General features: G+C 35.9%; 2 protein-coding genes across 3 annotated transcripts; one reads left to right on the top strand and one right to left on the bottom strand.

Annotated features, from left to right (window-relative positions):
* The first annotated feature begins 86,099 nt into the window (after positions 1 to 86,099).
* Positions 86,100 to 253,438, top strand: CNKSR2 (connector enhancer of kinase suppressor of Ras 2). 2 transcript variants are annotated; one of them, XM_088144838.1, is made up of 22 exons: positions 86,100 to 86,686; positions 121,744 to 121,907; positions 123,285 to 123,487; positions 127,885 to 127,972; positions 142,755 to 142,796; positions 147,751 to 147,870; positions 156,403 to 156,462; positions 165,079 to 165,147; positions 179,654 to 179,800; positions 191,255 to 191,388; positions 193,413 to 193,624; positions 198,022 to 198,111; positions 204,447 to 204,661; positions 208,858 to 208,906; positions 209,665 to 209,837; positions 211,659 to 211,732; positions 213,717 to 213,788; positions 217,062 to 217,129; positions 220,536 to 220,636; positions 224,860 to 225,391; positions 249,043 to 249,239; positions 249,905 to 253,438. In XM_088144838.1, exons 1-22 carry the CDS (start codon positions 86,623 to 86,625, stop codon positions 250,118 to 250,120), a joined length of 3,090 nt encoding a protein of 1,029 aa, XP_088000964.1. In that variant the 5' UTR covers positions 86,100 to 86,622; the 3' UTR covers positions 250,121 to 253,438. The 2 variants fall into 2 exon arrangements, with proteins under 2 accessions (XP_088000964.1, XP_088000965.1); XM_088144839.1 differs by lacking the exon at positions 179,654 to 179,800 and having other exon boundaries at positions 249,905 to 253,437.
* A 516-nt stretch (positions 253,439 to 253,954) lies between these two features.
* On the bottom strand, positions 253,955 to 257,799 carry KLHL34 (kelch like family member 34). The gene has a single exon (XM_007439887.3). It carries the CDS (start codon positions 257,303 to 257,305, stop codon positions 255,386 to 255,388), a length of 1,920 nt encoding a protein of 639 aa, XP_007439949.2. The 5' UTR covers positions 257,306 to 257,799; the 3' UTR covers positions 253,955 to 255,385.
* Between the last annotated feature and the right edge of the window lie 30,559 nt (positions 257,800 to 288,358).

Here is a 288,358-nt window from a genome sequence, read left to right as displayed (position 1 = left end):
ATTTCAGTACTGTCAATGTGTTCATATCTTTTCTTATTAGGAATGGAACTATACCTCTACAGCAGAGTTCCCCAAAGTAGTCAATATTGACCCCCAAGGGTTGTTGGGACTATCCAGGGGGTCAATAAATGTCTGGGGGTCAAAAGGGGATCAGTAAATGTTTGGGGGTCAGCAGGTGGTTGATAAATGGTGTAAGATCGATTGGGGTCGTAGATAATGGCAGTTACGTTGCAGGAAAGGATGATTACACCACTCCAGCTCAATAATCTGCAATTCAGGTAACATTTAGATTGCAACTGCTATTAGCATCTTATAAATGGGTGTTTTCTGTCTAGTTTGGGTAGGCTTCTGAGAAATGATTGTTCATCTTTTGAGAGGAGGGGGGATCTTCCTGCACTTCTTTCTGAGGGCAGCAACCTGGTTCCTGATATTTAATCTATTTGGCTATTCTTGTTTTGTGCTCTGTTACTCCAGACAGCAATATTAGTAGCAAAAGATGGAAATTGTAGGCAAGAGCATTTTAGCTGCACATTACTGTATGGTAAATATCTTAAGAGCTGTCTTTCTGGGAGAGGACCTTAGATTGAGGCATCAAGATGCATTCACAGGTGGTGGATAGAGGAATGTCTTGCAGATATGTATGTTAGCTGCAATGTAAGCAGGATATATTCCCATGAATAATCAGCCATAGACCATGAGGACAGAGCCAGTAGGATGTGGTGAACTATGGGAAGAACACCATTCTACAAAATGTCACAGAAATCCAAATATGGCACTAATACTGCAGTCAGATGCAGTATTAGATGCAACACATTGGCTCAGCTTATGACCAGGCACTCATAGATGAAGTTGTAGCAACTCTATTGACTATGGAACTGTGGGGAAGGAAGCAATGGTAAGCTTCTCCTCCAGATATGCCAATAATATTTATGGAGAGAAGCTCAATAAAAAAGAATGTTAAATTTCTGACAGATGCAGCGAGAGACAGGACAGCTTGGAGACCTTTTATTCATAGAGTCACCAGGAGCTGGCTATGATTAGATAGAACATAACAATAACAAAAGCTGCCTGACAATGAAAGATGACAGTTTCCTACAGATTATGAACAAAAATAATATTAGGTTTATATTTTCTCCACTATCCCTTTATCTTCTGTTTTATAAATCTAACTACTTAAAAATCATTCTACATATGAAACCATCTTATGTAGGTTTCCCTGTATTGATTAATCTGTTTTGTTGGTCAGTTGTTAAACTGTTTCCAACCCTTCATGACCCAATGAGCATCAGTTTACCAGTATTGTCTGACAGTAACCGCTTCTTGGTGTCATTACAGTTTTGTGTTTGTGATATCAGTGGTAGCATCTAGTCACCCTGTCTTTTGATACTCTTTGTTTCTATTACTTTAGACTTTTCCAAGCATTAGGGTCCTCTTCAGTTGCTTCCATATCAGTGTTCCAGTAAACCTGCTGGTTTTATCTCTTAAAAGGGTCATCATTTTCCAAGATGATACTCTCTATGTGTCAGATTTTAACTTCCATAATCTACAGCCATCAAGGATTAGACCTAATTAACAAACATCTGAAGGTTGCTACATTGAGCCATTTTCCTCATTCTAGGGTCAAAGGCTATGCTGACTGAACAGTTCTAGAAGTCATAGTCCCAATATATTTGTTTTTATTTAGAGAACTTTTTTACTTAGAAAGTATATTTGCCACCTACTCCTTTAACAACTTTGATCTGTTAAAGGACATCTAGTTGGGATATCAGGATAAAAAAGGTTGATGTGGGTGAAAGATTAACAAGAAGGGAAGCTCTATTGAATACAATGCAATTAACTTCTGAGTTGTGTATAAAATGCTGGCTATTTGTGTCCAAACACAGCATATATTGATTTGTTATGCATTGTCCATTAAATATTTGCTTTTGTTGAAGACAGTACCAAATTCAATTGAATTAATCAACTATACACTGAATGTTACAAAAAATGACCATTTTAAATCTGTTTCATCTGTTTGCATAGTTCTAATTTCTATTTTTCAAAGACTATGACAACTCTCCTATAATTCTTGTCACATATACACATTTTCTCCTTTCCCTCACCACAGAACACATAATCTGCATTTAATAAAGGCTTTGCTAATGCTGACCAGATAGCTCACAAAAACTCTCATTTAATTTGTAGATAGCCTTTAACACCTCTTCAAGAAAAAAAGGATTATTGGGTTATTGGTATGCAGTTCTAATTTTGAAGCATATTAGTTACTACATGACATAACAAATAATGCATAATAAGGTATTATAGATATGAAGTTAACATCAATAAGACTTTGAACAGAGCACTGCTGGCAATTGAATTTTATATTATTTTATTTTTTTTCTGCATTGTTATGGTATTAAGAATAAGTTTACTGTAAGTTTACACAATGCAGGCATGTGGAGAACATTATGAAGAATCATCTTCCAGCCTTCCTTAGAACACAGGATGGAAGAGATTTTAGTTTTTGATACAACAACATTCAGAAGTCAAAGCTTAATGTAACTCTAGAAACTTCTGAAATCTATTTGGAAAGCCCCTGTTTTTGAGGTTCCTGGGGAAAACAGCAAACAAAAGACCTTTCAAAATCAAATGGAGCAATTTTGATTTAAATGTTAGACACCTGTATCATTTTCTGCTAATAGTATAGTTTCTTCAACAAATTTCCAGTATCAACATGGTAACATGGCCCTGTATGATGTTTTAACAACACAGGTAATATGCAATCTGTTAGGTAAGTTGCAGTGTTATGTGACAAGACTTTGGCTCTTCATAATAGATCTTCCCACCTTCCCACTATAGTATCCCATCTCTCTCTCTCTCTCTCTCTCTGTCTGCACCCCCCACCCTCTGGCCCTAATCTGCTCCATAGAGAGCCAGCATGGTGTGTGGCTAAGGGTAAAGTGATCCAGGAAGACTTCGGTTCAAGTCCACTCTCAGCCATGTTAAACTCATTGTGTGACATTGCACCATTCATTCCCACCTCCAAGTAAGCAATACTGGGCTGCTGGAGAAGGCCATATGTCAATCTAACAAATGAACAGAGATTCTCAATCTTCTGGAACAATTGTTTGGATATGGTGGGCTGCTGAATATTGAAGACTGTTTTACCTTGTTCTGTTGGGGGAAAAGATTTCTTAGTAGGGGAGCTAATTCTATACACTTGATTTATGGCTTTTATTTTAATTTACGAATCATTCCCTCTTGACTGCTAATTTCTATCAGCTTATGGTCAAACGCTAATGGAAGTAGCTCTCTGAGGAGGACCTGAACAATATTGTGTGTGTGGTGTGTGTGTCTGTGTGTGAGCACTTGGGGGTGATACAGCATTAGCTATAAAACATTTTTTAAATAATTCCTACACTTTAAAACTTTTAATTTTGTTTAGTAATTTCTGTGGTCTTTTAAATTGGTATAGTCATATTTCCATTATTTTTTCCTAGAGATTTCCCTGATAATATGACTGCAGTTCACAACAGTTATTAATAATAGTTATCTTAAGAAAATGTTGGGACCAAGGTTTCAGCCATACGAATATTTGAAACTAAGACCTATTGATTCCCATGGGAACAATGTGATATATAGTACTTTGGAATTTCTGCAAATAAACATTAGAAAAATAAAACATCCAAAAAATAATATACTGGGCTTTTGAAAGTTTGACAATATATGCTGACAAAGCATATATCAGGGTTTAACATGCCTGGCCTGGCCTGGCCTGGCCTGGCTAGCTGGGCTGAAATCAAACTGGAGAATAGGCAAGGACTCCCTGCCCCTGACATCACCACCAGTTTCTGGAAAAACTCGGGCATTGGATTGTTCCCTCTTTCCTGGGTTTAAAAAATATAAAGTTACCTCTGCCAAGACAAAAGCAATCACAGGCTCTTAGTTGGCCGAAGGGCAGTGTTTTCAGTGATATTTCTCAACGTCACGTTGCAAAACAAGCTTGTGAGGTCTCGGAGGTACACACTCATTCCTCAGCCCTTCCGCTATTGCTCTGAAAATCTTTCCCAGAAGTTGTCCATTGTGTCCTGCTCCCTGGGCTTTGTTTCTACTCTGACAAGAATGATGCTGTGTTGGAATGACATAATTGCTCCACAAGCGTGCAGCACCTCACTTTGTAAGCACTTCCTGGCAATCTAATTGGGGTCCCAACTAAAGGCTGGACACGTATGAGAACTGAATACCATAGCAAGGTTGACCAAAAGCATATTGTTCTTCCAGTTTAGAAAGATGCTTCTACACTCCTTTTGGCATCACTCCAAAGACAACTGGCAGAAATGAAGCGAGCCCAGTCATTTCAAAAGAAGAACTGCATGTGCGGTTGGCTGCCCTGAGGGAGTCCAAACAGCAATGGTGCTGAGCCAGGCAGAACAGTAGGTGGAGGGCATTTCTGAGTGGAGATCTGTTGGAAGCTAGAAAACAGCAGTATGTGGACCAGATGTGCCCAGCTAACTCTTCCTGTCCTTGGGCATGAAATATGATTTATCTTTAGACAATCCTAGAATACATTTGGACTTTACAAACGTTCTGCCAATTCAGTTGCCAGAAGTGGAGTTGTCTCTGACAATCCCTCCTGGTAAGGAGAGTTAAAAAAATGCCTAAGCCAGGCAATTTGGGGGAAAAAAACCATAGACACTGATATTTTAAATATTTTTACTGACAAGAGGGCTATCATTTTTAAATTATTATTATTAATAATAATAATAGTTCGTTTGGTCAATGACCAGCAAAATTTTTTTTAAAAATACAACACTAAAGTAAAATCAAATAAATGAGATAAAATATTAGCATAACAAAGATAAAATAACACATAAAAATGTGACATAACACATACACATATGATGATGATGATGATGATGATGATGATGGATGGTCGCACAGTCAGCCAGATGTTTAGACTGGATTTGGCATTTTTATCCACCTATCGAGTCCTTCCCAAGGACCTGGGATAGGCAGATGTTGTTGTTTTATGGTTTGATGGTGTTAGAGGTATCGTTGCAGGATATAAGCTATTCCTTTTGCTATTAACTGATGGTGATTTTGTCAATGCCGATGGTGTTCAAGTAGTGCTCCAGATGTTTTGGGATTGCACCTAAGCTGCCTATAACTATTGGTACTATCTTTGCTTTCTTTTTCCATAGTCGTTCTACTTCTATTTGCAGTTCTTTATATTTTGTGATTTTTTCCAGCTCTTTCTCTTCTATTCTGCTGTCTCCAGGTATTGCAATGTCCAGATTTTTTGTCTTATCAACAATTGTTAACTATGGGGTGTTGTGTGGCAGGTGCTTGTCTGTTTGAATTCTAAAGTCCCAGAGCACTTTAACTTCTTCATTTTCTATTACTTTGTCTGTTTTGTGGTCCCACCATTTCTTGCTTGCAGGCAAATGGTATTTCTTGCAGATATGTCAATGCACCATTCTTGCTACTTTGTCATGCCATTGTTTGTAGTCAGTCTGTGCGATCTTCTTGCAGCAGCTAACTAGGTGGTCCACTGTTTCTTCAGCTTCTTTGCAGAGGTGGCATTTGCTGTCTGTTGCTGTCTTCTCAATTCTGGCTTTGTATGCATTTGTTCATAAGCCTTGGTCTTGTGCAGCCAGAATTAGCCCCTCCGACTCTTTCTTCACCTTTCCTGCCCTTAGCCATTGCCAGGTCTTGTTGCTGTTGTTGTTGTTACTATAGGGCTATAATTTGAATTACCTACTATAAATATTGACATATCTTGGGAAAATAAAAACATGTACATCTACAGTCTTTTATTTGTTTGCCTGTTTGTTTATTTCATTATTTAGAGCCTGCCTCCCAAAGTAGCTTACAATCAATAATTAATTATCTTGATCACTTTTTTGGGTTCATTTATTATAGCAACATGGTCATTTGTGTAGAAAAGAAACAACTTAGAATTAAGTATTAGCATTGTTATCCAGAATGCCTCTCTACTATGACAGGATGATACTGTCCTCAGGAAACTGAGGAATGATTACTATTATTATTGTTATTTCAAGACTCAGACAGAAACAATAAGCAGAGACTATAGAAAAATATGTTACAAAGCTGGAAAAATGTTCAATAAAACTGCTTGCATTTGTCAGCGAACACACAATAAAATAAAATAAAGAACTTGACATCTTATGCGACAGAACCTGAGTAGGCAGCACAGCATTTATCACCTCCTGTTCGCTGGATTTTTCTTTTTTAAAATTAGTGAGATTTATCTTATAACGCCTACTCATGGGCTCTGGCATAAAGTAAAAGCAAAATTGAGGGCTGTGGAATAATCCATGGCTCCTGCATTACCCATGTATCATGTGGGAGGTTGTTTGTGAGAGTTTGAAGCCTGATGATTCTGACTTTCCCAAAGGTAAATCTGGAAGCATAGGAGTCTGGATGAAAAAGTAGAAAACCTTGATGTATTTCATCATGGTGATCTCCTATTTAGCTAGAACATGACAACGAAACCTGACAAGTCAACTCCTTGTGTATTGGTTTATTTGTTTACTGAGCACAGCCCTTTCCCATCTTTCATGGGTTTGAGTTGCTTGGCCCTGAAGCTATGGTAGGACTTTCTGCAGGCAAAGCTAGTGCTGTGTCACAGCCCGAATGCTTTTCTACACCTGTATACGGATAGTGGGCTTCCTGCAGGAAAGAAGGCATCCCTGTGATCTGGTGAACTATGAGACAAACTGAAGTATAATGGTAGAGCTTCTCCTCTTTACCTGCAGAGTGCCTCTGGTTCAGTCTAGGAAATGCTGAGAAAGGCTCTGCTCTGGATTCAATGTAAGCAATACTGAAAGAAATAGGGGGCAGCTTCCAACATTCCTCTGTTTAGGAATTACAAAGTGTGCCCTGCCTTTAGATGCTTCCCCCCACCCCCTTGTTTATCCAATTATGTTATCTTTGTTTATTGTTGCATTGTTATCCTCTGGAAGCTCAAGTCATTGTATACATGATAAGGCAGCTCCCCTCATTTACATCTACAGCAACAGCCATGAGGAGTTAGGAGAACCAAGACAGAATGACTGACCCAAGTCCCCAGTGAGTTCCAAAATTAAATAGAAGCTGGTCCCTGGATCTAAGCAACAACTTAACCACTACCCTCAACTCAGAAACAATCCCATTCTCTCTAGTTGACCCTCAGTTTATACACAGGATTAGTTTTGTAGTCCAAGAGATATCAGCAGTATCATTCACTTAGCTTCCGCTATTACACTTCAAGCTCAGAATCTTTCCCATTTACTATAGTACAGACATGGACAGTATTAAATATAGAGGCCAATTAACTGTTGCAATCTTGACTTCAAATAATTACCTTAATTTAAAATGTCCTTCTGATTAGTGTGGAGTAGTCATAACCATGTAAATAACTGGGCTGTCCAGTGCTTTGCCTTATAGGCTCTGCTTCTTGGCAAGCGGATTGTCTGACTCTTCCTACATTGTATTTCCTTATGGAGCATCTGAATAAAGCACACATTATTTCATGATGAAATAACGTTATTGATTCCTGCAGTGCTCCTGCTTTGGCTTGTTTTGAAACAATCCATTTAAAGTCATTATAAACAAGGAGATGGAACTTCTAATTGTAGGTGGGTGGAAGGTTGGATATGAAATATAAAGTGAGATGCAGCATTAGACAAGAATATAAACCTGGTTGTTAGGAGCCCAAGAAATGTTGAGTTCTTTCTGCCTAAGATAGCATGCAATGGATTTAAAAATAACTACTATAGTAAAACGTACGTTTTTGGACTAAACTGTTGACATAGAAAAATGATGTATACTAGACAACACCTCTCTCATGGGACATACATTCATATAGTTAAAGTACCTCCTTTAGGAACTAAAACTTTGATAAATACTAGCCATGAAATCTAATATTAGTATGAAATGTGTTTATTGTATCTTTAAGGTCCATTTATAATTAAGGAGTTAATGAAACTTCTGAGCCAACATTGTTCAGATTACTTTGCTTAAAATCTGAAGTGCATCTGCTAACTTCCGTGTCTGCACCTAATTTGCTGTCTCTAGAGAAGGGTCTAATGCTGGGAAAGGTGCAAGGAAAGAGAAAAAGAGAATGATCAGCAACAAGGAGAATGGACTCAATTACAGCCACAACGGGGGCACTGTTGAAAGTTCTGAAGGACCAGGTTGAGGACAGATCGTCATGGAGAAAATCTATTGCTGTGGTCACTAAGAGTTGACAATGACTTGATGGCAACACAGTCAATCAATCAATCAATCAATCAATCAGTTTGCTGACTTGTTCCAAATTATTCCTATGTATATTTAAAGGTATCCTTTCCAAACTATATCTTTTATTTCCTCTGCATATGATGTTCATATGCAAGACTGAAGTTTGAAACTCATTTAGATTAGTCAATATTTTACTACTTTGCAAAAATAATTGCTTCAATTAATGGGAAATACTTTCTTCCACATGTATCTTCATAAAATGACAGAAAAAATAATTAAAAACAAAACTTAGAAAGGGAAGAAAACTCCAACAGAATTATTTACATACATATAGGCTGAGGCACATGTATATTTGTAAATTATTCCTTTTGGATTTTCTTTGACTAATTCACTTGTTAAATAGACTATCGCATGGGATTACCACATGAGACAGATGATGGAATATTTGGATTATATGTAGACCAGTCACTGTGAGTCTTGAGAAGGTCTGACAACAAAGCCTAACAGTTAAAGCAAACTATATTCTTTCTCATCACAACTGAGAGCATAAATCAATCAATCAATTAAGCACACACTCTTGCAAATACCAAGTCAAGCTCTCCAAACTGCTAAAACTGAGGAATATCAGGGCATATTGAATCAAAGTTAAGATGGGAATTGGAAAAAGGAAAAATGCCTAATGTCAACCAGAAAGATACCTCTCAAATAAGTCAAGGCACATCAAAATCAAAACTACAGGGTAGTGAAGAGTTTTCTTTCAGGTATACCACTTTTCAAATGGAAGAAGAAAGAACTGCCACAGTATCTTAAATAACTAATAGTGATATCAGGAGATGGAACCTGCCATCTGAATAGCACTAGAAATGAATGAATGGGAAAGAAAGGAATATGACAATTGGTACTATGATGAGCATATCCACGTTAGTTTTGTTTTCATACAAAAACAAGACCAGTAGCAATTCCAAATATTTAAATAGAACTTACAGAATCATATATAAAAATGCAGTGTGAAGTGTTCAGTATATACGTGTTGACAGTACAGATGTTGAACTTTCCTCATGACTGTTCCTACAAAAATTGTCTCAGTTTCTGCCATCCAAGATAAATTCTGACACAATAATTAGCCTGAAGAGAAAAGTCTGCAGAAAAAGATATTGCCCATAAGTCTGAGCAACTGGGTGAGGTGGCCACATCTCATCAAACTGACTCAGGCTTCCTACTCAACTCATTTTTCTAAGTTCCTGAGAATATACAGCAGCTTCCCCAACCTGATGCCAATCTGTCCAAGAATTCTAGGAGCTGCAGTCCTAAAGCACCAGGAGATACTATGTTGATTGACGGTGCTGAACTCAGGTCCCAGTTATGGACCCCTCTCCTGAGCATACACAACTCACCTTTACAATGTCAGAAAACAATTGAAGGTTCATCATCATTATCATCTTCAAAAATAAAAATGGATATTCAAAATGTTTTTCAACAATTTTGCATTTATCATTTTATAGTGTTATGGGTTTTACTGTGATGGTTTTATTTATGACAATTTTTACTGTTTCCCTGTATATTACTCTGGGTGGCACTGCGAGTAACAGCAGTATAGAAATTAATAAATAATCCCCATTAATAAATAATATCCAAAATTAATATCCATCCTAATCTCACATCAGGATATAGATATGCATATGATTGGAGAATGTGAGTAAGTAAATATACAGGAGGATTAGACAATTTAAGTATACAGGACAGTTATATTTGTGTAGCTCCTATTTTAACAGGAAATGGCTCTGAGTTTGAGGAACTGGCTGTTCCAGACACCTCCCCAAAAGGATCCCTCCAGCTCCTATACAAATCACTTTAAAGAAACTTGTTGCCTAGTCTCCAAACACCGAGGGGGGGGGGATTCTAAGGAGTGATTTGTGCCCCTGGGACATCTAATAAGAAAAAGATTTCACCTTTAGTTATGAACAGGCAATAACAATTTTACTACTTTCATTAGAAAAACAACAATAGAGATCAACAGGCACTATCACACAGGTGCAAGAATAACCATAACTCAGGGGGTGCATCTCTTTGCATCTTGCAGACAGGCTTGCACAGATCTAGGAGTTTGTATGCAACAGATTAAGAAGTCTCCTCCAAGATGTAGCACTCTTCTCCTTTGCAAAATGCTCACTACAGCAGCTGTCTCTTGCAAAAGACTCAGCAGTCTTTCACTGTCTTCTTCCTGGATGTTTAATCCCTCCCTTGTTTGGCCCATCTGAATCCAGTCTTCTGCTTCTCCTCTCAGACCTTCATGCCTTGCTCCTCCCTGGCTGATCTAGTGGGTGATTTCCTCACTAATTGCCAGCCTCTCTCTCCATGCTGGCTGAGCTGCCAAAGGATAACTCTAAATCCTTTGCAACAAGTTTCTCCTCTCTCCTTTTTAGCCACTGGAGTACAATTCACCTGGCCAAGAGCTGCAAGAAGAAAAGCGTTTTGCTTTCTCTTTTTTACTTCTTACTTATTCACAAATAGTTTTTTGCTTAATTTAAAGCTTTGTCTCTTATTTACTTTATCTCCTTAGACTGCCTCTTTCTGGCCTCTCCTCTTTCTCTTATTCCTAGTCATGTCTCCAAGCTAAACTTCTGTTTCTTTCCTATCTCCCCTATGTGTATTTGCATCGAGTTTATCTGTACACCCACAGATCCACAGCTTTCTCACCTTTCCCTAACTTTCTGAATTTCATTTTTTGCCTCTCTATTATTTGGAACAAACACCGTCCTTTCTAGAGGTTTCTAATTCTAACTTTTTACTGATGCTAAGCCATCTACCAGTAGCCACTTTATGACTTCCCTTAATCCTTCCTCTGTTGACATTAGCAGCCCCCCAAATCCTACTGCCTCTGTTTCTGACTTCTAGTCACAGACCAGTGCGTCCTGAACCTTAGCACCCAAAATAAGTTCCTACTTTTCCTAGTAAATGATTACCAGTTCATATCAGATTTACCTTTTTCTCAACTCTACTGAGATTAACTGGGTTATACGTGTGATTATTAGGTGATGGAACTGCCAAACAAAGTATGGCCATGCAGGGCAACTCCTCCCAATTTTTATATTTCACAAGAAGGGGAGAAGTGGAGGAAAAGGATTTGAAAGATGTAGGTATAAGGACAGGTCTTAAGGAAACTCAGAGTCCTGTCTTAGGAGAACCATCTTCAAGGGAAACAGGAATATAATTAGTGCCTGGGTAGGTGAGTATTGACTGACTATAGATACATTGTAAAATCAACTGAACATTTTTTTCTAAATTAATAAATGTTAATTTGTTTCTTTGTTTAAAAGTTAGCCAAGTGACTGTGCTGTCCTTTATCTAACCCATGGTCCACCTTGTCTCATCATCAGCAGCATAGTATCCAAGATAAAGAAATAAAGAAGAAAAAGAAGAGAACATCTAAATGAGAAGAGAGTATGCAATCCCTTACTTTTTAGATGTCTGATAATTTTTTCTTATCAATTTAAGGATTATGGAAGAATATTTTATCTTTAGGGAAAATAAATCATACATTCCTAAAATGCAGTGAATTCAACAGACTCACTTCCAAGGAAGTATGCAGCATGTTACAACTTCAACTTATATCTAATGCATTACTTAGAAAAATAAGCCCTTTGATTAGTCAGTTAGTTATAATACATATATTCAAACATACCCATCACACTATTGCCTTTTGGAGTAAGCAATGATAAATAGTCACGAAAAAGAGTTAGAAATGGTAAGTCAAAGAAATTAAAAACATGAGACAAGAAAAATAAAACAGCTAAAACTGCTTTATGCTAACACTATTCAAAATACCTTCATATTCTTGCACATCATTCTTGGTTCCACAAATGTTTGACAAACAAGCTAGATTCAGCTCAGCCTCATTTATTTAAAAGTAAGTCCCATTGATCATAATTGTAAATTTTAATTATGTAATTTATCTGCTAAAAAAAGAAACCTATATCCATTTCATCCAGCTATGGAACAGGCATAGCCACATCTGCTGTGGAGGTTGGTAGATTCTAAGCGGATGAATATGGGTGCTAGGAAAGGGAAAATAAGGAAGTCCCAACAAATATTAAAGTCTGACATTTGATACTGTCTTCTAGAACAGGGTTCCTCAACCTCAGCAACTTTAAGATGGATGGACTTCAAGCTGGCTGGGGAATTCTGGGAGTTGAAGTCCACCCATCTTAAAGTTGCTGAGGGTGCGGAACCCTGTTCTAGAAGACAGATGATGTTGAAAAGATCCTAATCAAGCTTTGCTTTTGATTGCATTAATGTCCATTTCAATATAGACAAGCCATATTCAATCAGCTTTATCACAGAAGACTATAGTAGCACAACACCACAACATTAATTTTGATAACAGACCAGGTTTGATTCTTAATTACAAGGAAATATTGAAAACTATATCTGCTAGTGTATTCAATTTCATGAAAGAATTCCTTCAGTTTCCTATCCAAAGCATTTTACCTTGCTGAGCTTTCTTCAAGGATTTTGATCAGTGGATTACCTACATCATAAGAACTTCAATCTTTCCCTTCTTCTTGAGATTCCAGAATCCCCTGTATATTCCCTCTGAAAAAGGGGTGCACGCTTTAACCATCTATTTTATTATCCTCCCTTTTATTACCCCTTGCTTTTTTTGCAGGATATTTGCTGCTTCTCCACCCCAACAGAGCAGCATTTGTCTCATCCTTTGCCAGTGCCTGATTATAATTTATCTCCTGAATCATCTTATTGTCTCTTACAGAATCCTGTAATCTTGCCTGAGACGTTAACATGTCTCACTAACATCTCTTTTGCTTTTATCCTATGCAAATCAATGAGACCTGTACATGTTTGCCATTAGATATATCAACCACTTTGTCAGTAAATTCCCAGTGCAGTATAGGAAAGATACCTTATATAGAAAACATACGTCATGTAGAAATAAGGGCTTCTCTTCTCATGCTGAAATCAGGAGAGAGGAAAGATACTGGAATCCAACCTTGATACCCAGTTATTTTGTTGCAGCATATCTAATGCAGTGCCAAACATATAGAACCATTAGAAAAAGCGTCTCAGAATTTACTGGAATCCTATTTTCAAATTACGGGGTCTGACAACTTTAAACCTCAACAATTTGCTGCCCTTCTTAGTATGAACATCTTCATCCATATTAAAAAGTGCCTATTGAAATTATATTCACATGTAGGCTGCTCCTTTGAATGTGAACAGTGAATTACTTCTTCAAAACAAAACAAAACAAATTCAGTGTAATTTAGAGACTCTATTTCTATAGTGCTTCAAGGGAATAATCTATAATGTTTGAAGAAAAGTTGAATTCAATAATTGCCATGTCTAACACTAGCATGATCATTAGTATAGCTGTGTACATTTTCAACCCCTTTTAGTACAACATGTACTTCTTATTCAAATGCATTTAGCACATTCTAGTTCTTTGGGAAATATCCAAGATAGTTTTCACTAGATCTGATATAAAAAGCTTCTAGTTTGTAGCTATAAAGCAACTTTAATATTTTGCTTCAACAGAAAACTTTTCTGGAGTTTTAAAATAATGACAGATCTCGAAAAGGCCCATAGGAATTAGGCAGCATGACAGCTTTTAAATGTTGTTGAAATAGGTATTTGTATTTTGACAGTGGTTACTATAGCTTTACACACAGATATTGAAGATATTAAAAGGTATGTAATGTAAAGGGAAAAAAAATGGTTCCTTCCCAATGTCTTGGTTCTGAAACTCATCTGGGCTTTGTGCTGGAAATGAGTGGTAACGTTTAGCCAGCTAACAAGTTTAAGGTGTGACAACTGATTGATGGTCTTCCCACTGCCACCTGTTTCATGGCACATCTGGGGATGTTGCAGGTGCTCAGGGTGATACTACTGCCCTTGCAGTGGTCTCCATATGTATCATGACATGCAGCAGAATGTAATATTTAACAGCTTCAACCAAACCTAATTTCTTATTTACCAAGTGAATCATAGAACTGTGATGCTTCTCTTTTCACTTTGAATTTCCAAAATACATTGATTGAGAATAATCCAAGAATCATTTCTGCACTTTCTAATTCTGGCCATTGCAGAAGCTGATGGATTTCTCAAGAAGCTGGTTTAAAGTACAAGCCGCATGTAAAATATACACTCAGTTGTGGGGGGAGGGGCAAGGTCTGGTGAAGCAGCAACAACAAACACTTCCTGACATTTTCAGTCGTGCCATTAAACTACCTTTTCCTCCACTCCTCCAGGAATTTTTGTGACAAGGCCAAACCCCTACAGAGGCAGTTGCCTGCTATGAAGAAACACTGGCATAAAAGAACCTTTTAAGGATGACAGAAATGTGTGGGGTGTTTTAAAAAGACTCTGTGGGAGGGAAACACGATTTTGAACATATAAAGTACCTTGCAGGATGGTGTTAAAGGAAGATTCAGTTGCCATAGAAGGCCACAGCAGGTATTTTGGGTTCTCAGTTGTTCAAATGTTTGTCAAGAGGTTGAATACGCTTACAGGCTTCCTGCAGATCTTAATATTTAATGCATACTTATCTATTGTGAATGTGTGGGAGTGCTAGGGAGGCACTTTCATGTGTAACATTGACCCATACCGTACTTTTAACCCTTGTGTATGCAGGTTGAACACTGGAGAAGACTAAAGTCTTGATATAAGTATAGTCTTTGGGACTGGGAATGAACCAAGAATATCTGAAAACTTTATTAATGATGAGCAGATGGATATTCCAAGATCAATCTTATTTGGAAAAAGGAGAGACAGCTCTTCTAACAGATCTGAAAGACCCTGCCCTAATGAATTCATATATACAGTAAATGAGTGCTAGAGTTTTAGCTTATTCAGTTTCCAAGATTCTCTATCTTATCTTCCTGAGAATAAACCTAACTGATGTTGTTCATTGTGAATCTTTCTTGGAGAGTTGTACTCTGCTGTTATGGTATCTTCCCACATGCCAATTCTGGCAACTAAATCTGGCAGATGAAATGAGGTTGGACTTGGATAAGTGGATGTGGGCTATTTGCTGCTATTGTAAGACTGTTCAACAGTAGCTATATAAAGTCAGTATAACAGTAGAGATATTGAGTCTAGAACTAATCTCAGTAAACTTGAATTTACATCTAAGAATCTTCTGAACCCACTAATTTTATCTCACAAGCTATTGGAGGGTGGGGACTTGTGTGAGAGCAAATTGGGAATGGTCTGGCTTCAGGACAGGAGGACCTTTTTAAGGAACCTTATTCTCCATCAAGGGTGTAGAATCTGAATGGCTTATCAATCTGAGGGCCTAGAAAAGAACTTTCATGAAGCAAGTCTTCTGCATGGGATCTTTTTAACATCGTTAAATATCTGTTTCTAATCTTGTTTTGTGATTCATGGAATGCTTTCTATTTCTTGCTATTTTAGACACAACTTGCTTCCTCCATGTTCCTTGTTAGAATAACTCCTCCATGAAAAATAAATGAGAGTGAAAATTAAAAATCTGCTAAAAACCAAGCACGCTACATTTCAGATGCTGAAAGTGTTAAGAGGCATGCAAAATAGGAATAAATAGCACAATATTTTGTCTCCTTCTGTATTGTTGTGGGTTTGAAATGTCTGTATTTAAGCCCATTATGGATTTCAGTATTGCTTTCCAGAATTTATGAAAGGGAGGAATAAACTGCTTATCACCAAACAATTATAGAATATTAGTAAGCAGTCATTTCTCACCACCCAGAGGATGTGGGAGATTGAGAAAGTTGGCTAACACTAAGATAGCTATTCAAAATGTATCATTTCTTGGAGATTGCATATGTTCCTTTCGGGAGCAACCTGTTTGCTTAAAACAATGGCAAAAGGACTATCTCTTAAGAAGTCTGTAGGCTTCCCTTATTAAACTGAAATATTTACACAAGAACAACTTTAAGCATGAAAATATAATGACAAAGATGCCAGTGTCAATATACTATCTCTTTTTTTTCATGAAGAAATGCAGCATGAATACATCTTCAAATGTTCAAGACAATGGAAATATAAGTTTGCATATGCTATAGACTTAATTACTCTTCACAGTAAAGACCAAATGTGTATATAGTGGCAGACTGTAAAGAGCAACACTCTTTACGTATATATCTTTTGTATCTGAGAAAGAAAAAAGAATGTAGCTATATAAAATTGTTGAGATTTTATAGTATAATTTTAATTTGTTTTGTTGCTCCTATTCATAAAAATAGGGTCTTCCTTGTGGTAGCCCCACAGTTACAGGGTACTATTTAATATATACTCTTTTTAATGGCTGCATTTACTTAAGAAAATTGATAGCTGTATGATCTACAATAGCGTTTTCATTCCTTTATTTGCTGTGCATCCTCTGGTACACAGGACATTAGCTACATGAGTCCATCCAGATATAGTATTCTGCACCTCCCATTGGCCTTTAGCATCAACTAGAGCTGTTGGGAAAGCAGGCTTTCTATTAACAAGAAAAGCAAATAATTATTTCCAATTTGTTGTAATTTGTTGTAATTACATAAAATGTAAATCTCAATAACAGTAATGGATAATGAGAGTGATAATGTGAAGGAAAAAAGAAAAAGAAAAGAAAAAAAAGAAAAGAAAAAAAGAAAAAAAAAGAAAAGACAGATATCAGAATGAGGTTTGGTGAACACTGATGAAAGATCTGTTAATCCCTGTATACCTGGAGTGGCATTCATCCTGAGTGACTAGTAAGTCTGGAATGCAGGTTAATTTTTTAAAAAGCACACACAGTCTTTCAGGTCTGTCAATGAATGAAATGTTCTTCTCCTGGTAACCAGCTTGGTAACCAGAAAGAAAGATAAACAGAGTAATAGATAGCAAGGTGGCAAAATGAAGTGGCAGAAAGAGAAAGAGTGGCAGTGGTCATGCTTTGGCCCTTTCAGCATCAATGGATGGTTCCTGACAGATTGGAACAGAAAACAGTCTTCCTGAACCGGGCATGAAAAGAATGGAGGCTTCATCAAGCAATAGCTCCTTATAGACTAGAAGCTGACCTTCTCCAGAAAAGAAAGATTTCTGCCACTTCTGCTTAGGAAAGGCAACTGGAATGAATATCAACTGTCTCTGATTAAAGTGCACTCCTGATTGATGACCTAGCAGATGGTAAATTGCAAAACTCAGAGAACAGAATATCACTGGTAAAGTATTTCTCCTTGAGGTTTCACTCTGAGGACAATAAATTAATAAATAAAGTGATTCATTTGGAGAAGCTGTTAATGAGTTCTTGCTACTTATGAGGTAGGTTTCACAGTTTTCTTGGAAGAAAAGGAAGTCCTTGAGTCCAAGAGATGATTTAATAAAGACATTCATTAACAACAACAACAAAAATCCAGTTGTACTGTCTACCTTTTCCTCATTTCCTCAGAAATGAGTTTCTCAAATTCCTGCAAATATTGTGATTAAACAGATGTCTTCTTCTGCCAATTCCAACATTGTCCCTGATGCTGCTGCCTGAATTTCACATGATAAACTGGCTCAGTTGATCCTGAAGTATTCCTGAGAGAATAATTGATTTCTTATTTATTCTTTTCCTCATTGCTTGCCTGCAGGAGCTTTTTAATAGGGATGGTACTCTCACAGTTTTAGGTCACACCACAATTGCTCTGCTGAGAACTTTTTTAAAGAGCCAAAGTTTTCACTTCCTCACTTTTCTGAAATTGCCTCTCTCTTGTGTTTAATTGCTTCTGAATTTCCGTTCAAGAATATCAATGTGTTTCTTCAGTAAAGCAATAGAGAAGACAAGCATGCAAATATGATTTTTTTAAAAAACAGTACAAGCTTATAAAAGACACATGCAGAGAGAGAGAGAGAGAGACATATATGATTTCACCTTATATATTTAGCATTTTAATGGCAAATCTATAAGAGAAAACAAGAAATGGAAAATCATCTCATCAGCTGATTTACATCAGAATGACTGATTAATGTCATATCAGATCAAGTATAAAAAGTCAAAACTTACATATTTTCATTTTTATCTGTTTTATTTGTATTTGACTAATGGTCTTATGGCTGTAAAAAGGATACAAAAAATCTTTTGGGGAAAGAATCCTAAAGGGGACTTCCTTCCCAATAAAATGGCACTGAGGACTGAGAAGTTGTCACAGAAAGTTGAGTATCATTCCCTTCCATCCAAAACCACTGATGTGATTGGAAGAATGCAATGGAGTATTCTGGAAAAGAGCATGGTTGCTTTTCTGAAGTTCAATATTTTCTTGCAAACAGAAATGTTTTCTCTTTTGCTGATTAGTGGAATTAATGCTGATTTGTCAATATTGATTGGTCAGATGCTATAGGTGTGCTGATTAGCAGTATACTAATTAACAGAAGGAGCAATGTCTTGTTCCAGCTGGTGAATTCACATAGTACACATATTCCTTGACTTTGAAGCCATGTTACCTGGAAGAACAAATTTCAGGTCATTTGATATTGAGTATAGTACCTGCTTTTCATTCTGTCCAGGCGTTTGGTTGACAGTTTGCTTACTGTCCATTGATCTTATTTGTGCTTAGGCTTAACACCATCCCATAAAAACTGGATAAGAAAGTCTTCCACAAACAGGAGAGATTTGAGTGATTTGGTTATCCAGATATCCCAAAGTACTGAATTCAGTATAAGGAAATGCAATATATACTGGTGTTATTTGAATTGTTGTGGGTTCATATGAAAGAAGAGTGAGTAGATTGGTGTGTTTGCCTAGATTGGTGTGTGAACCCTGGTAGCTAGTTATGAAAGATGGGAGAATGGAAGGGAAAATTTTAAGATATGCAAATGCTGGTCAAAAGGTAAGTGCTATTATGTGGTCTATTGTAAGGAATAAATGCTTGTTAAATGTAATGAAAATGGCTATGCACAAGAACATGCCTCTGCCCACTTTAGTACATTGAAATGAGAGTTTGATATATCAGAAGAACTATAAAACATAAAAAGTGTGGGTGGTCAAACAAGAAGAGATGGTAAGTATCTTAATATTTCTTTCTTCTTTTTTGTGATTTGAATTCCAGAAGGGAATCACACAATGGGTATACATCTGTATAGGTATGTACAGTCCTGGTCTGTTGATTTAAAATTTTCAAAAGGAATTCACTAACCACCCTGCTAAAGGTCTCCTGGAGATTCGTATTGTATCTGTTTCTCTTTTACATTCCTAGTTTTCATCTGCATAATGTCAAATGGAAAAATGCACAATTTCTTCCTGTTTCTTAATTCTGATTCAACTGGGACCTAATATTGCATTAGGTCCAATGGCTTTTTGCATGATTATCGAAATGTTGGACCAGTTGTGGTGAGAGAATCCATTTTTTTTAGATTGATGAATTATTTCTTTAGATACATGAAATGCAAAGATCTACTAGTTTATACAGGAATATTAGTAAATCTATTGGCTTTAAAAATATCTCTCAGTAGAATGTGTTCTGTGCTATTTAACAGCTAAGTGAGAACAGTGTACTAAGTAGACTTATTTCATTAATATTTTGTCATATACATAAGTGTATACCTGGTTCATTTCAAGTAGTCCTTCTCAACTCTGAAATACTCAAATACTGACACCTGTAACAGAGTATTTCCAATTTCTTAAAACTCGTTACTTTTGACATATTGAAGTAATAGTAACAAGTAGATAAGAATAGTGCATGTTCTGTGCACAGAACAACCAGTTGCCTTCTAAGCACTTTTCATCTGTAAGTGAGGTTAGATAGTCTTGATTGTACCCAGAATCTTTTACAGCTTGGGTGTAGAGCAAGGAGGAGAAACCTGTGGTGGAAATATAACTCCCAGCCTAGCTCCCAGTATGGGCAATGGTGAGGCTATTGGAAAGCACACAGATTTCTTGTCCCGCTATGTAGATTAGGGTTGAGTGATTCAGGCTACAATGAGCCTGCATATTATACTTTATGAAACGTATTCAACCCTCCAGTGATTTAAATTGTAAATCACTATAGAACAATTGTGAGTGTGAGAGGTCTGTGGCTTATGCAGAGTGATCTCATCTTCTATGCCATGCACCCTTTAGAAATTGCTTAAGAAATAATACACTGCACATGAACAGAAGCCTTTGTTGACTAATAAACTGTTGATGAGACCTTGACCTGGCACGTTGTCAAGGGGAATGTTACCTCTCCATATTGATGAGGAGAATCATGTTGCCTCCATGACAGGAACTACCTTGCTGAGGTGAAGTAAAGTCACCTTGCAAATAAAAATCAAAGTAACGGATACTTTTAATTTTTTTTTCATGAATAGGTAACAAGATTTTTTTCATGAATGGGCAACAAACCTATAAACTACTATTATGTACGTAGGTTTAATATGCCAAAAATTGTAACATAGATATAGTGATGTATCTTTCAAGAAAACGTTAGGATTGGATGGATTCTCTACTTACCATTTCCTTAAGGGGAAGACAGCTTCTTGGGAAACCCTATAACCATAAGATTAACAGAAAAATACTGACTAGCATTGTCACATTCTGTATTTTGGCACTCAAGTTACCAGATATGCAACAACTAGGAGAAAAAATGGGACAAGTGAATGAGTTAGAAAATAGCATCCTAATTCCTCAAATGTATCATAAGCAATACCAGAAGCATACAGGTATTTGGATTTGTTTTCTTGTGACATCACCTGCTGCAAGAAAGCCCATCTAAAGTCTAGCATTTTGAACTGGTTGCTTAGATAAGTTCATATTTTGATATTTAATTATCTCCCAATAGATGGATTGGGATAGGCAGAAGATAAATTTTTGGCTGACTGGAAGACCTCTGGTTTCGAACTGTTTAAGAATAGGAAACAGTGATCCTGCCTTAAATTATATTGCTGGAACAACGAAAGGCCAGGATAACACAGAACAGTTTTGTTTTTTTGTTTTAACTGGAAGAATTATGAATTGTATTCACTTCTAGTAACCAGACCTCCAAGCTTAAAAATTGTAGCTTTTAAACATAGCCTTTTCTACCATACTTCGGTTAATAAAACTTGCAGTTATACTTGTGTCATAATGTCTGAGATGAGTGTTTAAGTCATGTCTTTTGTGTGATGACATCACGCTGCACATGTCATCATTTCCTCCTTTCTCCCTAGGTACCTACTCTGGATACCCACTCTTAAAGTTTACTAAAAAACAAAGTTGATAATGGAAGCTTGAATTCTTCCTTTCTAAAAAGTCCTGAGGACACTTCTAGGTAACTCTGAAGGCAGTTCCGTGAAGCTCAGTATTGAAATGCAAAAAGTGGATGATAGACCTCTTGAAAGAAGAAAATTAAGTAATTAGCATGTTATTATTTATTATTATTTATTAAATTTATGTGCTGCCTGACTCCCAGCAACACTTCTCAATGTAGGAAGCTGGGGAGGGGGTGTTAGGGAAAGACGAAATCACTGGCAAGAGAAGGGCAAGAATAAGAAGGGCTATACTCCTTCTTCTGCTTTTTCTACAGAGAATCTTTAAAAACAACTTGTCCTACTTTAGACACATTATGTGAAGACCCAGCTCTCTGGAGAAGGCTCTAATGCTGGGAAAGGTGGAATGAAAGAGAAGAAGAGGACAACCAGCCACAAGGTGGGTGGACTCAGTTACAGTGGCGATGGGTAAACTGTTGGAAGACCTGAAAGACCAGTTAGGGATAGATCGTCTTGGAGAAAATCTATGTGGTTGACAGTGACTTGATGGCACATAATCAACCTTCAAAACCAGTGGATTCCAGATTTATTACAATGCTGGTGCATTTGTTAATAGTTGACAGTAATGGTGATTGATGATTAAAATAAACTGTTTAGTGCCTTTTATAGAAACGGGTACTATCCAAACCTTGGCCTAATTTCTCATCTGTTAAGTCCCAGTTCTCTTCAAAAACTGTTATGTTCTAGTAAGTGTGGCTGGAGCCTCAACCTTAATCTTTTCCAGTTAAAGAACTGTTGTTTAAGGAAGGATGATTTAATAATTTAAAAAAACCATAATGGATATCAAGAACCAAAATATAATTTAGTACTATAATAGAAAATGATAGCTAAGAAATGTAATTTTATCTAGCATAATGGATGAAAATTGTATTAAATGGGATGATAAAAAGGGAAAATCAACTATATAAAGGCATTCTAATTTTAAAATGAAAACTGTTTAATATTTTAGCCATTTGTGGTATTGTAGAATTGCATCAGAAACCTGCATCCTTTTCTGGCTGAAAATTACAGTTGAGCTGAAATTTCTCAGAATCCTTCTTTTTTTTCCTTGAGAAAATCCTTCTCACTCTTTTATTTTCAATGCCAGAAACAAATGCCACTGAGCAAAATACTGTCTGAAATATTTTTGTCAGTCATCATTCTTATAGTGGCCGGTACATACTCCTAAATGTAGCTTGACACTCTCTAGAACGGTGGTGCAAAACTTTTTCTTGACTAAGGACTGCCCTTGGGCTCCGAGTGGCATACAAATGATGTAAAAGAGATGCAAAGCAATAGCCAGGCCTTGACACAATTGTTGCTATTGTTATTTGCAATTGAGGGGCAGAAAGAGGTCTATAGGAAGGAAGAAACTAGGGGTTCTACTGCTCAAGTACAGCCCCTTAAAATTTCTCCTTCCCCTAGAAAAAGGCAGCTCTAGAATGAATGCTTTATTTAGCAAAATATATTTTGCTTTTTTTTTTTTTTGCAGCTGCTTCACACTGTTTGGTTATGTTTATTTTGTGATACAACAAGATATTCAGATCCTTTTCTCATGTACTGCTGCCTAGTTTGCTCTCCCCTATCCTATATTGATGATTTGGAGTTTTAGTAACCAAGTGTAGGACTTTGCATTTTTGCCTGTTGAAATTCATTTTCCGGGTTTTTGCTTGTAATTCCAGCTTACCAAGATCCTTCTGGATCTTGATACTGTCCTCTAAAGTGTTTCTGTTTTCTACTATCTTTGTGTCATCTGCAACTCTGATAATCATACTTTGCAAGTCATTTATAAATACACTGAACAGCACAGGGTCTAAAATGGAGCCCTGTGGTATACATTTCACTTCCCTCCAACTTGGCCTAGAGCCATTCTCGCTGGGTACAATTGTTCAATTGCTCTGTGTTGGTCTAAAGGTAGCATAGCCCAGCCCACATTTTGCCATCTACTCTACTAGAATCTCAGGAGAAACTTTGTTGAATGTTTTCTGAAGTCATAGGTAGACTATGTCCACTGTATTCCTGTGTCTGCTAAATTAGCAATATCATTAAAAAGGGAGATCTGTTTGGTATTCGTGATAAATACTGCTGGTTCCTTGCCAGTTGTTCACACAGTCTTCCATTTGAAAATACAGTACATGTAACGGTACAAGGCAACAGCACAGCCGCCACACATTTCATATTACATAAGCGATGGCATCTCTGTAATATATTATATTACACTATAAAGGCATGCCAGAGCCAGTGATAGTTTTGTCTAAAAATGAAATGGCGTTCTCTAGGGCTATGCACTTAAAGCTAAATAGCATGGGTAGGCAACCTACAGTTTAGGCACTTTTGGACTAATATGCACACAGTGTCTTGTCCTTGGTCATGCCCATGCTTCTTAGAGATGAAATCTAAACTTAAGTAAGATATTAGGTATGTGGCTATAGACCCATATGTCTACAAAGGACTTTTGGGAAAAGAACACATTTTAATGCCTGTGGGTTTTTTAAAAAATAAAACAGGTTCTATATCATTTTCAGTATACTATAAACTAAAATAAATTCTACTGTGGAAATGATGTGGTGTTGTGGCTAAAAGGCCAAGTTATGAACCAGTAACAAATAAAGTTCCACATTTTTTCACTGTGTCCTTGACTTTTATTGCTAGAGTTTACAAATCCTTTGCATTTTCAGCTATCAGCATAGTGTCATCAGCATAGCACAGGTTATTGATGTTTCCTTCTCCAATTGTAAAGCCACGTTCATCTTCTTCCATCTTCCCTTAATATATATTTAGCATACTGTATAAGTCGAATAAATAAGGGGAGACTATACAGCCTTGTCACACTCCTTTGTCAACCTGGAGCCAGTTTTTTTCACCATGTTTTGGCCATACCATGGCTTCCTGACTTGTGACAATGAAATATTTTGGGATTCCCATTTTCTGAGCACATTCCACAGATTGACATGATTGACTCCTTTCTATAATCAATGAAGCACATAGTGATTTCTTTTTGTATTCTTTGGCTTTCTAGATTATCCAGCATGCATCAGCAATTGTGTCTCATGTTTCTTGGCCTTTTCTAAAGCCAGCTTGAACATCTGGCATCTCTTTTTTCATATAGGGCTCTATTCTGCCTTGGATGATCCTAAGCATTATTTTGCTAACAAGTGAAATTAAGGATATTGCATGATAATTTTCATACTCTGTTAAGTCTCCTTTTTTTGGTACTGGAATGTAGATTGACCTCTTCCAATTTATTGGTCATTCTCCAGGTATGCTGGCATAGCTTGGTTAGAACCTTTACTGATTCTTCTTCTGTTGCTTGCCATATTCTAGTGGGTATACCATCAGTTCCTGTAGCCTTCCAACTTGGTAATGGCTGGAGTGCTGATCTAACTTTATCTTCTAGTATTAGAGGTTATTGTAAATAAGGAATATCTTCTAAGGTATCTTGGATATTGACATCTCTATTGTAGTGTTTCAGCATACTCCTTCCATCTTTTCTACTATCTGTCCATTGGCATCCTTTAGCTTAGTAATATGAGATTGGAACTTCCTTCTGAGTTCAGAGATCTTTTGAAAGACTTTCCTTGTTTTTCCATGTCCGTATCCATCTTCAAAGTCTTTACAGATGTTATTGAAATACTGCTTCTTGTCTCTTCTAACAGAGAAAACTAAAAGAGTGTATCTGAAACTCTTTGTTAAATTCCTTCTGAAATGTTTGTCTTTCTTGGCTTTGGCTTCTCTTCCCTTCCTGGCAATTACCACGGTTTGTTCTGACATTCAGTTTGCTTTCTTCTCTTTCTTCATTTTTGGCAATCTCTTTTCACAGTCATCCATAATGACTTCTTTAAGTTCATTCTATAGTTCTTCTGCTTCTCTATTATTGAGATTCAGGATTTCAAAGCAATTCCTGATGTTCTTCTTGAAAATAGCAGCTACATGTTCAAGAACGTATTGTGGGAACTGACTGGCTTTATTCTTCTTTAGCTTAACCTGAAACTTGCACATGAGCAGTTTGTGACCTGTACCACAGTCAGCACCTGACCATGTTGGATGTATAAGTGAGTTCTCTACCTCCTTTTAGCAATAATATAGTCAACTTGATTTCTATGTACTCCATCTGGTGATGCCCACGTACAGAGGCATTGTTTTTGCTGTTTGAAGAATGAGTTAGCTATAAAGAAATTATTGCAGTGGCAGAAATTCATAAGTCAGTTTCCTGCTTCATTTCAATTTCCCAAGCCATACAATGCAACTACATTTTGCTCTTTATTGTTTCCAGCTGTGGCATTTCAGTCTCCAGTCACAAGCAGCACATCTTGCTTGCATGTTCTGTCAATTCAAATTGAACTTGATCATAAAACTCATCAGCCTCCTTTTGTATTGGTGGCTGGAGCATAAACTTGAATGATGATCATATTAAAAAGATGTTGATGAAGTCTAATCAATATTATTTGGACATTGATTGCATTGTAGCCAAGTACTCTTCTTGCTATAACCTTCCTAACTATAAAAGCAGTGCCATTCCTTCTTTGTTTTTCATGTCCTGAGTAATAAACAATGGGATCTTCCGACTGAACGTGTCTAATCCCAGCCTGTCTCAATTTACTGATTCCTAAGATGTCAATTTGTAGTCATTTCATTTAATCTTTCATTGTGTTGAGCTTTCCTGTGTTCATGCTTCTTAGGTTCCATGTTCCTACTGTAATTCTGTCTTTGCAGCTTTAAATTTTCTTTTCCTGTATGGCAACATATGTACATAAAGTCCTGAAGGCTTTAATCTACCCATGTCATAAACACGATTAGCACTCTGAAAGCTCCTCAGCATTTCCTCAGTAGCATATTCAGTGCCATCCGATCTGAGGGATCCATCATCCAGCACTATATCGTCAATCATTTATATTTTCTATCCATGTGGTTTTCTTGGTAAAAATACAGGAGTGTTTTACCACTGCCTTCTCCCACATAGTGTGATTTGATGCCTTTGCCATTGTCACTAAAGTGATCATCTACCTCCAGCATCTTCCTATATTGCTGTTACCCAAATAAAGTATCTGCTTGCTTAGCTGGGCAGCTGGGATGACCCTGCTGGGAGTATACTCTTGGTATACACTCCCAACATTCTTCATTCATCTCTCCCAAGAATACACTCCCCCCACAATGAGGCAGCACAGCAAGACTTAGTTGGGGGAGGGAAAGTGGGGTTTAAATAAACGAACAAATGTGAATATAGTTTCATGCTTTTTAAAAAGAAAAATAATTTTTAAAAAGTTAAAAAGCAAGGGTCCTTTTAAACTTCTACTTATGTCTGTAACTCATTTTTGCATTTCTAAATGTGGATGTGTGCCACAATGTTCTGGAGATCTTAAAAATGGTGACCAATGTAAAGTTAACATCACTCTGAATATTCTCTTCAAGATTAGCTGATATAAATTTAAGCCTGCCAATTTCTATTTTGTACTTGCTTGTTTTAAATTAGCTCTAAAAACTGTCACATAGTTTAATAGCCAAACGATTAGCATGCAAAAGCCATCTGGATCTCTTTTAAATGTTCTATGTTTTATTTGAAGTGTGGCTAAAAGAACTTGTATGATCAAATGTAGAGTTTTAATCATATCAGAATAACTTGCCTCTTGCTTTAAAAAAAAATCCAAGTATGAACGCAATGCACTTATACAACCAAAGGATGCTCCTTTTGTCTAGTAAGGCAGTTTCCCCCACCCCCCCGAGATACAATTTAATATATAGCACTGACATATTCAAAGATGATGGCAGCTGATAACAAAATTACAGATATCAGCACATTGGCAAAGACATCCTGGTGCACAGACAGTTTTGACAGAGGTCCTGGCACTTAAATGTATATAGTATATAGTCTACTTATTTAACTTGGTTAGATTCTGTTAGTATTCTGGCAAGGATTACTATCACATTCCAAAAGAGGATAACAATTTGGTATTTGGCTTAACTACTATGCCATCACTTTGTGAGGTTTCAAAAGTGATGGCTCTTTCTTACTCTAAAACAGAAATTGTGGCTACATGTTCTTGGTAACAGTTCAGAATTGCACTGCTATTTATTCCAGGATAGCAGATTTTCATTCTGCATTTTACCACCTCTTGAGAAGCAAAATCTTCTATAGATAGCTTCTGAGTTAGAGATACAATGACTGAATGCCTCTCAAATAGCAACTTAGACAATGTCCTCTATGTTCTATATGACTTTCCTCTCCACTTTTTTAATCCCTTTGTTATTATATTTTGATACTCCTCTGCTGAAGATCTTGGCTCCTCCAGCTTGATCACTCTCATTATCCAAGGTTCTCCTATTCCTTTGAAAGACAACATCCATACTTTCCCAATTCAGCCCTTGAACTCCCTCCTGGAACAATAACATTAAAAAAAAAATAGATTACATTCTTCCACAAAAAACTATTTTTCCCCAAAGCTTTCAGCGCAACCTCTTAATTTCTATGCCTACACAGTGGGATACTCAACAAGATAATTTGGTTGCCTGCCAAACTCATTTCCCCTAAAGTTTAAAATTTAATAACACGTGCACATGTGTGTGCGCACGCGTGCGTGTGTGAATGTGTTGGGTGGTTGCTGGGCTGACTTCATTTGAATTCAGCATATTATAATTTTGAGCAGTTTTTCCTCTCTGGCAAGAGAATAAATGTAGCACCAGCTGCTGCTGCTGCATGTGATCAACATATACTTGTTGCCAATTCTTCTAAAAAATGTACTTCATCATTTCCTAATGGGGAAACAGTTGCTTCAAAATTTCAGCAAAATCTTAGTGGTAGCCAAAGTGGAGTTCTAAAATCTATTGCAGGTACCATTCAGGCCAATACAGGTGTAACTGTCACCTGATCATAGAGTGTGGCTACCGGGGCAGCAACTATTTCTGAAATTTAAATTCATTTAATCATAACTTAAGATGGGGTACACACCTTAGTATCTATATCATGGACCTAAAGATTAAAATGGTAGGCCTTACCATTCCATAGTACATCATTTTTGTGGGATGGCATGCTACCATAATATGGTCACGATGAGCCAGTTTGGTCTAGTGGTTAAGACACCAGGCTAGAAAGCAGGAGACTGTAAGTTCTAATCCTGGCTTGAGCATGAAAGCCGGCTGGGTGACTTTGAGCCAGTCATTCTCTCTCAGCCCAGCTCACCTCACAGGGTTGTTGTTGTGGGGAAAATAGGAGGAGGAAGGAGTATTAGGTATGTTTGCCACTTTATTTATAAAAATAATAAAGGTGGGATAAAAAAAATCTAAAAAAAACAACACCACACACAGCAAAATTGAATATTGGTGAATATCAGTGATACCAGTGCCAGCCCAGAATATTTCAATGCCTGATAGATTTGCTTCTGTGAGGGCTAACCTTTTACACTGTTTGGCTGCAGACCAGTTTGTGTTTCACATTGTATCAATGTGTGCAGTTAGTGCAATGCTGCCTGATACATTAATGAACTAGGATGAGATGAATCTTGGATGAAACCAACCAGGAAAACTAAAAGGTCACAAAAGAAGTGAAATACACAGGAAAACCAGTAAAGAACAGGATTTGGATTAATGCAATAAGCCTTACTATGTAACTGAGTTAAAGCTTGATGCTAAATGTGACAGACCATGTGGTTGAACATTGGAATCCAACACATCAGCAAGGTATCAGATTGGGAAAGCAGCATTATCACTGATGACAATACAGTTGGACATAGTGGTTATATAGAAACAAGGGTGGGCTTTCCTGGAAGATTGGTATTCCATATAGGACACCTTCTTTCAGGTCTAGTGATGGTCTGGATGGTTGCCAGCACAGTATCATCAGTTTGTATTGTTGACACAGTACAAGTCACAGCATAAGTCACAGCCAGTAGTAGCACCTACAAGGACTGATCTAAAAAAATAATGAGATTGAACTTTGTAAATATAGAACAAAAACCACCAAGAAATCTCAGATCTATAGACTGGACTAGAGTGAGAATTTAAAAAGTCCCCAGAAGAGTCAGTGGCAAACCACTTCTGTACTATTGCCAAGAAGACTGTATGGATGCATCCCTGTAATCAGTAGCTGAATTGACTGAAGGAGAGTTTTCTTTACTCACTGTTTCACCACCGTGCCACTTCTGCACTGTGTAAAGATAATGGCAGAAATGAGAATATTCTGCTTCATCCTGATTGCTGTGCAGTGACTCACTGCATTAAGTTGTTAATTTATTTTTCCCAGCTATGAAGTTTTAATCTCTTCGATGGCTATATTGCAGTTCTACACACCTGCTTCATCTCAACAAGCTGCAGCACAATAAAAGTAAATTCATGCAGGACTGTAGTTAAACACAGCCAGAAGAAAAGTTCATTTGTTTTGTTGATTTTACACAAGTCTGTGCTTGGTTTTCATTAATACTGGGAATTTATCAATTGACCATAGACACTTTATACATATAAACAGAAGAAGGTTAATGGAAGTTGTATTGGGAATCCCCAAGAGTCAATGGTAAGAGATATCCATTCGTAGGCTTAAATAAACAGCTTATGGAGAAATGGATAATAGAATGCCCCTGAGTATAGAATAGATGCTAAATAGCCCATCTTTCTCAAGTTCAGTTCACTTTAATTTGTTTTAACCCATAGCCTGTTCCAAAACTCCTGATGCAGTGCAGTCTGCTGCAGATCATGAAAAGTTGCTAAACATACATGAACTTCAATGGAAGAAAGCAATACTGAAGTTCCATTTCAATACTAAAATCACACTCAGATATAATTGATTATTAAGTACCATTCAATAAATTGGTTATATCATGCAATATCTTGAAGAAGCCCAAATCTGGGCTCCCCTGGAATATGCTGATACCAAAAGTGATTTTTTTTCATGATCCAACAGCATCATTTTAAAAATTAGCAAATAATTAGAAAACCAGTCTACTGTATACTGAAATCTTCTTTATTCATTTTTACCATTTTCTTTTGGTGTGGTAAGCAGCTAACTGTTTCAACCATATTTATTGAAGAACATGTCAGTTATATTCTCATCGGTGACATGCAGAGATTTTGCAGTTACTTTAATTTCAGTGCAATTAGGGATGTGAGGGTATTTTACTTTTCACTGTATAATAATTTCTCCAGAAATCTGCAGCTTTCCTGCTTCCCCCCAGTTCAGTTTTATCACACAAGAAACATCATGAAGGAAATTCTTGCATGGGATTTCTTCACAGTGGGAAAGCCATGGGGTTGTAGAGTTGTGGGGAGATGTGCAATAATCTTCCAGAAGTCCCATTTGCAACCTTGCCAAAACCAAACCAAACCAAAAACTCTAAAAATATACTCAAAATAAATTTTAAAGCACCCTGAGCTCCCTTTCACACAGCCTCTGTTTTCATACCTCAGATGTTACAGGTCCTGTCTACCAAGGAATGTCATCTGACAGGATCCAGGAGGAGAGCTTTTTTTGCTGCAGAATCCACCCTTTGAAACATCATTCCTCTCCCTCCCAAGGTTAGGCTGGCCCCGACCCTGCTTTCAGAAGGCTCTTAAGACATGGTTTTGTAATTGGGCCTGGGGATCCACTTGTGGAATGAAGCCTGTCAATTGGTTATATAGTTAGCTATTGTATGGATTGTACTCTCCCGCAAAAGTTCTAAGCTGTTTTAATTGTTTTTTCTAATAGTTTTCATTTTAGTTCTTCATTTTTACTGTTTATTGCTTTTTTGTTTTTAATTGTGTGGGCTGCCTTGAGTCACTTATGTGAAATGGACTGCTATATAAATTGAATAAATCAATAAACTAACAAATAATCAAGAACACTTTCAAGTTGGCTCTGATTGTCTTCACGACCAACAAGCTTGAAAGCCTGAGAACTCCATTTGAGCCAATCAACCAGTGCCTCCAAAGTTCTCTTATTTAATGGTTTGTAAAATGCTGTAAGGCTACCCTGAAAGGCAGAAAAGAACTCAGCTGAATCTTCCCAGAAATGTGACACAACATATCTAGAACTCTATTGTAACTCAGGACAACAATCATTACAAACAACTGGCAGTCTCTCTTAAAGCTGATTCCTGAAACATTTATCTTCCCTACATTCAAAACTTGTGTCCTCTTTTCCTGTGTTTCCCTATGTATGATTATAAACTGACCTTTCATTTTCCACATAGCTTGTAAGTGGCTGTTGCCTGTTTGCATTCTCTACATTCCCATTCTCTTGGGAATTCTTGCTACTAATGAAGCCCTGACAAACTGGTTGCTATGAAGGGAAAAAGCTGTCACAGCATTATGATTCTGCTCACAGTGTAAAAAAATAACAGTGAAATAGTAATCTCCAAGCATCATGCAGTTGTGGTTGACCCTCCATGGGAAAGGAGGAAAATCCAAGGCCAGAAGGTAGGAGATTCTGCAAATGGGAAACTGATTCCCAAACTTAGCAAAGCTCTAGCATTTCCAGCAAAAGAAAAAGCTGTCAGAGATTTGGGGTGTATTGTGGTTCAACTGGTAAATAAATTGGCTCAGTTGCTAAATAGAGACAACATCCAACGTTATATGAGTTTTCTTTCACAGAGGAATGAAACTTTCAGGAAGTTCAAGGGCAAATTTTGACATAATCTTAGTTGTGAACAGTATATTTAATCATATGCAAACTACCTAAACAAAGTCATTGATCCAACAGTACTCTGTTAGCCCTCTGTATGGACACATAAAATGAAAAAGGTACAGGATCTCGTCTCCTGGTCATACCCATCCAGTCTTCAATGACTATATAACACTCATTTCCACTCCATCTGACCTCGTTGTACTTAGTGAAGGTCTGAAGCAAGGACCAACTCTATTCATTGGCTTGTTGCTATTAAGAAGTTATTATTCTACAGCAAACAATCCAAATACCAATTTAGAAATGATTGCAAAACATATTCCTCAGGTATGTGTGACTATGATTCTTCATACAGAAATAAACAATTTCCTGATTTGTTTAATTATGCCCCTGTGCAATTATACAAAAAAAATATTTGATGTTGTAATAGAAACAAATAATGCATCCCCTTTCACCTATGCCCAGTGAATATACCTGGATGAAAAATAAAGATTTTATCTTAATTAGGAATTTGATAATTCCATTGCTAATGCTAGAGACTATGTTTATTCATATTTTGTTATCCTGAATTTTGTAAGAATATAGAATGAGGATATTCAATCTTTTTGAAAACATTTTGTGGGCATTTTCCCAACATGGCTGTTGGGAGCTTGCCTCTTCTCAAAATCAGTTACAAAACACCAATTTACCAAAATGTTATATGCCACAATCTCTAGCCCACCCTCCTGCAGAATGATTGCTATTATTGCTATTATCTCTGCTTATTTGTCATTTTTCTGGGTTGACTGGCACACGTCTAGAGGAATTAGGCTATAGGAGCTTTGGGACTCATTTCTGTTCAAAGTTATTCCTGTAAATAAAGATGATGCTGGAGACTGGAATTTGGGTTTGCAGCTTCCCAGTTAACAATACTGTTCCTTATGGTAAGCTAGAGCAGAGCATAGATAATTATGGATATGTTATCCTCATCAGCTACAGTTGATTAATAAGCACTACTAGTTATCACTTGACCTTCTAATGACAATGGTGAATCAAACAGTATCCAGAACTTGAGAATCTAATCCAGTAGGGAAGTGCCACACCTTCCAGAATAAATCAGTGCCATTCTCCACTATGGATGGACTCACCTGCCAGCTTTGTTAATCTTGTCTTGACTGAATCTTATTGATTTCAATAGTTCTACTTTAAATATTGCTGAGTGTGGATCCCATTGTGAATCTCAATTTGTTCATCTCATCCAGCCCATTAATACAACCAAGCTGCTTTTTAAGCTATTATTTACCCTCATTTCTTAGAAAAGAAACTTCTGGATGTTGTCTGCATACCACATGCTTGTGATATCACAGCCCAAATGCCTGATTAATCTCTCCCAACACACAAACAAGAAGACTCACATGATTAAAAGTTCCCAGTGTGGTACCACTGTGTAGCATCCCACCTATTTTAAAGCTGTATAAATAGGGGTAGAATGAAGGAACCTAATCACCTTCATTAAATGTCAGGCTAGGAATCCAATGACTGTATATTATTTATATTATGTTTAATTCCTGACAGGTATATTTCTGTTCAAATTAATTTGCCTGTCATCTTCATTTTGGTACGAATGACATAGCTACAAGACTTCCAACCTATTATGGCTAAAAAAGCGTAAGCTTTTATTTGCTTTTATTAAACTCTTGGTTGTCCTGTTCACAAGAATATTAAACATTTTTTAAACATTCTTTTGAATGAATGCATATTTTGAAAGAACATTTAGTAAAACAACCAGGGTCCAGAACAAAATCTTGCATGGAGTGCTTCTGTTCAGAATTGTAGTTCTACAGTCTAGTTCTCCTCCCTTCCCGCTCCTGCTGCTGCTGCTGCTGCTGCTCCTCCTCCTCCTCCGTTTTTGATTTTTCACAATAGTCAAGGCCTATTCAGAAACTCTCCTGAATGTGTGAGGTTTGATTGGGCTGTACTGCTGGCTGAAACTCCAACATGCCTAACCTTGCTGGGTTAAATGGCAAACTCTAATTGAGAGTCTGGATTGCACTCACTTGAGAAAAGAATTCCAATTCAGAGTTTGCTATTCAGGGCACAAAGACGAGGGATTTAAGCAGCAAGAGGTGCATCAAAATATATGAGCCAGGGCCAGCATGTTAGTTATCATACCACTATACAATTTGAGCCCCTCGAATATATAAATAAATCTTTAGCCAGCATTTTGTGCCCAATGAATATTCAGTTCTCCTTGGCTGGCTGATTTGGCTATTTTTATTTTTCTATGCTGAATTATTTTCTCAACATTGGAGCATGTGGGGAAAGGAGTTTGTATGCACATCTCTAATCCTAGCTAGAGTCAAGTTTTTGATTGTGCTCTAGAGATATATGTGGAGCTAAAATAGCATCTTAGTATGAAAGATGAAGTATTAGGTGTCCGTTCTACTGTATTCATGCAATCTTATTTCTTCCTTTCTTTTCAGAAGTTTTCTTTCAATTTCCATCCTACCTCGTTGTCAAGTTCTTCCTTATTGTATGTGTACTATAGGTTTGGCTACTTCTTGAAGCAAAGGGAATGATCTAGACTTTCCCTTAAGCTAAAAACATGCTGATTGTGAAGCTGGAAGCTGTACTCCCAATGTTTTTAGATAATAAAAAGTTGCAGAAGGCTAGTATACACCAAAACATTGAGGCGTTTTCAGAAGATTAACTCATTGTATTTGAAAGTTCAAAATAAGTATTGACAACTTATCATCATCGAAATATGTAGTGAGTATTAATCCCATATTCAACAGTTTATACACTTCAAACTAAATGTTTTAATTAAGCCAATAAGCTATGCTCACTGCTTTCCATTTTTTATTGTTTCTTTCACATTGGACATTTTTCATTTTACACTTATTTGCCTTTGTTGCCTAAGATTTGTACTTTACTTTTCTTCAGAGTGCTCATTAGAATATATATTGATTAAACAAATTAAAATCAATAATCTAATTTTACTAATTAACTACTAAAGTCTATGTTACTAATTAACAACTCTTTCCATTTTTACGTTATCCACAAATGTCATGCTACTTGAAAGTTTATTTAAATGATAGGGCCATCAATTTTAGAGTCAGAAAAGATCATAAAAATCATCTAATCCAATCTCCAGTTCAATGCATTGTGTACCTTAAAATCCCTGAAAGATAGTCTTCCTAACCCTGCTTAAATATTGATTAAAATGGCTAATTAATGTGTGCTTACTTTGTATTTACTACCTGGTAAACCAATTAAGGAAAAATTTCATAAGTGTTAGGAAATAATTTGAGGACAATTTTTTAATTGTCTGAAAATTATGTTTGAAAAGAGGTACAGCAAACTATGGGGAAAGTATTTTTGAAACAAAAAATCCTGAAAAGTGATAGAAGGAACAGATTACCCATTTTATGAATCTTATTTTAGAATAACTCCTCAGCATATAATAAATGAGTTTAGTTATAAAATGTCTTTTTAGGTATTTTAAGTAAGTCTTTAGAAATTTCATTGTTCAGATATGTATCACAGCATAGTAATAAAGCTGTGCATTCATTCAAGAAATGTAATAACTATAGTTGCTATTATGGTCTACGGTTAAACCACATACAGTTTATATGTGTAGAATAAATATAGCTTAGCAATGAAAAAGAACAAACCCCTCTGTGTGATAAGCCATAGTTCAATGGAATGTTAGTGGAAGTATAGAGACAGATTAAAAACAGATTTTCAATGTCAGAAATTAGGAAGAAGAATTGATGTGACACATTTAACTTCTCTAAAAAAGATTCATCACTTTATCTTGACATGGTGTGTCTCTGCTATATGCCTTGGAAAACCCAGGTCCTCCTCAGTGGTTTCAAAACCATGTAAGCAAGGAAAGGAAAAGAAAGCCATCTTGGGCATGATGACCATGTGAATTACTCTTTTCTATACAACTGAGAACTTGACAAATATGTGACCTGCAGCTCCAGAGCTGCATAGGGTTCCCTAAAAACCTTGCAGTCTTTTGCATAATGACATAATTTGCATCACTTGCACAATCACACTGGGATGCTCGTGATGTTATCATGGCTTCTGCTGGATGTCTGAGCATAATTTATATCTATATTTGATTTGTATTTCCCTTCAGAAGCAAATACGGAGAAATAATCATATGTAAACAGAAATCTATCAGTTCAAAATAAGTCATCATTTGTCATAACTCATTCATTTCTGTGCATATTTTCTGGTTTATAAAAGCAAGGTACCCAGCAACTAAATCCTTTAAAACTAACATGACTGTATTTCCAGTTAATCAACTCATCTGTTTTGAATATACTTGTTGTTAGAAAGTATAATTTTATTATTTAACTTCAAGATGTCTTTTGATCTGTACATGTAGCATTTCAAAGTCATCGTTAGCACAGTCACTACATTTACTGTAGATGCACATCTGCTTTTCCTAAAGCTATATTTTACAAATGTTGTCCAACTACATGCCAATTAGTACAAGCTTAAAGAACTGAATCTTCAGTGAAAAAGATTAAGATGTGTCTAAATCCAGAATTATTTATTAGAATATGGTTCAAATAGAATCAGTCCACTGCAAGATGAAGGCCTGTTCATTGATGATTATGGATTGTAATCGACTGTGCTGGTCCAATGTGGGTTGGTAAATGGATGTTTTTCAACTTCTCATCTAGGGCTGAGAGAGAGAGTGAATGGCCCCCAATCACCCAGCTAGCTTCTGTGCCTAAGAAAGAACTAGAACTTGGGTTTACCCACTTCTAGTCCAGCACTTCAACTATTATGGCATCACACTGGTGTATATATGTGTGCGATAGATAGATAGATAGATAGATAGATAGATAGATAGATAGATAGATAGATATAGATTAAAGAGCTTATACTTTTTTACTGAATACACAAATAAGGAAAAAGAAAATGTAGCTTTCAAAACACTTGACATCTGCAAAGCTCATTATAATAATGAGACCCTGATATTTCATAGGTTTTATGATGTTTTTCATTTCTCCTCCTTCCTTCCTTCCTTCCTTCCTTCCTTCCTTCCTTCCTTCCTTCCTTCCTTCCTTCCTTCCTTCCTTCCTTCCTTCCTTCCTTCCTTCCTATACAGTTTTGCTTTCTGGCACTGTTATGCACACAGAGAATTATGGTTTTTAGAAGCCATGTCAGTATTGTCCTCTGCTTTCTATAATTATCCACGTTCTATAACAAGGCATGATCTACTTTAAGATACACTTTGTTGCATCTCTACTTCACATGTATAGAGTAAGTTGCAACCTATGATCTAGTGGGAACAGATAGAGATTGCTGTATATTTTGAAGCCCAAAAGGATGAGTTGCAGTACATCTATTCCGAATCACACATTTCTGGGATGGTTCTTCTGAATGCAAGCCACAAACATGGGGACTGAAAGACTTTTAGAAAATCCAGACTTGCATATAAAAAAGATAAAGTTCCTGACAGATTCTGTACATAGTCCCCCTTCATAAATGTGATAAAAAATGCTCTATATTACAAGTAACCTCAAAGTTACCAAAATGACAAGTTAGTACATATATTGAGAAAGGAAAGAATGAATTTTCTTTAGGATCAACTTCAATTTTAAGGGGGGGAAAAAAAAAGGATCAGTCCAAAGATTCTCAGCAATCTATAATAGATGACACAAAATTGGTCTGAATAGCTAATACCCAATAATTCAAAACAGTCTCAATAGATTAGTGAACTGGGCTGATACAAATGTAATGAAATTTAACAAATCAATACAAACGTATGTAATTAGTAGGTGATTTGGAGAAACATGTCATGTGTCTGCTAATGATACCTCACTCTATATTTCAATATCATTTGAGTCACAAGATGCTCAGTAGGCTCTGCACTGATATTTAGATGCTAGGCAATGCTTGTTAAGAATAAGCTGAGATAAAATCCTGAAACAATAGAAAAATTGTGGATAAAGTGGTTCTCTGGCCTGGGATTCAAAGGATTTTCAGCTTTGAGTGAGGTAGGTGGTTCACTATAGGCAGAATAACCTCCCTGGCAAAGCATAGTGCCCTTTTCAGCTTTTGAAATATCAGAAACATTTTCCTTTGCAATAATACTCATGAATTACATTTTATCAAGTCCTCACGCAGCAGGCTACCCATGGAGAATATCTATAGAATATAGCAAGAAACTCAAATACAGTATGATACTGCTGTGTGTGGAATGCACAAAATGAGGCTATTTTCACAGTAAGATTTTACTCTGCGCAGTCCATATTCTCTACTCAAAAACATGCTAACCATAAAAGTGCCTTATAGCACAACGTTAATTGTGTGGCTGAGATGCACATAAATATGCACTGATGTACAGATCAGTATAGATCTGCTACACCATAAAGTCATGGATTTCTAGTAGAGATGAAGTTTGTGTGTGTGTGTGTGTGTGTGTGTGTGTGTGCATGCATTCATCTGGAAGGGTCATGTATGCCTTATCATTTCTACTGATAGCAGCATCATATGCTAAGCCACAAGTATAGCACTTCAGTTAAATCAGTACTGCTTAGAAACAGTGATCCTTTCAAAAGCCATAAGATTGGCCTGGAAAATTCCAGGATGTTGAGACCGAGGTAGTATGTGGCAGCAAATGACAAATGGATCATGTGCTGCTTGAGTGACCCAGATATGCAGCAATGAGGAAAATGGAATGCTCAATCTCTTCTTCTGCTGGTCCTCTCATTTCTGAAAATATAAAATCAGGCTTTCCCCCAGGGATTTGTTTCCAACCACAGTTGAAACGCAGGGAAACTTTCTTCATAGACAGAAAAAGTAGAAAGAAAACGCAAAGCTGAAATGCTCTCTTGACAGCATTATATCATTCACTCTTAACAAATGAAAACAGTATTCACAACTAGCTGGTTATCCCGTGAATATACAATTAAAATACATTGAAGCTAAACGTGTGATTTTGGTGCTTATCCACACAGTCCAAAGTCTACAGCCTGAGAAACATGTTTTTGTTGTTGTTGATGACAGGAAGAATTCTTTCTTTCAAATGCTGTTACCGTTGAATTATGTTTGTTCAACAATCATTTGTAATCTTTGGCATTTTGTTTGGTATATTAAAACTCATCCATTTGGCCGGTGTCAATATTGAATAGATGGCTTGTATAATGGTTGAAAGGAGTTGTGCTTGTGAAAAGAGTGGACCAACTTTAAGTCTACAAAGGCCATTAGGGGGAAAAAAACAGCTGCATTGTTAGATGTATTTTCTGTTTATCACCAAGGGGAACTTTGCAGAGCTTGGACTGTAATTGCTAATTGTAAATAAGTCCAAATAACAGCTAAGAGAGATAAATACTGTTTGGATCATGATAAGTAGCACCTTTATTTCAGGGGACTCCAACTTCTATTAGTTGTCTGAGCTTATTAGTGGAGATTCAGTGATAGAATTGTACGCTTGGTAATGTCCAATGTTTTTCCTTCCCCAACTATGGATTGCTGTTCCCTTTGGAATGACTTCTGTTTCTAATCTTTTCAGCTTGATAATGCACTGATCAAGATCTATGGGCAGGGGTTATATTTACTTGCTTATTTTAAGATACAATTTTTAGGCAAAACAGTAATAATTTAAAAGAATAGGCAAAGCAAAACAACAACAACCATAATAACATCATCATCATCATCATGCTATATATATTTAAACAATATAAATTTACAAAATAAAAACGTGTGGAGTTAACTTTTGTATTTTCTTTCCCCAAACATATCTCAGGCATAAACTTTTTTCATGTAATCTTTTAACTCAGAGTTTCTCAACCTTGGCAACTTTAAGTTCTGTGAACTCCAACTCCCAGAATTCCCCAGCCAGCATACTGGCTGGGGAATTCTGGGAGTTGAAATCCACACATCTTAAAGTTGCCAAGGTTGAGAAATACTGTTTAAACTAATGACAATTGATCAGTCACTTTGTCATTCAACAATATGATTGTTCAGAAAATAGATTTAGCCACAAAGTAACTTTATGATTAGACTGACATCAGAGATGCAATAAAATATATGATTATTTAGATTTATAGGCCATTAAATCAAGAGACCCAGGGTAGCTACAAAATTAAAGCAGCATAAGAAATGCAATATAAAACTGCATTTGACGGGGGAAAATAGCAGTCAGTATTCTTACCCAGCTAGCTGTCGTTTATTTATTATATAAAATGGTAAAACTATAGTTAAAAAGAAACAAAAATAAAAGAAGCAGGAGAAGGGCATCTAAACAGAAACTTCTTTCATTTTTCCCCTCTCTTTCGCCACGACCACTGCAATGAACTCTAGAATTCAGATCCTACTAAAGAAGATATTAGATAAACAACTTAGTTTGACTATTTGGAATCCCTTACAGGTGATTGTTGCCTTCTCTTGTTTTTCCTACTTTTCCTTTTTCTAAATTTCTACCTGTATGTAGAAATTTGGCAGTAGATTGTTTTGAAGGGAATCTCTTTCTTGTGTTTTCAGGGTTTTCAGAAAGTTTGTATTTCTGAGCATTTGGAATACAAATCCAAAGTATCTTCCTTTTCATCTTTTTCTAGATTTCAGTTAAAAAGAGAGGTTCTGAGGATGCCAGTAGATTAACCCTGACTGGTACAGTAGCAGCCTACTATAATTATTTTTTACTGGAGAACTCTTCAGAAAAGGAATTCAATCATCTGTCCCCTCAGAACTGTAATAACAGAGAAAATAATTAAGTGGTATGTTCTGTCTTTTTCAGAAATTCAATATGGATCCTAACCTCTGTACTTTTATTAAAAGTAAAAGTATTGGTACACTAAGGAAGGGTCTTGAATATAGGATCTACAGCGTAAAAAAATCTATATAGATTTTTTAAAGAGTGATAATTTGCGTTCAGTTGATTATTAAGTATAGCAGGCATAATTTTGATTTGGCTAACATCTTTTCAAAAAAAGAGGCTTGGGACCTCATAGAAACCCCCTGCACTAAAAGAAGGCCTGGAGGAAGCCTGGAGTAATCTAGAAGCAGCCTGAATATTATTATCAGAGGATATGTCTCATCTGGTTCTTATGATAATCCCTCTAATCCTAACCTTAAATCTTTTTGTGATTTCCAAATGTCTCTTCTTATATATCAGCTCTCGAGAACAACTACGAGAGCAGACTCATCAGCTCTTCAGAGTTGCCATAAGAATAGCCATTTGATTTCCAGAAGCCTCTGTTATCAATCTGATGTTGCTTGAAAGGAAAAGCCTACTTAAAAGGAAAAAAAATCAACTTTACAGGGAGAAAAAAGATCTAGCTGTAAGCAATAATCTAGCAGAGGGTATTAGCTGCCAGCTTCTACACTAGGTGGGTACCGTAAGCAGTAATTCATGAAGGTCTGTTGATCTAGTTTATGTATTAAAGTAAAGTATAATCTGATCATATTCCTTGATTCTACTTTATCAGTGAAGGCCATAGAGAATTGTTCTGGGACAGATGTACTCTGTCCACAGTCATCGTATTCTAATAATCTCCCAGTTCAACTGCTGTAAAATACTCTAGGTGAACAACCCTTGACAACTGTTTGTTGATTACAGCCTGAACAAAATGCAGCTGTAAGGATCTTGGCTTGTTTGGTGTTATGAGATCCTATTGCATAGGTCGTTAATTATCTTCACTGGCTACCTATGTGTCATTATCCACAATACATGAGAACATGTGTTGGTTTGGTGACCATCTATGGTTGTAGAGGAATGCATAGGTAAGCTTGAAGAAGGTATGTAGGATCAGTTAAGGCAAAAAGAAAAAGAAAAAGAAAAAAGGAGACAACTGTGTCCTGGGAAATGAGGAGGCATGAGAAAGACAGAATAGCACACCTTGAGTCTAAGTAGAGGGAAAGTCTGGCAGGCTTTCACAAATCTGTTATTATACCCTAAAACAATAAAGTAGCATTCCTGTACAACATTTCTTGTCTGTTTCCTGACTGGGTCCACCTCAAATGGCTGACAATGATATAGGAAGGGCTCACTTTTAATCCGTCATAGTCAAAACATAATATTGTAACACCTTCATGACATATACATTTTTGCTGGTATTTGTTAGGGATTAAGTTACCACAAGCCTGCTGTTTTCAAACTTTTTCAATAGGCTTTCTAACTGAAAACAGGAAAAATTAAGCTTATTCACAGGAAATTTAGAAGGCACACTAAAAGACTGGAAAGACATTTTTTTAAGAGTTACTGGTTCTATTTCCATTTGTATTTACAGTGTCATTTTATACAAGATTTATGAGATGTAAACAATTCTGCATGGAGAAGTGCACAACTGAAGTTCTTAAGATCCCATGTACCTATCTGAATAACATAAAATAAAGCATAAAGTCAAATCTAATGCAAACTTCAACTATTAAACTTAAAGACAATTCAATTCATTAAAAACATAAGATTGGATTCCAACCAAGATTGCATTTAAACTCAGATTTATTTTAATTTTTCAGTAATCTAGATAGCGGCGGTTAAAGTAGAAAGAGAATATAACTGTGCCATACTAACACATGCATACTTTAATTTTGCACAGCAAGTCCTATTTGAATCTTTATTTTGTCACTACAGCAGTATCTTAAAGGTTATACATGTCATTCTGGTATTAATATTCCTTGATAACTTTGAAATTGGCATATTCAGCTTGTGGGGAAAAAATCAGACCAGCTTCCATTATGCAAAAATTCCAGTCTACTTTATTTTCATGATATTACTGTAATAACAACTTTTAACCTTTCAAACAGCAACATCATAGAATGGTAATAGAAAAGGCATTTTATGTCTTCAAATTATGAAGAAGAATATTATAGCTGGAAAAAAGATTATGAAGCTTCAGTATGCAGCTTTAGGTTCTTATGCAATTATCATCAGTCTGAACATGGTCAGGTTGGTTTACAAAATAATGTTTCAGCCAAAGCAATCTTGAAATTAATACACCCTATAGTGGCTTGATTAGATTGCAAAATTTAAATTCCATTGATGTACAGTTATGGTATTCAAAACAGCATTTGAACGCAAATGCTAATCTTATTCTCTTCCCTTTGAATTAAAACATTTTAGATTCTACACATTAAGACTAAAAAGGATTTACAAAAGGAACATAGTCTTGCACTCTTACGGATGTTTGTCTTTGTAGAGACCCTTGTAAAGCTGGACTGTCCTTCTCTAAAGAACAGAGTGGATTCTTGAAGAGCATTGTTAAAAATGTGACAAACAGTTATACAGTCAGAGTGACTCAGCTCTTCTGTCTGTTCTGCATGTCCCTGCTTCACCCACAAGCTGTTTAGCTTTGAATTATATAAGAACTTTAAGTGATTGTGCTAGAAAGTTAAAGGAGAATAACCAGATAGTTTCTACAGACTTTGCTTTATTAATTCCTGACAGAATGAACCTATATTTTCATAAAATAATTATTCCCTATTGAACAAGTAAGGAATTAAGTGCCTAATCACAGATGATTCTAGGCACAGAGAGAGTTGGATGGACAGTTTCCATTGGTACCGCAGCATATGAAGAGAAATATTATTCTTTCTCTGCTGTGAACTTGGTGAAAATTCTCCTTACCTCTGAAGTTAAAAATAAGGAAAATATAACTCCTGCTGGCACCAACCAAAACTTTTTGTTGTGATGGCTGAGAGGAGAAAGGTTAAAGCTTCTTGAAGGGAGCGCAGGCATATTTTTAATATGGTTATTGATAAAACCAGAATATCATATATCTGTCCACTTGGGGTTAATAAAAGCTTTGCATGCCTGGCTATATGACTGTAGATTAGTTGCATATGCAAAAGATACTGTCTGGCAGTAGTCAAGATTAAGGGCATCCAAATCAATTCAGAGATTCTACAACAGTAGATATAATGAGGTCTTGGGTAGTTAGCTTTCTGATCATCTTTCTCTCTCTCCATCCATCCATCCATCCATCCATTCATCCATCCATATAGAACAAATCTGGCAGCCACTTCTACATACATGAAAGAAAATATAGAATTAAATATCACTTGAAAATTAAGCTGTCCTAATATAGATCAGTACCATTCATGGAGGGTAATGTAGGAGAAAATAGAACATATAAGCCCAACTTTCCCCCCTACCTGTCGAAATGGCTTGGCTACACTATTTCACAACTGCTTACTCCACAGAGAACACATGAAGTCATTGTTATGTCTCTCAAAAAAGATTGGAACATTCTAGCAGTTCTTTACTATTCACCACTTTGATTCTAAGAAAGAGTCAACTTGGTAGATCACAAACAATACCCACTGTACATATTTTTAAAAATTAAAATTGCTCAGACAGCTGAATGCCAATCTCATATGGATGTGGAAAGATGCCCCTACAATGGATGGGTCTAGAGCCCCTTCCTAGGAAGGGATAGAAAAAATTAACTCCCTCCTCACACATTCCAGTCATGATCCACAGAATCTTAAGTCCGATATTGTGCAATACAAAATAATCTTTCTTTGTACATTCAATAACAACTATTTCCATATACCATTTCAAATATTGCCTCTGTGTTTAAATTGCTCCATTTCATTTTATTTCTGCTTTTTAAATTTTTTTTTATTTTGATGCATTTTATTTTGATGCAGTACTGGAATGAGTTTTGCTTTAAAGCTCTGCTATTCTATATTAGTAGGACTAGAGTACTGCATGTGAATTTGAACCTCACAATCATGTAATTTGATTTAAAGCATAACATTTGTTTGGCTACATTCTGCAAAAACAGACATAAACTTAATGTTCCTAAAACAATATTAGATATAAGATTTAGATGTTTAGATATAAAATTTAGATATAAGATTTAAATATTGGATGTAAGATTTGGATCAATAGTCCATCCAATCCAATAATGATTTTTGTCATGGCTAGATTTGTCTTTTCTGTCTTTTATAACACCACTGGTCATCACAATTTCTAAATCTAATCTTTCTAAATTCTTCTAAGGTCAATGGTTATTCCAGTTTGATAGAAATAGAGAAATGTTTGTGAGTTTTTATCTACTTACGCTGGCATTAATACCTACTCAGAAGTGATAGTTTGGCATCACAAATCAAAATAAAAAGGAAGAGATTTCCAGCTGCCTGTATTCTAAAAATTGATTCTTCTACAGAAGTATTTTTTTTATAAGTTGTCTTCCAATATTTTGTAACCATCTACTTTGAATAGACACAGACACCACAAAGCCACTTTCAAAATTCTCCAAATAACTCCCAGGAGACGATTATTTATAATGTTAAGAAACGTGCACATAAAACTTGGTTACCCATTCATTTAAGAAATATCAATTCCATATTTGTATAGAATCTATTAAATATTTATGTATGTGTACACCAAAGGCTATAACTCAGTTAGTAACATGTACAGTAATATAAATAAAATATAGAGAGAGGTTTCTTCAGATATCAATAGATGGGAGTCATTAAACCTCACCCCTTGGGGAAAAGTGAATGCTCTCAAAATGAGTATTATTCCCAGATTCATTTACCTTCTGAGAGGAATTCCAGTTTTTATATCTGGATTGAAGACCTGATTGCACTTGCCACCTATAAGCAGATTGCCTGTAGTCGTAGACATTGTATGGACAGGTATAATATTTCATTTATACAAAATACATTGGGTTAACCAAAAAAAAAAAACGATAGTCATAAATTCTATTAGAAATATATATGTACTTGAATAATATTTGTATTAGATAAGCATATATAGATTGTAACTTTATTATGGAAATTATGCTATTATGGAAATAGCAGAAATATTCAGGGAAAGTGATCATGTAAGGGTAGAGATCTTGATTTTAATGGAAACTAAACCTGAAATGCAAATAATTTCAAAGAGGGGGAGAAAAAACAAAACAAAATAAAACAATGTGGCTGCACAGAAAGCTTAGTAGTAATCTGAAAATAGCAGTAACAGCAAATGATGCATATAGGAGGTGGAAAAGAGACCTGTCATCAAGAAAGAATTCAAATAAGTAGCCCAGAATCGTAGAGTTGGTGTCAAGAAAAGCCCAAAGCCCAAAATGTGCTGAAGTTGGTGAAAGTTTCTAACTAAAAGACTTCTTTAGTTATGTTCAAAATAAAAATAAATCAGTTTACTAGATGCTCAGTGAAGACACCAGAATCAGTAACAAAGGCAGAACGATTCAATTTTTATTTTGTTTCTGTCTTCTCCAAAAAAGCTGTATGTGTTCCACCAGGGCAGTTGTAAAGAGAAGGATGAAAGGCAGGACTGAGTAGGAATTGGACTGCCAGTTTCCTTCCTCCATATAAAACTCTGAAACAAAACTTCTCACATATTCCAGACTTAAGAAGTTGACAGCTGTCTGCTTTCATAAAACTAAGCTTCACGCCATGGCCGACTATCCTGATTCAGAATATTTCGGCCCATGTTATAAACATCGGTCTGTTCTAAGAATGTTTGACTTTTAGCAATTAAAAAAAAAAAAAAGCTTGTTCCAAGTTTGATATACAGAAACAGATCACAAAAACATGAAGTTACTTAACTACAGCGCAGTACCATAACAATGCAGATTTAGCAGATGGAAAAATGGAAGGGGCTTCTACCATGCTAGAACCAGTACATAAGAACAGACTATCTGCATCTACAGAACCTCCTGATACAAAACGTTTTAAAAAAAGAGATTGATCTCTGACATTATCTTTACATGCAAGAGAATAATTTTTTTCAAAACAGTGTATTCCTTCACTCATTTTCATGAATTAGCCAGTAATGGTTGTGCTGAGATGTCATGGAGACGGATATAACCATGACCTAATTTTTCAGTGTTTGGCCTTTGCATCAGTGGTGGGGTATGTTATAGAGAGTAATGAGATATGAGAAATTTTTAATTGTTTTGTTTATTGAATCCACACAGGAAAGGATATTAAAAGCCTCCCCAAATGCTACTCAGCAATATTGTTTTAAAAAGTACAGATACTATCCAAGCTGCTATTGGTACCTATCAAATTCGTTCTCTCTGTAAAGGGCTGACATTAGTTTTCATAAACAACAAAATTGGGGTGTTATGGGTAAGTTGACTAAAACCTAAAAAAGAGTTAGAAACATGGGCATCTGGTATAGGTCATGTGAACATTTTGTGTCATGACATCATCATGCAAGACACAAATAATGTAATTTGCATCAATCAAGGCTGACATAAATTACATAATTTGTGTCATTTGTGTGATAATGTCAGGATTCACTTGAAGTCACTTGTACCTACAGCCATCCATGGTTAATAAGCAACGTGAATATTCCAATTCTCAGGTAACAGTAAACTGGTGTCCTCCATAATGGGAGCAGTCCAAACATATGGCTTGCTAAGCTACAGTCAGGAATAGAGGCGGCACTGATAGGGGAGAGAAAGTAGCAAGCGTAGTCATAAATCCAGTCCAACAGTCAAAACAGTGGACACAAAACCACAGACATAGTTCAAGGCACAAAAGAATAAACACAGAAATTAATGGACAGGTAGAGTGAAGTTTGGCAATCCAGCAAAATAAACTGAATCCAGACACTGAAGACAGACATTGTTCCCACAACTGTCTACCCATTCAAGGCTTATGTGTTGGAACAGCAGTCTATACAAATACATAGAAAATGACATCCCATGGAACTCCTAAGTAAATCTTTACTCCCAGAAACCTGGCCTTGAAGTTCTGTGCTTTGTCATTCTGTATATCATTCCACTATCCATCAGCTGTGCTGCAAACTTGGCAGGGTGGGGTGGGGTCGGTGGGAAGCAAGGATCTTTAGTATTAGGTGTCTAAGTTGCAGGCTTAGAAGGAGAGAGAACCAGTTCTCTCGCTAAATTCCCAACCAAGTCTGAGACTTCAGGCAAATAGAACTGAGTCCAGGGCTCCTTGTCTCCTTTCCTCCTATGATGATTTATTAATGGGAGTTATGACAACTGGATGGAGCTGCAGAAAGCAGAAAAAGTGGGAAAGAGATTGAATGCAAACATATTTTGGTTATTAAGCCTATCCAGAAGTTACAACACTGGGAACGCTTGTCATGTGTTTCTCCTGGTAAGAACAGCTTCCTGTAGATATTCACATATTTGGCACAAATGTTTTCTGGGTAGGAAGAAAAGGTAAGCAAGATTCTCCTTCTCAGGATCATTGCTTATATAGAAGCCAGTACATGTACCTTTCTATACATGAAGGCTTTCCTCTTTCAGATATCTGTGCTGAGTGCACTGATGTCTATAGGAAGCAGGTGTCATTTGGCTGCAAAGATGATCAGGAATATTCTCATGGTGAATAAACTCAGTTTTTAACATCTGAACAGGGATACAGTGGAGAAATTGTAATAAAGCATGTTTAGCTTTGAAAAATTCAAGGCAATGGATCAAAAGAAAAATAATACAAAACACAGGCATTCAATATAGAAGACAAAGCAGTTTATACACAGCAGAGATACTAAATTATTGTTTAATCATTTTAATCAATTTATTACCCATGTAATAAACTCTAATTAAGAGGAACTGTAGCTAAACAAGCAAATGTGAATGAATAATGGGTAATTTTAATATCTCTTGGAGTATCATTTATGAGGTCTTCAAAGTAGCAAATCTCCACTGCATTAATTCAGATAAATGCGCTACTTGTCTTCACTCAGAGATTTATACTTGTAGAATTCAGCCAAGTGGCCTACAGTAGTTGTCTCACATTTTTATTTGTTGTTGTTAGTTGTTGGACGTCAGTTTTAGCAAAACTGCATATGTGCCATTTGCCTCATTTGCATCTAAATCACTCCATACTTTACATTTGTTCCTAGGCTTGATTGCTTTTTTCTGCTAATGTGAGGAAAACAGAATGCAACAAGTGAAACAAAGGGGTTGTCAATGCTGCAAAACATTAGCGATGTAGTAAATCTGTTGACATCTAACCACTATTGCATTATTCTCTCAATCCCATGAAGCTACTGCGGGCTGAAGTTGTTGCTTTTATGGTTCTGTTAGAAGTAATATTTTATCGTTGATTTTTACTTGATAAAATATGGTGCCATGGGATCAAAATGTGATGCTCCAACCTCATTATTTATAACAATTTGCTCTGACAGAACAAGCAACTAAATCATTTGCTATCAATTTATATCCATCTGAAATTAAGGTAGTTATTCAGGAGGGCTGTGCACACTTCAGAAACTATTTGGAAGAAGTGCTTCAGACTTTGCATGGGCACAGCATCTCCATTCATTAAAGCACCCCTTTTTTTCAGGCTTCCATAAGAGCCTAAAAAAAGGTACATCTGCTTCAAGGAGCTGATCCATTATAGTCAATACAACTCTTAGAGCAGACCCATCATTTTTCAGGTTGTGAGGAAGCCTGGAAAAAGGGAAGCCTGCTTTAATGAAGAATGGAGAGATACTGTGCTCACATTCATATACTGCTCAAAACACTTCTTTCAAATCAGTTTGAAGCATACACAGCCCTAATAAATACTCAGTCCAGTCATCCAACGTTGCTATTAAATAGGACAACATACATTAAAGCTTCATGGCTCTGAAACAATCTCGTTAGTCATATAAAATCTTCTAGTCCACCCCCTGCCCATAGCAGGAATCCTCAGACCATGTCAGACAAATGGCTGCCAACCTTTGTTTGAATATCTCCACTGATGGAGCAGCCATGACTCCATGTGGCAGGCTGTTCTATCACTTAATAGCTCTCACAGTCAGGAAATTCCTTCTTATTTGAATTTTCCTGTATAAAGCTTCCTCCCCTTGGTTCTTGTTCTACCATCTTGCCCTACTCTCTTCCCTGTGACAGCCCCTTAATTATTGGAAGACTGCTATCATGTCTCCCCTTAGCCTTCTTTTCTTTAGACTAAACATATCTGGTTCTTTTAACTGTTCTTCATAGGATTTAGCCTTCTAGTTCTCACCATTTTTTTGCTGCTCTGCAGTCTTTCCAGTTTGTCAACATCCTTTTTATGGTGTGGCAACCAAAACTAGTCACAGTATTCCAGGTTGGTATAGAGTGGAATTATCTCTTCCTGTAATCTTGACAGTATACCTTTGTTAATGCAGCCCAAGATTATATAGGCTTTGGGGCAATTTCAGCAGACTGCTGGCTCATGCTTAATCTGTGGTTTACCGGGATACCCATATCTTTCTCACAAGGACTACTGCTGAGTCAGGTACCACTTGTTGTATTTGAACATCTGATTTTTCTTACCTAAGTGCAGAATCCTACATTTCTCACTGCTGAACTGCATTTTGTTGGAAAACGCCCATATTCATGTCAAATTTGCTGAACGTCTCTTCTATCCTTCTATATTTTTATAAGTCATTTATAAAAATGTTGAAGAGCACTGGCCCAGGACAGCATCTGAGGTACCCTATGGCACACTTCTCTTCATGTAGACATAGATCCATTAACCATCCACACATTAGGTATGATTGTTCAATAATCTATGGATTCATCTGGTAGTGGGACCATCCATCCCACATTGTTCCATTTTATCAAGAAGAAGATTCTGATTAACTTTATCAAATTTCTTACTGAAGTCTAGGTATGCTACAGCATTCCCTCAGTCTACTAATCTAGTCACTTTGTCAAAGGAAGTAACAAGATTTTTATGGCATGACCTATTTTTAACAAACCCATGGTGGCTTCTAGTAATCACCTAGTTCCTTTCTAAGGGCTTGCAAATCCACTGCTTGATTATCTTTTCTAGGATTTTCCCAGTTATTGATGTCAAACTGATTAGTCTATAGTTTCCTAGGTCCATTTTCCCTTTTTTTAAAAGATTGGAACATTAGCTCCTCTCTAAATCTTTTTGTACTTCCCCTGTACTTCAAGAAAAGATTATAGTCACTCGTTCTGAAATCACATCCCCAGTTCCTTCAGTACCCTGGAATGTAATCCATCCAGCTTTGGTGACTTGAATTCATTCAAAGCAGCTCAGTGTTCTGCTACCACTTCCTTGCTTATTTTCATCTGCATTTTTCTACTTCCCCCCATAGTGCACCTTCTGATAGGTTGGGCCACTTTTTCCTTTTGCAAAAAGACAGATGCAAAATTGGGATTAAACAGTTGAACCTTCTTCCTGTTGTCCATCACCATCTTGCTGTCTTCTCTAACTAGTGACCAACTTTAAGGAAAGTTTCCTTAACTTTCCTCTTGTTCTGCACATACTTCAAGAAGCCTCCTTTGTGTACATGTGTGCTCATTGGAAGCCTCAGTTCATTCAGAGCCTTAACCTTCCCGAACCCATCCTTACAGATTCATATTATATCCTGATATTCTGCATTTGGTATGGGACCTTTCCCCATGTTTTAAACTTGTCCTTTTTGTTTCTCAATTTATTAGAGAACTCTGTGCAACCAGACCAATCTCCCTTTCTCTTTGGTATCATTTTTGTGTTGGCCTTAATTATCTCATTTTTCAAAATTTCTCAACCCTCCTGGACTATTTTTCCTTTTCCTACTTTCCTCCTGTTTAAAAGAACAGTGCTGGCCTCTCTAGTAATTAATCTTCTAAAATAGCCTTTCCAACTCTAACTGGAACATCTGACTATCTATCAAAATTCTTTGTTCAGATTGTATTCTATCTTTCTCATATTGGGCATATTAACAAATGGGGACCTTCTGTATAGTGAGAAGATGTAGGGTTGTAATCTAATAACAGTGCAACCAAATGTATAAACAGAGGTTTCCTAGTTCAAATGGGTCAAGATAAATAGAATACCTTAAGAGAGAAGTTGGATCTCTCTGGTACACTGCTCTAATTGTTCCTGCTAGCAGGCATACCACTGCTAATCTCAGAGTGCCAACAGTTGATATAATTAAGGTTTCAAATGATGTGAACCCAAACTCTTCAGAGCTTTCCAGTATCACTACTTTAAAAAATATGTACTGACAATCAGATGACCTTTCTAAATGAACTTTAAAAGCAGCCTGCACAAAGCGCATTGCATTTTTAACCTATACATACTAGACCAAAATAAATGAAGGTCCATCTTTTTATCCAAATACGTTTGCACACCTTTTCTGCCATACATTATTTAATAGGGTAAAGCTGGCTGTTTCTGTCCCCAACCCAGTCCTGAAACTAGTTAGGAACAGTTATAAGCAATCAACAGAAATGACCATTGAATCAAAATTTGGTTTCTTTAATGAAGTCTTCATGATTGCATCTTTCGAGGGAGTGGGAACTATGCTATTCTTTAAAAAATGTTAATCACTTTCAAGGGCTATATCTCAAACCCAGACTCAGCAAATTTAAAATAAGAATGTTCAGGGATTAAGGGAACACACTCAGTAATCCTCAGACTGAGTAATATTTGCCTGTATCTTCAAATTGTACAAGCAGACAAGCATCCGTAATATTCTGGTTAGACTGAAATTTAATTTCATCTGCACTGGATTTTATCAAAACAATAGAAGACAATGTAGCAATTAACCAGAAATCAGCAAAACATGCTAGGCTAATCACATTTTTAATAGGTCATTTTTAAAAATAGATCATGGAAATACTGTAGACATAATACCTTGACCTCGGAAGAGGATGACATGCTGACAACAGTGTCCCTGAAAAACACAATTATGCCAAAATAATGACATGTGATCTAATCACACACATGAGGCCATTACAAACTAGTGTCCCAATGTCTGATGCAAGTATATAACTCATGGTATTTATATGATGATGTCATTACACATATTTTGTGATATGCTGTTCCTTGTCCCCCTATGACTGCCCATGCCTGCTGATGAGCAAGCTAATTAAGGTAAAGGCTGGGTGGCAAGTGGATATCTAGTTGGGTTGCTCATCAATGGTTCCTCATCACACTGGAGAAAAACATTAAGGGTGGGGGCATAATAATTGTTCCTGGATTCTCTTCAATATTTTTGTTAATAGCTAATATCTTTTGAATCAAGGTATTAAATTGAGAGCCATACCAGAGAAGCTTAAAACCTAGTCTCTCTTGTTCCAGAGAGTAGAACTTGGTATAATGGATTTAACTTATAGGAAGGCTGATTCCAACTGAATGTTGCGGTGGGGGGGGCGGTGGGGGGAGAGCAGTTTGACAGAAAAACCAATTGCCATGAGAGGTGGTGGGTTCCCCTTCATAGTTCAAGCAGAAGTTCAACCAGCGTCTATTAGAGATGCTTCAATTAAGACTTGTGTACCCACTACAGGGTGGGACTTGATGCCCTTAGTGACCTTTTCTTATTCTACAATTTTATGAAAACTGTACATGTAAGTCAGAAATATCTATTGAGCAAATTCAATAGTGGCAGAAAAGAACATTACTATGCAATCTGATCCCAGGTCAGGTAGCGGTGTGTGTGTGTGTGTGTGTGTGTGTGAAACTCCCACTGGTTGAGTACTTTATTTAGGCTGTTGATTTTTGCCATTTGAAAAGATTGTCCAGCCACAGACTTTTCAATATTCTTGTTTATTTTTCATGCTACATGTTGTGATATTGTTCCACATATGGATAGAACACCTACTTCCTTTCTCATTCTGGGGCTTGTCTCGGAGCAAGGGGGGAAAAAAGACAAAGCTTGGTATTATTTTATGCTGTAAGATTACGGTAGTTTCCAGAGAAATAAAATAAACTTTGTTTTCTAGTCCCAAATTAATATGTCTTAAATGTGAGGCTTTTGGAGGATTTGGATGAACAAGTACTTGCCCACAGAGGTAATGTTTACAAGGTTTGGTGGTGCTCATTAACTTTCTTTGGAGCACACTGCTGAAGTTGAGTGGGTGGGTGTCATATGGTACCAATATTAGAATAGTCAACACACGTTCAATAGCAAATGACTCATTCCTCCCCCCCCCCGAAACAACTTAGAATGAAGTTAGCTGCTGTAGTGGCAGAACATTTACCATCCTATTTAGAGTGTCAGGCATCTCCCATAAAAAGAGAGAGAGAAGGGGAAAAAAAAAAAGAGGGAGAGAGAACAACACTAGCAACAAATTAGCATATCCATCTGCTTCATCTTTTTTCTACTGTGAAAAATAGATTTTCTTCTGATTGTTAAATAAAGTCTTCAGATAATGTCTGCAGAGTGCTTTGAATGCACAGAGTGTGTCTGACATGTTAAGTATTACTATTGTTATCTTTGACACATCTGACTCATACATGTAAAAGCTGAGGGCTTTTTCATTTGGACTGAAATTAGGTTTGAAGGTGAAAAGGATTAACAGTGAAAGGTAATGGGTTCTCTGATACTATAAACTCTGTTGGACTTAAAACACCTATATTCACTTTTTATATTAAATAGCTATTAGAACATTTGAAATGTTTCAGATTACATTGCAAACTTGGGTCAAACTCCATAGTTTGCCATTTATTCTCTGTGTATTAATGGTCTTAGTTTCTCTTGTTCTGAAAAGATTCAGCGCTCCTTGTCACAGACTTTAATGCCCATAAGTACTGTATAGGGGTACGTATGGTCTTCCAGTTGTTTCTGAAGCAACTCCAAGATCCAACATGACCATTAGTGTGGGATGCTGGGAGCTGTAGTCTGAAGACAGGGAATGATGTCCTTGCATTACACTTAGGGAAATTAAGAGAAGCTATATACATTGAATAACTAACTAACTAACTAACTAACTAACTAACTAACTATCCTCTAAATGGACAGGCTGCTCTAGTCCACTGCAATCTTATGTTGATCCATCTAGAAAAGACATCATATTACAAATCTGGATGGGTTTGTAATTTCATTTGTCCTTTAACCTCACTGCATCTTGAATAGCTTCTCATAATAGAGCTTTATTGCCTGCCAGCCATCTTATCTATTCCATTCTTTACTTTTATCAATTTGTCTGGTCAGTTCACTAAATCTGAAGCCTCCAAAGTCAGATCACAGACTCCAGTCCCCAAGTTCTTAACTGCAAGTTACTCTTAATCTACAGAGCCACCAGGGACACAAAAGGTGGTGGAGAGAAAAATAAGTGATAGTCTAAAGGCCATAGACATGTACCTTTAACGCATTTTAATTTTAAGGTAATAGAGGAATCTGAGGGTGAGATCTAGATGTTGAAACATAAAATACATTAGTTCCAAATCTTGTTAAAACAATTTGCTTATTAAAAGTTTTGTTTTTTCCCTCCCATTTTCCCTCCTTGCTGGGTCAGTACAACTGGATTGTTTTATACCTGAACAATGTTAATGTTTATATCTCCTTTTTTCTGATTTTTAAATAGAATATTTTGTGGTGTTTGTACATGTGTTTTTATATTCTTTTTCTTTAAGTAGAATCATAAGAGTTGGAATGGCCATTTAGCCACTGAGTCCAGCTTTACTCAGTGCAGGAATCTAAATTAAATCCTCTCTGAGAGTTGGCTGACTAGCCTCTGCTTGAACATACCCAGTGAAAGGGAGCTGATCACCTTTCAGGGTAACTGTGAAACTGTTCTTGCTGGGAGCTCCTGGTAAGAGTATGATATACATTCATTCAAATAAGTACATATTTTGTAAGGAATTCTTGTATTCTCTGTTTGTTTGTCATATTCTATTCTGTGTATAGTATCATTACATAGCCTACTTATTAGATGGTAATGGTTTTTATTGTATCTGAATGAAGTTTTTCTTATTGCTTTGTTCTAGAATATGTGTGGTTTCCTGACTGGTATGTACTCTATGATTTTTATGATGCTTTCCATATCTGTAATATATGTGAGCTATTACTACGCCTGGACATTTATTTGCAAAGTGTGATGCCATTTGCCCCATAGAATAACATAGAGATAATGGAAGCTTAAATAGCTGGAATCAAAAAATGCAGTGGAAAGTAATACATCCAGTATCTTCTAAGTAACTTCAAGTTTTGTTTGGAGGACTTAACTAGCTTGATACATGCATTCCAGGTAGGAACAGTCAGTATTACTTAAAATAGACTAAAAAACATAGTTTTAGCAGAAAAACAAATGTTGATTTGCACCTGTTTTATTATTTGAATTGTATCCACTGTAGCACCTGCAATTTAAAATTTTAAGACATAAATATCAATTACCAGAAAAAAAACTTGTCATTGTCTTAGACTGTGCAGAATCACTAGGAGCAGATATAGTCTGTAAGACAACAGTCCAGTTTTGTAAACCACATCATTGTGATCTCATTCTCCTCTGCCCTTCTTGATTGACTGATTATGTGCCATCAAGTTGGTGTCAACTCTTAGTGATCACATAGATAGATTTTCTCTATGATGATCTGTCCCTAGCCTGGTCTTTCAGGTCTTCCAACAGTGCACCCATTGCCACTGCAACTGAGTCCATCCACCTTGCTGCTGATTGTCCTCTTCTTCTTTTTCCTTCCACCTTTCCCAGCATTAGAGCCTTCTCTTTGCATAATGTATCCAAAGTAGGGTAATTTTAGCCTGGTCATTTGTGCCTTGTGGGAGAACTCTGTGTTGATTTGTTTGATGATCCACTGGTTTATTTTCTTGACTGTCCACAGTATTCTCAGGAGTCTTCTCCAACACTAAAGTTCAAAAGCATCATATTCTTGCTATCCTGCTTCTTCAAAGTCCAACTTTCGTTTCCATAGAATGTCACAGGGAATAGCATAGCTTGCACTGTCCTTATCTTCACTTAATTGCTTCCCCTTTCTGCTCAGTTATTCCAGGGATGGTAGAAGATTGAGCAAAATAGAACACTTTTCCAAGAATGGCCATAAAAAATAGTTAGCTAAGAAGAAATTGAGGGCTAGTGGAGTGTAGTTGTTAAGGGGTTGAGTAGGAGAAGGGAGACCCAGGTTCCAGTTCACTCAGTCACAGAAGTTAAATAGGTGACTTTGGGCTAGTTACTCTCTCAGCCCAATGTATTTCACAAGGTTTCTGTGGGGAAAAATAGAAGGAGGGAGTGCTATGTATGGAGCTGATACATGAATGAATAAATGGTAGACAGGGATATAACTTAAATAAATAAATACATAAATCTATAAGTTTGTTAATAGTAAAAAATGAAAAAAAAGCATCAAACTCAATTACAAACATTTAAAAAAATGGCTTAAGCCTAAAATAGGTTTATTTTGCTTGTTGCCAAAGCCTGACATCATAGGGGGAGAGGGAATGAGTGGCTCAAAGTCACCTAGCCAGCTTTCATGCCTAAGGCAGAACTAGAACTCACACTCTCCTGGTTTCTAGCCTGGAGCCTTAACCACTAGACCAAACTGGCTGTCAAAGTAAAAGTATTACTCTGGTTCTAAAATGATGCCAGCACAAATAATGTCATGGAAGAACACTGTGAGGGCAAGACTTCCTTACAGAAATGTTCCTAGTTCTTATAGCCATCCACTACATCTAACTATCTGTTCAGCAATCAGAGATTAATCATTTAGAAAATAGTACAAAAGTCAGAAAGGACTTTTGACAATTTCACAGATATCTGCTATTAAAATTATTGGGAATTCTGCTACTGAATTCATCAAGTGTAGGAGTTGATGCATTTAGCATGTGGCCAAAATGAAAGTTATGTTTCTTTTTAAATAATTCATATGATAAGTTTACTGCATTGCATTTTTAAACTGTACTCTGTATTTGGGATAAAAGACAGTGATATATGTAACAGGCGTCAAGATGGTTCATCTTCTGAACACTTAAAGAAGTGCATTCTAATAGTATATGATTAGTAGATCATATACTATTAGAATGCACTTCTTTCTAGTGTTTCTGGAAAGTCTTTCTGTGTAAGCTATGTTCAAATGAATGGGACCCATGAATTAAACTATAAAATTGTGTGGTGTAATATTCATGTGGCTGTTGCTTTTCTCATGTAGCACCTGGACCTCTAAATCCTTTACTAGCAAGAAACATTTACAGTGGAACTTTAAAACTACAATTACTACAACTTAATTTTGGCTGCTATATATTATGCATATCTTAAATAATCAGGAGCCATTTTCACCTGCAGAGTTATTTTTAATCTGATTGGTATGCTAGAGCCATATAGAGTTGTCATGTATTTCATTACACAAATTCTTTGGGTTGGTCTCCTGCGTGTTGTATTTGAAGCTTTTTTAAAAATAGCCAGTTACATCTGAAATTATATTTATAACTAATTTTTGCATGTCAATTTGTTCTGGCGCTGATGGTCAGCCAGTAGCCAATAGATTCTGGGATTTGAAGACAATAAGCTCTCACCAGATGAATGCCAAAGAGATTTTATTTATAGATTAAGAGTGTTCCAAGGAATCAGTTGGCTGCATGGTAGCCCTTCCAGGTCTTCAGTTCTATGCTGAGATGCAAAAAGTTTGGGGTTTCTCATTATCTTTTTAGATTTTTTCAAAGTACAGAGAGTGTAAATAGCATCACACCTGGAACTGAAGATGGCATATATTATCAGTGACTTGATTGCTCCCCAGACAATTGATTGACTGCCAAAGATATTCTAATTAAGACATTGTTCTTAGCATACCATTACTTATCTTCCCTTCTTCAGGTGTTGGACTAGAGAGTATGTATTGTTATATTTATCTTAATGATTACAAGCGGTACTACAGATGTGAAGCTCAGAAAGCAATCTGAGTAATCTCGCAGAACAGGAACCACTCACCATTACAGTAGCAGACATCCAACAGTGGCTCAAGAACATGAAGGGCTGGACAGCACCTGGCCTGGACATGATCCACACCTACTGACTAAACAAACTAACAGCAGTGCATGAATGCCTAGCAGCATAGATGAACCAGCTGCTAGCATCAGGCTCCCACCCAGACTGACTAACACAAGGAAGGACAGTGCTGATCATGAAAGACCCTCACAAGGGAACAGCATCATCCAATTACTGGCTAATAAGCTGCCTCCCTGCAACATGGAAAGTTCTATCAGTCATCATAGCCACCAAGCTACAGGACCATGTGAGCCAGTACATGAGCACAACTCAGAAGGGCATTGGGAACAACACCAGAGGCTCAAAACACCAGTTGCTCATAGATAAAGCAGTCACATGAGACTTCAGGTCAAGACATCGATCTGAGCACAGTCTGGATTGACTACAGGAAAGCCTATGACTCAATGCCACACACATGGATCTGTGAATGCCTGGCAGTATACAAAGGCAACAGGATAATAAGGACCTACCTCAAGAATTCAATGGGACTGTGGAAGACAACACTGGAAGTCAAGACAGCTCGCACAAGTGGCCATCGAGTGATGCACTGTCCCTGCTGCTGTTCTGCATAGGCTTGAATCCCCTCGGCCAGATAATCACAAGGACTGGATATGGGTACAAGTTCAAGAGTGGAACTACTATCAGCCACCTCCTTTACATGGATGACATCAAGCTATATGCTAAGAATGAATGAGACATCGACTCACTGATCTACCTGACATGGATCTACAGTGAGGACATTGGGATGTCATTCAGACTGGAGAAGTGTGGCTGGATGGTTGTAAAGAGAGGGAAGGTAGTTAAGACTGATGGAGTGGAACTACCAGTGGGCGACATAGCAGACATAGAGACCAGCTACAAGTACCTTGGGATCCCACAGTCACATGGGAACCACGATGAGGAGGCAAGGAAGACAGCAACATCTAAGTACCACCAAAGGATAATACAGGTGGTGAAGAGCCAGCTCAATGGGAAGAACAAGATCCACACCATCAACATGTACATCCTGCCAGTCTTCAGATACCCTGCCATTATAGTGAGCTGGCCAAAGAAAGACATGGAGACTGCCGATGTGAAGAGCCAGAAGCTCTTCACAATGTATGGAGTCCACCTGACACGGATCCACCTGACACGGATCTACAGTGAGGGCATTGGGATGTCATCAACCCAAGTCCAACACCCAGAGACTGTACACCAGCTGGAAAGAGGGCGGGCGGGGTCTGGTGAGTGTCAAAGCCACTGTTCTGGATGAAACCCAGATCATCCAGGAGTATATCAGTAAGATGGCAGCCAAAGATGAGCTGCTGAGAGAATACCTGAGGCAGCAGCAGACACGGGAGGAAGTTCAAGCAGAGGAAGTGCCATGGCAAGACAAGCCCCTACATGGGATATACTACTGACAGATAGCTGAGGTGGCTGACATTGGGAAATCCTACCAGTGGCTGGAAAGGGCTGGACAACACTGATGCACTGATCATAGCAGCATAAGAACAGGCACTAAGCACCAGATCCATAGAAGCAGGGGTTTACCATACTAGACAGGACTCAAGGTGCAGATTGTGCAAAGAGGCCTCAGAGACAGTCCAAAACATAGTGGCAGGATGCAAGATGCAGGCAGGAACAATGGCACAACCAAGCAGCTCATATTGTGTACAGGAACATCTGCACAGTGTATGGGCTATACCCTTCCAAGTCCAGATGGGAGATTCCACAGAAGGTCATGGAGAATAACAGAACTAAGATCCTGCGGGACCTTCAGATCCAGATGGACAAACAGGTACTGGCCAGTCAACCAGACATTGTGGTAGTAGACAAGGACCAGAAGACAGTGGTGGTGATAAATGTAGTGGTGCCAAGTGATAGCAACATCAGGAAGGAGTATGAGAAGCTAGAGAAGTATGAGGGCCTGAAGGAAGAACTAGAGAGGATGTGGAAAGTAAAGGCCAAAGTGGCTCCAGTGGTGTAGGAGCACTCAGGGCTGTGACTCCTAAGCAGGGATGGGTGGCCATATAAATTTTCTAAAATACATACATACATACATACATACATACATACATACACACATAAAACAAATGGAAAACATACAGATTTTCGAAGTATAGAAAAATATATTTGTAAACTTAATGAAAGATGCAAAATATTAAAAGTTCTTCATTCAATATTTTCCCAACATTTACAGATGGAAATAATCTTTATTATTTCTTTATTATTTTTAGATATTAATATATCCATCAGCTGTTTGATATCTGCCTTCTTCAATAAGGATAGGAAATGTGCTTGCTAATAACATAATTATATTAATAATAACATCAACTTTTACAAAAACAGCAACAGGAATCTATATGCTAAAAAGCACCATGCATACTGACGGCGTTATACTGTTGGGTTGTTGAAGCAGAATTCACATTATATCTAATGGTATTCTCTAGGAGCCATTTGATAGTGGTGTTCCATTTAAGTAATCACCATGATTGGGTACACAAAGTGATAAAATATACAAGGAGGCTTCTTTTTGAAATCTGTTGAACTCATACTGTGCAATGATCATAATGCAGACTCCAAATTGTATGAACTTAAACCTATTTGCTCATTCTTTATCTTACATTCAGCAATTTTTTATTTTATTTGTAAGATGTATGTCCTGCTTAGCACTAGACATTTGGGCTGTACAAAGCATCGAAGGAATGCTTCAATTCAATGGCTCTTTTGATCACATTGCTCCACTGAATCACAATTGTGAATTGAATGGGGTGTGGATGAAATGAGGTGGTTTTGAACTATTTTGTAATATTCTTAAGTACTGGGCAAATACAGTGGCCTTTATTCTGTTTTTTGGTTGTTATACTGTAGGCACTATACAGTATTGCAATGTCATTTCATATGTGAAAAATATTGAGGTGCTTGAATGACATTGACATGGGTAGCCAGCCATGAGACAGAGAATGAGATTTTCAAAACTGAAAGAGAAATTGATGGCAGAAAACTCTGAGAGATTAAAAAGATAGTGAAGAATGTGAATACTGTACCTGTATATCAAACGTATTTGTGATACATGTTAGGCAATTACTGTTTCAATATTGATTTAGGCTAGTACAAAAGGGTGAGAATTTCATTTCACCTGACTTTTTTTAAAAAATAAAATCTTCATCAAATTGGCAAATTTCTTCAACATGGTTTAGACAGAAATTGAAATTTAATAAATTCTAGTGCCATTGAGACCAAAATTGGTAGATTCTTTCATTCAGACAGAGAATTTATGATTGAATATTCTAAGATCACAAATCCCTTATGAGTTAACCATATTTGCAGTGCTGAACAATGATTGGTACTTTTTTCTTTTCTTTTGGTATTTCGTGAGGCTTTTCTTTATCAGCTTTATGGGTGAAAGATATAAATACTCCTCTCAGCATAGAAAGAATAGATGGGAGTGCAGAAAGATAAGGATGTCACTCAAGTTTTTAAAAAAGAATAATTGGGGCAGGAAAAAAAAGTTCTAAACAGTTTTATTCTATGGGAAAACAAAATACATCAATCCTTACAGTTGTCAAGGGAGCATGGAAATAAAACATGAGATTTTTTTTTTTTTATGTTGAAAAATGTCCAAATTGTAGGCAGTTGAATGAATATGCAAATACTGATCATCCTATCTGAAAACCTTCTCTCAAGTCCTGGTTTTCGGGCCAAACCACGTAATAGTCTGTAATTTAGAAGGCTGATACCATAATGTTCCTTCTGGTGCAAGGTATTGAAGGTATATTGAAATATTTTGTTGTTCAATAACTGGAAGAAATGTCCTTCTCAACCCCTAAAGAGCCATGACTCATTGTAATGAAAAAGAAGTGTCCTCATGTAATCAAATCTTGTTGATGCTGGTACACCTGTACTTATCATGCTGTTGCCCAGAATTATTGTTGAAATGCATATTTCTTCTAATAGTTATTTCTAAATATGATTTTGATGTAAATATGTCTCCTCTTTTGCTTTTGAAAATGGCTTCTTTCTGAAATCAATCAATCAATCAATCAATCCAGTAATATAATAAACTCCCAGATTCAAATTAAAGCATGCAACTTACTTTTTCATTTTTGAAGGAAGAAAAAAAAATAATAAAGAGCAACAGAAGCTGATCCACATAACATCTACAGATGTAGATGATCTGTAGTATATTACATGATCTGCATGAGTACAAAAGAATGTGTGGGTAGAAAAGTGACTATCTGGAATACCCTCACATTGGTTCTTGGATCATTTCCCAGTGATGGTCTGTTTGCTATAGTAAACACTGCCCATTTATCTGTATCCAGCATTTATCTGATATCCTATTTGGGATTATAGTGGTGTGCCCAACTGCTTGTGATTGAGACCTACTGAAATCAATGGAGCTGAGATGGAAGTGACTTACTGGAACTCTTAATGAAGATTATAGAATGAAGATTATATCATTCAAATGCTAATTAATATTAATATAAAGTACAGAGAAATACATTGTTCTCATTTCCTTATTAGTCAATCTGTTTACCAGATATTATAAATATATCAGACTGTTTTCACCAAAAGTCATGATTATAATTATAGTGTTGTTTAATGCACATAAATATAATTAATTCTTTGGAATGCCACTTAAATTCAGCCATAGCAAAATCATGCTAACAGAAAAAGGTAATCAAACAGTAAGTGTCTCTTTTTTTTGGTATCAAAGCCCTTGAGAGGCCCTTACTCTCCTAAGATGTAAACGAGCCAGATGTGGTCTTGGCTGCTGATAGATTCACTGAATTAGACCCCAGCATGACTTCTGACTGGTCTTTAGCCAAGCTGGTTTCTGATTGGTGCAGGTTGGTGAGGGCTGGTCTCTGACTGGTTCTTTGTTTGTGCCTGATCCTGATTGGTCATTTTGCTGGTGTCAGTTCCTGATTGGTCCTTTGTTCATGCCAAAACACCATCAATCGGCTAAAGATCAATCAGAAGTCAGGACACCTGGCTATAAAGACAGGAGTCCAGTCAGTCCTTGATCAGTTGTCTGTGGTCTGTAGAGCAAACCACCTTGTCCCTGAAGATGTCAGCCACAGTTGCTGGTGAAACATCAGGAAATCTGTTGTCTAATCTGTGGTCACTAAACCCTGAAGCCCACAGGTACTGGCTATGAAAGCCTACACTACTATCTTAGGAAGACTTGGGATATTTTCTGGGAAATGCAGAAAGTACCAAAACAAAGTGTTTTTGAGGAATGAAAGAATAAGAAGACAGAATGCTGAAAAAGAAGGCAGTGGAATCTGAAATTTAAATTTTATGGGAAATGTGATTGGGAAATATGTAGTGATGGCATCTTTTGTCAACCCAATGCCCTCCTGATATGTGGGGAAAGAACTCTCACAAATCCTAGAAAGCATAGTATGCATTAGCTATGACAGAGAGGTGAGAAATAAAGAAACAATCAGAGCTGCTGATTATGCATATTAGATACTCATAAAACGTGTAAGTAACTTTCTTCCTCAGATTCTGAGAATATTTAATTAAATAGATATCATGTTTAAATAAGTAATTGAATTTCATTAATTTCATGTGAATGATATTCTAGTAGTTCCATGCATACTCAGCAAATGAGGCATCAAAGCCATAGAATGGCCTATGGTAGAAAACCTTAATTAGTTTAGCACTTTGTAGGTGGACCCAGTCGCTTGGATCAGAAGCTTTATGGGACTGCTATCTATGCTCATTGGAATGCTCTATAGCCATGCTGCCAGGGAGACATGTCTCCTCTAAAGCCTATTTTTTCACCCTACCTAACCAGTCATGTTCCATCTGTTTATACTGTAATTATCTATGCAAAAATGCTTGCAAAGATACTGCAGCACATCAATATGTTCCAACGGTATTTTTCCCTCAAAGTTAAGGAACATGTGACATAGACTACTGACATTTCATCTTTATTTTTCATGCAGGAAAAACTATGCTTAAATGCATTATATATGCCTGCTGTGTAATTACATTAATCAGAAAGAGCTTCTTCTTGGTGTTCTTTTACTGTTACTATGGCAGCACCCACATGTTTGCACAGAACAGAGCATGGCTGGGCCCACTCTTAAGCAGACTTACAAAGCAGTTACATTTCAAAGGAAGGCAGGTGATACACAGATATACAGCTGAAAAAGGATAGGCCCCAAACATTTTTTTTTTTGCTTGCCATAATACTTAGCTTTTAAATATATCTCTATCTCTATATAATCTGTTTAATCTTGTCCTCTGTCCCTCCTCTTCCCATTACCCATTCCCCTGGCTGCTCATATATGTAGCTGTATAAGCACAAGGATTCATAAGACTGAAGGCCCAGCTACATCTAGCATTAATGTCACTTTAATGCCTTAAAACTAAATAAGCCCAGGGATAATTGTTATCAGGATTGTGGCACACAGGAGCACTTTTCATTAACTCTTTATCCCTAGACACAATATTCATGAAAATTGCCAGGACCATGCTGTATAGCAATTACCATAAGGGTCAAAAGCAGCCATGCCCAGTTGATGTTAGCTGGAGCTACTATTACATCATTAGGAAATGAGCAAATTTCATGGAGACCACCATTTTCCCTGCAGGCTGCAATCTGGATAAGAATTGCACTCTCTGTCCCAAGTAGGGCAGTAGGAACCTGAAGCCAGAACAAAAGCTTACTCCTTAGATTGGCTGTGTGGTCTTAAGTATTGCCATTCTAAGACATATAATCTTCATTTTAAATGGTTTCTTGAGGCATTTCAGATGTCTGGATATATTATTCCCTCCTTAAATTTCTGCACATAGCAACATCCTGCTAGACTGATTCAGCGGAGATACACTAACTGTTGTAATGGCACTTAGCATCCATGGCTGAGGGTGGATTTGAACTTGTGTTTCTCTGAACCTAGTCTAGCACCTGAAATCAAGGCTGAAACCGAATCACACTTCTTAAGAAATAGTACCCACTGAATCTGTAGTACTACCTTCTGAGTAAACATGGTCAGGATCATGTTGTCAAGTCCAATGAGGCAATATTTATGACCTTGGAGTGACACTTGTTCTATTCTTTTTAGGATCTCATTCTATCTGTAACAGTACCATCTTTTCAAAGTGGCCTTGATGGTAATGGTGCCAAATTCAGACCTGACCTTCAGCAATGGTAGCACTATACTCTGAAATTCATTATCTAACAGCTTCCCGTAGTTTTACATAATTTTAAAATATCTCACAACTTCTGCTAAACAGGAATAGAACAAGCTGAAGTGTGGGAGGACCTTGGCTGAACAACTCTCACCAAAAATAGCAAGACAAGGCAAACACAATGTTCCTTACTTGCAATATTTTGAAATAATAAACTCTTACATATTCTTATCACTTCTTTCATTCCTTCTAAACATTTTTCCTTGATATGGGTAAAAGCTCAATGTATTCAAGGTATGATTTGATCTTTCGGGTGTGTCTTGTGAATTGAACAGAAAGTTATATTGGCATAGTGTGCTTGTTGAGCTAGAGGATCCTTGGGCAAGTATCAAGTCAAGGAAATGAGTGAAGAAAAGGTTTGTCTGGAGGAATGGCTAACATTCACCTCAAGAAGGTTGGAGTGGTCCATCCCTTATTCTGATGCATCCAGGTATCCCAACAGATAGAGACCTCCTATTAAACATTGGAAGGCTACAACTGAGCATAACAAATGGGGGTACTTTCATGCAACTTGAACCAATCCAGAAGTAGCTCCATGGCTATGTGATCTTGCTGTCATCTATATATGGCAGCTGAGTTGATTTATTTCTAGCTTAGCTGCAATGTAACTAGAATTTCACAAAAGCTGATCTTTCCATTGCAGTGTTGATGCTCTGCAGAGCTTATAGGTGGGTCCTTGATGATACTTTGCAACAACAAAAATGTATATTGGTTCACTGTTGCATTTTAGTTTTCAATCTTATTACAATTTTTTAGGTGTGCCATGCTTGAAATGACATATAAGCCCAGTAAAATAAAAATTTAAAATACAATAAAAATAAACTTATCTCACCCTGCCTTCCTGGACTCAAGCAAATCTCTGTTTTCTCCCTATTGAGGTTCAGCTGGTATACCATCTTGCTAGGATGCTATCATTGTTACAGGCACTACTAATGAAATGGAATGAATGAAAAAAACCCAGAATCCTGCTGGCTTGCTCTCGCTCCTTCATTGCAAATGTTCTTTTTTTAAAAAATGCCAGGAAAATGGACAACATGAACTAAAAATTGATGGAGCAGGTCCCTGACTGAATGTAGTTCTTTGCACTCTGTTATTTGACAGCTGGAAAGAAAAGCTGATTGAGTCACATAGTTCTCATCATTTTGAGTTGGCAGTAGTGAAAATTATTGCAGGTGCTTTTAAAGAATTGAGGAGTAGAAACAGTAGTGCTGTGAAAGTCCACTAACAGAAGTGCCAAAAGTGGCAGAATCCATTCTCGCTTACTCACCAGTGTCTCAGCTCAATGGTGCTATCATCTGAAAAAGTGCCACTTATTATGCATCAATATTTTAAGTTTTTCTCTTTTCCACCTCTTCAATCAAACTTTTCAAATACACATGCACACCCACACACACTTTACTCACTTGTGTAAGTGAAAGAAAAGAAAAACATTTGCTCACCTATGCATTCCTTTACAATGAGAACCATGTTGTACTGATCATCAGCTCTTCCTGAGGTCTAGGATATCTTGCAGGATTGTAATTTCACTTTTCTACATAACTATGGTTAGGCTCATAAGATGCCCTGGACCACAAACCAGTTGCCCACATTTTAGCTTAGTTTGATCTATGAATTTAGGACATGCAAAAAGTTCTGAGTTTTAATATTTGAAAGGTTTAAACAGCTGCTTTGAGTGTTCAGATCCTGACATAGAATATGCATTTTCCAACAGTTTTGTTTCAAGTTAGAATAAAACACACCGTGGGGAACAAAACTGGGCCATTTTGTGCATGTACACATGGAGATTTGTTTTGTTTTTTTTTAATTCAGCCAAATTGTATAGCAACAGGAAATAGCCATGTCCTAACTGCTATTGGCTTAGACTAGATCAAATTAGACATGGAGTGCTGGGTCAAAGCCATAGTTACTTAAGCACATGGCTAGGCTGAAGGGCCAGTGGACTTTGTCCTCTTTCCGTAGGACAAGGATGAGGAAAGCCGTAACCAACCAATCGATTGCTAAAGTGAAGTTGCAAATTGTAAATGCTAAGATTATATTGGGATGGTTAGAGTTGATTTATTTAGGTTGTGTGTGTATATATGCATGCACATATACATTTCTTTGTTTATTTCTGCATTTACATAAGGTCAAATTCCAAAGGCAGCATTTGGAAATACTCTAGGCAATATTCGGTATGTCTTTTTGTGCCTTATTGGTATTCAGTTTCAGGCTGCATTTAAAACTGTGAGGATTCTGTGTTGGTTTAATTTAGTTTATTGAATGTTGGCATGGATATGCATTCTGTGCATACACATGTACTCTGTGGCTGTTGAGCATTGGGGTACAGTTGCAGGAGTTGTATATTTTTCTCTTATACTTTCAGTATTATTCATGGAAGCAGCACTTTTTTGTTTGTTTGTTTGTAGCCACGAAATGGAGGCAGGCGGACAAGTTCTGTACACCAATAGGTTTTTTGCTGGGGACACGCACATGAGATCAGTAGACTGACTCTCCCTCCCCCAACCTGCCTCTAAGTCCTGTGGCATGCTTTGCATAACAGGCGAGATGGCAATCTATAGTGATTGCCACCTGCCGCTGAACCTACTGAAAAAGAGTTAATGTTTGCAATACAGTTAATATTTGGGATAGCAGAAAGGAGCGTGATTGTTAGGCTCCTTCAATATTTTTCTATAAAAGTCACAGGGGGCGGGGGGGGAAGCTACCAGAAAGGACATTTATAACTTATGGTACAAAGAGCAGATTCTTATTCACTTTTTGGCATCAGATTGTGTCCTAAATATCTGACGTTCTCTCTTCATCAAGTCTTAATCTCTGCAGGAATCTTTGAAATGATATTTTAAAATTAAATGTGTGAGAGGAAGAAAAGGCCATGTGGGTGCCTATTTAAACCTTCTGCTCAAGGGCTTATGTCTCATCTTGCCCAATACCATTTCTTTGAGCCAAACAAAATGTTGTGCATTAACACAGAATAGAATACAGGAAAGTGATAGCTATGTGGTGTGTTCATATAGATATATATAAGATCATGTTGGTATCATCACTCAGCTGGTTGTGTCCATTATGTTTAATAAGTGTGATATACCTGAGAAGGCTTTAAATGCAATGTGGCGATATGTTTAAATTTTATCCCATTCATTTACTATGGATCATAAGTTTTTGTTTTATTTAAGATTCAGGGATTAAAAGCTTTCCCCTTTCTATTTTTCCATTTTGCCTGTTTGGATCTCTATTGGTTGATTACAAAACAACATGGTTTTGTATGTGAGCTGAGACTATTGTTATCTACATGTGCAATATGTAGCATATCTGGGTATTGTATAACATGGATAACTTTGCTTCTTTGGAATGGGATGTAGCTCAATGATAATATGCAGAAGGTCCCAAAGTCTCTCTCTGAACATGATGTCTTCTTAACAGGATCAAGTTGTAGTGACAATCTTCTGTCTGAATCACTGTTGGATCACTAGATGAACTCTATGTCCCTAGTGACATAAACATATATCATTTAGACTAATGGTTGTCAAACTATGAGTCTTAGATCCCAGGAGAGTCATTGCAAGAGATATATAATAGGGCCCAAATATGAGAAACAAAACACACTACTTTACACTGACACAAATGCTAACCAAAAGATCCTGTGCTGCCTGGGATGAGGTGGGAGCCAGATAAATACAAAGCTGGCTAGGAGATGGGAAGCAACAGCACCAGTTGGTTCGGGTTGGTGCCTCCTTCCTTCTTCCTGGCATCTGGCTTTTTGCTGGCACTGCTGTTTCTCTTCCCCCCAGCATACACAAAGCCTGTATAGTTTTTTCTACTATTGATTCATTCCCTGCATCATACTTGGTTAAAACCTTACATCATAGCCAGCCTGACTACTCTATATGTGTTCTGACTCTACTTTCCCTACCCGCCAGAGCTCCTCAGCTACCCCACTAGGGCTCCCTGTACATCTCCCCTGCTGCAATTCCCTCTTAGCCTCAATCTGTGGAATACATTAATGGTTTCCGTTAGCAATTTCCTTTACTAGCAGAGCCAAGAGGCCGTGCTGCAGAAACAGAGATGTCCCCAGATTCAACCTCCCCTCAGTTATGCCAACAGCCTTCCTGCAGATGAAGACTGCTTTACTTGCATGGTGATGGCTGCCACAAACACGTGTGCGCACAAACACAGACACTCATCTAAGTAGCCAGCATGGAGACCCTGTGGGGAGGCTTACCTGTAGCTATCTGCTTCTGCAGCCTGCCTCCTCTCCTCAACAAAACAGGAGAGTACAGCTGCTTTTCTAAGCATCAACTTCCTCACCTAAACAAGAAAATAAGTATGCGGGAAGAGTGTGTGTTGAAAACAAAATGTTTTTTGTTTTTAGCTTCTTTTATTCATTTTTTCTGGGAGGGGGATACATGTGTGTGTGTGAGAGGTTGGCAAACAGAAATGGGAGATTACATTGTCCTTCTGGATCATGTTAGTGAGTTCCCAGTGGGATTGTTCCCCTGAACAGGGAAACAGTAATAACCTTTTGTGGAATGAATAAATATTTGCACATATATGCAATATTATTTTTCAGCCAAGTCTAGATGGTATTGATATTAATAAAATGCAAATTCATTTAAAAGATATTACTCACGGTTCTGAATTCATAGCAGCTTTTTGTCATGTTTTATTTTAATGAACAGGATTAAAAGAGTGTCTTCTATCACGGGGGGGGGGAGGTCTGCAAAGTTTGTGGATGTTAAAAAAGGACCCTGTATTTGGCAAGCTTAGAAACCATCAATTTGGACTAGTTGGGAAATTAATGTAATATTGCTGTAACAAGCTGGTGCATGCAGTCTTGTGATATCATTTCTAGCACTTTTCATTCCTTGTGTTTATTACAGCTGGACTGTTCTCTGTGTCACCATTCCAACAATACTGTTGCGTTTATACTAAGTAAATTGGCACAGATGTTTTCAGCTCTCTCTTGAACAAACTATTTCATAAAAGTACATATACATATGTGTAATAGTACACAATTGTGCTATTGAAGCACTTACAGCAATTGATTTTTGATTTCATGTGTTTTGTTATTTGTTTTATATAGTTTATATTATACTTAATGTATTTTAACACTCTTATATGTGACAATATGTGAATATTTAAATTTTTATTTATTCTTTTGAGTCTCTGTTTTCTCAGTCATATATTTAATATGAGTATGGGAATACAGCCTTACTGATGTATGGTTCTAATTCTAATGGAAAATGAGGCCTGCTTCACTAGGTATAAAGCAGAGCAAACAGAATATGCTATAAGAATCATCCTAGGATTAATATCATGTACATTGCTGTGGGCAAAAGAATCAAATAAATAAACAGATGAAATGTGTGCATACTATTTTTACTTATGTATGCTCTGGATTTGTCCCCTGAGTTAATTTTCCACTTAGTACTCGATTATTCCTCCTGTCAGCAACTTTACTGGGGGTGCAATGGGATCCAAATGCCTTTTTCCCATTAAATCCCATTATATCAGTTCCAAAACATACTTGTACAATGATGAGAATGAAATGCTGCTATAGGTGCCTATATGAGAGCTCTCTTCCTGGATCCTCATTGATATGGGAAGCTTGAGAGATGTGGTTTTCTAAGATTTCAGATTCCATTTGATGGATGTCAGGCAGCCTGGAAAGTAACTATCCTGGGATGAATTCATAAACTTAATTAGATGTCTTGGATTTGCAGCTTCCACGCCCCCCCAGTAACAGAGTTATAGATGAAGCAGAATACACTGGGCTGGGGAATTCCGGGAGTTGAAATCTACACATCTTCAAGTTGCCCAGTTTGAAAAACACTGGTCTAGATAGATGAACTATTTAGGGAAAATGCTAAGTTCAAAATACAGCAGAACTTTCGGAGCTAGGTAAAGTGATGTTCCAACTGAAGTGAATATAAATCATGGTGACATTAATACATTATTTTAATTATTTTGATTCCATATGTGACAAAATTTCTCTCTCTGCAGCCCCTATAGAGTCCCATAGACATAGTTGGCACAAATTATAATTTGAATGTTATAGAAGGATAGAATTATTGATGAGATGTGGATAATTAAATTTAATCCACTTAATGTAAGTTTAAGATCACAAACATCTTTCTTCTCCATCAAATGGTTTTTGGGGAAAAAAAACACCCTATAATTTTAATATTGCAAAATATGGGCATAGCCAATATGTTCAGCAAAGAGTGCAAGCAGTGCAGTCTGACTTGGCCATTGGGTAAATGGACATATAATGCTTATTTATTTGTTGGTGGATTTTTAGATACTTTTTGTCCTTTGCCAGCAACTACAAGTGCAGGAGGTCAAACTTAGATTAGAGGTCTTTATGGCAGCTATAAATCTCACTACAGTGCAGGAATGCAAGAGCTCAAGGAAACAAACAAGCTTATTGCAGAAGCCAACTCCAAGATCCAGGAATGAGAGCTGAGTGTAGTCTTGTACCAGTCCAGGGTTCAGTCAGGAAATCAAATAGGCTACATTCAGGAAGTTGGGTCCAAGGTTGGAAAGCTGTTTGCCAACAGAAGCTTGACTTCAAAGCCATTCTTTTATAGCAGTGACTTAGGAATGCCTATAGTATTTTCCTGAATCATGCCTCTTTCTTTCAAGGAGCATCATTAAACATCTCTGTTCTATTCCCTTGACCTTTCTGTATGAGCAAGGGCTGAGGATCTTTTCCTGCTCAGGCTCTAGGCCAGATGCTGCTGCTGTGATTCTGCAAGAGGTGGCCAATTACCTGAGTGCTCCAGAACTGCAGGCTCAACTGCTTATGGGCCCTGGTCTTCTGAGTCTCATCTGCAGATATCTGAGAACCTACTGGCTCCCAAGTTGCAAGATTAGGAGATTACCTGAGATGAAAAATGTTGTATACTTACAGTTGTAAGTAAGGAACATTTTCTTGCAATATATATTCCCAAATATTTAAAGGAATTTAACCCATGATTAAAATCCCAATTTTTTAAATCAATAAATTTTAACAGAAACATTAGAGTCTATAGGAAGTATATGGGACTTGTGCCAATGAACTGATTAACCTGAAAAATTATGAAGCTGCTGTATGGTTATCAATGAGACATACTATATCATCAGCATATTATAACAGTTTATATTCAGTTCTAGCCACTGTTACTCCTGGAATGTCCTTGGTTTGTCTAATGACAGGCCAATGGTTCCAATATTATATTACAAATATGATAAGGGACATTCTGGATGAGTTCCATGAGACATCTTAATAGGTAAGGAAATATATATTTTTATTTTAATCTTATTACATTTATAAGGCTGCCCAACTCTATAGTGACTCTGGGTGGTGTACAATTCCATGTGTAATAATCCTAGTGAAAGGAGTAGACTACCATATACTGATTCAATTGATATAAAAACAAAGGAAATCCATTCAAAACTTGTTTCATAAATCTCCACTGCATAATATAAAGGTATTTTCCACGTCCAGCAAATCCAGAATGGCTATTTTTTAAATGTACTCTATATGCAAACATATACAATAAAATTCCAGTATACAGTGTCAACATACTCATTTCAATCAATTTAGAGTATAAAGCCTGTTGATAACTCTAAAAAAGCTAAACAATTGGTGATGCAGGATTTACCTTTGCAGAATGCATGCTGATTTTCTCTATAAAGCTTGTTCCTCTATATCCTCTATTCTTTTTTAATTATAATTTCTACCAATTTTCCTGGGGCAAGCATTATTCTACCTGTCCTGAAATTCCCATAAGAACCTTTAAGAAAAATGGTGTCATATTGGCTACCAACCAGTCTTTCTGTCATTGAATGTGGTCTGAGTGACAAGTTACACATTTTGCAATTTTACTTTGAGCTCTTTAAGGACTCTTGGATGGGGATCCATTAGCACCCTATTATTTGTTATGGTGTAATCTCTCAAGGTGTCTTAGAATATCTTCTTTTGTTATTTCAATTTATTTTAGTTGCTCTGATACTCTCCTTTAGAAAATCAGTGCAGGCTCAGGCGTTGTTATGCATCTTGCATAGCAAAGATAGTTGCAAAGAATCCATTCCTTTTCTTTGCTATCTCCATATCCTCCCTGAGCATCACTTTCACTCATCTGTTGTCTAATAGTCCAACTGTTATCATGGCTGGCTTTAATCTTGCTTTACCTCCTTAAATTGCAGTTATCAGTCTAATTTTGTCAATTGCATGCTCTTAGTTATTCAAAAAGGTGTAGGTTATCCAGGAAAAATGATTAAATATATATCTACAGGTAAATATGATATAACATCCCTTTAATTTTGTCAGTTTTACTGAACACTGGAGAGTTGGAGAGAAAGAGGCAGATTGGCAGATACCTAGAACCTTGAATAGGAAGAGCAATGAAGAAACACAACCCTGTTCTGCTTATTTATACTGACCTTGCCTTGCACCCTATTTATACACATTTCTAAAGCTATGGTACTATTGAAATAATGAAGGATAAGAATCTATTGAATGTATTGCTGTAACTTTTGGCACAACATGGAGAAGCCAGCATCCCCTCTAGTGAATGTGGAAATATAAATGATCACAGGACATAAATAATAATTTGAACTACAGGTTGTATGTATTATGTTACCAACTTCACAATTCTTTAGATGTCTACTATGTGCAAAAGTGTGGTTACATTTCTTTACTACCTGGTTTAACAATATATACAATAGACTTACTAAGCATTAGATGAATGCCTAAGTAATTTACAATAGACTTACCAACATTAGATGAACACCCCAGTAATTTACCCTTTGTAGATGTCTATGTATCTACCCATTGTAGCTGAAGGTGCTACAATGTGATTTTCCACTTCTGGTCTCTTTAGGAAAAGCAATGAATGCAATCCTACAGTGAATAATGTCATTTCCTTTTTTGTGCCAAACACAGAATTATTTTCCAAGTTTTCTTGTATAAATATGGGAAGTTCCAAGCTATCTTCTATGACATTTAAAGGTACATAATTAGGTCAGTACCATAAGCAATATAGCATTTCTGCTCAGCATTTATTCTGCACACCATATTAAATTCATTTTTCCTGAATTAATATGCAGAGGATTTTTAAGCGTGTGCCTGATTTTTAAAGCTATCTCCTAGGTAACGTTATCTACTGATATTTAGGCTAGATTCCAAGTTCTGCTGTTTCTTGTGCCACGAATTACATTTCTATTTTATAGAAAAGTAACTTTTAGTAAGCTTTGCGTGTTTATTCTGTCTAAAAATATTCTACAAGAGAGTATATTTGCACACTTAAATTATTTAGAGTAGGAGTGTAGAATAACAATAACAAAAGAGTAGTATAAAACTTTTAATACACTGAAATTCTTGGTGAACCTTAAACATATTTCTGTGTTTGTGAGAGAGATTTTGATACCAGTTTCTATAATATTTCATAATATAATAGAAGTCAGAATTATATGAAATAAGAAATGGGCATCCTGTTGTTGCTATTGTTGTTATTTTAATATATATCCCATATTTCTTTGTGAACTCAAGGTGGCATGATATGGAGGCCCCTCCACAACAAAAACCTAGGCAGCAGGTCTAACTCATTACCTGGTAAGCTCCATGGAAATCCATAAGGCTTTAGATATGCTCACTGCTACCCAAGGGGAAAGCTTGCACCCTGCTGGGAGTAACACACTATTTCTATGTAAATAAGAATGGTAGTATTGTACAGAATGCTTTAATCATGAAAATACCACATCAGAGAGCAAACATCACCAGCTGTTGGGATTGGACTTTGTTAATTTCCAGAATTACCTCATTTCAAGACACAGATAACACAATTCTTATAGGGAGCTCTAATAGTTTTTCTTGTACTACTTAGTATGTACTTAGGTATTCCAGCTGAACTTTGTTATGTGTGTGGGAAAACAAAGCATGAGATTTCAAGGCAAGAGTTTGGGTTTTAAAACGAGGGAACAAGAAACTGAATTACAAGGCCTTCCCATAGTAAACTGGTAGAGATGCAGAACACTCTGAAGTTCCAAAGGTGAGACTGAAGGAGAAATGGCATTAGCTAGGCTAAGCAAATTACCTTCTCCTCTCCAGTCACCTTTCAGGGGCCCCTCAGAGAAGCAATAAAAATGCCAGTATATCCATAAAAGTGCTTAGAAGTCAAAGGAATATTAATAACAAGGGGAAGAGGTACTTGGAGGTGAGGAAAGCTATGGGAAGGCCAAGGGAGATAATACTTAGAACAACACTTACTGTTTATTATGTTATTTCTAACACACAGTCTCTGTATACTTAATAAATCATTGTTTTGTAGTCCCCCTTCATTATCTCACTACCTCTGACCTGATGGATTTCATGTGTTCTTGGGTTTGCATAAACCTATATACCCACCTCTTTCTAGGTTTGCTATCGTAGCCTCCGGTACTGAAATAAACATAATCCGGGCTTCATAAATGACTTTCTCCAACACAATCACATGAGAGTTGGGTAGCAACATGAATTAATACAAAATTTTACAAGGTTGAAGGCAACAAAAAGTAACTTTGAACTTGCAAGGCCCAATTTATAGGGTTAGAGTAGTCTTGTTTTTATATTTTTTTATATTTTAAATCATTTTTAAATTGCCCAGAGTCACTGGGTGTCAGCCAGCATATAAATTTAATTAATTAATTAATTAGTATACATGCCACAGCCCTAGTGGTATGTAAAATGGATAAGTTCCCCTCTACAGATTCTAACTGCCTAACAGAAGATTCCACCTGTGATGTCTTGATATGGAAGACATTGAGAAGAGAATTTATTAAGCTATCCTGGTTATAGAAAAACTTGGATCTGATATAACCAAAAAACAAGAAAATTATTTTGCTTTATTTTATTTAGGTTGCTCAGCTCAGTTTAATGGGAACCATCAAGACAAAGTCTCATTAAATCTAATGGTTTAATTCTGATCTCAAAGAAATTTGTATGTCAGCAGCTTTAATAATACCCTTTACAGTAACTGTGTTTTCACAGCATGGCACATAATAACATGGGACCTAATATAATATAATTGCAATTACTTTACCAGTTCTTTCCAAACAGCCAGTCTCAAAGTACCTTTGCAGATAGGCCAGATACAATTTTTGGAGAGTCCGAAAAAGCTGGCTGAAAATGTGGGATTCTAATGTCCTTATATTATGGGACAGAATATATTATGAATTCTGTACTATTCTGCATGACTGATAATGTGATCTTCCACACATAAACCTGAAAGTCTGATAGAATTTAAATGAAATTCTTTACAAAAGTGGTGGTCTCACTTGTAGACTACTGTGGTTAAGAACAACAGATTTGTGGAATCTAATTGTTGTTGTTTTTATTATCAAAATATATACAAATGAAGAATGTTGAATTCCTAGACTTAATTTTGAGTACCTGAACAAAAGAAGCTGATGGTCTTCTATACAGTTATAGAAGTATACTTATACTTCAGTTTATTCACTTTACCACTATATTGGAGTGAGTGGGGTCATTTGTTTTTGCCACTGTTAACACTGAGAGTCAGAAATTTTTATAAATATATACTAGTGACTCAGATTTACTATGTGATCCTAACTTTCCTTCTGCCCATCCATTTATTTAAGACACTTTAAATCTTGCAAGAGAATTCAACAGAGAGGATAAAACTGGGTCAAATCATATGGGTAATCACAGAAAGGCTATTGTATAGTTCTATTACTAATGGCAGTGATGCATCCCTGATAATATGATGGTCTCACTGTTGAAAATGAAAATGTATTTGCCCTAAGGGAGTTATTCTAAAAGAAACCCTCTCCCCACTTTTTTTTGGCTAAGTTAATGTGAGACAGACAATGGGCTCATCCTTATAGTTGACTATGGCATGAGCGTGTCCCACTAATTGTTTTTAAATGACATTTCTGTATGATTTCATCTCCTATGAGCCTATGACAGAAGCAGTTCAAATTTGTTCTTAGTTGTTTTCCTTCTTTGTCCAACATAGATGTGGACAAAGTTGATGTTTGTGATGACATGGAGAAGTGCTAAGTTCTGCCTAGCTCCTTTTGGCCACTTGAGGTTGCTATGGGTATGTTCATTCTGTGATTGCTGGGCAATGACCTCCATTGCATTTTGGGCTGCCAAACAAACCAGACCCTTGACTCACACAGAGGCATATGATCATATAATGACTGATAGGACATTATGATTTTTATATGTATGAGTTTAGAGCTCTTCTGGAATAACAGTAGGCCTTTTAAAAGAACTGGAGCAGTTTTGGAAGAGCACTAGACCTATGTTTAAAAAAACAGCAGTAGACCTACAGCATGTTGTACAGAAGGTGAATTTAAACTGGGAAAGAGAACCTGGTTGTGCCAGGTAAGTTGCTGGTTCTATCCTAAATAAGTACTTTACAGTTTGTCATCTTCTTCTGCTGATTAAGAGTTTTGCTTGGCAGTACTTACTACTGTTTTTATTACTGGGTGTGTATGTTTGTGTGCTAGTTTGCTTATTCTATACCATTTTGTGTGCTCCATAGGCTACTTCTGGGTGCTGCTGGACACAACTACTCACTGCTAGTACTGTCATTCCTTGATTGATTTGGAATATATGGGAGCTGGGGTGGAACTGACAAAAATCTGTTTCCCCTTTTAACTGGAGTGACAGATCATAGGTGCAACAGAGGTGTGGGGCATAGGGCATGGGTGAAGTATGAGGAGTTCCAGATGCACTAGGAGGACTCCATCCTGTCCCACCCCACGTACTTTATTCAGTTGCTGGCTGAGCTATTTTTGGATGTGGGTTAGCATTTTCCAGAAAGACAGCAAGTGATGGTTGTTTTTCCTGCCAACAAGTGACATTTCATGGGAAGGGAAATGCCCCCAGGGGAATCCATCAATTGCTCCCTTTAAATTGTCCTGCATTAAAACTGCAAGGATAGAACCAGTTTCTAGCCTCATCACTGAAGAAGAACAAGACTTGACTGTTGGGATAGCAAAATTTATGTTGGCCTGTTTTTCTGCCAACTCAAGGACTGAAAGTGTGCATGTTGACATGACTGTGAAGAAGGGGCCTAAGTTTAACAGATCAGTAACTGCATTCGCATTGGAATAATAAGCTTGCAACTTTTGTGCCATTTTGGTAAGTTCTAATAAAGATGATTACCTATAGATTTTGGATGTTTTCCTTAATGGTCCAATACTGTGTCATTTTTAAAATTACTACTTAATATTGCTATATTCTATAAGTCTTGCTACATGCGATGTAGATAGTTTATTTATTTATTATTTTATTAAAGCAATTTATATGGCCACCCAACTCATTCATCGTGACTCTGGGCAGCTTACAGAAATAAAACCCCAAATACAAACACACTACACCCCCATCCCCCTCCACACACCCCTTCATATAAAGCTTCTAAAGTATGTGATTGTGTGCTTTATATGAATTTTTCCTATCAGCTTATACACTTTACTGGATACAACTTGAGATAAAGTCTGCTTGGAAAAAAACATTTTATTTAACAGAGTGGGAACCCAAACAAGCAAATGGACTGACTTGGATCATGTAGATCAAGATCTCTTACTGAAAGTCCAAGAGGATACATCAAGACAAATTTATGGGGAAAGTACTCATTGTTCATAAACACACTTAATCGGGTTAGTTGAAGAACTAGTAGCTGCATTTGCCCCACATTCCAAGCTTGGTTATTCTTAATTTTTCTTTATACCTTGGTGTTTTATATGAATCCAGCCTATTTGGTTAGTCTACATTCAATAAAGTATACAAATCCAGAAAACAGCTTAATTCAGTAACCAGGTTATGCATGCTGAGTGAACATAGACAATAAGTTGTGATATGGACAATGGCATACTTTAATTAGGCATGCACAAATATAACTCTAACTTTTCTACTGTTAGTTCTCAGGTTGCTTCCAAACAGCTAGCTCAGAGCTGTCAGTTTAAAGGTGTTGTGCAATATTCCATTTTTTTGTAGTAAGAAAAAAGAATGAAATGAAAGACAATAGTGTCTAGACCCCCAAAATTCTGCATCTGAAGCAGGCCAGTTGTAAAATAAATGGAAAGGCTCCTCTTTCAGGTGGTACAGTCTAAACACATGTTGCAACTTGGAATTGCAGGTCTCTGATGGAAAGTGAAACTTCTGGCAAAAAAGGACTCTTCTGATATCTGGTATCTAAATGCAAAATAAAATGCAAATATATAAACTAAACACATCAAAATAAAACACATAAGTAACTAAATAAATAGCAGCACTGGTTTAAATCTATTTCAACCAAGCTAAAAGAGAATTAGAAACGCAATGCCTCTTTGATTTACTAGGACAACAAAGATGTAGCTAACTTTTGGGACAGCTAATATAACCTTTCTCTACGCTCTTCCAATCATGCTTCAAATAGCAGAGAGAGAGAGAGAGAGTGGGAGTGAGCACCTGGGATTGCTCATAAGGCAGAATGTAGTCTTTCAAACACCCAATGTGCAAGGTTTTATAGGTAATATCTAACGTTGAATTTTGCCCAAAATAGACCATTAGCCAGTGAAGGCTTCCACTAACAGATTAGCAATTTTATTGCATCATTTGGAGCCAGCTGAAATTCCTAAATGCTTTTCAAAATCAATTCCATCATACAATATGTTAAGGAGTCCAAGCAAATTATACTAAGACATATATTACTGTAGTCATATTTGACATTTCCAAGTACAGGCTTAGTTGGCTCATTACTAAAACCTAGCTGTCCAAGTGCACTATTGGGTATTAATAAACATGAAATAAGTTTCCAAGAATCTGTAACTCATGGAAGTAAAGTTAAAACCCTATTCCCTGATCTGCCTTTTGATTGACTAGGAACAGCTCTGTCATTTCTGGGTTAAGATACAATTTATTCACTTTTATCCAGTCAAACATTTGACACTGATTTAGACATTTGTACAGAATTCCTAGACTCAAAAGGACTGAAGATTGAATTGACGTTGATACCGTGGATATTATGGTATTGACATCCAAAACACTACATAATCTCCCCCATGTATTTGCATGGAGCACAGAGAACAAGATAGAATCTGAGAGACAATCTGAAGCAAAATCTTTTCCCAGCTAGGTGATATAAAAGAAAAGCATGACTAGTGGTACCAAAAACTACTGAGAAGTTTTGCAAATCTGAAAGAAACTTATTTCTGTTGTCCAGTTCATGACATAGGTCATCTCTCTCTCTCTCTTTCCAAGAGAGATATTACTTGGATATTCTGTACGTTGACTTGAGAAACCAAGCAGTTTCATTTAGTGCTGTGTCTCAGGCAACTAAGTATCTTGGGCCAACTCTGCAAGGATTCCTATATAAAGGCATTTGTCATTTTTACACTGTTTTTCCTGTGCTTCCTAGGTGACTGAGCTGAATTAAACAGAAAAATGGAAACTGGATCAGCACAGCTAAACATGAGAGACAATGTAGTTGCAGAAGCACTCAAGATAGATCCTAGTTCTGGCTCATGGAGGCAACCTATACTGTAGTGCCAATGCTTGGGATGTATGTTATGTATAGATTATTGCATCTGTATACTACTAGACTGAGAATATGACTACTTACACCCCTAAACTGAAAGTGTAGATGAATCACAATTTAACACATTCCTTTATAATTACTTTGTGATGTTTATAGATATCTTTCTTTTGTACTGTACTGCCCTATGTGCTACTCATCAGGCTGGTATTTTCTTCAGCTCTAGTGCCCTGCAGATGTGTTGGAGAACCATTCAGTTCCATGGACACTGAATATGCTGGATGAGAATTCTAGTATTTGAATGTCTAACTCAACTGGGGATTGTAACTGGGTTTCTAAGAGGCTGCTGTATTGTATCCCTGCTGGAAAAATAAAATCACAGTTCTTACCCACACAGGATAAATAAAGTAAAACAGGAGGCACATTATTCATCCAAAATGGCAAAACAACACCTGAATCTGTAGATGTTGCATGTGAAATGAGCTGCCTGAACTGTAACAGTTAAATTGGAGGACAAGCTTATAGATGCATGGCTGTCCTTGTTTTCTTTTCATAAATGTTGTTACCATTATCTACAAATAAATCCATGTAGTCCTAAAAACATTTACTCTGGTGTTCTTTCTCTATGTCCATGAAGACCTATTTTATCACTAGGGAAATCATGGAAAGAACAGTACCTGAAAATTTACCAATCTTATTCAGAACAGCGTCTACATTTTGTTCCTACAAAGCAAACTTACAGCATTAGCAAATAGTGTTACATAGAGTCACCAGGACTGAAACCAGTTGATTTCAGTGGGCCTAGTCAGGCTTTTCAAAGCCTGCACAGGGTTAGCTATATACCAACATTTGACTTTTGGTTTATTTTTCTAAGTCTGAAAAATAAAACCATTTGTATCACAAAATTGAATGATGTCCCAAATTAATAGCACTTAATTTTTTAAAAAGAAAACACGAGAGAATATGTATATCAGTTTAATACTTTATTTTTTAAATTGAAATTATATTTTTCATAATGTAATTAAAAAAAAAACTTTAGTTAACAAATAACGTGTGCAAATAAGTTTATCTGCCGGTGGGAGTTTTCATCTAAGAAAGCTTTCCTGTTTCAAAGATTCTGCATATATTCCATCCATAGTTGCCTAGATAGAATATTTGGAATATCATTTTTTCCTGTTAAATTGCATCCAATCCTATACAAAAGCATAGCTCTTTTTATGGCATTGTTCTATGTCTAAAACAAGTTTTTTCTTTCATGTACTGTGCATTTCTTTGGAGTCAAAGAACTTCATAGGTATTCCTTTCTTCCATAGTTAAAATCTGTCACCAGGGCATCACAGTCCTCTGATCCCACAACTAAATAAAGATTTGTAGGTGATCTTATAGTATTAGATCATAAAGCTCTGATCTAAGATAGTGAAACATTTGTGGCACCTGCAAGAAAAACTTTGGCTTATAGTATTCTGACTAGTAGAAGGGCTGCCCCTGTTATTACTGGATTAATTTTTGAACAGAGCATGTAAATATATTTCTATTAGCAAGGTTCTCAAACAATACAAAATCTTCCCATGCTAAAATCTGGTTCTTTTATTTGTTTTTGAAATTTCAGTGTGCTCTCTTGAAGAGAGACATGGGATATTCCTCTATTCTTTTAATATCAAAATGTTACAAAGCAAATATTATCAATTACAACTCATTTTTATTAATCTCATTTCTAAGCTTTGAAAAGAAAGATTTCTATCAGAAATTGTAATAGCCATTTACTTGTCATTGAATCCTCTACAAGCATTCAAATTTTCTGCACAATTTTCTGCAGTCTATTGTGCCTCTTTAGAAGGAAAAGGACGTATTTGAATTTTTTAAAGAATTAAAAACTATAATTTATGTATTTAAAAAATAACCATTTATATATGATACTCCAATGATTTTTCTGCATTACCTATCTGGGAGGATGTTTGTCATATGGTGGATCATGCAAACCTTTGGCCTTCTAGTATTGCAAAGTGTTACTATCCAAAAAGATTACACGGTATACTTTTAAAAAATACTTCAATTAGTTCCAAACACTAAGTTTGTTCTTAAATGGAACGTTAGAAGTGCATTCTGACACCTTGATTCTGGGAATAAATTCAGTGTAGTCTTTCTTTCTTTCTTTCTTTCTTTCTTTCTTTCTTTCTTTCATTCATTCATTCATTCAATTTGTATGACTGCCCATGTCAAGTGCATGACTTTGGGCATCTAACATTATTTAAAATGATAAAACCACATAACAGAATAATAAATAACATATACAGCAATTGAGAAAAACCAACCAACAACAATTAACCAAGATTTTATGTGATATACAACTGATTTAACAGAGGTTTTTTCCAGCTACGTTGTAGTGTCACAAGCTCCACCTCTTTGGGGCATGTGTGTGATGCTGCAGTGCGCATAAAACATTTTCAATGCCTCAACGCTGCTTGCCTCACTCTGACTACTTTGCTCCTCCTCTGTGGATGCTACTGGATTTAAATTTTATTTTAAATAAATAAAAATTGATAATAAAAGGAATAAATATTTATTTATTTTGTTTGAAACTGTATTCTAGCAGTGGCAATTCTGTATCATTGTGGAAATCTCTCTTTTGCCTGGAAATTTAATCTCTTTATAAATTTTAGTCCAATCTGAATCTGATTATTTGATAGTTTTGTTTCAGTGCACTTCCTACTTTTCTAATAAGAACACATATTAGCTAAAAGTGTATATATATTTTATCCTTACAGTAGGTCTGTAAGATAGGTGAGTCTGGGATATATTTCTGACTCCTCTAAAGTTTCCAACAGGATTTTACAGGCTGAATATGGTTTTGATTCTAGGTCCTTGTCCAACATTCCTATTGCTATATCACACTGGGTATAGTGCATGGGTACATATTAAACATGTGAAGATGCTATCTAATCAGTTTGAGGTTTGATTTAGAAACAGCCCAATCCAGTCCAAATCATGAAGTATGATTTGATGCTGACATCTGGAATTAGATTTGGAGAAACAGAACTCCCACAGTCTAGCATGGGAAAACACAAACACAATTGCAAACATGGGGAATGGAATCTGAAAGCAAGCTGTGAAGCATGCCAATCTAAGGGAAATTGGTATGTGGATTTTGAGCTGAAACAGCATAATAAATGTTTCTCGGTTCAAGCAAATCCCTGATACACAGCCCTGGGACATCTGATTATTATAAAGTAATTAGATAGTAGAAAAACACAAAATCACTAACATTCATATACAGACACATAAAGAATATGTTCAGATCAATTTAAAATGGTCCAATTTTAAATCTCATTGCTTTCCATAGGATGTGATGTTCAACTCAGAAGTCAGTCTGCTGTGTTCACTGTGTGAAAGATTGCAGTTTTAATCACAAGAGCCTTCAGCTGTTTTGCGACCATCATATTTAACATTCTGGCATTTGGAAAACCTGATTCTAAATGGTGATAATAAAATGTAATGATTAAGCCCAGGAGATATATGTCTCTAGCTTGACAGAAGAACCCATTTTGAGGCTACTTGATAGATGAGTCCTAAAACTAGCTGAAAGTCATATATATGGGAGGAATGAGCATTGCATGATGAAGAATTCAGATAAACTTGTTCTTCAATATATATATCTCAGTCTAATAATCTTAAGGCCTTTAACTATTCTGATCCTATATGTTTTGTTCCCCTCTCTTCATCATGTTTTCTTTCTCTTCTGCTCTTAGGTATTTTTATATTTCCTGCACGCATCCCTTTCTCCTTCTCCACTGAGCAAGTCAATTTCTTGTAAGCCAACCTAGCATTTCTTCTTTATTCATCCAACACTTTTTTTTGGCATGTTTATGGCAGATAATCAAGACTGCATTCTTCAAGATCTCATCCTTATTCCATCTCTTTCATGCCACATCTTCTCCCTCCACCTTTGATCCTGTGTGATCACTTTTGGAAGTTCTTTCCCTGATATTAATATCTGTGCCCATGCACTTACAATCAGGAATTTAGCATGTAATGAAATCTACAGACTTTTAAGCATTTGGTGATTCTATATAGCATCAGCTGGAACATTTACTGTTGGATTTTAGCAGTAGGGTCTGCCCCAAAGACACTAGTCTCCTGAAAAGGAGTTCTCAATATGGCTCCTCGCATCAGAGCCATTGAAAGACACCATTTATTGTTTAAGTCTCAGCCATGCTGAGCATGGAAAGGCAACTGACTCTTTCAAGTTCCGTTTGTCCAGAACACCTCCGTTCGAGAATCTAAACTGAAACAGAATACACACACACACACACACAGAGTATCCTTAGTGACAAGTTTAAAAGGACCGCGATCCCCAACCCGCCGGCCGACTTCCTTCTCCTTGGCAATGCAAAAGCCCGCTGATCCCCTCCTCCTTTCTCCCCAGCGGAGCAGTAAAGTCAGGAAAAGCTGGGGATAAGTAGGCGCCTCGCTCCGTCAAATGTAACGAAACAGGTGCTGTACCTACCGCCACCGCTTCTCAACTGCTTTTGATCAGAAGCTTTCGCTCATTCGGGCATCCTTCCCCCTCTCCCCCCCCCCAATTACGGGCAGGGAGGCGAGGGCAGCATTTCTCTCTCTCCGCGGCGACGGGAGAGGGGCGCTTTTCTAGCGATGCCTCCCTCTGAAAGGCTGCTTGCACATCACACAGGCGACCCCCTCCCCAAGGAGCACAGGGGGCTGCTTGACTTCAGATATTTTCGGCTCCAATCCTCGTCATTTCCGCCAGTGGGGGAAAGGTGGGGGCTGTAGAGGGGGAGCGGGCCGGAGAGCGTGCGACAAGCGTGGAGCTCCGGAGGGAAAGCTGGCGAGGGGACAGCCCGGGGGGCGCTCAGTGCAGGGAGAAGAGGGCGCGAAGCGAGCCGGGCGCGAGCGGGCTGCGCCGCGGGGTGGCTGAGCCTCGCGAGCCCTCAGCGCCCACGGCCGGGGTCGGAGGAGCGCCGGGACACATTTCGAGCATCCTGGAGCTGCAGGTCGCGGGCGGGGGCGCGGCAGGCTGGAGGCGTCGGAGCGTGCAGCAGCCGCTTTCTCCGGCTCCCGCTGAAGCACCAACAGGAACGGAACGCTCCAGAGGCACACACTCATACACGCGCGCCGCGCGCCCACGGTGGCAGGCAGAGAAGAGGAGCCCGGAGAAGAGGGCTGCTGTTTGGAGGAGCCTCTCACGGACGCCGCTTCGTCTTGTAAACGGCGGGAGCTGAATTCAACGCCCACCGCCCCTTCGAGCCCACCTGGACCCTGCCTCGCTTCCCTTGTCCTTTCCGCGGTCCCTGAGAAGGGGCACTTCTCGTAAAGTTTTCCCCTCATGGCGCTCATTATGGAACCTGTCAGTAAATGGACGCCGAATCAAGTGGTGGACTGGATGAAAGGTAAAGAGAGAGCCTAGACGGTGGGGGCGGCTGTTTCGCCTGTTGCTGAGAGCGCGGCTTGTAGTTATTGTTTGCTGTTACTATTCTTTTTCTTCTAATTATTATTTTTCCTCCCCACGCCTGTTACGTGTTTGGTATCGTTCGGTCGTGAGAGAGTTGAACGCTGGACAACAAGCGGGTTGCAGCGTGCGGAGCAACTCCTCGCGGGGTTTCTCAGCGTTAGATTTGAGGCAGGAGCCAGGCTGGAGGCAAGCGCTCTGCTTGGTGAAATGCATTGCATTTTGTTTTGCTTAGTAAGGATCCCTCCGTCCCTTTGGGCGCCACCGACAGATTGGCAGGTGCTCCTTCACTGTCGTCACGAGAAGAGGAACGGAGCCCCTCCAGCTACTCTCGCGCGTTCAGGTTGCCCGGTTCAGAGGGCAGGCTGTGTGGACATCAAGTTTTTATTACATCCAAGGCTTAAGGTTTCGCTTCTGCCCTCTCTTCTTCTGCCCCTTATTTTATTCAGGAGCACAATATAGGTCCCCCCCCCCGCCACCTCCCCCCCACCCCCATTCTCTGCCGTTGCCGCGCCTTGTTAGACAGTGATCTGGCAATCAAATTGGCTGCTTCGTTCAAACTTTTCATGAAGGCGTAGTCAAATTCTGTAAAACAGCCTTCAGAAACAATGGGGTTGGATGAGAATGCAGTGCTTCGTTCTAAAGAAAGAGAAGAAATAATCGTTGGAATATTTGTAACGGGTCTTACAATTGATGGGGCAATGTAAGCCAAGGGAGAAGGGCCAATCCATAAGGCCAGTAGGCTGAACCAAATTGCAGAACGCTAAAACAACCCTTGGGGTGGGGTGGAGGAGGAGGACTACAAGGGAGATAATAGAGAGCAGGTGCCAAGACACAGCAGTGCCTCTTGTGGAGAGGGGCTGGAATGGCAGGATGTCATCATGTCAACCTGTTTGGGGAACAGTAAATCTAGTGTCAGCATGACCTAGCAAGAAGCTGAAACCACAACCTGCATGGTTGTGAAAACCTGAACAAATGTTCTGGAACGTCGTGGATGGGAAGAGCATTGGGCCGGAAGCCTAGTGGCATCACAGACCTTGGAGGCAGGTGGACAGTGTCAACGTAAAGGAGTGCAGTGTGGTGTTAGTTTCTCTAGGTTTGTTCCCATGAATCGATGGAATATTCTGCAATAAGTGACAATCTGCATGGTATCCATTATAATCCTACATGGGATGATTTATGTTGCTACTCTTGAATATGCTACTTGTTTTCCTTTGAAGCCGGTCATACTGTTGATGCACCTGTAGTTTGAGAAGGTGCCAGGCTGTCATTTCATTCTACTTGTAAAGCAACAGCTGGGCAGCTACTATGCTCAATCTCAGCAACTGTCCTGTCTTTCTGTTTTAACTCCCTTATCCCAGCTGACATTCCTCCATTTTTTTCTAGCGGCATGCTCTTTCTTTTAACATCTGTATCAGTCAATTTTCTTTATCTTGAATTTCTAAAACTTGCCACATTAATTCCATTCTTTTCTGTTTTTCTTTTATTACATTCACCAGAAGCCGATCAGCCAACTGCAATCAGCATGGCTTTTTAATAATTGAAGCATTGATCACAGGCCACTGCAACCCTTGTTAATGAGGGTAGTAACTGTATAGATAATCAGCCCACATTTTTGCTTTTTTTGACATTCCTGATGAAATTAGGAAAGTGTGATTCCATCGCTTTCTAGCATTTAGTTACTACTTCAGTGAAACAACTGAAAAGTATATTTGTTCATGTTTAATGTGTAAGCCTTATTAAACACAGCTAATATGATTGCTTTGTAACTGTAGCAGCAGATATTGTTATATTAAAATATAACAATTATATTTATTATAATTGTTTATTAATATATGAGAGCCAGTTTGATGTAGTGGTTAAAGACACCAGTCTAGAAACTTGGAAACCGTTGAGTTCTAGTCCTGCCTTAGGCATAAAGCCTGCTGGATGACTGGAACAGTCATTTCCTTGTCAGCCCTAGAAAGGAGGAAGATGGCAAACCAGTTCCAAAAATGTTGCCAGGAAGACTGCTTGGACTCAGCCTGACTGAAAGACAGACACCCACACACACACACACACACACACAAACAAATTGGGAGAATGGGAAAATGACTAAGTTATTAGTAGCTATGGAGAGTAATACATTTGCTTTTTCTTCTTCTTTCTGATGCTTGCTTTTGTGAGCAGTGATTTCAGAACATTAGTAGGATTGAACTCCTTTCAAAGTAATTAAGCTTGTTTCAGCTAGCAGCTTTTAATGATGAATGTTTGTTTTAGAAATTAGATAATCTGATACGAAACATATTTTCTCTGAAAATGATTCCCAGTTAGAATTATTCCTGACCAAGTGTGGCCCTATATGAGTATGTTTGGCATACTGAGATCAAAATGCTTAATTATTATTAAGATTTCTTATTATGGTAACTTTTTAAAATCTTGCATAATATTAAAATTTATATAGCAATTAGTTGTGCTATATTGGAAAATAAAATCATAACCTCTTTGTGAGAATAATCATTAAATTACATTTATATTATACTATGTAGGAAAAATATTTTAATTTTCTGTTTTGAAACACACACACACACACATTCTGTTTAGTTTTTAGTTTAAAAGTTAAATTAGTTGGATTGCAATACTTCCTTCTTGTGAATTTGCTTATATTTATCCTTTGCATGATGTAACCAAGAAAGGAAACTTAATTTATATTTCTGAAGTGGATGTTTTAGATGTTTTATAAAAAAAAGAAGTGCCAAATTTATGCCATTCACAATTTTCTAAAGATATATTTGGTTAAATATAGCAATGGTTTAGCTTTCATTTTTTAATTTCATTTTTTAAAATGTTTCAATTTTTCATTTTTAAAAATGCTTTCATTTTTCAGATGTTTTCTAAAGACTTTAAGATTTAATAATTATTATACTGCTTTGTGCCTCTGCACGTGTGCATGCAAGGGTGTGCGGGTGTGTGGTTAGTCAAGACCAGTTTCATCCTATGTGAGTTTCATAACAAGGCACTTCTATTTTGTAGAAAAGGGAAGCATTGGAAACCAATGCTTGGTTATGAAATGAATTACTGAGTATTAAATTATACCTGCCAAATACCTTAGATGGAAGGTACTGTGAGGCTTTACAAAATGCAAAAACATTTCAGGCTAAGATCTAGAATAAAAACAAAATAAATGTTAGGGGAAAGTTAATGGCTGGGGAAGACCATTAGTATTTGAAAGGTGCTTAAAATAGATCAGTTTCGGCCTCTGATGGATAAAGGCAACTTGCTTCCATGTTGTCTTCAAGTAGCAATCCTTAAGTTGTGCTACAGAGAGGAAATGTCCCCTAAAAGTTTGCATGTTTCTGGGAAGTTGATGTAGTTGAAGATTTGCTTCAGAACTCATAATATGGGTTTGTAAACAGTGCTTTCAAAATAAAAGGGATGATCTGGATTTCTCTTTGCATAATTTACATTGTTGACATGAACAGAAAAGATAACAGTAGTTTCAGTACTGAATTCATTTCCACAAATGAGCTTTCAATGGTAATAACTTGCTTGGAAATATTGTATGTTGTTAATTTCATTGTGTTCACTAGATTTTGTCTATGTCAATGTTTTTATAAAAAATATAGCTAAAGCTTCTTATTTAGCTAAATAAGCATTATTGCTGCAAATAATGTCATTGATTATTAGATGTATGAAGGGAATTATTACAGATTTTAATTAAATACTTAGTTAAGCTAAATTTCACTTGTATGAATCTGTAGAGAAAGAGTAAATGAAATTAATGCCACGTTTCTTATGTGTTTTCTTAAAGAATGCAACTCTTCTAATATTTTAAGTCTCTGCTGTATGTTTTACGTCGTTTGACAGTAATAATAATGTTTGCTTCCTAGGTAGCAACACCTCCCTCCCACAATCCTAAGTAATATGATTATTTCTACTTAGAAGTAAAGTCCGCTGAATTTGAGATTTATTCCAGATGAGTGGCATTGTAATGAATATCTCTCTTCTGTAACCCACTGTATATACATATACATATACATACACAGACTCATACACATACATACATACATACATACATACATATATATTTCATTTTTATTCTGAGGTAGCACTATAAAATATTTAAATAAGTATTCACACAAATGTTACTTTCTTTGTTTTGTTGAATGTAGCTCAGAAGGGAAAATAACCAAATCTCATCATAGGTTAGATATTGGAAAGGTTAATCTGAAAAGATTCACAACATCCTGGAAACATTTCAGTTGAGAGTATTTTCCTGACAATAAATCTTATTCTACAGAACTATACTAGCTTTTGTCTTAGTAAATTATTTGGCTGAATAGGCTATGCCTGCTGTTTCAGTTAGAAGACAGAATGAATGAGAGTGTTTCCATCCTGCAGACCTATTCATTACAAATTTTACTGTTGGCTTCAAAACCTAAGTCTGGATATACCATTGATATAAACAGTTATACAGTCACACACTATGCAGCTTTGTAATTTCTTGACTGTATAGTTTTATAACATTCCCTAGGTTCAGATGGGTATATAAACTTTTTACATAAATAAATAAATTTGGTATTAGAACATCAAAAGTTTGCCTTTACAAAATGTGACAGTTTGGGTTCTTATAAGGACTGTGTAGAAAGAGCGTTTTTAAGACAGCTTAGTATTTTAAAATATATTACATAAACCCCAAAGCGCACAGTATTATATTGTGGCACATTCTACTGTCACATCTGATCCTCTAAGGCTTATTCTGACAATGGTCCTAAGCTTTCAAGAGCCTTGGAAATAATTGGGAATCCAATACAAAAAGATTAATCCTTAGATTCCTCAATAATTCCAAAGCAGACCAGTCTGGATGGCCTTTGATTTTATTTATTTTACTTTATTCAAATGTTGGATGATTTTGTTTCGTTTTTAGATAGAGTTGTGAACTCTACTGTTTACACAGTACACATTACATTACACATGTGTTAATTAATTAAAATCACATTTTGCCCATGTACAGATAAATAGTACTAAAGATGGCCAACAGGATTTTTTAAAATACGGTTTTGAGATTTTCTTATGGATATGGATTGCAAATGTTTAAATAAATAAAAAAGTGCATTAACAACTGCAAACAACACTTTCAAGCAAGCAAAAACCTATTTAAATTTTTAAAAAATGTTTCTTTGCATTCTTTCTGATCTTCAGTTCAGGGCTGATTCCAGCATTGGAATGTCTGAGACTTGATGTGCAATCTGACAAGCATCAGTTGAATTCCAGTCCCAGATCTGCCTTCTAAATAAACATGTTTGGCTTTTTGAATTTAGTTTAAACCAACCTCACACAATCCATTATTAATATCTGGTGCTAGCTGACACGGAACGATTTCTATACATTTAGAATCAAAGGACTTGGAAAGAGATATGAAATGGTAACATCACCATACTGATTGGAGCAAATGGCAGTGGCTTCATGTATACATTAGACATCATGACAAAACAAGATGAAATTCTGAACTAAGGTCTTGAATCACTGCCTTTTGAAATCACCTTTCCAAAAAGACCAGAGCAATTGTAAAATTATGCCTCCAGATTAAGTTCCATCTGAGTGGCACAAAGAATACTTTGGTTAATGACACTGGAATTAATGGAGAGGCTGTATAGAATCAAACAAACTGAGCATTGTCTAGTTCATGGTGTAGGCCAAAAATAATCAAATCCATCATTCCACAAATTGATTTGAAGATAGATTCAAATGAATCTCAATAATCGTTCTTATCAAGAAAACCCTGGAACAGACCTAAGTACAAATCAATGGTTTTGAGGATAGGTTTACCTATCTAACGCATCCAATGCCTCTTATACTTTAATGATTGCCAAATACTAGTACAGATGTATATCTAATCTCAGAGATCTAATAGCCTAATCTAAAAGAAGTAGGAAAACATTTCAGTTGTTGTTATTGAGCAACTGAGAATCCTTGTTACTTTACTGCAAATCATCTAGAGGTGTACTAGTAAACCCATGAATTTTTTTACAGTCCTGTATTAGTTCCTCCTCCCTGAAATCTTCAGAAAAGTTTGTTTGCTTTGTATTGCAAGCTCCCACTACCATTGATAAATTACATGGAGGGAAATATATAATTGCATTTCTTAGTGTGTGTATGAGTTTAACCTCCAGCATTTTCAATAAACAAACTAGCTCACTATGTCCAATTTCGTTTTCACTAGCCACTATGACCCACTTTTGTACCAGAAAGAAGATAAATCTTTCTCTATCCAATTATGTGACATGGAGGCTGCAGAAAGGAGGTAGAATCACCCAAATTTGTGTCCTGAAGAGTCTAATTATGAAAATCTCAGTTGTATTGAGCAGTATTCCATCAATGGAATGAAACTAGTTAGATATATATCTTAATATTCTGTTCTTTTGTTCTTCAGTATTGAATTCATGAAAAAAGGTATGCTATAACTGTCATATTAATATTTCACATGAAGTAATTAGAAAACCTAGATTAGTAGCTGAAGTTATATTTTGTGATTAAAAAAATAAAATAGGTTTGAGGATTATAAGTATTTTACTAAAACTGCAAATTGTATTTTTAATGTTACAAATACTTCTGAAATGTATCAGTAAATGAAGTAATGCTAAGACATGATCTCTAAAGGCAAAATGAGTTTTGTCTAATATAAAAAGTGAAATTGATTTGAAAATCACCTTTTGTACTACCTGTGGTTTCCTTTATACTAATTGTGGTTTGCTATAATGTTTGGATTTGCATAATTGGGAGACTTTGGTGGAGCTCAAAATGCTAATATACCACTGAGACGAGTGAATTTACAACCATGTATAGCTTATCACTAAACAGATGGAAAATGTAAGCGGAGAACCAGTTCTAAATTGTAGTTTGTTTATGCAGGTTCTTAAGTAATGCTGTGTTGAAATCTGTTTTCCAATTTCCTAAAAATCTTCTGAGGAAAACAAGTTTTTTTTCTACATTTTTCTACCTCATTCTCTGAGTTTTTAAGAGATTTCCTGGATTTTTATTTTGATAGTTCTTTCAAACATACTTTGTTTCAAGGCAGTGGATAGAATCAGTGATTTTTTTTTCTTGTTACACATCTTTCTGTCATATTCTGTTTTAATTGTGGTTGAATCATTTCTGTTGGGATTCAAGAAATGTCAGCTAGTATGTAGTTGAAAGGCATCTATATAATGTTCAGCTAGTATTTAATTGAAAGGCAACTATATTTTGAAATAAAGTTTTGGGGTTTTTTTACAGTTAAATTCTGGGATTTCTCCCTATTGAATCCTTTGAATGCATAACATAGTCCATTGCATCCTTTTAAAAGTAATTATATTTCTACACAAACTTTAACTTTTAGTAAAGGAAGGCAAAAATGATTTAATAGGCATAATGAAAACCTGGTGGGATGACATGAATGGAATATAACAGAGGATACAGATTATTCACAAATAAAAAATTATAGAAAATATGGAGTAGTTGCACCATATGATAAAATCTGTAGTCTTCAAAAATGTCACAGGACAGCTCAGATGATATTCTCATTCATTCTTGATGGAAGGGGACTGGAAAGGGAAGTAAGAATATTATAAACCAGTGACCAATTATGGAAAGGGGTCAACAGGAGAGGTTTGGTTTCTAGAACCATACTATGAGTTATCTAGATAATGGATTGCTGACGCAAGATGTTCAAGGATATATGCATTTGGCCAAAACTTGTTAAGGTTGATTCAGATAGATTTCAAATGAACTTGTGAAAAGTTTTGAAACAAAAACTCTGAAAGAACAATCTCAGGGTTCTGCAGAAAATGCAGTGCTGCTGAAATCGGACTTCTTCAACTGCTGAAAGAAAAGAACATTGTCTATACATTAATGTTCAGCTTATGGGAAATAATATGAGCTTGAGTTCTTAACACAGAATGGCAAATAAGACTTTATAAAATAGATCTGGTGGAATGGTTACTATGAATACAATATAGTAACTGAAAGATACAATTTGTTTGAAACGATTATAAGGAATAGAAAAGGTGGAATAGTTGCACTGAATCTTAAAAATATTCACTCCTGCTCAGAAATCAGAAAGTATGAACTTGGCATTGCTGTAGAAAGTAGCTGAGTAAAAGTAAAAGGTGATGAATACGATGCCTTACAAAAGCAAATGGCAGGATTTTCTACAAAAAATTGTACTGGTACTGAACTATAATTATCCCAACATTTGTTGAAAGGCAAACTCTGCCAAGTGTGATCTTTCTAGGAAATTCCTGACTTGTCTTGATGAAAACTTCCTCCTTCAGAGGGTGGAGAAAGGCACAGTAGTCAGCTGTCTAGTCAGTAGGAAGACTTAATTGAGGAAATAGAACTAGAGAAACATTGGGGGAAAGTGCCACATAATCTGGAATTCTTAACTCTCAGGTACGGAAAAGTAAAACTGAGCATAATAAAACAAGTGCCTTTGATTTTGAAAAAGCACATTTTAAATAATTTGGTGATAAGTAAGATCTGATGAAGGAGAAGCAAATGGGAAAAGTTGGAGCTCTCATTTCAGACTATTACATTGAAAAAAAATGGAAGAGGGAATAAAAAGCCAATGTGGCTACACAAAAGGCTTAGTGAAAAATTTGGGGAAAAAAGGATACATAAATGAAATTAAAAGAGGGCTAGGTCACAAAGAAAAAGTACAGACAGGTAGCCCAGAACTTTAGAGCTTGTAGCAGGAAAGCAAAAACTCAGAATAAATGAGGTTATTGTAGGATACTAAGAATTTAAAAAAGGGCTTTTTTGGTATTGTTAAAATAAATGGAAAAGAAAAAACTCAGTATACCAGCTTCTCAGTGAAGAATGCAAAATGTTAATAGGTAACAACGAAAGTGCAGAACTATTCAACTCCTGTTTCGGTTCAGACTTCATAAAAAGTATGTGTTCTCTATGAAGAGCAGATTGAAGTTTCAGACTGATAGAAAAATATTTAAGCATTGAAACATGTTTAAATCTTGTTTTAAACTCAAAACAAAACATTGCATTCCATAAGTCCTTTCAATCCATTTAGGGTTGGCTGCACTATGGACAAAACAAATCTCAGAATGATTTGCCTGCTCTGGGTTCATCAAAAGAATGAAATTGAACGGAGACAGGGTCTTGGTTTTTAGTATTAAGCATCAAATGCATAGTATAGTATGTGTTGGGATCCATAATTCATGTTCTCCAAGACTCTGGTTGCTGATGGTTCATAGACTGCTTCATTATTTAGCTTAGTTTGGATTGTTTTTTGTTTCTATGGAGAATGATGAGTAGAAATTGTGTGGAGTCCACGTGGAGTGGGCAGCCTATAAATAATTAAATGAAAAAGTCTGAACATTTTAAAAGAAGAATTCGGACAAATTGAAACAGGGTCAGAGAAAGCCAGTAATGATTGTGATATTAGAAATGGTCCTGTGAAGAGAAAATGAAAAAATTCAAACTGTTTAGCTTTCAGTATAAAGAATGAAGGGTACATGATAGCATTTTTAAAATATTTGAAAAGATGTTACATACAGGAAGGTAAAGATCTATTCTTCACCATTCCACAGTGCAGGATATGACATAATGGATTTAAATTTCAGGAAGGCAGATTCTAACTGAATATTATAAAAATATTTCTGGCAGTTCTAATATAGAATCAGCTTCCCAGAACATGGAACTGGATGTATTAAGGAAAAGCTACATTAGTTGTCAGGGATGCTTGAATTACGATTTCTATACTGAGCAGTGGATTGGACTTGATGGCTTAAATGGCCCCTTCCAATTCTATGAACGTTAAAAAAAAAAATCTTTTTTTTGGTATTTTTTGAGGCCTACATTTCTTTCCTGTATATATTTGTATGTTCCTAATATATTAATGCTGCGCGCTAATAAATAATTTGTTTCTGGGCAGCTATTAAATCATAAGTACCATTTTTTTTAGCTAAAATAACATGTTTGAATATAACACAACCTATATTTATTGATATCTAGCTGGGTTGCCATAGCAAAAGAAATACTGTATTTCTTATTTGAAGACAAATAAAAAAACATATTAAAGATAACATGAAGCATGGAAATGCACATTTGGAATCAAGTCATACTGAATGCAGAAAGGTTTAAGTTCAAGAAAAAAATCATAAGGTTGACAATTTGATGAGGGCTTCACTTTTAGATTGGAGAATTTTTACTTTCTTAAATCAATGCTTACATTTTTTGTTTAGGTAAATGTTAATATTTATAAAAATATATTGATTGGCAAAATATTGATTGGCATTAGTATGATACTGCATCGTGTTTTCACAAAGGGATCACCAAGAGTTCAGTATATTTTCTTATTTATTTAGTAAAATATTTTAAACTAAAATAATTTATTAAAATATTTTAAAATTTATTATTTTAGGATATTGGAGAATAAACTTTCATGCACCAGAATACAATACTATAAAGCCTCATAGTAAAAAAGAAATCAAAGACATACAAATAAAAAAAATCAGCTAAATACATCTATATAACAGTTATAAATGCCTGAACAAATAAGTATTTTTTAACTTGGCATACAAATAACAGGGTCTGTTATACTTTAGTAAGGAGGATTTGAGAGCCAGTTTGGTGTGGTGGTGAAGACACCAAGCAAGAAACTGGGAGACTGTGAGTTCTAGCCCCACCTTAAGCATAAAGCCAACTGGTGACCTTGGGCTCTCTCTCTCAGCCCTAGGAAGCAGGCAATACTGGACAAGTCCCTGCAGTTTTCTTGGCAAGGTTTTTCAGAAGTGGTTTGCCATTGTCTCCTTTCTAGGGCTGGGAGAAAGTGACTGGCCCAAGGTCACCCAGCTGGCTTTGTGCACACACACACACACACACACACACACATGCAAATTAAAAAAAAATATTACTACTTCAATAATTGCATTAACATTAATGAGTGCACACTTTAAAGCTGCATCATTTCTTTCTCAAGTTGTGTGGAAGCTTGAAAAAAGTTGGGTTGCTTTAATGAATAGGGAAGAGTTACAGGGCTTGTAGTTGTGAGGCCCAAACCATATCTTACAAATTATTCCAAAGCAAAACATGTACACCCATGATTTGGACTATTTTTATTTTGACTGTTAAAGGCTGTTTTATCAAATATCCCAGATGATAATCATTTTCTGTCTGAAATGTCTGCATAAGACCTTTTGTATCATCACTGTTTAAAAAGTATACTAAAAGAGTCCAAAGAGAACAATAATAAGCCTGCAATAGTTATCTGGAATTATTATTATTATTTATTTAAATTTATTGGCTGCCCAACTCCAGTGGACTCTGGACAGTGTTCAAAACTAAAAAAGCCCATAAAAACAGCTAAAAACATTAAATCAGACTAAAATGCTCTAATCAACAACAAAATCAAGAAAACAAAGCAGGGGCCTTAAAGAAATAATGAACATCAACCCCAGGCCTGGGACCAAAGCTGAGTTTCCAAAGCTTTCCAGAACCCTAGGAGAGAGGCTACCATCCTTATCTTTGGGGGGATGCTGTTCCAGAGGGTGGGGGCCACAACAGTGCAGCCCCATCCAAGACTAAGGATGGTAACATCCCTGACTCTGGAGGTCCAAACAACCACAGCCACTCAGTCTTGTTAGGATTGAGACGAAGTCTGTTCTGCCTCATCCAGATCTGAACAACGTCCAGATCCTGGGTCAATACACCGACAGCTTCACCTGTGGCACTTGGGGTTGAGATGTAGAGCTGGGTATCATCAGCACCCTGAACTGGGGGATGACCTCACCCAGTGGTTTCATGTAGATGTTGAACAGGATAGGAGGGAGCATTGAGCCCTGAGGCACCCCACATGTGAGGGGCTGTGGATGCAGTCTCTCCCCCTCCACGATCAACAATGAATGGAACCAACCACTAAGGAAGGAGATAACCACTGGAGCACAGTGCCTCCTAACCTGGTACAGAAGGATACTGTGGTTGACAGTATCAAAAGCCACTGAAAGATCAAGAAGCACTAGGATGGATGCACCACTCCCATCCTATCTCTGCCAAAGGTCATCAGCAAACAAGACCAATGCTGTCTCTGTACTGTACCCTGGTCTGAAGCCAGATTGAAATGGGTCCATATAGGTCAAATTACAAATGTTCTGCAATTCGCATCCTGTATAAAGCAAGCAACTGCAGTAAACTATCCTGATGTTACTTCTGTAGAACAATTAGTGACAATTTGTCTAGGCTTTGCAAATAAGATATAGTAGAAAGTGTCTTTAGAAACATGGGCTTTTGTAACCTGACCTCTCAAATGACCAAGATAAATGTCATCTAGTAGTTTGGACCTCTAGCTAATTCCATTCACTGAAACCTGATATACTGCCATGTAATGTGTAACCCACACTGATATAAATGCTCAAGTTGCCATTTTGTGCCATCTTTCTTCTAGTTTACAGTTGCATTGACCTATTGTTGGTAATATATCAGAGCAAAACAAGACCAACAAAACAGATTGATAGCCTTGATAATATGTTTGAAAATTAAATACATCAAATAAAAACATATATAAAGTTTAAAATATATTTTAAAACATATATAAAGTATACAAATATATTTTAAAATATAAAATGAAATAATCTGTAGCATATACATAGGATTTGTCATAGGAATATTAGGTAGGGATCAAAATGACTACTGTAATACTGAAATGGTATTATGTATGACTGAAGGGAAAATATTCAAATATATTAAAAGCATACTCTTGGTTTAAAGAGTAATTCTTCTCTTTAAGCATGTCAGTCCATGTCCAAATAGCAATATGATAAGTAGACTTCATTGTATGCAAAATGAAGAACTTTTCTTTAAACTTCAAGATGATGATGCTCACATGTGTACTAGCTTAAGTTGACCTTGGCTTATCTTAAAACTAAGCAAGCTGGTTTGTACTTTGATGAGACTACCAGGAAATCCCATGGCTGTAGACTCTGCTGAGAAGTTCTCAGAAGTTCAACAAAATTTCCTGAAAGAAGGCAGTGGTAAGCCACTTCTGTATGGTTGCCAAAAAGCAGCATGAATATGTCCATGTAGTCAGGCGTCAAGCAGAGACTATCTATAGACTTATGAAATTGGTCAGATCTAATAAATGTTTGATATAACTGGTAATTCGGAAAGCTGAAATGCTGACAGAAGAATTGCAGCTATAATAAATTTATTCACCTTGATATTCTAATCTGAATTGTGATGAAATTTGGTTAAGAGTTAATGGGATGATAGACATTGGTACTATATAAGAATAATGTTCTTAGAACTTCGAAACCATCAAGAGGTATGATGCTAAGGGTCAAGGAGCTTATAGGCAAAGTATTTGAAGGACTGGCAAGCAGTAGGTGTAACAAGAACAATAGATTGGGGAGATTTGAGGGAAACATAGTAGCCAATAAAGAATCAAAATTAAAAGTTAATCCCTTTGGGACTGGCAACTCCATTGCTAAGTGGCACAGTTGTTAAGTGAAAGATCATGTGACCATGCCGATTTACAATGTCAGTTCCGGCTGTGGTCATTAAGTGAACCACTGTGGGTCATTAAATGCAACGACATGTGACTGTGACTTGCAGCTTCCTGCTGCTTCCCCATTGACTTTGCTTGCTGGAAGCTGGCTGTGAAGGTTGCAAATGGTGATCACGTGACTGCGGGATGCTGTGACCGTTGTATATGTGTGCTGGTTGCCAAGTGCTTGAATTGCGATCACATGACCGCAGGGATGCTGTGATGGCTGCATCTTTGAGGACTGGTCATCAGTCTCCTTCAGCACCATCATAACTTCGAATGGTTGCTGAACAAGTGGTCAGTAAGCAAGGACTACCTGTACTTAATGACAGAACAGGTAGTGTACTATGTGGGAAATAAATATGAATGTTGGGTAGGTTAAAGCTAGGTAGGTTAGAGGAAATGGGTGTGGGTTAAAAGCAAGGACTTGAGGAAAAAAGGTGGCTATAGATCAGCCTTTAGGATGTAACATTCTGCAGCATTATGGTGCAATATTCGTTATCCTGTCTTATAGGAAATGCCATTTTCAATTTGAACCATACCCTTTGGTATTGTTAGCAGTGATCCAACATGTAGTTGAAAAAGCCAAAGAGAAGCCATGAATGGCCCAGCAACTTAACATACTAAACGATACCCTACTGGAAAAGTAAGGCTGTGCATTGTGAACAGGAAGGGAGTCAACAGATGAAGGAACCAAAGGGCATGTAATTACTTCATTTCTAAATCTAATAACTTTGCAATAGCTTTTACCATGACACTTAAGATGAATTAGGAACATTAGAAGAATCCTTCTGAATCAGACTAAGTACCCATCTAATCCATCATTCTCTTCATCATAGTGGCCAACTAAACGTTCGAAGTTCCAAAATAGGACATTTAGGTGAGTCATATTAGTCTCTTGACTAGTGGAACCACACTTCTATACTATCACAGCATGAACCAGTGATAGACTTATTATGGATTTTGTGACAAGCTGTTTCTTTTTTCTGTCCTGAATCTATTGCTGATATATTTTCTTGAATAATCTGAGTCTCAGTAGATCATAGTGAAAGTTAGTTAAGTAATCACAAAGATCAATGAATATTACCATATACAAGATACATTGACTGGATTTACATAGTAATCCAAGCCATAGTTTTTTAATCATAGTTTGTTGTAATGGGTTTTAGATGTTGTATGACTGTTGTATATCTAAACAGTAACCCGTCATTTACATATCACAATGGCTGGGGTCACTAATTACACTAAACCCAAATAAACCACATTATTATAAGCCATACTCTCTTTATTTGATTTTGACTAAATATGTTGTATGAACCCAGCCATTGTGATTTGTAAGTGATGATTTATGACTTATGGATAAAATCAAACTGCTCACTGGAGGTACTAATAATAACACTAAAGCTTAGGCATTTTGGATGGAAAATGTGAAGACAAAAGTTATGGAGAAGACCCTGATCTTAGAAAAAATAAAAGGGAATTGAAAATAGACTAAAAGAAGACTAAAGACTAAAAGGTAGATATTATCAGTATTGATAATATGAGCATAAGTTTATAAGAATGTAAGAAGCAATTACTAAGTGGTAGAACAGTGTCCATAGGATCATGAAGACTTGGAAGTGACTGAAAGACTGAACAGTAAGCACAGTCTTGGTAAAACCAGCCATCATTTCAGTTATATATTGAATAAAGATGTTTCTGTTTATTAATACTTAAGATAAATTGATTTACAGCCCAGTGGAATGTTTTCTGCATTTGGAAGATGATTGTGCCATGTTTGCTTATAGCATGGGAACTCTGAAGAGAAATGCTGATATTTCTGCATGATTTGTCACAAGTCTGCTTTGAAGTATAAGAGATATGAAATGGTTCCTTCGTATCCATCCTTGTCACATTCTTTAGTTGAGCCAAGGGAATATTAATAGTCTCCCAGAGAACCACTTGTCACTGAAATAGTTCTTCCACTGATGCTTGTGTTATGCAAATTATTTGACTGTTAGTATATTGCTCCAGAACTGTTGAAAATGTGCTCTGGAGATAAAAGAAAGGAAGTTAACATGATGTATAACATGAAGGACACTTCAGATATTATGATTATGAAGATAAATATTGATTACAGGTGGAAATGGTATTAATATAGGGCTATGAATGGATTGTCCATTCTATAATGTTGTGAATTATGTGGCAGGTACTACTGGGGAAAAAATGGATATTTCTTATTTCTTAATTTCTTTCAAATTATTATTAAAAATACATATTTCATTTTGAATTATTTAGATATATTTTTGTAGGGTAAATACATATCAAAAAGAGCTGGTTTGGTGTAGTGGTTAAGACACCAGTTTAGCAACTAAAAGATGGTGAGTTCTAGTCCTGTCTTAGACACAAAGTCAGCTGGGTGACTTTGGGCCATCACTCTCTCATAGCCATAGGAAGAAGGCAGTGGTAAACCACTGCTAAAAATCTTAACAAGTAAAATGAAGGAACTACAGGTAGTCCTCGGGTTACAATGACAATTGTGACCAGGATTGTTGTTGCTAAGCAATGAGGTCATAAAGTGTGATGTCATGTGACTATATTGCTTAGTAATCCTGGCAGTCCCTTGGGAGACCTGGCGTAGGCTGTGGGCCAATCGAGGGAGGCCAGGGGAGGTCTTGGGAGGTCAGTGCAGGCCATGTGTGAGTTAAGGGAGGCAGGGGAGGTCTTGGGAGGTCCCGCGCAGGCCACGTCTGAGTTGGGGGAGGCTGGGAAGGGCCTGGGAGGGACAGTGGAGGCTGCATATGGGTGGGGCAGGGGTGCTGCAGGCAGGAGCGACTTAGTGGAGTGAATTGCAACTTTCCCTGCTGGCTTCCCCGTTGACTTTGCTTGTGGGAAGCTGGCAGGGAAGGTTGCAAATGGTGATCACATGACCACAGCTCCCTGCGATGTCATAATTGTGAGCCGGGCGCTCGAGTGCCTGGATCACAATCACATAACCGCAGGGTGCTGCAGTTACTGGAACTTCGGGACTGGTCACATGGTCCATTTTTTCAGTACCACTGTAACTTTGAATGGTTGCTGAATGAATGGATGTAATCCAAGGACTACCTGTAGTTCAGGCCGTCTCCAGGAGTCAAATTGACTTGAAGGTGCACACACGCACAAAGTCCATATCAAACATAATGCTCATTTCATATTAATAAAATATGTTAATATGTTATCAGTTATAATTGAAATAAAATATTTGAATTGTTCTTTAGATTCTTTAAATAAGAAATAACTAGACCAGTACAGCTGATAAATTATTGTAGGTATAGGTAAACACATTTGTTCTTGCTGCATAATAATTTGGGCTATATTTTTTCATTTTTTCCCTGTTTTTAATTACAATTACAGTTACAATTACAATATTCTTGAGTAGGCTAACTAAATTAAAATAAATAACTAAATGATGAAATCAGTTTAGCTGTGGTACCTTTTTTGAAGTCATAATATTTATTCACTGTTGTAGGCAAGACGAAGGTCTGATAGTGGAAGTGTGTCCTATGTTTTTCATACTCCTGCATAATTTTCTGTGGCTAAATCTTTTGCCGTATGCTGACATTTTGGAATTTGTATAGTAATAAACAAGTCCACTTCACTAAAAACCCAACAGTTGGCATCTTCTTAAACAGATTTTAAAGATCTTATTACTGGATGCCCTTTCAGAATGTTCTAAGAATGGAATATTTTTGAAGTCCTGGGGTACATCAAAGACTGTATTATTCTTTTCCAGTGTATCCTCTATCTGTGTTCGCATTATTTCAGAAAGTGTTGAGACTGACAAAATTGCAGTTCAGCTTTTTAATAAGAATTGTCTGCAGTTCACAGAATGCAGAAGTGCAGCATTTCACATGTTCGGTAATTGTTTTCATTCAAAAGATTTTGCCACCATAAAGGTCAAATGTTTCCTACTCCATATTTTTATACTCCTCTAACTGAAAAGTAGGACCTAATAGATTTGTGTTAAAACCAATGTATTTGTCTTATACTAACAATACCATCCCTTTCTCCTCTGATTTTTCTTTAGAATGAAACACATTAAGCTACATTAATCTCAGTTCCATTTCTGTGCTTATTCTAGTTGTTCATCCTGCTACTTATTTAGGTTAGGATTAAATATGTATCTTCAAGAATCTAATAAATATACAGTGATTTCAGTTTCATTTTAGCAAAATTAAAGTGTTTAGCATTTATAATTAGCATTTAAATAGTACTCTAATATAATAATTATATAATAATTATTTAAATTCTGTAGAGGCAATAGTGAGAAACAAAACATCTATTATATGAGATGGAGAACTGTGCTGAGAGAGGAATGTACAGTTGAAGAGTTTTGCAGTGAGCATTCAGTACAAATTCAGTGGTTCAAAAACCTGAAATTTTCAGCCAAATAGAACTTGTCCCAGAAAATTAAGACTTCTTAAATATTTGTTCTCTTAGTGGGCCCAAAGCCCAGTGAAGTGGCTGGATAAAAAGCCAATTAACAGCTCAGTTCCAAGATTGTACTGTCAGCTAACTGAATTGTTGTTATGAATGAAAACTGAACGCAAGAGGATAGCAGCTGAGGGAAGTAATAGACATGCAGGAACCTATTAGTATAAATAATAATAACAACAACAACACATGGTACAATGATGAGGAATACTACTGTGAAGGCAGGAAAACCAATTTCTGAAGGAAAAAGAGTTGAAGAAATTGCTATTTGCAAACCTTGATGCTGTCCATAGACTCTGGGTCCCCCAGTGTCTAGTGGGCAGCATCGTGGTTTGCAAATAGCTATTTCATCCACAGTGAACTGGGCCAGGTTCCCAGGAATACAAGACAAAAGAATCTCTAGTTTGGCAGTCATGAAACAGGCAAAAGGACTGTGGATTTCCCCCTGGGAAGAAACAGGCTTTCAGAAACTTCTAGGCACATCCAGAGGACCAGTTTTTGCAGCCCAAGTCTTCAGAGGAGAATTCTGAAGCTATTTTGACGACATTCAGTAAGAATGTATGAATGCTGTGGAACTGAGCTTGATTAGTCATTTGGAATGTCTGTAGTTTTTCAGGGAACTAGCAATAAGCATTTGTTTTTCCTGACCAGTAGCCGGCACAGAGAATCATCAGGCAATCAGTGTTTGTTTAATAGACAGTAATAAGTGCCTTATTCTACACCTTCATATTACTGAAACAATTCACCTCTTAAAGAAAATTAAAAAACATTACATGCCTGGAGTTTCTGTGCTCATCATGGTAGCAAGACTTGCTTTCCAAACTGCTTACGCTTTTATGATGGTTATACTATGTTGATTGCACATCTCAATCTAGTTACTCTGGGTGAGTAACAGTATGTAAAACATAACACAGTATAAAATAAAGCAATAATAGAATGCAACTGAGGCTCCTCATAAATTTTCACATGTTATGAAACCAGAACTTTTTTTTACTGGGACTTATGGATAACCAATTAGAAAAGACTTATGGAAGATTGCTTTTGTACATGGTAACTGCAGCGAGATTATTATATGCACAAACATGGAAAAATACTGAAATACCCACAATGGAGGAATGGACTGTGAAGATGATGGAATTTGCAGAAATAGCAAAATTGACCTGTTTGATCGAGGATAAGAACAAGTACTTTCACTAAAGGCTGGGAACCTTTTATGGACTTTTTGTTGAAAATGGGAAAAAAATGGTGATTTATGGATTTGCTGCTTAAAAAGGGTTGAATATGGGAAGAAAGGAATTATGATGTAACTCTGAAGAAGGACGAGTGATAATAAGTATATTTGTAACTGTTGTAAAGAAGATAGGAAGTTGCTTCTTTATCTTTTTTTCTACTTGCACTACTTTTCACTTATTTTTTCTCTTTTTCTTAATTTCACTTTATATTACTTCATGTTTATCTTTTATTTCTGTGAACATCTTTAATAAAAACTATATAAATAAATAAATAAATATTAACAGCTTATCACAATGTGTAATAGGCTTGACTAACATCCGAGCCCCAGCACCTGAGGGAATTAGTATGTTTGCACTATTGGATTATTCTTGGATTATTTGAGGCAATTCTTAATGGTTAAGTTTTTTGTGATGGGAAAGTCTACACATGGTATTCATGGAAAAAACTTCATAAAATCTTATGAGCTAATAGCAAGGTCAGTGTTTTAAATACAATTGTATATGCAGATTGACCCCAAATCCTGAAGTCTGCAGAAGCACACAACAACTTTAAGAAGAAACCTTTATAGAATCTGTTCTCAAAGAGACAAGAATGAATGAAAGAGATTGAAAGCTGAGGGGAAGAATAATATTTTGTTGCAGGTCCTAATTACATATTAATATTTAACATAAAATTATTTGTTTTCAGTTTTTTTTTTAAAAACCCTCTATTTCTAAAATACTTCTGATCTCATATGAAGTTGTGAAGCTTTTGAATATAACTATCCTTGAAAGTTTTTTTTTTTAGATTTTTTATCCTGCCTTTATTATTTCTTATAATTAACCCAAGGTGGTGAACATACCTAATACTCCTTTCTCCTATTTTCCCCACCGCAACCTTGTGAGGTGAATTGGGCTGAGAGAGAATGACTGGCCCAAAGTCATCCAGTCAGTTTTCATGCACTCACAGTCACAGTAGTGCCTTAACCACTAGATCAGCCTTTCTCAACCTTTTGACCCTGGAGGAACCCTTGAAATATTTATCAGGCCTTGGGGAACCCCTGCACATTCAGACTCAAATATAGGCCAGAATTACCTATACCTATATAATAACCCAAAATTATTATATTTGTTTTTTTTTTTTTATAAATATTTTTTTTATTTTTACAACAAACACAAAACATACATGAACAAACAAAAACATAGAAAGGCATAGAAAAAGCATCTTCCATTTTATAACGTGTGTCAACCAGTTACCAACTCGTTGGTGCCCCTTTCATAATCTTAAATTCTCATATCATCTATTCAAAATATACTTATATACTTATCAATTAACAATTATTAATCATTCATAACTAATCTATAGAATCATTTATTACAAGAAATTTTAACTTTCAATAGGATTAGTAATACATTTTCATCTATCGATTATATGTGTATATATATAATAATTAATATCAAATTTCTATTATAAAATTTCCTAATCCATTACATTACTATATTTTCTCAGTGTCATATAAAATTACTTATCTTCTTACTCTAATTTCAAATCTCAATTTAACTCATCTCTGCACATTCCATAATTTTCAATAACTTCCTCCTGCATAAGTACTTTTTAATTTTTCCAATTCTTAAAAGTTACAGTTCTAACCAGTATCAGTTACAATATCAGTTACAGTTCTAACCGGGTTACAGTTCTAACCAGATTCTTCACTACATGTTTCAACAAAAATGTCTCTAGTTTAAAATCTATATGTTACTATATTCAACCATGTATAAATTTTAGTCTAATCTCTTGAGACATTTACAATCAAATACAATTTTTAACTATATATCTCAGATTTATACTTTATTCCAGCGCTTGCATAATTTTGAGTTCACCCTTTTCATTCAATATCCCAAAATATCTAGCTATTTATTCCTTTTTCTATATTATTAGATAAGAGAAAGCAATAATAAATGTCCTTTCAAACATTCTGCTTTTTGAAGCTTCTGTCAGTTCCATCATTGTTGTATTCCCCTCGTTTTTTCTTTAAACATCTGAAGTAGTTTCTTTCAATATTGTTTTACTTCTTCTTTTTGTGCATTCTCTTAATACGATTTTCCATTATAATCTTGTATAATCTTTTTCTCACCCTCAGTGCCAAGAACAAGTCTATCCCTCTTCATTTATCAGTTGATTAACCCTTTTAATTCTCAGTTTATAAGCCTCACAATAATTCTGTTTAATGTTTCTGATTTCTTGTACTATTTCTTCCTTTTCCATTGATCCCGTTTTATGTTTAATTAAGTCCATTTTAGCTTTAATATCTTTTTTTCTTTTTTCTTTTGCGGGAATTTCTGCAGCTCTTCTTCCAGTTTTTTATAGTCATCCTCAATAGTTTAAAGATCTTTTTCTGCATTGTGTTTCTCATATAATTTATTATCTTGATAAACCTTCATTGAGTCAAAGGATTCTTTATCTTTGTTCTTGCCAAAAATAAGGAAAAAAAAGCAAGAGGAGAAAAAAAAAAAGAAGAGGAGGGAAAAGACTAAGTCTCTTTAAAAAAAAATCCAACTGAGGGGGGAATGGAGAGCAAAGCAGAGCTTCTAGCAGAAAGAAGAACTACTGCCACTAATCAGGGCTCTTGTGACTAGCTCAAACTTTCCATCTTGATATTTTCAAAATCGCTTTCAACTCCACTTTCTTGTTTATAGTTACGGATGGCACCTGTATAAACATGCACATCCCACTATCTTTTTAGAAAGCACAGGGTCCTTGAGCATGTGTCACAATAGAAGAAAAAAAGCACTATGTCGAGCCTCTAGATGGCAGTGCAACTTTCTTTCATTTACTTTCTCTTAACTCCACTTTCCCCATTTCAAAATCAAAAAGTATAAATTTCTTATAACAATAAAGAAATCTTAAGTAAAAAAAAAAGGCTTAAGATAGAGAGTTATTGAATATTAAAAAGAAAAAGCCAATCCAGTTAAAATATATATTTTTTTAAGAGAAAAACATCTTGCCAATTCCACTAAAAAGGGAAAGTTGAAAAGAAAAAAAATTTCCCCCCCTTTTTTTATAAGGCTCAATCTCGCCGCTTAATCCACTTTTCTTCACTTTTAAAAATCTCTTTAAGTTACTTAAGGTGTTCTCTAAGAATAGTTGAATAGTAAAAGTCCATCTCACCCAGTTGACACCCCTCTCTTCCTTCTTCCTTTGGAGCTGTCCCGGCTTTCGCAGCCATTTTGGCTGCCTCTCCTCCGCCGGCTTCAAGAGCTTCTCCTGGGATCAATCTGGGACTTGCGGCGTCCCTGAGATCCGCAGGACGCGCCCTTTGCGATCGCCATCTCTACGGGACGGCTTAGGTCCATCGGGACCGTCCAGGGGAGGAGATATCGACTGCGATCCTGGGAGCCCAGGATCGCCCGCCGTATCGCCGCGACGCCAGCTCCGCCCTCCAAAATTATTATATTTGTTTTGTGTAGGCCTGTATATATGTATTGACAGTGTTCTTAAACTAAAAATAAAGAATGAAACTTACCTCTTTAATGTGAAATCTCTGCTTGTTTTTTGGTGCACAGATACTCAATTCTGAACCAAACTTGAGATAAACAGACACAGATTTCATCTTCAACTGAAATAAAACAATTTCTGTCTTTGCTTTTGATGTTTGTTAAATAAGAAAAATGTAGGAAGTTGAAAACTGCAGCAAAATGTTCATTGCCTTCCTATGAATGGCAGGATACTCTTCTTTCACAGAAATCCAGAATTTCTCCATGAGCAGATCAGTAAATCTCATTTTGAGTGTATAATCAGACTGTAGCTCACAAAGTTCTTCTTCCTTCAAAGTGAAGTTCTCAGGCTGAGCAGAAGATGCAGAGAAAGGAGCCCTCACCCAGTCATACATTTGTGTTGAAAGTACTGATCAGTTTTGTTCTGCAGTACTTCCAGGGGGTTTTCAATTAGATTTGAGACTCTCTGGTACCCCACTCTCAAGCCCAAGCGGCAGTGGAAACATTTCAGTATTTCCTTTTGCAACATGATTTTCCAAACATTCAGTTTTCTTTTAAATCCATGAATCTCGTCACTTGAAGTCAAAACATTTTCTCCAGTGCCTTGCAGAGACTTGTTCAGCTGGTTCATGTGATGAAAGATGTCCACTAAGTATGCTAGTTTGTACAACCATTCTCCATCTTTAAAGCACCCAGCAAAATGTGGAATACTATTTTCTTGAAAATACTCTTGCAATTCTGCCTTCAGCTCAAACACCCTCTTGAGAACTCTTCCTCTGCTGAGCCACCATATTTCTGTGTGTACCAAGAGACTTAGGTTTTCACACCGTTTTTTAAACATTCTTGAGTGAACTGGTCTTTGTTCAGTAAAGTTAACCATTTTGTAGCATCATCTAGAACTTTTTTCACTTCATCTCGAAGAGTTTTTGACACCAACACCTCTCTGTGAACAAAGAAGTGTGTTGTGACAACACCAGGATTTTCTTTTCTTATAAGAGAAATGAAGCCTCTCATGGAGCCAACCATTGATGAAGCACCATCAGTACAGATGCCAGTGCAGTTTCTCCAAGACAGACCTTTTGTTTCCAGATATGAAGACAAAACTTTAAATACATCTTGGCCTTTGTGCGTTTCATGTAGTTTATTTATTTATTTATAAATCAAATTTATATCACCGCCCAACTCCCCCACAAGGAGGGACTCTGGGCGGTTCACAACCAAACAGTTAAAACCAATAAAAACATAAATAGTACAGCATAAAATATAAAAAATATGATAATAATTAAGTTCTTTGCAGCAGAAAAAGTTTTCTTGAATTTCACCATCATTTACAAATCTTACAAATGCCATAACATGACATTTATTGGTGAAGTCTGTTGACTCATCAACTTGGACAGAAAAGCTACTGTTCTTCAGTTTATCATACAAAACCTCTTCTGCATCATGTGACAGGTCATCAGTACACCGACTTATTGTACTGTTTGACAGTGGAACCTTTTCAATTTCTTGTATTGTATCTGTTCCTAGCATTTTCCCCACTATTATTTTACATGCTGGCGTAATTCTCTTTCATCCAAAGTGTGACTTTTACTTTGCTGTGTAATAAGTTCTGATACTAAATAACTTGCTTCTTGGGCTTTTTTATTCTGTTTGTTTTATTCTTTATTTTTTACTCTGTTTGTTCTGTGATTCCAAAATCTATTTAAAATAATTATAACTTTTACTTTTTATAGGACTGTGATTTGTAGTTAAGTGTCTTTTTAATTTTGGTGGTGCCATTGCTGCATTTGTAAGTTATTTGCCACAGATGAGGCATAACAGAATAGGACAACGTGAATCGCCAGTCCATGTAAAACCCATTGATAAATAGTTTTCATTGTAAAGATGGACTTTTTTTGAGTCCATTGATGTACCAGTGCAGGGAAATGGCTGAGAAGATTTAAATTCCTCATTATCATTATCATCATTAAACTTATCGGCATTGTCCGATCTAGAATCCTCCTCTTCTCTCTCACTCCTCTTCAAAATTGCCACATTGGACCCTCAGACATGACTGAATAAACATGTAAGAAATTTATTTAAAATAATGGAATAAAATAACTACAGGAAAACTGCAGGGAAAAGATTCAGGAGGGGGAGACTGACATCAAGACTAAGTTGGATGAGCATTAATTTCTTGAAAAATGCACTTCTCTCTCCCCTTCCTTCAAAATACTCCTCCCTTCCTGCAATATATTCCTGCCTTCCTGCAATATAGTGTTTACCTGTTATCAACAGTCTTCCCATCTCATGTCAAAAATTAAGAATGGATTCAATGAAATAAACACAGTCCTACAGCACACTACCAGAGAGCTCAGAAAGAGTTGTAACTAAATTTTTGTTTGGTCTCTGCTCATCACTATGAGAAGACATTGCCTGAATTTGAAATAATTTTTTAAATAAATCATGTTCTCCCAGGGAACCCCTAGTGACCTCTTGCGGAATCCTAGGGTTCCATGGAACCCTGGTTGAGAAACCCTGCATTAGACCAAACTGGCTGTTAATATAATGGTTTATAATGGCTTTTGGCCCACTATAAATGGTTTTGCCCATTATATTTCCTTATTTTATTATTTGATAATAAAGTAAGTTTATTTTGATGACTTTCTGTATTAATTATACCTCCCAGCTTATATGGTCTAGATTTCAATATATCACAACAATAATAATGCTGCTATTATAGCTGAAGTACTATTCTACAATGGGTTGCACAGAAGAAAGCAACTAAAATTCCACCCACTAATCTTTTGAGGTCAGTTGTAATAAGTGTTCCTCACTGTTTTAAGTACAGCTTATTTCTTTCACACTTCAGTCTAGTTTGTCAATATTTTATAATATCTGCAGTAGCAACTATTTCATTATTTTCTCAATACAATCAGTAATAAAAATATTTAACAGATTCTCAGAGCCTGAATTGATTAATTCTTTTAATAAGGAATTCATTGGAAAACTGCACTGTTAATCAAGAAGTAATGTATTTGTTTTCTACAATAACTAATTTTAAAAATTCATATATTTCTCTTTCTATTGCAAAAGTTTAATTTTATCATTTATTTTAATTTAGATTTACCAAATCCCTGATTTAATAAATATGTGACAATAGATACAGTTACAGGTGAGTCAGGAGTTTCCTGTAGCTGTGCTACTTCAGTTGAAGAAAGACAACAACATTCTTTATAGTTCCTGAATCTGTGTTGTCAGCAATACAAAGCATTGAATGTTGCACTCGTTAAGAAAGACTAAGAACTTATAGAAGTGTTCATTTCACATAGTCCAGTTTTTCAAATTGGAATACCACCTATCGTGTGTTTAAGGAAAAGAGGACTGGAGGGACTTGGTTCTGCATCATACTCCTTGTTGGAACAGCTGATTGGCAGTATTCCAGTTTTACAATAAGACTTATGTGTCTGCTGTCTTAACTGTTACATTTATGTGCACATTTTCCTGTCATACTAGAATTACATATATGAAATCCTGCTGGATTGGTTTGCAAGTACTGGAATTTATTTTAGTCAAAACAACAGTGCAATATTCCAGTGGGGTTTAAGGAACTACTATTCTGAAAAAAGGTTGCCATACAGAAATATCTTTTTAGTAAGAAGATAAAAACAGTTCATTGATAAAAATAGTTCATTTATAAATATACATTGTGAGGTGTGCTTTTGTAAATAATATTGATTATAGTGTTTTATTTTTGGCACATGTAATTGGATTAAGCATTTACTGTATATCATATATCATATGTATATATAAATATAAATAGTAACTTTGTGGAATTGAAGATGCAAATAGCACTAGATAATCCAAAATATAAATAATTTGGATTATCTAGTACTATTTGCATCTTCAAATAGTACTAGATAATCCAAATTATTTATCACAATACTGTTTGTCAGGATATTTATTTTGTTATTTATTTTTTAATAAATAGTATATTTTGAAAGGATATTTGACACAAATTATTGTTTCTGATGAAATGCAATGATGAATACAAAATATTTAAAAAGAAAAATGTGTAGGGGTGATCACCCAAAACAAAACACTAATCAAGATTGAATACAGTCAGTCCTTGTTTAGCAACCTCTGTTAGTGATGATTCACAAATATGACAGTAATAAATGGTAGTAAATGGTAGTAAAAAAAATTTTTTTTTGACCAATGTGTGCCTTTACAGCCAAATTTCTGTGCCTGACAACAACGCATGCCAGAGTGAGAGTAACACTGGCGTTGCTGCACGAGAGAACTTTATCTAAATGAGGTGGAAGCAATCAGTGATCTTTGCAGGATCTCTCTCTCTCTCTCTCTCTCTCTCTCTCTCTCTCTCTCTCTCTCTCTCTCTCTTCCTCTGTGTCACATAGTTTGCTTACTGTTCATTTTGCTCAGTGACCATTTTGCTGGAACAAATTGCAGTCACTAAACAAGGACAGACTGTATGTTGATTATTCTCTTTGGTCTGTGAACACAAACATGAGAGAGGGAGAAATAGAATAGTGTCCTTTGAAATATTTTTATGATTTAGTAGTCAGTTTAGAATTATTGTTAATATGTATTCCTAGCTTTACTATTGTTAGAACTGCTGATCTTAATTTGTAGCATTTTATTATTTTTTTTAATCTTTTCTGAAAATCTCTTGAAACTTCTGTTTATAAAATAAAATATAAAATAAATGCATTGTGAAATGAAAAACTGCAACATTTTGTTGCAGGTCTCATTTGTCATATTATATTTTTGGTTCAAAAAGAATACTGTGTATTCATAAAATGGGCCACCCCAGTATCCCTTTAAAAATTGCTACTTAATTTTATGTTGATGTCACAGAGTGAAAAAACGAAAAACAGTGAGAATCATATTAGCCATTTTTGGTATGTATATTTTACATATAATATATATAATGAATGACATTAATGAATGAAATAAATGTGAAATCAAATCAAATTCAGATTTTTTCCCTGCCAAAATGCGTGCTTCTTCTTTAGTCCAGATAGACTGATAGTTACGCTAATAAATAAAGTGCATGAATACCTCCTAATCAATCTAATTGATGATTCGTAATGAGACTACATTGATTTTCAGAATTGAGCTGGAAAAGGGACTGTTAATTCAGATTGTTGATTCAAATTGAATTTTGCCTGTTCCGTGCATCCCATACAAATGAAATTGTTACACATCACAGGTGGCTGTTGTGATCTGATATTAGCATATTATTGATATATATAAAGTTTGGATTCTTTTTTAAGCATCTGTTGCTTCTTTTTTTCATCTCCAAGACTGGATACAATACATAGGTTGCAAACAAGTCATAGATTTATAATGACATCTACTTATGGAAACACAATCCTGAAAAATTATGTTGGTTATTTATTTATTTTTAAATGAAACTTATATACCACTGCAATCAAAGGACTCTTGGTGGCTCAAAAAATAAGAACGTATAATAAAGTGTAAACCATAGACATAGAACAAATAAAACCCCAACACAGTACATGGCGTCAAGCTTCAAAAGCTCCCTGGGAAAGCTGTCTTTAGCTTTCCGGAAGGTAGACAGGGTCAGAGATAGACATGTCTCCAATGCGAAATCATTCCAATGGGAGGTTATATGACTGAAGTTGCTAAAATACTGCTTATTCCCAAATACCCAGCACTTAAGAGTAATTAGAGAATCTTTATTTTGAGTTTATTGCCAAACCAGTTTGGCATTTACACATACAAGTGTTCTTGGTGACTGCTCCCATACAGTGCAACTTTCAGTCATGAGACAGAGGGTTCATCCACAACTATTAGCTTTTTCCAGCATGAATACAGGCTACTGAGCCTTATTTGAAGGCAAAATGTGCATAGTGATATAGTTCCTGCTCCCAGCCTCTCCAAGAGCAACTTCAAATAATCTTTTCCTGCTAGGCATCAATAGTTATGTTTTCTGACTCTGCTTGCTCAAGTGGTGCTGTCTAGTTTTCTGCTGTGTTTCATTGCAGGCAGACACGTCCATTCCAACTGCACTGTGAAGGAATACCTAGCTACCCCATTCACTGGTTGCTGCCCCCCATGACCATTTTCTTTTCTTTTCCTGTACAAGTTAAACTCTCAGCCCTAGGAAGGAGGTAATAGCAAACCACTTCTGAAACCTTGCCAAGGAAACTACAGGCAGTCTCCAGGAGTCAACACTGACTTGAAGGCACGCACACACACACAGAACATGAAAGGCTTTTTTAAAAAAACTTCACTGATGAAACTGTGAAGCAGTGAAATAGTGGACCTAACCCTTTTCCCCTCAACTGGGTGAAACTGAGAAGAGTTCTAGAAGTTTCTAGCTGACATTACAGGAAGAACTGTAAAAGTAATGAAGCAGGGAAATCTACCAATCAGGGAATGTGGTAAGCATGGTCTGGACAGAACACCAGTTTATCACTGGCTGAAACAGTGGGGCTTGAGAAGGCCTTAACAGTAAAGTACAACTCGGGAAGAAAGATTCATGATGATACATTCAATAGAAAGTAAAGGTTTAATATATAGAATCTGAGGATTTGAATAACCTCAAGCTCTTACATTCATTTATTAGTGAATTAATTACGGCAGAATGTCTGAGAGCAAATTGAACCTCTTTTCCCCAGGCAAGACTGAAGGGCCATCCTTCCTTTTCCAAGATAAGACTGAGCTGAAATATCCATCTGCTTATCAGTATTTTTTGAGATATTCCCAGTACCTTCTGAGCACAGGAATCAGTCCTAGAGATCTCCCATATCATGGCCAAAGTGAAGGAAGGAGTTAACAACTAGAAAAAGATGTTTTAAACTGGCTTCATTTCCAGCTGATTTAGGCACAGGGGATAAGCTGCTGACAGATTCTATCCCAAAGAGCTTATAAAGTACAACGTGGGTTTTTCTTTTACAGCCTTTGCCTTATTGATCTAAATTCATGTTAGTAATTTTAAATATGTTTTAGAAGGATTGTTTAATCTTTTTTTCTCAACTATGTTTATCCTGATTGAGTTAAGTAGAAAAGTGGTCAGAAATATTGTATGGAAGCAAACAATTATATAAAAACAAGCAGCTGGAGAAATAATTATGCAGTTATATCTCCATTAGACTTAGCAAATGACAAATCTGTATAGGCACCATAAAATTTAGTGAACCTTGTTTCTGAACAGAGAATTACACTGCAGGTTATCTGTTCTTTAGGGTAGATTTTTATTTTAGTTTATTGAATGAAACCACTTAGTAAGTATTAAAGTTACAACATTGTTCATGAACATAAACTTCATTTGAAATTGTGTACCAGTTAAGTTGTAAAATAAGTTAAATTTGTATCTAGTTGTTTGAACAGCTGTAAGCAAGTAGTTAGCTTCTAAGAAGCTGTTTAGAATTCTGATCATTCTAAATGAAAAGGAAATTATTATGCCACTTGATATAATTCAGTAAAATCCATTGTGCAAAACCCTTGATTTTTCTCATAACCTTCTCTCTCATGTCTTAGGAAGTGAGAGAAGAATGGGCAAATTAAGATCTAGTGATGATTAGCTAGACATTAAGATTGTTTGCACAGCTGCACCTTGGAAATTATGAAACTCCTTAAATAACTTCTAGGGAGCAATGAATAGTAACTCTTGTTAATTTCAGTGCTGAATTTACTAAACAGTGCTTAATCCATTAGATAGTCATTGCAGGCTGCTGAGTCAAATAACTTATGCTTATCCTATTATATTCAGAAATAATTTATAAACTCTGCCTTTTATAAAGCAATGTCATCAAAGCAAAATTCTCTATCAATGATATACTTTAAATACGAATTATAGATTGTCCTAGTTTTGATATGTGACCAAGTAATATTTATTCTGATGTCACAAGAAGTATATATGGGTCAGAGCTTGTATTGATCTCTTGTATTGATCTTTATGCTATTGTTGGTAGTGGTTCAATTACAGTACCAAGGCATTTGAATTTTCTCTTTTTGGCCCCAGGTAAAGCCAATTGACCAAATCTTTATGGAGAAGATAATGAAGTATGAATGTGTAAAAATAGGCATTCAAACCAGAGTTTTTAGCTTTAACAAAAAATTATACATTTTAGCAATAAGATGTTCATCATTAGTACACAAAACATATTCAAACTCAGTGTTCTCAGTGGTAAATTCATAGCTTTTCTTATCTAGTTTAAATCTTTCCAGCAACTGTGCGTCTGTAAACCATTGGCAAACCAAACCTTCCAATTCTAATTCTTCTCTCTTCTTCAGGTTAGGTTCTCCTTCAGAAAACGATAACAAAGTGCTGTACATCAGCCATGGTTGCTTAACTGTCATTTCTCTTCTATAAAAAGCTTCCCTGGGTGACAACCACAGAGGAAGTTTTGGAGACAATCTTGCCTTATATCTATTCCAGATTTTCAGCATAGAATGTCTGACAGTGATTCTTAAAATCAATATTAGCTTTCACTTTGTCATACCATAAATATCCATTCCATCCAAATCTTAACTCATGTCCTTCTAATTCCAATAACCTCTTGTTTTGTAAAGTTATCCATTCTTTCAACCATACCAGACAGCAGGCATCAAAGTATAACTTTAAATCTGGAAGACCTAACCCACCTCTTCCTTTGACATCCTGGGAAAGTTTGTATTTTATTCTTGGTATTTTACCTTGCCACACAAATTTAGAAATCTCTTTCTGCCATTGTTTAAATGGTACATCATTTATCAATATTGGTATTGTCTGAAAAAGAAAAAGCATTCTAGGTAAAACATTCATTTTAATTACTGAAATTCTACCTAACAATGACAGTTGCAGTTTACCCCATCTTAATAAATCCTTTTTAATATCATTCTGGTCTTTAACATAATTATTTTGATATAACATAGAATTCATATTGGTCACCGTAACTCCCAGATACCTAGCCTTTTTTTCAATTTTGAAGCCAGACTTCTTCATCAATATTTCTTGATCTTTCATAGTCATATTCTTAACCAACATCTTTGTTTTTTTGTCTATTTACCTTAAATCCAGCAAGTGCACCAAAATCTTTCAATTTCTTCATTAAACATTCAGTTCCATTTTGAGGTTCCTGTAAAATCAAAACTAAATCATCTTCAAAGTCTCTTAATTTAAAAACTTATTTTTTGATTTGTAAACCCTTTATATTCACATCTTGTCTAATATCTCTATTTAACACTTCCAGAACTAAAATAAAAAGTAGAGGTGACAAGGGACAACCCTGTCTTGTCCCCTTTTGTATCTCACATGGTTTTGTGAGTTCATCATTAACAATAATACTTGCCTTTTGGGAAGTGTATATCGACTTAATCAGTTGCAGAAAGTTCTCACCAGTCCATATCTTCCAAAAGTTTAAACAGGAATGACCAGTTCAAATTATCAAAAGCTTTCTCCGCATACAATTTTTTTTTTTTTGTTAAAGGTGAATTTGGAAGATGAATATGTTAAAGGTTGTATGGTTAAACGGGCAAAAAACTTTGGGTATAACATAATGTTAGACCAGTGGGAAAATATGTGGAATAAAGGGTTAAAGTTCACTCTCAATGATATGTTGAAAGAAAATTTCTATAAAATGATCTACTGTTGGTATTTGACACCAGATAAATTGTCAAAGATGTATAAAGGAACCTCATATGTCTGTTGGAAATGTAATCAATGTGAAGGACATTCTATGACTTATGGTGGACTTGTGAAAAGGCTAAGAAATATTGGAATATGATATATATTTTGATTCAAAAGATTTTGAAAATTGATTGCAATTGAAACCAGAGACTTTTCTTTTAGGTATGATGGATAAACAAATGCAAAGGCAACACAAACATTTATTTCTTTATATAATAACTGTGGTGAGACTCCTATATGTGCAAAAATGGAAGGATTTACAAATACCTACTGCTGAAGAATGGATATTGAAACTAATGGAATTGGCGGAGATGGCGAAACTCACCACTTTCCTCAAAGACAGGGCACTGCCTAACTTTGTCTCTGATTGGAAACCACTCTTAGACTTTTTGCTGGATATTCAAAATAAATCCAACTTTGATTTTGGGATTTGCTGATTGATGTTATACTTATAGAAATATCTTGTACAAATTATATGTATTATCCAAATAGATTGATTTTAGGAATCTTCTTGAATATTAGATTAAAAACTATTTTTTACTATGTAAACTTTTAGATATTAGAATAAGAGGCGAATATGTTCTGTATCTATACCTGTACCAAGGAAAGTTGGAAGCTACTCTTTCTTTCTTATGCCCCCCTTTCCCCTTTTTTCTTTTTTCCCCTTTTTTCCCCTTTTTTTCCCTTCCTTTTTCTTGATTTTTCTGTATTTTAACATTTTTTGAAAACAATAAAATTTATAATAATAATAATAACCCCCCCCCCGAATATTCAGAAAAGGATCACAGAGTATTTCTCAAGATTTGAGCAAAATTACATAAAGTTCAACATGATGTTTCTGGGATTATCTAGAGATGATTGTGAGCAGTATATGAGGTGTATGTCTTTCTCTTTAGGACAGAGCATCTGAATAATTAAAAAAAAAAAAGAATACTGCTCTTGGAGATCCATGATCAGTTACATTCTTAGAGGAAAGAGAAAAAAAGCCCAATCTAGGAGCTGAAATTAGAATTCCTATGTGAACAAATTGAGGGGAGTGATTGCATTTTGTATGGTACTAGACTAGTTATAACCTCAAATAAATATAAGTTATTTGATATTATAATATTTGCATTAAAATGCAGAAGAGATTTAAGTTTATTGAATAGCATAGCAGGTCATGATATTTTCTTGCCCATGTTAACAGCAAGTTAAGACTAGATCTGTAAAAACTCCTTGTCTTTGCTGTTAAACTGAGTGTTGGGACTGAATGAGGGCATTGATGACTTAGTCAGGAGTATCTTCAGAGGGTTCAACAATATCAAAATGGTGGGCATGACCAGACAATCGAAGCCATGCTCCTTTTTACATTCTCTGATGCATGCAACAGATCTTAAAAAGAAGTGGGAAATCAGTTGCAAGATCTTGCCTGCCATTTTGTGGAAGCCTCTGGACTTAGTCATGAAAACATCAAAACATCTGAATTATTGCCATAATAATATATATTAATTGTTTAATTTCAAAACTATTATATATATTTTTATTAGTGATTTTAAAAAATCCCTTTTCCTGAGGGCAAGCAGAAAGCATCGCATCACAAACATAAATATATTTATAAAAGTATAATATTTATATTAATTAATGAAATATTAATTAATATTATATTTATATTAAAGTATATAAAACTGTCACTAAGAGGTCAACCACAATTTTTCACTCCTTGCAAAGACAATGAGTTTAATTTGGATTTGGCTGTATAAAATAAAACAAGTTTTACAGTTTAAAGGCAAGTTATATATAAATGATGAAAGTTTAGTACAACTACAGTAGATTAAGTTGTATGACCTAACAGAAAGTTCAAGAAAGGATGGAAAAATGGAAGGAAAATTTTTAAGATATGCAATTGCTGTTTTCTACTGCTAGAAAGATAGTAATAGGTCTTCTTCAAGAAGTGAAAATAACTATATTATAACTGCATTTCCACCCACTTCTTTATATGTATGTGAGCATTGGGTATGTGAAGTGAAATCTAAAATTAAGCATAGTTAATGGGACTGAATTATGTAAGTGTATGGTTTGGACATATAAAGAAAATGAATGAAAATCAGATTGCAAATGGATTGAGAGGAAGGGAAAGATCAAAAATAATGGTTGGATGGAATCGATGAGATCCTCTAAAAGAGAAGTGTGAACAGAAGGGAATGTATGAAATACTATATGGGTATGGTAGAAGGATGGTTTTCAAGGACAGAAAGGTATGGGGAGGTTTAGTGAATGTTGTTGATATTCAGTAGATTTCTGTTGTTGCTGTTTTTTATTTCTTTGTTTACCACCTCTTAGTATTTTTCTGTGACTTTTATCATGTTGTTTACCCTGAACAGTGTGGTGAATATATATGACATTGATGTATGTATGTATGTAAAAATCCCTTCAAGCTTCAAAAAGTCCTCCTCAAACAGCTGGATACTTTGCTTCCAGACATAATTGCAGCCAAAATAGTAGTTTATTAAAAAGGTGATCCTATCTATAAAAAAGTGTCCTATACATGTTTTAAATGTACATGAAACAAGTAACTATGCTGAGATGAAAATAAATATGATTTAGATGAAAGAAATGTTAGATAATCTGTCATTAATAGATAACAGGTGAAGAGTCCAAGCACCTATTTTAGTCTGCAAATATTGTATTTCTTGTTTTTTTCTTAGGTCTTGATGACTGCCTACAACAGTATATCAAAAATTTTGAGAGGGAGAAGATTGGTGGAGACCAGCTACTACGTATTACTCATCAAGAACTGGAGGATCTGGGAGTTACTCGAATTGGTCATCAAGAGCTTATCTTGGAAGCAGTTGACTTACTCTGTGCATTGGTAAATATTTTGTGGGTAGATGGAGAAAAAAAGAGGAAGGGTTCTGAAATAAAATATGAAAATTGTATAATCACTGGGGTTGTGCAAAATTACTTCAAGGATTTTGCATAGTCTTAATAATCACATCATTTACTTCTAGTGAAAAAACTGAAATTGAATTGCAGTACAAAGCATAGTTGAAAAGTCTGTCATTTTAAGATCAAAGTTAGCTCTCTTCAAAGAAAAAAGTATTTTTATTGAACTGAAAATGACTACTTTGTTTGCAGAAATAATTTGCTTCAATAAAGGGAACCATTGCTTTCTTTGTAAATCATACTCAGTCTTTTACAGCTGCAAGCAAGATGCCTTCTTCTCAAAATGCATAACAGGGCACATTGGCTGGGTTCATAACTCACGTTAAATGATAGTTGGTTGTAATTATGGTTTGGTGAATAAATAAATGGGTGAATTACAAAATAGCCTACGACAAAACCAAACAAATCAATTGTAGCTTAGCATTATATGCAATTAGCATTTTGCTGCCAATCCTGTTGGACATGTATTTTCTGCATACACATGTGTGAGCAGATGATCTGGAATGTAGTTGCACTAAATGTTTGAAAAGTTGTAAACTCCTCAGCACTTTAAAGAGGAGAGCTTCACTTGTGGTATTACTGCAGCTGAAGCAAACCTCTGAATATTTTGTAAGGCTATCTAAAATAAGTATTTCCATTTCTAAAATCTGCAGCAGATTTTGCTGTTGCCTAGATAGGACTGATCTCGTGCAAGTATTACATGATTCTTATGAATGTTCAGTTTCTGTAGAAAGAGATTCTGAATCATTAGGGTATGATTTTAAGGATAATACATTTTATTGTAAATGTATCTTAGAATGATTAAGGAGAAAGTTTTCTAGAAAACTTAAAGTTTTATAAAAAGAAGCAAATAAATTAGTGAGTCTTGGGAATTTCTGGTCCAGAAAAGGAGATTATACATTAATTTTCAAAAGTAAAATAAGAATTCTATTAAAAATGTCCTATTATCTATTAAAGATTCAGAACAATGCTTAAACTTATATGGATGTCATATATCATTCCTAAATTGTTAAGTGAATCTGGTTTTTTTTCATTTAATCCTTCAAACTGTTTTCATAAGTACATTTTATTTCCATTTCTTTTAAATGGCACTATTAACTTAAAAAAAACCCAACCTTTTACTATAGAAATATGTAATACTCATCACATTTCAGGTTTATAGTTGATAGATTTTTAATTTCTATTTCTACTACATAAATACAATAATGCAGGAAATAGTAATAGATGTATTCATGTGCTCAGTATTAAGTTGGCTTTCTTATCAAAAAGGATAAACTTTTTGTGCTCTTTTTTTAAAATGCAGAATTATGGATTAGAAACTGAAAACCTAAAAACACTTTCTCACAAGCTAAATGCATCTGCCAAAAACCTTCAGAACTTTATCACAGGGAGGAGGAGGAGTGGTCATTATGATGGTAGGACCAGCAGAAAATTACCAAATGATTTCCTTACCTCAGTAGTGGATTTGATTGGAGCAGCAAAAAGTCTCCTAGCTTGGCTGGACAGGTAAAACCATTTCAGTAGTTTTATGGATGAATGCTTTATTGTTCTTATGAATAAATGCAGTATATTATAACTTGTATTAAAATTTTAATTGCAAGTAATCTGCTTTCCTTATTTAAAACAACAAAATTTTTATCGATCACAAAATGATTTAAGTTTAAATATGGATTAAACTTAGTCCAAGACTGAAGGTTTAGCACCAAAGCTAGTCCCATTTGGCAACTAGTTTTGATGGCTGCCTGGAGGCAGACCGCCTACTGGTGGGTGGAACCAAATGCTGCTTTACTGGTGTGCATCTATTCCTTTAAGCTAAGGATTCTAGCACACTTTCTTGGCTAATGAAACAGTCCTTCCCTGCTTCAACTTTAGAGCAGACTGGACTATGCAGTAGCAAGCATCTTCAAGTATTGTGAAATTCAGTCATTGTGTTCATTTTGCATAATACTGATCTTTGTCAGAAGAGTTCCAGAGATGTGCACCTTTATGGCTTTCTTTCTGCCTGAGAAAAGAAGCTAAAATGTTTTTGTCCTTGGGGAGTCAGTAACTTTTTACTTTCCTGTTAGAGTACTGTATTATGTATAAGCAACATTTCTGTTCAAATAATAGTGTAGCCTTATCCAACACCTTTGCAAATGAAAAGGTTGCACAGCATGGGATAACACCCACCTTGATATTTTCAAATAAGAACATTATTCTCCTACTTATTAAACATGGCTAAAGTTTCTTTTGCAGTGGTTGATTACTACTACATTAATTTATGCTCCAATTCCTTGCATTTTCTCAAGAGACAAAACAATTTTGGACTTATCAAGAATTTATAATTGGTAGTGATTGTATAAAAGAATAGGTTATCATGATCTTCTATGTTACATGATACGAATACGAAGAAAATGTTTAAGTGTTATCAAAGTGAATTTGACTTCTAATGCCACCTCAGCTTTTCTAGTAATAACTGATAGCTCTTCCAATGACATTACAGGTAGTCTTCACTTAACCATGTTAATTCAACCCAGAATTTCCATTGCTAAGTGATGCGGTCGTAAAGCGTGATGCCACATGACTGTGTTGCTTAATGATGGTACTTCTGGCAGTCCCCAGTTACTGTTGTTAAGCAAGGACCACGTGGGTCATTAAGTGAGGACCTCACATGATTATGAATTCCTGTTGGCTTTCCCATTGACTTTGCTTGTAGGAAGCTAACAGGAAAGGTTACAAATTGCAATCACGTCACTGTGGGATGCTGCAATGGTCGGAAATCCGGGCTGGTTGGCAAGTGACTGCAGGAGTGCTGTGATGGCCCAAAGTTCGAGGACTGGTTGTAAGTACTACTTGTTCAGTGCTGTCGCAAGTTTGAACGATTGCTGAACAAGTGGTCGTTAAATGAGGACCATCTGTATCTTTGATTTGGACCATCTACCTACTTTGTTGTCTTTCCTTTATATTCCTTCAACCTACCCAAACATAAGAATTGTTTCTAGTCCCCCATCTGCTTATATCACACAACTAAATATGTGAGCTTCTGCTTTATGATCAAGGAAGTGGTCAGGAGTGATTGATTGAATCTTGCAGCATATGCCTTGTCTTCAGTGCATCTGAATGGGTCTGCCTGATTTCTTTCCAGCTTTTATAACCATTATTACCACTGACCATAGCTTTAGCTATTTGATCTTGTAATGAAAATGTCCTTATCCCAGGGGAAGTGGGAGAGTTCTGTAGCTTCAAAGTCCCAGAGAACAATTCTGGTGGTAGCGGGAGTTCCTGGTAGGGTTATCCCTGCTAGTAGGGTTAAAAAGAAAGGGCTTCCCTCATGCCTTACCTTAACAACTGGAGGAAGCATGAGAGAGGCCAGCCCTACTGGCCTGGGAACCAATTCCAAAATCAAACCCAGCAGAAATGAATGGCAAATCACTTTGATATGTTTCAAGAAAATCATGGACATAGAATGAAGAAAATACAAAACATAAAGAAAATTAATACAGCTTAAATATGGCAGCTGAAAAAAATGTTATGAATGTTTAACAAGACATACTAAAAGACAACACCTACTCCCTTATGATTTAGCATGAACAGATATTACAGAATATGTGCAGTTGGTGTACATGTTGTCCTACCGTTTCAGATAGTTTACATTTTAAATTTTAACACTGCTATGATCCATAAAGGAGTGTGGTGTTGTCAAATAAATATGCTAAAGATGCTTTGGAGGAAAGTCTTGAGCAAACTAAATTTAGAATACTTTATACTAAAGAATTTGTATAAAAAGCAATTTAAAATAGTCTGATACAAAATTATATTCCACATGATCTGTCTTTTGCTCTTTATTGCAATGCTGTTTTGGGTTTACAGAAAATCAGCAGAAGAGATGAAAAACAAAAAAATGCATAATAGATATTTTTGGATTATTTTTTCTTTCCCCTACTTTAAAATAGCTCATTCTTAGAGAGCCAATGTAGCATAGTAGTTAAGATATTGAGAGACTCAAGTTCAAATGCACCTTTAGTGAGGAAGCACAACATAGATCTGGGGATACTCCATCTTTAACCTTGGATAAGGCTGCACTCCTCCATTAGAGAATGGTGTGCTATCTGGGGGTCTTTCTGAACTCACAGTTCCTGCATAATGAACAGGAGGCATCTGTGGCCAGGAAGGCCTATGCACAGTTTCATCTGTGTGCCAGTTGCACCCCTTCCTAGATTGGGAGGCCCTTCAGACAGTCACTCATGTCCCACCCACCTATTGCAATGTGTACTACATGGAGCTGCCCTTAAAGACCACTTGAAAGATTCAACTGGTTTAGAATGCTGCAGCATGGGCAGTGATGGACCTACCTTGTTACTGTATGTGACAACTCTGCTTTGTGAGTTGCACTGGTTATTGGCATGCTTCTGAGTGTGATTCAAGGTGCTGGTTATCACCTATAAAGCTCTACATGGCATAGATCCTGGTTACTTAAGGGACTGCCTATCTCCCATAATATCAGCCTGGCTGGTTCGATCTCAGAGGTTTGGCATGCTCTGGGTCCCTTGAATTAAACAATGTAATCTATTGGGAACCAGGAAGCATGCCTTCTCTGTCGTGGTCCCTGCCCTCTGGAATGAGATTCCCCCTATCCATGTGGCTTCCATCCTGATGGCATCCATCCATCCATCCTGATGGCATTCTGGAAAGCCCTAAAGGCCAAGTTATTCTTCCAGGCCTTGGATTAGGGCTGTCACATTATTTGAGGGTGCGGGTTAGAACTTACCATTGGTTCTTTATTTCTTATATATTTATTGCATTGTATTTTCTATATTATTGTATACCGCCCAGTCAGTTTGGAGTTGGGTGGTGCCTAAACTGTATAAATTACATTACATTACATTACATTACATTACATTACATTTTGGACCAGCTATTATCTGTGTTAGCCCAACCTACCTCACAGGATTGTTGTTCTGGGATAAAATAGGAGGAGAAAATATGCTGCTCTGAAGTCTTTGACAAAAGGTGGGATATAAATTTAATAAGGAGACAACTGATATATTTAAAACAGATACTATGATGGGGATCAAACAGTGCTTTGAAAGCTAGTGGCTAATCTGAATCAGGCAGAATTGTGATTAGTGGTATGTAGAAAATTTAGGTCAAAATGTTCGAATAGATAACAGAAGTACTAATGTTGTTAGTATTAACTAGGTTGAGCAAAATATTTTCAATTCAAGTCCTTTTGAAATAAAAAAGCATTATTTTGAATTTGAAATGCCCTGTTTTGAGCATGGAACAGGCTGCTTCAAGAATTATAAAGTGCTTTGAACCCCAAAGAGCTTTGTCTCAAATTTTAAACCCTATTTTTAGCTTGAGACACCTGACCCTATAACACTTCTAGAACGATTACCAAAAATTGGGTATGGCAACTAATTCTCTGAGAGAGAGAAATAAATTTTTTAGATAATCTTAATAGCAACGGCAGGCAAAATGTTGCATCCACAGCATTTTGAGTTCGAAACATTGCTTTTCAAGTTTGAACATTCCTGTTCTGAATTTAAAACAGCTGTGCTGATTTACCAGAAATGTTGATCAGCTTAAACCAGTATTTAATGATACTTTTATTGAAGTGTTGGAAAAAATAATTCTAAAGGAAAGCATGAACAACATGTGAACATAAAGTCTACATATCTGAGCAACTCTGTAACTCTTCAAAAGTAGCAATCAAATTTTCACAAATAATTGTGAAGAATAATTAAGAATGGATTTCAGCTAAGTCAAGCAATTTAAATTGAATATTTTTCATGTTAATATATTTTATGTATCTGAGCATATTTTTTCATATTCAATATTATTAATATGTTTTATAATTAGCATTATAAGAAGTTACTATTAACAAGATTTGTATTTACCATATTTTAACTTTACTTTTCCAGATCACCTTTTGCTGCTGTAACAGATTATTCTGTCACAAGGAACAATGTCATACAACTCTGCCTCGAATTAACAACAATTGTACAACAGGTGTGAAACTACGTAAAGTTAAATGTTATTATTTAATTAAAAAAGAGTTTTCCATGTAAAGATTTTGTACACAGAATGTCTTTAGAGTTAAAATATTTCTATTTACCAATTTACTAAACTATGTTACAAATTCCTATAAACTATGTTACAAATTCCCTTAAAATAAACTGGTTTCATTCTGGGAACATTGATGTCAGGCCTAGCCAAGGAACTCCAGGAGACCATGCAGAATCAATCCAGCAAGGTTTATTAGCTACAAGCCCTTAACAAGAATGTTCCCAGAATGAAACCAGTTCCCAGGCTCAGCCAGTTCACACCAATGGATTTTCTTAGGGAGGTTCCAGTCTCCTCCGCTTATCTCTTCCTCGCTCCTCTGGAGATGAGAGCACATTCTTTACTCCCCTCCCACCATTCCAGTCCATCACATCCTATCTATCAGATCTATCTATCTATCTATCTATCTATCTATCTATCTATCTATCTATCTATCTATCTATCTATCTATCTATCTCACACATAGTCACATACAAACACACATATATACGCATACACAAATATATGTATTTAATTTGCATTCTTAGTTTTAAATACAAATCTTATATTATTTTTGTTTACTGCATAACCCAATAATTGTTATAAGAATGTTATTGAAGTTAAGAAGATGCAAAAGAATTTTAAGGAAGATGTATTTCATGTCTCCTTCATATATTTTGAACTAATATTCTGAACTGTGTTAAAAGGTCATTGAACTTGAGCTATACAGGTAGTTCTAGCTTAATGACGGCAATTGGAATCGGAATTTATGTTGCTAAGTGATGCAATCATAAAGTGTGATGTCACTTGACCACATCACTTAGTGACAGCAATCCTGGCAGTCCCTGTTGCCATTGTTAAGTGAGGATCATCGGTCATTAAGTGAGAACCTCCTCACAACTTCCTGCTGGCTTCCTACAAGCAAAGTCAGTGGGGAAGCCGGCAGAAAGTTGCAAGTCCCAGATGGATCACAAGCAGGCTGGTGTGAGGGTAAGTGGCTTTTGCTGTGTGGTGCGAGTATAGTGGGGCTGGGAGTGGCTGCTTCTGGGTGGGGTAAGGTGTGAAGAGGGCCACCATGGGCGGGGAGGTTGCTGTGGGCACACATGCTCTACAGAGTACGAGGTCCCCAGGAGTTCGTACTCTGTAGCCAGGCTTTTCAGGAGAAAAAGCTTCAGGAGTTTGAGTGACTTACAGGAATGTCTTGGAGCTTCCCTGCTGGCTTCTGTATTGACTTTGCTTGTGGGAAGCTGGCAGGGAAGATTGCAAATGATGATCATGTGACCGTGGGATGCTGCAACCATCCTAAGTGCGAGCTGTTGCCAGATGGCTGGTTTGTGATCATGTGACTGTGGGGGTGCCGGAATGGCTGGAACTTCGAGGACCAGCTATAAGTACCGCTTGTTCAGCACTGTTGAATGGTCACTGAACCAGTGGTGTTAACTGAGGACTATTTGTAGTACAGTGATATATTTTGAACTCAAAACAGAACCAGCTCAAAATACCTGGTTTTGATGTTGAAGCAACTGCTTTGATCTTACTTGAAGTGGTTTGATGCTGTTCCAACCATACTGGAAGTTTTCCAAACTCCAAATGTGTCCAAGCACAAAACAGAAGCTTGAAACATACTCAAAACATACTCAAAACAGCTCTCTCAAGTGTGCGATAAAGCATTTTGAGCTCAAAATATTTTGAATTTGAACTGTTTTACATACTCTTGCTCTGTTCTTCAGTCTTTTCCTTGACACAGAATTTGCAAAGCAAGAGAATTTTTCATTTAGGAGAAGAGAAAAATAGTTTACACCGTACTATGTATCTTAAGATTTATGAAGGGAAATGGTGTTTGTGTGAAAAATAGAAGGAAAAAGAATAATTTCAAGTCTGTTCTTTTTTGTGTGTGTCAGGCAGCTTCTAATTTCTTCTTTGAAACTAATTGCAAGGCCCATTTGAAACTCCTAGTTTTGCTGGATGGTGTTGGCGGTGTTAAAAAGACAAAACACCTACTGTTTGTGGTTGGTTTTAGAAAACCAAAACTCATACTCTTTGCGTTACTGGGGTGATTAGAAGTGGAGGAATTCCCTTTTTATTCTTCTATCACCAAGTCTCTTGATTCCATGCTTCAGGCAGAGAAAAAGGAGTCTGTGGTTACAGATTCCGTATATATTTTTGAAAAGCATTATGTCTCAGAATCTGATTGGTTTCCACATTGCTGTAAGTATCAGTATCTCCCTGGCAACATAAACCCTTTCATAAGTTATATAATGATTAATGTTATAGTCAAGATCCTTTAAGGTTTTTAAAAAATCAGTTTCTCAAAGTTACAGCTTCCACTGTTTTTTTTGCAGTTATTTGACTTGAATGCATATTGGTATATCCTTGTACTTCAAGGATAAAAAAAAACACGTTTCCTTAGGAACCTTCATCTTCTTGCTAGAATTTTCACATGAAGGCATTATGACTCCATGTTGGCAGTGTGTCCAATTTTTTTTCACCTATTTCACTCATGTTTCTTAGGTAAAATAAATATTGCAGTGTATTCTTTTAGATTTTTGCCTATTTATTTGGATTTAAAAGCCTATGTGAACAGATGCATGGGAGGAAAAGGAAACATGCTAAGGAAGACACTGGCATTGTGATAGCTGGACAGTGTTCTTAAGCTACTTGCAAGGCTCAGAAATATATTCTGCAGTTTTACTCTGAATCAAGCTGAATTAAAGTTAACTTACCCAGCAGTGCTTTCTGCTTAAAAAAAATCCCTGTTCTAATGCACTAGTCACTGATAAATAGATGTCTTCATGGCATTTATGTATTCCTTTGATATGAAAAGCAACAGGTAAAAACCTAGATCACATTACAGGTTGCTTTTCATCTGGTCTCCTTTTTTTTTTAATTTGAAAAAACTAATATGTTGGGTAAATTAGCACTCTTTCAGAAATCCATTTTGTGCCATCAGCTCCCGGCTCCCCACCAGTTCTACCAGCGGTGAACTTGTTCTCTGAAATGAGATGTTCCTTTTACACAGCAGAGACCTCTAAAGCTGGCCTGTTACTTGCTCCTGCAGTTTCCATGGCTGAAAATATAGACAACTACTTATTTAATGTCACATACAATTAAGCGGAATCTTAAGTATAATCTCAATATATATCAGTGATGGAAAACAAGATCCGAAATTGTTGCTTTAATATTGTAATTTACAATGGAAGCAAATAAAAATAAGTGATGTACTGCTGTGAAATAGAGCATATTTGTGAGAAAGTTTTTAAGTTTTTAAGACTTTTATGTCTCTTTTCTGCCACCTGTAAAGAGACAGGATTCTGTCTCTTCATGAAATTCACGAAAGATAAGAAGCATGAATTCATGAAAGATAAGAAGCATTAATCTTTTTCATAAACAGGTTACATTGCTCTTGAGAGTGAAATAATGCCTTAGTTGGATCCTCAACATGGTATGGGTGTATAACTATGTCTCTCAGTTGCCATTATATTGAATATATCACACTCTGAAGATTTGAAGGCAGATGGTGAATTCCTCTTCAATGGATGTATTCAAAAAGAGGATGGACAGCCATCTGTTAGTGTTGCTTTAATTTGGATTCATATACAAAGCTAGAGATTGGATTCAGTGGCCTGACTGACCCATTCTGATGCTGTGTTTCTATGATACAAAATTAGAAAAATAATGCAGCTGTAAAAGTGAAGGGAGAATTTTATTTGATGGTTGCATAAATATTAATATGCTACAGAAGATAGAGTGAAATATCTCCGGCATTTATTGATATGATTTTAATAGTAGACTTAAAATAGGACAGATTTTAATTATAGACTTTAAAAATGTGGAACATATATATTTTCTTATGCTTTTAGAGAGTTTAATCCTGAAAGAAACTGAACTAACATGTTCAGGTTTGCTGGATTCATAGATTTTAAATTTCTACAGAATTAATAAGAACAATTGGATTTGATTATAACAACAACAACAAAAAGGCATGTTTTGTTTGGCATTTGGGAATTTTCTGTGGTGTTTTGTCACACTTGTTAAAATATATACAAAGTTATTATTTGTTTTAACATAAACTATTAATACTTTGCATTCTTAAAATAGCCAGATTCTGCAAAAGACTCTTAGTTACTACATGTTTCCTTCACTATTAATATCATGAACTTAATAGACAACTTTTGAATAATAATGTTATCAAAGAACCCCATGAGACTGTTTAGAATAAGGATAAAAATTAAATTTAACTTGCTGTATAATTGTATTATTTATTTTAAAAGTACCGTATTTTTCCGACTATAAGACGATACTTTTTTCTAAAATCCTTACCCTAAAAACGGAAGGGCGTCTTATTCAAGGAAGTCAGCCGAGAATCGCGCGGTTGCAAAACTGCCCATACTTTGTTTTTGCAGAGAGGCTTCTTCCTATTGCTAGCCTCCAATCACGAGTGAAATAGCTTGTCTCCCAAACAGACTTCCTCCAATCACGAGCCTGATGTAACTGACGTCAGCTGATGCTTAACAAACCAATTAGAGGAAGGCTGTTTGCAGAGACAAGCTATCTGCAGATTCACTCATGCTTGAATGTAATCAGTTATGCAAAAGAGCCTGGAAATAGAGCTGCAGAGAAACGGTTTGGACCTCCTCCCACCGAGTGTATCAGGTAAATGTTAACTAATTACTAAATAAAAATGTGTTCTGTGCTATCTTTAAAATATTGATTTTTTAATTTTGGGTTGGAAAAGTGTGGGTCATCTTGTACATGGGGGTGTCTTATTGTCGGAAAAATACGGTAATTTCTAGAAATGCAAAGTTTAAATTTGTATATTTACCCTGATTTACAAGTATCATAGATTATTTTTTTGTTATCTCATAAAACATATTTCCACATGTAGTGAATATAAAGACCAGGAGAAAAATATGGAACATTATCTGACTTCTTAAACTGCTAGTGGACAATCTATTGTTATGTCTTTATGATGAAAACTGCGGAATAAAAGTTTAAAATAAGACTACCATGAGGCCTTATTTGAAATGAGTACTAGTTCGTGAGGAGGTAATACAATATTTTTAAACAGAAAAAATATTTGTCTGGAAAGAGAATTAGGAAGACAGTACAGGCTTTTTTTTCCTAGATGGCACTGGAGAGGATGATGTGGAGTTGGTTTGTGGGTAGAGGAATGAAATCTGGAAGAACAAATACATTGAAATTTCAGTATGTGTGAGGAAAAGACTTGATCTGTAAGGACTGGAAGGCTTGAGGGCTGCTGGTATCTGGAGAGTCACTGAGCCATTGGAAGAGGCTGCCTGTTTTGTGGATACATAGGATAGTCATGGCAGATGGAAGGAGAGAGAGCAGTCTTAGATTGTTGTTGAATGGTGGTAGTGGTAGTAACATAACTGGGAGTACAAAGAGTAGTGACCACCATTATTGGAAGGTGGCTAGCTGGGACAAGTAGGCAGATTTACCAAAATCTGGATGACCAAGAGCAGTAGTATCACCCTACCAAAAATCTGCCAGCTGGGTATGACTACCTTTTTTTTAGGTTGGCTATAGGGACAAACTAGAGGTCCTGTTGGTGTAGTAGCTACACTGCTGCTCATCAGAATCTTTTCCTGGCCTTCTGGACCTGGTTGCTGGACTAATAGTTAGGGACCCCCCCATTGGTGCTGGGTTTAATACAGCTCTGAAGTTCACGCTCTCCAGGGCAATCATGAACATAGATAGCTACGTGCTTGACTTTATTTTCACTTCAGAATGGTTGTTACATGATCTGGATATGGAAGGTATTACTATCACTCTTTTATATTGGTTAGATCACTTCCTATTTCACATGTACTTGAAGAGTGCCTATGACATCCATAGAGCCTAACCCATTTGGATGTCTGCCCCAGGTGCTTCATGGATTTTGCTGGTTTCTGGCGGAAACATAGGGATTTCTCTGCAAATCTGATGGGCAAATCTGGTTCACATTTGAGGTGAGGGTCAACAAAGTTCAGAAGTGCTGTTTTTCTTCTGGAGGGTGCTTGGGATGTGACACCAGGATTTTGGTTTAGTAAATAAGTTTTAGGCATTCTCTTATTTTTATTCTGATAATGGATGCTTTAATTGTTGTACTCCTATACACTGCCAAGACTCCTGTGGGACTGTGGTAGGATATAATTATAATAAATAAATAATATCTAGAATTTTATAAAGTATGTATACATGTGTGTTATTCTAATTACTTCCAATTGAGAATTCAATATGAAAAGTATTTTATGGATTAAAAAGCAATTCATGAATTAAAATGCTAATATTTCCTATATTTAGGTCTGATCTTGAGGCCTAGCCAAAATATTGCTTGTATTATATTGAAACATGATCTGTTACTATGAAAGTATATATCTATGACATCTGCGGTACTTCTGTCTGTGCAGTTCTGTTTTTGGGATTTTGGGGTGAATGGGAAAACAACAGTGAATGCTACTTGGCTCTAGTTGATTTTGTTTGACCACTGCCATAAAATAATACATGGGGAAAGAAATATCAATATAGTATTATAATATATTACCATCAATGTATATGGTGTCTTTCAGAATGACCTAAAAAATGTTTTTTCACCTGATTCAATACAAACTATTCATATGCTTAATTGGTACTTAAAGATGATAGAAGATAGCAGTAAATTGACAGTTAATCCAGACAACTCAAAGATTCTTCTGCTTAGATTAAAAAAATAAAAATCTCAGGAACCTGCTTCAGTGGATGTTACCTCCATATCCTTACACCCAAGGCCACTACCACCAACTATCTTGAGGGAAAACCAATGTTTTTATAAAATATGCATATTAAGAAAAACCAGCTTCCACGTTATGGAAGTACATTATGTTTTCAGTTCTTCTTGTACTGTGTTTGAATGCTTTTTACACTGTGTTTCTTTAGTTAACAGCACTTCCTAAAGTTTCGTGGTACTTACTAGCTTCATTCCAAAGTAGACTTTGCTTCCTTATCTAGTTTTTAATAAACTCAGATCACCTTGCCAGTTTTGTAACTTTCTGAAGGGTTAAATTAGTGTTATGGTTTCAGAAAGCCTCCTGTTTGGAATGTAAACAACATTCAGTTTCTAAGGGTTCCTTCTTTGTATTCACTGATTCACAGTATCAGTTAATTTTTATAAAGCTTCTCAAATGACTCAATAGTTTCTTCAGGCTTCTGTCTTCTTTGACGGAAGTACGTGCCATTATATACCTTTTGGATATTAAATCTGACAAAAATGTCCTCACAAGGGTGTTGTGGCTTTCCTCAGCAAAAGTGAAATATTTATAAACATTGCTATTTTCTTTCCCCATAAAATAATGACTTTACTTTCACTGTTTCCGACATGAGAAATCAACAGACAGAAGCCAGAACCTGTTCTATCCATACCAGTCATGATGGATACTACGAAGGCTATCGTTTGATATGGTTACAGGTAGTCCTCGAGTTACGACCATTTGTAACTCGACCATTCAGTGGCACTGAACAAATGGTACTTACACCTGGTCCGCAAAGTTACGGCAGAGGTGATGGCGTGCAGGGTGGCCAAAAGGGCAGAGATGGGTGGGATAGGTGGGTGCTGGGAGTTGAAAAGGAGGCAGTCCCTTATCTTACTGAGGCTCTGGGCTGGGAGGGACCAAGCCAGGAGTGTCTTAGATTGGATCCTAATCTAATGACTGGTGGGATTTGGTTAATGATGGCAACAGGGATTGTGCTTTATGACTACATTGCTTAGCGATGGAAATTCCGTCCCAATTACCATCGTAACTCTAGTACTACCTGTATATGAATTAGGTTTATTGCACCATGGGAATGTTTTGTATTTTTAGCACTTATTTGTAAGTTTTTATATTGTTCATTTCTTTTATGATGTATATTGTTACCTACACTTTTATTTTATTTTATTTTTTTTTTGGTCTGCGCTCAGTCATTGCTGACCCTGCAGTGACTGCTTGGACGAGTCCTTGCAGTTTTCAAGGCAATTGTTTTTCGGAAGTGGTTTGCCAGAGCCTCCTTCCTAGAGCAGAGCCCAGCTGGCGAGCGCAGGAGGCGGGGTTTCCGTTGCTTCACGCCCTTTTCGGGCGCGCGCGGTTTTTCGCGCTTACCGGCAACTGCTCCCATCTCCTTTTTGCAAGGCACCGCCAGCATTTTTCCTCCCACCGGAGTGAGAGTACCCATTTATCTACTCACGTGAGTTTTCGACCTGTTGGGTTGACAGGAACTGGGGAGGAAACAGGAGCTCGCCCTGTTTAACGCGAAGGCTGTACTCGAACCGCTGAAGCGTCGACCATTTCTGGCCGGCAACTTTCAGCGTCATTAAGCCGCTGCGCCACCACGTCCCCCACACTTTTATTAGATACCTTTATTCATTTTTATCATGACCATAATACACTCTACTAAACTGGTTATGAAGGCTTTGAGGTTGGGAACTATGACATTTTAGTAATTTGTAGAATTACTAGCATATATTATCAAAGGCTACAAGATGCTTCTTCATGTTGATCTTTTCCAGATGTGTTGGTCTTCTGCTCTGGTAATATGGTTTGAAATCCAGCTAGAATGTAGAGTAGGTAACTGTTACAAATTATATAGAAACAAAATTCCAGTTTTTCATTATGTTAGTCATTCTGTGCCTGAAATATGCCTAGTTTTGTTTCTACATGTGCAACATTATCTGATTATTATTCCTGGTTCTTGTTCTACCTTTTGCAAGGGGGCTGTTTTCTTTGGTACCATCCTGATAGCTATTTATTTCACTTGCACATAGTATCTTGAAATCAGAAAACCTGGTCTGTTTCTCAAGCAAGTGCTCCATATTGCAGAAGAGGTGTATCACAATGCATGCTCAAAGCACTACTTTAGTCCAGTATGCAGTGGAAATTGAATTTAATTAACATTTCCTTTAACTTTAATCTTTGCTTTTTCGAGATTCTTGCTTGTACCATTATCTGTAGGAACATACAAGTGCATTTTTGCACAAACATTTAATTTTTAATGAACATAATATTAAATAAAAACATAGTTATATACTTTTCTTATATATACTGTATATTGTATAGAATTTTTGTTTTGATTCAAGTGCAGCTTTTGAAACCATTCTTGTCTTATATTATTTCTTACTTATTACATTTTTCCAGATGCATACATTTTTGGGGAGAGGAGATCACTAAAACTTAAAATCCTGCCTATGTATGTAATTTGCAAATTATCTGATAGGTTTTTAAAAAAAAATTATATATAATATATACACACATACATGCACACCTGTACCAAGGAAGGTTGTAAGCTACTCTTTCTTTCTTATGCCCCCCTCTTTCCCCCACTTCTCTTTTTTTCCCCTTCTTTTTTCTTGATTTTTCTATATTTTAGCTTTTTTTGAAAACATAATAAAAATTTATACTAATAAATATGTATATGCTACAGTAAATACAGTAAAATATTTTAGAAAGCAAAGTTTTGGAAAAAGAATTCATGTAATCTCTCATGTCTGTAGATAAAAATGGAATATCTTAGTTTAATATAGAGGGATGATAGTTCTTTTCCACAAACAATGTTATTCTTCAGGTGAAATACAGATTCTTAAATCGTTTCAAAGAAAGTGTTTTCTTTAGGGGATTTTGTGTTCTTTGCTACAGCTTATTTATAAGTTGTGAGCCAACTTAATTATATTATTTCCTCATTCTGGCACATTTGTGTTTTCATTTCTGATTTTGACCACAAGCACTCTAAGATGCATACAATCTGTCTGGTTTTGTTCATTTTTTTAAAAAAAGATTCATAGTAGTTTTAAATTGCCAAACAATTTCAGCCTTTGGGCAGTTCTTCATGGGTTTCCCAAATAACTGTAGCATTCCAATCTCTTTTAAAATTACGAGAGTGCTTGTTAATGAAAAATAAGAGAAAAAAAAATTATTCCAGGCTTGTGTCTCTTGCAGACAGATTATATCCAAATTCAGTTTCTTTAAAAAGTGAAAAATTATATTTCTTTTTTGAGGAGCATTTGCTCCATTTATATTCCAGGTTAAGTATTTGTAATCCATAAATATATTTGTATTAGAGTCTTTTATAATCCACTCCAGAAGCCCCAAATGTTGTTAAATCCACACTGGTTTCAATGTCTTCTGTAGTCTTTTCTTTTTCTTTGTCTTCTATTTCTTTATGGGTATTGCAAAAGTCTGCCTTATATTTTTCCAAAAAGGCTTCTGCCTTTAAAATAGAATTTATTCTAAATCTTTGCTCTTTATACATAAAAGATACTCCTTCTAATCTCTCCCATCTGAAAGAAATACCATGTTGCTTTAATTTATCTGTGAAGAAGGAGTAATCCTTTCTTTTTCTCAAGATTCTTGAAGGTATTTCTTTTAAAATAATCACCTTTTTGCCTGCGATACTCAGTCCATCATTATGTTTTTTCAAAATTTGTTCTCTTGTGACCTTCCGTACGAAATGAATTAGTATGTCTCTTGGGACCTTTTTTTCTCTAGCATAACGTGAATTGACTCTATAAACTTTGTCTATTTCAGAGTCTAGATCTTGTTCCTCCATCTCTAAAAATTGTGCTAATGCGGTAATAATGGATTTTCTTACATCTTCCTCAGGACTTTCTGTAACTGATCTCAATATAAAGTCTCTCTCCCTCATTTCTACTAATGCAACAGCATCCAAATTTCGATCAATATCTTTAGTGACTGCTTCTGACTTAATTTCTAACAACTGTACCTGTCCTTGAGTATTCTTGAGATCAGTTAACAAATTATCTACCACATCCTTCACTTTCTGGACCTCATTTCTAAATTCTTGAGTCAATTCCTTCTTTAAATTATCTATCTTTTCATTCATTTTTGTGTCTCTTTGGTCCATCTGGTGGCTTAAGGCACCGATTGCATCTAGTACTTTTTTCATATCTCCACCCCCCTCAGCTGGTTCTATAGAAGTTCTTGTTGATTCTCTTTCCTTTTCCTTATCCTTCTTCCCTCTTGAAGCCATTGTAAGCAGTACAAAGTTCAATATCTTCAAAGAACAACAATTATAATCCAATAGCAACAGCTTTCTTCCAAGTTCTCTAACGACACAGCAGTTATAATCCCAGCTATAGAAAGCTGTCTCTTATTGTTCCCAAATATAGATAATAAAATATATAAACAATTCTCAGTTCTCAAGCTTTTAAGTTCAACATGAAGAAAAGGGAAAACTCAGCTATAAAAATCCAACAGCAGATTCATAGTCCAATATATGTTTATAAGCCAAAAAAACAAAAAAAGGAAAAAAAGAAAAATTTATAATCCCATAAAAAAGGCAAACCATTAACAATTTATAAAATCTTCTATTTAAAACCCATAAAACATTTCCATATCGTAGCAAAGTCCATTTGTCAGTTTCCACCCATTACCTTCCATGACAGAGAATAAAAAAGTAATTCACCAGCATCTGAAAGTGTAGTCCAGAGATAGATCTTAGATATTAATAAAACAACAACAAAAAAGTAATCCAAAGAGGAGGAGAGTAGGAAAAAAAAAACCCCTTCCTCTTCTAAAGTGATCTAAGACACCGGACTGCAGCACTAATGTCTCTCATTCATGAGGCTCTCTGCATTTGTAAAGCACGATGTTTCCCAGCTGCCTTCGCTGTTCTACTCACCGGCTTTCCCGTGCTGGAAACCAGGAAAGGCAGGAGGAACAGCGTCCTGGGCTCTCGTGGTTAATCTTCTGAACTCCCCCTATCCAGGGGAGTATTTTGGTGGTCTTCTCTCCTCTAGACCCACCGCTGATCAAATGCAGCTCGGGCGCCCCCGGAGCTCTGAGAAACGCGTCAGTGCACTGTCCTGTCCGGGTGGAAGTCAGATTTACGATTTGTTTATGATCTGTTTTTATAATGGATCAATATGAAAATGTATAGACGTTGGCATGATACCTAAAGTTTTTACTAGAGTTGTCTGGTTTCTCTATCAGCATGGACTAGAGGTTAGTTCTCAGGGAGAAAACTATTTATTATAATAAATGGTTTGAGCAATGGTTGAATGTTGACAAAGAAGCTTGGGAGATAGAAAAGGCTATCAACACATGTTGACTGAGACTAAAAAAAGCAGGGCTGCTGCAAGCAGGTGTGCAAGTTGTGCTCTGCATGAAGGTGCCGTGACACCGGGGCACCAGGTGGGTGTTGTAGAAGTGGCATAGATGAAAAGTGGAAGGGGGATAGATTAAATCAACTTCTACTCCCTGAGTAGAAAGATGCTGGAAAGTGCTAGAGAATATTAGAGAGGGGATGGGGTGAAAGGGTAACTTGGCCACCCCTGCCCCTTTCTGGCCTTTCTTTGTGTTTTCCAGTACTTGCACTGGTGCCAGCAGGAGGGTACAAAAGAGGTGGAGTGGTGGGTGGGTCCTGCTGCACATGCTGTGCGGCCCAGGCAGTGGGGCTGCTGAGTGGTGGCAAAAAACCTTTTGCACAAAGGGGCCTTATAGGTCAGTGGCAAAAAATGAACCTTTTAATGTAAAGATGGGACAGGAAGATTTTAAATTCAGATGCTTAGGAATAAAAAGCTACTCTGGGTTTTAGCAAAAGATAAAACATTGTTCTCAGTATCACATCCTTGACAGAATCAAATTCATTTCTCCCTTTCTAATGCTAGCTGCAAATAAGCCACAGGAGAGAAAAGGCTTTATTTTACAGTACATATTTTAATCCTGTATTTTTGTAGATTATTATTGGTTTAAAGCAGTTACAATGCTTTTTAAATAGAATACAACTATTTCATTATTTAGGTCAGTTAAATTATCCGGTCAGTTAAAATTTATACAGTAGAAGTATTTGGAGTAACTATGAGTGGGTTAATTCAGTTCTAGTTAGGAGAGAATCACATCATTGTTTCCCATTTATGATGATAAGCATGATGTGTGGGAGTAGTTCAGCGTGTATGTGGGTGACAGTTGGCTTACTTTTTTCCTCTATAAATGCATTTTCCTTATTCATGGAAACTTTTAGCAATGGATATATGTGTGTGAGAGAGAGACAGAGACAGGGAGAGGGAGAGAGACAGAAAGAGAGAAAGAGATTTTAATTGTATGCTAAAATGTTAAGAACATTCAGTGCTTTTGACTGAAATATTTCAAAATTGCAAAAGCTATATCTATAAACTAAAATATTTATAATGACCTATATAGTGATGAGTGTTGGATTAGTGAAGCATCTTGATACTTTTAAAAGAAGAGTTAAGGAGCTATTTTTTGTCAGTTTGAATAAAATTTTAAGAAAAAAAAATCAGGCTGCATTGAAAATTGGATGACTAGAGGTCAACAGGTTGTAAGGCCTTTCGTCCTATCCATGAGGTGAAAAGACCTCTCCCATTGAAATGCCTGGTACTTTGCTCTTAAACCCATGCTTATGCTACTTAGAAGTGAAAAAAATCATTATGAATAGAACTTTGGCAGCTGGCTTAATTCCATTATTTCCATCAAGTGTTAAGACAAGATGTTTCTTAATAGTATAAAAATTTCCAGGACCCAAATTGTTTCAAATTCAGAACAGGCATTCCATGGAAAATGGGAAATGTATATTTCCCTCTCTCCCTTTTCTTGTGCTTTCTTCTGCTTTTCAGATTATTTTCTGTTTTAGTTATTTAGAAAATATGTATATGAACATGAATATTTTTTGTTCTTGTTTTAGAAAATGCTTTAATAGGTCAGTCAGATTTCAGTAGAAAATTAAGGGTACTTTGGTTATTTAAGTTTTAGTACATCATATAGTAGTTGTAAATAAACACTGAATTTTGATTATTTTCAGATATTCATGTTTAAAAGTACTTATTTTACAACATCTCATGGTAAATATAATATTAATAGTATTTTAAAGAAATGGTGAAATGTGAGATATTATTGTTATATATATTACATATTAAACAATATATAAAATATATTGTTTTAGCTTATAAAAACATTCATGATTAATTAAAAATAGTCAGTGATTAGATTATTAAAGCAAGCTGATTGACTTCCATTAATCTAAATTTAAATAGATGTTTATTGGCATGACTATATACATCTCTACTTATTTTATCTTTTGTGGTGCAGAATGAATAGTGTTGTGATGTCTGTACTTGTTTTGTATGTAATTAGCTCATATATTAGTTTAATTCATGTATTAGCTTACTTCATATTTTTAATTTATGTTATATTCATTTAGTTCATGTATTACGTTTAGTTCGTATTTTATGAAGTATATAGATATTTAGTAATGTTACAATATAAAAAGGTAAAAAGTTAAACTTCTGATATTTGCTTTAATATATACTACTGAAATTTAATATGGGAAGCATATTTTAGTGCAATAAACAAATCACGTTTCTCTGTGTGAAACATAGATTCTCTAACAAATTAAGGTAGACGGGCTGAAACAGACCAGCTTGGTTCATTTAATAAACAGCTATAGAGGAAAAATGGTTGATGAAATGCAGAGTGGGAACAATAAGACCTTCTCTTTATTTAGTAAGCCAACCATATACAGCAAATAATTTCTTTAAAAATGTGGAGGGAGGCCTGGGGAGATGTAAATAATGGACTATGGTTGTGGCAATATAATTTTATAACTATAGCTGTAAAGAAAAGGACTGATAGTTCTTGTCTCCAAATAACCGATTACACATTTCATGTTTTGCTTATATAATCATTATATTATTGAAGTATTAAAAAGTAACACTTTTTCCCTGTTTCATATAATTAAATTAATTTCATTTATCTTATCTTTCTAGGACTGCACAGTATATGAAACTGAGAACAAAATTCTGCACGTGGTAAGTAGCATTTATTGCTTCATCGTAGATATTAATAGTAAACTCCATTATCTAAATGTTAATCTTTATATAATCAAAAGCTCACGGGTCATTCATACAGCCTACTATACACAGGTGTTTTACCAAGGATAGGGCAAAACAAAGTATGACCCAAGTATGACCCTTTAGTGAAAAAAATAAATGCTTGCTTAATTCTGCACTACATATTGAATCATTATATAAAAATATAAAATCATGTAGAGTTCTATGTACCATGCACCTAAGGAAGCAAGGTACACACCGCTAGCCAATTCCTCCTTGCCAATCTTCCCAGTAGAACCACCAGGACTACACCAACACTATATCAAAACTGGATGGTGTGCCATACCCAAGAAGATGTGTTACTTTACTATTCCTAAGAAGAGTGTGGCTCTAGACCTAGTTCTGATCCTTGCCATCTTAACTACCTCTTGAAGCTCTTTTACTTTAAGGCTGATATCAATTGCTATTCTTTTCTACAGCAAGAAGCGTGGTTCATCTAATGATCTATAAGATGTGTGCTTTTATCTATGCATATTACGCTATCACTTCAACTTCCTTCACTTTACAGAAAATTGTGTCTTATATAGTTTTGCATTCTACCATTCCATCTAGCTACAGCATTTGGAGATTTATTCAGATGTATGGCTGTAGTGTGTATGTTTGCCTGCAAGCTATTTTCATTTCCCTATTCGCTCTTACATGGGATGTGTGCTTTTACAAATGTTTCTCCTTTTACATTATTAGGTCAGCTATCAGAAGTCTTCTCTTGTTCCTTCACAGATTATCCTGGTGGTGGATAACAATTAATACTACCAAGAGAGCTGCCTTTATTTTTAATTTAATTAATTAATTAATTTTCATGGGCTTATAGGCCAATTACAAATGACACTTAGTGGTGTACATGCCACTTCTGTAAGTCAGGATAAACAGTACAGTAAAGCTCAAAACATATCAAAATATAGTAACATTGACACAGCACCAAAAACATTACCTAATTAATTCAATCAAAACCATGAAGAAACTTTGCATTGCCAAGGGAACAAGCTATAGTATTCTAGCCACCAAGGCTGCTGGAATAACCACATTTTAATGGCCTTTCTAAAATTCAAGGAAGGGTCATTCAGTTATCTGTGGAGATAATGTTCCACAGATCAGAACAGTAATTGAGAAGGCTCACTTCTGTGGTTCCTTGAGATGGCATTTCCTGGGTGACACAGAATGAGGGATCTCACTCTTCTAGCTCTTACTGGATGGGCAAATACTACTGAGAGTTGATGGCCTTTCAGATATCCAGGCCTTGAGCCATGGAAGGCTTTAAAGATGGCAACCAGCATCTTGAATTGCAACTGGCAGTCAGTAGCAACCAGTAAAAGTGTATGAATAGTAGTTTTATAGGGGCTCATTGTGTTGCACCTGTAAAAACGTGAGCTGCTGCATCCTGGACCAATGTAGCTACCAAAGTTCTTCAAGGCAAGCCTATGTAAAATTCATTGCAGTAGTCCAGTCAAGAGGTGACTAACACATGAGTGATTGTGAGAAGATATTCCTGTTCCAGGAGGAGTTGTAACTGATACACAAGTTGTGTAAAAGTCCTCCCAGCCCTAGTTGCCACCTGTTCACTGAGCAGGAGGACCTCCAAGTTACAAGTCAGTTCCGTACGTGGAAGAACAATCCTTACAGAACTATAGATAGCATTTTTTTCTGGAATCATGTGGCTTCTGAATCCAAAGCTTCTCTATCTTACTGGGATTAAGCCTAAATTGGTTCTTCCCCATAGAGAACCTAATAGCCTCCATGCTCTGGAATAGCACCTTGACTGCATAATCTGTTTGGCCTATGTCAAGATTAAAACCTAAGTATTATCAGTATACAGATACTTAATCTCATGTATAACTAATGACCTCACCCAGCAGTTTCCTGTAGATGTTAAGAAGGAATAGGAACAGTGTTGAAAGGTGCAGCACCTAACAATCGAGGCACCTCAGGTTTAATTCCCCTTCTCTAACTGGAATCACACCTTTAGAAAGGAGAAGAATCATCAAGAATCATCAAAACAGGGCTTCTACTTCTATCCCTCAGAGGTAGTCCCAAAGGAAACCATGATCAATGACACAAAAGGCTGTTGAGAGATCAAGAAACATCAGGGGAATCATATTCCCTACCCTGATTTCACCAGTGCTCATCCACTATCAATATTATCTCAGTGCTGTGCCTGGGCCTGAAACCCAAACTGAAATGGGTCCAGATAATTAATTTCTTCCAGGTCTCTCTGCAGTTGCAAGGAAGGGAAAATTGGAGACTGGTTATCCAGGCTTATTATCCATGCTACAGGAATCAGGTATGTTCCCATAGTGATCCAGAATTCCTGGGTGAAGTGATAGCTTCTTGAGGATGGGGCATACCACTGCCTCCTTCAAGGCAGACAGCAACACACCCTCTTAAGGATGTGCTTATCACCATCCTGACACCTCCCCATCCATCTCTCTAGTAGATTTCACCAGCCAAGAGGGCAGAGATCCAGACTAGAGGTGGCAAAGCTGATACCATAGAGAATCCTGCCTACTTTCTCAGAGGTCAACAGGTTTAAACTCACATAAATAACCTTGCAAAACATGGTGTTGGTCACCTCATTAGGACTAGGCCACCAAATATTCAGCTCTGAGTGGATCTGATTAAATTTATTATCCAGATGTTTAGAAACTTTTTCACAGTGGCCTGACATATGGTATTCCAACCCTCCTTTCCTAATATGGTATAAGTCACTTTAAAAAGGACTGCTAGTAGCATTCTGCAAATGCAGTAAGAACAAAAGACATTGACATTTGCTGCTCTTAATTGCCATGGTGTAGATATGAATATGAACTCTTACCTGTGTTTGATATGCTTTTAACCTTCCACCAGCAGGTGTATAGGCACCCCTGAATCATTGGACAGGGTGAGGCCACTCAGGTGAAATCCTATTAAAGGCCATAGGTTCCTTCCTGATTCTTCCTTTCTTGTTTCTGCAGCAAGTGTCAATGTTGTGACCTCATACAGATAGCATCCTTCAGAATATAAGTGAAGGCCCATATCTTTGTTCAACTGCTAAGCCACATACAATCAAAACCTCTTTTTATTTACTCTCCCCTGCATGCACCCCCACCCCATGATGATCCTGCTACTCTATCCCTTCATGCAACTGGAAATCGCATCACTGTTAGTTAGTTGTATGCATTATCACTAAAAGTATCATTATAATAGAGGTCTCCATCCCTAACAGACACCCTTATCATTAACATGTCCAAGTTCAGGTAGAGAGTGAAACTTCAATCTCTATGTATCCAAGGAGGAACTTGTTCTGTATCAGCAGTACTATGGCATATGAACAAACTGGAGCTGTTAAAGCTTTGGAAGGCGATTTAGCTTTCAAGAGCCTCCTTCAAGGCCAAATAATCCAGATAGCATAAGACAATGCCACAGTATACTAGTATTTGTATACTAACAAGCAAAGAGACACCAATTCCAACTCACTTTTGAACATCATATTGTAGATACAGCATCCAGTATTCAAGTTTTACTGTAGCCATCCATGTACCAGGAGATAACAGTTCTTGACTGACCACTTCATCCAAGCTTGAATGCAATTTCTGTACCACACTGATGGTTCTCTTCCAATGCCACTGTGGCGATCTCTTTGATTTAAAAAAAACCAAACAAACCATTTATTCCACTCACCACCAATATTACTTGAATTGTTTTTCTTCATAGAATAAGAGGACAGAAATGAGAGACAGAATGCTGATAACAATCCATCTCAAATCATCAAAACTTTCAAACAGTGGCTTCACAATAATATAGAGAAACAGTATCTCTAAAGACAATGGAGAGAAAGAATGGTTCTGTACCACCATCTTGATACTGTCCTTAGTAACAATTCTTCTTAGTCTTACTCTGAAAAAAATAACTTTAAAGGCTATAAAATTATTTCTGAGAAATCCAAGGAAACATACTTCAAATACTTTGAAGAAGAGAGAGCCTCTACTTAGGCCAGTCCTCTCTAACCTGGTGGCCTTTGAATTCATTCAAACTATAAGTATTGGATTGCTATTTATGTCAGGTATAGTTGTTTACTTTGAATGAAGGAGATATTTAGTTCATAGAAGCATATCTAAAAATAATAATAGAATTAGAGTTTATCAGTTTTATTCTTTGTAGGATAAACCAAATTCATGCAGATAGTGACAACATAAGCAACATTTTAGTTAACATTTATAAAATTATTAAGAAAGATTAAATTATTTCAGAGCAAGCAATTCAAAGGAGTAACTTATGAGTGCATGTTAGTCAGCATGTATATTAAAAGTAAACATGAGATTATTAGTTGATAAGAAATTTAAACAGTTCAGTTGTCTGGTAAAGTAAAGGCATGTTGGATAATGTTTGTATCTTTTTTTATTTAACTGAATTTCCACTTAATAGCTTTCAGGAAACAGCTTTTTATAAATTTGCATAAATCAGTAAGCAGACATGCAGATACTGCATTTGAATTGTGAGAATATATTCACATTTTGATGATTACAAATTAATATTCAGTGTGGTCCACTGTTGAATTACAATTGATCTTTAGTATTACCAATTTGATAATGGGTTATTAAATAATATGTAGTATTTATGGCAAAAATCTGGATTGTATTTGTTTGTTATTATGGTTGTAAAAAAGTGCGTGTGTATGTGTATTCATCAGCCATATATCTGCTAATGTTCACAAGAAACACAGGAAGAAGAGAGAGAAATCCCTGATCTCTAAGTGTCTCTTGAATTTTTTATCCAACTGATTATTTTATCATAACTGCAATCTTATCAGGGAGTAAAATTGTATTTTAAACATTATGCCCAGGGTTTGCTGTTTTAGGTTTAAAGTTCTTGGTTAATATACTTATTTTTTTATTTCTAGTGTAAGACTTTATCTAGCGTCTGTGATCATATAATCTCACTTTCATCTGATCCCCTCGTGTCTCAATCTGCTCACCTGGAAGTGATCCAGCTAGCAAACATCAAGCCAAGTGAAGGGCTGGTAAGGTGTACAAAGTTAATCAAAACTTCATCCAGGATGGAAGAAATACATTTTCTGAATAAAATGTTTATTTGGCGTATCTAGTCGGTTTATTGCAGATTTTTGTGATGCAGTCAGAACACCATGGTCAGTATTGCATGTTAGCAGTTATTTTATAAAATCTTCAAGAAAATAGTATCAATTAAAACTATCTTTAAGGTACTGTAGTGGATTGTGTTCTGCAGTTTTCTAGAATTGGTTTTCAAGTTTAAATTACAGAATACTGTACGCTTTATTGTGTCTCTGATAATATATTCATAATTTATGGAGGACATTTCACTAAAGTTTACAGAATATATGAACTGAATGTTACCATGATCCTGATCATATTAGGAAGAAAGCTTGCAAATCTGCAACACATTGTATATTGCCGTATAATTATTGAAGCATGGAATGAAATAACAGTTTCACTAAAATTTATGAGATTTCTTCAAAGTTAATATGTTCAGGAATTAATATAATAATTTTATTGTATATTTCTTGCATTTTATATAATACTTGTGAGGTGTTCTAAGACTTTAATTTAGATTGAATAAATAATCCTAATTAATTATGAAAATGCCTTTTATATAAATTTGCTTATCCTAGATATATTGATATCATTGATACTGCTTTCCCCAAATATTGTTGATTTTAACTTCCTCACAGTTATGCTGGGTCCGTAAATTTGTTATGAAACAAAGAATAACACCACTTTTAATTTTATTGGATATGTTTTGGTTTCACCTAAAATATTTTAAGTCTTGAAACCATTGTTTTTTAAATTTGGCAATATCTTTTGCACTCAGTCTCACCTCCAATCTGCCTTCTACTGTTCTATTCTGCAGTCCCTTGTTCTAAATCTTGTATTTGTCTCAGTGTCATGATAGCATATTAAAGTCATTTTCTATTCCACCGTCTGTAATTTATTCCATGTCCCATGTCATAATATGATTAAAACTGTTTGTACTTTCATAATTTCATTGGATATTTGTACAGCTTTCCTAATTCAGATCTTCTTTAAAAGTCTCTCCTTTCAGAAGTGCTTTTTAAGAGATGACAAAATTCTCTTTTTAATTGTAAAGGTTCCCCCCCACCCCCGTTTCTGTCACAGCTTTTCTGCTATTTATTTCTTTAGATTTTAAGGCTGTCCTTGTACAGAAATACTTATTAATGGTTTGGTTGTACTGTATATACAGTATACTGTATATACAGTATATACTGTATATTCTCTAAGTAAAAAAAAAATAAATCAGAATGGATTTTCAGTTTTGTTTTTTTTTAATTAGGTTATATGTTCTTTTCCAAATGTATTCTGTAAATTATTTTGAGCAGTGGTCACTATTTTACCTATTTCTTGCTGAAACATGTTATTTTGGAATCAAATATTGAGTTGTAATATTAACCTTTTATTAGCCTAGTAATGAAAAATATTTTATAAGTGATATTTACATAAACTGCTTAATGTTAAAAATAATTAGAATGAAAGAATAATGATTCACATTTTCTTATAATTATTACTGATACTTGATGGTTTTTAAAGGGTCTTTTAGCATTTCTTACATAGGAAGTTCAAGTAAAGGAGCTGTGTAATCAAACTTCACACAGAGTTTTGTTTTATCTGAAAGTTATGTATCATTGCTGTCAACTTGGAAGTTCTGATAGCAGTAGAGAAATAAATTACAAAGAAAACATAATGTAAAGAAGATATAGCAAGGAATTTGTATGAAACTTCTTAACATGAAAGAATTACAGTGCAGAAATGAAGGCAATTGAAATTAATGTTATGGCTGATGTTATATGTTATATGGATCAAATAATGGTAAAAGCAAGAAGGAAAGGATAGAAAAGTGAACAAAACACTCAAGCCATGTAAAAAAAATTAAATGCACTTCAGTTTCAATTTTTTAGTACATTATTCTATTGCTTTAATTCCCACAAACATTATTGTGGTATCAGTGTAACGATTAAGGCATGAAGTAGTTCTCAGGCCAGAAATGGCCATCATGTAGAAGTATAGCAACCATTCATTTCAAGGCTACCAAGAGCCATACCAAGTATTCATTAATGGGTAAGGAAGAAACCATGACTTTAAAACCCCGAGGCTATCAAAAGTCATTGCACCTTTTCACTGGCAATCAAGTGTTGTGTATGGTTTCATTCTTCTCTGCAATAAAGATTTTAATTTTGCTGAGCCGTATCTTCTGTCAAGTCAAGTTGAGGAATCAAGTTATGCCGTCAAGTATCAGGAGATATGAGATTTACTGCCAAGTCCAGGTTGGAAAACTTGACAATTAGGACTTATTAATTTAGTGTACCCAGTTGATATATTAAAAATAAATTGGATATTTTTGCCCAATAGAACTGGTATTGAATGTGCTATGTATATTAACAATATATTGGCTGTGAATGTTTGAAGAATTCATAAGCAGTGTACAAAATCTTTTGTATCAGATCTTGTAGAATTTTAAGAAATAGTCATAGAAGTACTGAGTTTTCAAGATTCCTCATATGTAATCAATTCACAGAAATTTTCCATCAGCTGAGTAGAGATGTTAATATCTGTAGGAGGAGGTTTCACTGGTTTAATTATAATGTATTGTGCTTCTTCCATTTTGCTTCTAAAAATAAGAATGTTATTTGTTTAGTTGATAAAGCAAGTGCTTACTGATTCAGTGATTTGCCTGTGCATTTTCATGTGTGTGAAATAATAGGATTTGCAATGTTTCAAAAACAAATTAATTTTTACATACTTCAGCTGAGCCATTTTATAGGTCATGGATGGGCAATCTTTCCATCTCAGGAAGTGTGTGTGTACATACATGCCAGATTCATTGGCATGTGCACATGCCTCTACACACACATATACTTGTTTTTGACACTTACACACCTTAAATTTTGGTTTGGTACCTTTTAAAATGTTGTGTTAAGTGTCATATTCTAACTTATTTTAACAAGTCTCTTGTAGGACAGAATCTTATAAATGTTTTTCAAATTTATTGTAATGTATTTTGATAAATAAGTTTGGATAAATATTTTATATCTTCTGAAGCACATCTTAACGTTTAAAATATTGTTTTCATTATTTTACTAGTAAAATTAAGTTATACAGCATTGAATTTTCAGAAGGCTAAATATATTGTTTTGATGAACAATAACAAAATGAAGAATTTTGTAGGATCAGGCAGAGATATGAGGATATGAATATCATGAGCAATCATGGTCTAAGTCTTCTTCCAGTGCAAGTCTCTGGTGGAGTGTGGGGTGGGGTGGGTCTTTGAATCTCCTAGATATGTAGTGATTTTTACTTCATCTATCCAATTGCCCTGGTATCCTTTCCTGTTGCCCATAGATGGTGCCTTCCAAGGTTAGAAGAGTCAGTCATAAAATCTGTGTGTGTGTGTGTGTGTGTGTTGGAGTGTGCATGTGTTGGGTGTGTGTGTGTGCGTTTGATATTTATGATTACTTCTATTTTTTGTAAGTTTTAGTTTAAGCTTTTTCACATTTGTCTACAGTCTACCATAAAGAATAATTTTACAAAAGCACTTATATATAGTTCTTCTGCAGTTGATTTTAAAAATTATATATTAATCTTTTATAAAATTTTATGCTCATCTTTTGAGATTTTCTTGCAATATTAAAAATATTAGTTTTTTTTATAAATATTCTGTTCTATTTTTCATTATGGTACCTTTATCTCAAGCATAGTTTTTAAGTTTTCCCCTCTATCAGTTTGAATGTTATGGAAGTACTATTTGTTTCACGGCAATACAAGTGAAACATTTGTTCTCTGGAATTACAAAAGTATTATAAAATTATACATATATCAAATATATTTTGTTATTATATAAGAAGGCATAAGGTTTGTAGAATATATCATCTAGAGTGTAATCATTTAGAGCAAAGGTATTTCATAAAGGAGACATGTACCTGTCTGTGCAGAACACTGTGTATATTTATTGTTTACTTATTTTAAAGACTTATATGACCACCCTTTTTAAAACACAACTCTGGGTGGCTCAGGACACAATGAAAATTTTTAAAAAATCAATGGAAACAATAAAATCAAAACATGGCACCTCAGCCATCCTTCTCCAAAGCATCCAACAGAACCATCCCTTTACTGCTATAGATGGCATGCTTCTAGGTCCCTCTAGATGTCAACTTTTAAGGGAAGGGACCTGGAGCTGCACTGCCACCCTATCTGACGTGATAGAACAGGCAGATATACTCAAGAAGAGGGATTCCACAGATGTAGGGATTTAAAGATGGTAACCAGCACCATGAATTGCTCCCAGAAAGAGACTGGGACCCAGTGCAGGTCATGCAACAGTGGTGTAACATGGGTGAACCATATGGGTGTATGTATGTGTGTATAATAGAAAAAAATGAGGGGGGGGGTTGAGAAAAAGAAAGGAAATAAAACCCAGAAAAAGGATAAATATTTTTGTGTTGAATAAAACTAGACTTATTGAAGAAAACCTGCCATTTATATAATTACTAAATTTAAGTCAGTTAACAACAGAAAGAACATTGAGAATTAAGCATATAAATCAGTACATGCGTTCAGCATTTGTAGGTAGTCCACCAAAAGAAGCATGCAAATATAAAAAATAGATGAATGCTTTGGACTACCATATAACTGGTGAAGAATGGGTGTCCTAGTATTGTGACTGGCTGTAGATATGCATGCTATATCTAATTCCATTGTCTGAAGTTAATTTGTCAAATCATTGATATGTAAGTCAAAAGAATGTAAACATCTACTCAAAAGATTAGTTATTAGACTTAGTTTAGCTGATTGCCTCAGAAAATTTATTAACTGATTTAATATGTGTTCAAAATGGCATTACACACAGTTCTACTAGATTCCTTGATGTCTTCACATTATAGTATCAGATAATACAAAATATTAGATATTTAATTCAACTTATATGTTATAAATGTAGGATCCAAAGGCATTTCTTTTAAGTGAAAAATATTCTGATTAAGTAAAAAAGAAATAAAATTATTTTCTATAACTTTGAAAAGTTATTTCAATATTTCATTGAAGTATTATTTAATAAGAAAATTAAGGCCATTACAGTTACATGCAGTGTATCTGAAGAGTTTGATCCATTTTGGGAATATATATAATTTATTTTGCATATCTATCTATCTATCTATCTATCTATCTATCTATCTATCTATCTATCTATCTATCTATCTCATAATGACAATACTTCAGGGAAAGTTGTCTGCTTTTGAGTAGCCTGGTTTGCTTGATATTTCTCTCTCTTTCTCTCCCCTCCCCCTCCCCACTTATGTTCTTATTACCACTGAGTGGCAACATAAAACTGGGCCTACTTATTCCAAAAAAAGATGGATTTCATATTACTTGAAAAATCTGTCTGTGTGTGTGTATGTATCTCCTTTAACTAGGTTCAGTTTTCAGATTTTCCTGTTCAGAGTTCTACTTTTAATCAGCATGTTTATTTTGGTAATAATTGTTTTTATAACACTGACTTTTATCTTACCAACTCCTTATTGTGTCTGTGCATGTGCCTGCATGTAAGCACATACATATGTTATCACTTTTACATACATTATTTTGTGCAAAACAAAAGCACACCCCCACCACCCACTTCTACGAAACAGATTTTAAAGCTAAATATTAAAACCCTACAAAACTACTGCAACTTTCCCCACTCAGATCATTATAAATCAGACAGCGTGCAGTGATATGTGGGCAGAAAGGAACAACATAGAAAAGATGAAAAAAATGTTAACAGTGACACCAACTGTACTGCTTTTTCCAAGAACTCAATATCTGGCACAGACTGGTTCAAAAGTAATGATTCTCTAGTTTCCTCCCAGCAAGATAAATAAATAACAATGGATCATTTCATGTTTAAGCTCTAGTACCTAAGGTGTGCCATCTCATGTTAAAATTACCACTGACATGACAAAATAATAATTGTTTTCTAAAAATAGCAACAAAACATTTCTACAGAAATGGAAGAAGAGCCTCCATTGCAGATTTTAAAACTTTTGGAGTTATATTGCATTTACTTTATTAGGCTGCCATCCTGAGTTCATCATAAAACAGGTTAATGAAAAGAGCTAGGGCTAGTAGCTTCCTAACAAAGCATTCACACACACACACACACACACACACACGCAGACACAGAAGAATAGGTCCAAAATCAAGTGCCTGTTAAAACAAAAAGGAAGGGAAACAAAGGAGAAATTCTCTAGCAAGTCTTGATGCAGGGCAATTATCATGAAATAAGGCATCAAAGGAAGGTCTGTCATGAAGAATTCTATAAAATCATGTTGCAGGATTCACCAAATACTCATTTTTAGAAATTTATAAGCAAAATGGCAGTTCTTGTGGATAGAAAATAAGTACCAAGGTGTAACTATTCAAGAACAAACAAACCTTAACTTTTAACTATTTAAATATTAGTATAAATAATATGGAGGACAAGAGGTTTAGACTGAATGCTTATTTATTTATTTTAAGCTAACATATCTCCTCAGCAAACCTGAGCTGTGCTTTCTTCAGTTTTCTCCCTGAAAACATGGAGCAGAGGGCACTTTCTTCTAATGGATAGTCCTCAGTCTCAAGTTAAAAAAGAGTTAGATCACTGTGTTATGTTAAGACAGAACAGAAAAAAAGATGATAATAACAATTTTTTAAAAATCCCTCACAGAACAGAGCTAGTAAAAAAGAAAACAAAACACCTTAGAATCAACATGGGACAAAAAAACATTTAACAGATATAATCTGAATAAAGAATATGTGAAGAGAATTTGACAGGATTCAGTAAAGAGAAGAATTAGTGTTGTTTATGGGACACATCGAGGGGTCCTTAAAGCAGATTTTAAATAATGGTACAAATTTTAAAAATCCAGTTAATCATTTTCATCAAAGAAAAACGAAAGGTGAGTCCATACTTCTCATTCTAGAGTCTTGTCAAAGGAAGGTTGGACAGTGATTATAGGTATGTGAGAAGATGCACAGAAATATTTTTTTCCAAGTTGTTTTTACTACACCTTCTTTTAGTGTTCTTCTTCCCCACCAGCAGGAGAGTCAACACTCTCTGGCCATTTTTATTTACCAGGGGTATAGCAGAACACATAAGTGGATGTTTTAGTTGTTCAACTAATTATATTCATGAATTGAACAGAGTAAAACTGGACAATCAGCTTCTTCAGCTAGCACCCAAAGCTATATAGCAATCATACATTTAAAAATATTAAAATCATAGACAGACTGGATCTGTCATCTAGTAAATGTATCAACGGGTACTGTAAAAATTAGATGGAAAACGTAATCTACATTTGCATCAGTATGAATTTGGAAGTTTATGTTTACTTTAGGCTTTATATTCATTTGAATACGTGGGAACATAGTAAATTACAAAGAACAATACAACTTTTTTCAGTAAATTTCACAAAATGAAAGTATTTTATAGGATTGTCCTGTTAATTTTGAAAGAAATGTATTTAATATTTTATTGAGAATTTTTAAAATTTCAGTGTTGAACTACATGTATCAACTTATTAAATATCAATTTCACACTGTTCTTGAATCAAATTTATAACTTTACAAAATAATAAATGCTTACATGTATTAGAAACCTTTTTATTGATCCTGTTAGTAAGTAGAAAGTTCACAGATTATGATTTGCCATGTTTTATAATAATTCTTTGTTGTGTAATCACTCATTTTTTGTTTCAATCAGCATGCATTTCAATGAACATGTTTATTAAAGTATTGTATTTTAAACCCTATGAAATCAGTACATGCTTCTTATTTTATTGAGGAGCAGTTGACCCCTTTTTTAATCATGAAATGACGGCCTGACTTTTTACAGCCTTTTCCCAACCTCTTTTATGATGATTCCTTAAAACTTTGGATTTTTAAAAATGGCTCCCTTAAGATATAATTTCAGATCACTGTAGGAAACTCAATATAGCTTCCCCCTACCATGAAACCAAATGTTGTGCAGCTTAATGTGATTGACACAACTGAGAAGTATGCATGATTTGATTCCGTACACATGGATTTGCCCTTTATTTTGGATTGTGTATAGTTTGTAGTGCTGTACCTATAGATTGTACTTATAAAAGTGAGACTATATGTCCAGCTCCAGAGTAGTAGACATGAACATGCTGCTATATGGAAGTTATTTTAAATAATTCCATGGTTCATTACAGTTGATGCCTGAAGATTGCGAATATACTTCATGTCACACAAATCTAAGCCAGATGATGAGTCATTACAAACGAATGAATAGCATCCGAAGATAGCTGCCACAAAGTTTAAACTAGTTTTCACCTGATATACATCAGTTTTGGGGTGGTTTTTTTGTTTTGCTTTGGATGGAATCACTTTTTTATTATTCAGAGTAGTATTCTAGTACCACTCAACTGTTAGCAGATAAATTTTAGACAGATGAGAAGTATATATTGGATGGTAGTATGCAAAAACTTTTCAAATTCTTTCCCATGATGTCTTTTTCTTAGGGTATGTACATTAAATCTACATATGATGGTCTCCATGTAATTACTGGAACAACAGAAAATGTAAGTATTGATAATAAATTTTGCTGAGGTCTGGAGCATTTTTAAATTTAACTTTAGATTAAGTTACCCCTGTCCTTGCCTATGTTAATTGCAAAGGATCAAGAATATATTTAGAAAAAGAAGGGCTGCTTATGGGGAAAAGAGCTTGAAACAACTTGTATTAAACTGATGAGAAGTTTAGTCTGTTGAAGGGATGTAAAATCTTTTGTTTTCTTGTCATATAAGATATGCTTGAGGGTTCCTGGTGGACTTTTGTGATAAAGTAAAATGTCTTTTCCATTTCATCAGGATTATCATACTTAAGATAAAATATTAACAGCTAAGGTGTAAGCTTTCTTAATAGAAATGTTCTTGGCACTCTTTTATGTTTAGAATTTTAGTCTTAGAGATTTTTATACATACATACATACATACATACATACAATTAATACACACACACAGCTAATTCATCCATAGTTCACCCATGGACACTCTACTGTATTAATCTATTTTATAGTATAGTATGGTAGTTGGAATTTCAGAAACTCTCCAGCTCTCATCTAAAGTTACTTGTGCAGTTCACATAATAATACAAAACAGGTTGATTTGTTACTAATTTATGCATAAAACATTCCAAATTGCTCCTTCACTCCTATATCACACACCTGGAAGATGACTATCTATAAATTGTAAGGGCTTACTGTGTCATGCAAATGTAGTACACTGGAAACTTCCAGTGGGAATAAACAAAAGAGGGTGTCTATAGATCATGAGAAGTTTATGAAGATGTCCTTTTCCACAAGTTCCTTTTGCACGAATTTTACACAATACAGTATCCTAAATCCTGTGACTGGCTGACTTCAATCCACAAACTTGAGGGGAAGAGTAGTTCACTGCACATAGGGATGTGGCTTGTCATATCATGTGATATGAACATTGTCTTCTTAAATAGGAATATCATTTAATTTTGGAGCTAATAAAGACCTAACTTCTTTAAATATAAACTATTCTAACTCCCATCCTAGCAGCCATCATAGGGTTTCTTTTTCTATGGAAGCTCCTTATTGAAATATTAATTTTCAGATTATCAAAACTAGAGAGCCCCTCCCTGTGTACCCATGGATGCTTTCTACAGGTGTTTTACTGAATGTATATACTGTAAGTGAGACTGAAAGCTTACTCCTACAGTTCTCTCACCTCTTTTATATTATTTGAATCCTCATGAGTGGTTGAGAAGGGCTACTAACACTCTATTTTTAAGTCAGCATAATACACATGAATGCCCACTCCATTTCTCTTTTCTCAGTTTATATTACTTGGTTAACATTTCTCCTAGGGTAGAAGTGATATCAGACCAAAGTATCTGCGTTGCCCCTTCATGTACATTACATGACTGATCAGATAGATACGTATGAACCTAAGCAAAACTGATTGGGTCCAAAGCTAAATGAGATGGTAGGGAATTGCAAGTATGTGGGTGAATATGTGTTTGTAGAAGAATCACGTGGACTGTTAGCCTTGTTTGTTTTTCTTCTGAAGTAGTTTTTTTTTTTTTTACCAGAATGACAAATCATTGGCTAAATGTCTTTTATATACACTATGTGTATATTGCTTCTTTGAACTGCTAGTAGCAACATGCTTACATGAACAGTTATTAGAAAGACATTACTGTCAGCATCTCTTAAAATATATATATATATAACAAATATAAGATATTCACCCATTCTTGATAAATACAAGCATTTGTAAAAGGAACATACTACTTATAGCCTTAATATATAATGAATGGATTTATTCAGAAAGAAATTGATTTATATTTGGGCAGAAATAAGTTATGTTTTTGAAGTTTGATTTAATAAGTGGCACTCACCAGCATTTAAGAGGCTACTTGTGAAGTATAACAAGATTAGGTACAATTATCCTTTTTGTAGATAAGAAAAATCTATTACTGCAATTTAGAAATAATTATGCACAATCATAAGCAGAGTAATTCAAAGTCATTTTAGATGCACTGGAATATTGTAGAATTTGACATATCATCCCTTAATGCTTTTTATTGTTTTCAACCCGGCAGAATGTTGGAAAGAAATTATGTAAAGTGAGTTGGAACTTTGTCCAGCAGCACAATAACCCTCTGAAAATTGAAGAGAATGGGACCAAATTTGGTGTGGGAAGAGAGGCTGGGCAAAAAAAAAAAAAAAGTTAAAATGTGGGCCAAATCAGACTGGTGCTTGGAGGAAAAAAGAAGACAATCCTCCAGTGCTTCTGTATGAGACAGACCCTGGGCAGTGACTTGGAATATTGGCAACTGCTCCATTCTAAGTCTTCCTTCCTCCCAGTCACATGATCTAGAACAGAGCATATGCAGTTTTCCATGTGTTTCCCAGGTCATACATATACACAAAGATATTGCTGGTAAAGGACTTAGAAATAATTCAAAGTCATATTTACGTGCTTTATTTATTTTATTTTTATCAAGTGTTAGAATTTGTAAGTGGTGCTATAAATTACTGTTAGGATAAGCCTTGCTTTTGTCTTTTTAAAATATATTTTGTAATTTCCAAATAGGTTCAGCAATCCTGGGAAATACAGAAATTGTATAATGAATAGCAAAACTATATAGAGCTCTGTCACATTAATAAGAATCCTCTTATTATATTTTAAGATCAGTTGCAATGTAATTAACTTTTTAAACCACTTGAAGTTGATGGTTCAACTGTACAACTAAAACTAATTTTAGTTTTCTCCATTTCTTGAGAATATATGTATATTTTTAGCTAATTTTTACTTAACTGATTCATAATAATTTATTATGAGTATTTTTATTAAAAGTTACAGGTCGAAGGTATCATTTTAGAAGAGGTTTTATTTCTTTTTTCTCAGATAGGATGGAATCTCTTCACTTACTACTGTGTCCTAAAAATTGTGAAAATTTACGTTATCATTGCAACAATGACAAAACTTATTATGGAGACCAAAAGTCAGATACAACAAGAAAACAGTAAATTGATCACTTACAACTAAATAATTTATCTTTGGCATTTTTTTAAAAAGAATCCAAACTTTAGATGGCAATTTTAGCATCAGAATCTGAAAAAAAAATGCTTTCAAATAATAGAAATTGAATAGAAGCTTTTGTATTATGAATTTTCTATGGGAAGATATTATGGTGAAACATATTTGTGTTTTTATGGACTAGGAATATATGCAGTAAACTTTAGGAAAATATATATTATAGCCTATTTGAAAATGATATGTCTTACTGTCTTATTGGTAAGAAATTTTGTGTAGGCTATATAAAATGCCTTTTGCTTTTAAAATGTAGTATATCCCATTTAAGTGGTTCTGATATTTGTTGCATTCAGGGAACTATTTCCATTTATTTGTCTCTTCTAGATGTCCTTCTTCTACAATCTGTGGGATTCTGTATTATAAATGATTCAATATGCCCTTTCATTTGGGATACATTTAGTGTGTCTAAATGGAATGCATGTGATATGCTCAGCACTTTCTTTACTCAGTGGAGGGAAAATCAGTGATGTCAAGGAGTTGGCTTTCAGGTAGTTAATACAGAGGACTGAAAATCACCCTGATTTGCTCACAAATCCATGAGTGTGTTATTGTTTCTTTGTAGATATGTTGTGGTTGTGAATCTAACTTTCCTTCCAGCCCCTCATACCAGACTATTAATCCATATCTCCATATAAAGGGCAGCCTTTCATGCTAGGCATTCTGTATGCATCCTCACAAGGGAGAGGTGCTTTGGTCATGTACAGAATGGGAGATAGGAAAGGCTGATTATTTTAAAACAAATTGTAAAAATATGTGGATTGAGGGCTGGAAAAATTGTGGACTTTACCATTTTCCTAGCAGCCCCTGATGAAAATTGAATTTCCAAGAGTCTGGGGAAGTCCAGGTAATTGGTGCAGAGGAAACGTGTGTTGCAGGAATGGTTCTATTTCTGTAAAAATTGGCAAAAATATTTAGCCAGGAATTTGTACTAGATTGATTTATGTTTGCTATGTAGTACTAAAGACCAGAGTTCTTATTGTTTCATGTTCTTATTTCTATGTACTAGAAATTATGTTTTTATTTATAGAATTGCCTTGTAATATGTAATATTAATTTATGTAATTGATCTAGTTATGTAATCTATGTGACTGAGTAATTAATTTATGTCATATATTAACATTACTCTCCATCCTATAATTTTTTTTCCTTTATGGAAACTTTGGGGTAGTTAATACACATTTATAGCAGATAAACACCATTTTGTGGTCTGTCAAGGGCACTGGATTTTCTTGGTTTTTTTTGTTTTTACTTAAATTGTCAGCTGATTTGGGCAGCTCTATAATTCACATTTTTAGATATTGTGTGTTTGCATTTCTTATATTTCAGGTTAAAAAGGGATTTTATATTTCATCTTTCATTTTGTAAAATGAAGTTTTTATTTTGTTTTCCTCTTGTAAGATTGATCTGTCTCCCAAGAGAGAAGAAGGGCTTTATCCTCTAGACACTATGCCTCTACATTACATGGCCAGGAGGTTGCAGTATTGAAATTATTTCTACTTTTTGGACACTTAATTACTAGAAAAGCAGCGCAGGATATGAAAGGCTATCTCTCATACACATCAGGATTAGGCAATACACATCAAGTGAGGGCTCCCCAGAACACAGCTGGTAGCAACATAAATAATAAGCCACTATCCCAAATCTGGAAGAAAGGATAGCATGTGAAAGGCTTCTGGGAAAGGAAGTTTGAGACCTCCAGCCTTGCATCTTATGGATTCAGCTGGTTTGCTACAGCTTGTGAGATTTCCTTTCACTAGCTGATACTACTACTCAAGCAAAAAAGTTTCTAGCCAGCCACATTTCTGAATGGGAAATCACCCTCATGAAAGGGGCTTCTAGGTGACTTCAAATAGTGCTATATGCCCTATTTCTTGCTGGGAAATTATGTTTGTTTGTTTGTTTGTTTGTTTATTTATTTATTTATTGTTAAATTTGTATGCCGCCTGTAGTAAAACCCAAGATTATACAGGAACGTTAGCTATCTTCTAATTGAATATTTTAATTTTTAAAATTTATTTGATATATACCCTATGTTTCTATTCTAATAAGTATTCAATGTGGTTACAAATAGGTATATAGATATACAAATTAAAATGAAGAGTAAAATTAATACTAAAACAATTAAACAATTAAAAGGTTGCCAAAAAAAGATGTGTTTTTACAGATTTTCGTCAGTGTTAAGATAGTTGACATTAAACACGATTCCTATTAGAAGGGCAATCCACAGTCAAGGAAAATAACTAAAGTAAGGATAACCACTATATCTGACCAGTTCAGAAGAGTTTAACTTTGCACAGCCTCCATCTGTGAATCCAGTAACATCTGAGGCTTAGGGAACATTCCAACACTGTGAACATGTTCTTGCCAGGAGAGCTAACTAAAACAAGTTTACCTTAATTTTTGAATCCAGTTTCCTATTTATTAATGGTCCTTCCATTTTTCTGGATTTATTTTCAGCTAGCTCACTATTAGGAAATGTTAAGATACTGATTGCTTCTTTACAGTTGGATAGTAAGGAACCGTAGAGCATTTCAAAACTGCAGTTGATCTCCCCAGCTGCTAAATTTAAATATTGAACATCATGGATGGAACACTTGGAGACACCACAGGTCAAGGGCTTAGCTCCCAGTACTTTCTTCTGGAAATGGCCCACAAGCAACAAGACTTTTTAAGGCCCAATCCCATCTAGGCAAACTAGAATGTACAGTGATACCAAAAGCTGCCGCAAAGTCCAAAGCTATGAATATCATACTCCCCTCATCTTGTTTCTGATTTTATCCACTGAAATGACCAAAGCAATTTAGTATCATATTTCTACTAAAAGACCTGAGGAAACTATAAGTCATATACAGTATATCTGGACCTCTTGGTCATCTTTCACAGAAATTGAATGTTGGAGCTTATATCTAGTCTGTAATTGATCAGATCTAAGTCAAGGGAAAGTTTCTTCAGTAGAAGTGTTATTAATGCCTCATTTAGGCAGAAGGGAGCATAGCTCTACTGTGAGAAAGCATTGATTACCTCTTTTAGCTTTAAGATTAATTCACCCTAGCTGATTTAATCAGTCATGAGAGATAAGGGTTGATTAAGTATGCAGTAGCCTTTATCTTTTCATACATCCTGTTCACATCTCCATGCTCTACAAGCTAAAATGGATTTAAAATAACAAGACAAAAGGTTGTTGAAGTCACATCCTTGCCTCAACACTGAAGTCCAAGTCTAGATGGTTCTGATCAGCTTTCTTCGAAGAACAAAGCGGTTTGCCTATAGCATGCCACTGGTCTGTTCCAATTATTATTTCAGCAGTGTGGAATAATGGTAAGGATGTCAGACTAGGACAGGAAGGCCCAGGTTCAGGTTCACCTTAGAATCACTTGCCATGCAGACCCACTGAGTGACTTGGACCAGTCACTTTCTCTCAGTCCATCCTATCTTGCAGAATTGTTGTTAAATGAAGAGACATTCCCCCCAAGGCCACTTTGAGCTCCTGGCAGAAAGGTGGGGTATAAATCTAACAAGCAAACAAAACATCTTGGGGAATATTTTGCAGTATAGAAAAAGGCATTATTTGGTGTATATTCAATTAAGGTGGAGATGTAAGCCTTATTTGCCACTTCCACTATAGCAGTGTAGGGCTTCAAGTAGGTTTTCAAATGGACCGTGTTAAGTGCTCAATTGATCTGTTCCATGAAGTCCTCTTCCTGCTTCTCAAATCAATATTTCACCCACGTTATTGCTTTTAGTTCCTAGTAAACCAAGAGACTGATTTGGTTCAGCAAGGGGAAGAGATAATTAAGGTGTAAAAGTTTTATCTGCCTGGGTCTTCTTCATATTCCACATATCAGTCAATCAGTTCATTAACAGTTAATATGGGAGAGTCCTACAAGGATATACATAAAGCAGTCTGCATTCATCAGGAGCCTGAGTTGAAACATTTTAACCAGTCCTTCACTCCAGCATAAATTTATACCAGCTATCAGTCTCGGTTACCAGGGAGTGAGCTGTCTATGACAGTAGATTTAGGCTCCAACAGCTCCACCTATATAGAAAACCAAATCCAAATGTATACTAGTTAGGTTAGGTGCATAGTTATAGACATAAATTCATCAATCATTCCTGACTGGATAACTTCAGTGGGGCTACTGAAATATTTCAGGACAAGGAACTTAGAGTAATCCAATGTCAGATTATCCCAGCTAAATCAGGAAGAGAGACTCTTAGGCATCAAGTACATTGGTGAACATAAGCAGTATAAAATCCAGTAACAAGCACTCAGAACTGATTATTGAATGGAGTATCTGATCAGTGAGATAGAATTCCTATGTCCACCCAAATCTTAATTGCTGTACAGTACCAAAAAGTAGATAGCAGATGAACTAAGGGAAACGAATACTCTTTCCCACTTCAGCCCAGTTTCTGAATTACATATGTAGTTTCATTCAGGATTAAATACAGCAACCCACCTGAGACTGAAGAGCAAAACTTTTTCAGTTGGAAATGCTACCATCTTTGTAACATACTGCTTCTGTTAGGTTGAAGTCTATAGTTCTGCCTTCCTCCTGTTTGGATTTTTAAGCAGATACTAATATTATCACTGAAGCAATGAGCATGAAACTGAGCAAACTCAGGGAGGCAGTGAAGGACAGGAAGGCCTGGTGTGATATGGTTCATGGGGTCACGAAGAGTCAGACACGACTTAATGACTGAACAACAACAACAAAAATTGATATTATATTATTTATATTCTGCTGTGTTTTAAAGTGTTTTAAATTGTATCTTGGTAGTTGTGATTTTATTGATAAAGTTTTTGATTCATATTGTTAATGCTCATGAGCTGGTATGAATAGGTTTATTACTTATATAAAAAATATTTTACTAGGATTGCTTAAATCCACATACAGAAAAAAGACAATGAAATTTCATTGCTCAATTAAAATATAGTTACAGAAATAAACTTTTTAGAAATATTCTTGTAATCTCTGCAAATTTTACAACATTCATACTTGAAATGCCTAATTGGTTAGCAAACTAGATAACTATATTACTGTTTGAAATTTTAAGCAAGTATGGGTTATTAAAAAGGCTCTTTTTATTGCAACTATTAATGAAGTTTACATTGAAAGATATACATCATTCCTGTGTCCCCCATAATCCTTAAGAGAATAATATGGTTTACCAGTCATATTTAGAAAGAAGGGGAGAAAAAAGTAATGGAAGATAATGGGTTAAAGTTGAAGGCTTGAACATTTGTCTTGAAGGTCACAGTTTCTGTGCAGAATGATGGAAGTTCTTAATTGCTCATTGCTTTTATATTTGTATCTTTATATTTGTTCCTGTATTTACATCCTGATTGGAAAATAATAGATAATAAATTGAGATATGCCCAAGAACTCCTAGTTTGCATATTTTAAAAATTCAAAATAAATTTATATATTTACAAAACTATTTATTTATTGGAAAATTTAAATACAATCTTCATAGCTTAATGATTTTTGTTTTTGCAAAAGGAGAGATGATAATATGTAAGAATTGTATTCTTTATCATCTCTTTTATTTTAAATTCAGTCACCTGCAGATCGATGTAAGAAAATCCATGCTGGCGATGAAGTGATTCAAGTTAATCACCAAACTGTGGTATGTATAATTGAATTCTGTTTCACTTGAAGATGAAGATGCACTAGTTTATCAGCAACTCATGTTAACAATTTTGGTTTACTATGTTGAGCAGCATTTGCATGAGATAAAAATTAGTCATTCTTGTGATATTTATATGTAGCCACTTCTCCCCAACAGTTAAAAAAAAGCACAACTGGCCAGTTTCTATAAAGGAAGTTGGCTGCTCCCTCTCAAACAAGCTTTGTTCTTCATGATATTTTGCTGCTACTTTACTGGGTATATTACTTTCCTGGAAATAGCAGCTGAGTATGTCAGTCATATCATGAGAAAAGAGCCAGTGAATTTCAGCCTAGTTAATCCACTCCTGCCACATTACCTTATACAACTAAAAACATATTTCTACAAATACGTATTTGATAATATTCATACAGGAGAGCTTTTATAGAGAAACCTCTAATAAGACAACATCTCAGGTTATTAAACATTTAAAGACTCAGTGGGTTTCTTACATTTATAGTAATGTTACAAATGGTATGGCAGGAAAACAAAGTTAAATCACAGATTGTTCAACTCCTATGTACAGTTTAATTGGAACCAGAAGTATTGAAATAATTTATTTTGTTTTTTATGCTTTAGTAGGATAATATGTACTTTATTTCATTCCTTATTGAGGAAAAACAGTATTTCCAACTATTAGTATGAAATAATGTTAATGAACTTGCGGTTGGCCTCAGCAGTTGACAACACCTGGCTGATCTCTGAAGGTAAGCAGAGTCAGCCCTGATTAGTACTTGTATGACAGTCCACCTCGGAAATTCAGGGCTGTTGACTAGACTGTAAACTCCGAAAAATATCCTGGAAGAAGACAATGGTACAATTCTTCTACAACACTGTTTTTTAAAAGAACAACCTACATACAGTAGATTCTGTATGCAGTATGAGGTCAGTTTGAGTGAGTTTGTATCTTAGTTTGGCAATGAAAATGCCTTAACTTGGAATGATGTTTCTAGATCATGCTCCTAAATTTCTGTAGTGATTGGCAAAAACCCGAACCATAAGAAGACAGTTTGAAATAAGTTGTGTGACTGTATATAAAAGGCTGATAAAAGATGTTATGCTATATACACTTAAGTGACTAAGTCCCACTGAATACAGTGGAACTCACTTTTAAATAAACGTAATTCTGTTAGAATTAATTAGGATTGCCTTTTCGAGTACGGTTAGAATTGTACTGTTGGAGACTAATAACCTTTACTGGGAAATTTGGACAAGATATTTTTATAATGTGGGAACATGATTGTAGGATGCTGTATTTTATTGCTTTGATTCATTTTACTGGAATGTTAAACTAGAGTTGATAAATTTTTATCAAGTTGATTTTAACATAATGATTCTTTAAGATCGAACAGTTGTAGAGTTTGCTCTAATTTTGTTAGTATTAGTGTATTTCAGGAAGAATATATATGAATGTATTTATAATTTATTTTTCAGGAAACATTTAAGTGATTAAAACCATATTGGTGAACTTTAGGCTAAGAATTGTTAGAAAGTTAGAACTCAGTTCTAATGATCTGTGACAACTAAATGCATTGCAGCATAGGTAGCAAACTTATTATCTCAGAGGGCTGCACATGTTGTCAGATTAACAGCCAAAGCCCACATCCATCAGAATGCTCATGGACTCCTATGAACATACACACAAGTTCTCCATTATCGTCTATTATCCTCTTCCTCCCCTTATTGTTGGTTTCTTGTTGACTGTACTAGTCAGCTGAGTGATCAGCTCCCACACCTGAAGTTGCAGTTCTTAGTTAACAACAAGGCAGATGGTTACAAAGATCAGAGATCAATGTTATTTCTAATAAATAGCTGGTTGTAGAATAAGAGGCAATCAAACAGACTGTAAACCAGATGCTGTAATTAACTGGCACATTCAAAGGAGTTGCAAATGGAATATGAGCACATGATGATATGAATTAGGACAATTGATTGCTGAAATCCAGCAAAAGATAGCTACTTCAGCCACTTTGTTTTTCTAGAAATCTTAAGTTAAAATCTGTGTTTCTGATTTGTCTCTACTGTCTTGGACTGAGCAGTCTGCTAAGTTCCTCCAAGTTGGATTCATGTGTTGGCTGCTTTGATAAGGAATTGTTTCTAGCTAGGCCTTCTGCATTTTGACTAATACCAGAGATTCCTAGTATTTTAAAGTCAGCTTAACATTATTGAACAAGCTGTAACTAATTTATTTGATTATTGGTGACAACATCTGGCTGGCAGTAGCTTCCTATTTGCCCTAAAGTCATACTATTTTGAACAAAATGCTTAATCATTTTTCATATTACCAAATTTCTTATGTGCTAATTATGCATGATATGTGATTAGATGTGATGTAACACTAAAGAGCTGTGGTGGAGTACAGAGTTAGTAGGCATCCTATATTTCATTGTGTTGTTGTAGCCAAAGTAAAAGAAATCAGGAGGCAAGATTCTGTGATCCTCTCACATGTTCAAAAAGAGTATTTTTTACTTATGCCCCCCTCCTTTTTTTGTTAAAAGGACAGTGTATCAGCTTAAGGACCCATAACAGAAGTCTGAGACTGTTTGGGATTTAGGCTAATCTGATTTGTGCTGTCCACTCTCGAGTGATGTGGATCTAATACTTCACTAGCATATTCCTGGGAATCCACTAATCAGATTCTTTGGCAATTGTATATATATTCAGTATACATTGGTGCAGATATTTAAACTATTTTGAAAGTTCCTGAGCTGAAACACTTGAAAATAATCTTACTAATATAAAGAAGAAATTCCCACTTTTACTTTATTGATATATTAGCTTTTTATTCAAGTGCTAAGCATTGAAATAGCAACTTTTCCCTGGCTGCTCTACAACTTTCCACAGTCATACACACTGCGCTTACATAAAAGAAATAGGATCCTGAACGGAAGACCATCTCACTAAAAAGAAAAGACATGAAGTCCACTAGGTAACCCTAGAGCTATGTGTTTGAGCCATCACTATCAGTGACATAAGGAAATAATTTCAATATATGGGATTTCTTAGTTCATACTACATTATGGCATCTTAATTACCCAGAAAGCATGGTTGTATTTCCAACTGACTAAGGCTGAGAGATGTTGGACTGCAGTTTTATAGTTAGTATTTTCTGATAATATATATCTTTTAAATGTGAATTGATTTTAATTAGAAGTCCTGAATATAAGGCATTTGTGTTTAATCTTAGATGTCACTGATAGAAAATATAAGGTTTGTGTCTAGGAATTCTGCTTGAGTTATAAACTTTAAGTTTAATCTTTAGTACTCAGCATTGGCTCTGTGTTTTACAAAAGCAGTGTAAAAGTATATACTTTTGAGGGGCAGACAAAAATAAAGTAATGGTGTTCCTTGCTAAACTCCTTTCAGGATATTGTTGGCTTTTAAGCATTCCCTTTCACAATTCTACTTCCATGGGTGTTGTTGTTGTTTAGTCATTAAGTCGTGTCTGACTCTTCGTGACCCCATGAACCATATTGCGCCAGGCCTTCCTGTCCTTCACTGCCTCCCTGAGTTTGCTCAGTTTCATGCTCATTGCTTCAGTGATGCTATCTAACCATCTCATCCTCTGCCGTCCTCTTCTCCTTTTGCCTTCAATCTTTCCCAGCATCAGGGTCTTCTCCAAAGAGATCTCTCTTCGCATTAGGTGACCAAAATATCTGAGCTTGAGCTTCATTATTGATCCTTCCAATGAGCAATCAGGGTTGATTTCCTTTAAGATTGACTGGTTTGACCTCCTAGCAGTCCAGGGGACTCTCAAGAGTCTTCTCCAGCACCACAGTTCAAAGGCATCAATTCTTCGGCGCTCGGCCTTTTTATGGTCCAGCTCTCACAGCCATACATTACTACTGGAAAAACCATAGCTTTGACTATGCGGATCTTTGTCGGCAAGGTGACGTCTCTGCTTTTTAATATGCTATCTAGGCTTGCCATAGCTTTCCTCCCAAGGAGCAAGCGTCTTTTAATTTCATGGCTGCAGTCTCCATCTGCGGTGATCTTGGAGCCCAAATAAATGAAGTCTGTTACTGCTTCCATTTCTACCCCTTCTATTTGCCAGGAATTGATGGGTCCAGATGCCATGATCTTAGTTTTTTTAATGTTGAGTTTCAAGCCAGCTTTTGCACTCTCCTCTTTCACCCTCATCAAGAGGCTCTTTAGTTCTTCTTCACTTTCTGCCATTAGGGTGGTATCGTCCGCATATCTGAGGTTGTTGATGATTCTCCCTGCAATCTTAATTCCGGCTTGTGATTCTTCCAGCCTGGCATTTCTCATGATGTACTCTGCATATAGGTTAAATAAGCAGGGTGACAGTATACAGCCTTGTCGTACACCTTTCCCTATTTTGAACCAATCGGTTGTTCCATGACCGGTTCTAACTGTTGCTTCTTGGCCCGCATACAGATTTCTCAGGAGACAGGTAAGGTGGTCTGGTATTCCCATCTCTTTAAGAATTTGCCACAGTTTGTTGTGATCCACACAATCAAAGGCTTTTGCATAGTCAATGAAGCAGAAGTAGATATTTTTCTGGAACTCTCGTGCTTTCTCCATGATCCAGCGAATGTTGGCGATTTGATCTCTAGTTCCTCTGCCTCTTCGAAACCCAGCTTGTACATCCGGTAGTTCTCGGTTCATGTATTGCTGAAGCCTAGCTTGTAGGATTTTGAGCATAACCTTGCTAGCATGTGAAATGAGTGCAATTGTGCGATAGTTTGAGCATTCTTTGGCGTTGCCCTTCTTTGGAATTGGAACGTAAACTGACCTTTTCCAATCCCGTGGCCACTGTTGCGTTTTCCAAACTTGCTGGCATATTGAGTGCAGCACTTTAACACCATCATCTTTTAGTATTTTAAATAACTCAGCTGGAATACTGTCATCTCCACTAGCTTTGTTGTTAGCAATGCTTCCTAAGGCCCACTTGACTTCACTCTCTAGGATGTCTGGCTCAAGGTCAGTGATCACACCAGCATGGACATCAGGGACATTAAGATCTTTCTTGTATAGTTCTTCTGTGTATTCTTGCCACCTCTTCTTAATCTCTTCTGCTTCTGTTAGGTCCCTGCCTTTTTTGTCCTTTATCATGCCCATCTTTGCACTAAAGGTTCCTTTCATATCTCCAATTTTCTTGTAGAGATCTCTAGTCTTCCCCATTCTATTGTTTTCCTCAATTTCTTTGCATTGTTCATTTAAGAAGGCCTTCTTATCTCTCCTGGCTATTCTCTGGAAATCTGCATTCAGTTGCATATATCTTTCCCTTTCACACTTGCTTTTCGCATTCCTTCTTTCCACAGCTATTTGTAAAGCCTCATCAGACAGCCATTTTGCTTTCTTGCATTTCTTTTTCTTTGGGATGGTTTTAGTTGCTGCCTCCTGTACAATGTTACGGACCTCCGTCCATAGTTCTTCAGGCACTCTGTCTACCAAATCTAATCCTCTAAATCTATTCATCACCTTCACTGTGTACTCACAAGGAATATGATCTAAGTCATACCTGAGTGGTCTAGTGGTTTTCCCTACATTCTTCAATTTAAGCCTAAATTTTGCAGTAAGAAGCTCATGATCTGAGCCACAGTCAGCTCCTGGTCTTGTTTTTGCTGTCTGTATAGAGCTTCTCCATCTTTGGCTGCAAAGTATATAATCAATCTGGTTTCGGTATTGACCATCTGGTGATGTCCATGTGTAGAGTCGTCTCTTGTGTTGTTGGAAAAGAGTGTTTGCTATGACTAGCTTGTTCTCTTGACAGAACTCTATTAGCCTTTGCCCTGCTTCATTTTGTACTCCAAGGCCAAATTTGCCTGTTATTCCGATTACTCCTTGACTTCCTACTTTAGCATTCCAATCCCCTATGATGAAAAGGACATCTTTTGGTGCTAGTTCTAGAAGGTGTTGTAGGTCTTCATAGAAGCGGTCAACGTCAGCTTCTTCAGCATCAGTGGTTGGGGCATAGACTTGGATGACTGTGATATTGAATGGTTTGCCTTGGATACGCACTGAGATCATTCTGTCGTTTTTGAGGTTGTACCCCATTACTGCCTTTCCCACTCTCTTATTCACTATGAGTGCAACTCCATTTCTTCTAAGGGTTTCTTGCCCACAGTAGTAGATATAATGGTCACCCGAATTAAATTCACCCATTCCCGTCCATTTCAGTTCGCTGATTCCCAAGATGTCGACGTTCAATCTTGTCATCTCATGTTTGACCACATCCAGCTTGCCTTGGTTCATAGATCTTACATTCCAGGTACCTATACAATATTGTTCTTTACAGCATCGGACCTTCTTTTCGCTTCCAGATACATCCACAGCTGAACGTCCTTTCGGCTTTGGCCCAGCCACTTCACTCTTTCTGGAGCTACTTGGAAATGCCCTCCGCTCTTCCCCAGTAGCATAATGGACACCTTCCGACCTGAGGGGCTCATCTTCCGGCATCATATCTTTTAGCCTTTTAACATTGTCCATGGGGTTTTCTTGGCAAGGATACTGGAGTGGGTTGCCATTTCCTTCTCCAGTGGACCACATTTTGTCAGAACTCTCTGTCATGACCTGTCCGTCTTGGGTGGCCCTGCACGGTATAGCTCATGGCTTCACTGAGTTATGCAAGCCCCTTCGCCACGACAAGGCAGTGATCCATGAAGGGGTCCATGGGTGTATAGAACTGCAAACTTAAAATCAGCTTCTGTAGTTCAGTTTCTCAATTCATTGCATTATTGAATTAAGGTATATAAGATAGTATAAAGGATAATACTAGCTTTAATTTGTCAATATTCATTTAAATTATATGCTCAGTAGGTAGAGCAGAATTATCCATACTTTAGTGACAAATTCCAGTAACCTTACTTTGTTTATAAATATTACTTCATCATTTTGGCTACCAATTGTGGTCATCTTTAAGAATAATTAAAGGTGATTCATCAGAGTCAATAGGAAGGTTTAAAAATGAGCATTCTTTTCATTATAGAACCCAGGCAGCAGAATTCTGTTGAGACTTGAAATGGACTGTGTTTGTCTTATCCATACTTAAAAATGAGTTTGATTCTTTACATATAAGTGGCCATGCCAGAAAGCAAAAACAGCAGAGAAAGAATACAAAATATATTTTTCATTCATTAAATGAAATGACTTTATTCTTTTTCTGAATCAACAAGAAAAGAACAATCAATACCCTATATGAGATTTCACTCCAGCCTTTGAGAATATTTCAGTTGAATTCAGATTAAGTTAGCCAAATTTACTTCGCAATAAATACAGAAAATTAATTCCTGATGCTTTTCAGTTGAAGTAAATTTTAAGTAACATATTCTGGCTGTACTCATCAGCAAATATTTATGGAAGAAGATGGAGGCAACACAACCTTAATTCAAAAATAAATTGCAATTTGAGGTTCTGTAACTCTTCTGTGGAATCCTGAATCAAAAGACGGTGTTAGTTGAAGCCAGCAGAGATGAAATCTATAATAAAGTAAATCATATAATTTGTATCACACACCCAGTGGGATTTGTCTTTGTGTAGTCTTACAAATTACTTTTGAAACTAGAAATATTTTTAAAAGTGTATGATAGGAAATTCTGCTTTTTTCACAGCATTCCTCCCCTCCCCCTTGTCAAAGTCCTTCTGAAAAAGCAAAAGTCACTGAAACCTGTATAGCATAGAGACAAATTTAAAATACTGATTAACTCCTGAATGTCTAGAGCTCACTTAGTTGAATGTCTGTGTTTTTCACTGAGAAGCTGAATGTACTTTCTAAAAATCAGTTTGTCTCACCTCCCTAGAGAGGTCAGTTCTTGATTTAAATAAATAAATCCTTAATGGCCCTTGGGTCTAAAGAACTAAAGTGGTTTGGAATGGGGCTGCTTTGGTTTGTACTCATAACTTTTTAAAAACATGCAGCCAAGCAATAGTCTTTAGCCATCTCCTCTTCCCCCTTAATTAGTGGAATGCTGGATCCAGAATGATGCTACATTTATTTCTGTTTACCTTAATCATGTTTAAAGGCAAAGTTGAAGGCTATGCTCCTAAACACAGTAACTTGAAAATCATTGGTAGAGTTCTAAGTAAAGTTTAGGATTGAAAGGTTAGGTACATACCATATATACTTGTGGATAAACCTTTGAAAAGTACACCACCTGTGATAAGCCAACCCTCAAAATTTTCATGTTTTTTCCAAAATACTCTGAAGGACTTCATTTGTTTTCATATTCATAGTACTTTGGTTAAAAATTCAAGGGGCGGCTTATCTGTGGATGGATTTGTCCATGAGAATATATGGGTACTTTAAAAAAATGTATGTACTTGTGGATAAGCCCATCCATGGATAAGTGAACCCAATTTTTGCGGTGCATTTTGGAACCTAAAATTCTTGGCTTATCCATGAGTATATATGGTACCTATGGAGAAATTTGTAGTTAAAAATTATAATGATCAAAGTAGCTAATAAAATTTTACATTTAAGTTGTTTGTTAGTTTAAAGTATGATTCATATATTAGGCCCTTTCTACTCCAAGCATTTTTCACAATTAAGCCCAAGAGCAGGACTATAGTTGTCTTCACCCTTTCCAAGCTTTGTGTCTTTTTTTTTATAATACATTTTATTAGATTTTTCAAATACAAGGATAAAAAACTAATACAAACTAAGGAAATTGTAAAGAGTAAAAAAGAAAAAGGAGAAGTGCAAAGAGATAAAGGAAAGGAAAGGAAAAGGAAGATATATAAAAGATGACTACCCCTCACTCCAGACAAGCATAAATAGTTTCAAATAATTTAACACCTTCTCTAGTATTTCATAACAAAATTCTCTTCTTTCCCATATCTTATCAATAATCAAATTGTAGAAACTCATCTTTCAGTCCTAATCAGCAAAAGTCCATTTAGGGCTACCGTAAATAATAACATATGTATTTTAATCTTAATAAAAAAAATAATTTTATAGTCCAATTTATTACTTTTTCTAAAAAACTAAAGCAAAAGAAATCTCTCCCCACTTATACACAAATCCTAAAAATGTCGTCTTTCAGTTCTGGTCAAAAAGAAATCCCATTGTTAACTAACAGAAGCAACCTATATTTTAACAGTAATAAAATAGTTTCACTTTATAAAGCTTCTTTTTACTTTTAAAAAGTGTAATCTTTAATCCTGACAAATAATGTCCCACAAATTGATTCCTTATCATTTTTTCTTTGTCTTCTTTCAGGAACAGCCTCAATAATTTCTCTTTGTCTCTTCTCAGGAACAGCTTCATTGGTTTAACACATTCTTTTTGTAAATCCAAAATAAAAAGGCTTTCTAAATCACTTTTCTGGTTTATCATTTGTATGTCCCCTTTAATTATTAAGACATCAGCTGATTTATCTGTAAATCCATTTTAGCATCTTTTTCCATTTTCAGATCTGCAGCATCTTTTTCCAAATCACTTTTATAATCCAGCATTTTTTAAAACTCAAAATCCACATTCAGTTCATCCTTAGTCTCTGTTTTCTCCAATGAAATCTGTTGTTCTTCTGTATCCTCTATCATAGTGTCAGTCTTGTAAGTAGTTTCTGAGTACATTGCTCCCAAATCACCTTAATATCTTCTATAGTCAAATAGTACTGCTCCATTGTATTAATGGATCTCTTCCCCTTTAAATGTAATCAGTTGTTCTCTCTGGTTCCCTCAGTCAAGTTTCCTTATCATTTGTTTATTTTCTAGACAAGAAAACTTTCCCACAGGAGGTTCTTTTTACAATTAATTTCAAAATCTTCATATTTTTTTTAGTAATTTTTAAACACCCCGCAGGATATATTCTTTCATGTCCATCTAGCCCTTTAATTTTTCAAACCCTTTTGCCATTCAAAAAGTAAATCTTTTCTTTTTAATCCTTAGACTTACATGTAGCTTCTTTTATCCAAGGTAGAAGGAGATTCTCCTGGTGTAATAAAACTTGCCCTTTGGAAGGTTCTTAACTTCTAAGTAATCCATAAAAAGCAAGTTCCTAAAGTAATTAAGAGAGGAAGAAGGCGAACCCAGTGTCTCTTTGAGAGGCACGGAACCGTGCCTTAGGCAGGATGTTTTTCTCTTCGCTCCCAGAACTCTCAAACCTGCTGGAGATTGCTATTTTACAATCTCTTTGTAGGGAGACTCTGTATGGAGCAAACTTGTGGGCAATCCTTGTCCTCTCCTTAATCCAGAGAGAGATTCTGAGGAGCTGGCTCCTCTTTTCACCATGGTTGTCAGCGCCGCAAAAGTCTTTAGTCTGCCATTGCTGTCCCCGGAAGCAACCAGGCTTTGCCTCTTATCTTTGCCTGTAATGTAAGTAACACATCTGAGTCAGAGGTAATACACACATGCTATTTGGCAGAGTCAGATATTTGGGTAAGTAAAATTTCTAGTAGAGCATCTTTTTCTATTAGAATATACCGTATTTTTCCGACAATAAGACGCCCCCATATACAAGACGACCCCCACTTTTCCAACCCCAAATTAAGAAATCAATATTTTAAAGATAGTGCAGAACACATTTTTATTTAGTAATTAGTTAACATTTACCTGATACACTCGGTGGGAGGAGGTCCAAACCGTCTCTCTGCAGCTCTATTTCCAGGTTCTTTTGCATAACTGATTACATTCAAGCACGAGTGAAACTGCCGATAGCTTGTCTCTGCAAACAGCCTTCCTCTCATTGGTTTGTTCAGCATCAGCTGACGTCAGTTACATCAGGCTCGTGATTGGAGGAAGTCTGTTTGGGAGACAAGCTATTTCACTCGTGATTGGAGGCTAGCAATAGGAAGAAGCCTCTCTGCAGAAACAAAGTATGGACAGTTTTGCAACCGGGCGATTCTCAGCTGACTTCCTTGAATAAGACGCCCTTCAATTTTTAGCGTAAGGATTTTAGAAAAAAGTATCGTTTTATAGTCGGAAAAATACGGTATTCACAAAATTGCCTTTTAATGTTGCAAATTGAGTACTTTTAATTTTTTTAAAATCAGATGGTTTTGATGAAATCTTTAAAATCTAAAGACTTCATCTAAAGACTTCAGATCATTAAGTTTGATAATCCCTTCCATTAATTACTTCAATTTATATCATTTAGCAGTGTTTTTGCAGGATCTCACTAAAATAAATATACTTTATTTATTTGATATTATTTTATTATTTTAATTATTTGACTATTATTTTAATTATGTATTAATTTAAAAATAATTGAAGGAGAAACTGATCATTTCTGGAATTTACCTTCTGAAATGAATATTTGCGTAATTATTTCAAAATAAAAAGGCTAATATTTTTGAAGTGAACTCAATTTTGTTTGATTCAGTGTATGTTATGTCACATGCTCCTGGCTTGTCACTTTCATTTGAGAAAGTTTAAAAGGAGATTGAGAATATTTTGGTTTTAGCAGCAGTAGGAAGATATCAGGACCAACTCTTTGACCAATTCAAGTCTCATACACCCAAATCATGGGAAGACTGCTGTTTCTGTGTAGAGTGAGAAAGCAGGGAGGCAGAGGATGATTGGCTATAGGAAAGCATCTGGCACAGGCCTATTTGGGAGTAGCTTGGAGTTAATGTGCTGCGGCGGAGACTGAAAGACTGGCTTCTTGTACTTAAGGTGCCATATGAGTAACTCTCCATGATAGTCTATTATTGTATTTGTGCTTCACTTTAATTGTGCTGTAGCTGTTCTTGCTGTATCCACTTCTTATTGTGAAGCTTTGTGAGAAATTTCTACCTTCAGCAACAAACCTTACTCTTAACTCTGGCTATCAGCAGAAATTGAAGCAGCTAAGAAACATTAGGTAGAACTATGATTATTTTTACCAACTGTCTTAAATATATTTATTCTGAAATCAATAGGACAATCTAAATAGTATTCTTGTAGAAGAAATTATACACTAAGATAAAATATATTTAACTAATGGTGAGTGAAATCTAAAATCAGATACTGAACCAGACAAGGAATTAATCAGAAAAGGCTTGACAAAAAAGTGAGGATTGTTCTTTATAAATAAACAGTTTGATGTACTTGGGCACAATCTTCATATAAGATTGTAGTAGAATCCAAAAAGAGTATAAGGATATGCAAGGCAAGGTATTTCAAAATGTGAAAGCGCTGTTTGTTCTAGAAAAATAATAAGGCAATCAATGCATTTGCTTCCTTTGAATCATATTCCTTAGATATTATATTCAAAGTGCTTAAATATCCACTTTGATTTATTTAAAAAGTCTAATTTTTAAGGCTTAAATTTGAAAACTTATTAGCAATAAGTTTGATGCCTAGTAATCAAATCAAATCTTTATTATGGTCAGAGACTAGCATAGCCTAGTAATATCATAGAAATTAGAAAGTTGGAAACAAGTTCCTGTTTCTTTTCTGTCTCACAACATAGCTAGAATAAGTAGAATACATTTTGCTAAAGAAACAAGTATTTACTATGTTTCGTTATTTATTATTATTCCTATTATTTATTTATATTTGTATGCTGCCTGACTCTCAACAATTCTAGGCAGCTCAAACAATAATTCTTTTCCCGTCCCACAATTTGGGTTATATTGCTGAAGAATTTTGAATGTTTTATTGTACCACACGTTATGTCTAACCTGTTTAAATTTCCTACAAGTAAGTTGCCTAAATCACCTGCATAAGTATAAATATAATAATTGTGATTATTGAATGAATAATTCAATTATTATTATTAATAATAATAATATTGAATGAATGATCCTTGAACAGTGAAGAAGTGTGTGTGTGTGTGTGTGTGTGTGTATTTGTACTAACCCTAAGAAATATTTGCTTAGTATTAGTAGGAAACATTGTTCAAGATTTTCCTATGCTGAAAATGCAGGTTTATATTAGGAGATAGTTCTTTATTCCACAGTTTTCAAGAATATGTGTTCATTCACTATAGGAAACAGTATGAGTGATCCTCACTGTAGCCATGATAGTTATTTCACTGATTTCATGATTACCTTTTGAAATTCCAGTTGACTATAAGTTTAAAAAAGTATTTTGTATTTACTTCAGGAAGCTGAAGTAGAAACTAAGGGCAAGTGCATTGCCTTGTCTAGTCACCTCTTGGAGGGCTATTGGTATCGGTAAAGGTTAGAGCAGCTGTTTGTGTATTTCTCAGATCATAAAGTTTACATGTCAGGAGTGAATTGTTGACAGCAACTTTAAGAATGTGAAAGCAAAGTAATATGTTCTGTATTATATTAAAGAACATTCCATATACATATAAATAATGAGATGCTATTTTTAGTAGACAAATAAAAGAAGAATTGTTATATCAGCAGATGTAATACTGTGACAGCCTTTGTTGCTGTTATTTTTAAAGATGGGTTTTCAGTATATAAAGGAAAATGAATTCAATAAGCTTTTCTAAATACAGTTTGCTTATTCCTTGGTATTTCAAGGCAGAACTTTACATAGTTGTATTTTTTAAACTGTCCACTGTGAATGCATTAAAAGAGGTAAGATAGAATTATCTATTCAACATTTCTTATCTAGTGATATTTTAGCACTAAATCAGCAATGTAGAAAGCCCCTTCCCACCACTTCAAAAAATAAGTGCATTTTTATGTCTGGAATTTCTGAAATCTCATAGCAAATTACGTTGAGTATGGTTATTGCACAACTGTCTTTGTGTACAGTGCAGGAAACAATTGGGAAACTAGCCCAGAATGTGTGTGTTGTCATATGTACGTCAAAGACCGCCCAGCACATATCACTTTTTAAAATATCTTCATATCAATGGCTCCAGAAGTGTTAGCAGCTTCATATCAGTGTATTCTTTCAGAAAACATTTGTTCTGACCTTACCTGCCTTAGATGCTGTTGTAAAGTTACCATGAATTCTGGCAATTCTGTACTTCCATACTGAATCTGTAATACTACAATATACAAAATTAAGTGATTGATATGTATACATTTATCAATAAATTTTGAACAATTTGAAATTTAGATTTTCATTACAAAAACACAGACTTTTCAAGGTCAGAATGATTTTTGTTTTTTTCTTGGTTTTTGATCAGTCTGAAAGAATATTTTTATGATTAATTTTATAACAATGCCCATTGAAATGGTGGATTAATAGCATGGTTAATTTAAGAGTATAATTAAGTGTGAATGTGCAGCTAAAATAATGCTAACTAAGTTGTAGGGTGATAGTTATTTATTTTTAGCCCTAACATTTTTTTGGCAGTGTTCCAGTGCTTAACTCTAACTAGTTTTGAACTAATTATTGAAATACCACATAAAAATAAGAATAAATCCCCCAGTATGCAGCAGTGATATATTCATTCTCTAAGTTTAAATATCAGATAACCCATTCTAATGCATTCCAATAATACTGATTTTAAACAGCATGCTTTAGTGATGTCAACTGTGAAATTGTAAACAGCCGTCTGCAAAAACTAATGATTTTACTAATCTTATGAAAAGGGGAGGGTTACACTGTGAATAATTTATCTCAACTTTATTGTAATAATTTTGCTGGTTACCAGGTGGGGTGGCAGTTGAAAAATTTGGTGAATGCACTACGAGAGGATCCGAGTGGTGTTATCTTAACTTTGAAAAAGCGACCTCAGAGCATGCTTACCTCAGCACCAGCTTTACTGAAAAATATGAGATGGAAGCCCCTTGCTCTGCAGGTAATGATGCTTAATCATAAATCATACACCATCATTTTAGCTGTAGATTATCTCAGTGCTGCTTTACTGTGCTTCATTTCAGCAGCATATGTGGATTTAATCTTGTATGCTTTGAAAATGCTTTGTGAAATGATATCTGCAGATTTATTTGCTATCTTAAATTAATATTAAATCCATAGCTTGCAAAATTGAGGCAATATTTTATTCCTCAATTTCAAATGTATATATCTCCTGTTCTACTGAACTGTACATATCCTTTTTAAAATGCATACAATTATATGCAGTATTAAACCATAATTCAATAAAAATAAAATACTAATCACATGCTTGGGTCCTGCATTTCTGAACTGTGGATCTCCTACCCCTATTTAGTGATCAAGTGATACTTTGCAGGACAGAAGGAAGTCAAGGGGTGCAAACCAAATTTGAAATTGTTTGAGTTCAAGTTGAGTTATCCCAATTTTGCTGGAAGTGTTCTGATGCTGTTCTAAACATTCTGGGAGTGTTCTGTGCTTAAAACATCAAGCTGTTCTGAACTTGAAATGGATTGTTTTGAGTTTGAAATGATTCAGATTTTAAATACTTTGTATATCACTAGAAGGAAGCTGGGAGGTCCTAGGCGTATGGATTATTTCAATTTCTAGGCAGAAGGAAAGTAATAATCCTTCTCTGTATATTGGTTCCAAACCAAGTGAGATTTACTCTTTCCACCATGTTGTAGATATATGTGATTTTTAGAGGAGTTGTTTAAAAGAGTCAGAGGTTTGTGAAAATATCTACTCTTACTATTCAAGACAATTTAATAGGTTGTCATATCCTGAGATATTGTTGCTCCTATAGACAGCACTTGTACATTATGCCTATATATTTACATGAACAAAAATAATGAAATATGAATTAAGTAAATGCTACTTTTGCAGTATAGATCCATACAATGTCTTAAGTTAATAATGATTTGACATGGGAATAGAGCTAGTATGTAATATAAGTGTGAGATGTGGCATTGCTAAACTGATCTGGAAAATATTTGTACATTTTCAAAGAGACCTATAGGAGTGCTATCTATACATTACATTTATATAGTTAAAAATTTTGGACAACAGAATCAAGATTATGAAGTTTACTTACCATTTGTAAAATTTAAGGAAATATATGGTCTGTAAGCAATTTTAAAAACAGCCCATTGTTGGGAGAGATACTCATGGGGTGAAGTAAGAAAGAGAGTACAGACTCATAGGCATTTAGAAACAGTTGTTCTGGCTCAAGGGGTGGCTTCCAAGCTAGGCCCTATTACTATACAAAGTCATGTATTCCTTATGTAATTGCATTTTAAATATCCCAGGATTAGCAACAGTATTTTCTATAGGGATTATAGTAAGGTTGTTTCTTTTGCTATATAGTAGTCCATTTTTTCAGTATGTAAACTTTGCTACTTAATTTATAAATAAATAAATGGCAATTTCAATAGTAACAGATTCTGTTACATAATATTGATGTCATAGCCCTCTCTCAGAATATTTTACCCTCAACCTTATTTAATGCGTTTGAAGGAATGAAAAAGAAAAATGTTCCTGGCTTTGTGTGGAAAATTGGATAGAAAGAGTTTTGTTAATTAATGCAATTATTTGGTACTATTGCATTTTTTTTTTTTTAATCTGCGCTCAGTCATTACTGACTCTGCAGTGACTGCTTGGACGAGTCCTTGCAGTTTTCAAGGCAAGTGTTTCAGAAGTGGTTTGCCAGAGCCTCCTTCCTAGAGCAGAGCCCAGCTGGCACGCGCAGGAGGTGGGGTTTCCATTGCTTTGCGCCCTTTTCGGGCGAGCGCGGTTTTCACGTTTTACCGGCAACTGCTCCCGAGTCCTTTCCAAGGCGCCGCCAGCATTTTTCCTCCCACCGGAGTGAGAGTACCCATTTATCTACTCACATGAGTTTTCGACCTGTTGGGTTGACAGGAACTGGGGAGGAAACAGGAGCTCACCCTGTTTAACGCGAAGGCTGGACTCGAACCGCGGAAGCGTCAGCCATTTCTGGCCGGCAACTTTCAGAGTCATTAACCCGCTGCGCCACCACTATTGCATTACATCCTATAATTCTGAGATTAGGTAAATCCCGCATTCCAATAGTGTACATTGAGACTGAGAAGCTAGAAGGTGAGAGTTAGAAGGAGGGCATGCACCAAACTGAGATTATATCAAAATGATGACATGCATGCTGTGATGTCATAAAGTAAATTCCACTCTTAAGTCTTTGCATTCGAGGAGACGTGGTAGCAGTATCACAATACTCATTTTATCATTTGCTCTTTCTTCCTCTCCTTTGACCCCTGTGAGTCCTTAACAAATACTTTTATATGTAAGCAAAATAAATAAATCTTTGTGATTCTCATTATAATCCCTGAAAATTATGAAAAGATCAATATTTAGGCCAATCATTATACTATTCATATAAAAAGATTATGTACATTATGTTGTTCTTGCTGTTATACTGCTCTTCCTCCTAGAGGAGCCAGAACAGTGTACAAAAAGAAATATAAGAACAATCAAGAATTGAAAGATTGTCCTAAAATAAGACAATAACACCTATATATATATAATGGCATTAAAACAGAGTTGTTTTAAAAAGACTATATAGAAGGTATTTGTTGCTACTCTGGCTGGATAATCAACCACAGCAGTTGTTTAACACAAGACAGCAGAAGGGTCAGACATACTTCTTTAATAATATAACTATACTTTGTGTTTCTAAAACACTAAAAATATTTCCAGATGTTTAGATATAAATAACACATACCTTTTTAAAAAAATGCTTTTTCAAACTTCTTATAAATGTCAGTATGGTCACTACTATCCTAAGGAAAAGCATTGCAACTTCCATGTCTCATGGCCTTCTGAAAACAAGTTAAAACATGGTTCTTCCAGCGGACCTTTAAGATTTAACTGTATTAGCAATGCCACTTCTTACAATTTTATAATTTCTATCCAATATTCTTGTTACTACTTTAATCATTTTATTTTGTTTTTGTACCTTTTAATAAATTTGGTAAGGTACCTAGAATGAAACTGGTTTTAGGCAGTCAGATAAATTTAATAAATAACTTAAATAAAGTTAGATTTCAGCTGCCAATTATTAGTAGTTACATTTTACTTTTGGAAATATCTGGAGTATTATGATATTACATCCCTAATACTTAATGTTCTGTTGATGTAAGTTCCTAGTGTTCCATCTTTAAATATTCACTATAGTCTTAATTTGTTAAATCTGAAATTGCACAAGGATTGTATGATTTTTCTTAAAACAATTATTGTTACATTTGCTCTTCAGGGATATAATTGTCCTTTTTGTTTTTGTTCAGGCAATCATTGCTTATTGTCTTCTCTTTGTTAAATAAACTGCAGTTGCAATTATTTTTCGCAAATTTATAGCCTTAAAGTTATTGTATTTTAAACTATTCTCCTTTCATATCAAGATGTAGATTTTTAGCATATATTTACTTTCCAAACTCAATATTTCTGTTTTGGGGAGAAGTGGTTTTCACCTGTGATAGGATCTAAGAATGCAAACTGACCTGTTGATAGAAATTAATGAAAGAGCTTCAGGGGAGGAACTTACTACTCTGCCTTTTGGGAACTACTCCTACCTTAAAATAATTCATATGGTAATTTGTGTAATATTATTTCAAGAGAGTATAATGTTTAAAGAGAAAAATAAGACTCCTGAATAAGAATTCGCTGTATAAGTCTCCTGTAAATGAAGACTGGTACAGCCTTAAATGGTCAAATAGTTTTTTGATGTTAGTTGTTTATCCATAATCATACTTTTGCTTTTACCTGTAGTTTATGTATAGAGCCTCAACTGCTACTCCATTCCATATTTTATACATATTTCATTTGATCTGTATATACTGTTTTGCTACACGTTTGCAATTAAATAATGTGAATAATCTGAGTATCTGAAATGATTTTTGATAAATGAATTTGTGTTCTGTTCTGCCTTTAACTTTATGGCATTTCCTTACGTTTTGAAAAAGTAAACTTTTCTCACCTTCTATATTATTGTGGACAATTTTATTTCATATTCTCTAACAATATGTATTTATTGAAATCTTGTCATTTAATGAGCAGGCCTGTTCTGTGGGTGCACTATGATGGGCTATTGCCACATTAAGAGCAATTGTATCAAGAGGAATGTGGTTGCAATTCCATGCTTAGTTAGTAAAGACATAAAAATAAATAATAGTTTTCTTTAGCAGGAGTTGGTGGGCTTTGAAATAGAGAGGTAGATACATTGAGTACAAGTGATAGAAAATTAGTTTAGTTTAATTTAGTTTAGGTCATAGACCAAAAAGTAGAAAAAAAATATGCAAACCTGAAAAACAATTACAAGCATATTATGTTGATCAAGCATTCCCAAAACTAAACTTCTTCATATTCCATGCCTTCTCCAACAAAAGTGATGTGACTGAATTTTCAGAAGCTCATAAGATGAGATGTTTGCTAAACATTTGAAAATAAAGTCATTTCCAACCACTGCAATGTGATGGTAATGAATTTACAATTCAGGTTAGGAATGTAAAAAGACTGCTGTTTTATTGATGAGTTTAAATTGCTTCAGACTGATAATGGATAATGTGGGTTGAGAAATTAAGCATATTACTTTCTACACAATCCATATAGTTTTACATTTATAAAAATATATATTATATAACAACATAATAATAATAAAAATGAAAATATTAAGTTCAGTACTTAAAATGTCACAAACCAAATGGCTTAAATTGAGAGAATGACAATATAAACTTCATATATACTATGAAACTTTAAAAACAAAAAACCAGAAATTTATTTTATTAAAAAGACTTATCTTGAAAATATTCAAATGTTGACAAAAAACATACTAGCAATTCATTATTATGAATAAGTTATGGATTTATCCCTTTAGTTGCATAATAATTCTTTTGGGTATTCTTCCTCCCAGATTTGAAATATCCAGAACTTTTGATGTCTTCCTAAATTGTAAATGTGGGGTTAAGAGCCTTTAATATGGAACAGTTATTCTGTTGTGAATGCCAAACTGTCAATCCACATTTGCACAAGGAGTGTATTTGTAATACAGAAATATACTCCACCATTTCCTGAATGTTAAAAATACAAAGGCGGAAGTGGAGAAGGAAGTTGTGGATTGAGACTAAAAGGAAATCAACACTGCTCTCCTCTTAGATTAAAGTTCAGATTTCCAAGTAAAAGGAAGTAAGGGATTTTCGTTTCAAGAAAAAAATACTGTTTCTGTAGAAAAATACTCAGCGCAGCCAGAATTTCCATTATAATGTTTCTTTTTTTTTCTTGTGTATTGCTAACTCAAATTTAATGTTTAATGTACAAAGGCTGACTATGTCCTCAGCCTTTCATTCTAGTCTTCAGTCTGGGCAGCAAAATATTAATTTTATTTATAATCTTCTGGTAGGCTCTGTATTAAATTGTCTTGTATTTATTTCCCATCCCACAGGGAGAAAGCAATCATTTATACAAGATCAGCATCATTTAGTGGTCTCTCTGGAACATTTATATTTCATGTGGATTTTTGGTTTAATTGCTGACCCTAATGAAAGCAACTATGTAATGTTGAATGTATGCATTTTAAGGTTTAACATTTTTTAAAAGGTTTGATATTTTATCTCTTTTTAAAAATAAAGTATGATTTTATTTATTTTTGGTGGAATTGCTCTATCTCCCAAGAAGAGGGGGAGTAGCTAAAACTCCAGTCACATGCTAATATGGTATATAGTCAGGAGGTAGGATTATTGATATTATTTCAACTTTTGCATTTTTTATTTTTTAATAGCCAGAGATATAGCAAGATGATAAAGCCTCATCTCTTTCATGCACAGTGAAAATCATGAAGATGTTAATCCAAAACAAGAGGAAGAACCAGGACATGAAAACATGAAGATGTTCTGGGAGGATTGAGATATCCAGCCTGCCACCCTAACAGCTGTTCCACAACACAAGCCTATGAATATCAGATCAAAATATGGAAATAGTAGGACACACCCACATCACAAGAGTTAGCATTCCATCATCTAAGTTCCACTGTAATCAGTAATCATTGTAATCTTTATTAAACATTGTTTGAAATATATTTCATTAGAAAAAAGACCATCTTGTTCCAGGATTGTCTCTTAGAAAATACACAATCAGGGCTGGCTTGAAAGTTATAATTGCAAGTCCATTGCTGATAATTCCCCTTTGGCCTCAAACAACTATAAGAACTTCCCCAGTCACCAATACATAATCTATTTACAAATAAGATTTTTCTGGGCTTGAATAATACTAATTGAGTAACCATCAATTGTATGAACTGTAGTTTAATGTCTACTTCACCATTCATATACTTGGTTATCCAAGGAAATTCTCATCTGCAAAAGTGGAAATAGCAAAGTACGTTCTAATTATTTTGGAACTCCCAGCAACAGTCATCTTATCCTTTTCAAAAGGCTATTAAATAATGCTGAATCAGATATTGTGTTTCTGCGTAAAGAACAAATTAGAGAAAGTTGTGCTGAAAGATTACATGGACTTTATGATTTTGATTCTATTTTATATCCTGTGACTTTTAGTGAAAGCACTAATATGAAAGCAGTTATATTTTTAATAATAGATAAATAGATAAATAAGTTATATTTTTATAATAGATAAATCTATTATAAATAATAATAAATAATAGATCAATAATAGAAGGACAAACAACTTGTCCTTGTCACTGTGTACATATCTATATGTGCTTTTTGTGACCACACATATAATTAATCTATGTTTCCTGTATGTAAGGTACTGATATTTGTCCAGTAAAAATTGTTGGGGTTTTACAAATTTTTCTAGTATAGCAAATTAAGATACCAATATTTTGCATGCTTTTGCATATTCAAAATGAATTACTCAGCTTGCTTGGGAATACTGTTTTTATATTTTAGCTGTTTGGGCAAAAGGGCCTTTTATCTTCATACAGCTTCTGGACTCAGGTGTTTGGATCAGGATGTTAATATGGAGACTATGTGCATTTGTGTGATTAGTGGTTTTGTGGTTTTACTGAGCGTCAGTAGAGTTTTATTTGTCTGGGAATATTTGTTTGTTTAATGGAATTCTTTGTTTTTATCTTGTTTGCCACCCAGAGTTTTTTGGATAGTTGGCAGCCATATATATATTAAATAAACAAATAATAAATAAATAGCCTATAATTTCTGTGGAGAATTGAGTGATACACCTTTGGCTGCATAACTTCATATATAAAATACATGTTCTTATCTAGAACATATATTACTGACAATACGTCGTGATTAGTTATACAGTTGACTGAAACTTTCTCTCATGGAAAGTTGGGGAGTGAAAAGGGGAGCAGTTATACAGGGCTGGCTGATGACTTGAATGAGAATGTTTTAATTTATGCTCTATTTCTTTAAATGCATAATATTATGCTATTCTTGTGGTAGGAATAACTCCTGTGAAAATGTAGTATTCCTCCTAAGCTCTGTTTTGCTCTGTACCTTTGCATTTAGGTGTAGTTTCATTATTCTTTATTATCGGAGTTTTCCCATTTCTTTCAAGCAGTTTATGATAGTACATTTTTTTAAATCAGACCTTTATTATTTTATAAATAACTCAATTTATATATATAATACCTAATAACTAAAACTCCTTCCTCTTCACAACAACAACCCTCTGAGATGAGTTGGGTTGAGAGAGAGTGGCCCAAAGTCACCCAGCCGGCTTTCATGTTTAAGGCGGGACTAGAACTCAACAGTCTCCTGCTTTCTGGCCTGGACCTTTAACCACTAGACCAAACTGGCTCCACTTGACCATCTAGTCAAAAGTTGAGAAGCAATAGCAGATTAGGATTTAAGAACAAGTGTGCTGTAATGGAATGGGTTTATTATTATTTTTTTGTTCATCTGCAAAATTGTGTATTTAATTATGCGGAAACAGAATTTTCCATTTTGGTATTCTTACTGTCATTGAACATCTTATTTCTCTGTTTTTTAATTGTATCCCAAAAAGGAATAGACACCAGCTTAAACAGAATTTTGTAGTTATATTTCAGTTTTATTTATTTGCATATTAAAGGATTCAGCTATCACAGCAATTGACAGTACTCTAAGTAATGTGCAGTATCCAAAACTGATAACATATTATGGGAGTCAGGCAGCATATAGATGATGATGATGATGATGATGATGATGATGATGATACAATTTAATACAGATTAGTAAAAAAACAAAACAAAATATATTCTGGGGCTGATGGCTCCATAGTAAACAATCCCAAAAGATCTGGAAATACCTTTATAAAATAAGTTTAATAACTTACTTGTAATGCTCTTTCATTATTAAGAAGTAGAAATTTAATTTCTTAATACAACTTGCCCAAATATTTGTTTTCTTTCATGCGACTGCTTTATATACGTATGTAGTATATTGCCTAGCACACAAATTATCTTATATTCACAACAAATTTTATTGCAAATGAGGATACACGTTACTGAGGTGATGCAAATGAAATGAAAAATAGTAGGGAATAAATTTGCTCTGCCACGTAAATTATGATTTAAATAAAAACACATGATTTATTGTTCTTACCAATATTATTACCACATTCATCAAATCAAGGCATATATCAAAGGTAAGCTATGGGAAAGCATGCAGTTTTCCCTAGCAACTGTCAGTCTGTTTCCAATATAAAACTGTAGTAGTATTGAATGGGATCTATTGATATTGTGTATATCTTGTGTGTGAGTGTATGATATTCTCTTCTAGCACCTTCTGGGTAACCATTGTTTATTTTATGAATACAATATAGTCCTAATGTTACATTAAATAATAAGTCATTAGGACATTTACTACTATTTAGCTTTTGTGTCTATTCATCAATATACTGGGATGCTATGGCAAAAATGAGAAGTTGTGAAATCATGTATTATAACTTGAAAAGTTGTACAATTTTGAGAGGCCTAGGCATTGTTTTATGGTTATTTCATTCTTCCTTCAATAGCCATTTTCAGAAAGTAGCGCTGGGCAACTACTGTTCTGCTATATGGCAACCATCATAGGAATTGTCAGGGCTTAATTTAATCTCTCATGCTATTTAACACTGCTGAGGAAGATTATCTGGGGATGTGAGTTGCACAGTCATCAAATGTAGATGACAGCCAGTTTCATCTCACCTTTCTGTCACCAGGTGAGGCAGTGAATGTTTCTAGAGGTAGGCCAACAATATAAGGTTGATTCAGGCAAGATAGAAATAATGTTGGAGGGCAGTTCATCTGTCTACGGAGTAGGGTCTGGTATGCTCCCAAAGGGATCAGTGCTCAGCATGGGGGGTGCTCCTGGATACATCATTCTTATTAAAGGCTTAGATGGCGTAAAGAACACCTTTTCTCTGCCTAGTCTGATAATTCTAGTTTCAACTCTTTCTGTTTTGATTATTGCAGTGATAATACCATAGACTAAGATTGAAAATGTTCAAATAATTAAATTAGCCTAATATAGAGCTGCTACTTTATTAACTGGGATTGGTACATGGTTCAAGTGGAATCAGTGCTTTGTTAGTTGTAAATTCTAATTAGTTTATAAGCCCCATATGAATAATTGACTTAGCTCCTAGTACAGAAGATACAGTTAACCAGATTACCCATCAATCCAAACATTTTGGATTAGTTTCTGGGGTTAGTTATTTGGATTGGTAATTGCAAGACATCTCCCCTCATGTCAGATCCATATCCTTCCTAACTTAATGAAACAAAACTTTTAGAATGCATGCCTTAAACTATAAATTCTGGCTGTTGAAAAGAATCTTCTCCTAACCTAAAGTTTTTCTAAATAGGTTGCTCAAATGCTTATGCAATTTTGTATGTTGTAAAAATTCATGATGATAAAAACAAATGAAATCCACAGGAAGTATATTAAAATGATTACAATAAAAAAAATCAAATAATTCACAAACTCAGTCTAATTTTTTACTCCACATTTTGCTCATGTACCTTAAGGTGCTTTCAACCTTAACACAGAAGCACATCAATAAATTTCCCTCTCCTATTTAATGAAATCATTTCTATGTGACAAATAGTATTCTACTAATTATGTACTCTCCAGTGAAGATATTTAAGAGTCAGGAGGAATTTAATACTTTTTGCTTGAGATTTTTCTCTCTTCCTATTCATCAGAATAAAATCTTTTACTGCTGATTTATATTTGCTTGTCTGGAGTATAGAATAGCATATTTTAGGAAATATTTCAAATATTTGTTTCCGTAGCCAAATTAAGTATAGGATGGAAGCTCTTTTTTCTTCTTTAGATTCTTGATGTACATTTTAATGTTCATATTGACATATATCTATTCCATTTTTTTTCTGCGTGTGTCTCCATTACATTACATTTCACTATACTGTACTCAAGTCTATCCTGCAAGATAAAGCAGATTTTATACTTTAATCTTTGGATTAAACTTTAATTTTTGGATTATACTTTAAGCCTTGGACAAGTACATCAGCTGCAAAAGTATAAAGATAATATTTGGAGAATGAGACCTGATTTTTCTTTATGGGAAATCACAATAGCCTGCCACAAATGATTTTTCTTAGTTCTTACAATAAGCTTCCCAAGCTTTATGAGGCTAAATTACTGGGTAATTATGGAAGTTGCATCCCACAGACAATACATTTTGAGAACCCTAGGTTGATGAAGCCTAGTTTAAGTTTATCTATGCTTTCTATTTCTGAAAGCTGGGTTCACCATTCTTCTACTGACAGTTCCCAAAATGAAATATTTGTGTTTCAATACATTTATCCATTTGTATAAGGTGGTTCAGAAAATCCCAAGAAATATTTTCCTAAAAGTCTTGTCTGATTACATGAATATCTGGCAATCATAAAACTGATATCTGCTTACATTTAACAAAATCATTGTCCTAAAGATGATATTGTCTATTATAACATCTGGGAATAATAACATTTTCTCCAAAATCAAGCACTTCAATAGTTTAGCCAACTGAGCAGATTATAGGAGTTAAAATATGGTAATAATTAAAGAAGTGAAATTTGAGGAGGATTGCTGGGTAAATCTGCCAAAATATAATTTGTATGACTTCTGTTAAGCTAGAAATCAAAATATGTCATGTTGGGAATGTGTACAGAGAAGATGTTCTGATCACTTTATATTGGATTTAATTTTAAAGGATGAAGTACAGGAAATCTGCAACATATAAATGGAAAATGGCAGCAGTTGAAATGTGTACAGTATTGTAAAGTCACCAATATACTCCCCAGTTAAACTGAATCTGATGTTTCTCAACTTATTAACATCACCTTTTCCAATGCATAGACTATATATGCTTAATTTATTGTAACATAAAAACATAATAAAAAGATAACCAGATATGAATTTAAATCATTTTACTTTGTTTTAACCAGCCACTTGTATCTAGAAGTCCTACAAGCAGTGTTGCAACACCATCCAGTACTGTCAGCACACCTACTAAAAGAGACAGCTCAGCCCTCCAGGACCTCTACATACCACCACCTCCAGCAGAGCCTTATATTCCCAGGTGAATTATCACAATTGATCATACTCTTAATTCTACTCAATGGTATAAGAATGTGCAGTGATCCATGTCTAGGGGAAAAAAAGGACGTGATAATGTGTTATTACTGTATTATAAATATTGGAGTATTGTATACACAAAAGAAGAAAGGTGTTAATAATTCATTGATCATTCAGTGTCCAAAACCCACATATCCCCACACATAGAATCTCAAACTGGCTATGTATTCAGGAAAAGGTACTAACTTTACGGCAGTGATGGGCAAACTGCATTTGCCAGAACCACTGCAATTTCCCTCCTTGTTAAGGAGAGAAACAGATAAGAACTGTAGTTTAAGCCTGAAAAGAGGCAATTAAAAAAACAAGCAACTGCTTTCAAAACTCCTCCCAAATCCAACCGTAGTATGGTGGCTCCATCCATTTTGTAGCTCTGTATCTTTCAAATGTTAAGTGATTCTCCTACTTTAGAGAAGGAGCCTCATATGTATTTTTTGTGATATTGCTTTCTCCATTTTTATTGGCAAACAGAAGCAAAAAAGAAAAAAAGATACCAAAACCACCAGTGAAAACAGCAGTTTATCCTCATTATTGGATGCAATCAGTATTTTTGTTTGAAAAGTCTCCTGATTCTTTTTTATATTTTGGCAGTTGGTTTTAGACAAATTATATCAGTAAAACATTTTGAGTTTTGAGTTCAGAATGCATACATTGCCTTCTTTCAATTTGTTTGTCTTGCAATTGGATATTCGTTGGCTTTCTACCTTGAAAACCCATACAAAAAAACATGCTAATTCACCTACTAAAAAAAGTTTCAATATACATGTGGAACTGAAAGCAAAAAACAAAACTAATAGACAAAATATTCAAAGATTAACTCTTAGGACAAATTTACTCACTAGTTAATAAAAAAGCATTAGGGTCCTTTTTTTAAAAAAAAATGATGCTACTACTCTTTGTTGCAATTGCAAAGCCTGTATTTGGTCCCTGGAATTGGTGCTAGATAGATACAAATGTCTTGCTCGGTGTTGCAAGTTCCATATGATTATCTTGAACTGAAGTCACAAGTATCATTTAAAAATGCTTAAGCATTTATAACTAGCAAAACAGAAACCAAAACAAGACCTCAAAAAAGAGCCTTGCAAAAAAAGGGGACAGGGAATTCCAGTTGCCATGAAAGTATATTGTTTTACCTGGAGAAATGTTTACAACAGCAGCTCTTAATTTCAGGATACACAATGTACAAACAAGAACATGATTCTGTTGTATAACCTGCCCTTCCAACAAGGGAATCAGAAAAAGCATGTGTGCTACAAATTCATTCATTCATTCATTCATTCATTCATTCATTCATTCATTCATTCATTCAAGAATGTGACATGCTAGCTTTGTTACTTTCACAACTGAAAATATTTCAAGCATCTTTTAGATATTACTACTACATCAGGATTTGATGCATATGGTTAGAAACACAAAATACAGAGAGTAATGAATGAAGGAATAAAGAAAATGGAAATATTAATCCTCTTAGATGTGAATTTGTAAGACACATGCTGCCAGAAGGGACAATCCAGGCATACAAATCTAAGCTCATATAAGGTTCTGATATTACAGATAATAGTATGCTGCATAGTCAAGTTCCAAAAGGCAAATAAGTTCCTCATTGTATATGTGATTGATTGCAGCAACCGTTTCTGAATATTCCTTGTTAAATGAATCAGAAAGCCCTATTTGATTCTCACCACAACATAAATTGTATAACCCTTCCAAATACTTGCTATGCTAGGTATAGAATAAGGCTAAGCAAAATTATTTGCTTTTCAGTGGGTATTAAAACTTTCAAGTTCATCTCCTAACTAAATTAATTCTGCTTGCAATAAGCAACTTTAACACAAGGAGAAATAGGAATTACTGAAATATTTAGTGGGAGTTAATGAGAATATGTGCAATAATTTTATAATAATATAGCACAGTATAAGCAGTAACAATCATTTTCATTCTTTAGGCATCTAAAAATATGTCTCCTTACAGAGATGAGAAGGGAAACCTTCCATGTGATGATATTGGAAGACACCTAGTGGGAAAGCCAGTACATAAAGGATCTGAATCTCCAAATTCATTTCTTGACCAAGAATATCGAAAGCGTTTTAATGTTGTTGAAGAAGATGCCATTTTGTATTGTTATGAATATGAAAAAGGAAGAACAAGTAGTTCTGGAAGAAGAGAAAGCACACCAACATATGGTATGTATTAATTTATTTAAAAGCTACTCTTTCTAGATTTGTTTCTATTTATGTTTCCAATCCCAATTATATAAAATTTGTTTATACCTATAAAAGTGAAATTACCATATCTTTCTTCTCACATTATTTCTCTTTTGTACTTTGTTAAATCTAATCCCAGCTGCAGAAGACAGTTTTTGAAACCTTCTGAATTGGCCAAGGATTGTTCATTGAAATACAATCCTTGACAGCTTTGCATTGACAGGAAGATAAGAAGGAAAGTAAATGAAAGTTGATGGATATTTGAGCAATATTAATTTGCATAAGCTACCATTTTCATTTGTGCAGAGTTGCATTCTTTTATTTAATTTGATAAATTAAAACTGGAGTGTTATAATTAGCTGTAAGCAGTCATTTCAACTTCAGACTAGATCTGGACTTTCTTAATTTTTGAGTTAATTTGCAAATAATTATTGCACAAACAGGAGAACAGGGAGATCCATACTAAATGGGGAAAAAACATAAAGGCCCATTGAATTATTCAAACTAACTGTTTTTGCTTCTGAAATTCTTAGTATCTTAATGTTATTTTGAGTTCTCAGCTCCCAATCCTACTATGCACATAAATATTCATGGTTGATGGTAATGAATGCCACTAAAAGATCCAGGAAAACAATTCAAGTAGCGCTGGCCCTGTCCATCTCCAAATTCCTATCTTTTAGTGGGGTCATCAGGACAGTTTCTATTCCAAAAACAGATGTAAGACCAGGCTGAATCAGTCTAAAAAAGGAGAGAACTTGTACAAGTGGATAATTTGCTAAATCCTCAACCATGCAAAGACCTCCTGCTTGTATGTGGGTGCATTGTTTTGGGTATGTGAGGATCCCAAGTCTCCCCTTAGCATTACTAGCAGAAGGAATGATTCTGCTTCTGTAAATGAGATTCTATTTCTTGCAATTATCTTAATTATTTCAAAAATCCATGTGGCACACAGAAAAAAAAATACAACATGGTAAGGAAGCATGGTAAACATAATAATTTTAAAAACTTTAAAAACTTTAAAATTCAAAAATGAATACTACAGTCTCAACCACAGATAATAGTGAATAAACCACATTAAAGTCAGCTGCATTTAGTTCCTAATAAATATGTATAGGATTTTGCTATAGAAAAAAGAATAGCATAAAGCACACAAGAACAGAGAACCAAAATGGAATCAATGATGTCATAAGAAAATCAAGATAAGGAAAATATGCAAAGCTTAGTTTCTGAATTTTTTTTTCTAACCTTATTACCAGCAGTGGCCATAGGTGATGTAAACTTCTTTACCCAGAAGAAAATGCAAATATGTTGTGTAGCATCTGCTTTCCCTGGTGTGTCTGTGCCCAGTCAGAGTGGGTGCATAAGTATAAGTATCTCTGTCTTTCTGCTCTTCTTTCATGTAGCATCTCTGTGTGTTTTTGTTATGTTTGTGATGGAAAGAACAGGGCAGTCTTCATATTTTCCACTCTGGGTTACATGATGGGAAGGAGAAGTGTGGGAGACTTATAACAGAGTAATTAATAGCATTCTGAATTGCAGCCCAGCTTTACCTCTCATAGGAGATATTTTTTATGCAATATTTTTCTGCACAATCTTGAGAAAGCTTCAGACCATTTTTTCACTTGGTCTTTCTTTTGCTGGCTTCTTGCACCACACCAAATTTGATCCCTTTAAACAAGAGAATAATCCTGATTACCATCCTATAAAACTATCTCTATAAATATATCAACTTTTTAAAGTCATCTATGACAACAAGCATCATCAATTACTGCAGAAATTAATCCTATGGCGTTTGCTAGCCAAATAAATAATAATTCCTTTTAGATTGGAGCATCCTGGATAGTTCTACTATTATTTATTTATTTAGATGTCTTCAAGTCAATGTGACTCCTGTTAACTGCCTGGACTAGTCCCTGCAGTTTTCTTGGCAGGATTTTTGGAAGCGGTTTGCCATTGTCTCCTTCCTAGGGCTGAGAGAGCCTGCCCAAAGTCATCTAGCTGGCTTCATGCCTAAGACAGGACTAGAACTCAGTCTCCCAGTTTCTTGCCTAGTGCCTTAACCACTGCACCGAACTGGCTGTTTCACACTATTTACTGTTTACTTGGTAACTTCATTTCAGGATATTCAGATTTTAATTTGATATTTATAATTATGCCAGGATTTGTAATAATAGTATTAGGTTTGCTGTGTCACACCAAACTATAACGTGTATAGATAATCGGCCTGGCTGTCATATAACATAAATCCTCTTGAATTTGCTTACAATATAGTCTATAGTTAACTTTTCAAGTCTCTATTTGTTATTAATAATAAGTTATTTATTCATATAGTATTTCAGTAAATGGTTTAGGCTCATTAATTTTGTCTTTATTTTAAAATATGAAAATGTGTGTCTGTAAAAACAGAGTTCAGAACTGTTGGACTATCTGATCATTTGTCTGTTTTAACACTGAAAAATAAATTATTGTGGTGGTTTTTATTTATGTTCTTCATAAAGAAATCTTATAATTGTTGACTGCACTATATGATCCTTCAACTTTATTTTAAAAACTGTAGTATCTAAGTAGATATCTACTAGGATCTAAGTTCTAGTGGGGAAAATAAGCAGAATTACGGGAAATAAATAAATATACCCTTACGTTGAACTTACTTTCTTTGTGATTTGAAGCTACAGCAATGCCCAAAGCAGTTAAGCTGTAAATTAAACAGTTTATGTATACCTTACAAAAGTAGAATTAAAATACTGGTAATTAGTACTAGGATAGAAATGAGCACGAGCATTAGAAACTCTGATCTAACTATGTAAAACCATTGGATACAAACCAAGGTACTGTATCTGACATAGTCCATCTAAAGAGTAGACCCACTCAAATCAATGGGTTAACCACACCTAATTGAAATCCCCTTTTTTTCAGTTGGTCTGCTGCAAAAATGGTTAAGTTTGAATTTAATATAAAACATCTAAAAAGGTTGAAATATCCAATTTCAGCTGTGTTTTCTTAAGTTCTAAACTGTTGCCCTGCTTTCCACTCCCATCTTTAATTTTTTTTTTTTTTTTGTCTGCGCTCAGTCATTGCTGACCCTGCAGTGACTGCTTGGACGAGTCCTTGCAGTTTTCAAGGCAATTGTTTTTCGGAAGTGGTTTGCCAGAGCCTCCTTCCTAGGGCAGAGCCCAGCTGGCGAGCACAGGAGGCGGGGTTTCCGTTGCTTCGCGCTCTTTTCGGGCGCGCGCGGTTTTTCACGCTTACCGGCAACTGCTCCCAACTCCTTTTTGCAAGGCGCCGCCAGCATTTTTCCTCCCACCGGAGTGAGAGTCCCCATTTATCTACTCACGTAAGTTTTCAAACTGTTGGGTTGACAGGAACTGGGGAGGAAACAGGAGCTCACCCTGTTTAACGTGAAGGCTGGACTTGAACCGCTGAAGCGTCGACCATTTCTGGCCGGCAACTTTCAGCGTCTTTAATTATCAGCTCTAATATTTATTTGTTTGTTTGTTTGTTTATTCGCTAAATTTCTCCCCCGCCCATCTCCTCCCAATGGGGGAACTCTGGGCGACATTACCAGTGTCTTACTAATGATTTAATCCATTTTGAAAAGGTTCCTATTAAGCACTACATTTTATTGTATTTGGTAATAAGAGATGGATTTATTCCATAGGAGTAGGAGTTTCAAAAAAAGAAAAACAGTTAATTTTACAAAATTGGAAATCTTGTTCCTGTATCTCATACATATATACATATATGTTATATCAAAAGGGTTTTGTATATTAACTTTCAGTACAGAGGTAGTTAGTATAAAAAACTGAGCAGACTGCTGAGAAGAATGAGACATTTCCTAGAAATGTATGATAAGAAAGATATCTACTCTATGTGCTTGTTTTCTTTACTGGCTTGGTTTGATTAATTTTGTATGTTGAGTGAAATAAGACTAGAACAGCAGAGAATCCTGGACAAAGTATCAAAGTTATTTTTGCAGTTTCTCCCCCTTAGAATTTGAATATATATTTAATGTTATGCTGAGCAAAAGATTAAACGCAGGGTTCAAATTCTTTTCACTCTATACTGTTAGATAGTATTATGCACCCATAGTATTGAACTAATTCATGCTGATATGTATATATGACCATGTTCCATGCAAATGTGTTACATATGAAAGTTATGAAAAGCAACATTCATGATTTAGAACAATTAATGTATCTATTATATTGAGGGGATGTTTTTGTCCTTGTATGTAAAAGATTTGTAAAAATATCCATTTGATGTCATTAAATCACATCTAATTTTATGCATGTGTTTGAATAAAATTTAGTTATCCTAACTCTGCAAGTTTTTCACTAGTATGTTGAAGTCAAAGCAATCTGATTTATTTTTTGCAGGGAAGCTAAGGCCTATATCTATGCCCGTAGAATATAACTGGGTAGGGGATTATGAAGAACCTAGTAAAACAAAAAGAGATAGTAGGAGAGGTAAGTAACCTCAGTTACAGATTATGCATAGCATTGTTTGATTATTTATTAGAAACTATCTCACTCCAAAATAAAGGCTCTTTAAGTACATATTTTCATTAGCTATTCCACAGTCTTTATGAAACACAAGGATTTGAAAAATGCCTTGTTGATATGCTTGGTTGATATTCAAGCATATATGTTGTTTATATTTAATTAGTATCCTAAATTCCAAATTTCTAACTGCTTCCTAACTTATCAATTTTATAAGACACACATCATATTGAACCAGGAAGACTATAACTGAAACAGTCTGTTGATGTTCTCTGTCCCCATGCACTTTAAATGTTCCTGTTTTGTTATCCTTTTTTTCCCCCCATTTAAATGATTGGAATACACTGCACATCAAAACATTTTATGTATACAGTATATCACACTGCATGTTGACCTTCACATTATGGTGTGAAGTAGCACAAATACCAACAAAATTTATGTACAGACAGTCCCCTACTTATTTGTTATATTTTTTTATTATGTTTTTTTTATTATTTATTTTTTATTTTATATACATATACATTATATTATATTATATTATATTATATTATATTATATTATATTATATTATATTATATATATAAATTATGTTTTTATTATATTAGGTTATGTTCCGAGAGGCTGTTAGTAAGTCCATTTTGTTCGCAAGTCCAAAAAGCATTAAAAAAACATGCCCAGTTCATACCTTACATAAGTGGCAGCACTGATGTAAGCGCTTGCGGTGATGGCGTAGGCGCTTACGGAGATGGCATAGGCTCGTCCTCTGTAGTTGAAACAGCACTTTTTTCCACTTTTCCAACTTTGGGTGGTGGTCTTCCTCTTCCCTTCATAAATGACGCTGTAGCACTGGATTGCATCATGGACGGCTGCAAATACCTTGGTGAAGTGCTCCACGTTAGGGTCCTGCACCTCAAACAATAGCACTTTCTCAATTAAGCTGAACCCCTCTGCTATCAGCTTGGTCTGGATCTGCTTCGGTGGTTTGATTTCTTCCTCTTCCTCTTCTTGTCACTGCTTTTCCAACTCTATGAGGTCTTCATTGGAGAAGTCCTCTGTCTACGTAGCTTGCAGCTCATGAAAGTCACCCTCTGCCAAGTTGAGTTGAAGCTCCTTGCTGAGGGCAACCAAGCTGCTGATAACAGCCTGCGACTCCCTTTCTGCTGCCTCAAGCTCACAAGAGTCATGAATGAACTGAGGGCACAGACATTTCCAACAACCCATTCGTGTTCACAGGGATAATCTCGTCCCAGGCTACATCAATGTTCTTGATGGCCTTGCAAATGTCGTAGGACTTCCAAAACTGATGCAAGGTCAACTGGGAGTCCACTTTGGTTGCCTTGACTGCCTGCCGAAACATGCACCAAAGACAGTATTTTTTGAAAGTTGCTATCACTCCCTGGCCCATCGGCTGCAGGAGGAAGGTGGTATTGGGAGACAGATACACAACCTTCACATTCAGATGGAAATTGTCCAGGTAAGGTGGATGACCCAGGGCATTATCCAATGTGAGCAGAATCTTGAAGTCAATGTTTTTCACGCAGCAGTACCTCTCCATTTCCGGGATGAAATGGTGGAAAAACCAGTCTTCAGAGATGAGACGGGTAACTCAAGCTTTCTTGTTAGCCTTCCACACAACAGGGAGTGGCCTCTTTGAGACATTCTTGAGAGCTTGTGGGTTCTCAGAATGATAGCAGTTTTAGGGTCAGGTCACCAGAAGAGTTGCCACCTAGCAGCACAGTTAGCTTATTTTTTCCAGCTTTGAAGCCTGGCATGGTCTTCTCCTTACTGATGTACGTTCTGTCCAGCATTGTCTTCCAGTAAAGCCCCATTTCATCCACATTGAATATTTGCTGGGGCAAATAACCTTCCTTGATGATCTTCTTGAGGGTTTCTGGGAACTGCTTGGCTCCAACCTCATCTACACTTGCCACCTCGCCACTGACTTTCACATTGTGAAGGTTCACACGAGCCTTAAAGCAGTGGAACCACCCATGGCTTGCAACAAGCAGCTCTTCAGCAGCACCTTCACCAGCTTTCTGTTGTAAGTCATGGAATAAACTCTTAGTCTTCTCCTGGATCAGCATTTGGCTAAGCGGCACAAGCTGCTGATGCTGATCTACGATCCGCATGCCAAGCAGCACCTCCATATCTTCCATCACTTTTCTTCTCCTCTTGCTTATTATTGTGGATTGTGTAGGCACTGAACTTTTGACATGTTCTGTGATCTTGTCTTTGTTCTTAATGATTGTTCGAACTGTGGAGCAATTCATTCTGTAGGAATATGCCACATTTGCCATCTTCTCCCCTTCCCTTTATTTTCTTCAATATCTCCATCTTTGTGAGCATCATAATGGATTGCAACTTCTTCGTGCTACCCTCCTCTCCTTTAGCACTCTTATGCTTAATTGCAGATATTTGCAGTCTGCAATTTGCAGTCGCCACACACCAAACACAATCGACCATGCAAGAAGTCAGGACCAGAAATCAGAACCAGAAGTTGGGAGACAGCAGGAAAGGGTTAGCTTGTGGCGCACCTTCTCCCTACTGGCCCAACTTCCAGGTCCATCTTGTTTGCAACTTGAAAGTTCGTGTCTAGGGGACTGTCTGTATTCTATTTTGTGAATATAAACTCTGGAAAGTCATAATCAGCTAAGCAAATGGAATAATGTACAAAGAGTTAAGATAACTGCAGGGACAAATTGATGGCTACTATTATTATATGTTGGTAGAAAAAAAAAATCAGTAAATTTGATTTATATTAAAACAAGTTGCAACTAGAGAAAATAGGTGTTAAAAAAATACTCTGTGTGTGTCTCTGTGTTAGTGTTGTACATGCTTTGACAACTATTCAGAAGTGTTTTGGATCTCATGGAAGTGCAGCATCTCTGTGCTATGCTCTGTGCAGTTAACCAGCCCAACTGCTTTCAGGTTTCAATGCAAACCCGAGAAACAAACGCTGCTGTGAAGCTTCTGGAAGGAAGGCAGGAGAGGGGAAGAGAGAGAGAGAGAGAGAGGGAGGGAGAGAGAGGGAGAGAGAGAGGGAGGGAGGGAGGGGGAGAGAGAGAGAGATTGAGATTGAGATTGTCGAAGCTGAAGAACAGCCAAAAACTAAATTAATTGCTGACCCACAAGGGAAGACAGAAAAGAAAGTAACACATTTTAAAAAGCTATGTGAGGCTGCTTTTATCTTTAAAATCTGTTTCTTATGATTGCAGTCTTTTGAATATCTTTTTAGTTTATGTATATCTGGATACAGTGGGGCAAAAAAGTATTTAGTCAGCCACCAATTGTGCAAGTTCTCCCACTTAAAAAGATGAAAGAGGCCTGTAATTTTCCTCATAGGTATACCTCAACTATGAGAGACAAAATGAGAAAAAAAATCCAGAAAATCACATTGTCTGATTTTTAAAGAATTTATTTGCAAATCATGGTGGAAAATAAGTATTTGGTCACCTACAAACAAGCAAGATGTCTGGCTCTCACAGACCTGTAACTACTTCTTTAAGAGGCTCCTCTGTCCTCCACTCGTTACCTGTAGTAATGGCACCTGTTTGACCTTATTATCAGTATAAAAGACCCCTGTCCACAACCTCAAACAGTCACACTCCAAACTCCACTATGGCCAAGGCCAAAGAGCTGTTGAAGGACACCAGAAACAAAATTGTAGACCTGTACCAGGCTGGGAAGACTGAATCTGCAGTAGGCAAGCAGCTTGGTGTGAAGAAATCAACTGTGGGAGCAATAATTAGAAAATGGAAGACATATAAAACCACTGATAATCTCCCTTTATCTGGGGCTCCATGCAAGATCTCACCCCATGGGGTCAAAATGATCACAAGAACAGTGAGCAAAAATCCCAGAACCACATGGGGGGACCTAGTGAATGACCTGCAGAGAGCTGGGACTAAAGTAACAAAGGCTACCATCAGTAACACACTACGCCACCAGGGACTCAAATCCTGCAGTGCCAGATGTGTCCCCCTGCTTAAGCCAGTACATGTCTGGGCCCGTCTGAAGTTTGCTAGAGAGCATTTGGATGATCCAGAAGAGGATTGGGAGACTGTCATATGGTCAGATGAAACCAAAGTAGAACGTTTTGGTCTAAACTCAACTCATCGTGTTTGGAGGAGAGAGAATGCTGAGTTGCATCCAAAGAACACCATACCTACTGTGAAGCATGGGGGTGGAAACATCATGCTTTGGGGCTGTTTTTCTGCAAAGGGACCAGGACGACTGATCTGTGTAAAGGAAAGAATGAATGGGGCCATGTATCGTGAGATTTTGAGTGAACACCTCCTTCCATCAGCAAGGGCATTGAAGATGAAACGTGGCTGGGTCTTTCAGCATGACAATGATCCCAAACACACCGCCCGGGCAACGAAGGAGTGGCTTCGTAAGAAGCATTTCAAGGTCCTGGAGTGGCCTAGCCAGTCTCCAGATCTCAACCCCATGGAAAACCTTTGGAGGGAGTTGAAAGTCCGTGTTGCCCAGCGACAGCCCCAAAACATCACTGCTCTAGAGGAGATCTACATGGAGGATGGGCCAAAATACCAGCAACAGTGTGTGAAAACCTTGTGAAGACTTACAGAAAACGTTTGACCTCTGTCATTGCCAACAAAGGATATATAACAAAGTATTGAGATGAACTTTTGATATTGACCAAATACTTATTTTCCACCGTGATTTGCAAATAAATTCTTTAAAAATCAGACAGTGTGATTTTCTGGATTTTTTCCCCATTTTGTCTCTCATAGTTGAGGTATACCTATGATGAAAATTACAGGCCTCTCTCATCTTTTTAAGTGGGAGAACTTGCACAATTGGTGGCTGACTAAATACTTTTTTGCCCCACTGTAATTATAGCTGGAGACTGTAATTAATTTCTCCAGCTACTATTTTCCTAATTACTATTATAATGATATCATCCACCCTGCCCAGTCTGGTTTTATAAGATGGAGGCAATTGGCAATATTAAATTATTACTTGATATATTATGTAGTCATTCAGAAAAACTAGAATCAGTAGTGCTGGTTGTATGTTTATAGATCTTTGATATGGTAGGATTCAAATTTTGCGGGCAAGTTTTGACCAAATGTCTTGTTTTATTAAGTGGATTATAATGTATTATTCTAATTCCTTGACCAGGGTTATTACAAATAGAATTCCTTCTTCCCCTGTCAGGATGTCTCATGGAATGTGTTAAGGATACTCTTTATCTGCTGTTATATTTAATTTGATATTGGAACCATTTGGCCTTCTTGTAAAACAATTGAGGGACATTATGGGTACAAAAGTGACTGGAGTTTAACACAAATATGCTGATGATATGTTTTCTTGATAGTATAGTATATTATAGTATAACATATATATTATAGTATAGTATATCAGTGTGGTACTTTTTATAGCCTCTAGTAGATATAGAGATGTGTAAGAAATGAGCCATTACTTGGTGTTTGAATTTTTAAAAACACTGGAATAATTATCCCAAGAGAAAAATATTTATAGCTATAACTATTTTAAATTGTATATCTTAGATTAATATTGCTGTGATTGGATAGTTAAATCCCAGTGAGCTTATGGAGAAATAAAAATGTTGCTAAAAATGAATATTGATTCCAGATTGATATGTGTACTTCAGGGGAATTCAGATGCTCAGGGTGGTTTTTGTATTCTAGAATAATTTGTATTAAAATGTGAAATGAATAGATACACCATTATTGATTGGATTTTATGCAGAGGTAGTCCTCAACTTACAGCCACAATAGGGACTGGAAAATTAGTTGTTAAGTGGTGTGGTCATTAAGCGAGTGTCATGTGGCTGTGCCCGATTTTACACCATTCTGTGCGGTGGTTTTTAAATGAATCACGCAGTTCCCCATTGATTTTGTTTGCCGGAAGGCAACTGGGAAGGTTGAAAATGGCAATCACGTGACCCCAGGATACTGCAACCGTTGTAAATACATGTCCGTTGCCAAGCCCTGAATTTTGATCACATGACCATGGGGACACTGTGATGGTTGAAAATGTGAGGACTGGTTGTAAGTCACTTTTTTCAGCACCATCATAACTTTAAACAGTTGCTAAACAAATGGTTGTAAGTTGAGGACTACCTATAATTAAGACATAGGTTTCCAGGTAGCTCTCAGTGTTTTTTGTATTTTATTCCCAACATAATTGGTTATCCAGAGACAAGTGTGAAGATGGTCCAGTGTTTATTATGCAACTTGTTTTAGCAAGAGTACAATACAACGGCTAGTATTTAACAAGTAATTTTGTAATACAATTTTATAATTACTGTCTAGAAAATTCACTTCTTCGATATATGAGTAATGAGAAAATAGCTCAAGAAGATTACATGTTCCAAAGAAACAGCAAAAAGGACACAGGGAAAAAATCTAAAAAGAAAGGAGACAAGAGCAACAGTCCTAGTCATTATTCTCTGCTACCTAGTTTACAAATGGAATCATTAAGGCAAGACAGCATGAGCACACCAGGGCCTGAAACAACTTTGTATCATGTAAGTAAAATGACAAAATGCTTCATTCTGTGCTGATACTGTTGTTGAATAACTGAAATTACTACACATATTTGTTTGCACATTATGTGGTCTATCTTATAAAGATTATTTTATTTCCATTACTACTGCTGCTGCTGCTGCTGCTGCTGCTGCTGCTCCTCCTCCTCCTCCTCCTCCTCCTCCTCCTCTTATTATTATTCCTTCGAATCGGTGTTGACTCCTGGCAAGTGCCTGGACAGGTTGAGAGAGGGTGACTGGCCCAAGGTTACCCAACTAGCTTCGTGCCTAAAGCAGGACTAGAACTCACAGTCTCCTGGTTCCTAGCTTGATGCTTTAACCACTACCCCAAACTTGCTCTCTGATTTGTTATTAGATATTATTTTAATATTAAATGAAATAGGAAAGTCTGACACTTCGGCAGTTTAATTTATAATGTACTATCCTTACTACTCTGTTGTGAACGTAGGAAACTGTGGAGTAGCTATTACATGTATATTCTTTTTTTAACAATTACATGTAATGGAATTAAAGCTATTAGTTTGCATGGAGAAAAATGTCATTGATCATATTAATGGTATATAGTGGCTCACAGAAAACATGGTTAAATATATCCAGCTTAAATCTGGCAATTATATTCACATATCTCTTTTTGATTTCAGGAACTACTAAGATTTTTACTTTGGATTGTAAATAAGATACTAATGAATGAACATTAAAAGAGGAAAGGCATGCTTTTTGCCATGCTATAGCCAACTTTTATTCTCTTACATTATTACTGCTTAACAGGTTTTTGCAATTTTATATTTCTGTCTGCATCCCAGTTTTGATAGTTCAAGATAATTCTCCACTGGGCCTAATTAAATATTAATGCTCTGCTCTTATTCCAGCAAATTAATTATAATGTTTTATTTAATACTAGAACTGGAGTGACAGTGTGAATTTAATGAAGTATAATATAATGTATTGATTTGTACATGTAAAATAAGAAACCAATACCTGCAAATGAATGAATGAAAACACAAACATAACCATATATATAGATAGATACACATACACATACATAAACATATACATATAGTCTTATAGTGCATTTCATCATCTAATAGAAAACATTTAGTGTTGCATTCTGTAAAAGATACAGGTTGTGTTGTGTTTGTATACAAAGAAAAGCAATATCATGGAGTTAGTTGCACATGCATATCAACTTTTTAAGATACAGGTTTTAAATTTAAGTATTGGTCAGTGGCAGTGGGTGCCTGATTGTTCTTGGAAACTAATCATACTTGGAGCTGGTTAATACTTGTGAGGGAGATGTTCAAGGAATAATTAGGACTACAGTCTAGTCTAGGAAGTAAAAAACATATTGAAGAAGGTAATGACAAACCACTTTGGTTTTGTTACCAAGAAAACTATTTGGATATATCTATAAAGGCACAAAGGGTTGAGTTCCACACTAAGATTTAACTTAACTTTTTTTAAAAAAAGTTTATAAATGTTGTGTTTATGTATCTTCATATTCTTTGTATAAAAATAAAATGACCACTTATAAACAATACTTTCTATTCATATGAGCTATCTTTAAATAAATTGAATTTTGCTTAGATACTAGTTTTATGAGAATATAAACTGATACATCCTATAAGTGCAGTTTATGTATAAACATTGTAAAGATATAACCCACAAAAGATCTAAGTCTGCTTTCATGTCATGGCTTGAACCAGCAATTAAACACAAAGATTTTTTAAAATATCAAATTTCTTAGAAAGCTATTATTTAACAAACTGTAACAGAGATATCGTGGTCAAATGGTTAAAGTTTAGAGGAACAGAAGCACAGAATTAATTCTCATGCCTTAATTTATTACATCTAAATCCAACTGATGAAATTGTTCAGAAGAGGGAGGGGGAGTTAAACAGCTGAGAATCATAGGATCTGGTTGTATCATTTTGCTGCAGTTGAATCAAGCCTTTACAGTGCAGAGGAGGAATGAACAGTAGGAAATTCCCAGCCCAATTAATATATAGCATGAAACTACCAAGGAATCACATAAATTTAGTTAAATGTGTACTTATTTCTAAGTAAGACTATATGGCATCTTGCTTTCCTGAGAAATATGATATTAAATATATGTTTAGATCAGATGTCATACAGTTTTACTTAAGAATAAGTACAGATTTAACTGAACTATATTAAGACTCTATATTTGTGATTAAGGATGTTGATTTTCTTTTTATTTACATTTCATTGATATGCCTTTCCAGTTTTGTAGTGATTAGCTGCTTGGCTAATATACCTGGAATGCCAGGCACAAATCTTACAATTTCTTCTATTCACAGGTTTTTTCCCCCCATTCAGAATGTTCTGTTCTGGTGTGGCCAGACCACAATTTGTTCAAATTAGACTTGACAGAAGTGGTTGCTTTGGGTTCTTCCTTAAAACATGATGAATATAGTATTACTGTTGAAATGAATCAAAGAGTGAATTTTCTTGTAAAGCAAAATATGTGTAAACAAATGTATTAAATACATATTTAGTGTTATATACTAATTGTGTCACCTTTTCAGCCACAATTATACCACACTTATCCACAACGTATATATAATAATTCTAGAAATTTTCTAATAGTTAATAAACCTTTTATTTCCTTTCCTATTTGTATATTTTAAAAGAAAAGTGGAAAGTGACTGCTGACCACAGTACATGTCAGACAGACTAAAAATTCCTTTTTAACTAGCAATCCTTGCTCTCGCTGTTTCCTAAGCAAAGAATGAAGAGGAGAAAACACAAAGAAAATTTAACTTAAACTTTATCTAGAAATAACAAAAAGTATTAATGAAACTTGGAAATTGTAGCATCTGTACGTTTGTATATGAATGCACTGAGCACATGGGAAATAAATATATACTTTTCTACAAGTGGTTCAGAAAGGGCTCATTAACTTGTTGATTAATATTCATTAAATCATTGTTAATTAAATATTAATGTTGTTTAATATTCAGTGTGGTTATTTATCATGCTAAATAAAACCCAGAACTCAGCAGAACAGATTTACAAAGGTGTTTAGGTTCTTAAAGTTTGTATTCCACTGCAACAATTTATTATCTAAATAACATTATTATATACCTCCTCTTCCTCATGTTTAAATTTTTAAAAATGTACCTGTGGTAATTTGTATTTTCTTTTGCTTGTTATGGCTGTTTCTAAAAGGCACAAGTTGCTATGGAAATAAATTGAAATTGAAAATGGTGCAAAGTATCTAGCTTTATCACAATATCAGTCATGTGAATTGTATTCTCTAAATATTCATTCTGTAGGTTTCTGGGATATTGGGAATGAAACCTCTCAGATAGCTTCCATTCAAAAGACTATAGACAGAGTGAAGATGAAAAACCATAGTGTCATATATACATCTTAAACAGAATGTATTTGGAAAAATATAATCTTTGTCATTATTGCTGCTTTAAGATAATAAGCTAGAAGAAAGTAATCCTATTAATTGTGTGCTGTTTAATAAACTTGTTTAGTATAATATTCTGAACATGGTGCTTTTATAGAATTAGTGGGAATAGTTCAAAGAGAGAAAACAGGATGAGTGCTTCTACATTTTCTTGCCTTAAAGTATTTGGCTCTTTTGGAGGCAAATAGGTAGAATATTTGGCAGTGAGAATCCAGCACATAAGCAGAATCATTAAAATAAAGGGAGAGACATTAATTCCAGAGCCCTATTGAAGCTCTCTGTGTCCCACTGCCAAATTGCTCTGAGAACGCAGGGATCTCGCTATGCTTCTTGACGTGGAAGTTTCTCCAGCACAACCACTTCTCCAAAAGCTGCTGCTGAGCTGTTTGGTGGGTTGAAAGGGACCAGCGTTAAGGGTAGTTTTAATATTGGGTTATGAAACTTGAAATGCAAACTTTACAACAGCCAAAGACCAGCATAGAGCAATACGATATAAAACATTTTAAAAATCCTCACATGATGAAGAGGGAGAAACATACCAAACCAGATGAGCTCCAAGGGCAACCTAGAATGGTCTATTAATACAATCCCCAACTATGTGTCTGTTTTTCTCCCATTTGTTAGTAAGTGTGGCTTCTGTAGAAATATTTCCTCCATTCTAAAGGTTTGATAATTTCATTACATGACTATGATTAGATTGGCATATATTAACCAAACCACATGTATGTTTTCCCTTTAGACATTTCAACAGTCCTCTCTTCAGCATAAGTCTAAAAAGAAGAACAAAGGTAAATATTATATGAAATAGTTTTTGTACATCTGATGGCAAATAAAATAATATCGTAAGCTGTACAAACACATTTTTAAGGTAAAAAAATTATACAGGAAGTAATTTTCAGTCTATTCCTATAAAAACAGCCTTTTCCTTAGTTTTATTCTTGGTCTATAAGTTTTTAAAGCACATGTGATTTAAAAGATACATGATCTTTACATAATTATAATGAGCCAAGTCCATTTGTTTGTTCGTTTGTTTGTTTATTTAATATGCCTCCCATCTCCCCCAGAGTCCTTAAATATTCTTGCCATTAGAGAAATATGTTATGCCTCAAACATTGCTGTTTATTAGTAGGGGAGTTTCAGAACTTCATCTTAACAGAAATGCATGGTAGAAAAAAAGATTCATGTTAGACTGGAAGCTTTATGCAGTTCAGAATATAAGAGATTGAATTAAACTCAAATATTCAACTTTCTATGCCCTAAATAGTCAAACATCTGTGGCATGATCTTAGCAGAAATGACTAGTATGACTATCATAGCCTTCATGACTAGTATTCTTTGCTTTTATCATAGCGGATAGACACTAGATGAAGTTTCCATTTGACCATGCATCATATCATCCACTGCTTGGTAGCTCAGACCCATTAGCATGTACTGTATGTAGGTTTTATACTTTGTAAAGGGAATGATTTTGTATGTGTACATGTTAATTCACATCTTCTATTTTAAATATGGTTTATATACATTTTGAATCAGTTATTTTTTTCAGGTCTAGCACCAAGTAAGAGTAAGCGACGGATTTCTTGTAAAGATCTAGGTCGTGGAGACTGTGAAGGCTGGCTATGGAAAAAGAAAGATGCTAAAAGTTACTTTTCACAAAAATGGAAAAAATACTGGTTTGTTCTGAAGGAAACTTCCCTGTATTGGTATATCAATGAGGAGGTAGGAAATAGACATGACTATTCCTCTTTCACCAAGACTAACAAATAGCGTAAACAGTGTATACTTATCTAGAATTCCATTTATTTTTATTGTTTTTAGAGCTAAGAAGTACTCCAAAAATCAGTACTGATTTCTTCAGCAGTGAAAACTCTTATAGCATAAAAAAGTAAATGAAGCACAGATTGTGTGTATATTTTGTCCCATGCATGTATTAAAATTAATACTTAATCATATTGAATTAAAGCAAGTTAAACCTTTGTCTTTGCTTTAAAGGAAAGCAGCATGCATATATTCCAGGAGGGAACTGGAAAATGCTGTAGTCATTCTTTCAAAGACATGCATTTTCAAAATTCTCTGAATGTTCTGTACACATACATATATCCCAATTGCATATAAGGTAAACATGAATCCTATACATTGGGACAAACTTTTGTAGCTGAACACATCTGGGATTTTAACAGCAGGTCGCAGGTGGTCTTAAAAATGACTGCCAGTGGACAGGCTTGCACAAACTGGCTGCCAGGATGGTAAGGCCAATTACATAACATTGAATGAAGTTGTTCCATAAGTACAGGAACCTGCTTCTGCTAGTCATATACAGAGTTCAGTATCCTAAATGTTATCTCAGTATGGGGACAAATGTAATTTTGGGAATAAGTAGTTTTTCAAAGAACTTGACTATTTCTTTAGTTCACCTTCTTGGAAAACTCAATACTGTTAGTTTGATTAGAATTAAGCTTAGGAAAAAGTGCATAGGAGACTGTGAAAATAATGAAGCAAAAATTGGAGTCTAAAAATATATACTTGAATTTAAGTAGAAAAGGAGAAAGGAAAAAAAAGGAAAGGAAGAAAAAAATGATTTGTCAAAAGACAGAGCAACTAATAGAGAAAGTTGGGAATGACCTATAAGGTTCAATATGTTATGAATATACAGTTGATAAAAAGGAGATTCAGAATAAATATGCACATAGCTTCTTGCAATTCAGAGGAGCTGTGCAGTCTTGGCAGAAATGTTATGAATGGGCAAGGGCAATGAAGTATTGAATTGCGAGTTCTAGGAACTGGACCTCCGAAAGAGAAGCCTGTAATTTCTGTTCTAAATACAATATTGTCACAAGTCAATTAATTCTAAGACGTAGCAATAGCAGAATTTGATGTGAATTTCAAATGTTTTCTTCATACATCACGCTAAGCTATGGTGTAGGTTTTCTGGGTTTTACATCATATGTTCCAGAATCCATCTATTCAGTTAGTAAGCCATGTATAATTGTTAAAGATATTGTGCAAATCCAGACAATTGCAATGGATTAGTTTCCTGAACTCAGTTATTGTTTTGAAATAACCAGGCAATATTTTGACAACAGGCTTTTAATAGCTTTAGGCCTAGATCTGTATTATACTTCTAACAATATTTGTCATAATATTCTGCCCACAGAATTGTTTTTTAAGAGTGGTTCCCTATGTTTGTAGGGTCTAAGTTACATGAATTGCACAAAAATTGAGTTAGCCAAGGTTTTATAAGCCATTGTGACCTATTTTACACATTATGCCATTATTAATCATTGTATCATCTGAATTCTCACACTTTACTAAGCCAAAAACAAAAATGTTATTTCCTACTGCTTATTCTTACTTGTGAACCAAGCTTACACATTTTTCTTGATAATAAACCTTAATGATCCACTTTTTAGCAAGATTTTTAAAGTGATTGTAGTTGAAGTCTTGATTAAATGCTCTGGGAGCAAATAGGCTATAAGTATACTTGCATATGCTTGTTTATTGTTTGGCTGCTCTTGTTTTTTAATGTATTCATTTTCATAGGATGAAAAAGCAGAGGGATTCATCAGTCTACCAGAATTTAAAATTGACAGAGCTAATGAATGTCGCAAGAAGTAGTAAGTACTATAAGTTAACAGTTAAACAGTAGAACAAAAAGGATGTCTTTCTCTAGTTTTTATTTTGTGGAATTCCATTTTTTTAATTATTATTGTTCTTGTTTTATTATATAATACTAGATAAATCTATAAAGGTTTATCATTGTTGCTACTTATTGTGCTTGAAGAAGATGAAGGATAAATGGTATAAATAAATTTTCATATGGGTCTCTAGCTAACCTTTATGTTACCAAGATATTTCACAAATGATTTGTTTATATTAACAGAAGCTTATTTCCTTGTAATACCTTAGACCTAGGGTTGATGCTTTAACTCAGGACTAATTTTTCAAACATTTTCTGGCTATGAAAGCTGTTAAAAATAGTCCTGGGAACCCCTGATCAAGAAGCAAAGCTCAAGTGATAGAAAATTGGTTGCAGTGAATCTTTTTCCCTTAGTCTCTCACTAGACAACCTGTAACCCATTGGGTCATCGTTTCAGAGATATTTCCTTATCTAAACAGAGAAACAGAATGACCAGGGGCAAAAAAGCAGTGAGTGTTTGAGTGACTTATGACTTGTTGCCAGCTTTCCCATTGACTTTACTTGTGGGAAGCTGGCAGGGAGCTTTAGAAATCTCCCTCTCTCCCTCGTCCCTCCCTCCCTCCCTCCCTCCCTTCCTTTCCACATATAATATAGGCTGGGGCAGTTTACCCTCGCCTCATGACCCTCAGGAGAGCCCTGGTGAAGCCTCTTCGTCCTCCTCCTTGGCTGACCATTCTGCTGGGTCATCGATTCAGAGATATTTCCTTACCTAAACAAAGAAACAGAATGACCAAGGGCAAAATCCCTTCCTTTGCCTTGAAGGAGGGCAAAATTCCTTCCTTTTTGTTTGCCCTCCCCTCACAACCCTCAGGAGAGCCCTGGTGAAGCCTTCTCCTCCTCCTTTTCTGACCCACAGAACTGCCTGTCACTTTGCTGGGGGGAGGTGGAACAAAGGGAGCCGTGGACCACCAGGAAAACTGTACCCCTGCTGCTCATTCTGGTGTGTCCCCAAGGGCCCCCTCCCTCAAGGGAGAAAGAGGGCTCACCTGTCAATGACTGGCAACCCTAGCCAGGCCTATCTTGCCAGCAGGCATCCAAGTTGCTCCCTCATCCTTCCCTCAACACCCACCGCCATTAAGAGATTTCAGATTTCTGCCTTGTTTCCAAATCAGCCAATTGCCACTCGCCCATTGGGCCTTGCCACCAGAGGGAGGCAGGAAAGAGATCGGGGATACGCCCATGATGATCACGTGACCTGGGCTGACCACGACGGTGCAGCAGCACAGAAGTGCTGAAGCAGCCACAAATTTCCCAAATTTCAATCCCACGGGAGTAATGGGACCTGGATTTTGGACACATTCTGTAAGTTAGCCTATTTGAGGTACCTTGGTTCAAAAATTGCTGCCCTATGACACACCATTTCACTCAGTTGAAGGTTACAGACATGAGAGTTTTAATAGTATATAGATGGAACCCTGTCAAGTTCTCATGAAAATCTAGTTTCCATGGGACACAGTGTGAAAAATCCTGATATAATTTTGAAGAAGTTATTTTTATACTTTATTGAAAGGAAACAGATCTGTGGAATTTGCCATTACTGTGAATAATTTCATGATTCTAATAGGTTGTCAAAAAGTAAAACTTCTTTTCTCTTCCTCAACTATTAAGAAGTAAGCACAAATTACTCTTACACCTAGAGATGCCTCTGTAGAATTGCAGCATCAGCCCTACTGAATTCACTGTACTCTTGAGTAGACTTGTATCAAATTATACTTTAAGAGCATTGTGTGATTCTTACACATGTATATTTCAGCTAAAAACACAAATAGGCATAAAAATATTCTTGATATTAATTTATGAAAGATTTTTTTTACAAAAAAAAATCAGAGCATGAATACTGAAAAGAATGCAGTATCATGTTTAATACTTTTTAATGATTTTTTGGTATTTTTTCTGTGTAGTGCATTCAAGGCCTGCCATCCTAAAATCAAAAGCTTTTACTTTGCTGCTGAACATCAAGATGACTTGAACAGGTAATTCATTTTAAAAAGAATAATAAATAGATTTATTTTATTGCATGTATAACTCAGGAGAATATATAGGTAGCACATATTAAGATCAGCTATGAAAAATAGGAAAATATGTAAGATAATTATTTTTCATTTCAAAAATGCTGTGTGTGTGTGTCTGTGTGTATGTGTGTCCATACACATATGTATGTACACATATGTAGCACACACAAACAGGTCCATTAAAGATCACTTTTGATTATTAAGCTCTCTACAAGGACAGAAAGCTGCTGGGTATAGTGGGTGACAACAATCTTGATATATTCACAAGTAGCAAAATTCAGTAGGCATCCATAGCTAGTCCTGATGATAGAAAAATGATATGCGCATAGTGATGTTACAACTTAAACTCCCACATTACATCCCAACATCTGATACAAATACGTAAGTTGTAGGGTTTGTGCTTTGACCTCATGACACACATTTTATCCCTTGTCACTCAGTTGCCCACCTACCCCACCACCACCAACACAGACACTTAAGGCAAGTTCCTGTGTTCATTAATTTGTTATTTGTTCTCTTTCCACTTGAGGAAAGAATAATGTTTTGAAAGTCTCTATTTATTTCCTAGACAGAATAATCTGTTATACAGAGAAAAACAAACATTATTTTCATTAAAAATTCACAAATTAAAATACCATTCCAAAAATTGTGAATTGGTGGAATAATTTGGTATTACTGTGTCAGAATAATTATGATCACTGTACTATGGTTTTCCAGCTGGAGGAAATCTTAAAGGGCTGAGTCCAGAGATTTTATAGACCAATTTCTAATGTTTTTGTAGTTGACATAACCTTAGTAAAAAGGACTAAGGTTAAATCAGTGCTAATTATTATCTATGCTTCATCTTTCAGTATGCTTATGTTTTCATTATTTATGCATATTTTTTAAATGTTTGACCACATAAATGCTGAGATACATTATATTGAATACTCACAATATGATATAATTATGTTATTTCTGGTAGTAGAATTTCTGGTAGGATTGTTTGCAGGGAACCATTCTTGATTATTTCAGAACAAATCTAATAACATAGACCAGCATGGTTGGCACATACACTGTTGTTTTGAAACTTGATTGTACAGCCTGTACAGTGACTACCCTGTTTTCTTCTGTACTGATAATGTTGCATTGCTTGTAGCACAGTCCCTGACATTAAACAAGAACAATGTGTACATACCCAAATTGTACTATGTACTGCAAAAATGAGTAGGGTAGTACAGTATATTCCAATGCAGTCAGAATATTCTGTCTTCCAACAGGTGTATTTTCCTTGTCTTAGCCACATTAAGTCTTTCAAAATGAAGACATTTGTTAAATGAAATTAGCTTTTATGATGAAATGTATGTAGTTTTTTTTTACTCAGTATAATTAAAAATATTATTACAAATTACTGTTACTAGATAATATTGTCCTTAGTGGTTCTCAGTACCACTAATTTCTTGTGAAAGAGTAATAAAAATAATGTGTATCACATTATGCTAGACATCTCTTATTGGATTATGGAAAAGCCTGACTGCCTTCAGAAAGACATGCCCCACCTGCCTATTGCCCCACCCATTTCTTTCTTATACCTCAGTGAATTAGGGTGGAACCAGTCTGAGCTTCTTTCTCACATTTTCTTTGTTTCCTGGGCTTAAAGAATGCCTTTATTTTTGTAATTGTTACTGCATAGTTTCTCTAAGGGCATCTGTGAGGTTATCTACAATGCGCTCTTATACAATGGCTTTCATGCAATGCTTCACAAATGGGTGGATGCTATATTTGTCATAAAACATTTACTAGGAAGCACACTGATCAATTTTCTTCTCACTAGTTGCTTGAGCCCCCCAGAAGACTCCTTATCATCTTAGCCTGTCTTCTGTTTTTTTCTAGACAGGTCAGCTAATGTCTCTGGGCTTACCTAGGGACCAGATATAGTCTAGAAAAGATTATGATGGAGTCTGCCAGTTTTGTTTTGCAGCATGCAAGCTTACTATTTTACTTTTTTAGTTTGTTTAAAATATTCTTTAAAAAATAATAAAGGGGGGAATAGAAATTGACAGATGTCAAGGTAAGCATCTATGGATGCATTGTTGCATACTTTAGCAGAAAAAAACACAAAATTTTGTTGCATTATCAATTATTTACCTGCAGAAGGTATAAATCTTCTGTAGGTTTCCATTCATGATTATAAGTATTCAGTTTAACCAGGAGGCTCAGCTTTCTCCTTTCATTGCAGAATAAGAGTAAGACTCACATTTCATTTCTGAAAATATTACAGTAGTTCTGTGTAAAGTGTCTACAACAGAGGCAAACATATTTACTGTTTAGAAGGACACAGAGCGCTGCAAAAATGTTGGTGATATTGTCACTCTAATTTTCTACCACATGTTTTACATGTAGAATGTAAGGAGCTGGCTTAGAAACCGGAGAATGTGAGTTCTAGGCCTCCCTTAGGCATGAAAGCCGGCTGGGTAATTTTGGGGCAGTCACTCTCACTCAGCCCAGCCCACCTCACAGGGTGGTTGTTGTGGGGAACATAGAAAGCAGGAGTATTACATATGTTCACTTCCTTGAATTGACTCTCTCTCTCTCACTCAGTCTTTCTCACTCTCACTCTATATAAAGGTAGGATAAAATAATAATAATAATAATTAGTAGTAGTAGTAGTAGTAGTAATAATTTGATAATCTTGACAAATCTATATAAAATGAGGTCCAATTTTACTAGATGTGACTGTCATGTTGGCAGAAGTATTGGGTGTTCAGAATCTGATTTAACTGTAGCTTTTGGATAATGATAATACCAAAACATTTACAGGTTAAGAGAAATAGGCATGTTATCTCTCTCAATATCAGTATTGCTTTAATTCATGCTTTGTAGTGAAGTTAGAGCCTTTAACAAAGAAGGGAATTCCTTACCTTTCCCTGTTTAATGCCCGCAATTGTATCTGTTTGTTTTAATGCCTGATTCATGAACTTTAAAATTAAAAGGAACATACAAACCCACTTTATATTCAAACTTCCTGTTGGTTTGATGAATAATATAAATAGTTTGGCATCTATGAGAAATAAATTTATGGGAGCTTTCAGTATCTCAGAACATTACATTTTTTAAGTTTAACTTACTGAAGACCTAATGATAAACCTGCCAAGGAGCTTTGCTGTCTTCATCTTATCCAGATGTTTCATAATTTTAATAAATGACCTATAATGTGTCAGCCATGTCAGTAATTCATTGAAAATGTTATTTCAGGTGGTTGAACAGAATTAATATGCTTGCTGCTGGGTATGCAGAAAGGGAAAGGATCAAACAAGAACAAGGTAAAAAGTTAATTACTTTAGCTACTTCAGTTTACCTCCTAGTGAAAGTGAACTATTCGTTTTTTCTGTGCATTGCAGAAAAATGCACTATTTCTTAAGTAAGAATATTCCTTCAGATTCAGAAGCTGTTAGCATTATGCAGTAATTTATTACAAATCAAATACATTTTCAGTGCATGCTTGGTTTAGGCTAATGAATCAAACATTCTGAAGCAAATTGATTTTATTTATTTATTTATTTATTTAAACTTTTGCAACTAATTAAAGACTTTATGCATTTTATACCTTTCCATTAGTATTATGGCACTACTTGTGAAATAATTTTCTGCTTACTATCTTGTATATTCCCAAATTTGGAGGTTGGGCAACTTTCCATGGCAGCCCAAGGGTAAATACATGAGCTATGAGAGGAATGGAAGCTCCCTTTGTACAAGCAGAAGTTTAATTCACAAATGGGATTTAGCCTTTAATTCTTCTATCAGGCAAAAGTACATAGAGCAACAGAGTTCTGTTTAGAATATAGCACCGTGCAAGATTGCTGTTGTCTTTTTTTTAATCAGTTCAATATGTGACTTCTTAATGGTTAAATTAGAAAGTCCTCATAGTGGGTTTAATAAACAGCCTATATTAAATAATCAGTGTTGACAAGAATTTTACTGAAATATTTCTGTCTTGCCAGGTAGTAAAGAAATTAAAAATATATAGGTACCATTTTAATAACCTTTTTATAACAGAGTATGAAAATAAGTATTAAAATACCTGCAGAATATTCATGTTATGAATATACAGTAAATGTTTCTAAGAATGCATTATGTCTATTTATATGTCTGTCTTATAAGTAGATGTACAGTTATATTGAAATACACACGCACAAATATCTACAGGGGATCTTCATTTAGCGCTTCTTTCAAAACTTTATTTATTTATTTATTTATTTATTTATTTATTTATTTATTTATTTATTTATTTATTTATATAGCTGCCCATCTCATACAAATGATTCTGGGTGGCTTACAAAAATTAAAAAATAGAAAAACTGCCACACATAACTATCTGGCATCTAAGGGTGAACAATAATCCCACTCACAAAGGAAAAACAAAAAACAAAACCTGACATCAGTAATACCCAACGCAAAAGTCTGGGGAAACAGTCAGCTCTTCAATGCCTTGTGAAAAGTTAACAGGATTGGGACCATCCGACTCTATGGAGAGATGATATGTTCCGCAGGGCAGGTGCTGCCATTGAGAAGGGATGACTCTGGGGTCAAACAATATGGCATGATTTGATAGAAGGGACGCAGAGTAAGCCCTCTTTACTAGATCTGGTGGGGCGAGCAAAAAGGAAAAAGGTGGTCCTGCAAGTAACCTGGCACTATGCCAAGGAGGGCTTTATAGGTGATGATCAGCACCTTGAACTGTACTCAGAAACTTACTTGGTAGCTCGTGGAACAGCTGTGTTACATGGGTGTAATGAGGAATGCCAAAAACTGCCCATGCTGCTGCATTTTGTTTGTTTGTTTGTTTGTTTATTTACTTATCCATTCATTTACTTAACTTGTATGGCCGCCCATCTCACCAACTGATTCTGGCCGGTGAACCAAATTTTTAAAATAAAACAATAAAATAATACAAAAATTAAAATACATAGTAGTCAAGAATAAATCACCCATCACAATGACTAAATATATTTGGACCAGCTGGAGCTTCCAAGTACTCTTCAAGGGCAGCCCAATTACAATAGTCCAAATGGGAGGTCATTAAGGCATCAGACTCCTTGAACAAGGCCTCCAGTCCAGGAATGGGCTGAACTGGTGCACAAGAACAAACTGTGCAACCCCTTCTCCCCTGGCCATGGCTGCCATCTACTCTTTGAGGTGCTGACCATCCTCATGTAGTTTCCACCTTTCACTGTTAAATATCACTTCTGACTTTCGACCAGATTTTTCTCCTTCACATGAGTGACTAATAAGCTGGACTTAATCATTGACACTACTGCAGAGATCAATCCTGTAGTCTTTTGCCTGCAGCTTCCAATCACAATGAATAAAAAATCCAATTTTCTATAATTCCCTTTTGGCCTTAAATGCCTCTCTTCCTGCTTGAGCACACTTGCAAATCCCACCTCATTGGGCAAGGAGGAAGAATTTCAGGTGGAAGCATTTTGGACATTCAGTGCAGGAGGAGCAGCCTGTTATGTTTGTTTCATTGGAAGGGTCAACTTATCACTAATTTATCATACAGTGCTCACCCACATCTTTGGCATTTCCACAAGCCCAACACAACTGCCTGGCCACACAAAAAAGCTTCACTACATGCCAGCTATTTGAATACTGAGTGGAAAGAAGACTTGTTTATGGAGGAGGTATCTGTACAACCAACAAGGGAGACAGATTGCTCCTACCCACCCCAAATGACAGTTTTAGAATGGGAGAGTTCCTAATTAAGAGGTAAAATATATTTATACTCACTCTTCCTGCTGTTGATGTTAGGAGGAGGGAGGAATAGAGGAGGTTGAATGGGAGAAGATCTGACTCATTTCTTCTGAAGAAGAAAAGGAAGGAAGAGTACATTGCCCTCTGGCCACCCATAACCAGCAAGAGTCGGGGAGAAGCACTTGAAGTGGAAGGCAAGGAGAAAATATGGAAGTATAGGAAATGAGGCTGGCAAGGCAAAAACAAGCATCTAGAAAAAAGCATTTTGGCCAGATGCCTTCCAAGGGCATTAGAAGAATGGCCCAGTAGCTGTTAAACTGGAAAGGCAGGAGAAAAAAGGTTTGGAATTGAAATCCTGGAGCACGGACAAATGATAAGGACTTCAATGTCTGTGTACTAAAGTGGACAAATATTTTTATATGGCTTCATTCTTGTCTTTAATAAAGACATGAATCTAATCAAATAGTGTTCAAAACCATTTTGGACAGTAAGCCAATTTCTGGATTAAATGTCTGGAAAGATTTACAACTGTCCCTTTACCTAATGTGAAGCCTGATATTAATTGTGGCATTTATTGTGAACCTCTCTAGATAATGAGTTACTTTTTATTTATTCCTCTTTGTATTTTAAAAATTTGGTGAAGTTTTGGAAACACATCACTGTTCTCTACAGCTTCCATTGTTAGGTCTGATGTATTCCTCCTTATTTTAAGCAGGAACCAATAATACCTAAGGGTCTAGGATAGAGACATATCTGCAATCTTAAGTTTCAGTAGAATCACTGAATTTATGTATATGATTTCTTAAGTGGATCCTATTAGGCTTTCTAATGGAAAAGTCATGCTAGATTTATATTACAAATCTGTATTCATTATTAATTACTCTCTTTAGACTTTTTTATAGCTAGATGCTATTTAAACAGTTGTCAACATTTGTTCCACAGTAAATCAAGTTTCTGGCTTTCTACTTTGTTTAGATTATTGGAGTGAAAGTGATAAGGAAGAAGTAGACACACCTTCAACACCTAAGCAAGACAGTCCACCTCCACCATATGACACATATCCACGACCTCCTTCAGTAAGTGATTATGTATAATAATTGTCATTGTTTATGGTTGTCTGCATAAATCTTGTTTAGAAATGCTTTAAAACTGGAAGCATCATATATTTTACAGATTTTGCATATGAGCACTGATGGTGAATGATATCCAAAATAACTTTTGAGGATGCTTGATACTAGGGAATCCTGTGTGTACATTTTTTCCAGCAAAATATAGGTAAACAGCCTAAATCAATGCAGAAACAAGAACAGCAGGTGTAAACTGTCAGCTAAACCTGATATAGCTTCAGGTTCCCATTTAAATAGTAGAGCAGCATTTGTTAAAGTCTTAGAACAGAGGTCCTCAAACTTTTTAAACGGGGCCAGTTCACAGTCCCTCAGAATGTTGGGGGGCCGGACTATCTATTTATTTATTTATTTATTTATTTATTTATTTATTTATTTATAAGCTTGTATGCTGCCTATCTCCCCCAATGGGTGACTCTGGGTGGCTCACAATAATAGTTTGAAAAAAACATGAATGAATTCTTATGCACACTGCACATATTTTATTTGTAGTACAAAAAAAAAAACCAGGAAAAAAAACAATACAATAATTAAAATAAAGAACAATTTTAACCAACATAAACCCCACCCTGCACTGATGGTCAGTGTCAGTAAAAGTTATCCTCCCCCCCATCCCATCCCCCCGCCACCTCCCCCCTGCATTATTGGTCAGTGCCAGTGGCCATTCTCCTACTTGAGGGGCAACCACACAGCCCAAATGGAGAAAGTAATAGGGTGCCCTGGACCCCACCGATCACCCTGCACAGAGGATCCCTCCCGTGGAGTATGAGGAAGTATGAGTTGAAGTGCCCCTGTGGTTGTAAGTGTGGACGGGTTGCCAAGTGCCCGAATTTTGATCATGTGACTGCAGGGGTGCTGCAACAGCTATAACTTTGGGGACTGAGCATAACTACTAAATGAATGGTTGTTAAGCAATGACTACCTGTACAAAGAATTTGAGATGATGGAACAAGCCTGGGCAACGAAGAGGAGTTTGGATATAAATGCAAGGAACAGAAGAGAAGAAAAAGTGAAACAAACTGAGTACAATGCTTTCTGCAGTCCTGATAATTTGCAAAGAAGTAGGCTGACCTGATTTCCAAAAATAAAAACTTGGATATACGAATATTAAAAAATGCATACATGTATACAAATCTACAAGTCAATTTCCCCAAAGTCACAGGCAAAAATTACCAGAAAGAAAAAGGACACAAAGATGTTTAGAAGAGCTTCTCCGGAATGAAGCAACTTTAAGTAGTTCCAAACATTCCTGTTCCCTGTTGTGCTTTTACACTCTATGAAAAATTATTTCCAGGCCAAATTAATTTAATAAATGACTAACAATCAATTGACCACTCTCTCCATCATAAGGCTATCAGACCTGATCTGCAAAATCCATTAGTTGTCAGCAAAGAGATACAGGAAACACTAACTTTGCTTCTTATTCTGGATTTCTACAGACTAGTACTAATCAATCAGCCAGTAAAATGGATAATGGAATAGCTTCATTCCCATGTTCCCTTCCACCATAAGGTACCCCGAGACTTGATGGGTAATGGAAAGACATCATTTCTTTGGCTACTTGTTCCCAAACTGTTCCCATACTGTTCTGCCTGCTCTACTTTGAGCCCTCCCATTAGTTCGAGGATGCCTTCCCCAAAATCAGCACTGTCCCTGTAAAACTGGAATTTAATCTTGGAAATAAGTTTCAGGCACTGATAGTGCCTTCTGTTGACTAAAATGGCAGCAGGTTATTGGGAATATTTTAATGACATTCTCAATGAAATCCATTGTGTGGGTAAAACAGGAAGGAATATAAAATGCAAACGTGAAGCACCATGAGAACGGGGCTCCTGCCGTTCTCCAAATAGGGCGCCTGTACTCATGAGATCTGGGGAAGACCAGATGGTTTCCGAGGGATTGCAAGAACGGGGTAGGCAATTGGGAGAAAGAATGACACAAGCAGCTTGGAGAACGACACTGATCACCCTGCACGGAGGATCCCTCCTGCAGAGTACGAGGAGAGCCGCCGGACAGCCCGGTATACCTGTAATGTAGAAGAGTCCAGCTCTGCGATCTCTCTCCTCGTGCCTCGCCTGCAGCTCCCGATACAGCCCCGACACTTCCGCTTCTGAGAGACAGCAGCGGCAGCCAATCAGGCGGTCAGGCTGGATAAATGACCCTGGCGGGCCATATCCGGCCTGCGGGCCGTAGTTTGAGAACCCCTGTCTTAGAATATCCCAAAAAGAACTAGTTTTAATTGCATATTGCCAAACTTAACTAAAATACAAACAAGATTTCTTTGTTAGCCAGTATATAATATTTTCCAGGAAAGTGTAATCCTTCAGATGAAAATACATTCATTCTTTATCCTTTTCCTTGAAAAAAAATATCCTTGGAAGATAGATATTCTCAAATTTACAAGGTAGCCAAATGTTGTATTCTCTATTTTAAACAACAACTTTAAAAGCCTGTCACTTACAGCAGAACCCAAGTCTTTGAAGATAAGAGACTTACACATACTTTCTGGGGCAATTATATGTGATCACATGGCCCTTCCAGGAAATGCTGTTAAAGAACCCTTCCCCCCCCCAAAAAAAAACCCTGGCACTGCAATAAATACACATTATTTTTAAAAGTTATTATTTTTTAAAAGTTAAAGAAGGTTACTAAATTTAGACGTTAGTACTAACTTAGTGGTTCTAAAGAAGTGATGATTCTTTAGAAGTAATTACTATTAATAATTACAGAAATGTTCATCTGGCCCTGATTCAAAAGTGGTATATAATTTGCTGGATAATTAAGCAGAGTAATTAAACAGAGATGTCCCACATCTGCTCAATTCTTGCCTTCAATGTTTCTATTTTGTAAGTTGGGTTTTGTTTTTAATTTCATTCATATTACTGCCACAGGAGTGACTGAGATTTTTAGTGATGTTGTTCTGAGTAGCCAAACTGAAGTAATCTTCAGCAATCCTCACATAAATAACAGAGATTAAAAGGTAAATCACTAAAAATCTTAGAAAATGCAAAGAAATTAGATGAGAATGGGTTTTCAACTACTACAGAGTTGCATTCATGCAAGAGAATTCCGAAGATACTAATGAATACTGTAAGTTCTTTTCTTGGGATCTGGCTGTGGACCTGTAGTAACTAACGATGAAATGATCTCTGATGGAGATTTCAAATCTGCAGTCATATAAGGTTATAGGCTATCCTTCTGATTTATTACTGTTTGTCATTAACATGCCATCTACATTAACATATCAGTTAAACGATAACTTGTGTTTTTTTTAAATACAGGTAGTTCTCACTTAATGACAGTTCATTTAATAATAGTTCAGCGTTACAATGGCCTCATAAAAAGTGCTTTATGACCTGTACTCGCACTTAGAACCATCGCAAACTGTCACACCCCCCCACAATCATGTGATCGTGATTTGAAACCTTTTTTACAACAGTCATAAAGTGAATCACTGTGGTTGTTAAGCAAATTGTGTGGTCGTTAAGCGAATTTCAGCAAAAAAGTCCATTGGGGAAGCTGGATTTGCTTAACCATGTGATTCACGTAACAACCATGGTGATTCGCTTTACAACCATCGTAAAAATGGTTGTAAAATCAGGTCTGGTCATGTGGTGATTCGCTTAACAACCACCCTGCTTAATGACCAATTTTCTGGTCCCTATTGTGGTCATTAAGCGAGGACTACGTATAATCCTCTTAATTGAGCAGTTGGATTACATGCAATTAATGCATTATCTTGTTCCTTAAAATTTGAAAAGTATTATTTGGAAAATAGATAGAATCAAATAGAAATATACAAAATAATGAATAATGGAGATCCAGATATACAAAGGGTGAAAAGCAATTTAAAATACTTATTACTTGACTTCTAGTCCCTTCCAATGTGTATTTTATTTATGTGACATAATATCTTCTCAAGGAATAGCCAGGATATTTTTGCTTTAAATTCTCCTGCCATCTACAATTAACAGATTAGTTTGAAGCACATTTTCTGAATCATCTTTTTGAAAGCAGTTCATTTTTGAATGCACAGCCCTAATATGCATGCTTTAAAAAAAAAGAAGAATGTGTAACTAAGAGAGCTATATGTAGTGTATAATCAGATACCTAAATGTATATTGTATGCTTATTTTATCATTGTCTCCAAGCCAGAATGTTTATTCCTGTTGCAGATGAGTTGTGCAAGTCCTTTTGTGGAACCAAAGCACAGCCGACTATCATCTACTGAAACTTCCCAGTCCCAGTCTTCACATGAAGAGTTCCGTCAGGAGCCAGTAGGGAGTACTACTGAATCTCCCATCCGCAAAACAGCAAGTCAGCGACGGTCTTGGCAGGATTTGATAGAAACACCACTGACAAGCTCAGGGTTACACTACCTTCAGACTCTGCCACTTGAGGATTCAGTGTTTTCTGACTCTGCTGTTCTCTCTCCAGAACACAGGCGGCAATCAACTCTTCCTACTCAGAAATGCCATCTGCAGGATCACTATGGCCCGTTTCCTTTAGAGGGTGAACGAATACAAGTGTTAAATGGGAATGGGGGAAAGCCCCGCAGTTACACTCTGCCACGGGACAGTGGGTTCAACCATTGCTGCCATACACTTTCTGTCAGTGCTTCAAGCCATCAAGAAGAAGTGCCGCAAAAAGAGCAAGAAGAAGAGGAGCAAGGAGGAAAAATTGCACAAGAAAATCAAGTAGATGAAAGTAAGCACGAAACATATTGTCGTCATTAGAACAATTTTCATAGAAATAATTGCCTATTGAAAAAATAAATTTATTGGATTAAATATTGGTTTTGAATTTATCTTGTTCTGCACATGGTGGAAATAGTTTTTTTTAGCATTCAGATATTGTTATGCTCAATATCTCAATAGAATGTATTTCAAAACTATTTATAGCACAGTAATTATGAAGGTATCATTATACATTATGTGGGACTTTTAAAATTATTCTTATTTTGCACTCCCCCTCTTGCTGATGTATGTATGATAAGGGTATGGTAGTTTCTTTTTTTATGAATGTGTCTGCCGAATTTTAGAAAGCATATGTTTCATGATATAGGAGTCTCTTCCATTCCCTAAGGCTTCATTTCATAAATTGGTGAAGAAATGCTTAGGATGGTCCAAGCCGTCTCCTTTCTGAAAAGTATGCCCACAGTCTACTTCAGCATGGTAGTTAACAAGCAGCTCTTAGATTGCATGTCGTTTTCTTGGAATCATTTATAAGCATGGTTGCACTTGTAGAAGCTACTTGTGCAGCCAGACTAAGGAGATAATTAATTCTAATTGGATACTAATTTAAAAAGTAAATGTCCAGTGAAAGACTTTTTCACCAACACTGCAGTATTTTGTTGTTGCATGCACTGAATCTAGTAAAAAAAACTGATATAAAGTATAAACATACTAAATGCTGAGTGTAGAAGCTGAAGCCTCAAGTCATTGTAACTATGGTTACCAAAGTTATATTCACATTACTGACTCTTACTTTCTCTGTATGTGTAGGTGCACACACACATGCACATGCATCAGTTGGGCTGCTACATTTTTACTGCTGTGCTTGAGTGTCCTTAATAGTAGCCTTACAGTACATTCAAAAACAAATGGAAATTATTGAGAAGCACAATTAGTTATAATTTCCTAGCTTATGACTATTGCATTTTCACAGATAGGATTTGATATCTTTTGAACTTCATACATTTTCTGTGGCTAACAGCATTGTATCCACTGTACATCAGAAGTAGGAAAATGGCTGCTATAAAATGAGTTACAAAAGTTAGTAAGAAAAACAACGTACCTGCTGTGATTGAAGATACTAACATATTACCCTAAAAGACATTTTTACTGTAAGACAGATGAACAAGTCTTGCTATAGCCCTAAAAGTAGAAAAAATATTTTTAAAAATTTTACACCGTATAGAAAGGGATGTACAAAATAAAAGTAGCATCTCCTTGCTTTATGTATACTTAGAACAATAATACTTTTTTTCTAGCTCCCTTATTATTTTAGAAGTATATCTGAATGTTGTGCATTGTTGGCCAACACATTGCTATGTAATCTACTCCACTGATTTGTTCTCAAGAAATTCTGGATAGGATAGACCTGGATAGTAATAAATCACGATAGATAGATGGAGGGAGGGAGGGAGGACACAACGTTTTGGATATCCCAGGCTATAAAATGGTATCAAGTAATATGTATTATAATAGAAATGTGCCAGATTGGTTGAGAATGTGTGGGTGATGAATGAATATCAACTGAATACAATATGACCAATACAAAATAAATAAGTTGAGATACTTTGGTTGTATGGAGAAAATGAATGCAATACAAAACAAATAAATGTAGGAAAAGTGAATGGATTGAGAGGAAAGAGAAATATGTGGTTGAGTGCAGTTGATCTTATCTTCACAGAGGAGAAATGACAAATGTAAGGAAGAAAAGCCAATGTATACAGAAGTATATTGACATGGTAGAAATAAAAATGTTTGCATAATTAAATAGGTATGGAGACATATAATGAAAGGTGTTGGTGTAAACTAGATTTGGTTAGGTTTTATTTTCTCTTATATCATGTCTTTAATTTCTTTGGTTTACTCCTTATTTTTCTGTGCTTTGCATCATGTTGCCTACCATGAAATGGAGTAGGGTGTTGGATATGTGTGTAAATACAAATACAGTATATCCAATAAGTTATGGTGCATGGTTGAAAGTACACAAGATATGATACCAAAATCACTGTTCCATAATACCCTAATTTAGAATTAATCATCATTTATATATGTAAGAACTGAAAAACACATTCTTTTTGTATTTTTAGAAGCATCTGTATATAATATGAAAATTAGTTAGAGTTGTGGGGATTTTACACTTGATTACTATAAGTTTAAAGCTTTCTGTAGAAACTGTCTTTGCCACCTATCTCAATGGAAGTGTCTTCTGGGCCTACATGCATATGCTTAGAAGACATTGGGAAGACTATGAAACAGCCAACCATGACTTTGATTTGCTCTGGCTGCTTCACAGTTTCAGAAAGTTCCAGAAACTGTTACACTCATGAGAGAAACATATCATTGAACAATTTGCACACATCTGACACAAAGTACGAAAATATAGACCTCAGTTTCATTTCTTTTTTTCTTGTATATACTGTAGCATGTTTCTGGATTTACTGTAATTTATTAAGTATCTTGAGCTTAATTTTATAGAATGTTTATATTGCATTTTAGCAAAAAAAAAAAACAACCCACCTCCTGGAGCAGAACGTAAATATGAATCTCTACCTTCAGGCTTACTGCTAAAAGTATAACACATATGGAAAATATTTGAGGGGGGGGGGCGAAGAAGCAGTGCACTGAGACACTAATTGTTAAAGTTACAATTCATATTATGACCAGCATGATGAGAACATGGCTATCGGCTATGTTACAACTGGAAAAACCAAAAGCAGTTGGTCTTGCAGCAGATGTGATGAAATTACCATACTTTTCTTCCTGAGTTATACAACTTGGAAATCCATTGCAAATTTTGATATCCGTTTGTAAATAATAAAATACGTTTTGGAATTAGGTTTATAAATATAAACTTTCAGTATCCTTAATATTGGCCTGTCTTCATAATTATGTAAGTTTTTTTTAAGTGATTTTTAGTTTCAGCATGTTCAAAATTAAACACTCTGATTCTGCTTTTTTATTTTGTTAGGAGACTTTGTCCCCTCACTTTCCTATAAGTGTGACTTAGTCCCTTTCCTTATCTCCTGCTGATAGTGGGAGAGAAGATCACCCAAGTACTGAGCTTGCTCAGTTTGATCGAAATACATTTTCCTATAAGCTGCTAAATCTGCTGATTATGCAGTTTGTCAGGATAGACTTGGAATACCAGGACACACTGTGAAATGTTTCAGTTAGCTTTAGGCTTTTATGTGACAGATGGGTTTTGTCTAGTATTAAGACAAACACATGTCTGAAAATGAATACCAGTAAATATGAAAGCAATATAGAGCAAAGGGTAATTAAAAATACTGCCTGAGGCCTCATGAATAGTATTACGCTCACTGTCAATCCTCATGAAAAGATTCAGACTTCTGTTCAAGACTAAAGGTATAATTTACATATTTTATGTAATATGTTACCTATTACAGGCAGGATAATCCCAATCAGGTATATCCTGGTGAGGGTAGAATCATTTTTACCAAACAGAGGGCAGATTGTACATAACAAAGGTGTAGTTGCCTCTGTCAACTAGTCTGAACAAGAATTCCATCATTCCTTAACCATCAGATCATTCTGAAGCCTAATGAAGATACAAGGGGTGCGTGATAACCTCTATGCAATGAGGTTTCCACTGACACCAGTGGAAACTCCTCCTAGGGGGGGAAAAATAAAGCAGTTTTCACCAAAACTATAGTGTGAAAGAAAGTGTTAAAGTAATCTCCTATATCCCACAGTCTGTTCATGACGGGTTCCTACAATTGCTAGTTAAATATTAAAACAATGAAGTCATGTATTAGCATATGTAATTGACACTACATATCATTCAAAAAAAAAAAAATCCATTAACCTGCCTTCACTTTCTCTCTCTGATCTTTATCCCCTGTCACCCACACCAGTTATCATTTCTAATAAGTACTTCTCCTGGACTTGTCTCTTACACAGACTTTCACTGTTTTAATTTATAAATTACTCCCCAAAATGTAATGTGGTTCACAAAAATATAGAATATATAACTTCTCAAGTAGCAGTGGGCATGGTGTTTTTATTAAATATACCTGAAATAGTGTTTGGAGCTTTTCTAGACTGAAATATGCTTTCTAACTATTCTCCATACCTTATAATTTCAGGGATAAGCTATTCCGTTATCTTGGTACAATAAGAATATGGTGTGAGAAATTCTCCCACAGTCATGAAAAATAACATGTTAATAACTTGGACAGTTACAAAAACAGAGGACAGATAGAGACAAGCCAGCTGGCCCAAAAGAGGGGGCCAAATAATCCCTTAGAACAGGAATGAAGGATTGAACATTGTTTCTATATACAGGGTTCATTCTTGATGTACTGGACTTGTTAATATTCTTGCATTATGGTTTCTTTATTCAGTAAATCTTATCTGTGGTTCTTGATGTGAACTGGCCTAAATGGTTCATTCCTGCTCTGTGTGATGAAGCCCGACAGTCAATTTCAGCAACTTCTTATTCCAGCTATAACAGAAGAAACCTTGCTTTGAGTTTCTAGATCCCCATGATAGTAGCTGACCCTCTTGCTGCACTGTTGATTGCTGAGCAAGTGGCAGCACAGCTTGTATGCTAAGCTTGAGAAACGTGCTTGTGATTTGTCTGATTTGTCTGTTTGGGATTTTTTTTTTTTTTTGGAGGACATCCAAACAGATTACGTTAAAGTAGATTCTACCTTGTCCTGCCTACGCCTGAGAAATATAAAGAAGGTTTCGAGTTCCTTAGGGTTTTGTAATATTCACTGCTACTTCATACATTATTTTGCAGGTTGTGGAAGAATTTAAATCAGTTTTCTTTTAAAAAAAAAATGTCCCATTTAAGTGGAATTCTAATGTGTGACAGCCTTTTTAATCACTAGGGTTTTTTTGCCCCTCCTAGTGGCCCTTTTCTGCCTTCCAGACCATATTCTGATTTTGCTTTGGTAACAGTGAAGGTATACCCAGTTTTCCACCATTCCTGTAGTCCTCCTTGGACACCCTCTGTGCCCCCTATATTTCTCTATCCCATGTCTCAGTTGGAAAGAATAAGGAATTTGAAGTAGAACATACTTTGAATTCACAATGTAGAAAAGCCAGATTGGATTATCTGATTCATTGGAAGGGATATCTGGAGACAGATATCCTGCGAAGTAGCAGAATGCCTTCTTCACCAATTCAATTTGCCATTCCACACAAGTGAAAGTGTTAGGATGGCTGCCTACATGGATCAAGACTCATCCCAGTCTATATCCATTGGATAAACTCCTGGGCAATGGGAGGAAATGAATGACTGAACCTGTGACTGAATTTTACATTTCTTCTCTCCCTGCCTCTGATTCTCAGATGACAGACTTTACCTTCTTCTTCTGCTAGACCATGGGGTGGATGAATTCAGATCTGTAGAACTTGTGTGATCAGGAGTTCTGCATGTTTGAGAACCTTATGCCTCACTTTCCTCTCTGGAGGAGATTCAAATTCTGGCCTGCACCGCCTCCCTCCCAGCTCTTTGGGAAGTGAAGATAGACTTGACATTCCAGTTTCCCTTGGAAGAGGTGAGGGAAAGAAGAAGAGTTTTGCAACCTCTACAAATACACAGAGAACAGCTACTGGAGTATCACAGTTCTTTCCTGAGCCAGGGGAAGGAGGAAAGTTTCAAGGTCCTCTAGGCACAAGGAAGGGAAGAGGAGTAATTTAGAAGGAGGAGGTAGTATGAGAGTTAGTTCTGATACAGTCAGGAAAAAAGACATGATTAGGTTTGCCTCAATGAAAAGGAACTAATCTTTTAGGATAGTTACAGTATAAAAGTGCCTACCATATGTCAATCGCACTGCAATTGTTTAGGGAACACAGTAGATATCTTGCTTTGAATCAATTCAATTTTTTTTTAAACTAAAATATTTCCCCCATACTCTTGGTTTGAATAGGTATGTGCATTGTGAAACAGGCATGAGTTTTTATTTTGAAGTTTTGGATGATGCTATATCATTCCCTGATAATGGTTTGATTTTTTAATTAATGACTTTTTTATTTTGGGGGGCTTCTCTCTTCATATTTTGTTAATATTGAAGATTCCTTACCTAGAACTCTAAACAAACTAAAACAATTGCTAAACAAACAAATTAGTCCTTTTTCAGGTGAACATTTAGGATCAGTGGAACATGTTTTGTTTTGTTTTTTTAACTTTTGGCATGTATTTCTCAGAGAACACTTTATTGCTTATTTAAAGATCTTCCAAGTGGACCTTTATACATACATACTTACTTATTTATTTTAGTCTGAGTGGCTAACAAATTATTTTTAATTCAGCTAAATATCACATAGGGTGTATTCACCTCTGCCTAAAGCTTATGTAGCTTATATCTGATGTTTAGAGTTGCTTACTCTAAGCCATTGTTCTAGGTGTAGATGTGCTTTGATTGTATTTTTATTCTATTGGGTTTGAAATATATGATTTTATTTTTTAGATTTGGTCTTATTTCACTCTCATGTATGCACATATTGTATACAATAATGTACTGTGAACCATGCAGAGTCATTGGAAGTCAGGCAGTGTATAAATATAATATAATATTATAATAATAATAATAATAATAATAATAATAATATTACTTGACTACCAAGTATAATATATGTATATAAATTACCTTAAACACATATAATCTAGCATTATGCATGCTAAAATGATAACTCTTTCCCAGATTTTTAATATCTGCATCAAGCAGCTCCATAAGGTTATTAAAAAGCATTGGGAACAAGGTAGTGTTAGAAATCCCTACCAGATTGCATAGTCTTTCAGTGCTAGATAGTGTTTTTGTGAACATTGCTAAAATATAGTGGAGCATATGTGTTGCATGCAGACTACCTCCAGGTTAAATCTCCAATGTTTCCAAGTAGTGGGAGAATAATTCATGACTGTAACTGTGGGAAGCCATAGCCAGTAAGTGTTGTTGATACAGGGCTGTCCCAGGGGTGTGACTAAGTTCCTTTGCTCTTAGATTGTGCTCCAAAATTTGCCATGTAGTACTTCAAGCAGTTATTTTTTTCACACCTGTCCTCAGGGCATAAGCTTTTTTTAATCAATTAAGAGAGATGGAAGCAAATCAGAAAAGGTGGGCATTTCATCGCCAGTACTTAAGCTCGTGTATATTCTCACCTAATTTATTGTTAAAAGTATTGTTAAAAGTATTACCTATCCCTGTTGCTATGACACCATTTATTAGATAACAGCAGCTGCTGACACTTAGGCTTTACCATTTGCTGAGTTACAGGAAACAGCTTGCCCTGCCAGTTTTTGCAGTGAACTATGAAACGTTATTCTTCTTTCTGTCCTTCCCACTGACTTTCTCATCTCCAAGGCAACAAGCGTCTGCCCCCATAATTGAGATCTGAGATCAACAGCTTCAGATGGATTGTTCAGACACTAACAAATGTGTTCTAACTTCTAAGATATTTGCCAGGGTAGCATTGTATAGTTAATTTTTATTTTTCAGAATCAGAGCTTGATTTCCTTGTAAACATATTTATCAGAGCTATGGAAAGATACAGATATGAAGGGCAGAGTGTGATTTGAAATGTGCATGGGACACACGTAACACCTGATGGGAACAGCTTAAAGCAGCTGTGGTTTTTGCTGGGTTTATGCAGCTGCCCTTTGCAGCTGACATGGAGTCCCGAGGGAAAATGTTTGGGTTAAGATGTTCTCAGACACAAGCTCTGAATTACATTTCTAATCTGGATCTGTGCAGAGCCCTAATTTTTACTTTTTTCTGTATCCCTGGGCATAAACCAAAACCTAGAATGGAGAGGAATAATTGGGAAAGCTGAATAATACTAGTATAATAGATATTTTTATGAAGCACTATAAATGTTGCACTAGTTTATTCGTTTTTATGTTTTTATGCAGCTCCCATTTTAGGAGGCAGGATAGTATGTGCCATTCCAAATTCAACTGATAATGATGATTTGGAATTTGGGAGGTCTAGGTTTAGGTTTCTTTCCCAGCTTTGGATGTAGTGAGCCATTTTAGGCATGTCTCAGCTACTGTTTGTTTAATACAAGAAATCTGTGACCTTCCCAAGAGTGCTGTACTACAGCTTGCAGTAACCCGGTCCACATGGCTAAATGTGTGAGATGTTGGGAACTGGAGATTAGTAGTAGCTTGAAGGTCAAGGGTTTCCCATCTCTGGTTTAATGAGAATTTAAAGATGTTATTTTGCAAGATAGTGTGAGAAGCAAAAAAAAATACATAAACTTTTGGGTGTGACACAATATAAATCTATATTTTGGATGATGATGACAATATCATACTTTTTTTTTTTTTAGGAGCTCAAGGCAGCTCATGCTAGGGCTCATACTTGATTTTATCCCCATAACAGCAATCCCATGTGGGTTGAGCTAAGAGAGAATGACTGTCCCAAAGTCATTGAAAGAATTCCCATCGTAATAATAGTTTAGAACTTGGATCTTCTCAGCCCTAGTCCAGCACTTTAACCACCATACCCTGTTGGCATATAGTACTTTACAAATATTGATTTATTTTTTTTAAAAAATCTTACTATTTGAGTCCTGATTATATAAGACAACAAGATATTGGTTAATTAGTAAAAATACTGAACTGTTGAAGAATTAGAGGAGTTTTAAATGTCCTTTAAGCTGGAGTAGGACCATAATGTCAGAATATTTATGTATGGTGAGCACTGACCTTTGTACCTTTTGAAAAAATGGTCACCATTCAAAATAAAATGTCTAATATCAAACTTTTTAACAATAATGAAATATTATCAACTAAATATTTCACTTTAGCTGTATTTTCACAAATACACACATACCAGTCCATTCAGTAAAAAAGGTTGATGATAATGATAATGTATAATATGGAAATAAATATTGTAAAATTATAACTTACATTATAACGTGATACAGCAATTAATGATGTATTGATATAGAATATTATATTTCCTTTTGTATTTATACAAATTCTAGAATACTGTATCTAAAAAAAGCATGCATATATGTTATTCTTTAATGTGAATACCGAAACAGGGCAAGTGTTCCATCTGCAAAAAATTCTTAGGATATATCAGGTGCTATGAATTCTGAAGCTTTCTCATTGCAAGCCATTGTTTAAGCCCATCTGTACTTAGCCATTAAAACAAACTTTAAAACATTCATTCACAACCATTATTTCATCTCTGCTATAAAGTTCTTTATGCCTAGAACTGTAGATGCTGTTCTTTAGCAGAAGAGATGCTCAGTTGCTGAGAGAGAAGGAACCAAGGGAGGAAAAAAGTGCAGGAGTGCTTGGATGGAATAGAAAAAGTGGAGGCAAAGGAAAAGGATAAGAGAAGGAGGTAATGGACTGCAGATGGTGCCACAGTGCTGCTGTTATTGAGTGCCTACAAACCAGATAAACAGTACGTAGACATACCCCTGTACACAGACATACAGAGGCATGAGCCCTAAACCCTCCCCATATGTTTGTAAGGTGTGGCAGGAAAAGGATGGAATCAGGCAGGGAAACGAAGCTTTTTTTGAGCTCAAGAGTGTTATTACTATAGTCATGAATAGAATTATATGCAATGAAATAGAATGCCCCCCAAAAAGTCCCTGGTGGATTCTCAAAATTAGAAATAGTATGCCACCTAACTTGCTTCTTCTGTTTTTTTCCCTGAATGTTTTTTTGTTTATATATTGGGTTGATTATATAACAAGAATGGTTTTGTAAACAGAAAGAAACAAAGCTGCAAAGGCAGAAACAAATCTCAACGCTGCTCGTTGTTTCTATCTTTAAATAAGGCTGTAATACACTAGGGAATTCATGGCATTTTTATCACCCTAGTTCTGATTTTCTCTAATTACAGTGGTAAGTGTAGCATATTATATGTTTAGTATACAGATGCTTTCTTAATAACTTGAATTAGAGGCTTTCTAGTTTGCACAGTAATAAAGGTTTGATAGGACTCTTGCAGAATGCTTAATAAGAATTTTTATATAAGTGCCTAAAAGTAATTATCATAAAAGTCTGAAAGCAGCTGTCACCTAATAATTCTCTATCAAGTTTTTATTTCAGTTAGTATAAAGTACTTTTAGTTTCAGATTTATTGTCAGAATGAACAAATACTAACCAAATTTTTTGTGGCATGTGCTGCTTTCTGTCCCTACTAGGATAAATGGAATTGTTGAACTGGAAAAACAGATAATTAAAAACAGCTTTCCAAATATAAATTTCAAAAGCACAGCCAGTTTGTAGTAATACAAACACATTCATTTGAAGCCAAAGTTTTTGTGAATGAGAATTCATGTTACCAGGCATTTGCTGGTCTTTGATCATTAAAACATATATGAATGTAATACCTCTAATTTGAGGAAAGGATTTTTCAGGGCCAGGCACAATGTTCTTCCATCCACACGATGATTTGGCAGGCTTTCCAATATTCCCCTATCTCAATACACTTGCCCGTGTGACCCCAGGGAGATCAAGACAATTCAACATGCCCTTTTTTATTGTAACTTTTAGAAGGATCTTTGAAAGGACTTCATAACTCTCTTTTACTATGGGCATCTGAGAGAATGGACAATTTTTACTCCCATTTCTTACCACCTACACAGTGGCTAAATGCATTGTTGCAACCATAAAAATGAGGCAACAATTCACATCAAACATAACTGCAGACTCTTTCCTCTTTCCTTTTCTTGGAACTTTATTTGGTTGTTCCTATTGCTTATCTCTGATCGTAACTAAAGAACTTGAATATAACATAAGAGATAAGAGCATATATGTTTCTTATAGAGTGAGGAGAACACATAAGCCCATGTAAGAGCAATAATAGGAGGTAAGCCATGGCCTCTTCCAGTGCCCAGGTAAAAATAAAATCCAACCCCTGTAGTGGTGAACCATTTCTTACTAACTGAAATTGATGATGATTTAGACTTGCAAATTTACTAGTAAAAATGAACACTTAGACTGGGACAAGCACTTTTTTCTAGTAAACTCGGGCTTTTTGTGATCTGCTAAGACCAAATTTGAAATGTGAAGTTTTAATTTCAGCAGCTTATGTTTCCTTTTAAGGTTTTTCTACTGATTTTTTTCTGATACAAAATGTCTCAGGAAATGAAAATGTCTCCACTGATTTTAGGCTGTGGTGCATATAATGGTGCACATTGATTTCCTTACATAACTGCTGCCCTGTTTGACTTAAGCAACAGCAGTGATGCTCAACTAATATCATCAGGGCACTTAATGCTGTTATTACTGTAAAGATGGGGATAGCACTGGACCTTATTACAGGAGTTTGTTTCTGATTTTTATTTTTTGTTAGGTGCTCCTTACAATAGTAATTTCAGATTGATGGGATTGTTTGTTCATCCAAACCATATGAGGGGATCATCTTTCAGAACTGATTGTACACATGCTTTAAACTGAGTGATGTAGGTGACGACAATTTGTTGTGGCAACTAATTTCATATTCTTGTTCACCCTATTAGGTACAAAAGGAAAAAAAAGGTTTACCTATGGGATAGCTTTCAACTTAACTCCCGTTCCTTTATTTTTATCCCCCATCACAGATATGTGTCATAGTCTTTTTTTTTTTTCCCTTAGTGAATGACTAGAACCCCATTAAATTTGAGGTTTCTGCTTACCTAATGTTTACTTTGCTATTTTCCATTTTGGACTACAGTGGTACCTCAGGTTACGATCTTAATCCGTTCCGTGACTCTGGTCGCAACCCGATTTGATCGCAACCTGAAGCAAATTTTCCCATAAGGTTCAATGTAATTACCGTTAATCCGTTCCAGCGTCCGTAGACCACGCAGCAGGGGCGGAAAAACAGCCGTGGACCACGCGGCGGGGCGGAAAAACGGCCGCAGACCACACGGCAGGGAGGAAAAACAGCCGCGGACCACGTGGAACGGGCGGAAAAATGGCCGCGGACCATGTGGAACGGGCGGAAAATGGCCGCGGACCACGTGGCATGGGCGGAAAATGGCCGCGGATCCGGTTCGTAACCCAAGGTAAATTTTTGCGGCCCGAGCTGGTCGCAACCCGAAAAGTTCATTAGCAGAGGCGTTCGTAACCCGAGGTACCACTGTACATGGAATCCTATTCTTGGAAAATATACATCTGGTTTTATATAGCTGCATATTTGTTACATAATTACAATCATTCTAAGTGGCTCCATCTTTTGCAAAGTCATAGTATTATTGCAGTTATATATAATGCTGATGAAAAGATTTTATTTGTGAGTAAAATTGCTAGGACTTAGCACAAAAATCATTACATATAGAACAGCTCTTTAAAATCACATTTTATTCTTAAGATTCTCTTAATTTTTTATCTTTAATTTATTGTATTTTTATCTGTAACTGCTTTTATCTGTACTCTGTTTTTACTCTGTATTTAGTTGCTTATTATTAAGGAGTAGGCTGTTCTAAGTCCAGCTGTTGATTGGAAGCATCATCTGTAGCAGCATGGGAAATATTTTTCCAAGACAGATAAATTGCACATTTCCAAAAGCCATTCATTAACATCTGGAATACATTATATACTGATAATATTTTGGCAATTTTGGAACAGTACTCTACCTTTCTGTCTAATCTTAGTAAGGTCGTAGTGGATTATAATCAGGATTTCTGGTTATTTGAAATATAAATAAATAAATAAATACAAATTGGGATAAAATGTTCTTACTTCCCTTAGGTTCTAACATATTGACACAGTTATGTAAAGAATTAGGTTTTGTGATCCCCACTGATCATATTAAATACTTTACATACCCAAAAATATCCCCCAAAATATGTGTAAATTTGCTGAAACTTTTATAGAAGATTGAATTGAATGAAAGCAGATGGGTTAGAATTCCCTTAAGCTTGTGGGCTAAAATTAATGTTATTAAAAAGGATATTGTTCCTCACTTAATGTATGTCCCTAGAAGTATCCCTATGTTAATATTAAATAAATATTTCCTTCGGATTGATAGGAAATTTATTTGGGATGGTGTACTACCAAAGTTTTCTTTAGCTAAACTGAGATTACCAGTTGAGGGAGGTGGTTTTAATTTATCTGATTTTAGATCTTCTTTGTCTTAAGATTATCAAAAACCAAGTGTTTCAATGCTTTTTCAGATCATTGCAAAAACTGTTACTACATGAAACTGCTTTTGTATCAAGTCTGAGTGTGGTGTAGAAGTGATTATGGTTCCCAAGTGAGTTAAAAGAAATTCTTAAGCCATGCTCAGAGAATACCTATTCCTTCACAAAGTTTGAAGTTCATAGATTCTTGCTTGAATTTCTTAAGTCCTTGGTTAATTTAAAGATAAAAGAGTGAATGAAATGGACATTTATCTTCAAAATGCTGCACACCCAGCAATATGAAGGTAGCTTGGAAAGTTAAATTTTTATTTTTAAAATTTATTGTTTAGAGTTTGTGATTGTGAGTGAATAGTGAATGGCTCAATTGCAACTTTGCTCTGCTTTACAAAGATTCCTTTGCAGTTCTTTATATCAAGAAAAGAAATCTCCCAGTTTTATAATTTGTAATTCCATGAGGACTACCTGACAAATTGAACCTTTTTTCTGTTTACTGTTGTGCTACCATGTTACTAACTGGCACCGGGTTGTGGTACCTGTGCTAAATTAATATAAAATGCTTCTAATCTAAATATACAATAATAATTATACTTGCTGCACAACTATAGAATTACATTGCAACTAGAAAGGATGATTAGATCTACATTGTTTTCTCTACTTCTCTTTCATAATTTTGATATTTAGTGCAGAAATTACAGTAAAAGTACACATAAGAATTAGATTCTTCTCTGTTATTTGGCAGGATTCTGGTGGTTTTTCCAGCTAAGAAGTTTTTTTTATTCCATCCTCATGATATAACCATTGATCATTTACTTTTAAAGCAACTCAAGGTTGTTGTTGTTGTTGTTATTTTTACATAGAATCAAGCCCTTCATTCTGATTTTGCACTCGCTCAAAATGATTGTTTTTAATGCCCATTTACCAAGTGTTTTAATTATAGCAGTCATACATTGAGTTTGTATTAGATACCTTGCTGAGATATGAATTCGGCTTTCTTTTCCATGTTCCTGGTTAGGTGATCTTGAAAATCTAACCAAGGGCAGACCTGATTAGTACATGGATGGAAGATCAATAGGAAATACCAGAAATGTAGGCTAGACTAGGAAGTTGGAGAAACATCCTAGAAGAGGCAATAGCAAACCATTTCCATATTGCTGCTAAAAAATATGGATATATCATGAAGTCATCAGAAATCAAAACTAACTCAAAGAAAACTTTACCCTTTTTTATTTTAATGTTTACTATGTTGATCAGTGGATTAGGTGTAAAGTGTTTGTTGAATATTGTGAACAAGTTTGGGTGCTTTAGTCCAGCCCAGTTTCTTCCATATTGTCATAAACATTTTGCAAAGCATATGAAATAGAATACTCCTGAACATTACTTGAATTAAAACTAAATATATAAATATATTTATGTATAAATATAAATAAATATATTTGACAATTTACTTTGGTGACAATTTACTTTGGTGTTATAATTGTTGCTTAATAACTTTATTGTAAATTGAAAATATAGATCTGCTTCCAGCTATTTTTTTTTCTATTAGTGGCAGAATTTTTAAAAATCTGTTACAAAAATGTGCCATGTTTTTATTACTTAAGCATGTTTGCATGCAAATAGAAAAGAACTCTGTGGAACTAAAGCCATGTGGAGCAATCTTGTCATATATCCTTTCTCTTTTTTATCAGGATTGCATGATTATAATGCAGTACTAATATAAGAATGGGCCGTCACAGTTCTTTCACCATATTGTATCACTGCTTTATTGTATTAGGCTAAAGCACTGCGAGAGTTGATAGAACCTCTCCATGCCAACTTGGATCCACTTCTCTTGGCACTGAATCGATTGGACACAGAGATTGATAAAGTATTGGTTAGAGAATTTAGATCGGAGAGAATTGGCACGACGGAGACTCATCTTCAGCCTCTTGCAAGCAACCTCTAATGTCCTGCATTCAAAAAGCCAATCAATTCTTCTTGAATAACTTTGATGTTTATAAGCAAGAACTGACTTTAAAATATAGACAACCAAATGCCTGGGTAAGGGGCCTCCAGGAAAGGGGCAAACCTATTACCAGTTCTATTGATTTTATTTTGACCAGTACATCCTTTCTACAGAGGAACTAGGCACAATATCAGATCAAGGCTACATGGAATATAGTTGCACAAAATTCAGCCATCAGTGTGGGAAAAATAGAAGGGGAAAGAGAGTCATAAAAGGAAAAGGGCTATGGTGTTACTCAGGTGTGTTCCGCATTCTTCAAGGAATTAAAGAGGGATCAGATGTGGTTACTTTAAGCTCCTCTTTTGAAAATGGACTTCCATCTAAAGTGGAAAATACTAATATTCTTTTCCACATTAGTGAAGGAAAATAATTGCTGTATGATACAAATTAAATGCATCCTGTCAAAATCAGCTGTAAGTGGTCTGTGTTTCTACTGTATTTACTTGGAATCAAATGCTTTTATTTTCATCAAGGTTTGGGCTAAAGCTATATATGCAGCAGACCCAAGATGAGCCCCAAAAATAAAGTTCTAAAGGGGAGAAAGAAAGAAAGAGAGAGAGAGAGAAAGAAAGAAAGAAAGAAAGAAAAAAGAAAGAAAGAAAAAGAAAGAAAGAAAGAAAGAAAGAAAGAAAGAAAGAAAGAAAGAAAGAAAGAAAGAAAGAAAGAAAGAAAGAAAGAAAGAAAGAAAGAAAGAAAGAAAGAAAGAAAGAAAGAAAGGTTGCATAGTTGTTTTGCTAAGAGATTCCTTCATGTACTCTGTCTCCTTGTAGATTGTCTTCTAAAGTGAAATTAAGAACCAGAAATGAGCTTGAAGAAAGAAGTTTGCAGATACTAGTGATATACATGTGCACATTTCAATTTAAAAACTTTATTATTACCCAAGATTGGAGTAGATCCAATTATAAACAAACAGGCCCATCACTGTTACTTTTCGCTTAACACTTGCTTCAAGTTTGTTTAGGATTGTAACAGAGTCTGAATCAGTTTACCAATGATGCACAAATAGTCATTTATGAAGGTTCACCATAAAATATTTCAAACTCTGCAGATATTTTTTTATATCGCCTTACATTGTAGGACTTTCATGTTAGTGGTGCTACTTTGCATCAGAGACATGAAATATTCTCTTTAATTTAGCTAAGAACTACATTTAGTAGGAGACAGTTTTGGAGGCAAGCTTTTATCTGAAGGCCTCTTTAAGAGATTAAGATGTTTTTTATTAAAAGATTCCCTATCAAGTGTCCTCCAAATGTATTGGATTTCAAACTCTATTATTCCTAGCCAGTTTGTCCAAGTACCATACTGGCTAGAAATTATGTTAGTTGAAGTTTAACACATCTGAAAGGTACCAGGCTGGAGAAGAATGGTCTAGCATTATGTACTCAGTATCCTATGAATCATTGTTTGCCTGTAACTCTGTGATTGGATGTTGATTTTTCTTTCTCTTTTTGGCTGAAGATGTTCTGTAATGTCAGTGCTAATTCTTGATATTTCATACAATACTATGGACAGAAAATTCTAAAATGTATTTTAAAATGTTTTATTTCTGTCAGGTCCATGTATGGTATTACATTATGCTGATACCAATAAAATATATAGTTATTTATATAATATTTCACTTTCTATAGAGCAGTGAATTGTAATTCCTTTTCATAAGTGAATCCATATGCAACATCTGCTTAACAGTTGTAAGAAAATCCTAGTAGTTTTAATATGCATTTTAAAAGCCTATATACTATAGACAAACCAGTGGGAACTTTATACAATGCCTGTAGTTTACATGCTACATTACTAGACTGGTTTAGGTCTGTTTTTTAAAAAATCAATATAACATCAGCTTCTATTACTTTTTACGAGCACAATTTAATGTACATTTTTATCAAAATAAATGATTAATTGCATGGTATTTAAAACAGAAAACAACTGATTGCATGATCCATTCAAGGTTAGGTATTTTGAGTCCCATTTTTGTAAAAATAGACTTCCCTGGAAACCAAATACTTCCAGCTTCAAACTTAGTTGGACTTTGAAATTCATAAGTCTGGCTGTTATTAAGTTATTTGTTCATAGAGTACCTTCTATTGAATGAAGTTATACACTGACAATGTTTTTATTTAATTAATCATATGCTTTAAGGAACCACTTTCTACTGTAATTTATTGCTGCTTTACTGCTGAGCAAAAGCAGATGTGAGCTGTTTATGTAAAATTCCCACTGAAATATTCAGGTTCCATAAATCACTGCTTAGTACATGAAGGTTTTGTAGTTTTGACAATTTCTCAGTAAAATGGCCTGGAACTTTATGATCAATCACAATTTTGTAATTAGATAGAAATGAAAAAAAGATTAGGGAAGTAAAATTTGAAATTAGAACTTAAACTATATTGATTTCCATTTTGGTTTTGAATAATGGCTCACTTGCTACACTATCCAAAGCAGAAATGAGTCAATATGCCAATATCAAAATGCATTCAAATGTTAGAATAGGCATTTTTTCCTCCAAAAACAGTGCACTTGAGCAATCTATTATATTAAATGCACCTAACTTTGTCAAATTTCTCTGTACTGCTAATAACAAAATTTGTAATATTACAGTATTGGGGAGGTAAAACAGTTTTTACAAAGGAGAAAAGATATTTTAAACTGCTTCATAACTATATCTTACTTGGAAACAAATTAATAAGTATTTTTGTATTGCCTCTTCCTGGATGAGTCAGGGTATCATACAGTGATTCAGAAGTTTCTTGATGTACTTCTTATACCAGCTCTAAAAAGAAACTGATTTTTAAAATATAACCTATATATTTTCTGAAGGTATTTTTGCACAATTCATGTATAACTTCGATGAAAGGCTTTGGGTTGTTACTCACCATGGAAAATCTTAGGAAAATGTTTATGCATAGAATCTCCAACATGTTGCTCCAGTCATTCCTATGGAAGCAATAAGCTCTTGGACTCATCCAAAGCAAAGGGAGTATAGTTCTGTTTTGAAGAAATATTGTCTGCTGATCATTATCATCATGCCCCCTATATATGAATCTCGGCATATTATTTAAGCTACTTGCAAGAATATACATGCTATTAAGTTCCTTACATATGTATTCCTGGAACATCTGCCTAACATACTGTAGAAACCTAACTACATGTTAGTAGTATAGAAGCAATATATGACCTGTGTTGGTATGTCGCAAAAAAAGTGATGCTCAGTCATTCAGAACTTTTATGGAATATAATAACATATTACAGTATTAGGTTATTCAGTATGTTCAGTAAAAGTATGCAGATTGGCATGCAGATCTTTTAACATTACTGTGAAACAAGAAATATTCATGTTTAAATCAATATATTGTAGTTGCCATAGTGATAAAGAAAATATCTCAGATTCATTTTGTGAGTGGAAATAAGTTTCCCTTCACAAAAGCTGAGCTCAGCTGTGCTCATGGAAGGTCCAGTTCTATTAATTCCATGAATAGAGCAAAAAGGTAATGTCCCAAATCATTATGTATATTACATTACAGCATCTGAAGTAGTATTTCTGACCTGAGAAAAGAGCATGTATGTTCTTTATCCAGAGCTGAATACTTGTCTTAAGCAACGGTGGTTCAAGTTTGATTTGTGACTATGTAGCAAAGTCCATCCATCCCAAAAATCTGTCGTATATTATTTATTATATTTATATATTGCACCTTTGTCTACCAGGCATCTAGGATGATGTACTATAAAAAGATCAATAAAAATTTTATCTGGTCTCAGAAATGAAAAAACAAACTACCAATTAATCTGAAATCTGCCATCAAAATACAGCTGGATTCATTAAAAGAAATAAACATTTGAGTCCTTTTGTTCATAAGGTGACTATTTTTTTATACAATCTCCCCACCCAACCTTCCCATGACATTAACTGGGTTTATGTTATTGAAAAAGCTTTGTCAAATGTGCTAGCTCTAGGGCGCATTCTTTAGAAACATATTAGTCTTCTGCTAATTTGATATAAATTTTAATTGTATTATTATTCTCTGTACTTTTTGTCAATGGCTGCCTCTTGACATTCAGGTAAGAACATTGGCTGTTTCTCTGCATTGATGTGATTAAGATCTTATGTTGTATAAATTGGAATGTGACTCAACAAACAAAAATGGCACTGCTCAAATCTGGTCTTAAGTCATTAACTTTGAAATTGCAGTTAAGTAATTTTTGAAGATTGTATATGAAGGTAATAGATGTTATACAGCCAGTGATTTACAATTTAATATCAAATCAATATATTTATCACCTCAAATTTGAGAATATGGAATATTTCTTACTCATTTCAAATTTGTTCATGACCAGAAGAAGCCAACTTCAGCTTTAGTTGAAAGTTTTATCTTTAAAACAGCTTAGATCGGATCCACCAAGTCCACCAGTGGTTTCAAAATCTTTGTAAATAGGATAGGAAAAGCAGTATTTGTATTATCATTTTGCAGTTTTACAATGGGAAATTGTAAATGATTTTTTTCTTAATTTTGCTAGAAGATGAAATTTGAGTGGCTAAGCACAGCTATTTCCTGTATCTAATTGCCTGCCCAATCTCACCCCCAACCCTGGAAACTAAAGAACATATCTGTCTGGCCCTCTATAGTTGGCAGCTTTGGTATAAATAAATCAAGTAGTAGCTATGTGTATTAGCTACACTATTTTTATTTTACAGATTTAAGAGATTGGTGTCATTATGATGGTTGCTGTTACAGCTGCCAGTCACTGAAAGAGTGGGAGGTTGATACAGATTGTATACTCATTCCTATCTCAATCCTGTATGCTCTTGTTCTGCACTTCTCCCCATCTAATGAGCTTTGAGCCTTTGTCTTCTCATGTTTACTTATTGATGGATGTTGCTTGTTTACATTCTCTGCATTCTTGCTCTGATAATCTCTTGCTACTGATGGTATCCTGACACATCATAGTGGTTAAGTCTATGACCCTGTGCTGCAATCTGAAAGAAAGTTCTAACACATCTGGAGCAAGTAATTTGCCCTTGATAAATTTATCCCTGATGACAGTTCCCACTCAGATATAATCTATTACTGGTATTAACTTGCTAATGCAAATCTGAAGAACACCATAAATAGCTCATTACTGAATAGAAATACAGATATGACTAATTTTTAAAGTTTTTTTCATATAGAAAACATGAAATGTACACTATACTAGTGCAGTGAGTTTATTACATTAATTTCAGCATGTGGATTTCTTGCTGTTTTGTACTTTGCAGGAATCTTGATTTGCTTAAAGCATTTTTGTGCAAATAGCTTACTGACTATACTAAGTCTGGACTGAGGTGATAGATAAATCAGATAAAGAAATAAAAATAAAAAATAAGTGAATTAAAACTGGATTGGGGAAAGTCTGGAGACTGGTAGCAAATCATTTAAAGAAGACTATATCTACCGCTATGCTTTACTTTAGGGTAAAGTATTACTATTAAGTACCTAAATCAACATCTACATAGTTGTCCAAAAAGGCAAGGAGGAAACTAATTGCAGTGGATATGTAGCAAGTGAGACTTGTGTGATTCTATTTAGCATAGATTTATTTCTGAGTAAGGTGCAAACACTTGCAGAAAAAGTGACATGTTAGCTGTTGAAACAATAGCAAACATTTAGAAGAATATTCATGATGTTGAAATTATGCATTCAAGTGGGATTTTGTTATCTAAATACATCCACTGAAAATAAGAAAAGCCCTTAAAAGTTTTGTATACAGGCATTAGCTGTTACTTATAGATGGTTCCGTAATACTTTAAAGCTCAACAAATGTAATGAGTTAAAAATACCCTTTTGTCCTAAGGTTTTTGCAGAATGCTTGACAATATTGTCTTTATGAATCTTCATATAGTGAGCTTTCATACATAAGTCTTGTAGACTAATACTAATTTGAATATAATCACATATTTCCTTGTGACCTCCTGATGAAATTTTGGGTACATTTATGAATATTTTAAATGAAATGTTAATAGGGCAAAAAGCACTATATTGCAATATTTTACTGTATTATCAGATTGAATAGAATGCTGTATTGGCAGAAAAGCTGAATTTGAATGGAAGGTTTCTACTGTACACTATATGAGGGTTATCCTTTCCAAGAATGAAAGTGGTAACAAAATAAATAGAATAGTTTTTCCTGATGATCTTGAATTCCCTACATTATACTAATAATGTAGAAAGAAGCGCCTCAACAGTAGTTTCCCAGGTATACACCATCATGTAAAATGGGGCCTAAGATCCATCTAAAGCCTACTTTAGAAAACCCTAGTGGTGGGAAGCCTACAGAATCACCATATCTGCTTTTCTTAGGTTTTTCTCTTCCAGGAATTCTGGGGAAGGGAATTATGTATGCAACCTGTATGTAACTGTAATTTCATCACTCTTCTGGGAGATATATTGTTGTTGAACATACTGAAAAGTAAAAATAATGGAGAGGAGAGGAAGGGACAAAACAAAGAAAGGAATGGGACAGAGAAAGAGGAAATGGTATGACAGACATTAAGCTGTCTGGTAGAACAAATAGAGAGCCAGTTGGTATAGTGGCTAAGGCATTAGGCTAGAAACCAGGACACTATGAGTTCTAGTCCTGCTTAGTCAAAAGCCAGCTGGGTGACTGTGGGCCAATCACTGACTCTCAGCCCTAGGAAGGAGCCAGTGGCAAATCACTTCTGAAATTGTAGGGACTTGACCAGGGTTACGGTGAAAAATAATAACAACAATAACAAATAGGAAGTATGATGGGGAATAGAAAGGATATGAAGCCCATGTGGGATGTAGAAAAGTGGATGGTTAAATAGAAGCAATTAAAATGGGAAGGAAAGAGCATATGATATGATGGACAGAGAGAAAGTAAGTTTTGAGAGGAAACCAAAATGTTATAGATTAATAGAAAATGGTCTGAGGATATATTTAATGAAGTAGAGAAAGACAGAAGAAAGTTGACTTGGTGAGAAAAATATTTATCCATGGATTAAAAGCAAGACAATGAAATTAAATTCTTGCTCTAATTTATTTAAGCTTTTCAGTCTTAAATTAATTAAAAATAATGTTAATGCCATTGCAGAGTTTTGCCTATTTAAAATAATAGTCAAAATTAATAAATAAATGAGAGAATTACTTTATTTTATTGTTCTTTTCCTTCCCCACTATTCCCCCAAGAATAGAATTTAGGGTTGGGAAAATAATCTATTAAAATAATAATGCCTCTACCATTTCCATTCCCATTTGAAGTCCACTTATGTTGGTCAGATCATTTCTATTTCTCCTCAAGTTAATTCTGTTTTAACTGTTCTATTTCTCCTCAAGTTAATTCTGTTTCTTGATCATATACATTTTGTGTATGCTTAATATAGAATATTGAAGGTTTACATTCAAAAGTAAATCGAACTGGAATCCCAGTTTTAATGTTTATTGCATTCATTTATGGATAATAACCTAGGATGATATGGTTGGCCTCAGTTTTCTGAAGATTAAATAGGACTATAGGAATAGGCTATCCTGACACTGTTCTTTACAGATGTTTTATCCTCCAATTCTTGTTCTGCACACTGTAATGAATTCTGATGAAGGCATTGTAGCCAATATGCTGATGGGCAACAGGTTGCAAAAAGATGGCTACCATATTGAATGTAGATTTTAAGGGAGGTGATATATATCTAGAATATCAGCATTTTGGATTCTTCCATAGTTTTAGGGAAATATACAATTCCATGAGATTAATGAAACATAAATGTTTAGTTGCCCATTCTTCTATATTGAAATGGGGGGGGGGGTATTGTTTTTGGTTTTTGCTCATGGTGCCTTGAAGAGTACAGGATTGGAAGTAAAGTCTTGACAGACTATATTTTCTGAAGTGTTTACCGACTTTATATACATGTCACTAGCATAGTGAAGAGTTCCCTTAGATTCCATTTTGGTGGCCTCTATTTATCTGGAATGTGGTTGGAATTTTGGTCTAATTATAAAACTAATATTCAGAGTTCGATAAGCAACCTTTCTGTTTCAGCATATAGAAGAACAGTGCATGTGCCCTCACTAGTGTTGAACACTTGACTAAGTTGACTTTGAACTCTTTTCAAAGAGCCCCCACCGAATACACTATAGCATTGTATGGATTACAATTTCATATTTCCTAAAATATTAAGGATTGATAGGGGTTTTTTCCTTCTTGATACCTTAAAAATGGAGTCAATAATTCAATCTCTACCCAGGAAAACCACTGTAATTTGTTTTAATGGAACAAATTAGTTTGCAACTCAGCATCAGTTTGACAAAATCATGTGAGTATCTTTTTGCTGGATACAAATTCATACTACATTCTTCTGTGTGAAACAGATCTCTGAATTTCTTTATGAAAACCCTATGATGAAATCTAAGCATAATTTATTTTTCCCATAAGGAAATGGTTTCAATGTAGTAATGTTTTGTACATTTGAATTGCTAAGATAACATTTCACCTAGAGATGCCTGGCATAATTAAAAGCTGTGATATAGATGAATATCTGAAAGCTATGGAGTTGATTTCTTCATGTTTTACAGCTGAAATCTTAGAAGAAAAACCTGCAGATTCACTGCAAGATTTATACCGATCCTTGGAACTAGCTAGTTTGTCCCCTCTAGGAGATCGGCAAATTTCTACCAAAATGGAATACAAGAAATCTTTTATTAAAAGATGTTGTGACCCAGTAATCAATGAAAAATTGCACCAGTTGCGAATTCTGAAAAGCACTTTAAAGGTAAGTTGAAGAGGAAGTAGTAAATCTCACTGAATAATAACTATTATTATTGGAACTGTTATTATTGGTCTGTACATAGAAATCTGATAATTTGTTGCACATTTTAGAGAGGCAGATTCTTAAAAATACCATTCACAAATATGATTTGAAGAAGCAGTCTTGACTCATGAAACTTCTGGCCTATGTAAATAGGGAGAGGATCTACTATGAAGCTACTGTGATACTTGAAAGCAGAATAATGATTTTTTTTGGCTTTCAAGATTTCTAAAAGATAGCCAGCATTCCGTGTGTAATGAAGTACTCTGAGAATTTCTGTGTCAATGCATGGCCAACAAGGATTCTCCAATTATTCCTGATACGCATTTCTTAAGCCACAAAATGTCTTTGTGCTCTTTTGATTGACATTTTTTGTGTTTCTTTAATATACACACTTATTAAAGTTAGAATAACAAAAATAGAACAAATGTATTGGTTAAAATAAGAGTATTTATTTTGTAAGACATAGAACTAGAAAATCCTTAAATATAATGATTAAAAAAAAACCCACCAAAGTCAATTATCTATCAATTATTATGACGATAGGGTTAAACTGCTAAGGAACAAGATGTCTTGAATATTCAGATGCGTGTTTTCTTTCTCATTTTTATCTTTTTTGTTTCTTCAAGGCCAGAGAAGAAGAAGTAGCTATGATAGATAAAGTTCTAGATAATCCAGATTTGACATCTAAAGACTTTCAAGACTGGAAACAAATGTACCTTGATCTCTTCCTCGATAGTTCTCAGAACAATGCAGCAGAGGATCCGGTAAATGACTCTGATGACGTTGATGTGCTTCTAGACTCTTTAGCACATACCCTTTCCTATATTGAAACACATGTATAATAATAATTTTAAACATCTTAATATTTTGTTTTCAGCCCTTTTTGGCACTCCAGACTTTCACTCGAAAGAGTAGCTTTTATATCACATTGCAGGATATCTATTTTAATGTTTCTGATATGAGTAAAGTACATTTTTCATGGTCATTGTGTGAATAAAAACATATCCTTTTTATGCTGCTGATGCTCAGTTTATGTTTATGTTTACAGATGTTGGCTATGATCCAAAGGAGTGTGCATTTATGGATTAGAATGATAAGCATTTTGTTTGATGTTGGTGCTGACACAGTCTTCACTGCTGAAAAGTCAGTTTACTTTTTGAACTGAAGAGAATCTCTCAGTTTGCTTCTTTGGATCAAATCCATTGTCTTTACCATTTTTTAAAAAACAATGCGTATATATTTTGGAGGATTACATTGATTTCTCAAGAAAAAGTTGGCATAAGAGCAGTGTTTAGCTACTGAAGATTAATTCTATTTCCTGTTTTAATAATATGTAATTGTTGTAATGAGTTACATTTTCAAAGTGCAGCCTTTGTTTTAGCCAGTGTGACAATTAAACTTTTATATTTAGTGGAATATTTTAGATATTTTCATAAATTATAGAAGAAGTATAATGCTGTGAATTATGATTGCATTTAAGGAAAAGGGTCAGGGAATAAGAAAAATGTACTTTCATAAGCTTGAATATTAAAAATACTTTCCAGGTTTTTGGGGGTTGATTAGCAGACAATCTATAGCATAGATTAATAATAAGGATAAAGGGCTCACTTTGCTTTGATTTTAACACAGTTCTTCAGAACAGTACGATTGACCTCTATTATTGCCCCTTGGGTGATTTTTATAACTATTAATACCGAAAAATGTTGCTTTACCAACCAAAGTATCCCATTCATTAATTTGTTTTAAAAAACCTCAGTCTTATGACAGCTGAAGCCATGTTTTGAACTTTGAAAAGACTTTGAAAACTCTGACTATCAACAAGGTCTTTATTTGCTAATCTACTAGACATTCCATATTTATGGGGAAAGTTATACTTAATTCAACATAACAGTTTCAAAAGGCATACATATTCATCATAAAATCAGTGTCCTAGATTTTTAAATTAATCCTCAAGAATCACTTTAAATATCTTAAATTGTTAGTTTTTTAGAACAAAAAAATCTATATCAATCTGTAGCAAATAACATGCCATATAAGATTGAGGAACTTCTGAACATTAATAGAGAAATATTATCTAGTTGTTCTTCAGCTCTAACCCTTTTATCTATTACTCATTTTCATTCCTAAGTGTCTGAACAATAATGTAGATCAATGTGGGCCTAAAATCACTGGGGGATAATTTATTACTAATTTAATTGCCACTGATTTTATGTGTATACTCCTGTGGTTCCCAACTGTGTGCCATGGTGCCACAGCACCAGTGAACTTACCATAGCGAAACTCATAAGGGTGTCATGGGATATTTTACATTTGAATTTAACTACTTAATAAATGGAACTGTTAGGTATTTCTTTGGGCCTAGATGCGCCATGAAAAAATTACCAAGACACTAAGGGTACTGTGAACTGAGAAAGATTGGGAACTTCTGGTTTCTTCCATAAATGGTTAAATCTGATTAAATACAATTTTTTGTATACCCATTTCCTGATGTCATGAATTTGTTTTTATAAATACTAATTTACAGCTCTCCTTTAAGTTTCCAGCATAGGTGTAGCAAATACCTTTCAAGTGTGAACTAACACATATTGGTCATAGTGTTCAATCCCTTCTTTTCCCCTTTCTTATCCATTTATCTGCCATTATTGTTCCTGCCTTTGCTCTAGAATTGAGACTATAGCACATTCAATTACTTTCAAGATGGAAAGTAAAGGAAACATTTTGCCTTGAAACTGTAATTAGAGTTCAGAGGTGAAAGGAGAGAGCACTGTCAATTCCAGTGTGTCTTATACCCTTCTGTTGGTGTGTATGCACACACCACCTTTGCTTAAGCACTGATCTTCTACTAAAGGGGAGAAAATTGGCAAGACCTTTCTCTATTTTGTTTCAAAGCAAATCTGAGATTTACTATGCCTTCTTAAGTGCATTTAGAGAGCAATAACAAATGCAACAGAGGGGAAAGGGGGAGAGGAAGAAGATGAGCAGTGAAGTTCATCCAGTATAATAGTAATAGACCAGTAACAGCTGGTCTGAATTTTTGTTAAGGTGAAATATATATATATATATTTCATTCTGTTGATCATGTGAGATGAGAAATGATGCTTACAGAGCACAGGGCTGAACAACAAGTACAGCTGTCTATTTGGAGAGGACAAAAAAAGTGGAGTGACATTTCTTTACCATATCCTCATTGACTGCTTGAAGCATCTACTGCACAATTATATTTCAATCAAGCCAGTGTTTGTTCAAATTTAGGAAAAATCATATGGTTGTGATGCCTGCATTCTTACAGAACATGCATATCACAAAATTATTCTTGCTATAATATAGCCAAAGTCCCAATACAGTAAAAGTCAAAATGTTTTGAGCAGATCAGTCTGTGCCTGGCTAGGGATGTAAGAGGCAACTTGTATATTTTTGCCTTTATCAGCACCTTCAATTTTGTCCTGGCAAAAATGTCCATGTGGCTTCTTGATGCTTTTCTGCACATGTGAGGAACTGAGATACAAGCTGGTAAATACCCACATAGGTTAGTCTTTCCTTTTTTTTAAGAAAATGTACTCTTTCTCAACTTGCTTCCAGCTTTTGCCTGTTCAGCTCAGTGAATGTATTTTAAAAATTTAAGAGCACTATTACGTTCTGGTCTTGGGACCAAAATAAAGAGCAGTGTTGTTTGTTTCTTTTCAGAGGCATTTTGGATTGCAAACGTTTTGCAAACTTTGCACAATTGTTCAGGAGAGTGGCCTTTTACAGCTCATTTAAGTGCATCGATATTCAGTTGAGCTCGGAATGATAAACCATGCATTGAGATTTGTATGAAATTCCTGATCCAGTGACCTGTTTATATCATGTAGAAGAACCTGTTTGTATAAACAGTTATTGACTGCATGACTTGTTATAATTTGTGATATTTTGTATATTTCTCACATAAAAATGCTTGATCTGAAATGAATTTTGTTTCAAATGTTTATTCTAAACTATGGCTGAGTTCTCGTAATGCCACAAGACTTTAATTTTTGTAAGTGTTGCTGCATAATTTCCACATAGATGAGGATTCAAGTTAGAAAACAAATGGAGATTAGGATATTATTGTTATTAGCATTAGTTTTATGTGGCACGTTGAAGGTTTTTGCAGAAACATATACCATAAATATATGGAGAGCATACAGAGCAATTTGCAGCTAAGAATGACTGAGTATAATAGGAAAAGTAGTTGGCATAATTGTATATCTCACTTTCTATGTTTCTTTGATGCAGAAAATATTTTCATTTGAGAAGTATCTTGAACGCTATATGTGGATACTTATTTATTCCAATTACTCTTATTGTAAGAGTCTATATTTTGGTTCAGTAGAAGTCTGTGGAGAAGCTGAGAACATTCAAGGCTTCTCAGTGTATCTACACGGTCTGGGAAAGTGTGACCAGCCACATCTTCAGACACCCACAGACAAAGGCTAACATTTCAAATACACTTCATGTAGGAAAACAAGAGCATAATGCAGTGCATAAGAAGGCTTTAAACTTGTGCAACATGGGGCTGCACGGGTAACTGACCGTCTTGAGAATCTCTGCCTCGCTCGCTGATACAAAGTGAGTGCATGCCAGCAGATTCTCAGGATGGGGCCATCAGGCAGCTTATATGACAGCCTGTTGCTATGCAACAGTTATTCTGCCTACAGGTTACCTTGGCAAAGACAGCTTTATGTCTTTCAAGGACAAAATTCAACTACATCTTACATGATTTGTCTAACTTAAAATGCAGCTGTTATACTTTCTTTTAACAAAAGCTACATTGATGCACATCTCATTATGTGAACTCAGACTAAAATGGATTTCCTTTAATATGAGCTTTTAAATACACCAAGTTTTGAACTGAATATAATGATAATTTTCATTTTCTCTCAGATTTCACACTGGTATACAGAGAAAGTATTTGATTTCCATCAGGGTGGCTTAAAACCCAAAACATACAACCCTACTCTAGCAGTAATACAGGACATGGCTATTTATGTCCCGTGCAGTCAAAAGCGTGAATCATGTATAATATATGCATAGGCAACTTTTATTAGTGTGTACATAACAAACATTTTCCCAGCAGCATGATCCAATAGGGCACAGAATGTAGGATGTTAAGAGCTATAACTCAAGACACTATTGTATATACCATTTAGTGTATTGCCTTGCTTAACACAATGCTGCTACAATTATTTGTGGTTGTGGCTTTCTCCTGCTCCATAAATTTCACCAAATGGAAACCAATGGAGGACAAAATTGAAAGTTTGAGTATGAAAAATTTCACTTGCCTTTTCACATGCTGTTTATAATTATATTTTCCAACCTGGCATTTCAACGATACTTGAAAAAAATGGCTTTTTCCTGAGATGATCAGTCTATATACATGTGTAGGTAATGAATTACATAGCCAACGAGCACATGTTAATGTTATGCAGCCACTTGGATTAGACTAGATAGTAACAGCAGAAGGCAAATCAGAAAAAGAACAGCTGTCCCTTTAAATAGAATAAGAAGACAGTTAAGAATCCCTGATAACACCACAGCTCCTACAGCTATATTTAATTATTTGATCATTTCATGAAGCTAAATAAGGGTGAAGGAGGTGCTGCTTGATTTTCATGTGAATTAACCAACATTGTTTAACAAAGGTGGACCACACAAAAATGCAAAATTAGAAGTATGCATCTTGGAACCCACAGTTTTTCATAAAACATTAATCCTGCCCCTGTTTCAGGCCATTCCTATCATAACATAATGAAAATCCTGGCTCTGCATTTCTTGGAGTTTAAGTAATATAAGTAGAAATATTTTCCCTTTGAATTTAATTCCTGTAGCAAAATACACGTTACGTTTTTACATTCATTCCCTATTAGCAACAAAAACACAATTTCATACATACTAACTTGCTGTTTTAATCAGCAATGTATCTATGTTTAACCACATCGATTGTATAATTTAAATATATGATGATGATGATGATGATGATGATAATAATAATAATAATAATAATAATAATAATAATAATAATAATAATAATAGTTTGAGTCTTTAAAAATGTATTTTGTGTCCTTCCTGATTATCTTTGTCATCACAGTTCAGTGAGGCGTAACCTCAACAGTTGGTCTCTTTTGTTGCTGAAGGTCTTTAGCTTCTACTAATTCAGAAAGTCCTAGCACTGCACATTGCAATCCATACCAAGGCAATGAAGCTTTGCAGATTTCTTCCCAACAGTCATTATCTATATCATAACCTACAACATCCTGAGTTGGAATCTCCTGGGTGTCTTGCCATTTCTTCCCTCCAATAAGAATGGCAGTTTCTTCCACCACTGCTAAGCCATAACTATATCGATCATATACCAGTGGCTTTAAACGAGTCCACTGATTCTGGTCAGGGTCATATTTTTCAATCTCAGAGAATGGTTCATAAAAACCTAAAAATGTAAAAACGGAATCCCTGATTGTGGCCATCTGATGCCCAAAACGAGCAATGCTCATTGAGGCTTGTTTTCCCCATTCCCCTTCAAGTTTACTCAAAGCATACAAATCCTTACTTGTGTTACTTTGACCCATGTATTTGCCACCTGATATATAAATAGTGTTCTTACAAACAGTACCAGCATGACCATGTACTTTGCAGGGCAAATCATGAAGCTTTGTCCACCTGTCTTTACTAATGTCATAGACTTCAACAGATGAATGCAATGTTTTATCTTCACCTTGTCCACCAATTGCAATGATCGCATTTTCTAAGATGCAGCAAGAAAACTGACACCTTTTTTCCAGCATCCCAGTAATTTGTATCCACTTATTAAATCTTGGGTCATAGCGATGGACTTTATTTGTAACTGTCAAGATGGGACTTTTAGGATCACTTTGCAAATCTTCAATTTCTCCACCAAGCACATATAGAAAGTTTCCAATAGTACATACACAATGGTTTTGTATCCTGTCTGGTAATTGTGTTAAAATTTGCCATTTGTGATTGTAAACATCAAAAGCCACCACCTCAGTGACAAGCCCTTCATGTGCAATCATACCTCCAAGCAGGATAATCCATGTCTTCTGGTTTCTCAAGGTGCTGTATTTATCCTGCAAGATAGGCTGTCTATAAATAAGTGAATGATAGTTTATTGCTTTTATAATTAAGCATTTTATAGAGGTTGTTAGAGGCACTTCTGATTGAGTGTAGATATTTCTCAGATCTTCCACAGGAATGAGACTGTATCTTACATGTTCCAAAATATTAGTAGTGTGTGTGAGCCTCAATTTATCATATGCCAACCACTTTAATAATAGATCTAACAAATTAGATTCTTTCACCATAAGTATATCAGGAGATTTTACTACTGCCTTCAAAGATTGGAAATTCAGTTCCAGCAGACCTGCAAAATCCAGGTCCAGTAGTTTCCAGAGATTAATAATAAGATATTTTTCTGCTGCAGATAAAGCATCTGGAAGATAAAATTTTGTGGCAACATTGGCTGAAAAACAGCAGTTCTCCAGACTCAGATTATTCACCAAGTATTGGCTGCATAAGCAGATTGCCCCAGGTACTTGTAAGTATGTGGCAGCTTCTAAGGTATCTTCCAAAGTGGTAAAAGACAAAGGCAACCAGGATGTATAAATGAAATCCAGAACATGTTGCAACCCAGTGGCTGAGATAACTTGGAGGTGAATGACAGCAGCCTTGGATTCTTTGGTATAACTCTTGAACATGGCCTTGAAGTAATCGCTGGAACAGGCTAACAAAGACTTGTGAGCAGGAAACTCATTTTCTTTTACTTTTAGCAGAATGTCACAGAGCAAGCCTTCCTTTCGGAGAGTTTGGTACTGAGACAGTACAGTGCTGCTGTGTCCTTTGCAATAAGACAAGAAATAAGTCATTGTGCAGCATAAAATGCTTCCAAAGCCCCTTTTGCCAGTGAGGAGAGAAGGGGAAAAATGTGCAAAGTTCAGGTTTGAAAAACAATCTTCTCCCTCTGACGATAGCCCACCTACTAATTTTACATTCATCTCCAACTTAGCATCTGCTATGTTAGCATTTCATGCATTCATTCATAAAGCTGATTCTAGTGTCATCCTTCAACATTTATTTCTCTCACCTCCATTTCCTGTTAAAAGAGTTGATCCATAAGAAATGAGAGCTCTTATTTGGCCAGCTTCAGATGACAGATTTGAGAGTTAGATGGCATTAAGTGACTCTTCTCATCAGCTCAGATATCTCTTGCAGCTTTTCTTTCTCTTTTAGATGATTAAATAGAATTTCTGGGCTTGCCGGTGCATCAGGAAGCATCTGAGAGTAGGGAGAGTTACACATTTTGCTGTGGCTTTTGCCTGAGCTTTGTATTTCACTCTCAGATAACTTTAGCTCTTATTCCCCCGGGGCAACAAGCCAAGTATGGTGATCTTGCTTGTAGGAAGTCTCCACTGAAAATCAAATCAGCACCTACTGATTAGAGCAGGAAGACTTTGTGAACATGTAAACCTTTAACCTGGGAGTAGAAAGATAACAAAATACTAGGATTACTCAGAGGTTTAATTTGACACACATTTTAGAGCCCTTTGGTTTATATGATATCATCATAACTCACAGTGACCAGAATAGACTGCAAACACTGCCTGTTATCGTAGCTGCCCAAGTGCTGAACTGAGAACATTTGGGTGGGAGGGAGAGAATGAGCAAATGAGGGAGGATAAAGCAGTCATTTTACAAGGAGTGCAGTCCAAAGTATCTGACAGTGAGTGGCTTGGATGGAAATCACAAGAGCAACACAGCTTGGAGGAGTGACAAAAAAATACCTAAAACTGTATCCTCCCAACTAATGTGTTTATTGTGGGATCTTGACATAATTGAGTTTCAAGAGATTACTAATGGATTGAATTTGAACTTCTTTAGACAGTCCCTCATAGTAGGAATATGAATGGAAAAACAAAAGTAGCCAGATTACATATAAGTAACTAGAGATTAGTGGCTTTTTTAAACATCTGGGACTTAGAAAATCCAGCTCCTCCTGAAGAGTAAAAGCAGCACCTGCACATCCACATTGAGATGATTCGCTTAATTCTGAGAATCCTTGAATCAACTGACTTGATTTGCCTTCACGGTTTTTATTCTGAGTAAAACATGCTAGTCTAGAAATAAGAAGGCTCACACAGTTCTGAGGCATAATTCTTTGCAGGCACAAAGATCTGGAAAGAGAACTCTACTCTGTCTTACTGGTAAGTTTCACCTTTCCCACCCAGTGGGAAAATATTATAATGGTCGACTATATTGTATGTGTCAGATATTTAGATTACGAACTAACACAGCTGATTGTACAAGGAATTCAAGTTTCCTGAGAGAGTCAGATTTCTAATTTTAAACTTCACTGCATTGAGACCGACCATAGGACGGCAAGGAAATCTGATAAACATCTCTTGTTTTTGTCTAAGAATAAAATAGTTGCAATAATTGTTGATTTGCATGATTTTTAGTTGTAGGAAGCTATATTTTTTAGTGCCTCTCCCGTTTCAGAAATATTTTTCTGTAAATGCAAAATTAACATGAGGGGGAAAATTAATATAGGCTACCTTTCTCTCTTGTATACTGGTTTTATAAATAAATGAGTTTTCTTTAACATGGAAAAGCCAGATAATTCAGTAATATAATATCTTTTCTTTCAGTCTAATTTTGAAATGGCATAGCCCTGAGAAAAACTGCACTATACTTTGATTACATGTTTCTGCTCAGATTATGTTATTTTTTATTTTTATCCCACTCTTCTAATGTAAATGCATCATTTAGTGCATCTTAAAACATTAAAAAATAGTACAAAATTTAACATTTTAAGACCCCCATCAAACTGGCAGAGCAGGAAACTAGATCTTCTGAAATGTACTTTGTGAAAACATTGCATTTCTTTAAATGAAGGCTGTTGATTATTTTGTGGCTATAGCACCCATTAGCGACTTACATATATGAATTACAGTCTGAATCCAGGAATCTGAATTTTCTTATTATCCCCCACACTGTTTTTTAACAGATTTAAGTCACTCAGAGCAGAAACTTTTGGAGTATTGAGTTATTCCATGAAAATATATTAAATGATGTGTGTGAAAAGTGAACTTGGCCAGCATGATCAAGGACAAAGAAGATGAGTCAGTGTGGTTTCAGGCTGCTCGTGATTATACCCCCACCATTTCCAGGAAAAAGGAGCAAAGTAGCCAATGTCAAGCTCTAGAGAGCCAATCCCATTTAAAGCGAATAATGCTAAGCTAGATGGACAAGTATTCAGGCTTCCTAGGCAGCAGCTATCTACAGTGCCTCTTCATGTGTTTCTATCTAATGATCATTTAGATACTTAAGTATAACTTTATAGATGTCTTCCCAGTAGTCACTATTGCTTGCTGATGAAAATCCAACAGATCCAAAATGACATTAATAAACATTATTGTTTGCTGATGAAAATCCAACAGATCCGAAATGACATTAATACATGAGGTCTAGAGACTTCAGACTTCTAGAAACCTAGTCATTCTTGAACAAAGGCACCACAAAGATAGATTTTCTCACAAACTAGCTGAACAGTTATTCATCAAGTGGTTCAATTCTATCTTCATTGGCTTGAAATGGGAAAAATGTTTTCATCAGACTGTTATATCATAGATTACTTTTATAAGAATGTCTGTGGCACAGCCTACATGTGCTTTGGAAATGGGCTCTGTTAGTATGGTAATTTTCATCGCTTCCCTGTAGGTTCTTTACAATCTCTTTTCCCAGTAATCCAATCATGACTGGAAAGTCAATCATTATATATCTTCCAAACTAAGAGTAATACTTTATGTAGCTGATGGAAACACAAAGCTTATGTCATATTAAATACATTATTTTTAGGTGCCACAAGATGCCATTGTTTTTATTTTAGCTGTGTATATAACACCAGAGACAGTGTGTAAACACTGGAGGGGGAAAATGCAACATTTAAAAATGTCCAGTTTTCACTCTGGCAAGATTTACGAAACCTGACCTGCAAGTATTGCAATTGCTGAAGATGGGCTCTGCTGCCTTGAACTGTAATTGGCTGCAAAGCTGGTTCAATGTCTTTCCATATGTGCATCAGGTAAGGGAAGCGCACACCTGGCTGTTACTGCATCCTGATGACAAAGGAAGTGGGAAGTGATACTTGTCACAAGTTTCAGCAGAAATGTGAGGCTAAAGAACTGAAAGATCATCACAATTATTTGGAAGTCCCAATCACAAAAAGTTTTGTTTTTATTTACTGGCAATGATACACTCTCAGGATGTTTTATGTTTGTTGTAAGATGGTAAGTGATATTCAAGGAATATCCAGAAGTCTGATAAGACACTATCAGCTTCATGTTAAAGTCATGCATCATCCTTTGGAACTGTCGTTAAAATAAAAGCAAAAACATGGTGAGACATTGGTGTTTTTTAAAAATGAGTTTTAGATCACTTTGGAAGCCCTGAAAAGTTCAAGTGGGAATCTTCCATTAAACCACAGAGGTGCCTTAGTGCTTATGTTCCACCTACATCTCTATTCCTAACTGCAGCATAAATGTATTGAGACTCAAGCCAGAAAAATGTCAGATTCCCATGAGTTATTTTCCATTGTTATAATCTCTTCTAAAGCTGCAAGCTTAAGCATACCATTAGAATCAATCACATTCATGTCTCCTGTATGTATGTTCAGAACTTCATCAGGAGAATGCATTCACTTTGTATCGCTTCAATTCATGTCACTCTGAAACTGAGCTTAATTGACTGACCTCTTAGGAGCCATTCATTCATGCAGAGCTGCTGAAGCATTTCACACACTCATTAAATATGAAGTCTATGGCTGATGGGTTTACTCCAGGTGAGTGCCAGCCATGATTTCTCCTGGCTGACTTCAAATAATCCATGGCATCTAGAGGTAATGACATGCCAGACCACCAAAGACCTAAATGAATGGCTTTGAGAATGCATTGGCACTGCATGAAAAGAAGACCCGTGGACAATTTAGTCTACTAGCAGGCAATAATTACTGAAGCAATGATTTCCTAGGAGAAAATTCTGCAAAAGTAGAAATGGAATCAGTATGTTGTCTTTTGAGCCAATCTATTCTGTCACCTTCATGTTAAATAAATCTCTTTAAGAGAATCTTTTATCATTTTATAATACATTGCACTGCAATCCAATAGACTTCCTTATCTTCCCCCCTTTGTCCATTGATTTCTTTCAGCTTCATCACCATCCTGGTCACTGGGCAATCACTAATTAACGTGTGTGTGTGAGAGAGAGAGAGAGACAGACAGACAGACAGACAGACAGACAGACAGACAGACAAAGTGGAATAAAAGATTCTCATTAAAAATGCTTAAGTCAGTCATATAAGTCATGCCCCAGAATGACTGCTGTCACAACAGATCCATATCAAGGACTGGGATGACAGGACACCCCTTCTCATCCCTGCCAATTGCACATCCTCATCACTGGAGATTGACAGCTGTGAACTATCCCTAAGCCAATGCCATTACCTCAACCTTAGAAAGCTGTTTTAATGTAGTAAATGCAGCTTGAGAAATAGTACCTTACTGCTGCCTTGTGCTTCAAAGGAAAGGGATGGGTCTTGCTTCAGCCTGGGGTCTTCTCTTAGCATTATGCTGGCATGCTTAGGAAAAGTGCCCTGAATGCAGGATAACTGGTGCACCACCACTTTAAGTTATAGAAGTTTGGAAGGCAGTGGAGATTTGCTGCCAGGAAATGTGGGAAGGATTCAATTTAACCCACTAGGTACAAGAGGATTATAAAGGGTTAGTTCATAATGTTTGTTTGTTTGTTTGTTTGTTTTTTGGTAATTTCCATCCAACCTCACTGTTTAATTTCCTAAATATGCTAAAATGGTGTACTTATTGCTTCCAACAACTAAAAGTTGGATTTCAAATTTATAGGCATTGATGATGGATGTCTCACCCCAAAGGAGTATTTATTGCAGAAGAAAGATATTCCTCAGAGTGTGGTATCACAGGAACAAGCTTTTATTATTATTATTATTATTATTATTATTATTATTATTATTATTATTATTATTATTTACAATGTGTTATGGGCACCTTCCCATAAATTATTAGGTGCTGTGGAGTCCTTGGTGCTCTCTGAGCTTGGTTGTTTGCTTGCAGATGTTTCATTACCTGACTAGGTAACATCAAGCTACTGTATATAAACAGGGAGCAAATCCCACACTCACTACCATTGATGATGTTATCTAGTCAGGTAATGGAATGTCTGCAATCAAACAATCAAGCTCAGAGAGCACCAAGGACTCCACAGTTCAACCCTGAGCTACAGATACTCTCTTTTATTGGATTGTTAGGTGCCTTTTATCCCGACCGAGGCAATCTTCATTTTTAAAAATCACTGTGTTAAATTCTCAAAGACATTCCTTTGATGTAAATAGATGTGTTGGGCTACACCTCCTCTTTCCCAACAATCGTACCCTGAAGATCATCTCATTGCTGTATAGTTAATAACTACCATTGCAGAATGAAAGTCATCCATAAAATGCTGGCCATTTTCCTTCTATGATCAGAGGCTTGCTCATTTTAGTATGAAGTTGTTAGCACCAAAATCAGGGCTGCATATTCTTTTCGGGACCAAGGCCTTCCCATAGCCTTAGAGTGGCATTTCATGGCTAGGCTCCAATAGGATAGACCAGAACAAACTAAATTTGATTAAACAAAACACAGAAAAGGCCCTGACCCTCTTTCTGAAGCACAGTCATGGCATGATTTCAGTATTATTGGAAACTGGCCTTCCTCTCCAGGAAAAGGAAGCAATCAACTGAGCTGATAGCATCCTTGCTGGCTAGAGGGAGTGATGAGGACCAATCCTGTCAATTTATCTTCTGGTTGGGGGTGGGTGGGGTTGTGAGTCTAGGTCCACCGTGTCAGCCATTTTATGAGAATGCCCATAACCACAACCACCCCAATTCTGAATGCCTTGTATTATTTAGATATTGTGTTCTCTCCCCCTCTCTTTTCTGAATTAAAACACCAAAATGTACGACAGTATCTCATTCATAGATCCATGTTTATATTGTCCTATAGTTACAGAGAGAGTTGCAGACGAAATTGTGCCTCGTTTTTCTCTCTTACAATACTCTGGTAAAGATTCCTTTTACTTCCAGAAACAAATTCTGTGCCAGTACTTGGGCAGCCTGAACTACAGTGCTACCAGATGGATACAAAAAGTGCATACCTACAAATTTCTCCCCGTTACAAGAAACTGCATGGATGTAGTTAGTGTATGTTTTTGTTTATGTTTGCACAATATGGATTCATACCGTTTTATCAGGCCACTGTGATTTTTGCTAATCTACTCTCTTGCAATTTTTTTAATATGAAGGAATGTTGAGATGCAGAAGTGAGTCATCCTTCTTTGCCTAACCCATGTTTCCATGATTTATTGCAATTTTTTCCAGGGCAATACTCAATATTTCAAATTATACCTTTTATTCACTCTAATCACTGTGGCCAGAAATTCAGAGAATGGACCAAGCAAACCTGTTTTGCATTGTTTAAGTGGACTTGGATGTGATCTCAGTTAATTAAGATTTCAAAGATGTTAATGGTATGGTATAGTTTACTCTGGATATATGAAAGGGCAGTTCTCTAGGAGTTATTCACGAACAAGTTAGAAATGATAAGAACTTTTGATACTAGCCGGTATACCGTATTAAACTGAGAGATAACTTATAAGTCCTTTGAAGCTTTTGTCTGGGAGATTTGACTGGAGGTTTGTTTTTTCTTTTTTTTAAAAAAAAATCAGTCTATTTCCATTCTAGTAATAGATCTAGTATGCTAAGTGCTATATTACTGTTGAATTTGAATTATTAGCATAAAGCCTTTTTTTCTGGCAGTGTTCTGAGGTTGGGAAACCATTTGCCTTGATACATTTTGCCCTGCTAAGTTTGGATTATGTTTCCCAGAACTCCTCTAAAGCTGCCTCACCTTGAAATTTTTCAGGTACCAGTAAAGGAAAATAATTAAGTGCATGGGAAGCAAGCAAACCTAGTAACTATATTTAAACTTTTTATTTGATTGATTTATTGATTATGTGTCAACAAGTCAGTGTCTACTCTTAGCGACTGCATAGGTAGATTTTTTTCCAGGAGGATCTCTCCCTAGCCTACTTCTTCAGGTCTTCCAACACTGCAGCCATCACCATTGTGAGTCCATCCACCTTGCTGCTGTTTGTTGACTTTTCCTCTTTCCTTCCACCTTTTCCAATTTTAAAGCCTTCTCCAGAAAGCTAGGTCTTCAAATAATGTGGCCAAAGTAGGATAATTTGAACCTGGTCATTTGTGCCTTGAGTGATAATTATGGGTTGATTTCTTCAATGATTCATTTGTTTGTTTTTTGGCTATCCATGGTATTCTTAAGAGTCTTCTCCAACGCCAAAGTTCAAAAGCATCAGTACTCTCTATCCTGCTTCAAGTCCAACTTTCACTTCTATCTAGACACATTATAGCATCTGAAGATCTTTTCCAAAGCCTTAATGGCTACTCTATCAAGTGCTAGTCTGCAGCATATTTCTTGACTGCTTGTTGCTTTACTGCTGATGGTTTATCCTAAAAGGCAGAAGCTATCCAACGCTTTGATATTTTCATTGTCAGTTCTAAGGCCGGTTGCAGTACCTGTTGTCATTAGTCTTGTCTTCTTTATATTTAATTTTAGTTCCATTTTTTCAGTGTGCTCCTTGACTTTTATTACTAGAGTTTGTAAATCATTTACGCTTTCAGCTATCAGAATAGTGTCATCAGCACAGTGCAGATTACTGATATTACTTCTTCCAGTTTTAATATCACAATCCTCTTACAGTCCCTTAATATACGTTTAGCATATAGGTTGAATAAATAAAGGGAGAGTACACAGCCTTCTCACTTCATTGCTGACCTAGAGCCAGTCTCTTTCACCATATTCTATCCAGACTATGGCTTCCTGACCCATTATAGGTTTCACATGAGGACAATGAAATCCCATTTTTCTAAGCATATTCCACAGCTTGATATGGTTGACACTATCAAAAGACTTTCTAAAATCAATGAAGCACATACTTACCTCTTTTTGGTATTCTTTGGCTTTCTCAATTATCTACTGCAATAATATCTCATATTCTTCAGCCTTTTCTAAAACCATTTCCATTTCCATATAAGGCCTTCATCTGTGCTGAATGAGTAAGCATTATTTTGCTAGTATGTGAAATTAAGGATATTGATGGTCTGCACACTTCGTTAAATTTAATTTCTTTGGTATTGGTATGTAGACTGAGACTTCTAGCTTGGTAGTAACTGCAGTGCTGATCTAACTTCATCTTCTAATACTGGAGGTTCTTGTAAATAGGGAATATCTTCTAAGCTATCTTGGATGTTCTCTAGGTACAGAATTTCAATATGCTTCTTCCTTCTTTGGAATAATTGATCTTCTTTGAATCAGTTTCTCTATTTCCATTGGCATCCTTTAATGAACCAATCTGAGGTTCTAACATCCTTTTGAGTTCTTTTGGAAGACTTTCCCTATTTTTCCCTGTTTTTCCAGATGCCATTGTAATACTGCTTCTTGCCTCCTTCCTTCCTTCCTTCCTTCCTTCCTTCCTTCCTTCCTTCCTTCCTTCCTTCCTTCCTTCCTTCCTTCCTTCCTTCCTTCCTTCCTTCTCTTTTGCTTGGCAGTTTCCACCATTATGACATCCAGTTTGGTTTCTTTTACTGGTTTTTCACAATCCATTTTCACATTCTTCCTTAGCAGTTGATTTTTTCCACAAGTCTTCTGGTTACCTATGAATAAAGTCCAGGTCTTCAAAACAATTCCTTATGTTTAACCTTGAAAATGGAATTTATATGCTCAAGATTGTATCATAGAAACTGGTTTGTTAACTATGGTTGAGGTCTAAGGGGAAAAAAAACATTTAATCATCATGTAGTGTATTTGAAATATCTGACTGATCTGGTGAACAGCCAGATGACTAGAGAAAAGCAAATGGTATTCTGTACCTCCAAATGTGGGGATGAGGGATGGAATGAAACTCAGGTTTGTCAGACTCTGACAGAGATACCTTGTAAGAGTCTAGAGTAGATCATGAAGAAAATGATCTCTAAGTGGAACTGATAATTTCTTTAATAATTTTTTAGAAGCAAAACAAGAAAAAGCTAATGTGGCTATACAAAAAGGTTATTGAAAATCTGCCAGCAAAGAAAAGAATATGTACTGGAAATGGAAAAATGGCAGGAAAAGAAGTACATAGGCAGGTGGCCCACTACTGCAGAACTGGTTTTAGAAAAGCAAAAACCCAGATTAAGCTGAGAATAACAGAAGAGGCTAAAGATATGTAAAAAAAGTTACTATATATATATTCAAAATATAAGGAAAATAATCAAATCACTATACCAATTCCTCATTAAAGAAGGCAAAATGTCAACATCAACCAAAAAAAAAAGGCAAACTTGTCAGCACCTACTGTGGTTCCTGTTCTCCAACAAAAAGTAGGAAATTAGGAAAAGTGAAATGAAGGAGCAGGATTGGAGTTTGAGATTAATAAAAATATGGTCATGGAATACTTCTTGAAAAGATATACACTTTTTAAAAATACTTTTACTAGTATTGTATGAATTGTATTTTAGAATACTAGAATAAAAGAACCAGCTGATGGCCTGGCCAATTCCTTATGCATTATTTCTGAAAAATCCTGGAAAACAGGTGAAGTGCCTGATGATGGGAGAAGAGCTAATGATGTCCCTATCTTCAAAAAGGGAGACAAGGAAGGCCAGCAAACTGCAGGATCAGTCCAACATAGACACTGGGACAATTCTACAGCAGATCACGAAGAGGTTGGTCTATAAGCACTGAGAGAAGAATGCAGCAAGTACCAGAAATCAGCATGGCTTTGTCAAGAACAAATCTTGTCAAACTAATCTTATTTTTTGACTGGGTGATTTCCCTAACAGATTCTGAGAGCAAACTATTTGACAAGGAATCCCGTGTGGACTAGAAGGTCTGTTAATTAAGTGTATACCTAGCTGGCTCAGAACACATTCAAAGAGTCATTCCTCATCATATTGGATAGCGGTTTTAAGTAGAGAGCCCACAAGGACTGGTTCTGTGTCCTGTACTCTTCACTATTTTTGTTAATGACTTGGTTGAAGGGTGAAAAGACTGCTTATGGAAGAAATCATATTGAGTGGGAGAACTAATACCTAAAAAGATGAAAATAAAATTCAACACGTCTGCTAGTTTAGAAGAATGGGCTGAAAGTAACATAGTTCAATTTAACAGAGTCAAATGGGACTCTTTCATTCAGATAGGGGTTACTGCAGAGTGGGTCAAAAAGTCAAAATGGTGGCCCTACCATGCAACTGAAGTACTACCATTTCTATGCATATTGCTTCATCTAATCACCTTTTGTCAAGCCCAGCTCAAGAACAATGGTGAAACAGTCCAGTTGAGTAAAGTTCCTTTATTCACTTACCCCTTATAGACAGAATCTTGCCAGACTAAATCATTACTACTGCAACAAGTGGATATACCCTGGGAGATTCTAGGGAGTGGCTATCCTGAACCTCTTATGCTTCCCACACTCCCCCTGAGGACTGTGTTGTCTTCTGTCTCCTTTCCCCTCCTGGAATGCACTCCCTCCTTCCCGATAGCCTTGATCTCTCATATCACCCTCCTCTTCGTAGATACATTCCATCATACCTTTGCTTGTTACAAGTCACATTAAATTTATTCACTGAAAGCCTTCATGTTTTTCCCCCCTCAGAGATTGGTTTAATGCCTTACTTACGGTCTGAGGAGGAAACCTAAACTCCAAAGTTTGAGCTGGCTAACATTTCATTTTTTTCATCAAATACTTGGGAAAACTTATAAGACTTTGTTTGATACAGGCTCAAAATTGGATATTTTGGGAGGACAAAGTTGGTAATACAATTTACAGTGCAACTCTGTAGGACAAATTGGCAACCAGTGATTCTCCAGATATTATTAGTCTTCAGTTTCAATTATCTCCAGCTATTTGGAAGATCCAGAAGTTGCCTGCTTGTCATGCCCTCTATAGTAGATTTCTCATTAGAGGATGAAGATTGCAGGGTCTTCTTGCCTTAGTACTGGGAAATTGATGATTTGAAGGAGGGGGATCAGCAAGGTCAGGATCAGGTTGGTTCCCTGGGAGGTCAAATATTCAAATCATACAGAGAGGTAAAGCCTTGTCAGACCCTTGGGAAGGTAGGATTTGCAAGTCATAATTTCTCTTGAAGCAATTGATAGCTGACAGGTGGAGCATAATTAGAGTCTCACTTATGCTAACCTTATAAGACCTCCTTTCTAAACTATGAGTGTAAGAAAAATGTTCTGTTAACAGTTGTTGACCTTGTGGGACTCTTGACTCCTATCGTGTCACTGATACCCAGTTTTGATTCTTCGACTGACTTTGGATTCTGTTACGAAACTTGATTCTGCCTTTTTTCTGATCCAGTCTGATTACTGACCCCTTGGCCTTGATGCCTAGACTGCTCTTGGACTTTGCTTTTGGAATCACATTTTTCTTGCTGATCAGCAGCCTACTTGAAATTCTGTGAATGAAACTTAGACTGTTCGGTCATTTTGTTATGTTGACTTTTGTTCCTGGTTATTGGATCAACTGTCAACTACATCTTAAATAGGACATCATCTCTGCTTTAGAACATGTGTCCTTTCCAAACTTCTAGTATGCAAACACACTGAGACTCTTGGCTGCACAAGGTGGTGAATATTGTTCCCATTTTGGGGAAAGCTCTGTTAGTGCTGTTGCTCTGTTATAACACTTTATACTTTCAAAGAATGGGAATACTATGATACCAGTATAATTTAGAGAGTGAGTCATTGAGGTATCATTTGGGTATGGGGAAAGCTTGCTGCAGCTTCCAAGTCACATGTGTGTCTATGGCTCTATGACATTTAAAAGAACGAAGTGACCTCTGGAGAAATTATTTGCTAGGCTAAACCAAACTGAGGGTGGGGGAAGAGAGAAGGAACACATGCTTTGATTCTCTTAAACAACCTTGAGTATTAAAAATGAAGATAAGCAAATGAATGGATATGTAATAGAAGGGTGACCAATGGGAAGATAGTAGTCATAACTGCAGAACTGATCACACTTAGAAAAGTTAATCTTTGCTTTAGTAGTCCTCTCCTCTATCTCTGGAATGCTAGGGGGAAAAAAAATCAAATTACGCTTCAATTAAGTCGTGTCAGATTAGCCTGGAAACTTTCCCCCACATACAACTGATGAGCAGATCTTGAGCAATTTTCTTGCAGTTAATACAAAAGGCTCAGAGAATACCCTAACTATCTCTCTCAAGCATTTTTCATTATGTGGTAAGTTAAACCTTGCAGAGAAGGAAACCTCAACTCTCCACCCTCCAATTGACTACCATAGGCTACCATCCCAATGCCCAGGCAAGCTAATGGACCTGTTTCAGCTTTGTTATGCTTAAAAAAGAGGGGTATTTCTCCTGTACTGAGACTCAAGGAGCTTCTTATTTTTCCTAACTGAAACTGGAATTAATTCAATTGGGGGGGGGGCACACAAAAATCTCTGAAATTGTTTCCTGATAATGAATTGAGAAAATTTTGCTGATATGTATAGCAGTTGTTGACTAACATGGATTGTTTCAATGGTAATGTGTCTTTCTGATAAAAACTTGAACACTAAGGAGCTTACCAAAATATAATATGAAATTCAGAGGTTTTCTGCTCATTTATGAGCTAATGTATTCACTATACAGTGAAGATGAGAAATAGAAGGGGTTAGGAATACATTCTCTAGTTGGGAAGCCATTGAATTTTTAGGAGCTTGACTCAGTAGAATATCCATATGACATTTCTAAATGCAACGTTCTGTTTCTTTAAGCAACGATGAGCAACTGGCATAAGAAGCCCTCTGTGTGGTTGCCATAGAGCCTCCTCATCCTATTCCAGGCAGTTTCCCAATCAGCTGATTGCTGGGCCAAACAGGACTGCCTGCACTGATGGCAAGTATTCATATTAAATTCTCTGCTCTGTAGATGATGAATCTTGGAGACTTTCTTTTTCTTGATTTCTTTTCTTTTATCAAATCCACGCATGTATTTGCATACACCTCCTTTAGTTGTTAATGGCCACTGAAAGTACATTGAGTTCAGTTGAACCAAAGCTAAGGACATAACAACATGGAATGCATTTAATTTTCCCTGGAGCTGGAATATGACCATTCTATTTGATTGTTAATCTCTTATATTCCAAGCAGTGCCTACGGCATTTGTTATGGTGCTCTTTCAGTCATACTTATAAAAGGAAAATACTTGTGTTCTGGATTTTTTTAAAAGAAAAATTATGTTAACTTTAAAATGTTACATTTATCTTTATTTATATAACCAAATTCAGCACCTGGAGAGATTCACATATACTTTGTGTTATTGTACAGTATCCTCCTCCCCCTCCCCTCCCCCTCCCCCTCTCCCCCTCCCCCTCTCCCCCTCCCCTTCCCCTTCCCCTTCCCCTTCCCCTTCCCTTCCCCTTCCCCTTCCCCTTTTCATTACAATCATTATCTGCAAAATAAAACCCAAGCAACAGCAAGGATGAATTCTATAAATGCCCATTCCAGAATGAATTTGTTGGCACGATTCAGCTCCTGGTGCCAAAGGTATTTCATTAGCCATGGATATCATGCCCATGTACTTCAGCTGAGAGGAGGCTATTTGCTAGCTTTCTTCAGCAACAAAATGCAGCAGTGTCAGCAAGGGGAGATGCAAATTAGCAAGATGGAAGAAATAGTGTCACAATACAAACCCTGCCCTCTTATTTACACAAGCATTGACTTCACACACACATTTGGAAGGACCAGGGCCTGCACTGTGACACAAGATCTATCACACTGCTGATTTGGCCCTTCCTTAGGGATGCTGCTGATACAATATCTTGGTCAGGCCCTGGTCTTGTCCATGCCTAATAGTAACATAGAACCAATGAATCTAGTAAATAATTAAATCTGCACTGGTCAAAGTTTTGCTAGATGCTTGTAAGGCTATCATGAGGACTGAACTGACAGGAAGCGGAACATGCCTAGTTCATGTTTAAAACAATTTTGGAGGGGGGAAGTTATACATCAGGTGAGTAAGGAAGTTCAACCTCCCTTTCCTATATTCTTCATGATCTTTTGCTTGAAACATTTTCTCCCAATCCAGCTTACTTCTGATCAGAGAGTTTGGAGCAAGTCATGATGTGCAAAAAACATGAACAATGTGCAAGTTACATTATTTGCTTCATTAGCATAATATTGTGATGCATGTGTCATCATGTGCTCCACCCCCATCCTAGATGCCTAAGCTTTGATATCACAGTCCTGTCGGAAGATCAGTGAGAACTACTATATATATGTGCACCTAGATTGGGCCAATGATAAAGAACCTGTTTATTCCATTTATATTTTAACTATGAAAGGGGGTGATTGCCAGTCAAATCTTATGCATTTCAAGGTCTTATCATTCATTCAAAGAAAAGAGATCCTTGTCTTGCCCATGCTGAAGCCAACATTCTTCTTTTTATGTATCTCTTTTGCCTTTGTATACTCTTGTAGACCATCCTTTGCTTAGCACCAAGAGCTGGAGGGGAAAAAATGGGCTCTATTCCTGTCTTGCATAAACTGTGACCCACAAACCAAATGCACCCTGCCAGACCTGTATGCCAGCCCACAAGGGTTTCATTACATTCCTCGTTTGCTGAAGACATCAGGGCTTCTGGAAATGCTGGAATATGTGACTGGTGCCTCTGTGGGGTATCTATCTGTCTGTCTGGCTCTTTTCTCCTCAGCTCCCCAAATTTAGTTAAATGGCCATAATTCTCAAGTAGCACATTGCTAACTGATTTATTAGTTTCACTGATCTGGTTGAAGAAAACTGCCAAAAATGTTCTGTCAATGAAAATCCTCACTTTCTCCTTAGACCAGCTTTTTTGCCACATTGGGAGATTTCTAACACATACCGATTAGGATGTAAGGAGGCTTCATAGATTAGACATGCACAGACACAGTTCCTTCATTCATTGTGCCAAAGCATGCTTTATTTAAGCACTGTTTGTCGAATAAACCACAATTGTTGTTGAATAAACTACAATACACAATGCTATGACAAAGCAAAACAAATCTCATTATGGCTTATCATGATCCAAAAAGTGGACCCTGCACCTGCAGGAAAAACACTAGGATGATGATGATGATAATGATGATGATGATGATGATGATGATATGTGAACCATATCATTGGCTGTAGACTATAATTATCTGCTTGCTTGTTTGTTTCTTTATTTAGTTTCCAGTTATCCTGACCTTTTTAAAAGACTTGATCCCACTAGTTGATGTACATGATTAATCTGGTGAAGTTCAAGAGAATTTCACCAGATTAATGAATTTCCAGGCTGGAAAGGCTAACCCAACTTAACCCAACCTCCAAATATGTTAGGCTATATTTTCCAGTGTTCCCCAGCAAGCATGACTAATGACATCCTAACTGAAGCATGATGGGAGTTGTAGTCCATTTGATATGAAGGATTGTGAGCCACCCAGAGACACCTAGATGAGATGGGCAGCCATACATATTGAAATAATAATATTATTAATAGTAGCAGTAATATTAATAATATCCCAGGTCCTTCGGAAGGACTTGATAGGTGGATAAAAATGCCAAATCCAGTCTAAACATCTGGCTGGCTGTGCGACCACCACCAATAATAATACAAGATAAGAGAACATAGGATGGGATTTTATTTACTTGGAAAGTTTCACTGTTTCTAAGGTTAGGGCAACATTAAATTCCTAAAGTTTGCTTTAAAAATCTAAGTACACAGAAGTGTACTTACATTCTAATCTGAGTAATTATACTCTGCCTACACAAATTCTCCCTGCAGTTTCATTTGGAAATGTTCCTTAATTTTTTTTCTTCTGCTGCTAAGCACTGAGCATTTCTAAATACTGAGCTTTGCAGCTGTGGGTGGATGAAATGACACCAATGCCAACAAGAGGAACTTTGTCCTCAGTTTTAAGGGCACAATGTTTATTCGATCAGAACTGTACTCTTCCCGTGAACTACAGGAAGCTATTTTGATAACAATTTGATAACAATTAAGGTAAAAATTGCCATTTAAAATGTGTGTATACAAAAAACACAAGTAAATCTATGAATAAATATTCCAGTAAAGCCAGTTTTTATATATGCTTAGGTCAGAATTTTAATAGTTTAAGCTATTAACCAGGAATTTTAAAACTGAAGTACACATGATATTAACCAGGAGATGAGCTCCACTTGAAGGGGACTACAGTTTTTATCTGTAGTAGGATGGTGAAATGTATATATAATCTGTATTGCTTTTTTAACTGCTTCTCTTTTTATTGTTTAACTGTTTCTCCTTTAAAAAATATTTTTAGTAACTTTGCAATCTACCCTATGTCAAGCCTTGTGTGGCTGGCACAAGAACCACTTGGATTTCTGGAAAGAATTATATTGCTAGTAGGGCAACAATCAGAATCACCATCATTTATACCTAAATTAATTAAGGTGGAATTGCTCCAAGCCTCTTTGTCACACTTTCCCCTTCCTCTGGCCTGAGGTGTCTCTTTTGCAAAAGTCCTATTCCCCCCTTAGCTTTCCCAGACTCTATTAACATTCCATCACACTACTGGATATATTAGAAGTTTAATAAATAAAAATATTTACCCCTAGAATGATGAAATTGTCTTTTCTACCTCCTGCATTGGATACTGGTACCAACCCACCTAGATCTTCTCTGAAGATTTTGGCCCTGGACTGAGACCTAAGCCTTTTGTGCAACTCCAATTCATTGCTTTGACTACAGAACAACAAAGTTTGCTGGTGAATTGTGCCTCTGGTTACTTTTTCATAACCGCCTTCTATATTGGGGGAAACCAATGGAATTTTAAAAAAAATATTGCACTGGTCAAACTCCCACCTCAGCTATTATAATCTGTTCCGAGCATTAATACTTTCGGATTAGTTTAAAAGAAGAGAATGAAGGTGATCAAGGAACTAGAAATTACATCTTCTGAAGAGAGATTGGAGGAAACAGGAAAGATAAGTTCTCAGAAGAGAAAACTCAGGGGGAATCTGATGGCATAACAGCAGAAAATGACTTAAATAACTTTAATCACAGAAATTATGTGCATTGCCAGCCTTGGAAAAAATGCTTCATGCTGGCATACTAAACATTGGGAAACTCTTACAGTTAATACAGCTTTATCCTGTTTCCACTTGTTTTATCTTCTGATGTGTTTCCCAACATATCATTCAAAGACTGTGCAAACCTCAGCCCAACAGAAGTTCTGCATTTCTGATACCATAGGTGGGTCTGCTGGCCCTAGGGGGTTATGCACTTCAACTAGTGTCAATAGTGTAAACCAATTCCACTAATTTGCTTGTAGCATTAGCTGGTATCAGGAATGTGATTATTAGAATTAGAAAATTATTCATGACCCTCCTACTGTAGGGAAAATGTTGAGATAACCTTTGTTGAAATCCTCACATTCTGTATTTAGCAGAGCATACCTCTGTAAGTGAAACCAAGCCTATTAGGAATACCTGTCTAAATAAGGATAAGTCAAGGAGAAGCAAAGTTTATTAAAGAAAGTTACAGCTTTCTGCTTCTCTGGACTTCTTGCCCCCCTAGTGCGTGGATGAAAGAGAAGAAAATGTTCTAATTTTCCTTGAGGAAATAAGCTGAAGGGGAGAGACTAAAAACATCCATCCCCATGTCAGGAGAAAGCTGAGCAGAAACAATGAGGGCGACAAAGAATGAATTCTCAATTCCTAATGTTCCTAGTGGTCGGAAATATAAAAGATAGAAAGTTGATGCTTCTGAGAGTACATCTTCCAACTCCCACCCCTTCCAACTTTCACATTATTGAAACAGAGTTGGGCTGCAGGGAAAAGCCATTCATTCTTTTCTTTCATTTTTTTGAATTATATAATCCTAAAATAGCTAGTGTGAATCACCATACATCTTTTATTTAAGAAGCTATTGGGGTTGTGTTAGTCTAAGGGGAAGACCTTGTATTAAATTTTGGTTACATATTCATGTTAATAATGTTTCCCTCTGTTATATGTTCCCTTTGTTTTCTTTAGTTCTTTCATTCTGTGTTCTTAAACAAAGTGCTTTCTAAAAATTTTAACTCCTGCTAATATCAATGAAAAATTGGGAACAGAAGAAATAGAAAGCAGGCAGCGACATCAAAAAATGTAGTGTGTTGGCTTTTCCTGTTAAATCAGAAGCATTTGAATAACTTTCTTCTAACAACTTCTTAACCAACTGCTACCATGTTATTTTTGAAAGAAGCCAAAACCAAACAGTGCTTCAAAAGACCCGATAAATCACAGATAGACCCTCCCTGGTTTGTTTGCCATACTTTCGTAGGAAATTGTTTATATGGTGATGCTTCTGGGGTTCAGGTTTTTTTTTATGCCACTTAGATGACTGCTTTGATATGAGTTTAAGTACCAGTGAGAACAAAAGATTGTAAATACTTCAGAGGGTACTTTAACACTCTCGTTAACAGTGTTAAAGTACCCTCCTTTTGATTTCTAAACCATCAGAAGTGGTTGGGAAATGGTCTGTAATCATTCACTCTTCTTCCAACTCAGAACTGCTGAGCATAAGAGGGTAAAGTCTTGCCTCAAGCTGCTGTGGTAAAGGAGAGGGCCCACAGCATCTCGGAAACAAGCAGCCTAGAGTCACCGGGGTGATGCTGTGGGATCACAATACTCTGGAGATGTTTTCAACTGGTGCAGACTCCTCATGTGGAAGTGTGCTGAAACAAATGAATGCAGGATTATACAGGCCAAAGATTATATCTCCTGGGTGCCCTCTGTCTTTATTATTCCCAGCCTCCTTTGATTCATTGTATTGTCCTTGTAATGCCACCCCAGAAATCTGCCAATGCATACTCATTCTTTTTTAAAGAAAACACGACTCTTCCACAATTTCAAGAAGAATAATGCACTAGTGGCAATTGCAAAAAGGAACTCTAAAATAAAAAAATGATCATGTTTGTAAAAGTATTCTACTGGGATTCTTTTTTCTTTCTTTCCATAAAGTCCTATTACATATCAGGTTCCACCGAAATTAAGGAATATAAATCAGGGAAGGTTACATTAGGCTAGATGTGCTGGCTAACACACAGCAGGATCGAGTTCAGGTTGCATTGCTGATCTTTATTATATCACCTTTATTTGTCCTTGCAGCCTTACTCAGGCCTTTGTATACAATTATGTTACTGGAATTAGGTTGGAGGACAGGTTCTTTAAATATGTCAACAGGAGCAACTGAGTGGCATTTGCCTGAAGATGACTGAAATGTTTCCCACTCAACAAGAATATAAGCCAGACATCATGTGATATTTACTTCTCAGGCAGGAGAGCCCATTTATAGCACATTACTAACCCATGTCCCAATTAGGATCCATGTCCATTAAAATGTTTTGTTGTCCTTCTTAGATGTGGGAGAAAGGTAAAATGATAACCAGCTTTTGAAATATTGTTAGAGTCTTTCTACATGTTATCTTCCAGATAACAGAAGATCCAGTGCATCTGTAATACACAATTCACAATATCATCTTGCAAATAAATGGGACCATGTCAATGAGTAAGAGTAAAGTTTCATAGGAGTGTATCCGAGTGATGGAGAAAACAAGAAGAGCTTCTTCCCTCAAATATCAGCAGACTGTACTGAAGGCCATAGACTTGTAGCCCAGGTATATAGCATATCAGACAAACCACACATTTTGAGAAGACAAAGGAAAATTAACAGTGCAATTATACATAGATATAGTCCAAAGTAAGTCACACTGAGTTCAGTGAGACTTACTCCTAAGTAAAGATGCATATAATTCTAGCCTAAAGTCATAGAAATAAGATACCCTTCCTGTTTTGCAGGCCACCTGTAGAACTGACATAAAACCCTTTTATTATGAATTTCCAGGGAAACAGTTCATGTTAGTGTATACCTGAAAGGGAACATATATTTGTTCCATTTTTAGAAGTTGATTTCAAAGGGGAACTAAAGCAAGGCACGGCAGTTTTGCTATTTCACAGCTAAAAAATAACGTCTTTTGTGGAAAAGTAAGAGAAAGGGCCATAGCTTTAACTAGATGATTTACATTACTGAACAGCTGCTTTTTTGCAGCTATCAACATCCTGTATAAATTAATGATACTGGAGACCACAGTTCAAAGAAACCAACCAAAGGTATTACTTCAAATCAAAGTTCTGCAGCGTACACGCACTCTTCCCTGTATCTGTGCACATGCTTGTGCAACATGGCTTATACATGAATATTTATTATTTCAAATAATATTTATTTGAAATGAATATTTAATAAAGTTAGTAGAGTTGGGCAAATCCTTCCAAGAAGGGGCTCTGGGACAAGCAGGAGCACATTTGCAGCACCTCTTTTCCAATACTTAATACAGCCATATCTTTTTCCGGTTTCAGGCAGTTACTCCTTGCTGTCTCTGCTTTAACACTGAAAAAGCAGTGCTTCCAAATGTTTTTGTGTTGTTCTGAAGCACCTCTTTTACTGTAAAGCAGGGTTCCTCAACCTCGGCAACTTTAAGACAGGTGGACTTCAACTCCAAGAATTCCCCAGCCAGCCTTGTGGGAGTTGAAGTCCACCCGTCTTAAAGTTGCCGAGGTTGAGGAACCCAGCTATAAAAGATTTGCACAACTCTAAAAATCAGTGGTCTTACTTATCAACACTCACCACTCTTTAACTTAAACATTTTACTTCTTTATGTAACTGGGAACTGGATGCATTTCTGCTCAACTAGTTTTAGGTTGCTCTGTTTCCAAAATCTACGGAAAGCACTTGCAGTTATGAATCTTCTGCCTTTCTTTTTGGTCCCTGCTGTTCCTAAGCAACAGAGGTAGGTAACCCAAATGCCAAAAAGGAAACATTTCCCTCTCCTGTTGCTGCAGCAAAAATGTCCTACATTTTTTAATGACAAAAAATGTATAAAGCAATAATAGAAAAAGTCCCAAAGGAAAGGCTGCAATCTGAAAGGCAAAATACAGAACCATTCAGGTAGATGGGCTGTCTCACAGAGCTACAGCCAGGCTATAGCGTTAGTTGGCCCTTGTCAGCTGTAAGCCTGGCAAGTGCTAAATTTGACCTATTTTGCTTTGCCTTTCTTCAGGCCACCCCAATGCCCCGGCCGATGCCAGCTATATTTTGCCTTAGCAGAGAGCCATTTATAACCCTGCCCTGATCAGGACATTACCAAATTTTGCACATTCGGGTAACCGCTGCCAGCAGACAAGGATTACTCTGCTCTTCTCACCTTAACTGTGCTAGCCTTGCCTCTTATTTTCTCTTAGCAAGATAGATCCATAGAGCTGAAAAGCTCTTGAAGATCCTTTAGGCTATGTAGGAGAAGAAGGCATATCAAGATATCTACAAGATCTGTAAAAAAAAAAAAAGGCAATGAGTTTACCAACTTACATTCCTATCCAGATTCTGACTTCAATTTCCACTTGCATGAATTGCCTTAATTATCTCCTACCCTTGCTTCCTACTCTAGGCAGCCATGCCAGAATTTAATTAATAATTCAATCTACACATCTGCCCATCACTATCTTGCTATATACATAGGCAGTATATATGTATATACACTGCATATGTATATATACATATGTAAATACAGCATATAAATACTCTAAATCGCTAGTTCTCAACCTTTCACATCTTAAATCCCACCAATTACTCTGTCAAGAAACATATGATAAAACTTTATTGTAGAAAGGTCATTTATGCAGGGCCTTGATGATGATTGACAGAAGCTGACTAAGTCATTGTGCTATTTCCAGATCTTACTGGAAATAATGGTAGATATAGCTGGGGTGTACTGAAAATGTCCTGCAAGGATACTGATTTCCATAGTGACCATGTAAGACAGCCTAACTCTTACTGTATTCAAATAAAAGTTATAAGGAGATTGATGCATGCTCAATGAGCTAATGAATCTGTTTATTTAAGCAATGTTTTCATATGGAATAATTCTGTCTTATTTTTTAAATATTAGATTCCAGTCACATAGAAACAGAATTCCAAAAACTATTTGCATGTCATTTATTCTAGAAACCTACATGTCCTTTCCTGGGAGCAGGTTTTCTTCAATATTATTACTATTATCATTTTTTTGGTCTCACAGTCAGCAAGATGTTTAGACTGGATTTGGCATTTTTATCCACCTATCGAGTCCTTCCCAAAGACCTGGGATAGACATTGTTTGATGGCATTAAAGGTATCGTCACAGGTTGTCAGCTATTCCAAGTAAAGCTGCCTTTTGCAATTGACTGATGGTGATTCTGTCAATGCTGATGGTCTAGTGGTGCTCCAGACCTAAGGTGCCTATTACAACTGGTACTATCTTTGCTTTCTTTTGCCACAGTCATTCTATTCTATTTGCAAGTCTTTGTATCTTGTGATTTTCTCCAGTTCGTTCTCTTCTATTCTGCTGTCTCCAGGTACTGCAGTGTTCACTATCCAGACTTTTTTGTCTTTCTTATCAACAATTGTTACGTTTGGGGTGTTGTGTGGCAGGTGCTTGTCTGTCTGAATTCTAAAGTCCCAGAGCACTTTAGCATCTTCATTTTCTATTACTTTGTCTGTTTTGTGGTTCTCACCAATTCTTGCTTGTAGGCTAATGGTATTTCTTGCAGATATTCCAGTGCACCATTGTTGCTACTTTGTCATGCCATTGTTTGTGGTCAGTCCGTGCAATCTTCTTGTAGCTGCTATCTAGGTGGTCCACTGTTTCTTCAGCTTCTTTGCAGAGGTGGCATTTGCTGTCTTTTGCTATCTTCTCAATTCTGGCTTTGTATGCATTTGTTCTTAAGGCTTGGTCTTGTGACACCAGAATTATCCCCTTTGTTCAACTTTCTTGCTTTTAGCCATTGCCAGGTCTTGTTGTTATCTGCTTTGTCTGCTAGTTTGTGTGTGTGTACTGGCCATGTAATACTTTGCCTTGCCATGTCTCTTTTCTATTCTTCATTTGGACTTTCTTGTAGGCCAGTTTGGTCTCTTCAGTATTCAGTAAGCCTTCATGGTATACTAACTTCAGTGCATCTTCTTCACTGTCCTTCAAATATTCTTCTAATGCCCTTTTTTCTTCTTCAACTGTCTGGTGTACTTGCAACATTCCATGCCCACCTATGTTCCCTGGTAAGTAGAGTTTGTCAACATCACTGTGTGGATGAAGGGCATGATTCATTGTCATTATTTTTCTGGTCTTCCTATTCAGGGCTTCTAGTTCTGCTTGAGTCCAGTCCACTATTCCAGCTGTATATCTAATGACTGGAATTGGCCAGGTGTTAATTGCCTTGATGGAATTTCCTCCACTGAGTTTGGACTTTAAGATCTTCTTCACTCTCATGATGTATTCACTACTAACCTTCTTCTTGACTTTAATGTGCTTGATGTTGTCAGCTTGAAGGATGCTCATGCATTTGTAGTGATCGCCTCACCAGCAGTCAATCACCAGCAATCATCACCAGATAAGCAAAGGTTACCACCAGGCACACAATCACGCAGCAAACATATGCCAATCAAAGAACTACCAGAGGAGCAAAACAAACCCCCCACCCCACCAGCACTGGCAAGGCAGGCCACAGCACATAAATAGAAAGCAAACCCAGCCCATTTTAGCACTGAAGATGTTACCTAGCCGGGTAATGAAACGTTTGCAAGAAAAGAACCAAGCTCAGAGAACCCCAAGGACTCCACAAATAATAGTGTTGATAGTGAATCTCCTTGAAAGATTCTTCTCTTGATATTAACTTCTCCCACTATTGACCAGCAACTGTGTCTTCCGTTGTACTACTGATGTTTGCACAAAGCATCTGATGTTTCTACTGACTCCTGTTATTTCTAGGCACTTGATTATCCAATCATGTGTCAGGGAGTCAAATGCCTTCTTGTAATCAATCCAAACTACATTCACATTGGGCTTTCTTCTCTTATAGTTTTCCAAAATCATCTTGTCAGTTAGAAGCTGATATTTTGTTCCTCTGTTGTGTGGTTCCCTTTCTGCTCAGATGGAAAGAGCTTGTTTTCAACTAGATGCTGTTATACTGCACCAGCAGGTTGTTGGTAAGCAGGTAATTGGCCTGTAGTTGCATGGTGCTGCCCCTTTTGTTGGATCTTTCATTATCTGGTAGGTTTTGCCAGATGTTAACCATTCTTCAATTTCACCTCCTTGCAGTGTCTTGTTGAACTACTTGGCAGTGAGTGGGTGCAGAGCAGTCAGATGTTTCGACCAAAAACCATGCAGTTCATCTTCACCTGGTGGTGACCAATTCTTGATCTTCTGTGCCCTTTTCTCCACCATTTCTGCTGTTATTACAAGTTCTTTCATTTCAGCTTCTTTGTTATTCTTATCCACCTCCTTTATCCAAGCTGCATTCTTTGGGTTGTCCCATAATTGTGCCCAGAACTGCACTGCTTCTTCTTCATCAGGTGTTGACTGGTTCATTGCAGCCTCTCCATTGATGGATTGGTAGAAATGTTTCTGATTTGAGTGAAATTGGAGATTCTGTCTATAGTGTGCAATTTAAGCTTCATATCTGCTGATCTTTTTGGCTATGGCTGTTATTTGCTGCTTGATTATTTCCAGTGCTTCTCTGATCTTCCTTTTTTCTAGGTGATACTTCTTGATCAAGTATTCTCTGGTCTTCTTGGTCTTCAACTTCTTTTTTTTCATGTGTCCTAGCTTGCTTGCATCTGATCTTAGCACACAGATCTTATTTTCCAATGTGATCTTTCATTTTGGTGGTGCACTGTTTGGCTTTTTTTCTTGTTTGTTGATTTTGCATCCAAGGTATTCATCTGTGCTGTACATTAGCTGGTTTGTTTCTTGCACTGAGCTGGTGTTTATTTTTGATATTGCAGTGTTGACATGTTTTAATACCTGTGCTAGCTGTTACTTTGTAACAAGCTTCAATGCAGGCAACCTTATTCTGTTCTTTTTGTGCTGTTCTAGATGCTCGGTTATTCTTTGTTTCAATTCCTCTTGTCTTTTTTGGTTAGAGGGCTTTGTTCTTTCTGAGGAGAAGGCAGAGGAGAGGGTGCCTGGTTTGGGAATGAAAATAATTGAATAGCTATACTTGTTTCCTCTACTGCCAACTCCTCCTGGTTTGCCTCTACAGTCTGAGCTACTTCTGGCAAGGCTTTGATTTCTTTGCCCTGGGTAGGCCTTTGCAGTTCTTCCAATTCTACTTCTGTGAATACTTTATTTCATATTATAAATCGATCTGCTAGCCTCTGTTCTGTTATTTCTGATTCTAGATGTTGTTCTTTCCAGAACTGGTGCATTCTTTTCAGATATCCTCTTGTTCGACTTGATTTGTAATAGCAGATCATTATTTCTTTGTTTTCAGTCTTCATATATTTGTGACAGGTAAACAACTTTTCTTCCAGTAGTCTTGAAGCTGCTGGCCCTGGTTGCTCAGCCAACAGTCCTGAGTCCTGTAGCCCACTTGTCACCAGATGTCCAGGAACTAGAACACCTATTGTGGTCCTTGTTGACCTGGGCAATGACCAATCCAGTATAGGTTTCTGTAAATTACATCTCACCATATTGTTTATGGGAGAGACATTCTTCATCTGGCTCCTTTGATGAGACCTGTCCAGTATGATTGAACCTCTGGCATAGCTCTCATCTTCCTTGGAGCATGCAAGCCCCACAACCATGTAAAGGTAATATCCTGCCTTTATTATTTTTATAAATAACTCAAGGCTGCAAACATATCTAATACACCTTCCTCCTCCTATTTTCCCCACAACAACAACCCTGGCCCAGAGTCACCCAGCTGGCTTTATTACATTACATTCATTATGAGCTAACAGTGAGTGATTGACAATTCACTGACATTTTCTTCAGAAGCATACATATATTGAATTTATTTACTTTCTAATGCTGATTATGTTGTGTATATATCATACAAAACTCACTGTGTCAGCTACTGGATTGCAGACATCCTAATTTTGGGGGGAAACTTAGTTCTACAATGGACTGACCTCATGGTGTATTAGGTCCTGATGTCTGATGGGACATTAGAAGGAACTGTGTTACTCCAGATAATGAGCCCCTGTTCACTGGTGAAGATCAGAGATTTAAATACAGAAACTGGAAATAAGACCTTCAAAGAATTAGGAAACTTTTTTTGCCAATAACTTTGTTCTCTCCTCCTGCAGCAGTTAGGGTGCAACTTGCTGCTTATGCAGTATCGGCTGAAATGATAACAGACTGCTAACAAAACTGTACAAAGAATAATATTTTAAATAGCATTCAAATGATATTGTTTGTGTCTGCTTGTGCAGGGAAATGAGGAAGTAAATAGTCATTCTCTGTGTAGTATCTTTTCTTTGTGTTAGACCGCAATTCCATCACCCCCCAATGTGCAGGGGATTATAGAAGATGTAGCTTATGCTTCAATCAGACTGGGGAAGGATGGTTTAGAGCTGTTTTCTCCAGTCTGGACCTCTTCAGAAATGTGGGCTTTAATTCTTGGACCTTTCCCACCAATGTGGTCATTGCTAAGAAATCTGGGAGTCCAAACAATTAAAGGAGGCTCAAGGTATCAAAGTGAGAAGAGAAACTGATGGGAGCATGAATTTCTATCAATTGAGATTTGGGATTGGGTCTACAGAATTCCAGTTTCACTTATCCTGGTCTTTAGTTTATAGTGAATATTTTTCCATTCTTTTCCGGATAAGCACTTATGTTTATTATTTTATTATTATTATTTATGTTTAACCCTAGGAAAGTTTCACTGAAACCATGCTTAAAGACTTGGAACACCTACGCAGCACTGTTATGAACACTGAGGCTGTGAAATAATTTTTCTCTCTATCCATTCCCAAGCAATAGCCAAGAAGAGCAGCATGTTATCTTCCTGTTGTTGGATAAGAGACAAGAACATATTGTGAATTTACATTATTAGTAAAAGAGGGAAAAGAAGATAAAAGGCAGGAAGGAAGTATATCTCCTGTTGTCAGGGAAACCCAGAAGGCCAAGCTATAAAGAGAAGTGACTTGTTTGTTCTGCTCAAAATGAGAAAATGAATAGATCAATTTCTGCAACTGAATTCCTTACAATGAACCAGACATTAGCATCAGTCATGGCTAAAAAGAACTTTTAGAAAACCAGCAAGACATTTTAAAAAGTCTAAACAGAAATAACATGGAAAGGTCTCCTTTTAACAAATGACTGGAGGATTGCTTATTTTATTTGAGTTTATGTGCCTCCCTGAGAGGCCAATGATACTGACCGATCAGAGTTATTTTGACTTCAAATATCTATCTATCTATCTATCTATCTATCTATCTATCTATCTATCTATCTATCTATCTATCTACCTACCTACCTACCTACCTACCTAGAGAGAAATATTTAACTGCACCAAAGAAAGAGAAAAATGATTCTAGTTTTATCCAGTTAAAATTGGTTATGAAGAAAAAGATATCCTGCTGTAGGCTGACCTCTAGTGTTAAGTTTATTATTCTCCATTCCCTGCAGAGTCAAACTGGATGTGCTGTTGACACACAGTTGTGTTTTGAATTAAATATAAGAAGTCTAAATATACTAATCCTGGAATTTGAATTACAAAAGGATATCTTTTCAAAATATGAAATCAAAACCTGATTTGTTAGATTAGAAATATGGTATAATGGTATAATCATTATACCATGCTTCTAGTCTAACAAATCAGGTAGTTTTGATTTCATATTTTGAAAAGATATTCTTTTGTAATTCAAATTCTGGGATTATTAATTCCAGAACTAGGGAGCCAGCCTTGCCCATGGAACCTCACTGAGTGATTTCGGACTACTCATTACCTTATAGTTCATCGTACCTCAAAGGATTATTGTTGTGGGGAGAAATATTCACCTCAAGATCCTGGAGGAAATGCAGAATATAAACAACCAAGCATATAGATTATTAGTTTGATAATTTACCAGTAAGAGAAAGAATACAAGATAAATAATTGCATTCAGCTAGCATTCCTTCAGAGTTTTGCCGAGAATTCAGCACACTTTATTTTTAGGCAGGTGAATACAGGGTTGCAGTCTAATTTTTTTTTCTTAAAGTGGAGCAAAACCCAAGAACAGTGACTTGTTTCATAATTGAAAGAATCACTGCAACATTTCGTAAATCAGACAGCCTCCCATGTACACAGCACACTCCTGATAGAAAACATTCTAAACAGTTAAAATGAAACAAAACTGGACAATGTACTAAGAAATACGATGTATGCTTTTGGACTAAATTACCCAGAAATGTTCTTTGGAAAAGTGAGTTGATTTTCATTGACTAAAGTTGTCATCTCTAACAGCTTAGTACATCAGAGTAAATGTACATAGACTAAAAAGCTAAATTCTCTTGTTTGGACCATAAAATTATGCAAACTGAAGACTCATTCAAAATCTTGTACAGTTTGGTATAATCTATGCATAGTGCTTGGACATAAGCTCAATGCACAGGGAACAAATGACCAAAATGACAGCCTAGGTTGTTCTATCATTATAGATCACTTCATCTGTTTTTGTATCATCTTTTGCATATTTATTAAAATACTTCTTGAGTATTTTATAAACATGTAGGATATTCTGAATTTATATTTATTGGCGTCAATCTTCAGAAGTAGAAACCTTCCTGCAAAAGTAGACTCAGTCTCATCCATTCTTGGTGACACCTCATGCTGCTCTGGAGACTTCTTTCAGATTTCTGGGCAATTCCCTCTTTGCAGCAATCCTCTGCACCGCATCTCACATTTCAAGAGGGTCCCTGATCTGCTATAACAAAAGCTGAATATAGTGGTGACAAAGGAGAAGAACAAGAAGTTCCTCTCCCATAAGCATCTTCCTTGTCTGTGCTTCTTGGGAGCTAAGCCACTTTAATAAAATGTCCTACCACTCTTCACACTTTAAGCCAGTAGACTGAAGTATGGCATGTTAAACAAATGTTGCATTAGCTATACCCTGAGGTTTAAAACAATGTCAGCTGCTATATGTTCATTTTTGAGACCAAACTAATGCTCTGTTGCTGCTGGAGATGCATGTTCTGTCCTTTTATATTTGTACAATAAAAGCTTTTTTCTCATTTATCTCTTTTGAGGCCAATATTATGGATATTAAAAAGCATAGGCGTAGACAAGCCACTCTTTTCCTGGTTGGTTTGTCTGAAAGCAGGGAAGAGCTTTTCCCCTCAAGTGTACTTACTACAGTTGCTATTGTTGGGGTTACATAAATAGTTCTGTATGACCAAGTTCAGCATGACAGCAATTTGGAACTAAGTTTTCTCTTAGGGAATAAATGTGAACAGAGGCTGAAGACAATTAAAAGCTGCTGACCTACTTTTACTTTTTAGTAGGTAAATAACAGGCCCTTTCAATGGAAAGGAAGATTGACGTCCTACATCTGTCCCTCACCCCAAAGAAGCAAAAATGTATATGGCACTGTATTTTTCTTTTCCAATATCACATGCCATTTGGGCTTCTACGTGTCTAAATGTTCTGTGGAACAAATATTTCAACAGAGACTTTCACAATAGCAAGGAAGTTACAGGATTTAAAGCACCTGCTGAAAATTGTGCTGCTTCACCTGTAAGGAACCAAGAGCCTGTAGAATATTGGAATAATCATCAATACTTTCCTGACTAGAACTGGCTGACAATGGTAATGGGCAGAAGTACAATGATGGTATATATGTAAAAACAAACCTGCGCTTAGATTTTATTAAGAATTTTTAACTTGCTTACAGGAAAACATAATAATGCACATTTTTGTAGGTTATGTGGAAAGAGATAGACAGTATGCCATAATGATATTTCGGCCATTACATGACATTGTCGCATATAACTTCTGTGCACCTGTAGTTCATCTGTTTAAGATGAAGCAGCTAAACATGCTGTCACAAAATGCTAACTTCGGATAATATGGATTAAGTTTTCCAGTTTCAAAGGAAGAAACTCTAAATCTGAATGTGAAATTACCATAATTGCCTCCCTTATTAATGGATAGGGCTGCAAAGAATCATGGTTTGTTTCAAAATCAGATTCTTTTTAGCTAGGGAAAAACCCTGAACTGGCCTTGTCTTATACTTGACATGACAAATACAAGAAACAGTGAAGATGGCACAGAGCAAAATCAAAACTGTAGACTGTGTGTGTGTGTGTGTGTGTGTGTGTGTAAAATGATGATGATGACAATGATAATTAACTGTGCTTTTATAAGGACCATTAACAGACTGCCACCAGATGGTAGATAGTATCTGGTAGGAAGCTTAACACAGATGAAGACATTCAAATAAGCATGCATTTATGACAATATACAGGATAATTTAGTAGAACATGAACAGAAATTGCATACTAAACTAGGTAGAACAATTAGTTTCATTGTGCAAAATGAAGCTAGGAAAAACAATTCAGTAATGCAATCTATCCCTGGGGGGAAGTAAAGGAGGACAACTTCATACTTGCATGAACCATTTGATTATTTTTTAATTTGACTACTATTGGCAAATTCTAGAATGGATTAAAAATTATGCCAACTAAAAGGAGAACTTTAAAAGCTATTAATGATTTTTAAATTGAAATATCATCCTGTTTGATTAAAAAACTTAATTTGGTGGTTCGTCCCAATTTTCTTTCCCTGCTCAGTGTTTTCAAATTACTTTAGTCTTGTTTGAGCTTACCTTTTTAAGGCGTGTGTGTGCGCGTGTGTGGGTCTGTGTGTTTTGTAAGGTTGTTGAGGGCATTGATGTTATTTTTACTTGTTACATTTCTCTCTCATCGTATAACCTCCATATCTGTCCATGTTCTAAAACATAATCTAAAACAAACCAACTAATGGAAAGTGGCAGCGGAATTTACTTGTAACACATGTCTAGGATTTAACTGAGCTGTGAAGACTCCTGTGGACTGCAAGATATATGAATGGATAATTCGGTCTTGGAATAACTAGA

This window comes from Python bivittatus, unplaced genomic scaffold (genome assembly GCF_059951505.1).
Source record: "Python bivittatus isolate LINGU-HERP-01145 unplaced genomic scaffold, Pbiv_v1 ctg000350_np1212, whole genome shotgun sequence".
NCBI lineage: Eukaryota > Metazoa > Chordata > Lepidosauria > Squamata > Pythonidae > Python > Python bivittatus.
The sequence above is the reverse complement of the archived record's forward strand: the minus strand, read 5'-3'. Positions and strand labels throughout refer to the sequence as shown.

Excerpts from the sequence above, each read along its gene's own strand:
- CNKSR2 (XM_088144838.1), top strand. The coding sequence starts at position 86,623 with ATGGCGCTCATTATGGAACCTGTCAGTAAATGGACGCCGAATCAAGTG. Across the intron at positions 213,789-217,061 it reads CATCAAGATGACTTGAACAG|GTGGTTGAACAGAATTAATA; the intron begins GTAATTCATTTT and ends ATGTTATTTCAG. Across the intron at positions 249,240-249,904 it reads TTCTGAAAAGCACTTTAAAG|GCCAGAGAAGAAGAAGTAGC; the intron begins GTAAGTTGAAGA and ends TGTTTCTTCAAG.
- KLHL34 (XM_007439887.3), bottom strand. The coding sequence starts at position 257,305 with ATGAATGTAAAATTAGTAGGTGGGCTATCGTCAGAGGGAGAAGATTGT.